Source organism: Aquarana catesbeiana, linkage group LG05 (genome assembly GCF_042186555.1).
Source record: "Aquarana catesbeiana isolate 2022-GZ linkage group LG05, ASM4218655v1, whole genome shotgun sequence".
Taxonomy (NCBI): Eukaryota; Metazoa; Chordata; class Amphibia; order Anura; family Ranidae; genus Aquarana; species Aquarana catesbeiana.
The window spans coordinates 631,007,419-631,295,776 of NC_133328.1; the positions used below are offsets into that span (position 1 = coordinate 631,007,419).

At 45.5% G+C, this 288,358-nt stretch overlaps 2 protein-coding genes across 20 annotated transcripts in view; both read right to left on the reverse strand.

The window, feature by feature from the left end:
• Positions 1-58,019: 58,019 nt before the first annotated feature.
• On the reverse strand, positions 58,020-224,699 carry LOC141145556 (microtubule-actin cross-linking factor 1, isoforms 6/7-like). 5 transcript variants are annotated; one of them, XM_073632345.1, is made up of 40 exons: positions 224,635-224,699; positions 217,173-217,293; positions 160,191-160,262; positions 159,098-159,238; positions 157,246-157,418; positions 156,543-156,702; positions 155,605-155,689; positions 154,492-154,733; positions 154,296-154,415; positions 154,076-154,183; positions 152,510-152,728; positions 151,076-151,279; positions 150,673-150,898; positions 144,453-144,679; positions 142,856-142,978; positions 140,026-140,127; positions 139,422-139,523; positions 134,318-134,458; positions 133,934-134,089; positions 131,239-131,436; positions 125,475-125,603; positions 123,027-123,197; positions 122,787-122,942; positions 121,904-122,110; positions 114,527-114,649; positions 114,275-114,444; positions 110,603-110,762; positions 108,541-108,738; positions 106,589-106,714; positions 103,375-103,518; positions 101,754-101,942; positions 96,991-97,102; positions 96,583-96,752; positions 87,047-87,209; positions 82,936-83,090; positions 82,723-82,797; positions 77,844-77,961; positions 68,813-68,991; positions 67,933-68,053; positions 58,020-61,165 (listed from the first exon to the last, which is right to left on the reverse strand). In XM_073632345.1, exons 1-40 carry the CDS (start codon positions 224,667-224,669, stop codon positions 61,140-61,142), a joined length of 5,847 nt encoding a protein of 1,948 aa, XP_073488446.1. In that variant the 5' UTR covers positions 224,670-224,699; the 3' UTR covers positions 58,020-61,139. The 5 variants fall into 5 exon arrangements, with proteins under 5 accessions (XP_073488446.1, XP_073488445.1, XP_073488443.1 ...); XM_073632344.1 differs by having other exon boundaries at positions 217,161-217,293; XM_073632342.1 differs by lacking the exons at positions 217,173-217,293; positions 224,635-224,699 and adding exons at positions 165,366-165,956; positions 198,775-199,289.
• Positions 224,700-253,327: 28,628 nt separating this feature from the next.
• PLEC (plectin) overlaps positions 253,328-288,358 on the reverse strand; it is a 292,355-nt gene continuing 257,324 nt past the window's right edge. For all 15 annotated transcript variants that reach the window (XM_073632331.1, XM_073632329.1, XM_073632330.1 and 12 more), the window contains 18 exons: positions 287,077-287,181; positions 286,236-286,331; positions 285,568-285,693; positions 284,248-284,400; positions 283,272-283,426; positions 281,588-281,714; positions 281,201-281,384; positions 280,956-281,113; positions 279,916-280,094; positions 279,232-279,370; positions 276,937-277,293; positions 275,993-276,076; positions 273,656-273,760; positions 272,875-272,973; positions 266,140-269,520; positions 257,128-264,126; positions 255,353-255,475; positions 253,328-254,095 (listed from right to left, as the gene is read on the reverse strand). In XM_073632331.1, coding sequence (XP_073488432.1) covers positions 257,824-264,126; positions 266,140-269,520; positions 272,875-272,973; positions 273,656-273,760; positions 275,993-276,076; positions 276,937-277,293; positions 279,232-279,370; positions 279,916-280,094; positions 280,956-281,113; positions 281,201-281,384; positions 281,588-281,714; positions 283,272-283,426; positions 284,248-284,400; positions 285,568-285,693; positions 286,236-286,331; positions 287,077-287,181 — 11,751 coding nt within the window. In that variant the 3' untranslated portion in view covers positions 253,328-254,095; positions 255,353-255,475; positions 257,128-257,823. The remainder of the gene's footprint in view (positions 254,096-255,352; positions 255,476-257,127; positions 264,127-266,139; positions 269,521-272,874; positions 272,974-273,655; positions 273,761-275,992; positions 276,077-276,936; positions 277,294-279,231; positions 279,371-279,915; positions 280,095-280,955; positions 281,114-281,200; positions 281,385-281,587; positions 281,715-283,271; positions 283,427-284,247; positions 284,401-285,567; positions 285,694-286,235; positions 286,332-287,076; positions 287,182-288,358) is intronic.

Consider the following 288,358-nt stretch of genomic DNA (forward strand, 5'->3'; position numbering starts at 1 on the left):
ATCTCCATAGACGATGCTTAAAAAAAATGTAAAGGTTACCAGGTTAGAGTTACAGAGGAGGTCTTTTGCTGACAGGTACTCTTTATGGACGGATTGGGGGTCTAAAAGACCCCCAATCCCTCCTTTGCACTTCAAAATATTCAGATTGCCTAAAACGATGATTCTGAATACTGTCCTTTTTTAAAAATTGGCACCATTGGCAGCCGATTAACCTGGAAGTGATGTTGCTTCCGTGTTTTTACATAGGAGAATGGAATGAAGTCAGTCTTACTCTAGTCGGCAGAAGTGGATCGGGTCTCGCGGTGGAACGGAAGGCCCGGGAAAAGCGGTGGAAGGTAGAAGGCGGCAGGAGGTGGGGGGGACGTTCCCTCCCACTCCTTTAGGATAACAGCCAAGCGGCTTTTAGCCACATCAGAAATGGGCACTTGTTTGTCCTCTTATGCAAACCTGTACCTGTGGGGTGGGAACGTGACCGGTTTTCTGCAGATGAATTGGTCGATTTACTATCCAACATACTCTGTTGGTTTAGATATATCGACGATGTTTTCATGCTGTGGATGAGTTCAATTGAGGCTCTCCAACAACTTATGACTGTCCTTAACAACAACAGGTACAATCTTAAGTTCACCATGGGGTTTAGCACCACAAGTATTGCATTTGTGGACATCAATATATATATCAGTGAGGATGGCTCTATTGGTACATCCCTTTACCGTAAGCCCACGGCGGAGAATAGAATTTTACATGCATCTAGAGTACACCCCCGCCCTCTAGTATAAAGTATTCCTTTTAGCCAGTATCTTTGTTTAAGGAGAAACTGCTCAGATGACCGGGAGTTCCACAAGGAGGCCGATCTTCTCCGTAGCAGATTACTGGCTAGAGGGTACAGTTGTACGTGCTTAAAAGGAAGCTTTGAGGAAAGCCAGGTCCAAATCCAGAATTTCCATCTTGCTTGATAAACCCCCCATCTACAAACACAGATACAGTTAGGCCTATAACTTCTTTTACTGATCAATATGGACAGGTCCGTGAAATTATGAAAAAAGCATTGGCATCTATTATCTGATGATCTCATCTTGCATAAATGTATTAAAGAATATCCTGAGATTACATATAAAAAACACTCAGGATCAATTAGGGATCGGTTAGTCAAGAGCCATTACACCAGGCATCAAAATTTGCAAAGGGAGGAATCGGGGATCTTGAGATGGGGCTCATGCGATTACTGCGATCTGTTGATTCAGGGTGCATCTTTTATGCTTCCCAATGGAGTCACGCATGTTGTCAAGCACCACATCTCGTGCCAAAACAGAGGTGTCATATACATCATACTTTGCCAATGTGGTGCCTTCTACGTTGGCAAAACGATCAGACCATTCTGGAAGCGTATGAAGGACCACATGTACTATGCCAACAATGGTTTACTACATACCCTTATTGGCCATCACATAGCATTCAGACACAATTATGACCCCTTTGTCTTCAAGTTTGCACCCCTGGACAGGGTTTACGAGGACCCCGGAGAGGCAACTTTGATTAAAGGGTCCTTTGTAGGGAAGCCAAATGGACGTATGACCTTAAAGCCACTGCCTTTCCAGGACTCAAGGATGTCCTAAATTTCAAACCTTTTTTGGATCTCCTTTCCTGTGTTAACTAAGCAGCCCCTGCCACTAAGATAACCTACGATTGTTATTTTCAAGCTCTCTCCATTATAGGCCCCTTGCCCTTGCGATAACCCAGTAGCCTTCTTGGTCATGTAATCTCCTTTAAAAGTCCTGCATTTTAGACAATGAATTGTTTAAAAGGTTATGTTTCATTGCATATCACTTTTTTCTCTAATATTTACCTTTACAACCTCTGATTCTAAAAGTATGTGTCATCGGATGTTTTTGATCTGTATTTATTGTTATTACCTTATGTTGGCAACTACAGATAGATTTGGAAATACTATAATGTCATATACTTATTAACATTGCCTGGTCATGTCTCCACATTAGCCTGACGGGCATGCATGTATGATTTTCCTGTTGCAGGCACTTGGCTTCCTTTGTTGCATTTGCAGTATGGGCTGGAGGCAATTGTTTCCATCCAGTTCTGCCCCTCCATGCTGTTTTTTCTTTTTACAGCTGCTTGCCCTCACTTGGTGTGGATAGCTCTGCCCCTGTGGGTTGAGCCCAAGCTCCTGGCTTTGATGTGGAGATGTTAGCTTGATGCTATTATTCAGGTATAAATACCTTATGAGCACTAAAGCACCTTGTACCGACTATCCCTGTTTGCCTGTGACCCTGAACCTTGGTGTGAACTCTGTTGTCCTTGTCTGCTTGTGGCCCTGACCTTGGCTTATTCCTTTACTATCCCTATCCTCCTGTTGCCTACTGTGGGTGTGAGCTGGGGGACCCTGGGGGTCGCGACCTGGAGCCAGTTGCAGCTCAGTCCATCCTCACCACTAGAGGCTCTGGTGAACACCTGCTGGCTCTTAGACTCTGCACCCCAGGGAATCCTACGCTCTAACCGTGGTGGGATCCGTGTTGGTGTTCCAGCGGCCCTGCCTTTCTTACCATCCGGACTCCCATCCGCAGCAGTCAGCCGTAGGGCCCACTGCCTTGCGGTACACTCCTGATTCCAACGGTGTGCATCTGTCACCTAACCTCAAGGTGACCTGACAGTTTGATCAGCCATGGACCCGGCTGACATGCCGCTTCCTGCAGCCGATCCATTGCAGGGCATAGTTCGCAGACTCGAGACTCAGGAATCTAATCAGACTCAGGTGATGCTATTCCTTAAGGATCTGGCTTCCCGCTTCGAGCAGCTCCAGGCCTCCTTGGGAAACCCGAACCTGCAGCCTCAAGTACAATCAGCAGCTGCACCTATCGCACTAGTCAGAGCCACACATTCATATTTACTGCCAGCTCCGTCCCATTTCTCTGGGGACTCCAAGGCCTGCAGGGGCTTCCTCAGCCAATGCACCATTCATTTTGAGCTCCAGCCTCAAAATTTTCTGTCTGATCGGGCTAAAGTAGCCTATATCATTTCCCTCCTCTCTGGTAAAGCTTTAGCTTGGGCTGCCCCCCTGTGAGAGAAGAATGACCCGGTGGTTTCCAGCCTGTCCGACTTCTTGAAGCTTTTTTGTAATATCTGAATGAAGAGGTATGTAAAGGAATGTTCATTTACATACCTCTTCACTGTACACGTTTTTCTTAGGTGTCATGTATACACCATATTCTTATGGTTTTTGTCTTTTCACGGCTAACTTTTTTCATTCACTCACTTTTTGTTTTTTCTTGGCCCTTTTCCTACACTTTTTGGTTTTCTTATGCACCCACACCCTTTTGCCATTACTTCTGCAATTCCGAATTCGAGCGTTTGCAATGGGAATTGGTCCATGCCTTCTTCGTTGCCTTTGTTGTTTGTTTCTATTGTCTTCATTGTCTGCTTCCCTTTTCTTCCCTTTTTCTCTTCTTTCTACACTTACCCTCACTCTCTTTCCTACCCCCCTCTTCCCTTTCCCCTTTTCTTCCCCCCCACTTCCCCTTCCTCCCCTTCCCCCTTTCATTCCATCCCTCCTCTCCTTTTCCCGTATTATTCCTTCCCCTTCTTCCCCCATTTCTTCTTTTTCACGTTTTTTCATGTCTTCTTCTCAGGCTTTCTCGCATGGACCCTTTCTCACGCCACGCCTGTTAACACATATAGTTATTCACCCATCACACACATTCTTTTTTCACCCTAAACAATAACCTAAATATAAATATAGAGATATAGTTTTTCCCTCTTTATCAGAAACTCCCTCTGGAGTTGTCTATTCAGTATATATTGTTTTTACCACAGGTGCATCTCACACCCCTCTTATCTGCTGTCCCTCAATTCTTGGGGATATTCAGCATGTGATTCCTTGTAAGGCATGTGTGTGTGATATTTGCTTCTCTATTGATCGATCTAACCGCTGGGAAATCAGGGATATAACAAGAGGGAAACTTCTCCACACCATGGCCACCCTTAACCATCGAATATACTGTGACTGGTAAAGACATAACATATGGATTCATTCATATATTCTTCTCTTTTTCTTGTTCTTGAAGTAATTTAATACATGTTTACATCTTTACAGTTTTTATACATTTATCCTCTGAAGAAGACCCATTGGGGTCGAAACGCGTCAACATCCTACATACAAGATCTCTGTATTATTGTATTACTGTCGCATATGGTGTAACATACTGCACACTGCCTCTTGCTATTGGTGTTGTTTTTTAACTCATTGCTTTTGTAGTCCAGTTCATGTCCTGACCCTTGATGTCAGCATTAAATACCTTTTTGTATTAATAAAATTATTTATTAATACAAAAAGGTATTTAATGCTGACATCAAGGGTATTTTGTCAACTACATTATTGGCTGCTTTAAAGCCCCGTTAGGGGGATTTCCCGTTTTTTGATCCAATACTTGGGGTGCGCAGCCTGTCTGTCTGTACTCCTGTGAGTGTCCCTTTCTTCTTCAGTGACTAGTGCCCTTTTACGCATTCGCCAAGAATCTTGTTTAGTGGGACAATATGTGCTTCAGTTCCGTATCCTCACAGCTGAATTGAGCTGGAACAATGAGGCCCTTGTCGCAACCTTTTTACATGGCCTCTCTGACCGGGTGAAGGACGAATTAGCAGGAAGAGCCATCCCCGCCGGTCTGGACGATGTAATTTCCTTGTGCAATCATATTGACATTTGTTAGCAGGAGAGGTCCCTAGAATAAAGACGCCAGCACCCCCTAGGTCCTAGTCAGCCAGAACTCTTCCCCCGTCGCCCTGTGGAGCATCCTCTGCCTGCTGAGGAACCTATGCAGCTGGGCCGGACTAGACTAACCCCCGAAGAACGTACCAGATGCAGAACTCTGGGCTTGTGTCTTTATTGTGGGGGTAAGGGTCATTTTCGTGACTCCTGCTCGCTTTATCCGGGAAATGCTTGGGTCTAATACATTTAGAAGGTGGAGTATTGGACCCAGAAACATCACCTTCTCCTCTTCTTCTTCCGGTGTTCCTCCATGTAGGCCCTTCTCCCCAATCGGTCCTAGCATATCTGGACTCCGGGGCAGCCGGCAATTTTATGGACTGGAGAACTGCTTCTTCTATGAAGCTTACCCTTTCTCCCCTTGCTACACCACTGGTAGTCACGGCAATTGATGGCACTGTGCTCCCAGGGGGCCCTATCCGTTTCCAGACGCTACCTATTAGGATGTCGATAGGGATACTCCATCGGGAGTGGATTTCCTTCCTCATTCTACCCAAGGCCTCTACCCCCATAGTATTGGGCCTCCCTTGGCTACAGCTCCACTCTCCACCTGTGGACTGGGTCTCTGGGCAGATCCTGGCTCGGGGTCATTCGTGTTTCTCGTCCTGTCTTCTCAAGGTGGTCCCCAAGGAGAGACTTCCCATTGCTACCACATCCATATCTTCTGATCTTCCCGCGGCATACAGCAATTACCGGGATGTGTTCTGTAAGAAGTCTGCTGAGGTGCTTCCTCCCCACAGATCTTTTGACTGTGCCATTGACCTTGTCCCTGGAGCAACTCTGTCCAGGGGTCGTACCTACCCTCTGTCCATTCCAGAGACCCAGGCCATGTCTGAGTATGTCGCCGAGAATCTGGAGAAAGGTTTCATCCGGAAATCCTTGTCACCTGCAGGAGCAGGGTTCTTTTTCATTGCTAAAAAGAATGGTACCCTCAGACCCTGCATCGACTATCGAGGGTTAAACGCAGTGACTATCAAAAACCGATACCCCTTACCTCTAATAAATGAGCTATTTGACAGGTTGAAGGGGGCTTCCATTTTCACCAAGTTGCATTTCAGAGGTGCATACAATCTCATTAGAATACGGGAAGGTGACGAATGGAAGACTGCGTTTAACACTAGGGACGGGCATTACGAATACCTGGTTATGCCTTTTGGTTTGTGTAATGCTCCAGCTGTGTTCCAGAACTTTGTCAATGAAATCTTCAGGGATCTACTGTACCAGTTTATTGTCATCTATCTGGATGACATTCTCATCTTTTCCGAAAATCTGCTGGCTCACAGAAACCATGTCCGCACTGTACTTCAGCGCCTTAGAGAGAATAATCTCTATGCCAAACTGGAGAAATGTTCCTTTGAATGTCCTGAGGTCCTGTTTCTGGGATGTTTTGTTTCTAGTTTGGGTCTTCGCATGGATCCTGGAAAGGTCTCGGCCATTACCAACTGGCCCCTTCCTGCTAGCCTCAAGGCCACACAGCGTTTTCTTGGCTTCACAAATTATTATAGGCAGTTCATAAGGAATTATTCTTCCATTGCCGGCCTATTATCACTTTAACCAAGAAGAGTGCGAATGCCAAGGACTGGCCTCCCGAGGCTGTCTCTGCGTTTCACGATCTGAAACAGACCTTTGTTTCTGGACCTCTCTTGAGGAGACCAAATTCTGGGGACCCATTTTTTATTGAAGTAGACGCTTCTTCGATGGGGGTGGGAGCTGTGCTTCTTCAGTTCTTTGAGAAGAGACGTCAACCATGTGCGGCCTTCTCCAAAAAAAAATTCTCAGGCAGAGAGAAATTATGCCATTGGTGATCGGGAACTTCTCGCAATTAAATTGGCGTTGGAAGAGTGGCGTCATCTCTTGGAGGGTTCTCCTCACTCCATTACGATCTTTACTGATCATAAGAATCTACAATACCTACAGAATGCTAAACGTCTGAACCCCAGACAGGCCAGGTGGAGTCTCTTTTCTCGTTTTAAATTCACGATTACGTACAAACCTGGCTCCTGCAACGGTCGGGCTGATGCGCTCTCTAGGTCATTTGACACTTTGGATGAGGAGTCCACCCCTGATCCTGAGCCGATCATTCTGACCTCATGCATTGTTGCCCAATCTACCACCCTGGAATCAAAAATTCCTCTTGGCAATACCTTTGTTCCCACGGAGCTAAGAGCTAAGATCCTTCGTTGGGGACATGATTCCAAGGTGGCAGGTCATGCTGTGTTCCTCCGATCCTTCCTGCTCATCAGTCGTTTCTACTGGTGGCCTAGCCTCTGTTCGGATGTTAAAGATTACGTTAAGGCTTGTCATGTCTGTGCTTAGTCTAAATCTTCCACACAAGCCCCTGCTGGTCTTCTCATGCCCTTGCCCATTCCTAAGGAGCCCTGGTCTCACATCCCCATGGATTTTATCACCGATCTTCCACTGTCAGAGAATAATACAGCCATTTGGGTGGTAATCGATCGGTTCCCCAAGATGGCTCATTTTGTTCCTCTTCCTGGTCTCCCTTCTGCCTCTGCCTTGGTTCCCATTTTCGTACAAGAGATTTTCCGCCTTCATGGTCTTTCTTCCCATGTCGTTTCGGACAGGGACGTTCAATTTAGGTCCCGTTTTTGGAGAGCCTTTTTGCAAATCCCTCAACATTACCTTGGATTTTACCTCTTCTTACCATCCCCAATCCAATGGCCAGACTGAGAGGGTTAATCAGGAGTTGGAGGTCTTTCTCCGTACCTTGGTCTCGGCTCATCACGATGATTGGGCATCACTACTCCCGTGGGCAGAATTCTCCCACAATAATCATGTCAACGTCAGTTCTCAGAAAACAGCCTTTATCACTGTTTATGGAAGACATCCTCAACTCCCTCTTCCTATGACCTGTTCTTCCGACATTCCAGCCTTGGCTACTGTTCAGGAATCATTCAGTTCCATGTGGGCTGACGTTCATGATTCCCTCCAGAAAGCTGCCAACAAATTCAAGAGTTTTGCTGACCGTCGCAGGCGTAAGCCACCTTCTCTTCAGCCAGGAGACAAAGTTTGGCTCTCCACCAGGAACATCAAACTTCGGGTTCCTTCTCTCAAATTTGCCCCAAGATTCATTGGTCCGTACACCATAACTTCTAAACTGAATCCGGTTTGTTTCAAGCTCCAGATTCCCAAAAGCCTCAAAATCTCTAACTCCTTCCATGTTGGCCTTCTGAAGCCTTTAGTCCTCAATAAGTTCTCTCGTTCTCTCTCTACTGCAGCGCCGGTCTCTGAGGATAATCAGGAGTACGAGGTTAGCCAAATTTTGAGTTCCCGACTCTGTAGAGGAATTCTCCAATACCTCGTGCATTGGAAGGGGTTTGGTCCTGAGGAGAGGTCGTGGATCAAGGCTTCTGAGGTCTTTGCACCTCGTCTGTTGAGGAAGTTGCATTTAAAGTTCCCCTCTAAACCTGGTCCCAGGCGGGGAAGGGGGAGGCCTCCTAAGGGGGGGGTACTGTCATGGTTATGCAATAGAGTGTTGTCTGTCAGCTTACCCGTCTCCATGTGTTCATCTCTAAAGACCAGCTGACTCTCACCTGACTGCTTTTATTAACTCTCCTCTAGCATGGCTCCACCCCAGCTCCTATCAGAGAACTCTATATTAACCTCTGCACTGCAGGCCAGCCCTGCTGATCAACCTTTGTGTGTTTTGGCTTCCTGTTTCTGCCTGCCGTGTGCTCTTCGTTTGTTTCTTTTACCAACCTTGGCGTGTTCTCAACTATTCCTGTCTGCTCGTGACCCTGACCTTTGGCGTGTCCCCGACTATCCCTGTTTGCCCGTGACCCTGAACCTTGGCGTGAACTCTGTTGTCCTTGTCTGCTTGTGGCCCTGACCTTGGCTTATTCCTTTACTATCCCTATCCTCCTGTTGCTTACTGTGGGTGTGAGCTGGGGGACCCTGGGGGTCGCGACCTGGAGCCAGTTGCAGCCCAGTCCATCCTCACCACTAGAGGCTCTGGTGAACACCTGCTGGCTCTTAGACTCCGCGCTCCAGGGAATCCTAACCCCCGTGGGATCCGTGTTGGTGTTCCAGCGGCCCTGCCTTTCTTACCACCCGGACATCCATCCGCAGCAGTCAGCCATAGGGTCCACTGCCTTGCAGTGCACTCCTGATTCCAACGGTGTGCATCTGTCACCTAACCTCAAGGTGACCTGACACCCTGCCACTATTGTTATTTTTATTTTATTTTTAAAATGGGGGTTTACAACCCCTTTAACTGCTTGCTGACTGCCGCACACAGATGTACGTCGGCAGAATGGCACAGGCAAGCAAATAGGTGTACAGGTACGTTCCTTTAAATTTGCAGCCTTTCGGGCGCGCTCGCTCTTGCCGCATGCCGATGGAGTGTGCCCGCGGGTCCCGGGAACTCGATTTTCTCCGGCGGCCCGCAATTGCTGTGTGGAGAGGAAAAACGGGGAGATGCCTATGTAAACAAGGCATTTCCCCTTTCTGCCTTGTGTAATGACAGAGATCCACTGCTCCCTGTGATCGGGAGCGGTGATCGCTGTCATGTCCTAGGTAGCCCCCTCCCCCCACAGTTAGAATCACTCCCTAGGACACACTTAACCCGTTGATCACCCCCTAGTGGTTAACCCCTTTCCTGCCAGTGTCATTTACACAGTAATCAGTGCATTTTTATAGCACTGATCACTGTATAAATGACAATGGTCTCAAAATAGTGTCAAAAGTGTCCGATGTGTCCACCATAATGTCGCAGTCATAAAAAAAAAAAAAAAAAAATCGCAGATCACCGACATTACTAATAACAAAAATTAAATATAAAAATGCCATAAAACTATCCCCTATTTTGTAGACATGATAACTTTTGCCCAAACCAATCAATATACATGTATTGCGATTTTTTTTTTTTTTTTACCAAAAATATGTAGAAGAATACATACTGGCCTAAACTGAGGAAAAAAATTGTTTTTTTTATATATTATTGGGGGATATTTATTATGGCAAAAAGTAAAAAACATTGCTTTTTTTTCAAAATTGTCGCTCTTTTTATTATTTATTATTATTATATTAGTATTATTATTATTATTACTTTTCTTTGTTTATAGCGCAAAAAATAAAAACCGCAGAGGTGATCAAATACCACCAAAAGAAAGCTCTATTTGTGGGGAAAAAAAAAAAAAGGGGACGTCAATTTCGTTTGGGTGCAACGTTGCACAACTGCGCAATTGTCAGTTAAAGCGACGCCGTGCCGAATCGCAAAAAAAAAATGGCCTTGTCATTCAGCAGCCAAATCTTCCGGGGCTGAAGTGGTTAAGGCAAAATAATGCAGTATAAAAAACTTCACATGAAACATTCATTTTAAAACAGCAGCAAACACCTTAAAAAAAATATATATAATTGATAAAAGCAAAATTTCTCCGCAGCCAATGTCATAGACCATCAGTCTCCACAATGAACTGTAAACTTTTGTGATATACGTAGCAATCATCCCAGGCCACTCCTTATGACCAATATATAGAAATATTGTTTACATTAACAAGCCCAACCATGGGTCATTGGACTCCAGCATAGGACACAATTATCCCAGTATTCTTCTTCTAGCATGGATCCATAGATGCAAATGCTGTTCACAGTGGTAGCCCAGCCATCGGCCATTAGAACCTCAGGGGCACATGCCTGGGTGACGTGGTTCTTATGATGTACAGTATATCTGGGAAAGTATAACCACACAAGCAGGCCATTGTTGAGTAGAGTCATCCATAGGCATGCTGGTCTTCTACATCTGTGTCTGGAGGTCTAGAAAGCTTCGGTTGGTAACACTCTGGGCAGTGTGAATCCTCATGTAAGAAATATATGGCATACAAGGGAGGATAAGTAAATCTGCACATAAACATTGGATCTCATAGCAATTCCAGGTTCCGTAAAGCAGAGTTCCACTCAAAAGTGGAACTTCCACTTATCTGTCTCCTCCCCCCACATTTGGCACCTTTCAGGGGGGGAGAGCTGAACGGGTACCTGTTTTTGACAGGTACCCCTTCCCCACTTGCGGAGTTGGCGCGACGGCGCTGTCCCTCAAAAGTTCGACCCCCCCTCCTTCTTCCTCCACCGCCGGGCCAATTAGAAAGCATGCGCAGTAGGGAACCGGCTGTGAAGCCAAAAGGTTCCACTGCCAGCTTCCCTTACCAGGAATGGTGGCGGCAGCAGCCGATCCAAAAATCTGCTTGGGCGCCGACATCGTGGGAACTCTGGACAGGTAAGTGTCCTAATACTAAAAGTCAGCAGCTACTGTATTTGTAGCTGCTGACTTTTAATTTGTCATGGGGGGAGGGGGGGAGGGGCGGAACACCTCTTTAAGAACGTGAGTGCATGCATATGGAACACACAGAGTTGCAAAAACGGAACGCTCTCACCCAGCATGCTGCAGTTCTCTAATGTTCTTGGTCACATAGACTTTAAGCTATACCCGAAAAACATCTGCGACAAATAGTGGAGCTTTCACATTACAAAAGCTGTAGATTGGCAAGCATCCAGTGAGAACAAACTGCACATCGCTTTTATAGCCACACCCCTGAGGTAGCCTGCCACAGGCGAAACGCGTCAACTCGTCTTGGCTTCACCTTTGTGAAGAGCCTCACTTTTGTACCTCCAGAAGGAAGGGATAAAATATGTTGTCAGCACACTGCCAAGCCTTTGGGACCATGCAGGGATTCTAAATCCGGCATGTGATGCCCCATGAGTGTCCTTGTGTGGTTCTGAAATGTCTTTCTACATGATCAAGCAATGAAGTAGAACTTTGAAGCAAGCTTGTCGATGTTCTTTGACACACACTATATTACCAAAAGTATTGGGACGCCTGTCTTTACACACACACATGAACTTTAATGGCATCCCAGCCTTAGTCTGTAGGGTTCAATATTGAGTTGGCCCACCCTTTGCAGCTATAACAGCTTCAACTCTTCTGGGAAGGCTGTCCACAATAGTTAGGAATGTGTCTATGGGAATGTTTGACCATTCTTCCAGAAGCGCATTTGTGAGGTCAGGCACTGATGTGAATGAAAAGGCCTGGCTCCCAGTCTTCACTCTAATTCATCTCAAAGATGTCCTGTCGGGTGGAGGTCAGGACTCTGTGCAGGCCAGTCAAGTTCCTCCATCCCAAACTGGCTCATCCGTGTCTGCTTTGTGCACTGGTGCGCAGTCATGTTGGAAAAGGAAGGGCTCATCCCCAAACTGTTCCCACAAAGTTGGCAGCATGAAATTGTCCAAAATGTCCTGATATGCTGATGCCTTAAGAGTTCCCTTCACTGGAACTAAGGGGACAAGCCCAACCCCTGAAAAACAACCCCACACCATAATCCCCCCTCCACCAAATGATTTGGAACAGTGCACAAAACAAGGTCCATAAAGACATGGATGAGCGAGTTTGGGGTGGAGGAACTTGACTGGCCTGCACAGAGTCCTGACCTCCACCCGACAGAATCTTTGGGATGAATTATGTCCTGTACACACGACCGGATTTTGCCGTTGGAATAAACTCCGAAGGTTTCTCCGAAGGAACACAGGCGGAATTCCATTCAAGTGGTCTTGCCTACACACGGTCAAACTAAAGTCTGACCAAAGTCCGACCGTCAAGAACGCGGTGACGTACAACATGTACGATGGGAGAGTACACCCCTTACATTTTTATGAGATTTTGTTTTATATCTTTTCATGTGACAACACTTAAGAAATGACACTTTGCTACAATGTAAAGTAGTGAGTGTACAGCTTGTATAACAGTGTAAATTTGCTGTCCCCTCAAAATAACTCAACACACAGCCAATAATGTCTAAACCGCTGGCAACAAAAGTGAGTACACCCCTAAGTGAAAATGTCCAAGTTGGGCCCAAAGTGTCAATATTTTGTGTTGCCACCAAATATTTTCCAGCACTGCCTTAACCCTCTTGGGCATGGAGTTCACCAGAGCTTCACAGGTTGCCACTGGAGTCCTCTTCCACTTCTCCATGACGACATCACGGAGCTGGTGGATGTTAGAGACCTTGCGCTCCTTCACCTTCTGTCTGAGGATGCCCCACAGATGCTCAATAGTGTTTAGGTATGGAGACATGCTTGGCCAGTCCATCACCTTTACCCTCAGCTTCTTTAGCAAGGCAGTAGTCATCTTGGAGGTGTGTTTAGGGTCGTTATCATATTGGAATACTGCCCTGCGGCCCAGTCTCTGAAGGGAGGGGATCATGCTCTGCTTCAGTATGTCACAGTACATGTTGGCATTCATGGTTCCCTCAATGATCTGTAGCTCCCCAGTGCTGGCAGCACTCATGCCCCAGACCATGACAATCCCACCACCATGCTTGACTGTAGGCAAGACACACTTGTCTTTGTACTCCTCACCTGGTTGTCGCCACACACGCTTGTCACCATCTGAACCAAATAAGTTTATCTTGGTTCCATCAGACCACAGGACATGGTTACAGTAATCCATATCCTTAGTCTGCTTGTCTTTAGCAAACTGTTTGTGGGCTTTCTTGTGCATCATCTTTAGAAGAGGCTTCCTTGTGGGATGACAGCAATGCAGACCAATTTGATGCAGTGTGCGGCGTATGGTCTGAGCACTGACAGGCTGACCCCCCACACTCGTATGTCTATTTCCCAAAGATAACCTTTGGATATGACACTGAGTACGTGCACTTAACTTCTTTGGTCGACCATGCCGAGGCCTGTTCTGAGTGGAACCTGTCCTGTTAAACCGCTGTATGGTCTTGGCCACCGTGCTGCAGCTCAGTTTCAGGGTCTTGGCAATCTTCTTATAGCCTAGGCCATCTTTATGTAGAGCAACAATTCTTTTTTTCAGATCCTCAGAGAGTTCTTTGCCATGAGGTTCCATGTTGAACTTCCAGTGACCAGTATGAGAGAGTGAGAGCGATAAAACTAAATTTAACACACCTGCTCCCCATTCACACCTGAGACCTTGTAACACTAACGAGTCACATGACACCAGGGAGGGAAAATGGCTAATTGGGCCCAATTTGGACATTTTCACTTAGGGGTGTACTCACTTTTGTTGCCAGCGGTTTAGACATTAATGGCTGTGTGTTGAGTTATTTTGAGGGGACAGCAAATTTACACTGTTATACAAGCTGTATACTCACTACTTTACATTGTAGCAAAGTGTCATTTCTTCAGTGTTACATGAAAAGATAGAATAAAATATTTACAAAAATGTGAGGGGTGTACTCACTTTTGTGAGATACTGTAAATAATAAAAAGGTATGAAGGAGTCACCTTCAAAATGAATGATATACATAATGTGACTCATCTTGTAAAAAAGGCAAAAGCTAGTAAAAGCTGATAACATATTTTTCAACTGAAAAAACAGTTCACCTTGTGTAACAGACTGGGTGTGTGACTGAATCCTGGCTGTGCAGCAGAAAACTGTTGCATTGGGGAGATATTTAAGCCAGGCTGGGTCAGTGGTAATCAATTAATGAATTAGTAAGGTAAGCTGCAAAGGGTGGGCCAACTCAATATTGAACCCTACGGACTAAGACTGGGATGCCATTAAAGTTCATGTGCGTGTAAAGGCAGGCATCTCAATACTTTTGTTAATATAGTGTATCTTCTCTCTTTTTTTTTTTTTTTTTAAAGATATTTTTATTAATTTTACAAATCAGTTGTACAAAACAAGCACAACAAACATCCACTTAATATGCTCGGTTAGTCATTGGTAAACAGTAATAACATGTAGCTCATATAAACAGAGACAGACATTGGTACATCTGCTAATATTAGCACGCAACTACTCATACAAGCAATTTGTCTGTATATAACGGTACCAATAATTTGCATAAATTATATGCTGTCCTGGCGCGACCTGTAAATGCCCCAACTACATATCCTACAAGGTGAGGGTCAAAGGGCTAGCAAGCCATCTACCCCAAATTTTATGGAATGTTTTTGTCCGTTTCCTTATTTCGAAAGTAAGTTTATACAGTGGTATCACATCATTGATTAATTTTAGCCATAGGGATTTCAAGGGTGTTGATACACCCTTCCATGACATCAGGATGGTCTTTCTAACATAAAAGTAGAGGATTCGTAGTAATCTTTTGGCCTGTGTTGGTAGTTGTAAATCTCCAAAGATCCCCAACAGGCCATTTTTTGGGTGGATGATATTGGGGAGGCCTAAAGCAGAGGAAATGAAGGAGCCTACTTCCACCCAGAAGTCCCGAACCACTGGACAGGTCCAGAAGCAGTGCATGAAATCAGCACTCCCTCCACAACCACGAAAGCATTCAGCGGAGGTCTTCAGCCCCATTTTGTGTAGTTTGGCCGGGGTAAGATGAGAATGGTGAAAAAAATTAATCTGTATAACTCTATCTCTAGATGAAATGACCGTGGCTTTATATGTGTCTCTGAATTCAGTCCAGTCTTCCTCAGTAAATGAGATGTCCATGGATGTCCATTTTTCCTGCGCTTTACTAAATCGGGGGTTAACATCAGTCATTAGGGCCGCATAATAGGTAGAAATAAGCTTATTAGGGTCTGGTTGTCTTAGTAGTCTCTCTAGTGGGGGCAAATTAATGGGATTCTTTAAGGAGCCAAACTGAGCTCGTATAGCATGCCTAAGTTGATAATAGTGGAACAAATAAGAGCGTGGTAGGCCAAAGTCTAAGCTCAGTTGTTGAAAAGTTTTAAACCCTTGGGCATCATACAAATGACATAAGTATTTTATTCCCTTAGAGTGCCATCGCTGAGTGTCGGGCAATGAGTGTAGTTCCTGCAAAGTAGGGTTGAACCACAGGGGATTATTTGGGGATGTGGACCAGGAATATTTAGAGATTTTTGTAATGATATATCGAAAAAGTAAAAGAGAAGTTGCTAGCATAGAGGTGCCTGGTCGACTTGGAACCTTACCTCTATAAACAATGTTATGTAGAGTTTCCATGGAAGACGCAATGGCTCCCTCAGTGGTAGTACATGCATTTGCCGGGACCGGACATAGCCAATCATGCACATGCACTAACTGTGATGCTAAGTAATAAAGAAAAAAATTTGGAAACGCCAACCCCGCCATATGTGATGGCAGCCTTAACGTCTCCAGTGCCACCCTGGGGGTCCCCGCACTCCACAGGAACGTTGTACAAATCGTATCTATCCTTTTAAAAATAGATTTGGGGATTTTGCAAGGGGAGTTAGCCAGCACGTATAGCAGTTTCGGTAAGTAGATCATTTTAAGTAGGCTTGCTCTTCCCATAAGATCTAGGGGCAAGTCCATCCACTGCTTAATTTGTTCCTGTAGTCTATTCAGTATGGGGTCTAAGTTATTAGTAATGTAGGTGGATAAAGGCGATTGTACCAATACCCCAAGGTATCGAAAGGAAGTTACTACCTGTAAGTTGGAGTCCGGGTGGATCTGGGAGATTGCTGCTGAATCCAAAGGGAACAGGCTGGATTTGTCCCAGTTCACCCAAAATCCAGAGAAATCTCCAAACTTATTAATCTCGGCCAACAGCGACCGAAGTGATGTATTAGTATCTGCCAGATACACCAAAGTGTCGTCTGCATACAATGAAATACGTTCCTCAATGGTAGCAATAGGCAGGCCTTTGATGGAAGGGGATGTACGAATTCGAGCTGCCAGCGGTTCCATAGCCAAGGCGAACAGAAGCGGGGATAAAGGACATCCCTGCCTCGTGCCCCTTGTAATGGAGAATGATTTAGTGATTGAGGAATTAACGCGCACTCGGGCTTGGGGGGATGTGTAAAGTAGTCTAATCCATGCCACCATGCGAGGACCGAAACCATACACCTGCAGCACACGAAAGAGATATGGCCATTTCACACTATCAAATGCTTTACATGTGTCCAAAGACACAATGGCACGGGTACGTGAACACTCATGAGGGTATTGCAGGTTGTGGAATAGTCTGCGGATATTCATTCTTGTGGACCGTCCAGGTATAAAACCCCCTTGGTCACTATTGACCAGGGACATAACTACAGTATTTAAGCGGTTTGCAAGCACTTTTGCTAGGATCTTAACATCCACATTTATGAGGGATATTGGGCGGTATGATTCACATTTAAGTGGATCTTTGCGGGGTTTCAGCAGGAGCACGATCAAGGCTTCTCGCATGGTGGGGGGAAGGATACCAGCCTCCAAGGCCTTATTATATGTACGTAGCAGAAATGGGCACAGTAAATCCCTGAATTGTGAATACCATTCAGTGGGATAACCATCCAGCCCGGGAGTCTTGTGGGCTGGCATTTGAGCAATGGCTACTGCAATCTCTTCAACTGAGATGGGAGCATCTAACATCTCCCTCCCCTCAGTAGAAATGGAGGGGAGAGATATGTCAGCAAGGTATTCGTTTAGCTGGGGTTCAGTGTACTCAGCTCTAGAAGTGTAAAGTTCTGTGTAGAAGTTTAAAAAAGTTTCCATAATATCCCCAGGGACCTCACTCATTTGGCCTGTCTTAGTATAGATACGAGGAATGGATACTGGAGGGCGATCAGGCCTTGTCAGATATGCTAGAAGGCGTCCAGCCTTGTTACCATGTTCAAATGATTTCTGTGCTGTGTGTAACAGTTTCTTTTTTTGTAAGACGTATTTCATATTCCCTACGTTTCAATAGCCATGTTTCTCTTGTGTCTGGGGTCGGATCAGAGGTATATACAGATTCTGCTTGTACCATGGCAGTTTCAAGTTCCGCTGTATGCTGTTGGCTGTTTTTCCTCAAGACCCCAGTGATGGACATAAAGGTGCCCCTCAATGAGGCCTTGAAGGCCTCCCACTCAATAGAAGGGTCCACTGTCCCCACATTGTCCCTCCAGTATTCCTTAATACCTTGCCTACATGTTCCCTGTACCACCTCATCTTCCAGCCAATAAGAATTTAACCTCCAAATGGAGGGGGTAGATTCTGGAAGGATGGTGAGGTCCACAGAAAGGGGCGCATGGTCTGAAACCCCTCTAGGTAGATAGGAAGTTGCAGCGACAAAGGGGAGAGTGTCTGCTGGGGCGAAGGCCATATCAATTCGAGACATGGTTTGAAATGAGTCTGAATGACAAGAAAACTGACTATCATCTGGGTGTTTCCAGCGCCATAATTCAGTAAGGTCATAAACCTGCATCCAGTTCAAAAGGGAGGGAAAGGGTCTACCCCTACCCCCCAAGCGATCCATGGTTGGGTCCAGTACAGCATTAAAATCACCAATGTAAAGGAGAGGTCCGGGGGGTCTATCCAATAAGTACAGTGACAATTTCAATAGTACCTCTGCCGAAAAGGGCGGAGGAATATAGAGGTTAACAATAGTAAACGTTATTGAGGAGATTTGTAGAGTAAGTACGACATATCTCCCATTTGGATCTGTCTTGACCTGTAAAGTTTCTGCTGGGAGGGATTTAGCCACTAAGATAGAAACTCCCCTAGAGTAGTTTGTGTGCGTAGCATGATAACCCTGAGCCAGCCATGGACGCCTAAGGGCCCTCACCTTAGTGTCAGTTAGGTGGGTCTCCTGTAGACACACCACATGAGGACGACATTTCTTTAGGACTGAAAAAACGAGAGATCGTTTTTGGGGGGCATTCAAACCTCTAGTATTCCATGACACTATTTTTAAGGACCCTGACATTATAAGACAAACAATATATCATTATCATAAGGACAAATAAGCACATACTTATCTAGTACCTCACAGGCCGCGCCAGGCCACATGCATTCAATGATATGTATAGCACATTTCAAATACCTATGTTTACTCGAGTCTGTATTGCCAGTATACAGGCCCGAGTAAGCCAATAAACTGTTCCGAGCAGCATCTATATAAATTGCAAAAAAGAAAAAAGAGGGAAAAAAACAAAAAAAAGTACAAAAGAGCACAAAAAAGTGCAAACCGTGTTTGAAAAACCCATAACCCCCACCCCGCTCGGCCATCCCCAACTTAGCGAGCCTTGGATCCCAAAACCCAAATAGACCCCTCCTACCCCGTAAAAAAAGGGGAAAGGGAAGTGTTATTAAGGGTCCAACTATTCCGTGGTCACACCACTGTCTGGTGGGGAGGTAACGTGGAGATCAGTGTGGCTCCCAACTAACAGTAGAAAAAAAATAAAGTTATGTCCTGATCCAGGATGTCTTTTCGGTATGTTTTATGGGAAGACCCAAAAAAAAAAAAAATAAGAAAAACAAGAATAATGACAGGCCAAGCAGGAATGTTAAAGGTTGTTGCAGGATTATAGATCTTTCTTCTTTCTCTTCTCTCCTTTTCCCTTCATTATAAGACCTCAGGTATAGGTGAGTAGCCCCATATGATGAGGTTGACATTTAGTGGATGGGGGACTGCATGGTTTCATCCATAGGGAGTTCAGCAGAGGGGAACATTAAACAGGGGAAGCTGTCAGTGACCTCTGCGCCTGTCTGCTGGCCCGTAGCGGTCGTTTAGCCAAGCCATGGCTTCTTCAGGGCTAGAGTAAAAGTGAGCTTTACCATCGAATATGATGCGGAGTTTGGCAGGAAACAGCATGGCATATTTCAATCCCTCCTCACATAAACGACTCTTCACTGCTGAGAATGATATGCGCTGGCGCTGCACCTCAGCAGGGAAGTCAGGATAAATAGAGATATTGTTGCGGTTGTATTTAAGCGGACCTTTCTCTCTTGCTATTCGTAAAATGGCCACTTTATCCTGGAAATTGAGGATGCGAGCAATGATTGAACGTGTACGGTGTGCCCTCTCAATCACATATGAGAACGATGGCGCATCAGTGCCAAAGATATCTCTCAGCCAGGAGTATAAAAATTTTTCAGGGTGAGAGCCTTCCGCGCGTTCAGGGAATCCAACAAAACGTAAATTGTTCCTTCTAGAACGATTCTCCAAATCGCCAATTTTGGCGCGGAGAGCTGCTAGTTCCCCGGTATTATCTTTCACTTTAACAGTTAGGGGGTGCATAGTGTCCTCCACGGAACTAATACGTTCCTCCATATCCCCAGCCCTGTCACGGAGGTTTTGGACATCCTGCTTGAGGAGTGAGAAGTCCATTCTTATGGATGTTATTTGAGTAGTGAGGGAGGCCTTACAATCTTGTATAGCCAGTAGGGATGAGCCGAACACCCCCCTGTTCGGTTCGCACCAGAACATGCGAACAGGAAAAAAGTTCGCTCGAACACGCGAACACTGTTAAAGTCTATGGGACACGAACATGAATAATCAAAAGTGCTAATTTTAAAGGCTAATATGCAAGTTATTGTCATAAAAAGTGTTTGGGGACCTGGGTCCTGCCCCAGGGGACATGGATCAATGCAAAAAAAAGTTTTAAAAACGGCCGTTTTTTCAGGAGCAGTGATTTTAATAATGCTTAAAGTCAAACAATAAAAAGTGTAATATCCCTTTAAATTTCGTACCTGGGGGGTGTCTATAGTATGCCTGTAAAGGGGCGCATGTTTCCCGTGTTTAGAACAGTCTGACAGCAAAATGACATTTTGAAGGAAAAAACTCATTTAAAACTACCCGCGGCTATTGCATTGCCGACAATACACATAGAAGTTCATTGATAAAAACGGCATGGGAATTCCCCAAAGGGGAACCCCGAACCAAAATTAAAAAAAACAATGACGTGGGAGTCCCCCTAAATTCCATACCAGGCCCTTCAGGTCTGGTATGGATATTAAGGGGAACCCCGGCCAAAATTAAAAAAAAAAAAAATGACGTGGGGTTCCCCCTAAATTCCATACCAGACCTGGGTCTGGTATGGATTTTAAGGGGAACCCCGCGCCAAAAAAAAAAAAAAAAAAACGGCGTGGGGTCCCCCCAAAAATCCATACCAGACCCTTATCCGAGCACGCAACCTGGCAGGCCGCAGGAAAAGAGGGGGGGACGAGAGTGCGCCCCCCCCCCCTCCTGAACCGTACCAGGCCACATGCCCTCAACATTGGGAGGGTGCTTTGGGGTAGCCCCCCAAAACACCTTGTCCCCATGTTGATGAGGACAAGGGCCTCATCCCCACAACCCTGGCCGGTGGTTGTGGGGGTCTGCGGGCGGGGGGCATATCGAAATCTGGAAGCCCCCTTTAACAAGGGGACCCCCAGATCCCGGCCCCCCCCTGTGTGAAATGGTAAGGTACCCCTACCATTTCACTAAAAAACTGTCAAAAATGTTAAAAATGACAAGAGACAGTTTTTGACAATTCCTTTATTTAAATACTTCTTCTTTTTTCTATCTTCCTTCATCTTCTGGTTCTTCTGGCTCTTCTGGTTCTTCCTCCGGCGTTCTCGTCCAGCATCTCCTCCGCGGCGTCTTCTATCTTCTTCTCCTCGGGCCGCTCCGCACCCATGGCATGGGGGGAGGCTCCCGCTCTTCTTCTTCATCTTCTTCTCTTCTTCTCTTCTTCTCTTCTTCATTTTCTTCTCCGGGCCGCTCCGCATCCATGCTGGCATGAAGGGAGGCTCCCGCTGTGTGACGGCGCTCCTCGTCTGACAGTTCTTAAATAACGGGGGGCGGGGCCACCCGGTGACCCCGCCCCCCTCTGACGCACGGGACATGACGGGACTTCCCTGTGGCATTCCCCGTGACGTCACAGGGAAGTCCCGTCAAGTCACCGTGCGTCAGAGGGGGGCGGGGTCACCGGGTGGCCCCGCCCCCCGTTATTTAAGAACTGTCAGACGAGGAGCGCCGTCACACAGCGGGAGCCTCCCGCCATGCTAGCATGTGTGAGGAGCGGCCCGGAGAAGAAAATGAAGAAGAGAAGAAAAGAAGAAGAGAAGAAGATGAAGAAGAAGAGAAGAGCAGGAGCCTCCCCTCATGCCATGGGTGCGGAGCGGCCCGAGGAGAAGAAGATAGAAGACGCCGCGGAGGAGATGCTGGACGAGAACGCCGGAGGAAGAACCAGAAGAGCCAGAAGAACCAGAAGAACCAGAAGATGAAGGAAGATAGAAGAAAGAAGTATTTAAATAAAGGAATTGTCAAAAACTGTCTCTTGTCATTTTTAACATTTTTGACAGTTTTTTAGTGAAATGGTAGGGGTACTTTTGTACCCCCTTACCATTTCACACAGGGGGGGGGCCGGGATCTGGGGGTCCCCTTGTTAAAGGGGGCTTCCAGATTCCGATAAGCCCCCCGCCCGCAGACCCCCACAACCACCGGCCAGGGTTGTGGGGATGAGGCCCTTGTCCTCATCAACATGGGGACAAGGTGTTTTGGGGGGCTACCCCAAAGCACCCTCCCAATGTTGAGGGCATGTGGCCTGGTACGGTTCAGGAGGGGGGGGGGGCCGCACTCTCGTCCCCCCCTCTTTTCCTGCGGCCTGCCAGGTTGCGTGCTCGGATAAGGGTCTGGTATGGATTTTTGGGGGGACCCCACGCCGTTTTTTTTTTTTTTTTTTTTTTGGCGCGGGGTTCCCCTTAAAATCCATACCAGACCTGAAGGGGCTGGTATGGAATTTAGGGGGAACCCCACGTCATTTTTTTTTTTTTAATTTTGGCCGGGGTTCCCCTTAATATCCATACCAGACCTGAAGGGCCTGGTATGGAATTTAGGGGGACTCCCACGTCATTTTTCTTTTTTAATTTTGGTTCGGGGTTCCCCTTTGGGGAATTCCCATGCCGTTTTTATCAATGAACTTCTATGTGTATTGTCGGCAATGCAATAGCCGCGGGTAGTTTTAAATGAGTTTTTTCCTTCAAAATGTCATTTTGCTGTCAGACTGTTCTAAACACAGGAAACATGCGCCCCTTTACAGGCATACTATAGACACCCCCCAGGTACGAAATTTAAAGGGATATTACACTTTTATTGTTTGACTTTAAGCATTATTAAAATCACTGCTCCTGAAAAAACGGCCATTTTTAAAACTTTTTTTGCATTGATCCATGTCCCCTGGGGCAGGACCCGGGTCCCCAAACACTTTTTATGACAATAACTTGCATATTAGCCTTTAAAATTAGCACTTTTGATTTCTCCCATAGACTTTTAAAGGGTGTTCCATGGCATTCGAATTTGCCGCGAACACCCCAAATTGTTCGCTGTTCGGCGAACTTGCGAACAGCCAATGTTCGAGTCGAACATGAGTTCGACTCGAACTCGAAGCTCATCCCTAATAGCCAGCATAATGGTGGTTAGGGTTGGTTCAGCAGGGGGATTCAGCTCACCATCATCATCAGTGGATTGCTGGGGGTCCTGAGTGGTCTGGGGGTCTTGTGATAACTGGGAGACAGTCTGTGTACGGAAGATAGCAGGAGTAGAAGCACTCACCCCACTAGCAGAGCTCCGGTCATCAGACAGATTCACCTGTAGCGTGGCTGCCTGAGAGGCCTGTGTCCCGGCGCCATCTTGCCTCCGGAATCCTGCCAGACAGTCCGACGTAGATGAGGGCCAAGCCGGCCCGTATTTCACCATGGTAGCCAGCCTGCCTTGTGCCCACCACCGTGGGGAACAAATTGAGACCTTCGGTGAGGATATAGGACTCAGGATGCCTGTAGGATGGTTGTTGAGAGCCGGAGCGCTGTAACTATGCGGCCGCTCGCTCCACCATCAAGCCACGCTCCCCCGTATCTTCTCTCTTTACACTGGAAGTTCCAGGATGGGGTTCTTCACAAAGTCAACATGAGCTGACACGCTTCACCTACTACAGGGTTCCTCAAAGGCGTGGCTACAAATACTACATGGGTGAATGTCCATACAAAAAGGAAAAAGGGCATAAGCATGTTAACCAAGTGTGAATGTGCATCACATTCCTTTCACACACCATACTTGTGGGTGGGGTGCAGCGGAATAACACACTCAGTCCCAGTGCACTGAAAGAACTTTTGACATACTATTGAAATAATGCAGAAACAGTTCACAAATAAACCGGTGGGAAGGCAGCCCAACCAGGAACACTCACAGATTCAATGTAGAGAGCAGAGTGCAGCTGAACTCTCAGCATCTGTAGAGAGGGGGGAAATGCAGCCTGGCCACCTTGTGCCCAACAGGCCTTAAGGTTTCTTGACTGTCGCTTGGAAACTTGAAGTTTCAGCTCCCTCCATAAATTTTCTATAGGTAAAGTCAACACGGAACATATTCCAGAGGGTAGTATTGGGGGCATTAGTGGTAGGTTGACTAACCCGAGGTATGTATAATAACAGTCTAAACTACATGGCATGTTCACCAATGCCAGGAGTCTGGCGGACAAGATGGGAGAACTAGAGCTACTGTTGTTCGAGGAAGATTTAGATTTTGTAGGAATTACAGAGACTTGATTCGACAGCTCTCATGATTGGCTGGCAACCATTCAAGGGTATTCCCTTTATCACAGGGATAGAGAGGGTACAAAAGGGGGAGGGGTATGCCTACATATATCAAGAATAATGTACAAGTGAATGTGAGAGATGACAGCACTAAGGGAGCAAGCGAGGAGGCTGAATCCTTATGGGTAGAGCTCCAAAGAGATGAAGCTAAGGGTAAAATAATACTGGGAGTATGCTATAGGCCCCCTAACCAGAGGGAGGAGGTGGAGGCGGACCTCCTATCACAATTTGGATTAGCGGCAAAAATTGGGAAGTGTCATTATAATGGGGGATTTTAATTATCCAGACATAGACTGGGTGGAAGGAACCACACATTAATTTAGAGATCGCCAGTTCCTAAATGTCTTGCCGGACAATTTCATGGGTCAGATGGTAAATGCACCAACTAGAAACAAAGCGTTACTAGACCTACTGATTACCAACAATACAGACCTGATCACGGATGTGGAAATACGGGGCAATTTAGGAAACAGCGATCACAGGTCAATTAGTTTTAGTGTAAATCACACAATAAGGAAACAAAAGGGGAATACAAAGACACTGAATTTCAAAAGAGCCAACTTCCCTAAACTACGATCCTTGCTAGAAGATAATAATTCGGATAAAATCTTAGGAACAAAGAACACAGAGGAAAAATGGGTATGCTTTAAGAGCATATTAAATAAGGGCATTAGTCAGTGCATCCCAATGGGAAATTAATTTAAAGAGCTAATAACAGTCCTGGATGGCTTAATTCCAACATAAAAATGCATATAAAAGCAAAGGAGAAGGGCTTCAAAAAATACAAGGCTGAGAGATCATCATCAGCATTCCAACTTTACAAAGAATGCAACAAGAAATGTAAGGGTGCAATCAGGGCAGCTAAGATAGAACACGAAAGGCACATAGCGGAGGAGAGTAAAAAAAATCCCAAGAAATTATTTAAGTACATAAATAGTAAGAAAGGGAGGTCAGATCATATTGGTCCCTTAAAGAATAGGGAAGGAGGGATGGCAAAAGTATTGAATTTATTCTTCTCCTCAGTGTTCACAAGGGAATCGGGGGGGGGGGGGGGGGGCTTCAGTAACCAAAACTGCAATGCTTATCCTCATGACACGTCACAGGAAGAACCCTCATGGCTAACAGAGGACAGAATTAGAAATAGACTTGAAAAACGTAATATTAATAAGTCACCGGGACCAGATGGCTTGCACCCAAGGGTCCTTAACCGCTTCCTGCCCAGCCTATAGCAGAATGACAGCCGGGCGGTGGTTCTGTTATTCTTACTGGGCGTCATATGACGTATAATAAGTAGTTATTGAATAGAATATTACATCATTATCATCGACTAAACAGTCAATATGAATGCATGTTATATCCACCATAAATATCAAGAAGGATAGGTAAAATCCATATTATATAACTGGATATTGGTCAGAAATATGACAGTCATACAGCAGCTGCCGCAGATGTAACAGTAATATAGAGATTAAAGTGATTGTAAAGTCTCGTTTTTTTTCCTATAAAAAAAACAAACATGTTATACTTACCTCCTCTTTTGTAGTGGATTTTCACAGAGCAGCCCAGATCCTCCTCTTCTCGGCTCCCTCTTCTGTGCTCCTGGCCCCTCTCTCCTGTCGACTTGAGTGCCCCCACAGCAAGCAGCTTGCTATGGGGGCACCTGAACCGAGTCACAGCTTCGTGTATCCATTCAGACACGGAGCCCTGTCACGGCCCCGTCCCCTCTCTCTCCTGATTGGCTAGCTGACTTTGATTGACAGCAGCGGGAGCCAATGGCGCAGCCATTTAGGAGGGAGACTCTTGGACGGCTGAGACACTCGTGTACATCACTGGACAGAGAGGGATCTCAGGTAAATGTTAGGGGGGGCCGAGAGGGGCTGCTGCACACTGAAGGCTTTTAATCTTAATGCATAGAATGCATTAGGATAAAAAAACCTTCTGACTTTACATCCCCTTTAAGACATAATCACTTGTAAGCGAGTACATAAATAGGTGGTGATAGAAAGCCTGCCAGGCCCTTGGGGAGCCAAACGACTCCAGAGTCACATTTACACTTGGTTGATGCTCCTGCGTCTCTTCCTCTTTATACAGACGTTTGTCTATGTAAATTTTATAGCCATGCCTTTGAGGAAGCCTGTGACAGGTGAAATGCGTCAGTTCACGTTGGCTTCACCTTATGCCTTGTTACCTCATGTGCTATCTCACTGGACCCTTCTCCACTTACAGCTTTTGAAGAGTTATAGCTCAACTATTTGCCATGGATGGTTTTTGTATACCGCAGTGCTATCCTCTGTCAGTCATGTGACCAAGAACGTTGGAACTGAAAGCTTTCTGTTTATGGACAATACTGACTACTCTGTGCAGACTTAAAGGGTAACTCCTTGTGACACTAATCATATTGTAATTGAATGTTATTAAAAATGACCTTTCTTTTTCAATCTTCAGCTCTGTAATTTTCTGAAAATGCAATATGACTACCTGGAGTTGTTCTCTACACAGAGTGTGTACTGACCACTCCCCCAGAAGCATCATTTTCTCATTTTCTGCTTGTGTGATTGGCTCACCAATTTTCCCAGAAGTCTGCCTAAGATACACATCAGATTTCAGGCATCCCCTGCAACAAAAATGTCATTTTTGGAGAGATACTTTCAATAACAACATGTCCAAAGGGAATGCAGGCCCAGCAGTTTTCCTCATTAGACCCTTGCAGCTGCACCCCTGACAGTTAATTATGAAACCACTCCCATTAGATTCACTCAGAACAGAGGCATAGAGAAACGCACATGGGATTTCTTCAGAATAACAAAAGGTAGGAATCTGCAACAAAGTTTGTTATAATCCTTGCAATGTACAGAGATCACACAGAGGGGAATGTTTTTTTTTTCTCAACAAAAGTGGAGTTACACTTTAACTATTCCATATTTGTGTACTCATGTTCCTATAATACCTGGACTTTCTAAGGCCTCGGGATCGAATGTTTATTTAATAGGAGTGTAGGGATGTACATATCCTCCCTTGTGTTCCGTATATTTCTTATATGAGATATCACACTACTAAAGTGTTACCAGTTGAAGTTCTCTAGGGGTCCATACACATATGTAGAAGACCAGCATTGCTTTGGAGGACAGGACTGAACAATAGTCTGCTTGTGTGGTTATACTTTCCCAGAGATACATCAAATGAACACTGCATGTGATCCTGAGGTTCCAATGGCCTATGGCTTGCATGCCACTTTGAACAGCATTTTCCTCTATACATCCATGCTGGAGGAGGAATACCCTAATAACTGTGTCATATGCTGGAGGTGTCCTTGCTCTCCAGTGACCCATGACTTGGTTGTCCAAATAGTGCGAATAGTATTTTTATATGAAATAAACAATTGTATGAAACTTTCTGGGATGCATAAATTGTATTTAAAACACTCAAATATACATTGCTAAACCCCCAGCTGCTCTATTGAAAGGTGTCAAGCCCCCTTGATACAAATGTGCAACATATACTGTAAATAATATATTTAGCTATTTTCTGTATGAGTAACTCAACACACCCCACCACTTCTAGTAATATAAAATGCATATGCTAAATCAATAAAATAAAATAAAATAAAAAATGTACATAATTCACCCAGAGAAGGTGCATGTGCTGTGCGAATGGGGAAAAACACTAGTTCTTGTGCTGGACAAATGCTTTTTAATTGATTTAACATCAAAAATACTCCACTTTGCCACTAGATGGCTCTAAGTATGATAGGAAATGTCTATGATACTTAGCACCATCTAGTGGGCAAATGGAATTTTGCACATTCCACATGCGGCAGCAAAAAGGATGGGTTTTAATGCCCACATATCGCACATATGTGTCCATGGGCGGCGGGTGTTTCTATGTTGAGAGCAGAGGAATGGCTTATGTCATTATATACAGAACAGAAACAGGCCTGTATTATTTGCTATAATACCTGTGGTGCACAAAGGGGATTGTGTTAGTCCCTCACAAAGATGGAGTTTCTTTATAAACACCAAATTTCACTGAAGGCTTTCTGCGGTTCTACAATTAGCTGGTTCCATGGACATGGTTTGGTTGCTGGTGGAGAGTTCTTCTGACTACCTCTCTGATATTTTCTATTAACACAATGAGTCTGATGTATGGGGTATGATTAGACTGTGAGGAGATCACGGTAATTATCCCCAAATTATTATATAAATACCAAATAGGCATTGTGTGTGAGCCAAATGGGTGGATGTCACCCCTTTCTGAGATATTTTCCATCAACTGTATACTCTGTGTTGTATTCAGCTCCACACTATAGTGAAAGTACCAACAGCTCCATATATCATAGGCAATAGTGGGGGGGTGCAGGCAGCATACAGAGTTCAGACACAGTTCAGGAAAGTCAACTGACATACCAAGCTGGGGCCTCATTCAGCCCATTCGGAAGGATAAATAGGGCTTCTTTTATCTCATACAACACCTGTGGCTGAGAAAAGGCACTTGTTTGATTTCTCTATTTGAGAGATGGGAGGAGCCTTCAGTGGGCATGGCTGGGAATCCCTCTCATGCTGTAGATTCTTGGATTCCCAAATCAAAAAAGGTAAAGAGGTGGACAGCACAATAGCAGTTTCTTTATGATATTCTGCCCAGAGTGGGTGGGCTGTGCTATGCAGGCTTCATTTTTGTATTTGGACTGGAGTGTTCCTTTAAATATATTATAAGTGTAATTGTACCAGGGCCAAAGTCCAATAAAGATGAAGAAGGCTGCAAGAAGACAAGAGTGCTTTAATTTTTTTCACTTTCCATTTAAAGGTAATACAATCGACACGTTTCAGGGGATCGTTTAGCTTTCATCAGGACTAGATAACTATATATCAGTAAATGTACTGAAGGAGCATCAAAGTCAGATCATAGGAGGGATCCCATTGGTTACCCGGTTGAAGGCCAAAATGACAGGAGGGCCTCCCTTACATCACTGGTCCAAACCACCCCTAGAGTATAGCACAAGAAATTAGAGGGCACAGAGAGAGAGACATTTTCCAGAAATCCAGTCCACAGAGCTCCCTTCTGAAGACAAGCGTGGCATTGAGGTGCTCATGCAAGAAGGTCCCTGGGCAGAGGTAGACTGGAGGGCAGCTGGCTGAAACAATGGAACACATAGCAGGCTGGAAGTATGGTCTGGACAGGCAGTGGTCGGTAGCCAAGGGCACAGATAGCAGGCAGGGTAGCAGAGTCATGATCAGGAGGAAAGCCAAGGTCATGCCAGAAGGTCAGCAGAGACAAGCTGTTGTCAAGACCTACTTGCGGTTAAACTGGGAATAAGCAGGGACAAGCTGTGATCTGGAACTAGCCAAGGACATTAGCAGGAAGGCAAAACAAAGACAAGTCAGACAACAGGTTCAGGGTTTATGTTGCAGAGTGACATAAGAAAACTATTCCAACCTCTTTGCTCAGTTCTGGTCCTTAAATATACCACCTTGCATCAAGGATGGGATTAGAAGAGGTAGACTGGAGGGAAGCTGGCCTGCACAATGAAACATGCAGCACCCTGAAAGTATGGTTTGGACAGGCAGTGGTTGGTAGCCAAAGAGACAGGCAGTCGGCAGGGTAGCAAATAGTCGTAGTCAGGAGACAAGCCAAGGTCATGCCAGAAGGCCAGGAGAGACAAGCTGTAATCTGGAACCAGCTGAGGTCAAACAAGGAATCAGAAGAGACAAAGCATGGTCAAAAACTAGCTGAGTTCAAACCAGGGATCAGCAGAAACAAGCCATGGTCAAAAGTAGGTGAAGTCAAACTGGGAAAAACAGAGACAACCCATGGTCACGAACTAGCCAAAGTCAAATCATGGATCTGCAAAGACCAACCTAGGTCATGAACTTGGTGAAGTTAAGCTGGAAATAAGCACAAACCAGGGTCATAAATTAGCCGAGGTCAAAGGGAACACGCAGATATAAGCCGTGATCAGAACCTAACCAAGATTAAATCAGGAATCGGCAGAGGCAAGTCATGGTCAGTGTGACAAGCTCCAGACACTCTGTTGGGTATTTCCACTAAGAAGCTGCTTCCCAAGTCCTGGAACATGAGACCAATGGATTTGGCTATAGAAACCACAAGAACCAGACAACACCAGTCTTGGAGTACACCAGAAAATGAACTGCTTTATTTTTAGAAACACATTGAGTTTATACAGCAAACCATCAGATAAGGTCTACTCCCATTATCTCAGACAAAGTTTATCTTACACAGTAGAGCTAGTCCTATTATCATAACAAGACCTCCTTAGACAGTCCGGTTCCCCGGACTAACTTGCATAAGAAACCACAAGCAATTAGTGACCAGCTCTGGATAACTTAAGAACACATTATAACACAGAGTTCTCCAGGCCATGGTTCTCCTGCAGCCCAAAGTCCGTGACAGTCAGGAAGTAGCCAAGGACAAGCCATGAATCAGCAAAGACAAGCCATGGTCAGGAACTAGCCAAGGTTAATAGCAGGAAGGCAAAACAAAGAAAAGTCCATTGGCAGGCCAGGTCTGCAATGAAAAGCAGATCTCAGCCATAGGTTCAGAGTTCATGTTACAGGGTAACATCAGAAGACTATTCAGCAACCTCTTGGCTCAGCTCTGTTCCTTAAATAGAACACCTGGCACCAAGGTTGGGATTAGGTATACATGCCCATGCACCTGCACACACATATGCCCATGCAGCATGCCAAGGGTAGATTAGTGTGCTCATGTGAAAGCTCATGTAAGCATGCATGCACACCCAACCATGTAAAAACAGACTTTGGTCCATAGAGTGGTGCATGTCTACATTGTCTTCTGATGCCATCCTGACAAATCCCATCCTCCTCCTAATTGTCACAGTCAGGGGTCAGACTCGGAGACTAATAGCTATAGTAGTAGAGAGGCTCCCACTGACCAGCAGGATGAGTGAACAAGGAGGTCCCCCTGACGTGGGCTCACCTAAGGTGTGGGGTCTAAGCACTAACCAGTGTTCACCAGAGCTCCTGATGGTGGAGATGGATGTTGTTGTGTGTTAGTACCAGGTCATGGACCTCAGGATTGCCCCACCAGGAGGGGAGCAAACTGAAGTCCAGTAGCAGATATAGCAGGTAGGGTTCAAGCAGAAGTGTAGTCAGTAAACAAGCCAAAGGTCAGTAACAAGTGGTTTCAGGTTGTGATCAAGCAGAAGCGTAGTCAAGGAGCAAGCCAAAGGTCTGTAATGAGTGGTAGTGGCGATAGGGATAGCTGCAGGTAGGCAAAGGAGAAAGATACCGACTGAAGAGAGGACAATAATTTGGCAAGTATGAAGTGCGGGGCCATGGTTTATATCAGGAAGTTCATGGGAGGAGCAAAGAGTTCAAGGTTCAGCAGAAATAAGAGACAAAGAATGAAAGTCCAAAGAATCAGACAAGGTGCAATCCAGCATCTCAGTTGGCTCAGCAAGAAGAGCTACTTCTGGACACAGCAGAGGTTGTGGGTTCAGATCCCATTCCTGACACTAATGATGTCTCCATCTTCTATTCCCTGTTCAGGCATCATCCATTGTTAACATCTATTTCCGATCTTATAATGTAATATTCCTATTTCCTCTGCTGTTCAGTAGCATCATTTTATTACTTTCAGCTCTGGGGCCCTCAAAGTACGAGTGGAGGATTCACTTATATTTGGCTGGCGTCCTGCAGAAATGAAGAGATGGGAAGAGATGGGAGTTGTGCCAACAAGGGAGATCACAAAAAGTTGTAATATGATCAAGGGAGATCACAAAAAGTTGGACATCTAGTGGTGGAAAAGAAATCACTGTGGGGACAGCTCCAGGGAGGAGGTGAATATTGCAGCCAAAACTGGGGGACAGACACACTGTATCTTCCCATTACGGCTGCATTCTGTGCTTCCACTTATTAGTGACTGCTTTTTACTGTTCATTACTGAAAAAGGGCAACGTCAGCAGTTTTTTCAGCCCTTTTTAGCAGGTAAGCTAAAGCCACTCCAAGCCAGATTTTTGAGGAAAGTTACCAAATACCATCAAATAGAAAGAAAACAAATGTAGAAATGTCAGCAAATTGTTACAACAACCATTACAATTTTGATTTATAGAAAATAGACTGGAATGAACAGAATGCAGAGCATGGGTGTGTGCACGGGGTGTGCCTGGGGCCACCCTAATCACCCTGTGCTGTTTCCTGAGATCTGCCCCAAAATGATGCATCCAAGCAGTGTGTAGTCTGTGCTGTCTGGGAAACAGTTTCACAGACAGAAGATCGTGAGGCGATCAGCTGTCAAAACTCAGCGTTGATGTCGGTGGTGGGCGGGACCGAGCAGCTATCAAACACCAGCCAATGGCATAAGGGTCTGGGCGAGCCGCTAAATTAATGTGGCTCCGCCCCCTTTCTTAAGCAGTCCAATCATTGGCTGGTGTTGATAGCTGCTTGGTCCCGCCCATCCCTGACATCCCGGCTGAGTTGTGACAGCTGGTCTTTCTCCCAGTAAGCAGTTGCTTTTCATAAGAGTTTCACACACCGAGCGGCTCTTGCAAGCCTTGATCTGCTGCATGCAGGGCCATCTTTAATATTGATTGGTCCTTGGGCAAACATTTTCTTGCCCTCCCTCCCACCCCGACCCCTCCCTGCAATTTCACTCTCCACCTGCTCTGAGACATACAATAAATAGCAGCTAGACTCAAAATCAGTTTAATGAATCAGATCAGACAGCAATTGCAATTGGTTGCCAGAGGTTACAGTGTATCATTACTGTTTACTGACTGACTGCTAGAAGTTACAGCACACATTATGGCTCACTGATAATTTGATAGAGGTTACAGCACATGACTTCTGCTTGTTGATTGATTGCTAGAGATTACTGATTACCAATACCGCTCAGTGATTGGTTGCTAGAGGTTACTGGACATCCTTACCACTCACTAATTGGTTGCTAGAGGTTACTGCACATTATTACTGCTCACTGATTGGTTGCTAGAGGTTAGTGCACATCATCACTGCTCGGTTGCTAAAGGTTATAGCACATCATCTCCTTACTGCCTGTGCACCATGGACTGGGGAGGCGAGGGGACCCATCAATAGACAGAAAACCCCTAGGGATCCTAGGATTCCTGGGATCAGTGGCAATGCTGGGGCAAGGGGAGGGGGGGGGGGGTGATCAGTGGCAAAGCTGGAAATCTTTGGCAAGTTTACAGTGCCTTGGAAAATGTCTTATACCCCTTGAAATTTTCCACATTTTGTCATGTTACAACCAAAAACCTAAATGTATTTTATTGGGATTTTATGTGATAAACCAAAACACACACATAATTGTGAAGTGGAAGGAAAATGAAAAATGGTTTTCAATTCTTTTCTTTTACAAATAAATATCTGAAAAGTTTGGCAAGCATTTGTATTCAGCCCCCTTTACTCTGATACCCCTAACTAAAATCTAGTGAAGCCAATTGCCTTCAGAAGTCACCTAATTAGTAAATAGAGTCCACCTGTGTGTAATTTAATCTCAGTATAAATACAGCTGTTCTGTGAAGCCCTCATAGGTTTGTTAGAGAACCTTAGTGAACAAACAATATAATGAAGGCCAAGGAACACATCAGACAGGTCAGGGATAAAGTTGTGGAGAAGTTTAAAGCAAATTATACAAAAATATCCCAAGCTTTGAACATCTCACGAAGCTCTGTTCAATCCATCATCCGAAAATGGAAAGAGTATGGTACAACTGCAAATCTACCAAGACATGGCCGTCTACCAAAACTGACAGGCCGGGCAAGGAGAGCATTCATCAGAGAAGCAGCCAAGAGGTCCATGGTAACTCTGGAGGAGCTGGAGAGATCCACAGCCCAGGTGGGAGAATCTGTCCACAGGACAACTATTAGTCGTGTTCTCCACAAATCTGCCCTTTATGGAAGAGTGGCAAGAAGAAAGACATTGCTGAAAGAAAGCCATAAGAAGTCCTGTTTGCAGTTTGCGAGAAGCCATGTGGGGGACACAGCAACCATGTGGAAGAAGGTGCTCTGGTCAGATGAGACCAAAATTGAATTTTTTGGCCTAAAAGCAAAACACTATGTGTGGCGGAAAATAAACACTGCACATCACCCTAAACACACCATCCCCACCGTGAAACATGGTGGTGGCAGCAGCATATTGTGGGGATGCTTTTCTTCAGCAGGGACAGGGAAGCTGGTCAGAGTTGATGGGAAGATGGATGGAGTCAAATACAGGGCAATCTTAGAAGAAAACCTATTAGAGTCTGCAAAAGACTTGAGACTGGGGCGGAGGTTTACCTTCCAGCAGGATAATGACCCGAAACATACAGCCAGAGCTACAATGGAATGGATTAGATCAAAGCATATTCATTATTAGAATGGCCCAGTCACAGTCCAGACCTAAATTCAATTGAGAATCTGTGGCAAGACTTGAAAATTGCTGTTCACAGACGCTCTCCATTCAATCTGACAGAGCTTGAGCTATGTGGCTAAAAAAGAATGGGCAAAAATGTCCCTCTCTAGATGTACAAAGCTGGTAGAGACATCCCCAAAAAGACTTGCAGCTGTAATTGCAGTGAAAGGCGGTTCTACAAAGTATTGACCCAGGGGGGCTGAATACAAATGTCCCCCACACTTTTCACATATTTATTTGTAAAAAAAATGTGAAAAACTTTTATCATTTTCCTTTCACTTCACAATTATGTGCCACTTTGTGTTGGTCTATCACATAAAACCCCAATAAAATACATTTACGTTTTTGGTTGTAACAAAACGAAATGTGGAAAATTTAAGAGGTATGAATACTTTTTCAAGGCACTGTATAGTGGGGGATTCTACACTGACCACCAATGTAATGGGAATTTACAATTACCACCAATGTGAGGGGGGAATTTGCACTGATCACCATGTAACGGGGGATTTTACTCCACCCACCAATATAAAGAGGGATGTCTACACTGACACCAATGTAATAGGAGCATTTACACCAACCATGACCTCCGTGTAAGGGGGAATTTACATTTAATTTAATGTAAGGTGACACTTCTACACCGACCACCTAGGTTAGGGGGGATTTACACTGAACACCAATGTAAAGGGGGATTTACACTGACCACCAGTGTAAGGGAAATTCTGCACTAACCACCAATGTAAAGGGAAATGTACACTGATCACCAATGTAATGGGGAATTTTACATCAGCAACCAATAAAGGGAGATTTCTACACTGGCCACCAATGTAAGGGGGGATTTACACTCACCACCAGTTTAAACGGGGCTTCTACAGGATTCGACCACAAATGCAAGCTTGGATTTTGTTTTTTACAGATTACCAATATAAAGAGGAGTTTCCTGGGAGGAGCTAGGTGACGTCACTTCCGGTCACAGCCAAGACCAGAAGTCCTTGTTTTAATGCTGTTGAATGTTTAATGTTTTACATGTGAGTTACTACTTTTAAAATAAAATACCGGTACTTTTACTGAAATATTACACTGCGGAGATTCTGTTTATCCCTGTACATGATCCCTGAATTGGATCCAAGTCAAAGAGAGATCTGTTAGGATGGGGGCCACACAGGAGAGGAGCCTCCAGTGTCTGCAGCCACAGCCATGTCATTTCCAAATTAAGAAAAGAGGAGAGGAGAGGAGACTACCACTGAGGATTGCATAGATGCTTGACTAGACCCATTGGGGTCTTCCTTAGAGGTGGGAGGCTGGGCACACTGTTATAACTGCAAAGGGTGGGCCAACTCAATATTGAACCCTATAGACTAAGACTGGGATGCCATTAAAGTTCGTGTGCGTGTAAAGGCAGATGTCCCAATACTTTTGACAATTTTGTATATGTATTTTTGAAAGCGTACTTACTTTACAGCATTTCTTCAACCTGCCTAAAATTTTTTCACATTAGTGTATATAAAATGTTTCTGCTCTGTGGCTTCCTGTAATGGTTTTCTGCACAGAGGAATGCGAATCCTCTTTCTCTACAGCTTCCGGCGGAGCCCTGAGCTGTTTGCTTATTATATAAATTGTTTCTTGCAGGAAATGTATGAATCTCTCACACAGATGAGAAGAAGCCGCCGATATCTCCCTATACATCTCTTTATGTATGTATGCAGCCTTCGGGGGCCCCTACACCTGTGGCCAGGGGCAGATCCAGAGATCATTGGGCCCCCCCCACTCTGAAGTGGCGCCACAGCCCAAAATGTTCATAAAAACACAGCAAAAGGAAAAACGATTCCGATGTCCGACAACCGGACCAAATAAAAGCCGGACTGAAATAACGTGCAACCCCTGGGCGCGATCTCTCAGCCCGGTCATTGGCTGTATCTTCCTTCTAAATAATTTACATTATAAGATAATCTTCAACATCTTCTACTTTCTGCAGCTTTTAGCTGATTGTATTATGTACAAATGTGAAAAAGTAGCGCAACTTTTTCACCTTTGTATTTATTAGCACCATTAGGTATTAGATGGTTTATTGTTGCTGCTTTTTGCTGATTTACAGTGGGGCAAAAAAGTATTTAGTCAGCCACCAATTGTGCAAGTTCTCCCATTTAAAAAGATGAGAGAGGCCTGTAATTGTCATCATAGGTATACCTCAACTATGAGAGACAAAATGTGGAAACAAATCCAGACAATCACATTGTCTGATTTTTGAAAGAATTTATTTGCAAATTATGGTGGAAAATAAGTATTTGGTCAATATCAAAAGTTCATTTCAATACTTTGTTATATATATCTTTTGTTGGCAATGACAGAGGTCAAACGTTTTCTGTAAGTCTTCACAAGGTTGTCACACACTGTTGCTGGTATGTTGGCCCATTCCTCCATGCAGATCTCCTCTAGAGCAGTGATGTTTTGGGGCTGTCGCTGGGCAACACGGACTTTCAACTCCCTCCAAAGGTTTTCTATGGGGTTGAGATCTGGAGACTGGCTAGGCCACTCCAGGACCTTGAAATGCTTCTTACGAAGCCACTCCTTCGTTGCCCAGGTGGTGTGTTTGAATATCCAGCCACGTTTCATCTTCAATGCCCTTGCTGATGGGAGGAGGTTTGCACTCAAAATCTCACGATACATGGCCCCATTCATTCTTTCATGTACACGGATCAGTTGTCCTGTTCCCTTTGCAGAGAAACAGCCCCAAAGCATGATGTTGTCACCCCCATGCTTCACAGTAGGTATGGTGTTCTTTGGTTGCAACTCAGCATTCTCTCTCCTTCAAACATGACGAGTTGTGTTTCTACCAAACAGTTCTACTTTGGTTTCATCTGACCATATGACATTCTCCCAATCCTCTTCTGGATCATCCAAATGCTCTCTAGCAAACCTCAGACGGGCCCAGACTGGCTTAAGCAGGGGGACACGTCCGGCACTGCAGGATCTGAGTCCCTGGCGGCGTAGTGTGTTACTGATGGTAGCCTTTGTTACGTTGGTCCCAGCTCTCTGCAGGTCATTCACTAGGTCCCCCCGTGTGGTTCTGGGATTTTTGCTCACCGTTTTTGTGATCATTTTGACCCCACGGAGTGAGACCTTGCGTGGAGCTCCAGATCGAGGGAGATTATCGGTGGTCTTGTATGTCTTCCATTTTCTAATTATTGCTCCCACAGTTGATTTCTTCACACCAAGCTGCTTGCCTATTGCAGATTCACTCTTCCCAGCCTGGTGCAGGTCTACCATTTTGTTTCTGGTGTCCTTCGACAGCTCTTTGGTCTTCACCATAGTGGAGTTTGGAGTGTGGCTGTTTGAGGTTGTGGACAGGTGTCTTTTATACTGATAACAAGTTCAAACAGGTGCCATTAATACAGGTAATGAGTGGAGGACAGAGAAGCCTCTTAAAGAAGAAGATACAGGTCTGTGAGAGCCAGAAATCTTGCTTGTTTGTAGGTGACCAAATACTTATTTTCCACCATAATTTGCAAATAAATTCTTTCAAAAATCAGACAATGTGATTGTCTGGATTTGTTTCCACATTTTCTCTCTCATAGTTGAGGTATACCTATGATGACAATTACAGGCCTCTCTCATCTTTTTAAGTGGGAGAACTTGCACAATTGGTGGCTGACTAAATACTTTTTTGCCCCACTGTAGTTTGTGTCTGAGCGTGGTATTTACACTTTATTTGATTGTATTGTATTGTATTGTTGTATTGTATTGTATTGTATTGTTGTATTGTATTGTATTGTATTGATTGTATTATGTGATGTCCCAGCTTTATATTGACTACATTGTATCTTTTTATTAACAGTAATACTTTGTAGCTTTTTTTTGCTGTTGTAGAGTTTTGTTTTATTAATGTATAAAGTTTATCCTGTTTAGAATTTCAGGATCCCTTCCTTGTCTCAGTTATGTGGTTTCTTTTTGTTTTGTTTTTGCATTTTGCGGGGGGGGGGGGGGGGTTCCTTTTTGTTACCTCTATCTATGTCTGTCTCATGGATGGCTGAGTTCAGGGGAACTCTCACTTTTATGCAGCCTGTACAGTAATGTAAACACTGAGACATATAGTTCCTGCTGTGGTACAGCTCTCCATCTCATCCATTCAAAAAATATCTTCTATTCCTTTCACTGAAAATGGCATTCTGTGATTGGGGGAGAGGAGATGACATTCATCAAAAAGCAGGGTAAGTTGAGCTGCCAAGTCACTGCTGGCAGGAGGGAGCAGGGCAAGCTGAGGGGAGTCACTGCTTGGGGGGCAGGGAAAGCTGAGGAGGGGAGTCACTGCTTGGGGGGCGGGGGGTGGGCAGGGAAAGCTGAGTCACTGAGTTACCGCTGGAAGGGGGGAATAGGGGAAGCTGAGCTGCAGAGTTACTGCTGGGAGTAGAGAGTGGGAGAAGCTGAGCTGTTGAGATACTGCGGGAGTCAGATGTTTATTGCCATATCTGTGACTGTGTTCCTATTGGGGAGATTTACCTTCACTACTTTTGAGGATATGAAGTGATGGAAAATCTATCCAATAAGTACACTTTTCTTGTATGAGTGTTACAGGGACAGGAAGTGAAGAAAATCTCCCAGATGGGGAGATCAGATCCCTGGGAGTGCATCCAACTGAACCACGAGACTTGATGAGGACAATTGATTTAAGGGGACCCTCTAATGAGGACAGTTGATGTAAAGGGGCACTCTGATGGGACAGTTGATGTAAAGGGACACACTGATGCGGACAGTTGATATAAGGGGACACTCTAATGAGGACAATTGATGTAAGGGGGGCGCTCTGATGGGGGCAGTTGATGTAAGGGGGCACTCTAATGAGGACAATTGATGTAAGGGGGCACTCTGATGGGGGCAGTTGATGTAAGGGGGCACTCTAATGAGGACAGTTGATGTAAAGGGGCACTCTGATGGGGACAATTGATGTAAAGGGGCACTCTGATGGGGCAGTTGATGTAAAGGGACACACTGATGCGGACAGTTGATATAAGGGGACACTCTAATGAGGACAATTGATGTAAGGGGGGCGCTCTGATGGGGGCAGTTGATGTAAGGGGCACTCTAATGAGGACAATTGATGTAAGGGGGCACTCTGATGGGGGCAGTTGATGTAAGGGGGCACTCTAATGAGGACAATTGATGTAAGGGAATAGTGAAAAAATATATAATCAGTGCAATAAACATTGTGATTGTGAAACTAAAAAATAAAATAATCAATATACTAGCCTACTAATAGGCTTGATGTGACTGCTGCCCACACCACTTAGAGTGTATCCACTTGTGACTCTCAATAAGTAATAAACAAATTATGATAAATATAGTGTAGTGCAATCAAAAACTCATAAATCAAGTCCAAATATTTGAAAAGTTCCACCGTAGTGCAACTTTCAGTGACAGTTCATTGATATGCAGTGACCACCATCTCTAGCTGGAACGCCTGCTCACCTTCCAATGTTGACCCCACTACAGAGTCACAGACGCCTGTAGTATTATCTCTCAGGATGCCTCAGGCATCCTCCTGATCTCCTCCTGGTGTTTCTGGACAAGGCAGAACTCCTCCCAGGTTCTCACGATATGGATCCCACTACAGAGTCACACGCCTGGTGAAATATCTCTCAGGATACCTCGGGAACACAAATCCTCATCACAGTGCACATAGACAGCTCTGACCTCCTTCCGGGATCTCATTCAGTCATGCTTTCTTGTGCATCATCTTTAGAAGAGGCTTCCTTCTGGGAAGACAGCCATGCAGACCAATTTGATGCAGTGTGCGGCGTATGGTATGAGCACTGACAGGCTGACCCCCCCACCCCTTCAACCTCTGCAGCAATGCTGGCAGCACTCATATGTCTAATTCTCCCAAAGACAACCTCTGGATATGACGCTGAGCATGTGCATTCAACTTCTTTGGTTGCCCATGGCGAGGCCTGTTCTGAGTGGAACCTGTCCTGTATGGTCTTGACCATCGTGCTGCAGCTCAGTTTCAGGGTCTTGGCAAACTTCTTATAGCCTAGGCCAGGGGTCTTCAAACTATGGCCCCCCAGTTGTTCAGGAACTACAATTTCCATCACGTCTACTCATGTCTATGAATGTCAGAGGTTTACAATGCCTAATGGGATGTGTAGTTCCGCAACAGCTGGAGAGCCGTAGTTTGAAGATCCCTGGCCTAGGCCATCTTTATGTAGAGCAACAATTAGTTTTTTTCAGATCCTCATAGAGTTCTTTGCCATGAGGTGCCATGTTGAACTTCCAGTTACCAGTATGAGAGAGTGAGAGTGATAACACCAAATTTAACACACCTGCTCCCCATTCACACCTGAGACCTTGTAACACTGAGTCACATGACAACGGGGAGGGAAAATGACTAATTGGGCCCAATTTGGACATTTTCACTTAGGGGTGTACTCACTTTTGTTGCCAGCGGTTTAGACATTAATGGCTGTGTGTTGAGTTATTTTGAGGGGACAGCAAATTTACACTGTTATACAAGCTGTACACTCACTACTTTACATTGTAGCAAAGTGTCATTTCTTCAGTGTTGTCACATGAAAAGATAGAAGAAAATATATACGTAAATGTGAGGGGTGTACTCACTTTTGTGAGATACTGTGTCTATATATATATATAATGTTTGGCGGTTACAATAAAAGTAATTTTTTTTATAGCAAGCTAGCAACTGATTTAAACTTGTAAACGAAAAGTGCCAGAAAATGCCTTCAAGCGATTGAGTGTAAATCAAAGTCACTTCATCAGTTGTTGATGTTACTGTAAATCTGCAACTTTCATTAAAAAATACCTGGTGATCCTTCCATGAAGGGCTGACAATGGTCCCCTAATTGTGCTCCTACATTGTCAGGTGGTCACATGGCCCCCCAACCCTTCCTGGCAGAGAGTGCAAGCAGCTGCACCAACACACATTGCACAGGCATGGTCTGCTCCAGTCACTACCAAGAAGCCGGTCCAGGCAGATGATGCTGGAGCAAGTGCATGTAGACAGAAAGTGGCTGAAAAAGGCAGCAGCAGATCAGCAACACTAAGATGGGAAAAATTATTTAAAAAAGTGAAAATAATTTTTAGGAAAAAATTGGCAGTTGTTTATGAGATACACGGTGCTTTAGCCAACTACATGTCGTCTGCTTAGGGTTTACAGTAAAACCTTGGACTGAGAGTAACTTGGTTTGAGAGTGTTTTGCAAGACAAGCAACATTTTTTAACAAATTTTGACTAGATATACAAGTAGCGTCACAACTGTGTATAAAAGAGAAGAGAGGCACCTCTAAGTGTAGCAATATGGTTACATTTAATGAAGGTCCAACATTTAGCAACATATTGCTGCACTTAGAGGCTCCTCTCTTCTCTTTTATACTCTGGAGCTCCTGCTGGATTTTGCTTCTCATCCCCTTGTGGAGGCTTCCATTTGTGGATGGACATTTTATGGTTACACAACCTATCACATTGCTAGAATCTTTTTATATGGACTATAAACTGAAGGACTTATGAATAAATGGTTGTGGAACAAATCATCTGAGTTTCCATTATTTCTTATGGGGAAATTCGCTTTGATATACGAGTGCTTTGGATTACAAGCAGGTTTCTGGACCGAATTATGCTCGAAATTCAAGGTTTTACTGTAGATCTATTTTAACTTTTCCTAACTCTATCCAAAAATAAAGACTATTATTCTGGGCGGAGTTATCCTTCAACAGAAACCTTTAAAGCGAATAGCTTTTTGATGAATTTTCTGTATGGGCCGTCCATATAAAATGATCGTTGGGGGGGAATAATGTGTGACATCACCAGTTTCCTTCTGAGAATGCCGCTTGCAAGGCTGTCTCTGTCTTCAGCACTTCTGACTCCCAGACCTGGGACAGGAAGGCTGGAAATATGTCAGAGAAAAGTCACAAATCTGTATCTTTTTAGCCTAGGTTTCCACGATTGCGACCTGAAAGTCGCGCGATTTTGCCGCAATTTTTTTGCCACCATTTTGATATGACTTTATGCAATGCCTGTGTAATCCTGAGGTCTAGGGACCTAAAGTCGCATCAACGTCGGATCAAAGTAGAGCAGGGACTACTTTGAAGCTGCTGCGACTTGAAGTCGCACAGATACTCATTGGAAATCTTGGGGTACGACTTGGCATGCGACTTTGCAAGTCCCAAGTCGCAGGAAAAGTTGCACAAGTGGAAACGGAGCCTTAGGCCTGTGAACTGTAGAGTATTAAAGCCAGAGGATCGGCATGACAGGTACATAGTTGTCAGTAGCCGCAGCAATGGCAGTGTACATGACACAAATGTTGGCTTCTTCTCATAAGAAATAGATTTTTCTTTCCTGGTAGTAATACCCCCCCCCCCCCCCCCCCCATGTTAGTTATTATTCTCACACCTTAATTGCTCTCATATCTTGTATTTATCTCAGAGATCAGTCAGCAGTCAGGAGTTTTCTGTATAATATGGTCCCACGCTGCTGATAACACAGCTGAAACTGATCCCATCTCTTCCCCCGAGGACAGACTCCATCATACACACCGCACACCCGCCATCATGTCCTCAGCAATGTGTCCGAAGGAGCGCAGTCAGCACCGCTGATTCAAGATGCTACCTTCTGCTATGAATACTTGGATTCCAATCTCCAAGTAATATTGGCTACAATAAACAGGCACAGCCTTCCTATAAGATTTAATATAGTAAGTGATATAACTGAAGGTTTTGGTGGGAATGGTTTGGATTAGTTGGTAAGTTAAAGTCTTGTGGGTAAGGTATGTCTTAGGGGGTTAGGTAAGTTCTGGTGGGTAAATGTATGTCTTAGAAAGTAAAGTGAGGTTTGCTGGGTACAGTATGTCCTAGGGGGTAAGGTAAGTTCTGGTGGGTAAAGTAAGCCTTAAGGGTAAGGCATTGTCTAGTCGGTAAAGTATGTCTTAGGGGGTAAGGTAAGGTTTATTGGGTAAGGTGTCTCTTAGGGCAGGGGTGCCCAACCTTTTGAGGAGCGAGGGCCACTTTATTGACTTGGTAATCGGTTGCGGGCCACAATGAGCCTAAAGGGGTGATGGCAGGTCTGTGTCCACTCAGCATATGTAGAGCAGACACGGATGCAACCCGCTCTACCCTAAGGACCCTCCGATCTGCCCAGACAAAAGGGGACAGATCCCCTTCTGTTTTTTTTTTAAGGAGATCGGATTGCAGATAGGCGGGTGTAAACACGAGTGACATGAGTCCGTTTACATCTGCCGCTCTATAGAGGTGAATGGAGAGCCCGTTTGAGTCCACCTGAAAAACAGACAGGCGGACCCGATCGGAGCGATCATGTGAAAGGGGTCTAAGGCTGCTTTCACACTGATGCACAGCGGTTTACCTGCTTCTCAACTGACCTCAATCTTCACTTCTTCCTCAGGATTCCTGCAGCTGGCTGGTACTGCCGGTGGGTACTGCTAACAGGTGCTGGTACTGCTGGCTGGTACTGCTGGTGGGTACTGTTGGCTGGTACTGCCGGTGGGTACTGCTGACAGGTACTGGTACTGCTGGCTGGTACTGCTGGTGGGTACTGTTGGCTGGTACTGGTACTGCTGGCTGGTACTGGTACTGCTGACAGGTACTGCTGGTGGGTACTGGTACTGCTGGTGGGTACTGCTGACTGGTACTGCTGGCTAGTACTGCTGGTGGGTACTGGTACTGCTGACTGGTACTGGTACTGCTGGCTGGTACTGATACTGGTGGCTGGTACTGGTACTGCTGGCGGGTGCTGCTGGCTGGTACTGGTACTGCTGGTTTATACTGCTGGCTGGTACTGATGACTGGAACGGATGGTGGGTACTGGTACTGCTGGCGGGTACTTCTGGCTGGTACTGCTGGTTTATACTGCTGGCTGGTACTGATGACTGGTACAGATGGTGGGTACTGGTACTGCTAGGTGGGTACTTCTGGCGGTTACTGGTACTGATGACTGGTACTACTGGCTGGTACTGGTACTGATGACTGGTACTACTGGCTGGTACTGGTACTGCTGGTTGGTACTGGTACTGTTGGTTGGTACTGGTACTGCTGGCTGGTACTAATGACTGGTACTACTGGCTGGTACTGGTACTGCTGGTTGGTACTGGTACTGTTGGTTGGTACTGGTACTGCTGGCTGGTACTGATACTGGTGGCTGGTACTGATAATGGTGGCTGGTACTGGTGGCTGTTGTCCCAGATCGTGGGTTCCTGTGTCCGACCCGCCATCCCCGAGCATAATTGTGACAGAAGCAGGCAGCTGCAGTAGAGAGCAGAGCCGATGCTTCTTGTCACAGGCGGAGTACATTTGGTATCACTCCGCCTGTGAAGGAGTCGGCGCTATACAGGAAGCATCGGCTCTGCTTCCTCTAGCGGCGGCTCCATTCTTCGCACTAATGCTTGGAGATGGTGGGTCGGTAACCCGCGATCTAGGCTTGCTGACCTGCCATCTCAGAGCAAGACATGGCGGGCCACATCAGGGGGCGCCGCGGGCCAGTGGTTGGGCACCCTTGTTTTAGGGGTTATGGTAAGGTATGTCTTAGGGGTAAGGTAAGTTTGGTGGGTAAGGTATGTCTTATGCCGCGTACACACGAGCGGACTTTCTATCCTACTTGGTCCGGCACACTTTCCGACGGACTTTGTCCGCCAGGTGCGCCGGACTTTAAAACGAACGGACTTGCCCACACACGCCGGGATTTTCCGGCGGGCTAAGACCGCCCGTCTTTCCGACGGACTTTCGCCGGAGTTCCGGCGGACTTTCAGAATGAACGGACTTGCCCACACACAGACAAGTCCGTTCATTTTGAACGTGACTCAGGTGCGACGGGACTAGAAAAGGATGTCAATCTTGCCGCTTTTATCGGCTAGATTGACACCTTGCGAGCCCCGTCGCGGGGCATACCAGGCCCTTAGGTCTGGTATGGATTATAAAGGGGAACCCCGCTACGCCGAAAAAACGGCGTGGGGTCCCCCTAAAATCCATACCAGACCCCGATCCGAGCACGCAGCCTGGCCGGTCAGGAAAGGGGGTGGGGACGAGCGAGCGCCCCCCCCCCTCCTGAACCGTACCAGGCCGCATGCCCTCAACATGGGGGGTGGGTGCTTTGGGGGAGGGGGGCGCCCTGCGCCCCCCCCCCCCAAAGCACCTTGTCCCCATGTTGATGAGGACAAGGGCCTCTTCCCGACAACCCTGGCCGTTGGTTGTCGGGGTCTGCGGGCGGGGGCTTATCGGAATCTGGGAGCCCCCTTTAATAAGGGGGCCCCCAGATCCCGGCCCCCCACCCTATGTAAATGAGTATGGGGTACATGGTACCCCTACCCATTTACCTAGGAAAAAAGTGTAAGTAATAAAACACACTACACAGGTTTTTAAAATATTTTATTAAACAGCTCCGGGGGGGGGATCTTCCTCCGGCTTCGGGGGTCTTCTTCCGGCTTCGGGGGTCCCTCCGCTTCATCTTCTCCCGGCGTCCGGTTGGTTCTTCTCCGCTCTCCGGCCTCTTCTCCCGGTGTCGCAGGTCTTCGGCCGGCCCCTCCGCTCTCTTCATGTAGCTCTATTGCGAGCGGAGGTCCGGACTTCTGGGCTTCTTGGCTTCTTGGCTTCTTGGCTTCTCTTCTCTTCCCCCAGATGTTGACACGACGCTCTCTCCGGCTGGACTGGTCTCTGAGGGCTGCGTTGTGACTTATATAGGCGGAGACCCCGCCCCCATATGATGTCACAGTCCTTGGGCATGCTGGGACTGTGACGTTTTAGGGGGCGTGGTCGACCACGCCCCCTAAAACGTCACAGTCCCAGCATGCCCAAGGACTGTGACATCATATGGGGGCGGGGTCTCCGCCTATATAAGTCACAACGCAGCCCTCAGAGACCAGTCCAGCCGGAGAGAGCGTCGTGTCAACATCTGGGGGAAGAGAAGAGAAGCCAAGAAGCCAAGAAGCCAAGAAGCCCAGAAGTCCGGACCTCCGCTCGCAATAGAGCTACATGAAGAGAGCGGAGGGGCCGGCCGAAGACCTGTGACACCGGGAGAAGAGGCCGGAGAGCGGAGAAGAACCAACCGGACGCCGGGAGAAGATGAAGCGGAGGGACCCCCGAAGCCGGAAGAAGACCCCCGAAGCCGGAGGAAGATCCCCCCCCCGGAGCTGTTTAATAAAATATTTTAAAAACCTGTGTAGTGTGTTTTATTACTTACACTTTTTTCCTAGGTAAATGGGTAGGGGTACCATGTACCCCATACTCATTTACATAGGGTGGGGGGCCGGGATCTGGGGGCCCCCTTATTAAAGGGGGCTCCCAGATTCCGATAAGCCCCCGCCCGCAGACCCCGACAACCAACGGCCAGGGTTGTCGGGAAGAGGCCCTTGTCCTCATCAACATGGGGACCAAGGTGCTTTGGGGGGGGGGGGGCGCAGGGCGCCCCCCTCCCCCAAAGCACCCACCCCCCATGTTGAGGGCATGCGGCCTGGTACGGTTCAGGAGGGGGGGGGGGGCGCTCGCTCGTCCCCACCCCCTTTCCTGACCGGCCAGGCTGCGTGCTCGGATCGGGGTCTGGTATGGATTTTAGGGGGACCCCACGCCGTTTTTTCGGCGTAGCGGGGTTCCCCTTTATAATCCATACCAGACCTAAGGGCCTGGTATGCCCCGCGCTCGCCGCAATAGGAAGATTTGTTTTTCCTATTGCAGCGAGCGCGAGATGCAATACCATCCCCTCGTGTCGTATTTGGTCTGTCGGACCAGCCTACACACGAGCGGGCTTTCCGTCGGACCAGCACACACACGAGCGGACTTTCCGCCCGAAACTGAGTCCGACGGAAAGATTTCAAACATGTTTAAAATCTAGGTCCGGCGGGCTTTTGGGAAGAAGTCCGCCGCCGCCCACACACGGGCGGATTGTCCGGCACACTCTGGTCCGCCGGACCAAGTATGCCGGAAAGTCCGACCGTGTGTACGCGGCATTAGGGGGTAAGGTCTGGTGGGTAAGGTGTGACCTAGGGGGGTAAGGTAAGGTCTGGTGGGTAAGGTACCGTATGTCTTGTGGGTAAGGTACATTTGGTGGGTAAGGTATGTCTTAGGGGGTAAGGTCTGGTGGGTAAGGTGCGTCCTGGGGGTAAGGTAAGGTTTGGCGGATAAGGTACAGTATGTCTTGGAGGTAAGGTAACTTTGGTGGGTAAGGTATGTCTGAGGGGGTAAGGTCTAGTGGGTAAGGTGTGTTCTGGGGGTAAGGTAAGGTCTGGTGGGTAAGGTATATCTTGGGTTGTAAGGTAAAGTCTGTTTGTTATTAGAGATGAGCTCAAGGTTCGCAGATGTAAGGTGGAACTCTGTGGAACTCGGGTGTAAGGGGATACTCTGCGGATTTAAATGTAAAGGGGAACTCTGTGGATTTAGATGTAAGAAGAAGCTCTGCAGATTCAGATGTAAAGGGGAACTCTGCAGATTCAGATGCAAATGGGAACTCTGTGGATTCAGATGTAAAGAGGATCTCTGCAGATTCAAATGTAAAGGGAAACTCTGAGGATTCAGATGTAAAGGGGAACTCCATGGACTCTGATGTAGGGGGTGACTAATTCATTTGATTAGAAATGTTATTTAATCACAAAATACATGCATAGTGTATACTAAAAAAAAATTGCTGTGCCGTATGTATCTAGAGCGGGGCTCTAGATACATACAGCCCCCAGTCTACATACAGTATCTCACAAAAGTGAGTACACCCCTCACTTTTTTGTAAATATTTTATTTATTTCTTTTCATGTGACAACACTGCCAGCGGTTTAGACATTAATGGCTGTGTGTTGAGTTATTTTGAGGGGACAGCAAATTTACACTGTTATACAAGCTGTACACTCACTACTTTATATTGTAGCAAAGTGTCATTTCTTCAGTGTTGTCACATGAAAAGATAGAAGAAAATATTTACAAAAATGTGAGGGGTGTACTTACTTTTGTGAGATACTGTATATACAGAGCCCACTCCACATACATATAGCCCTTCTCTACAGACAAACAGACCCGCTCTACATTCATATATGTATGTATGTAGAGGGGGCTGTATGTATGTAGAGTGGGGTCTGCATGTCTGTAAAGCAAGGTCTGAATGTAGGTAGTGCAGGGTCACTATATAAGTACATACCTCCCAACATTGTGAGATGGGAATGAGGGACAACTATCAGAAAAAGTATGCAGGCATAGGACACACCCCTTGCCACGCCCCCTTAAAGGAGAATTGTACAAAAAAAAAAAAAAAAAAAAGATTGGTTAAACCCACAAGTGCTTTTTTTACCACTACTATTCCTTTTTATTGGCTTTTGGAATTTACAAATGCAGCAATTTAGAAATCAGATGAAAGGTTTAGCACCGGGAAACACTTTTTGATAGATAAAAAGTGCATTTTATATACATCTATATAGATCAAAATGAGGGACAAATGAGGAGAAATGAGGGACAGAGGGACATTGCTCCAAATCAGGGACAGTCCCTCCAAATCAGGGACAGTTCCTCCAAATCAGGGACAGTTGGGAGCTATATAAGTAGACCCTCTGCACAGGTAAGGTGCAGGTGATTGCAATATATTAAGGAATGTACGGCTCCCCCCGCAGCTGACACATATCTCATCAGTTTGATGTGACGACTCCCTACGTTCCTGTGTAAAACTCTCCACCCCGGGGCACCCAGACCAGATGACCAGAGGTACTGAGGACCCTATACACAGACTCTATAACTGCCATATCTTCACAGTGAGGAATATGTCAATCATTGTGAACCAGTATATAGTTCTATCACCTTTATCTGGCGTGCTATCCTGTTGGTGACAGCAAATAGTTCACGAAGGTGTCATCAAATATATCTTTTCATGTTAAGTGCATGTATGCTTAGTAATGTGTCAGTCAGTGGCGGACCGCCCATAGGGGGCGCAGGGGCGCCGCCCCCCCAAAGCTACTTATAATTATAAAAAAAATACTGGTCCTTTAAGTGTGTGCGGGATGGCGGACACACAGGTGTATGGGAAGCAAGATGTGCTGCAATCACTGAAAAAAAAAAAAAGATGGCCCTTTAAGTGTGTGCGGAACGCCGGACACACAGCTGCTATGGGAAGCATGACGTGTTTGCAATCACGTGATTGCAAACAAGAAGCTCTATTGCAGTGGCGGCAAATTCAAATTCAGCCTCTTTGCCCATCAAATGCAGCCACTGTGCCCTTCAAATGTAGCCACTGTGCCCATCAAATGCAGCCCCTGTGCCCATCATATGCAGCCCCTGTGCCCATCATATGCAGCCCCTGTGCCCAGCATATGCAGCCTCTGTGCCCAGCATATGCAGCCACTGTGCCCACGAAATACAGCCACTGTGCCCATCATGTGCAGCCACTGTGCCCACCAAATACAGCCACTGTGCCCATCATATGCAGCCACTGTGTCCACCAAATACAGCTACTGTGCCCATTATATGCAGCCACTGTGCCCAGAAAATGCAGCCACTTGTGCCCGTCAAATGCAGTCACTTGTGCCCAGCATATGCAGCCACTTGTGCCCACCAAATACAGCCTCACTGTGCCCAGCATATGCAGACACTGTGCCCATCAACTGCAGCCACTTGTACCCGTCAAATGCAGTCACTTGTGCCCAGCATATGCAGCCACTTGTGCCCACCAAATACAGCCTCACTGTGCCCAGCATATGCAGACACTGTGCCCATCAAATGCAGCCACTTGTGCCCGTCAAATGCAGCCAATTGTGCCCTGGAAATGCAGCCACTTGTGGCCATCAAATGTAACCACTTGTGCCCAGTATATGCAGTAACTTGTGCCCAGTTTATGCAGTTACTTGTGCCCAGTATATGCAGCCACTTGTGCCCATCAAATGCAGCCACTTGTGCCCATCATATGCAGCCATTTGTGTCCAGTTTATGCAGCCACTGTGCCCACTGACCCCCCACTTGCGGGGCTCTGGCAGCACCCCCAACCACCCCACCGTGTGCGGCTCTGACAGACCCCCGGCACTTACCACAGCGCCAGGCAGCAACTCCTCTCCAAGACAGTGCAACAGAGCGGCAGCGACCTCCGCTCCACTATGTCTCTGCTGCACCTCTTCCTATGTGCCAGGCATCCAATACGGTGGCCTGGTGCTTTGGCCAATCAGGAAACAGGTCTGACGCCCTGCCTCCTGATTGGCGGGGAGGACGGCTAGTGTGAAAATAGTGAAAATGAATTCGCTATCGTCACACAATTGGGTGGGATCAGGGTATACTCTCCGCCCTCAGAGCCCACCCTATTTTGCCATAGGAATCCATGCGTCCGGTGTCCTGAAAGGGGCCGGGCACATGGATGGGGGGGGCGGCGCCCGTGCGCCCACAGTGCACGGGCCGCCACTGCCTATTGGCTTCCTTTAGAAAGTCCTTGGGGCGCTAAGCTCTGCGCCCTGAACACTCCCTCTATGGCAGTTGTCATCAACCCTGTCCCCAGGTCCCACTAACAGGCCAGGTTTTATGTATTACTTTGGGGAGATGCAGACTAGAATACTGCAATCACTGAGCAGCAAATGATATCACCTGTCATGTATTTCAATTATCTTGCAAACCTGGCCTGTTAGTGGGTCCTGAGGACAACCACTGCTCTATAGCATTGTTCCCTGCTGTGGTGTGTGATTGGCGGGTCCTGTGCCTTCACTTCCGGTTTCTCTGACTCATTCCGACCGGTCCGAAGGTGGATGGAAGGCGACTTGCTGTGAGAGCTGTGAGTACAGGGGGGGGGGGGACCTCTGCTGTAAAGGAGGACTCTGATGGGGACACCTGATGTAAAGGAGGACTCTGATGGGGACACCTGATGTAAAGGAGGACTCTGATGGGGACACCTGATGTAAAGGAGGACTCTGATGAGGGACACCTGAAATGTGGATGTGATTGGCCTACTGTGATGGGCACAGTGAGGCTGCATATGATGGGCACAGTGAGGCTTCAATTGATGGGCACAGTGAGGCCACATATGAAGGGCACAGTGAGGCCGCACTTGATGGGCACAGTGAGGTTGCAATTGATGGGCACAGTGAGACTGCATATGATGGGCACAGTGAGGCTGCAATTGATGGGCACAGTGAGACTGCATGTGATGGGCACAGTGAGGCTGCAATTGATGGGCACAGTGAGGTTGCAATTGATGGGCACAGTGAGGCTGCATATGATGGGCACAGTGAGGCTGCATATGATGGGCACAGTGAGGCTGCATATGATGGGCACAGTGAGGTTGCAATTGATGGGCACAGTGAGGTTGCAATTGATGGGCACAGTGAGGTTGCAATTGATGGGCACAGTGAGCTGCAATTGATGGGCACAGTGAGGCTGCATATGATGGGCACAGTGAGGCTGCATATGATTGGCACAGTGAGGCTGCAATTGATGGGCACAGTGAGGCCGCATATGAAGGGCACAGTGAGGCTGCACTTGATGGGCACAGTGAGGTTGCAATTGATGGGCACAGTGAGGCTGCATATGATGGGCACAGTGAGGCTGCATATGATGGGCACAGTGAGGCTGCATATGATGGGCACAGTGAGGCTGCATTTGATGGGCACAGTTTTATCTAGCAGTAATTATACATAATCACCTGATAAATGGCTATTTACAGTCTTGCATTACTAACAGTTACATTTTTTCAGTTTGTTTGCACCCCCCCAAAAAAAAAATTTTGAGCACCAGTCGCCACTGGTGTCAGTGTAACACTTCCAGGTATGTATTCCCTCTCACTGCGATCTTTGTACAACTCCTGACAACACCTTCATCTGTCTTTCTCTCCAGAATAACGGCACAATCTTTCTTCAGGCATCATCCAGGGACACTATCTACTTCCTAGACCAAGATGCCGGCTCAGAAATGATACAATTATGTGAAGACTGTTACCTGTGCAGTTCTTGGCTGTGTTAACAAATATTTGACACAGATCACCCCCCTGCTGCAGCCTTTCACCTTGTGACTTGCTACAATGATACAATGTACTGTCTAAGAGATCAATGGGGGGGGGGGGTGACCGAGAAAATGCTTCCTTGTGCCTGCAGTAGACTGATGACATCATCCAAGCCTACGCAAGTTACTCACTTGAGCACGAAGATGGTTTTTTCGATAACAGGGGGGACTTTTCATACTAAATTATATTGTTATTGGAATGTATTGAGACACAGGTCCACTTTAGTAAGATACTCACAAAGACAGGACACATTGCAGGCGGTATAGAAAAGCTTTATTATACAGATTAGCCTTTATACAAGGATTAGTTACAGTACAATTCTACATTCAATGCATATATCACCCCATCAGCCCCATGTTTTTCATATGATGCGTGCAGGAGAGTTGGGGGCTTTGAAAGGCCTGTCCATGAGGGGTTATATATGTCTGAAGCTGCCCCCTCAAGGGTAATAAAAAGGAAATGATGATGGTAACTCAGAGGTTATACAGGCTGCAGGTTCTCGGGCAGGGCAGCAGATGGGTGAACATGAACCATCAATGGCAGCAATGCTCCCTGTAATCATGGACAGCGCCCCCTGCTGGATGAATTGCAGTCTACAGGCAAACAGAGTCAGCAGAGCTGACGGTCTACATATCTCTAGGATTGGTAAATGAAACAAGATAAGGGACCTATGTAACCAGAACATGTGGGGCTTATTGCTGCAAGTCTGATGGGAGATTTAGAAAGCGATAATTGTGAATGTACAGTCCTCGTACGCCTCTATACACATATAGAGGAGAGGAAGACGTTTTTTCAGTCCTAGTTCTCCTCATTGTGCAATATATATCTAAGCACCATAGAAATGTATACAAAAAATGTAATGGGCCCACCAAGCTCTGGCCATAACACAACCTTTGCCCCAAACTGGAGCTTTTCCAACTGGCTAATGAGCATGTCATGAGTGACCACCTAACCAGGACAGGTAAATAATTGCCTTTACTGATAATTGACTGTACCTGTCCTGATCCATCTGTATGAGGACAGCCCAGGTACCTCTCATATTGTGGGCCCTGTCACTTTTATTACCAACAACCCCCCCCCCCCTCCAGCGGGTGCCGCCATAACTAAAAGAGCCTGGAGCCACACAGATGCCTCTCTGCCCCCAAAGTCCTTTGTACCAAGACATAATGGACTGAAATCAGGACTGCCAATGCAAGCTTTTAGGAGTTTCCATCCCCTGGTTTCCCAACTTGCAGGAACAAGTATATGGGTTGGAAGTTCAAATTCATCAACTGCATCGTTTTTTAGGCCCGTTGACTAATACATTTGTGAAGTCCATGGGTTGAAATGGCAGCCAGGAAGGAAGTTGTCCAAAGAAGAACAGGTCTTTATCTGATGACAAGACCGTCTATGAGTAGAGGTCCTACTGTCTGTTGACAGGTCCCCTCACCTACCCAAGATGTGGCAATGGCTGCCTGTGGGAACAAGAAGAAAGTAGATGGCCCGTAATCGGTAAGGATGTCAATTTCTTTATTAGTGCATATCAAAAGGTACAAGATAAAAACATCACAGCTCAAGGAGCACAAAGGAGATCAAATGTTGACGCGTTTCACTGTGTTATGAGTAAGCACCGTCTAAGCATGAAACGTGTCAATATTTGATCTCCTTTGTGCTCCTTGTGATGTGATATTTTTATCTTGCACCTTTTGATATACACCAATAAAGAAATTGACATCCTTACCGATTACGGGCCATCTACTATCTTCTTGTTCCCACAGGTAGACATTGTCATCTACTTTCTTCTTGTTCCCACAGGTAGACATTGTCATCTACTTTCTTCTTGTTCCCACAGGTAGACATTGTCACCTACTTTCTTCTTGTTCCTGCTACTTTTGGAGGTGAGCGGGGCAGGCGCCTATGCCTTTGGATGCATTATATGGGCATTGTGCACACACACACACACCTCAAGCAGTGTTTAACCTTGTTGGACAATGGCTACCTGTGGTCACCAAAACTTTCACAGAACAAGAAATTTCTCAAGTGTTGGACACATAAGGCCACCTAAGGCTCTCTTTGTACTCTGGACATCTTCTGGGCCCTCAAAGCCTTCCTTTTCCAGGGTAAAGGGCTTGTCCAGCACTACGAGGGGCGATCTCTATCCAGGACTCATGGCACCACCTCATATAAAACATATCAGAGCTCTGACTGAGGTTCTTGCTGTCCTTTGACCCGTAAACCCAGGCCGACCAACGCCAAGATGGCGGCACTGCCAGTTTGGGCTGCATCTACAGATAACCTAAAGTTTCTTACTGTATCTTCGGTGTAAGGTACACGCATGCTCTTAGCAAGTGTGCTACAATCGGGTATTATACAGACGGAAGAATATTTTATCCTAATTGCCCAGCACGCAGGTGACAAAATATCGCCGTGAAATAACGATCAGATAAAAAATATATACACGTATTCAAAAAAACAAGCTGGTCTAAATATGCCACTATCAATGGAGCTTTCATTTTACAAATATATATCCTTTAACAGATTTGCTACAATCTCATTTTCAGGGTCATATCGCCCTAAAATTATATTTCAGTTAGAGGTGGGGTTTGGTGGAGTTACCAGCCGAGACAGTTTCCTGGCTATGGTCTTGGCTTTGTGCACTTCCTGTTGCATTTTCCATCATTTAATGAAGAATGTAGCAGGAATCCCTCATAATGGTGGTGGTGGCAGGTGGACGGAACTGGGAATTCAGCATACCAATTTCACCACTGGAATTCCCAAGACACCGAAGACGAAGAAATGAGGTGGCTTAACTCTGCGGCATTCACTGAACACTGAAATATCAGCTTTGGGTGGAGTGACCCTTTAAAAAGAGTACCTTAAATGGGACCTGACTCAGGTGTGTCACACTAAAAGGTACTAGACCTTGTACTTCAAAACATGTGAAAACATCAATATAAAACTCCACCAGGTAGAGTGCGACTATACCATAGCAGATACATTGCTGGGCGGAGTTGGGCACCAGGTATAAAGATCTGATTGCCTGAGTCTCTAAAGGATAAATCGCCATTGGCTGGGTCAGCACCTTTGAAATAAGGATGATTCTATGAATTTATAATGAGGAAATATAGAACATCAATAAAAAACAAATACAATGTTTCAGTTTTCACCCACGACCAGAAGATGTTTGAGTTGTGCTTCCTCCCCATTCCCTGAGTCTCATATAGGATCATTTGGATCCTGGGATCTGATTGGTGGGATAAGGGGATCACAATCTGGATTTTTTAAAAATTTTATTTCACTCTAATACGGATGGGACGTAACTCACAATACACTGTGCACCCCTAACACAGATATACACATGGACGTATCTTCTCATTCCCCAATCTGTCTTCTGGGGTGCAGATTATCACACCATACAATGACCTCACCAACACTACAACCTAATCTCATCACACAGCACCAACATTAGACTCTACGGATCTCTGTACAGTAGCCACTTGCCTCCGCCAGGTGGATAAAACTCCACCATGTGACTCCGTGTGCAGATCACACCGGCTGGGAGCACCAGGAAATAAACTGTTCAACACACACAATGCGCACAACACTCCCCATCCATCCGGTGACACCAGTCAGCTCCTAATTTAATATAGCACTGAAATTTGTAATGGAGTAGGCCATGCAGACTTGCTCAGTTTCACAATGACCTATTTCTCTGTCACTAATACCAAAACCAGGCATGAGAGTCAAAAAGTGTATGACAGTGGACCAGATATATACAAATGCCAACTGCCCTTCTTCTGGGTCCAATCACCTTCTGTAACTCTATTGTACCCAAATTACCTCTATTGAACCCCAATCCATCTCCATCCCTCCTTTGGAACCAAATCCCCCTCTTTACCTCATTTGTATCCCAATCCCCCTCAATGCTTATAATGTTCACCCCAATCTTCCTCAGTCCTTTTATTGTATACTGTAATGCCCTCTGCTCTTCTACTGTACACCCCAAATCCCCCTCTGTTTTTCTTAGCACACCCCCCTCTGTTCTTATATTGTACACCCCATTCCCCCCTTGTTCTTCTACTGTACACTGCAATGCCCCTCCGTTCTTCTACTGTACACCCGATTCCCCCTTTGTTCTTCTACTGTAAACTGCAATGCCCCTCTGTTCTTCTACTGTACACCCCAATCGCCCTTTGTTTTTCTAGTGTACACCCAATCGCCCTTTGTTCTTCTACTGTACACACCAATCCCTCTGTTTTTCTTAGCACACCCCAATCTCCCTCTGTTCTTATATTGTACACCCCATTCCCCCTTTGTTCTTTTACTGTACACTGCAATGCTCCTCTGTTCTTCTACTGTACACCCCAATCGCCCTTTGTTCTTCTACTGTACACCCCAATCCCTCTGTTTTTCTTAGCACACCCCAATCTCCCTCTGTTCTTCTATTATACACCCCATTCCCCCTTTGTTCTTCTACTGTACACCCCAATCCCCCTCTGTTCTTCTACTGTACACCCAAATCTCCCTCTGTTCTTCTAATGTACACCCCAATCTCTCAATGTTATTCTATTGTATACCTCAATCCCCCTCTGTTCTTCTACTGTACACCCCAGCCCCCCTCTGTTCTTCTATAGTACACCCCAGTCTCTCTCTGTGGTTCTACTGTACACCCCAACCCCCCCCCCCCCCCTTTTTCTTCAAATGTACACCCCAATTCCAATTTGTCCCTGTATTTTATTGCCCAAGCCCAGAGCTGATGGGCTCCAGGCTCTTCAGCATCTCAAGGAAACAGAGGGGGTGCAGGTTGTGGGCTTGATGGATCCCCACACGGCACATCGAGCACCCTCTATCTATGGGGGTTGTAGTCTGTGTGCATTTGGGAAAAGATGTATTTCAGTTATTTTTGTTTTTCTTTGTATTACTTAAAAAAAGGCAGATCAGTGGATAAAAATGCCTTTAAATAGAATGGTAGGAGGTGATTGTTCACAATCCTCCATTTACCACTATTGAGTACTCTAGCATAAAAGAGCCCATGGCTTCATGTGTTTGCCATGAGATTTCAATATATAGGGAGCCATTTCAGGATCATTCATCTTCATCATATTGGCTGGGTGTCAGGACTGGAAGCATAATTCCTTAAATGGTCATTCTATGAGCATATGGTTGATTAGAAGTCCTAGGCTGGAGAGCTTATGGTCAGTGTGAGGTCAATATGGTTGCCAGGAGCTCCACTCTTTTCACTTCCAGACTCCATATAAACCCTGAACATCCTCTATCTTATCACTTGCTGAATCCCATCTCACATCACTCCCATCCTCAGTACACACCATTTTTGAGAGAAACCGGTAAACGGATCACCGAACTCTTATAAAACATTATAGTATTGCTAAAACTGGTGCAATGGTGTGACCGAACAGGAAATTACATCACTTCCTGCTAAACTGCCATTTATATTGTCTTCCATATACCTGTCTAAAACATACCTATTCCATTAAGCTAAGGGCCTTACCCCATCATACTTCCATAAACTTTTGATTCCAGCATATTGGACCCTACACTTGACCACAGTCTTGGGGTTTTAAATTCTCTGCAGTCTATCCTAGGCTTCAGCCACTGGTCTCTTCTTCTTTTGCTGGCTTCTGTTGCTCATGCTTCCCCAATTCACCTTCCTGACCTTTCCTAATGTGTTCTCCTTTTTGCCCTCCCCGTACCAACATCCATCCTCTTCTTCTCCAGCCTCTCTTCTCCTACTGGCCTCCATGTATTTCCTCTTTGAGGGGCCTCCCTGTACAGATCAGATCCCCATACTGACCTCCCCTGCCTATTCTTTATTTCTGGTCTTCTTTCACCTTCTTCATACTTTATATCCCCCAATTGGCCTCCCTCATCCTCTTCCACAGGTTTCCCCTCTTTACCTTCTTCCAACTGGCCTCCCCTGATCACTCTCCCCCTACTAGCCTCCCTTATGGATACTCACTGACCTGCTTCTCTAATGCATGAAATTCCAGCAGCTGTCATTACATTAAAGCTGCTACAAGAGTTTATATATTAAAAGCCAGCTGACCATTCAGCTTAAATAAGGTAAACACTTTCCAGGGGCATCAGAACAAAGCTGTGCAAAGTCTTATAGGTTTTTTTTTTTTTTTTTTTTTTTTAGGAAAGCAACAACCACCTGTTTAGAAAAACCTATTCCCTGCCAGCATGCTGGAGCGAAGGAGCCTTTTCTTTGTGGGAAAGCAGTGGTCTCTCCGTAGAGATCCATCACGCCTCCTAAAGATTAGGTCCCTGTGTGCTGGGAATGGAGTCTTTATGTACTAATTTTGGGGTCTTTGCACACTGAGGATAGTATCTCTGGATATTAAGAATGGGGTCCTTGTGTACCAAGAATGGGGCCTCTGTGTACTGGTAGGATCACTGTGTCCTAAACATGGGTTCTCAACTGAAGATGAAGGATGTTCTAAGGATGGGGTCTCTGCCTACCAAGGATACTGAGGGTGCTGCCTCTGCGTACTGAGAATGGGGTCTTTGTGTATTGAGAAAGGGGTCTCTGTGTACTGAGAGGGTCACTGTATTTTAAGGATGGGATCTCTGCTGAAGATGAAGTCTTCATGTTCAAAGGATGAGGTCTCTCTATACTGAAAAAATTGACATACTGAGTATGAGGTCTGTGTGTCCTAAAGGTGGAGTCTCTGTGTACTGAAGATGGGGTCTCTTTTTACTACAGATGGGGTCTCTGTTTACTGAGGATGGGGTCTCTGTCTGCTGAGAATAGGGTCTCTGTCTACTGAGGATGGGGTCTCTGTCTACTGGGGATGGGGTCTCTGTTTACTGGGGATGGGGTCTCTGTCTACTCAGGATGGGGTCTCTGTCTACTCAGGATGGGGTCTCTGTCTACTCAGGATAGGGTCTCTGTCTACTCAGGATAGGGTCTCTGTCTACTCAGGATGGGATCTCTGTCTACTGGGAATGGGATCTCTGTCTACTGGGGATGGGGTCTCTGTCTATGGAGAATGGGGTCTCTGTCTACGGAGAATGGGGTCTCTGTCTACTCACGATGGGGTCTGTGTGTAAGGATCATGCTGCTAAATGAAACTGCAAAATTTTGAGTAAAAAATCTAGTTTGGAAATATTCATGCTGTCAGTTTTCTGAACAGAAGTTACTGTTTCACTGTGCGCAATAGCTCTGGACAGGAAAGACAGCAGAAGATTTACTAATAACTGGCCATTGGTGGTTTGTTTCTAGTAAGTGCTTAGAGGCAACGTAATGAAAAGTTGCAGTAAGCGGCATCTGTTAATATGTCAAACTAGTACTCTTTACTTTTATGGATTCATAAATAAAGTACATGGTTACATTAACAATAGTGCAGATTGCCCGTCCGTGGTGCAATACCGGTGTGCGTATTTTTGTTTCATGCTGAATGATATCTGGAATGATGGGATTTGTACTTACCCTAAAATCATTGGGAGACAGGAAGTCTTTCACCTTCAGGTTATACTCTCCTTAAGGAGGATTGGACACCGGCAGAATAAAATGAAGGTCAGCCCGGGATAACCCATCCAACTCTTGGCATCAGTTTTGCAGCAAAGCAGTACTGAGAACATTGAGTGACATAGGAGATCTTTCACCTCCAGGACATCCAAAAACACTCCCAAAAAGGGGCAGGTAACACAGCAAACAAATACAAAAAGGCCCAAGAAAATAGCAGAGACCTGGGAACTACCTGCAGCTCAAAAAGCCACCTAAAGGACCCTACACCTGCAGCTGGAATCAGATGAGGCCGTAACGCCTACCAGGTGGAACTTAAGGAATGTGTGAATGGAAAACCAAGTGGCAGCCTAACAAATCTTGGAAATAATTGCCTGATGCTGAAAAGTCCAAGAACTGCTCAAAGATCTAGTAGAGTGTGCCTTAACAGATAAGTATGGAACCCGATCCTTGGAACCATAATCTTGGATGATGGACTGCCTGGGATTACAAAGAAGAAGAATTAGTGGCAGAAAGATAGGGACATACAATGGAAGAACAATGTCCCTGTTGAGGCGAAAGGCAGAAACTACCTTGGGTAAGAAGAAAGTTCTGGGCCTCAACACCACCTTGTTTCTATGCAAGGCCAGAAAGGGTTCCCTGAAGGATAAAGACACCAGTTCAGACACTCGCCTCTCAGAAGTGATAGCTACAAGTCATACCACCTTATGGGTGAAAGTAGAGAAAGAAATGTCACTAATGAGTTTAAATGGTGGTTTCTAAAGGGTAAAGAGAAAAAAGTGATAGCAAAAAATAAGTCCTCCACCCTCTTAAGACACTAGCAAAAAACTAAAGCATGCTGGTAGTAGGAAGGGTTGTCCTGGGCTGGCCTACAGTTTTTATTTGCCAATGTCCAATCCTCCTGAAGGCAGCAGTAAAAACCAAATGCGAAAGTCTTCCTTTACACTTAATAATGGCAGAGAAAGATATTATATTTCCACTCTGAGCTCCTGTGCTAAATTGACAGGACGGGGAGATGGCATCTCCTAGCATGGAGACTCATGGAGCTGAGTGATGTCACCTCATAGTCACACACAACGCATTCATTCAGTATGTCACTCGGTGGTGACCTCCACTCTCATTGTCCTCCATGGAGAGACACAACAAGTCTGACTCTCTGGAGCCCCCAAGTCTCAGAATGTCATGACCGCCTCTATTGTCAGCGGCCTCTCGACAAGCAGACGTCAGGTGCATTATCTGCCATGCTATGGGCCAGCCCACAGATTCCTATTCGGCAGATCTGGAGTACGATTCCAAGGGGACAGAGGTCACAGGAGGTCATGTCGGAGGGGTGTCCGTTTTATCTGGAATAGAAGACAAGAAGCAGAGATCAGAATAACAGAGACTGGGATGTAGAATATTGCCAGTAAACAAGAAAGGATGAGCCTCTCCAGGACCCCTGTAATATTTTGATGATCATTATGACCAGCTGAAAAATGATTTAGACCCTTTACCAGTTCTATAAATTTACTAAATACCAAATCTTTTTCTTTTTAAATAAAATAACCAAACAGTTGTACCCCAATGATACCCACAGGAGGAAATTAGCTGAATGCCCTTCCCCACCCACAAGGGTCCTGAGCCCCCCGCAAGTCCAGAGCTCCCACCTCCCTTCCCCTCAGGTATCCGAACTTTATATATGAAACCCTGGGCAACCGTATATAGAGTATAGCACTCTGAAACCCCATCATTTATATCAGCGTCTTGTACCTATACCCTGACCCTTAGGTCAGGCCTATCAAAAAAAACAAAACAAAACAAAACAAAAAAAAAAAACAGCATCTCCTTACAACTTAAAGCGTTTGTAAAGGTGTTTTTTTTTTTTTTTTAAAATAACAAACATGTTATACTTACCTTCACTGTGCAGCTCGTTCTGCACAGAGTGGCCCCGAACCTCGTCTTCTGGGGTCCCTCGGCGGCTGTTTCAGCTCCTCCCCGCAAGCATTCACCACCTTAATGCGAGCTCCCTCGCACGGTGGTGAGTGCTTGCGGGCGCGCTCCCGTGATACAGCCGGCGGCTATAGCCGCTCGCTGTATCACTCGGCCCCGCCCCCCGGCGCGCCGCGTCATCGGATGTGATTGACAGCAGCGCGAGCCAATGGCTGCGCTGCTTTCAATCCATCCACTGCAGCCAATCAGCGACCAGGCTGAGCGGAGGAACAGATGTCGGGAACGCGAAGCTGACTTTCGAGGCGTCAGGTAAGTAAAACGGGGGGGCTGGGGGCGGCGGTTCTGTCAGAAGTTTTTTCACCTTAATGCATAGAATGCATTAAGGTGAAAAAATTTTTACCTTTACAACCCCTTTAACCTTTCACTAATCCACATTATCCTCCAAGGTATCTTTTGAGTCAACCCACCTAAACCAGATCTTCCTAAATTTATTCTAAATTTAATCTGAAAGTCATGCAAACACTGTCACAGATCCTCACATGTAAGACCTTGTCGTTTACAGAACACAGTGGTTTTTCACAGTGTCTTTTCATAAGAACCTTTACAATATCCTCATTTATATAATATTTTCATAACATTTGTAAACTGAGTAGACATATGATACCTTTTACACTATGCTGTGGCTGCTGGGCCATACGGCTCACATATACCTGCATTCATTTATATAATGGTTTACATGTTTATACGTCTAAGCGCTAGTTTTAGCACCTATCTCAGTCCCGTGGAAAGAAAGGAAACTTTATATCTTCCTAACTTTCCTTCTTCAAAAGACTTTTAAAAGCAATATAAACTTTTTATTTATGGATATTTTTGTATTGTCTGCACATTCACGTCTTCAATAAACACTCCACCATAAAACACACACCCAATTAACTCCATGTTAAGAGGCCATACAATCTAACGATCAGCTGTTTAGAGTTATACAATCAGTATGGGGTCATGTGTGAGACGTATAATGTGTATATAAGTGACTTTCATTGTTGTACAAACCAGCTATGAGTAAGCGCTCTATGGGAGCGTGAAACGCGTCAGTGGTTATGCTGTATCACTTCAACAGAGCAATGTACGCATTTTATATCGTCATTTTTTCAATAAAGAAGATTTTACCTTTATTATTCCAATCCGGAGTGCAGCAGTCCAGATTTTTCATTGCACCTATCCAAACTTTATATATGAAACCCTGGGCAACGGTATATAGAGTATAGCACTCTGAAACCCCATCATTTATATCAGCGTCTTGTACCTATACCCTGACCCTTAGGTCAGGCCTATCAAAAAAAACAAAACAAAACAAAACAAAAAAAAAAAACAGCATCTCCTTACAACTTAACCTTTCACTAATCCACATTATCCTCCAAGGTATCTTTTGAGTCAACCCACCTAAACCAGATCTTCCTAAATTTATTGCGCGCTCCCCTGGCATTATACATCATACGGTAGAGAAGAATGTCCGCATTTTATTTATTTATTTTAGGTACTTATATAGCGCCATCAATTTACGCAGCGCTTTACATATACATTGTACATTCACATCAGTCCCTACCCTCAAGGAGCTTACAATCTAAGGTCCCTACCTCACATTCATACATACTAGGGACAATTTAGACAGGATCCAATTAACCTACCAGCATGTCTTTGGAGTGTGGGAGGAAACCGGAGTACCCGGAGGAAACCCACGCAGGCACAGGGAGAACATGCAAACTCCAGGCAGGTAGTGTCGTGGTTGGGATTCGAACCAGCGACCCTTCTTACTGCTAGGCGAGAGTGCTACCCACTACACCACTGTGCCGCCCACCGCATTTCACAACTTTCAACCACATCCCTAACGTCAGTTGTTGCCCATAAATCCACCTCCTAGCAATGAGTTTTCGAACTTCAAAATAGAGAACCTAAGGAATAATTTGGTATACACATCCAACTCTTCTTGGTCAAAAATTCCCAGGAGGCATCTCAAGGGGGAACATTTATTAGGGAGGTCAAATTTCGCAGCTATAAAGTCAGTCACCATAGACCATATGGGTCGTATCTTTGTACATTCCCACACCATGTGAATAAAAGTCCCTTCTGCCCCCAGACATTTGTCACAAACTGCAGTCTCTTTTATGCATACAAAATAATCTAACCGGTGTAGTACATCTGATGGAGGTACCTAAGCTGAATCATCCTATCCATTGAAGAAATGACAGAGATGAGGTAAGTATCCAGAACCTCCTGCCATAACTCCTCAGACAACTCCGGTACAAAAGCCAACCATCGAGACCTAGCCCTGGCTACCAACCCAGGATCCCCAGGCACCACTGCCATATAACATGTTGAAATTTGTTTGACCGGATCAGGGTCCAAAAGGGCCATCTCCATAGAGGTAATTTGAACCTGAATCTCCCCAGAACCAAACTGCGCTACTGCCGCATGATCCAGCTGAGCGTATCCAAAATGCCAAGTCCTGGGTATCCCAAACTGTTCATGTAGTTGAGCAAAGGTAAACATCTTGCCTTCCTGGTCGAAATGATGTAGATACTTTACCCCAAATTTAGCCCATACATATCCATCCTCTATTTTAACCAGTCAAGGACCATCCGCCGCAGTTATACTGTGACAGATTGGCTCCCCTGGACGAATCGCCGTAGCTGTACGTTGGCCGCTTTAAGAGCTCTAGGGGGCGCGACGACAGAGCCGATTCGCGTGCACCGCAGCCGGGATATCCACTGGGCACCTGAGATCGCTCCTGAGAGAGACAGAATGGAGATCTGTCAATGTAAACAGACAGATCTCCGCTCTGTCAGGAGAGAGGAGACAGATCTGCTGTTCATACTGATTATGAACAGCGATCGGTCTCCTCCTCCAGGCAGTCCTATCCCCCCACAGTTAGACTCCCTAGGACACACATTTAACCCCTTGATCACCCCCTAATGTTAATCCCTTCCCTGCCAATGACATTTATACAGTAATCAGTGGCTATTTTTAGCTCTGATCGCTGTATAAATGTCACTGGTTCCAAAAAAGTGTCAAAAGTGTCCGATCTGTCCGCCGCAAGGTCGCAGTCCCACTAAAAATTGCTGATCACTGCCATTACTAGTAAAAAAAAAAAATGAATAATAAAAATGCCATAAATCTATCCCCTATTTTGTAGATGCTATAACTTTTGTGCAAACCAATCAATATACGCTTATTGCAATTTTTTTACCAAAAATATGTAGAAGAATATCGGTAATACAAGTAGAGGCGTAAAAATCTGGAAAATAAAGATAAAACCACCATGGAAGCAACACTATATATGAAGAATATAATATTAGCAACAATGTGTATGGGGAGAGGGATCAGAGGGGGGAGGGGAAAGTCCATGATCAATGAAAGTCCATATTGAACCAAAAGGATAAAAAAGGGGGGGGGATGATGGTAGAAGATCCACAGACAGGGCTGCCTTCAGCGGAGAACTGAAACCAAGTTCAAAGAACACAAGTTCTCCTTGTGCTCTTTTTCAAGAATATATATCGGCCTAAACTGAGGAAGACATTTTTTATTTATTTTTTGGATATTTATTATAGCAAAAAGTAAAAATATAGTTTTTTTTTCAAAACTGTCGGGTTTTTTTGTTTATAGCGCAAAAAATAAAAAACGCAGAGGTGATCAAATACCACCAAAAGAAAGCTCTATTTGTCGGAAAAAAAGGACATAAATTTTGTTTGGGTGCAGTGTTGCATGACCGCGCAATTGTCAGTTAAAGCGACGCAGTGCCGTATCGCAAAAAATGGACTGGTCATTAAGGGGGCAAATCCTTCCGGTCCTTAAGTGGGTAAAGAACTCTGTCAATGATCTATTATACCATAGGGTACTATTAGGTGATAGACTTAAGGGTGCATCCCCTGCCCACTGAGCACATAGATGAAATATCTGGCCAGGAAGTGGCAGTACAGAACCCATCCTTCTACCCGGAACACCCTTCCTATACATCATATTTAGGAGAGTCTCCTGTGAAGTGGCCACCGCAGTTTCCAGCAATCTAGTCACATTAGGAATCTGGGGAAAAAAAACGCTAATGTAGGAAGGACAGTTGAGAGGCAAAAAAGGAGAAGCGCAAGTCCGGGAGGGCTAATCCCCCATAGTAATGGGCAATTTCAGTACAGCCATGGATAAATCCCACCACAATGGAATCTGTGCTCCGGAAGACCTGTTTTGACACAAAGACATCATTTTAAATAGATTTATTCCACCCATCACCATAAGTGGTAGAGTCTGCCATTTTTGCACCTTCTCCCGAAAAGCCCCTATAATCGGTGCCAAATTTAGCTCCAAAAACCTAGAAATATGGAGCTGCACTAGAATCCCCAAATATTTAAAAGATCCAGACAATGGAATGGGGCAATCTGTGGGAACCATCACATTTTCATCGATAGGAAATAGGGATGACTTAGCCCAGTTAATACGGAAACCTGAATAGTCTTCAAACTCCTGGATCAGCTCGAAGGTGGCCGAGAGTGAGGGACCTGGATCCTGCAGATGCAATAGCATGTCATCCGCATACAATGAGATGCGTTCCTCCAACTGCCCCACTCGAAGACCAGAAAAGGTAGTACTAGAGCGCAACCTAGCCACGAGGGGCTCTATAGCCAGGGCAAAGAGGAGGGGCGACAATGGACACCCCTGTCTAGTCCCACAAAAAATAGGAAAGGGCTCAGAGATAATACAATTAACCCATAATCTCACTAGCGGTTCAGTGTACAGTAGCCTCACCCAGGAGATAAAAACAGGGCCAAACCCATAGGATTCCAAAAGACAGAACAAGTAAGGCCATTCCACCGAATCAAAAGCCTTCTTAGTGTCTAAGAAGAGTTGTCCTGGAGTTGTCTAAATACCAAATCTTATTGGGATAAAGTTAAAACTAAAAAGACCACCTCCAGCCAAAAAACAAATTATGAGCAGTATACAGAGAGGGTTAAAATTATGTACTTTGGGATAACTGGTATACAAGAAAGGTGAGGGGTATAGACCATGGAATGACCAGTGTGACGGGAGTCACTTTGGGTGGGGGCCCATGGAACCCAGCTTCCCTTGGAGAGGTTGGGAAACCCTTGCTTCTTCTCCCCATGCCCCTCTTATGTGTAAGTCATCCTGTGTCTATTAGGGACACAAGGTGACCGAGAAAAGGATGGACAACTACTTAATGGACATTGAGAATGTGGTTTAGATTACTTCAGATGGGACAGTAATATTTATCAACAATATTCCTCAAGCAATACATGAAGACTATTCCTGGTTTGTTTGATTCTGAACTATACATGTCATTGAAAGAGCTGGTCACATTGATCCCTGTTCCATGGTCTTCAATGTAGGAGCTGGACAGTCTGCTACTGAGGTCTCCTGCTATTGTCTGTTGCCTACGAGGCTGAGGAGGGGGGGGGGAGATCACTGTATGGTTAATTGTGCTAGTTGGAACACTTCTTGTCTGCTAGCAAACCCTTGTGGTATGTGTTTATACTTGTAATAATGTGTATTGTTTTAGTGAGCTTGAAGTTGGCAAGTCTGACCCGGAAAGAGACCTCTGAGTCTGGCTAATTAACGCAATGTTTATAGTATATATCGGTTGTTGTAATTATGTTTCTGGTTACAGTTTGTATTGTTAGGGTAATATGATCAGGAGGGGAGATGTCCTCCTATGGGTTATTTATGCTGCGTGAGTTTGTCAAATAAATGTTCCATGTTCATACAAGCTATTGTTGGCTAGTCTTGTACGATCGGCTATAATATCTGATATCGATGTTCAGACTGGAGGAAGCGGTGTACTGACGGAAGCACTCAAGCGGAGTGTGGGAAGCAGGTCCGTGACAACCAGTATAGAGGGAAGGTGATGGATATAGACCATGAAATGACCAGTATACAGGCAAGGCAAGGGATAATGTCCATGGAATGACTAGTATACCGGGAAGATGAGGAAAATAGACCATGGGATGACAGGTATAAATTCAAAAGAGAGATATTTAACCTAGGCTTCTACCTGGCTGGCAATAATGTGACCTGTCCATGCTATTTGTAGAAAAAAAAAAGCCCATAATGCTTGTTTTTTTTATTTTTGAACAAGGAATGCAGTCATCTTATCTCTAACACCAGGCTATTCATTACTGACCTGTTGAGGTGGAATTGGTGCTGCCTTCAGCTGCTAAGAACTTTAAATCCGCCACATCTGTGGTCAGAGATGACCTAGACCTTTGACATCGGTCGCCAGATCGAGTCCTCCGAAGGACAGCCTAGGGGTGATTTGTACAAGGATGTAAGATGAATGGACAGAAAGGCTCAACGAATAATAACCAAAATACAATGACCCTAACCCAAGCACCACACTTATGCCCGTATTTGTAAAGCACCAAACATTCACTGCAGGCTAATCATATTTATTCATTATAGGCATTTATATAGCACAGGCAATTTCCAGTGCTTTTACATACTGTAAGTTCACATCAGTGCCTGTCCTCAAGGAGCTTACAATCTAAGGTCCCTAACTTACATGCATACACACAGGGTCAATTTAGACAGGAGACAATTAGCCAACCAGCATGTCTTTGGAGTGTGGGAGCAAACCAGAGTACCCAGAGGAAACCCACACAGGCACAGGGAGAATATGCAAACTCCATGCAGACAGTATCCAGGATTCAACGTAAGGAGCCCAATGCTGAAAGGAAGAAGTGCTAACCACTAAGCCACTGTTCTCCCCACTCAGATCTTCCTGGTGAATGGATTTTAAGTAACAGCGATTGATTTATCGCCAGTGATGCAAATAGTCATCATTTTCAAGGAAGGCAAAATAGAAAAAATCTTGGACCTTTGAGAGGATGGGAGGTATCCCTTTCTGTCCCAACAATGGCAAAATTTGACAAATTCCCTTTATCAAAATAATCCCCAACATCTTTTTCTAAATATAACATTGAATATTAGTTAAGAAAACCATCCTATTTGTTCCTCTCATCACTCCTCGCTCATGTCCTCCACCAATCTAGCGTGATTCTCACCTTCCTGGTCTGTGGACTGTTGGGGGCTGAGGCGCTGGTGTACAGACTCAGGCTGGAATTCGACCTGCTGGGGGACAACCCCTTCGATGCTGACTGGCTCCCTGAACACTTCCCAGCGGATGGGGAGAATTCAGTGGAGAGATATTTCTCGTTAATTTTAAGGTTGGTCCGACCTTTCACTGTAAGACAGAAACATTGAGATATGACCTCATATGACATGGCGTGACATCATATCACACATGAATATTCAGAGCACAAGATCCAACAGCAGCAAGAAAACTGAACTGACGTCCTGTTGTGTCCACAGGACAGGAAGTGAAGGGGAACATCCCCAAAGGGGCGAAGAAAAATGAATCCTGCTAGCAGGATCAACTGTTCCTTATGCCAGAAGTCTCCAAACTTTCTAATCAAAGGCCACTTTACTGGCCTTCAGGCCTTAGGGGGGCTAGACTGTGACCAGTGGGAGTAGAAAATGCCTCATAATTCATTTTAGTGGGAGGAATAGTACCTCATTGTTTGGATCAGTGGGTGGAATAGTGCCTCATCGTTGGCGTCAGTGGGAGGAATAGTGCCCCATCGTTGGTATCAGTAGGAGGAATACTGCCTCATTGTTGGCATTAGTGGGAGAAATAGTGCGCCGTTGTTATTTTCAGTGGGAGGAATAGTGCGCCATTGTTGCTATCAGTAGGAGGAATGGTGAAATATTGTTGGCATTAGTGGGAGGAATAGAGCTCCATCGTTGGTATCAGTAGTAGGAATGGTGACACATTGTTGGTGTCAGCGGAAGGAATAGTGACCCATTGTGGGAGTTAGTGTGTGTGAATAGTGCCCCATCATTGGTGTCAGTGGGAGAAATAGTGCCTCATTGTTGGTATCAGTGGGAGGAATACTGCCCCATCATTGGTATCAGTGGGAGGAATAGTGCCCCATCATTGGTGTCAGTGGGAGGAATAGTGTCCCACCCATCATTGGAGCACAGGTGTGTCAGGAGGAAGCTGTGTCTGGAGCTCCTCCAGGTGATCCGTGTGAGAGGGGAGTGGTGAGTAAATCTCTCCCAGCTCTCCTGGCTCCTTTCTGGGGAAGCCATGGAGGCCAGCAGGGCCTCTCCTGCTGGAAGCTCCCAGCCATCTCCTGGGCCATCAGGTAACATGCCTGCTCCTGCACAAGCCATGGCTGGTGATCTCTCTGCCCCTGGTGAGGATGAAGGTTCGGAGGCCATCCGGGAGCGAGTGGTGGCCAGGATTAAGGTCCTGAATAGAGAAAGAGACAAGCTGTACAAGCTCAGAGCGGAGGTGAAGCGCTTGAGAAGGCAGCGTGAGGGCTTACATAGCCAGAGACGTGGATCCATGGATCCGGAGATCCAACTGGCCAAGGTCCGAGTTGAACACCAGGAGACCATTGTGGCCATGATGGAAGGCAGAGATGGGCCCTTCAAAGAAAAATTTTGCAATGACCGAAGGTTTGCCAGGATGACAAAGATGGAGGAGGAGACCCCCAGTTCAGACCCCCTGCCCCCTCAGGGAGAGGTAAGCAGCCCCATGCCTTCCCAGGACTCAGGAGGCATGCTCAGGGTAATCCAAGCAATGGAGTCTCCTATGCGGGGGGATCAGTTGGTATTTCATGAGGAGGACATTACAGATAATGTGCCTGACAAGGTAAAGCCTGTCAAGCCTCATGTGGTACATAAAACTGTTTTTGTGAACACTGTGACTGATACAGACAATGTGCCCAGTGACAATCAGGCTGCTAATCCCATGTGTAGCAATGCTGTGCCTGCTGATGCTGCAGTGCAGCAAAAAATGCATTTAAAAAATGACATTCCTGCAGAGGAACTACAAGATTCAACAGAACCAATTAACCCCCCTTTAGCTGAGTCTAAAGTTGTTTGCCCCACAGCTGCTGAGGACTCTACAGCACAGCTTCAGGAGACAGCTGGTATTACATCAGAAACTGTGACTATTCCTGATGGGAATGTGAATGTTTGTGTGACTGATAAAAATCTTCTCAGCACAAATGTGATGGACAGTCCTACCAACTCCATTCCAGTAGATAATAATAATTGTAATGTACAGACTAATGTTACATCAGTGTGGGGCCTTGGCCCTGATAAGCCTACATTTGCTCAGGTGGTACACTCTGCTCCTGGTAGCTCCGCCCCCAAGAGGGTTTTCCCCCTGCGACCTACCACCTTGAGCACCCCAGGATCTGGTCTTGGGTCTCTGGCTTCTGCTGGGGGTCCGAGATGAAATGTAGTGATTCTTAAATGGGAAGGTGGTGCAATCCCTCCAGCACGGCGTGCGGTGGTGGACATGATTTTGGAGATGGGTTTTGGGGCAAACGATCTGTATGCCCTAATACATGTTGCTGGGACACGGGATTATACCATTAGTTTCACCAGGCCAGAGGGTCTTGACCTGTTCTGGGAGAGATATGAGGCTCGGTGCAGGTCAAGACCCGAATGGGAAGGTCTGACCCCAGTTGCAGTTTCACAAAGGTCTACGGTGAAAAAAATCACAATTATTCTCACTAATGAGAGTGTTCCTGCTCGAGATTTAGAGGTCTGGTTAAAGAATTATGGTGAGGTATTGACTAAGCCCAATAAAATACTTGATGAGCGTAACATCTGGACTGGGGGTTGGTCGGTTACAGTCAGGTTGGCCAGGGATGGGAATGTTGTCCGTCACCTGCCCTCCTCAGCTTTTATAGGGAGGGATAGGATGACTATTTTCTACCCTGGTCAGCCGAAGCTGTGTCACCGCTGTGGAGAAAAGGGGCATTTGAGTTCCTCCTGTTCAGCCTTGATATGTTCAGTGTGTCGGGGTCAGGGTCATATGGCCAAGGACTGCACCGAGATGATCAGGTGCAACCTGTGCCTGCGCCTTGGCCACCCCTACAGCAGATGTCCTGAAGCCTGGCACAATATGGAGAAGGAGGTAATTGATGACATGTCAAGGCTGGACAGGATGGAGGGTGAGGCCCCTGGTGTACCATCCTCCTCTGCGGTGACTGACTCCCCTGGTCCTGCTCAGGATCCCTCCCCAGTTCCTGTGGCCACCCCTCCTGTGTCTGTAAGTATTCCTTCTGTATCTGTATCTGTCTCCCCCCAGCCTACTGTACCCTCTCCTCATGTGTCAGAACCTTCCAAGTCTGTGCCCCCCGAGTCAGTTCCCCCCCAGGAGTCTACCCCTCCTAAGTCTGACTCAAAGGGAGCACCCCCCCCACCAGGAGTGGTAACATGTACTAAAAAGGTTGCTTCTTCCTCTGTAAAGAAGTTTGGTGGAAAGACTTCACAGAAAAAAGTAACAGATGAGGGCATCTCTGAAGCTGACCTGCAGTACCTGGAGGAGAGAAGGAAGGTTGGGAAGCGGAAGAAGCAGGTGGTGAGGGCGGAACAGGCTCCAGTGCCTGTCTCCAACCTTTATAGGTCCTCTAATTTGGATATCTCTTCATCTGGAGCTTCTTCGGAGCGAAGTTCTGATTCCGAAATGGAGTTTGAGGCGGCCTCAAGAAAGAGAGAGGCATCTGGTGATGAGCAGCAGAGGGGAGCTAAGAAGCAATCCACCCAATAACCCAAATGGTGGTTCCTCCTCCGTTAAAAGTGGTGACAATAAATGTCGCCAGCATTAAGTCAGTAAGAGCTCGTTCTATGGCCTTCTTTTTGTTCAGCCAATTAGATGCTGAAATTTTATTTTTGCAAGAGACTAGGCTCACCTCCTTGGCAGATATTCATATGGCCAAGAGAGAGTGGAGGTATGGTCCATCTTACTGGTCTCTTGCGGCCGAGCCTTACGGCGGTGTGGCGGTGTTGTTTAAAACCGGCATGGTAACTGTCCAGCGGGTTATTGAGGTGGAGATTGGGAGATGTATGGTCTTAGACGTCCTTGTGGGAGGGCAGGACCTGCGCTTAATTAATGTTTATGGGCCGCACACAAAGTGGGACAGGAAATGCCTTTTTACAAGGATCAAGCCATTTCTTTTTACATCCCGGCAAGTGGTCTTTGGAGGTGACTTTAATACAGTAACTAGGCCCAAGGACAGGAAGGACTTCAAGGACAGGCTGGGATATGATAGCGTTTTTTTAAATAGTATGGTTAGGGATGCTGGTCTTGTGGATGTGCACATTAAGCACCTCCCGGATGACACTGGGTTCACCTTTCATCGAGGTAATAGTCAGAGTAGAATAGATAGGTTTTTTTTGAAGGAGACCTCTGCTTTCTCACCCCCAGTGGTGCAGGCAGTAGAGTTCTCTGATCACTGTATGCTATCTGTGGTCCTGAATGCTTCAGACGCCCCTCAGAGGGGTAAGGGCATCTGGAGATTGAATTCGACTCTACTCAAGGAAGAACATGTTAGACAATCCTTTGAGGAATTCTTTCAGGCACAGGTGACCATCCTGGACTTTTGTAGCAGCAAGGCTGAGTGGTGGGAGCTGACCAAAAAGAGGATTGCTGGATTCTTCAGGGGCCTAGCCAATAGAAAGCAGTTTAATAAATACATGACCTACCAACGTTTACGGAGGAAGCTGGATATTCTTGTCTCGAGAGGAGGAGATCCTGGGGCAATCTCTGAAGTGAAACTCCTTCTCAGGAAGTGTCAATATGACCGGCATGCCTCTTTGGTTCTGGAGAGGGACTATGGGAAGTACCACTCGCCTGACCCTTACCAGAACTGCAAACAAGGTGTAGCTGTTAAAACGGTCGTTGGCCTTAAGGACAGTACAGGTTCCTTGACAAAGTCCAGGTCAGGGATTCTGGAGGTCGTGAGGTCCTTTTATGCTGACCTTCTTGGGAGGAAAGAGCTTGACCGTGACAAGATGGAAAGCTTTTTGGACTCTACTCCAGGTCTAAATGATGAAGATGTCCCATTGATGAATTTGACAGAGGAGATCACAGTTGAAGAGGTGATGAGGGCAATTGAACAGCTTGCCATCAAAAAGTCACCTGGACCGGATGGCTTGACGGCTGAGTTTTACAAAGCTTTTAAGCCTATTCTGGCCCCACATTTGGTAGAGGTTTTTAACAGTTGCCTTGCAGAGGGGGTACTTCCCCCTTCCATGAGGCACTCAGCTGTGATTCTTCTTTCAAAGGGTAAAGATCCTTCGATGATTGAGAATTGGCGCCCCATCAGCCTTCTTAATGTCGATAGAAAGATACTGGCAAAGATCATTTTCTGGCGCCTATCGTCAGTAGCAGAGTCTTTGCTTTCTCGCCATCAGCACTGTTCGGTCCAGGGTAGGTGCACCTTCACAGCAGTTTTAGCTGTCCGGGAGGCCTTGGAGCGATGCAGGGCTGCAGGCTGGGGAAAGTATTTGTTGACATTGGATCAGGCAAAAGCTTTTGATCGTGTTAACCATGAGTACCTGTGGTTGCTCCTTAGTAAGTACGGTCTGCCGGGTGGTTTTGTCAATTGGTTAAAAGTCTTGTATAAGGGGTCAGAAAGCTTTCCTCTTGTTAATGGTTGGGTTGGGCAGTCCTTTGAGGTTGGCTCCGGGGTGCGCCAGGGTTGTCCCCTGAGTCCCCTGCTCTATGTGTTTGCAATCGACCCCTTCATCAGGAGGCTAGAGAGCGGCATGTTGTGTGGGGTGCCAGTGGGGCTCCCAGGTGAGCCGCCTTTGAGGGTTGTTGCCTATGCGGACGATGTGTCCGTGATTGTCACTGGGGCGGATGAAGCAGAGGAGGTGGTCTCTCTGACATCACGGTATTCTGAAGCATCAGGCTCCAAGATCAATCAGGAAAAGACTGAAGTTTTCTGGATGGGAAAGGAAGGTGAGGGTTTTGATCTCCCGGACACCTTTCCAGTGCCCCAGGAAAGAATTAAGATTCTAGGCATTGAATTTGGACCTGGCGATTATGGCCTCAAAAACTGGGAAGGCAGACTGGAAATTGCCAATACTAAGGTGGTCAGCTGGAAGAGATGGAAGTTATCTATGAGGGAAAGGGTTGATCTGATTAAGACTTACCTGATTCCGATCTTCTTGTATGTCAGCTTTGTCTGCATCTTGCCAGTGTCTCTCTATGCTAGGGTCAGTAGTGTGTTCTTCCAGATGTTGTGGGGGAACAGACTGAACCCCATCAAGAGGAATGTCACCTATCTATCCAGGAGGGAGGGTGGCTTAGGTATGGTCAACCCAGTTCTTTTCTTTTCACTGCTTTTTCTCAAGTTTAATATTGGTAATATGCTTGCAGTGGAACCTCCTGGATGGGCAGGCATATTTAGATCTTGGTTTAGGCCTTTTCTACGACTTTGGGAAGAAGGTGGCCAAGTGAAGAATCTCAGGGGTCATCGTGGTCAGCTACCAGCCTATGTCGCTCCGTGCCTGAAGTTACTACGGCAGTGGCGATTGTCGGCTGAAGATCTCAGATCGGTTCCGAGGAAAGTCCTTATGAGCCGAGTCTTGAGCGAAGTCTTTCATGACCCATTGGCCTTAAGGGATTGCCCAGGCCCAGTTTTGAGGGCAGGGTTAAGACTTATTAATTTGGACAGAGTACCCCCTAAATTCAGGGATCTGGCCTGGTTGTGCTTCCATGGGAGGCTCTATGTTAGGGGCAATTTGAAATTCCGCAGTGGGGTGGATCGTAGCTGTCCTCGGGAGGAGTGTGTAGGTGAGGAGGAGACTATGGACCATTTTCTGCTTCATTGCCCCTTTAACATAGAGGTGTACAAACAGGTGGGGCGGGCCCTCGGTGTCCCTTTCCTCTCCAGGCTGGGTTATGCTGAGTGGGTGTACGGAGCATTCAATACTGGTGGTGGTTTTTGTTTAGATACACTTTTTCTAGTTAGCCTAGTAGTCCGTTATTTCACTTGGAACGCACGGTGTCAGGTCAGCATTCGGCATAAAATCCTTCCTGTTCAGGTGGTGGTGTATGACATTCTGCATGAGGTGGAGAAGATTCGGGTACTTGAGAGAGACAAGCGGAGTCAGGGAGCTTGGTTGAAGGCGTGGAGGGGCTTCAAGCCTCCCTGACTGCCAGGAGTCTCTTTCCCGGGTGTGGCTGTCTGTCTCTTATCACCCTAGATTATTATTTTTTTTTGGGATTAATTTTTGATAAATGGCTGCGTACATAGGTGATGGGTTGTGCCTCTTAGGCCCTCTCTGCTGCTTTATGTAAATAATTTTGGTAGTGGATTATGTATATATTGTATACTGAACATGGATGTGTATTCCTTGGATTTCTGTTGAAGTTTTGTACTATGGTTTTGTTTTTTACTTTTGTATAAAATTGGTTGCTTGATTCTTTTTAATAAAAGATCAATACTGCCCCATCATTATTTTCAGTGGGAGGAATACTGCCCCATCATTATTTTCAATGGGAGGAATAGTGCCCATTGCTATCAGTAGTAGGAATGGTGACACATTGTTGGTGTCAGCGGAAGGAATAGTGCCCCATTGTGGGAGAAACAGTGCCCCATCTATGGCTTTAGGGGACCAGACTGTGACCAGTGGGAATAGAAAATGCCCCATAATTGGCCTTAGTGGGTGGAATAATGCCCATTGTTGGTGTTCGTGGGATGAATAGTGTTCCACCATTGGTGTCAGTGGAACAGTGACCCATCGTTGTTGTCAATGGAAGGAATAGTACCCCATGATTGGTGTTAGTGGGAGGAATAGTGCTCTATCATTGGTGTCAGTGGGAGGAATAGTGACCCATCATTGGTGTCAGTGGGAAGAATAGTGCCCGGTCATTGGTGTCAGTGAGAGGAATCGTGCCCCATCATTGGTGTCAGTGGGAGGAATAGTGCCCCATGGTTGCTATCAGTGAGAGGAATAGTGTCCCATCATTGGTGTCAGTGGGAGAAATAGTGCCTCATTGTTGGTACCAGAGGGAGGAATACTGCCCCATTGTTATTTTCAGTGGGAGGAATACTGTCCCATTGCTATCAGTAGTAGGAATGGTGACACATTGTTGGTGTCAGCGGAAGGAATAGTGCCCCATTGTGGGAGAAACAGTGCCCCATCTATGGCTTTAGGGGACCAGACTGTGACCAGTGAGAATAGAAAATGCCCCATAATTGGCCTTAGTGGGAGGAATAGTGCCCATTGTTGGTGACCGTGGGATGAATAGTGTTCCACCATTGATGTCAGTGGAATAGTGACCCATCATTGTTATCAATGGAAGGAATAGTGCCCCATTGTGGGAATTAGTGGGAGAAACAGTGCCCCATCTATGGCTTTAGGCGGCCAGACTGACCGGCGGGAATAGAAAACCCCATAATTGTCTTTAGGGGGAGGAATAGTTCCCCATTGTTGGTATCAGTGGGAGGAATAGTGCCCCATCATTAGTTTCAGTGGGATGAATGGTGCTCCATTATTGGTGTCAGTGGGAGGAATAGTGCCCCATCGCTGGTATCAGCGGGATAAATGGTGCCTGAAGGGCTGGCCACAGTTTGAAGACCCCTGCTCAATGCCACCCAAAAAAATGTGGGTTTTTAGATATACATTAGTGGCTAATAAGAAACCAATGGATTGACACCATGACAAAGATGTGAATGGGCCCCTAAAATGTAGTGGTCTTGTATTCTTTCACCACCAATTAATTGTAAGGGAAAATCATGTGTCATATTTTTGGCCTCTAATACTGATGTGGGACGCTGTGAAGATAAAGTCCCTCATGACTCAGTCTGGGGAGACCCTGGCCCAGATCTAATGATGTAAGGTTGGGCTCCACCTGCCAGTCATCCGTCCTGCAGTGACGGTTCAGGGACAATATGGGGTCATTTCACAGACCGACGTCTTTTGTGCTCTTTGATTTTACATTCTTGAACCCTGAGTGCCATTTGCTGTGTTTGTTTTGTGCTTTCATTCAAACATTCTCTGTTAGTCACAGTCAGTATAAAATATACATTTTCATTGCATTTGGAGACAAAATGCAAAGTTTACGCCTCCGCTGTCTATCTCTGATAAGAATCAGCTGCGGCGTGCGGTACCCGATATTAGTTTAGGCAGATTTTTCTGTTCCGCGCGCCTGGCGGTGAAAAGAGTTCCAATGCACCAACAGAACTGGAATGACTGGTCCTCGGGACTGGGGCTCACCTCTACATGGATCATTCTTCACCAGAAATTCATCCAACGCAATCCAGCCGCCTCCGACCCGCACCATCAGCGTACTCCGCAGGATCCGCACCATGCGCAGCTGCTGTGATTCGCCAAACTGAGAGAGACACAAACTGACAATCTGACACAGCGAGGAGAGGGGTGCAGGGAGCGAAATGTCCATCAGAGGGAGCTACAGAGAAAGTTGAACTGGTGGAGGGTATAGACACAAGGAAGATCCCTACTATTTTGCTATAGACACAAGGAAGATCCCTATAATTTGAGGATATAGACACAGGGGAGATCCCTACAATGGGGGGGAAATAGACAGGAAGATCCCTACTGTGGCGAGATATAGACACAGGAAGATAATTACTATGGGGTGGGGGATCCAGACACAAGGAAAATACTGGGGGGGGGGGGGTAGACACAGGGGGATACCCACTATGGTGGAAAAGAGACACATAGAGGTTACCCAATTTTAGGGATATAGACACAAGGAAGATTCATACTATAGGGAGGATATAGACACAGAGATACCTACTATGGAGATACGAGGAAGATTCATACTATAGGGAAGATATAGACACAGAGATACCTACTATGGAGACACAAGGTAGATCCCTACTATGGGGGGATATAGACACAGGGAGATGCTTACTATGGAGACACAAGGTAGATCCCTACTATGGGGAGGCTATAGACACAAGGAAAATAAATCTAAGGAAGAGATTTTCACTCCGTATTTTGCTCATTACATGCTCCACAGGAAAACATTACCCCAATACAAAAATGTTGACAAGTTTCAGCTGATCTCTACAACGGGGGAGGGGGGGGATATAGACACAGAGAGATCCCTACTATGGGCTGATATGGACACAAGGAGATCTCTTCTATGGGGGGATACAGACACAGGGAGATCCCTACCATGGGGGGGGGGGATAGACACGGGAAGATCACTTCTATAAGAGGATATAGACACAGGAGGACCCCTACTATGGGGGTTGATATAGACACAGGGAGATCTCTAGATCTCTTCTATGGGAGGATATAGACTCAGGAAAATCCCTATTATGGGGGGGGGGGATAGACACAGAGAGATCTTTTCTAGATCGTTTCTGTGGGATGATATAGACACAGGAAAGTCCCTACTATTGGGGGGGGGGGTCATTAGACACACAGACACAGGGAGATCTCTTCTATGGGAGGATATAGACACAGTGACATCTCTTCTATGGGAGGATATAGACACAGGGACATCTCTTCTATGGGGGGGGGGATATAGACACAGGGACATCTCTTCTATGGGGGGGGGGATATAGACACAGGGACATCTCTTCTATGGGAGGATATAGACACAGGGACATCTCTTCTATGGGAGGATATAGACACAGGGACATCTCTTCTATGGGAGGATATAGACACAAGGACATCTCTTCTATGGGGGGATATAGACACAGAGACATCTCTTCTATGGGGGGGGGGGGATATAGACACAGGGACATCTCTTCTATGGGAGGATATAGACACAGGGACATCTCTTCTATGGGGGGGGGGGGGATATAGACACAGGGACATCTCTTCTATGGGGGGGGGGGGATATAGACACAGGGACATCTCTTCTATGGGGGGGGGGATATAGACACAGGGACATCTCTTCTATGGGAGGATATAGACACAGGGACATCTCTTCTATGGGAGGATATAGACACAGGGACATCTCTTCTATGGGAGGATATAGACACAAGGACATCTCTTCTATGGGGGGATATAGACACAGAGACATCTCTTCTATGGGGGGGGGGGGGGATATAGACACAGGGACATCTCTTCTATGGGAGGATATAGACACAGGGACATCTCTTCTATGGGGGGGGGGGGGGATATAGACACAGGGACATCTCTTCTATGGGAGGATATAGACACAGGGACATCTCTTCTATGGGGGGGGGGATATAGACACAGGGACATCTCTTCTATGGGGGGGGGGATATAGACACAGGGACATCTCTTCTATGGGGGGGGGATATAGACACAGGGACATCTCTTCTATGGGAGGATATAGACACAGGGACATCTCTTCTATGGGAGGATATAGACACAGGGACATCTCTTCTATGGGGGGGGGGGGGGGGATATAGACACAGGGACATCTCTTCTATGGGGGGGGGGGGGGGATATAGACACAGGGACATCTCTTCTATGGGAGGATATAGACACAGGGACATCTCTTCTATGGGGGGGGGGGGGGGGGGATATAGACACAGGGACATCTCTTCTATGGGGGGGGGGGATATAGACACAGGGAGATCTCTTCTATGGGAGGATATAGACACAGTGACATCTCTTCTATGGGAGGATATAGACACAGGGATGTCTCTTCTATGGGAGGATATAGACACAGGGACATCTATTCTATGGGAGGATATAGACACAGGGACGTCTCTTCTATGGGAGGATATAGACACAGGGACGTCTCTTCTATGGGAGGATATAAACACAGGGATGTCTCTTCTATGGGAGGATATAGACACAGGGACATCTCTTCTGTGGGAGGATATAGACGCAGGGAGATCTCTTCTATGGGAGGATATAGACACAGGGACATCTCTTCTATGGGAGGATATAGACACAGGGACATCTCTTGTATGGGAAGATATAGACACAGGGACATCTCTTCTATGGGGGATATAGTAAATATTGTGGGTACATTAGAATATGGACAAATGAGGATGTAAGAGCCTCAAATTGATGACAATGCATGCAGTGTGTGCCTGATTTACTCTCAGAAACTAAAATATGAAACAGCAAGTAAATATTTAACTTTAAAAAAAATCACTTTGAGGTAAAAGTCACGACAATAACTCAATAACTCAAAAGTCATGACAATAAGTAGTTCCCTTCCAGCGGACAGAAAGCAGACATGGGGGGGTACACAGACAAAGAGGACATCATAAAGTGTGACACTGGGGGAGAGCGGGGTCTATAGAGGCGCCGGGCGTGGGGAAAGCTCCACCTTAGCAGGCAGAATGGAAGGGCATGTACATGGTATGCGGGAAAAGTGGGCAGAGGTATGACGGTCTGGGGTGGTGACGGGTAACATGGAGAAGAGAGAAGAATGAAAATTAGAGAAGAAGACGGTAAGAAAGAGAGGAGGATGAGAGCCAATGATCTATAACCACCACCCCATCCTTAAAGTGTATGTACACAGGAAAAACTTTTTCTTTTTAATTTGGTATGGAAGGGTTAGACGCTCTGTCAGGCCCTTATTGCTGCCTGTGTGCCTGCTGGGGTGATTCCTCTCTCTCTGCTCTGGTTACCAATGTCACAGTAATGAGAAATTCAATAAAATGTGGAGGGGAGTTCAGATGACTACTATCTACAAAGGATTTCCCCCTCGCTTTGAATCTCCTCCCACTTCCTGTCGTGTCTCTAGGACAGGAAATGAAGTTAAATCTCCCCTACAGGACACACAGCAAAAATACATAAAAAAGGGGTTCTCTCCATTCCCTACTCCATCCTATTAAAAAAAATGTTTTGGCCATACATACACTTTAAGCGATTTATTTATAAACAAATATTTGTATAGCAATTTACCCAGTGAAAGTACATGTACATTCACTTGGTTTGAATAGGGCAATAAAAATAAAAATAAAACAAAAGGATATTATTAGCCTACTTTATGTGCTGTTTGAATGTTTTTAATTGATTTAAAACTGAAAATACCCCATTTGGCCACTAGGTGGCTCTATGAAGTATAGGGAACGCCTACAAACGAATGTACATGCACTTTCACAAGACAAATTGCTATACAAATTTCTTTATAAATACAATTCTAAAAGTGCTTTACACCATTTTTTTAGCATTTGCTGCCAGCTGGAATGTCAAATTCTACACTACATCTCTAGGATTCTCCTGGTAAAATGTCAGTGCTAAGTTCCAAGGTCTGAACACCTGCTGTGCCCATTATGAAGGGTTCCCAGTATTCCTGTGCTGAGTACCCAGATTTAAACACCTGCTGTGCCCATTATGAGGGGATCCAATCAATCCCTGTGCTGAGTTCCTGGGTCTGTACACCTGCTGTGCCCAATATGAGGGGTTCCCACCATCCCTGTGCTGAGTTCCCAGGTCTGTACGCCTGCTGTGCCCATTATGAGGCGTTCCCATAATCCTTGTGCTGAGTTCCCAGGTCTGTACACCTGCTGTGCCCAATATGAGGGGTTCCCACCATCCCTGTGCTGAGTTCCCAGGTCTGTACACCTGCTGTGCCCATTATGAGGCGTTCCCATAATCCTTGTGCTGAGTTCCCGGGTCTGTACACCTGCTGTGCCCAATATGAGGGGTTCCCACCATCCCTGTGCTGAGTTCCCAGGTCTGTACAACTACTGTGCCCAATATGAGGGGTTCCCACCATCCCTGTGCTGAGTTCCCAGGTCTGTACACCTGCTGTGCCCATTATGAGGCGTTCCCATAATCCCCGTGCTGAGTTCCCAGGTCTGTACACCTGCTCTGCCCATTATGAGGGGTTCCCATAATCCTTGTGCTGAGTTCCCGGGTCTGTACACCTGCTGTGCCCAAATTGAGGGGTTCCCATAATCTCTGTGCTGAGTTCCCAGGTCTGCAAACTTCATGTGCCTATTATGAGGGTTTCCCACCATCCCTGCTGGATTTTTATTTCTTTACTATATAGAAGCGTATGTAAGAGCAATAGGCTTGACCTATAACTAATCTGAGAATTATGGGTGGGTTGCTCCTACTATACAACCACGTGCAATGCTTATTTAGTCAGGAGCATTGCATGAGTCACAAGGCCCAAGGCCACTCTATGGAGTTATGGGGCACCACTGTAAAAGTCATGAAGAAAGCGAATGATACGTACTCGATAGCGGTTGGCGCTGATCTGCTCCACCTGAAATCTCTTGGCACAGTTACACTGAGCGACCTGTCGGTTCACCTGTAGGACACACACATGGGGCTGTGAGCTGGTTCTGCATTTTGCGAGTATTAAATTCCTCAAATCTGAAAACAATTCTTAGTGAATACTAAGGGGATAAGTGTACATCCACTGAGGGAGGCGGAGCTCAGTCCCTACCTCGTCCTGAATGCGGTCAGCGTCGGCGGTCCTCCGCAGGGGGTCTCTGCTGGGGTGCAGCGCGCTCACAAACTCATAATAGTCAATGAATCCGTCTCCGTTTATATCGAAGATGTTTGCTACAGCAGTCATCTCCAGAGAGTTGGTGGGGAATCCTGGGAGGAGAAAATGAATTAACAACATTGAGATGTCATTGTTCCAACTGTCCGTATCCACCAATATCCAGAAACATCAGAACTAGTCACATAAGAGTTAATGTTATGGTTGCCATTTGTTCCTGTTTTGAGGGGCCTGTCCCTGGCAAACAAATGCCCCTGCCTAGGTGGTTTAGTCCTCCGACATCTTGGGCTGCTAGGTAGTCATTAGAATTGGTACCAGTAGGAATCGTTGGTACTACCCCAATATTGTGCTGCTGGACTCAAGCCAAACATCTCTTGGGCCAGCTTTTCCCATGACCTCACAGGCATGTTGGGGATGGGACAGTTTAGGAAGTTTGTCTACAGTGTGGGTTTTATGCACTAGTAAGGTAGTTGGCTTGCCCAGGCTGGGGAAAGGGTTAACTTCCAGAACCTTAGTCTCTGGGCTTTTGGTCTTGGATTGGCCTTTCACCCTGTGTGATACATAAATAAGGGGAGGGTCCGGTTTCAGTGGACCATGGGAATTTGAGAGCAGGGGAATACACCAAGTTCACAGAGTCTAAGGGTTCAAGAGCCAGCATGTAATCCGTACTAGATTTCCTGGGGTTCTGGTGGACACTACCAGTTATTGGAGATCGCCAGTCATGGACTAACAACTGCAAAGGTATGCCTGGGCAGCCACGTCTACTAGTTTAGGGCCTGAACTATGTTGTATCTGTTATTTGTTCTGCCATGAAAAGTTGCAGTAAAGTTACCAAACTGTTCCAAGCCTGGTCTGAAGTTATTCAAGGGGGTGCATGATGGTTTCTGGCGTATGAAAGAACAGGGTCAGTAAAGCACATGTGGAGTTAACTACTACTAGAAGGTTAACTCAGCAGGGCAAGTGGAGGAGGAATGCAGTTGCTATGGGTAACCAGTAACTAGTACAAAGTGCAAAGCAGCTGGTCATGAAGGGTGGTACCTGGCATAGGGGATTGGCGGTCGGTTCCTCAAAGAATCCAGGATTAAACCCGTGGTATGGAGACCCCATATACTTAGCTGCATGGTAAGGGGGAGTGAAGGATTTAAGTGAGAGCATGCATGAGGTCCGCGCTTGTGCTTGGTGGGACCCAATTTTGTCAATGGGAGTGAGGTGGCAGAGGTACGCTGGACTGCAGGAGTGGGCATAGGCTCAGCGCTTTCCCTCCTAAATGCAATATACAATAAGAGGAAGGTGTATAGTGACAAGGCACAAGACACTTCACAGGGGACTCTGTATATTTACTACTGCACGCCATGTACGGATCATCTCTAAGTCGGGCTACCGCCATGATGTTGGATTTTCACATGAATGCAGCCCCCGCCTGATCCCTGGCATTGCTGAGCAAGCACACATGAAATGTACCCCCACGTGCAGGGTGGAGTGGCCCCTCCCACTACCACATGCAGCACACACTCCTATATGATGTGACAACTGCATCCTTCCCATGCTAAAGAGACAAGAAAATAGGTTAACAATTGGATGGGAGAAATGCCTAGAGCAGGGTTCCTCAACCAGGGTTCCATGGACCTCTAAGGTTCCTCTAGACTAGAGGTTGCTAGGGGTTCCTTGAGAAATGAGCAATTTCTGTCTCTCAGATAAGTTCCCCCTGACGCTATTGATCTTTTTAGCTCTCTGTAAAAGCCTATTAGTTCTTTAAGCTGGTCACAATGTCCATGGAGCATGCTGGACATAAAATACAATCTGTTCGAAAATTTTTCCTGTCTGGGATCCGAGTTTGCAGCCCTCTACAGTAGAAGCCAAATCAATTTAAATCTGTCATCACACCTGGTAAAATATCTGCCTTGTTTTGCCATAAGGCTACCACCTTTCCTGGGAAAAAAATACCAGCCTTATTACTTGTTTCCTATTAATATAATTGGAAAGAAGTCCCATATACTCTGGCCAGGGTGGTGACATACCGGTGGGAACTCTATATGGCTGCCTTGCCAATGAAACACAGACCTGCAGCTCAATGCATATACAAATAATATGCTGTGTTAAAACACCATATACAGTAAGTGTCTAAATAAACAGTAGTGAATTAAAAAGTCCAATAATCAGTATGTGAAGAAAATTGCAAGAAGGAAGAATCCAATCTTCATGTGAATCCCCCTTCGTGAAGCCACCACCAAAAATGAGAGTCAATTCTGCTTATCAAATAAATATGACTCTTTAATTACAATATCATTTTCAATATCATTGCTATGCTGAAGACCCCCTAATTTATCTCTCTACCCCTAAGCTCACAACATCAGTCTCCTCACACATCACTAATTTACTAACAGAAATATCTGTCTGGATGTCACACCATTTCCTCAAACTCAATCTATCCGAAACCAAACTCATAATATTTCCTCCGCCACGTGCCCCTCCCCCTGACTCTCGACTCTGTCAAGATTAATGGCACAACCGTCAACCCGTCCCCATGCCTGGGTGCTAGATGTTGTGATCCTGGACTCTGAACTCTCTTTTCATCCCCACATCCAATCGCTGTCCATAGCTTGCCGCTTCAACCTCCGCAACATCTCCAAAATTCGCCCCTTCTTAATGACACCACCAAGCTCCTAATTAACTCCCTGGTGATCTCTCGCCTCGACTACTGCAACTCCCTCCTCATTGGCTTACCTTTGAATAGGCTATCCCCCCTTCAGTCCATGAATGCTGCTGCCAGGCTCATCCACCTTATCAACCAATCGGTGTCTGCTACTCCGCTCTGCCAATCCCCTCATTGGCTGCCACTCACCCAACAAATTTAATTCAAAATAGTAACAATAAGTTACAAAGCCATCCACAACTCGGCCCCCAGCTACATCACTAGCCTAGTCTAAAAAAAAAACCCAAATCGTTCTCTTCATTCCTCCCAAAACCTCCTGCTCTCTAGCTCCATTGTGTCATCCTATGTTCACCTCCAGGACTTCTCCGGAGCCTCTCCCATCCTTTGGAATTCCCTACCTCAATCTGTCTGACTATCTCCAACTCTATCCACTTTTTAGGTGATCCCTGAAAACCCTTCTCTTCAGAGAAGCCTATTCTGCCTCCACCTAACAACTGTACTTTTATTTTCTCCATCAGCCTATCCCCCACAGTTATTACTTTTTGTACAGTGCCTTGAGAAAGTACTGTATTTATACCCCTTGAAATATTCCACATTTTGTCATGTTACAAACCAAAAACGTAAATTTATTTTATTGGGATTTTATGTGATAGACAAACACATAATTATGAAGTGGAAGGAAAATGATAAATGGTTTTCAACATTTTTTACAAATAAATATGTGAAAAGTTTGGCGTGTGAAAACTGTTATATATTTATTAAAACCAATAAAATTGCACTTACAAGTAAGAATTATAAACAGTGCCGTGTAAAATACCAAATCACATTCAAAGCTCTGTACCTCCATTTCGCTTCCAGAATCCGTTATCACATCACAACAGGGTCCTGCCTACACGTTGTCACAGATGACATCTTCTGGGGCACTTGTAAGTGCAATTTTATTGGTGTTAATAAATATATGGCAGTTTTTACATTGTGTGGTTCTCTTTCTATTGGCATATCCTTGCATGCATTTATTAATAGATGACCTATCATGTAGAGGGAAATGCTGGGAGGCTGACAGTGTGGACCTCTTTACATTTTCTAAGTGAGTTATGATTGTTATAATTGGAGTTTACATAAAGATTGGATTCTTCCTTCTTGCAATCTTCTTCACTGATTATTGGAATTTCTAATTCACTACTGTTTATTAAGGCATTTATATGGTTTTTTAGCACAGCACATTATTTGTATATATTAGATTGCTATAATAAATATCTCATAGCGTGCTTGCTGCTCACGGTTTTTTAGTTCACAATTTTTTGTTTATATTCCACAAGTGCTGTTACTAGTTTGGTTGTAAAACCTCACTACCATGACCGGATGGTTAAAGAATATCAGACAAGAGCGGTCACTCACGAGAGGAGAGCACGCTGTCCATGAACTCCCGCTGGCTGATGCGTCCATCCTGGTCTCGGTCTATTCCTCGGAAGATGTCCAGAATCCGCGATTTCATCTGGCCGATCCACTGCATGTATCTCTTCCGCCACACCGCAAAGTCAAAATGTGCAAATTCCTGCAGCTGGAGGAGCAAAGAGAATGGAGAGCAGAAGGAATGAGTAACAGCCAAGCACAGATACATGGGGAATGTAAGGAAGCATTTTCTTTTATTATTCCCACTGAAAATGTCACAATTGTCTTAGACCCAGATAACAAAATATTGTATGGTGTATCCCTTCCTTTCCTACTGCTTTCATTAGGAGCTACAGTATATGCTTTGCCCACCAATGCCTTCACACCAAGAATACGCATGAGTGAGTGAGTGGGATAGGGAGAGGAAGCATGGGATACCCCGAAAACTTGATAATTTGAGGACTCCTCGATTTCTGGCTGCACTGTACAACTGCTGAATGTCCCACAGGATCTCTATGCTGAAGGTGACCTGTACTCCTTCCAGAGTTAAAAAGCTATACACAGTCACTTTTCCTCAGCACTAGGGTCATCTACTCATATAGCCTCCTGACGATATTTACCAGGCTCTTCCTAGCTAGGGAGATCTAGACTCACACCACCATAGGACAGCTGGACTCTTTCCCACCAACTTCCTCCCTTCTCTCCCCTCAGCTTTTCCAGGCCCAACTTTATCCCCAGACATTAATTTAAAAATACCCCCCCCCCCAGCTAAACCAAGCTGGGACCTTGATGTCTTTCTCAAGGCTTCCTCTAGGACCCTGCACCACGGGGAAGAGCACCCTCTCACAGGGGTTTCCTCCTGCAGAACTTTACCCAGGAACATTGCAATTGCTGCTCAGGCATCAGATTTATAGGCTCTCTCACCACCTTCTGTGCACACCTTCCCAGGGATTGGCTGGAGTTCCATAAATATTAAAGCTGTCTGCTTTGTTCCTCCTCCCGCTCTACTTCTGGAATCCTATAGAACAGGGGCCCCCAAACTTTCTAAACAAGGATCCAGTTTACTATCCTTCAGACAAGTAGTAGTAGTCTGAAGCAGAAAATATCCTGGTGTCAGTGGGAGTAAACAAGTCCACATCTTTAGTGGGAGAAATAGTGCCCTACCATTGGTGTCAGTGGGCAGAAGTGTTCCCATAATTGGTATCAGTGGGAGGAATAGTGCTCCATTGTTGGTTGGCAGTGGCAAGAATTATGCCCCCATTGTTGGTGTCAATAGGAAGAATAGTGCCCCAAGGGCCGGATAAAGGCAAGCAAAGGGCCGCACCTGGTCCCTGGGCTGCAGTTTGGAGACCACTGCTCTGGAAGACAGGGAGAAGCAACAGAACAGCAGCCTGTGAAACACTGATCACCCCTAAATAATCAACCCCTGCTCCACTGATTACAGGTACATTTACCTAACAGCCTACACTATACTAGGAGGGTGCTACATAGAGAACATCTAGAAACATAAATTGAACCTATGCCCTGAAAAATCTGCCTATTGTCTGAAATTCCTCATGAAAATGCACTTCCTGTGCCTAGACACTCCTCCTCTGTAGCCTCATAGCTTTACATCAACAGTGTGAGATCATCCAAGGCACTGCTGCCTCTGACTGATAGTCTCACCAGATTTGGAGTGAGATTTGGAGATGTAACTACTGTGTTGCTCTCTGTTCTCCTTGCTGGAGAGGAAGCTGTACCTGAGGACGTGCAGTGCCAAGATCTCTTTGTATCTGCTTCATCCTTTTTGGGGATCTGTGCTTCCTCCACCTCTAACATTACTCCACCAGTCATCAGGGGGGCAGCTCTCACATGAGGAAGCAAAGCCCTGCTCCTTTACCAAGATGGCCGCCTCCACATAGACGTAAGGTGAAGACAAGGCATGGTAAGTCAGTAATTGGGAAATTATCGGCTACAGGGAGACCAAAGGCAATACTGGAGACTGGTCCTTTGTTGTTCTTTTGTTGGTCTCTTCTATGCCTTGCCCCCTCTTAAAAATCAATGACATATCTTCTTCTCTTAGATGCCATCTATCTTGATGGACTTGTGTAACACTTTGGGAAATCTCAGGTTCAGCTGTCTACACCATGGGTAGGTGATGTCACCAACAGAGAGGGGCTCAAACTTATACAATGCAACTCAAATGACAGCTGGTGAGGCCATTCCCAAACTGCTCAAAATAAGCACACGACCACAACTCATCAAAATCAGCACACAACACATCAGCCATCAGAGATTTTTGGGCCCTTTCCACAGCTTTACGTCTGCCCCCCCCCGGCCTAACCACCGACATTCCCCAGGGTCCGCCCACTGGCAGTTCCACCGGCCATCCCACCGAGTGCACCCACTTTTATTTTAACATTCTTACAACTTAATATATGAAAATTAACCCAATGCAGCAAAGAGATGGCCTCATATGTTCAAAGAGACAGCCCAATCCAGCAAAGAGACATCTCAATATATTCAGCAAAGAGACATCCCAAACCAGCAAAGAGATATCCCCATATATTCAGTAAAAGGACATCCCAATCCAGCCAAAAGACATCCCCATATATTCAGCAAAAAGACGTCTCAATCCAGCAAACAGACATCCCCATATAGTCAGCAGAGAGACATCTCAATCCAGCAAACAGTCATCCAAGTCCAGCAAAGAGATAGCCCCATATATTCAGCAAAGAGACATCCCAATCTAGCAAAGAAGCATCCCAATCTAGCAAAAAGATATCCCTCTGGCTGCGGCCTCCTTGCTTTAGCAATTGCTAGTTAGTACAGCAGCAACAACTCGGTCTCATTGGTTGAGGCCTGGGTGGCCGGGCCCCTCGGGACACCCAGGCCCCCTACACGTATGTGTATGGGCCGTCTCCCCCTGATGGCGGCCCTGGAACAGATTATATTAATGGGCTGAATACTTAAAAGGGTCTATTTGGAATGTCTCGAGCATTTGCACAACCATCATAAGTAATCCCTATGTTTTGCTTAATATGTTTGTTTCCTTTGATCATCAGCTCCATCTAGTGGCCATAATGTGGTGCGTTCCTGAAATACTCACTCAGAAAAATACCAAGTTATGGCCACTACATGGCGCTGACAATCATAGGAAATAAACATATTAGGCAAAATTAGAGGAATTACATGTAACTGCTGGGCAAAATGCTTGAGACATAGGCACAGCTATTTTTTTTTATAAATAGCCAGCATTAAGTAAAAGAAGGGGTGAACGGCTAAACATCTAGTCAAACTATACATATCTTTACAACCTGTATAGTCTTGCTATAACTCCGGGGTCAGCATTTATCATCTGTTGGTGTGCTTTTTTTTCTGGATCTGTGCAGGATTCCAGTGGGAGACTTCCTGTAATAAAGACCGCTCACTGCTGATCTCTCTCCTTGTGCAGGGTGACTGGTCTTGTCCCCGCCCCTTCCTGAAGTTTCCTGTAGTGGGTGGGGCCTGCTGGGCCCCTTCCTCAGCTCTGTTCTCTGCACAGCCTATGTACAGCACAGTGATGATGATGTCGCTGCTATTTTTACAAGGTAATATCTGGGGTTGCAAAGGCATTTGGTGCACACAGAGTGGATTTATATCCTTCCTGACTATTGAGGAATATATATATAGACGGAAGTTTTTGTGCCCAGGGTTTAGCTTTAAATAATTACACCAAGATGCAGTTTCTTCATGGAGATAACTGATGGAGCGATTGATGTACTTGAATGTTCAGAGACAGGTCCACTTTGAAGCATACAAAGCCTTTCGTCTCTCAGGGCCTATCCTCCCCATACCGAAGTTTTGTCTTTACAGGAAATGCTTCTTTCTGTCCTCCCTGATCACCTCTTCACACCCCAGCATTGTCTGCTGTCACTCCCTGCAGAGGAATGTTATCCCTCCTGTACCAGGCACTCATTTAACCTCCGATCATACACGCCGTCTTATAAAAATATAGTTCTATAGAAATGCCTAATTTGCCAGTTCATAGCTGAACGATTAATCTGTGTACAGCAGAAAAGAGGCAGCTGCCTTGAGGGCTTCAGCAGGGGTGGGGGGCACAAAAATCATCAGAACCTGCAACCTGAACTGCTGAAGTAGTTTGCAGCTCACATAAGGGGTGGGGATGGGGCGCACGCTGGTATTTTTGCCTTCAGTGCTAAAGGAACTTATTCTTGCACTGGTGTATGGGACCAATCTGGCCATGAATCACAGAGTCCCTGACTGGTCCACACTGGATTTTGTTACGGCCCCCAAACTCACCTGCTCCCACATGAATGTCAAATTGGGATCAGCAGCTGTATCTGTGCAGCTGCTGTATCCCAATTGGCATGAAAGGGACTGCGCAGGTCTGGACTAAGTGCAGGAGCTGCAAGCGACTGATTGGTTGCTAGGACTCTGGGCAGTCCTAGCAACCAATCACCAGCTTGTTAATAAGAAAGGCTGGGCAGCTCCCACCCTTTTTCCAGACCTGCCTTGTCTAAGGTAGACATGAAAACACTGCTTTGAAAAGGAAGTGGGGGGGGGGGAGAGGACACTGCTATAAAGTGGGGGGTGAGGACACTGCTATAAAGTGGGGGGTGAGGACACTGCTATAAAGTGTGGAGTGAGGACATTGCTATAAATTGAGGGGCGAGGACACTGCTGTAAAGGAGGGGGTGAGGACACTGCTATAAAGTAGGGGGGTGAGGACACTGCTAAAAAGTGGGGGGTGAAGACACTGCTATAAAGTGGAGGGGCAAGGACACTGTTATAAAGTGGGGGGTGAGGACACTGCTATAAAGTGGGGGCGAAGACACTGCAATAAAGGAGGGGTGAAGACACTGCTATAAAGTGGGGGGGCGAGGACACTGTTATAAAGTGGGGGGTGAGGACACTGCTATAAAGTGGGGGGGCCAAGACACTGCTATAAAGTGGGGGGGCCAAGACACTGCTATAAAGTGGGGGGTGAGGACACTGCTATAAAGTGGGGGGGCGAGGACACTGCTATAAAGTGGGGGGGCGAGGACACTGTTATAAAGTGGTGGGTGAGGACACTGCTATAAAGTGGGGGGTGAGGACACTGCTATAAAGTGGGGGGTGAGGACACTGCTATAAAGTGGGGGGGGGACACTGCTATAAAGTGGGGGGGGTGAGGACACTGCTATAAAGTGGGGGGGCGAGGACACTGTTATAAAGTGGTGGGTGAGGACACTGCTATAAAGTGGGGGGTGAGGACACTGCTATAAAGTGGGGGGTGAGGACACTGCTATAAAGTGGGGGGGGGACACTGCTATAAAGTGGGGGGGGTGAGGACATTGCTATAAAGTGGGGGGTGAGGACACTGCTGTAAAGTGGTGGGTGAGAACACTGCTATAAAGTGGGGAGTGAGAACACTGCTATAAAGGGGGGGGGGGGGGGTGAGGAAACTGTTATAAAGGGGAGCTGTGAAAGGGGGCTAAGGGGGTGGGGGACACTGACATGACCTAAAAGGAGGGGCTGTGACATAGGTGTAACTGTGATGTAAAGGGGGGGGGCTGTGACATAAAAGGGGAGGGAATGTGATATTGTGATATAAAGGGGGGGGGGGGGCTGTGACATAAAAGGGGAGGGAATGTGATATTGTGATATAAAGGGGGGGGGGGCTGTGACATAAAGAGGAAGAAGCTGTGATGTGACAGGGGACTCTGATGTCCAGGGGGGACTGATGACATTGATGTAAATGGGGGGCTGTGATGTGCAGGGGGACTGAGGACACTGATGTAATAAAGGGGACTGTGATATAAATGTGGGGGGGTTGTGATGTCCAGACCTTAGTCATTAGACAAACATGCGATTCGGGCCACTGTGGGAAGAAAATCTTACTGACTGGAATTTTGATTCAATACCCTGTCCTGCACTATCCACCTTTAGGCGATCCCTGAAAACCCATCTTTTAAGGAAAGCCGATCTCACCTCCTTCTAACTTTGTCTTTCACCAACTCATCCCTCTCAGTTATTACTTTTTGTTTCACTTGTCCCTCCCTTTTAGATTGCAAGCTCTCAGAAGCGGGGCCTTCTCTTAGCTCTCTTTTATTAAATTGTATTGTATCTGTAATGTCTCCCTTTAAAGTAAAACTGGCATTATCTACAGTGCCTTGAAAAATTATTCATACCCCTGGAAATATTCCACATCTTGTCATGTTAGAACCAAAAAATGTAAATGTATTTTATTGGGATTTTATGTGATAGACCAACACAAAGTAGCACATAATTGTGAAGTGGAAGGAAAATGATAAATGGTTTTCAAATGTTTTTACAAATAAATATGTGAAAACTGTGGGGCGTACATTTGTATTCCGCCCTCTTTACTCCGATACCCCTAACTAAAATCTAGTGGAACCAATTGCCTTCAGAAGACACCTAATTAGTAAATAGAGTCCACCTGTGTGTAATTTAATCTCAGTATAAATACAGCTGTTCTGTGAAGCCCTCAGAGGATTGTTAGATAACCTTAGTGAAAAAACAGCACCATGAAGATCAAGGAACACACCAGACAGGTCAGGGATAAAGTTGTGGAGAAGTATAAAGCAGGGTTAGGTTATAAAAAAATCTCCCAAGCTTTGAACATCTCACGGAGCTCTGTTCAATCCATCATCCGAAAATGGAAAGAGTATGGCACAACTACAAACCTACCGAGACATGGCCGTCCACCTAAACTGACCGGCCGGACAAGGAGAGGATTCATCAGAGAAGAGCCAAGAGGTCCATGGTAACTCTGGAGGAGCTGCAGAGATCCACAGCTCAGGTGGGAGAATCTGTCCACAGGACAACTATTAGTCGTGTTCTCCACAAATCTGACCTTTATGGAAGAGTGACAAGAAGAAAGACATTGGTGAAAGAAAGCCATAAGAAGTCCTGTTTGCAGTTTGCGAGAAGCCATGTGGGGGGACACAGCAAACATGTGGAAGAAGGTGCTCTGGTCAGATGAGACCAAAATTGAACTTTTTGGCCTAAAAGCAAAACGTTATGTGTGGGGGGAAAACTAACACTGCACATCACCCTGAACACATCATCCCCACCGTGAAACATGGTGGTGGCAGAATTGATGGGAAGGCGGATGGAGCCAAATACAGGGCAATCTTAGAAGAAAACCCGTTAGAGTCTGCAAAAGACTTGAGACTGGGGCGGAGGTTCACCTTCCAGCAGGACAACGACCCGAAACATACAGCCAGAGCTACAATGGAATGGTTTAGATCAAAGCATATTCATGTATTAGAATGGCCCAGTCACAGTCCAGACCTAAATCCAATTGAGAATCTGTGGCACAGACGCTCTCCATCCAATCTGACAGAGCTTGAGCTATTTTGCAAAGAAGAATGGGCAAAAAATGTCCCTCTCTAGATGTGCAAAGCTGGTAGAGACATCCCCAAAAAGACTTGCAGCTGTAATTGCAGTGAAAGGAGGTTCTACAAAGTATTGACTCCGGGGGGCGCCATACAAATGCCCCCCCACACTTTTCACATATTTATTTGTAAAAAAAAATTTGAAAACCATTTATCATTTTCTTTCCACTTCACAATTATGTGACACTTTGTGTTGGTCTTTCACATAAAATGCCAATAAAATACATTTACGTTTTTGGTTGTAACATGACAAAATGTGGAACATTTCAAAGGGGTATGAATACTTTTTCAAGGCACTGTAAATCCTGTATATTAATGTTAAAATAATATTGGGGTCCTGTGGACCATCCCTATGTTCCAGTGCCTGTAGAATGACCTCTGACCAGCACGCTTTTCATTCAGGTGATTGGGGAAGTCTTGCATCCCCGCAGTCATGTGACCTGTGTCACGCAAGGCTTCCGGCCAGTCTTGGTGTGACTGTAATAGCTAGTCTATAGGCACCGCTCAGGCTAACTCAGTCTCCTCTTTGCCTCAGATGGACTCAATGGGACGTGGGGATGGGAACTGGGGAATCACAAGTGCCGTGCTGAAGTGCACTATCCTGGCTGAAGTCAACCGACTTTACAGGGGAATTAATTACTTTAACTGCCAAGTTTTGAGTACAAGAGCAGCCCTAGTACTCATGACGTATAACTGAAAAAATCCCGATTTGTCAGTTTATGTAATAAATTGCCCTGTTACTTGTCTCTTCTACATTCCTGATAGTAAACAACATACTTATATATGTGGTTCAGCAGGGACCAGCCTCAAATGTGTGGGTGGGGAAATCAGGTCAGGGTATTTTTCATTCAACACACTGGTTGAACAAATAAAAAGTAATTTATCATGGGCTGCTTACATATCTATATAGAGGAATCGGGACCTCCTTCCTCCTGCTGGTGACCCCTCTAGTGATATAAAGATCTATATAGAGGAATCAGGACCTCCTTCCTCCTGCTGGTGACCCCTCTAGTGATATAAAGACCTATATAGAGGAATCAGGACCTCCTTCCTCCTGCTGGTGACCCCTCTAGTGATATAAAGATCTATATAGAGGAATCAGGACCTCCTGCTGGTGATCCCTCTAGTGGTGTAAAGATCTATATAGAGGAATCAGGACCTCCTTCCTCCTGCTGGTGATCCCTCTAGTGAATATAGAGATCTATATGGAAGAATAAAGACCTCCTTCCTCCTGCTGGTGATCCCTCTAGTGGTGTAAAGATCTATATAGAGGAATCAGGAACTCCTTCCTCCTGCTAGTGATCCCTCCAATGATCTAAAGATCTATTTAGGGGAATCAGGACCTCCTTCCTCCTGCTGGTGATCCTTCTAGTGATATAAAGATCTATATAGAGGAATCAGGACCTCCTTCCTCCTGCTGGTGATTTCTCTAGTGATACACCCTAGAATTCTATTTGCTTTTCCAACTGCATAGCCACACAGTTTGCTCATTTTTCAATCATCTGAAAAAGGTACCTGAAAGGTGGTGAACCCGAAAAGTGCTGGTGAATACTGTACCCCCGATGCTGTACTCTCTAAATTGATTATTTTTCGCCAGAGGCTTTTCATTTTAGAAACATTGAACTGCAGTCTCCACTGCTTTGGCCAATCTTCCAGCAATGCCATGTTACAGACACCTTCGGGGATATCAACCGTATTACACACATTTGTATCATGAGCAAAATGACATACCTTGCCCAACAAACCCTTAGTTTTATCACTTACATATAGATTAAACAGAACAGGACCTAGTACAGAGCCTTGTGGAACACCACTAGTGACTGGTCTGTGTTCCAAATGTACCCCTCTTAAATTTCCCATTACTTTCTGTTCACCTGACAATGGTCACCTGGTCACCCCCCCCCCCCCCAGTGGAGACACATACAGCAATAAGAACCTGGCAGGTGGTCAAATCCTTTCTTGAACTATCCAGAACTAGAAAGAAAAGTTTTGGCTGGACATAAAATGTAAAAATCATGTCACCTTCCTAATAGCAATGTTTTCACTTTCTCTGGTGATTCCATAGGTGATATACTTGAACCTCTAAAATAACCAGACTGCAGCTCAAACCTTCTGGAGTCTTATCACCACCCTGGATGTGCAGACATTGGACGTGCTCACCTCGTGGAGCCGCTGTTGGGCATTCTGAAGGCGGCACTGGCGGTCCAAGGCGAGGAGCCAGAGCTGCTGCCAGCGGTTGAGGAGCTGTGCCATATGTGGGGTTTGCGGGGCGAGGTCCAGGAGAGGAATGGAGGGGCCAGTCTGGGGCGATTTCACCAAGTTTTGTCTTTCTGAAACAACAAACAGTAATTACATCCGAACTCCCAGACGGAGAGCACAACTGCATGATAAAAGCGGCCCAGAATGTGGACCGATACCAGCAATACCCCAAACTAACAAGATAACTATCCCACAATAGGATGAAGAATTAGGGAGCAGGGTAATATCCAAGTAGAAATTAAAATATATAGAGGAAAATCTCTGGCTAGTGTACATGGCATGTATTGTTTATTTGATTAGGTCACTCACTGGCAATGGTCTTGCGTGTACTTGTTGCTCGTGTATCAGTCACTTTACGCTTGCAGTTCTTGGTGACTTTCTCCACCTCAGGCTCCTTCCAGCTCAGCTCCTCCATAAACACCTGGAATGAGTCAGAGGGATACATTTCACTTTTATTGCCTACATAACTGTCTAAGGAAATACATGAGTGTCTATAAAATATTATAAAACGTTAGAAAAATCAAGGAATTAGTTATCTGGACATGAGACAGAGAGGATGGCTCTTGGTGTTGCCATGTGAGATGTACGATGGAAGGTTGTCCTGTGATGTGAGATATAGGATGGATATAGGATGGACAGTTGTCCTGTGATGTGGGATGTAGGATGGACGGTTGTCCTGTGATGTGAGATTGAGGATGGATGTCGTGTGATGTGAGTTGTAGGATGGACGGTTGTCCTGTGATGTGAGATGTAGGATGGATGGTTGTCCTGTGATGTGAGATGTAAGATGGATGGTTGTCCTGTGATGTGAGATGTAGGATGGACGGTTGTCCTGTGATGTGAGATGTAGGATGGACGGTTGTCCTGTGATGTGAGATTGAGGATGGATGTCGTGTGATGTGAGTTGTAGGATGGACGGTTGTCCTGTGATGTGAGATGTAGGATGGACAGTTGTCCTGTGATGTGGGATGTAGGATGGACGGTTGTCCTGTGATGTGAGATTGAGGATGGATGTCGTGTGATGTGAGTTGTAGGATGGACGGTTGTCCTGTGATGTGAGATGTAGGATGGATGGTTGTCCTGTGATGTGAGATGTAAGATGGATGGTTGTCCTGTGATGTGAGATGTAGGATGGACGGTTGTCCTGTGATGTGAGATGTAGGATGGATGGTTGTCCTGTGATGTGAGACGTAGGTTGGACGGTTGTCCTGTGATGTGAGATGTAGGTTGGACGGTTGTCCTGTGATGTGAGATGTAGGATGGACAGTTGTCCTGTGATGTGAGATGTAAGATGGATAATTGTCCTGTGATGTGAGATGTAGGTTGGACGGTTGTCCTGTGATGTGAGATGTAGGATGGATGGTTGTACTGTGATGTGAGATGTAGGATGGATGGTTGTCCTGTGATGTGAGATGTAAGATGGATGGTTGTCCTGTGATGTGAGATTGAGGATGGATGTTCTGTGATGTGAGATGTAGGTTGGACGGTTGTCCTGTGATGTGAGATGTAGGATTGATGGTTGTCCTGTGATGTGAGATGTAGGATTGATGGTTGTCCTGTGATGTGAGATGTAGGTTGGACGGTTGTCCTGTGATGTGAGATGTAGGATGGATAATTGTCCTGTGATGTGAGATGTAAGATGGATAATTGTCCTGTGATGTGAGATGTAGGATGGATGGTTGTCCTGTGATGTGAGATGTAAGATGGATGGTTGTCCTGTGATGTGAGATGTAGGATGGATGGTTGTCCTGTGATGAGAGATGTAGGATGGATGGTTGTCCTGTGATGTGAGATGTAAGATGGATAATTGTCCTGTGATGTGAGATGTAGGTTGGACGGTTGTCCTGTGATGTGAGATGTAGGATGGATGGTTGTACTGTGATGTGAGATGTAGGTTGGACGGTTGTCCTGTGATGTGACATGTAGGATGGATGGTTGTCCTGTGATGAGAGATGTAGGATTGATGGTTGTCCTGTGATGTGGGATGTAGGTTGGACGGTTGTCCTGTGATGTGAGATGTAGGTTGGATGGTTGTCCTGTGATGTGAGATGTAGGTTGGATGGTTGTCCTGTGATGTGAGATGTAGGATGGACGGTTGTCCTGTGATGTGACATGTAGGATGGATGGTTGTCCTGTGATGAGAGATGTAGGATGGATGGTTGTCCTGTGATGTGAGATGTAAGATGGATAATTGTCCTGTGATGTGAGATGTAGGTTGGACAGTTGTCCTGTGATGTGAGATGTAGGATGGATGGTTGTACTGTGATGTGAGATGTAGGTTGGACGGTTGTCCTGTGATGTGAGATGTAGGATGGACGGTTGTCCTGTGATGAGAGATGTAGGATGGATGGTTGTCCTGTGATGTGAGATGTAGGATGGACGGTTGTCCTGTGATGTGAGATGTAGGTTGGACGGTTGTCCTGTGATGTGAGATGTAAGATGGATGGTTGTCCTGTGATGTGAGATGTAGGATGGATGGTTGTCCTGTGATGAGAGATGTAGGATGGATGGTTGTCCTGTGATGAGAGATGTAGGATGGACGGTTGTCCTGTGATGTGACATGTAGGATGGATGGTTGTCCTGTGATGTGAGATGTAGGATGGACGGTTGTCCTGTGATGTGAGATGTAGGATGGACGGTTGTCCTGTGATGTGAGATGTAGGTTGGACGGTTGTCCTGTGATGTGAGATGTAAGATGGATGGTTGTCCTGTGATGTGAGATGTAGGATGGATGGTTGTCCTGTGATGTGAGATGTAGGATGGATGGTTGTCCTGTGATGAGAGATGTAAGATGGATGGTTGTCCTGTGATGTGAGATGTAGGATGGATGGTTGTCCTGTGATGTGAGATGTAGGATGGATGGTTGTCCTGTGATGAGAGATGTAGGATGGATGGTTGTCCTGTGATGAGAGATGTAGGATGGATGGTTGTCCTGTGATGTGAGATGTAAGATGGATAATTGTCCTGTGATGTGAGATGTAGGTTGGACGGTTGTCCTGTGATGTGAGATGTAGGATGGATGGTTGTACTGTGATGTGAGATGTAGGTTGGACGGTTGTCCTGTGATGTGACATGTAGGATGGATGGTTGTCCTGTGATGAGAGATGTAGGATTGATGGTTGTCCTGTGATGTGGGATGTAGGTTGGACGGTTGTCCTGTGATGTGAGATGTAGGATGGACGGTTGTCCTGTGATGTGAGATGTAGGTTGGACGGTTGTCCTGTGATGTGAGATGTAAGATGGACGGTTGTCCTGTGATGTGAGATGTAGGATGGATGGTTGTCCTGTGATGAGAGATGTAGGATGGATGGTTGTCCTGTGATGAGAGATGTAGGATTGATGGTTGTCCTGTGATGTGGGATGTAGGTTGGATGGTTGTCCTGTGATGTGAGATGTAGGATGGACGGTTGTCCTGTGATGTGAGATGTAGGATGGATGGTTGTCCTGCGATGTGAGATGTAAGATGGATGGTTGTCCTGCGATGAGAGATGTAGGATGGATGTTTGTCCTGTGATGAGAGATGTAGGATGGATGGTTGTCCTGTGATGTGGGATGTAGGATGGATGGTAGTCCTGTGATGTGAGATGTAGGATGGATGGTTGTCCTGTGATGTGAGATGTAAGATGGATGGTTGTCCTGCGATGAGAGATGTAGGATGGATGGTTGTCCTGTGATGAGAGATGTAGGATGGATGGTTGTCCTGTGATGAGAGATGTAGGATGGATGGTTGTCCTGTGATGTGAGATGTAAGATGGATAATTGTCCTGTGATGTGAGATGTAGGTTGGACGGTTGTCCTGTGATGTGAGATGTAGGATGGATGGTTGTACTGTGATGTGAGATGTAGGTTGGACGGTTGTCCTGTGATGTGAGATGTAGGATGGACGGTTGTCCTGTGATGAGAGATGTAGGATGGATGGTTGTCCTGTGATGTGAGATGTAGGATGGATGGTTGTCCTGTGATGAGAGATGTAGGATGGATGGTTGTCCTGTGATGTGAGATGTAGGATGGACGGTTGTCCTGTGATGTGACATGTAGGATGGATGGTTGTCCTGTGATGAGAGATGTAGGATGGATGGTTGTCCTGTGATGTGGGATGTAGGTTGGACGGTTGTCCTGTGATGTGAGATGTAGGATGGACGGTTGTCCTGTGATGTGAGATGTAGGTTGGACGGTTGTCCTGTGATGTGAGATGTAAGATGGACGGTTGTCCTGTGATGTGAGATGTAGGATGGATGGTTGTCCTGTGATGAGAGATGTAGGATGGATGGTTGTCCTGTGATGAGAGATGTAGGATTGATGGTTGTCCTGTGATGTGGGATGTAGGTTGGATGGTTGTCCTGTGATGTGAGATGTAGGATGGACGGTTGTCCTGTGATGTGAGATGTAGGTTGGACGGTTGTCCTGTGATGTGAGATGTAGGATGGATGGTTGTCCTGTGATGTGAGATGTAAGATGGATGGTTGTCCTGCGATGAGAGATGTAGGATGGATGTTTGTCCTGTGATGAGAGATGTAGGATGGATGGTTGTCCTGTGATGTGGGATGTAGGATGGATGGTAGTCCTGTGATGTGAGATGTAGGATGGATGGTTGTCCTGCGATGAGAGATGTAGGATGGATGGTTGTCCTGTGATGAGAGATGTAGGATGGATGGTTGTCCTGTGATGTGGGATGTAGGATGGATGGTTGTCCTGTGATGTGAGATGTAGGTTGGACGGTTGTCCTGTGATGTGAGATGTAGGTTGGACGGTTGTCCTGTGATGTGAGATGTAGGTTGGACGGTTGTCCTGTGATGTGAGATGTAAGATGGATGGATGTCCTGTGATGTCAGATGTAGGATGGATGGTTGTCCTGTGATGTGAGATGTAAGATGGATGGTTGTCCTGTGAGGTGAGATGTAGGATGGATGGTTGTACTGTGATGTGAGATGTAGGATGGATGGTTGTACTGTGATGTGAGATGTAGGATGAACAGTTGCCCTGTGATGGAAGATGTAGGAGAGACGGAAGTCCTGTAATGTGAGATGTAGGATAGACAGTTGTCATGTTCATATTACAGTGATGAATATTACTGAATGTTGTGAGATGATCTCCCCCAAAGCATCCATGTCTTCTGGCAGGGGCTCCTGATCCCGTAAACTCAACGCTTCCTCTGCAGCCGTTATCCAGTCCATGAGTCGACCAACCTCCTCACGTTCTGCTGCCAAGGACTGAATCTGTGCCTGGATACGGCCTCCCTGCTGCTTGGCCCAGGACACCACCTGCAAAGTGACAAACAATACTCAGCTGTCAGTGTGACAACCAGAGACTGGAGGACCTCTGAATGATGGTGGAGACTCATAGCATCAGTAGTAAATGTGGGATTTTAGGAAAATAAACTGCTGGAGACTATGGCTTACCCCCCTCTAGAACAGTCATAAGACTACCAACCTTATGTTTTCTGGAGACTATGGGTAATATGGTGGTTGTGGCTATGATTGGTTGACAGGTCTATAGTCTATGGGATATTATGTGACTTCACTACACCAGCACCAGGTTTCCAATTTCTCCCAATGGCACCAATATTGGGGCATACAGTAATTTCTCCCAATGACACCAAAGATGGGGAACAATCGCTCCCACTGATACCAAAGATGGGGCATTGCTTTCCCCACTGACATTGGGACCTTTTCTACTCCCACTGGCCATACCCCCCCAAAAAAAAAAAAAAAAAGTCTGAAGGATAGTAAACAGGTCCCTTGTATAGAAAGTTTGGAGACCTCTGCTATAGCATGTCAATTGAGTCCACTGGGGATGCTGATCTTTCAATCAAGATGGCGACACAAGGCACACAGCAGTAGTCTCAGGTCTCTTGTAAGTTCAGACAAGGGAGGATTTTACAGATAAATAACATGCCCAAAATAGACATATCATTTTATGGGAAGATTGGTGTGGAAATGCATGGTTTGGTAACAAGGTCGCAGCTACATTACAGCTTCACCTGTCAGACTTTTATAACAAAAATACTCCAGCTCTAAAAGTTCACAGATATTCCTGTTGTTTCCCTAATATGTTTCTTTCCTATTGCTGTCAGCTCCATCTAGTGGCCATATTGTTCTCCTGAAATACCTCATTCAGGAAAATATTGCAATATGGCCACTAAGGATGAGCTCAGGCGTGTTTCGCAACCCGCACGTGCAGAGCCCGCCAGGAAGTCGGCACTGCGCTAATCGCAGGCAGAGAGACGTTTTCCCGGTCCGTGGCTGCAGAGATCGAGAAATGCCTCACTGCCTGTGATTAGCGCTCCGCAGTGCCGTCTTCCTGGCGGGCTCTGCACGTGCGGGTTGCAAACACGCCTGAGTTCATCATAGCAAATAAACATATTAGGCAAAATACAGGAATTCTTTGTTAAAGCAAATACTTGAGACATTCACATAGTGAATTTTTTGTTTTATAAATAAACCCCTAAGTGCATGATACAACATAAAAAATGTGCATATACTGTAGACATTAAAAATGAAAAAGATAACAGTACAAAAACACAACAAAGTATTAAAAAAAAAAGGAAACAATCAATAAATATAAACGTTATAGAAAAAATGTATATGTGTGCAGGAAAACACAATGGTCAAATCTGGTGATGGATTTAGGCAAGTCGGTTAGTTCCGCCATCTTTCATACATAGGCTCCATCAGCTCTCAGAGGCTCACTTACCTCCTGGTAGCGCGTCTTGCAGATGTTCAGCCAGGATTTGATGGTGATGATGGAGTCGGGGTGGCAGGCAGACAGGATCTCTTGCCCAAGGGAGACGATACACTCCAGGGCCATCTGCTGACACTGCAGGGTGCTCATCAGTTCCTGGAAAGGGAATAGAGAGGACGGAACATGTGAGGGGGGTGCAGATCAGGACTGGATAAATCCCTCCCCATGGCAGACTCATAGCAGGAGGCTCCAGATATGCATCAGCATCATTGTTCTTGCCTTGAAAGCCTACTACAATCTCCACTACAGCGAGACATTAACATTTTTTGTTTTCACATAACGGAGCTCTTCCCTACAGAGAGCACCCTTTAGCCAAAACATCACTAAATGGTGGACCGAGGTCCAGACCCGGACCAAGTGACGGCCACATCCGGACCACCGCGGATGTATCATGCCATTCAGGAGCTGGATCTCTCTTTCTCCCTGTACTGGCCACATTGTAGATCCTTCTCCTGCTTCCTTCCCTACAACCGCTGTGCTGTCATCCATACAGCAGGGCAGAGCACGGGAGAGGCAGCAGGTCTAGACTAAGAGCTTGAGGTGCAATGACTGATTGGTTGCTAGGACTCTGGGCAGTCCTAGCAACCAATCACCAGCTTGTTAACAAGAAAAGCTGGGCAGGTCCCATCCACCCCCTCAGACCTACTCTGTGTAAAGGTACGAATGAAATTGCTGCTTTAAAAGGGAAGGAGGTAAGGTGAGGGGTGAGGACATCACTAAAAATGGAGGAGGGGTGAGGAAACTGCTATAAATTGGGGGGGGGGGGTGAGGAAACTGCTATAAATGGGTGGGGTGAGGGCACTGCTATAAGGAGGGGGGGGGTGAGGACACTGCTATAAGGGGAGTGGGGGGATGGGAGCCCTGCTTTAAAGGGGAGGTGGGGACACTGCTATAAAGGGGGGGTGTGAGGACACTGCAATAAAGGGGGGGGGGGGGTGAGGACACTGCTATAAAAGGAGGGGGGGTGCTGACACTGCTATAAAGGGGGGTGAGGGCACTGACATAAAAGTGGAACCGCTTCAAGAAAAACCCCCAAAGTGGGACTTTAACCCTGGTTCTTCTTTCAAGATGTACTCACAGCTTTTAAAGAAAGCAATATTATTTCTTTAATGTCTATGCACCCCTAAGGAAGAATTATTACGAAATGCGTTGGTTGTTTATCATCTTCATTTATGTTCAGGCGATTCCAACTTGAGTATATTGCAAAGAATTCTATTCAACCATTTTAATATGTATTGTTAACTTTTTATATTGTGTATTAATAAAGATTTGTTAACTTTTTAATTAATTAGACATACTCTCTATTCACTTAAAATGACTCAGTACCTTTTGAGGCTTTTTTTTTGGATTCATGTAATTTAGGAATGTTGGTACTCAATTAGCTTCTATCTTTATTTTGAAAGAGGAACTGTGATGTAAAGGGAGGGACTGTAACATGGCGGGGAACTGTGATGTGAAGGGGGGGGGGGGGGGGGGGCTGTGATATAAAAGGCGGGGGACTCTGATGTGGAGGGAATTTTGACATAAAGAGGGAGAAACTGTGTTGTGAAGGGGAACTTTGATATTAAGGTGGACTGAGGACACTAATGTAAATGGGGGCCGTGATGTGCAGAGGGGACTGAGGACACTGGTGTAAAGGGGTACAGTAATGTGCAGAGGGGATTGAGGACACTGGTGTAATGGGGGGCCGTGATGTGCAGAGGGGACTGAGGACACTGGTGTAAAGGGGGGGCCATGATGTGCAGAGGGGACTGAGGACACTGGTGTAAAGGGGGGGACTGTGATATGCAGAGGGAACTGAGGACACTGATGTTAAGGGGGGACCGTGATTTGCAGAGGGGACTGAGGACACTGGTGTAAAGGGGGGACTATGATGTGCAGGGGGGACTGAGGACACTGATGTAAAGGGGGGACTGTGATGTGCAGAGGGGATTGAGGGCACTGGTGTAAAGGGGGGGACTGTGAAGTGCAGGGGGGACTGGGGACAAGGGTGTAAAGGGGGGACTGTGATGTGCAGGGGGGACTGAGGACACTGATGTAAAGGGGGGACTGTGGACACTGATGTAAAGGGGGTGAATCGTGATGTGCAGAGGGAACTGAGGACACTGGTGTAAAGGGGGGACTGTAATGTGCAGGGGGGACTGAGGACAAGGGTGTAAAGGGGGGACTGTGATGTGCAGGGGGGACTGAGGACACTGGTGTAAATGGGGGACTGTGATGTGCAGGGGGTACTGAGGACAAGGGTGTAAAGGGGGGACTGTGATGTGCAGGGGGGACTGAGGACACTGATTTAAGAAGGGGACTGTGATATAAATGTGGGGGACAAAGGACACTGATGTTAAGGGGGGACCGTGATTTGCAGGGGGGACTGAGGACACTGATATAAAGGGGGGACTGTGATGTGCAGAGGGGATTGAGGACACTGGTGTAAAGGGGGGGAATGTGATGTGCAGGGGGGACTGAGGACAAGGGTGTAAAGGGGGGACTGTGATGTACAGGGGGGACTGAGGACACTAATGTAAAGGGGGATTGTGATGTGCAAGGGAGACTGAGGACACTGATGTAGAGGGGGGGAACTGTGATCTGCAGAGAGGACTGAGGACACTGGTGTAAAGGGGGGAACCGTGATGTGCAGAGGGGACTGAGGACACTGGTGTAAAGGGGGGGAACCGTGATGTGCAGAGGGGACTGAGGACACTGGTGTAAAGGGGGGAACCGTGATGTGCAGAGAGGACTGAGGACACTGGTGTAAAGGGGGGGAACCGTGATGTGCAGAGGGGACTGAGGACACTGGTGTAAAGGGGGGGAACCGTGATGTGCAGAGGGGACTGAGGACACTGGTGTAAAGGGGGGAACCGTGATGTGCAGAGGGGACTGAGGACACTGGTGTAAAGGGGGGGAACCGTGATGTGCAGAGGGGACTGAGGACACTGGTGTAAAGGGGAACTGTGATGTGCAGGGGGGACTGAGGACAAGGGTGTAAAGGGGGGAGCTATGATGTAAAGATCTTAGTCAACAGACAAACATGCAATTCGGACCTCTGCGTGAAGAAATTTTTACTGACAGGACATTCATTCATGAGGTCTACAGAATAATACCTGGGCACAGGAAAGATAAATAATATATGAACTCGAAGGAGGCAGCAAATGACCCCAGTGGTACCCACCTGCTGCTGCTTCTGACAATCCTGCAAGGCATTCTCATCCTCAGGAATCACCCCATATCTCAGCGTCCGCTCAGACTCACCCAGACCCTCCAGGAAGGTGCTCACCAGCGAATGGAACTCCTCCGCCTGCAGACAACAATAACAAACAGTTTCTCAGCCAGAGGTACGACTTGTCCCAGGGCTCTACTGGATGGCTCTGGGCAATGCCAGGTAAAGGTTATTGAGCAGCCAGGGCGAAGATGCCAAACTGTGCCCTCCTTCGCCTCCATATAACAACACTGCCCCTCTTGCCCCTTCCCCCTTGTCCCGGCCTTGTGAAATGAAAGTCCAAGATTAAAGGAGAACGTTTAGCAAAACTTTTTTTTATTTTGGATAGAGTAAAGGAGGGTTATAACCCCTGTTGGTTTATTTTTTTGCCATCTGCGCCCTATTGGGGAGATTTACCTTCACTTCCTGTCCCATAGCCAAACAGGAAGTGAGAAGAAATCCCTGCAAATTAAGGGGACCCCCCCAGGCCACCATAACTAGTGTCCCCATAGGAAGATCTCCCCTCTATTACTTTTCTGGGGACACCCCAAAATTTGGGATCTTCTTTTACTTTCACTTTAAATGATAACGGTATACAGGACAAATAGAGCGGGTGAAATTCCCAAACGGGGGCAAACACAGCAATAAAAACTGACAGGTGTTCTAATTCTTCTCCACTCTATTCAAAACTAAAGAAAAAGTTTTGCCTTTAGTTATACTTGAAATGGTACGTGTTAAAAAAAAAAAAAGAATAATTTTTTAAAATCTCTTTTACATATTTCTATTTATATATTTAGAGGAAATAATAATAACAACAACAACAATAATAATGCATTCTGACCTCTTCTAAAACACTTTACATGGACTGACCTATGGAAAGGTTCATGACATCAACGAAACGAAAGAAAAGGTTTCAAAATACAAATATAATATAAATACAATATCAATTTAAAAAAATATAAAAAATTATAATGACAGATCTCCATCCCATCTGAAGATGATGGTTAAGTTCCATAGGCTGAAATGTATGCAATGATGTCAGTACTAGAGATAAAGGAAGCACAGATATCAAAATAAAGGAAAACGACTAATTATCCAACAACATCTAATAAGGATCTATTAGCCTGTTGTATTTTTCTACCATCGCTGCCCCCTGGTGGTCTCTCTCCTTATAACACCCTCACATCACTTGTCCACTACAGGAGTGATTCCGGAGACCTTGCACAGCTGGATATTTCTGTACGATTGTATTTTGAGCTCCTGTGTTGTGCATTTACTATCATGCCTAAATCGCAAATCTAAATTATCAGCAATTGCAAAATGAGAATGTTATCAAACACCGAGTAAGCATAATATTGCCATAATAACCCCAAGGGTCCCAAATCCTTGCTGCACCTGCAGCGATTGGGCAGTTTCTGATTTCCTGGGTGGCAACATGAAGACTTTTTGGTAGTTAGACCAATCAGACCGACCCACTGAAATGATATAAGTATGGTGTGCCCTTGCCATAGCAAAAAAAAAGTTTTCAATCTGAGGAAGAACTCAATAAAATAAAAATAACAATAAATATGAGGCAAACATGGACATTAAAAAAAAAAAAGGTATAAAGATTTGCAAAAGTGAGATAAAACTATAGATATAAATATATCTATATAAAGTATACAATTGTAATTGGTAAGAGAGATAAAAAGTGTAACATGGCACAAAAATCTCCCCTGGATTCCGGTGAAGAACGGTGAAATAAAAATGTTCTATCACCACCCAGCAGATCTTCTATACCCAACTACTTTGAGAAGGGATGGGGTTCTTGAACAGTTTCGTACACACACACACACACACACACACACATACACACAACATTCATAGCAAACAAAAGGGCCACTGATAGTCCTTATGTTAGGACATTGCCCTGGACACACACTGACCTGCTGTAGAGAGGCCTCCAGCCTGGCTTGCTTGGTGACGGACAGCTGACACACCACGTCCCAGCGATGGCCCAGCTCCTCCATCTGCCTCTGCAGCCAATGAGAGTCGGTGCCCCCACCTCCCCGGCTCAGGTCTCGGACTGAGTGTTTCAGGGTCTTCATGGAGCTGGCTCTCTTCCCTAGTTCTTTCTGGAAGGCCTGGAAGATGCAGGAGAGAACACTGCTGAATGATCAGAGGATGGAAGAGGCCCAAGAGGGTGCCAGATGTGTCCACCAAACCACCAAGTTCATAAACCATCTCTCTGGTAGGCATGCTTTTACAACCAATCAACCAATTATTAGCCAGCTCTGCTAACCATTTTACACATTGATTCTCAAATATTATCCCGTTCTTCCTTCCTTTAATATTTCATTCATTGGACTGAATAGATGGCAGCTTCCTCTTACCAGGGATTCCACCAGCACACAGTGTACAGCCCAGATCTGTGTGATCAGCCCTGACTAGTTGCTCACAACACATGATAAATCTCAGCCCGGACCCAGACTGGTGGGTCTCAATCCCCTCTTGTGGGATTTAAAATGGAAAACTGTATCAAATAGTTGCCAGAATTTCTCTTTACTGGCGCCAATCCATGGCAACATACTTGTGGTAGGTGGCACTACTATTATATGTATGCTCCCATGTTGGCGCCAGTAAAACAGAAAAATTGTATCAAAAACTTACCGTAATTTTCCTTTCCTGGCACCAATCCATGCCAGCCTACATGTAATAGATGGTGCTACTACCATATGTACTGCATGCTGCCCTGTTGGGACCAGGAAAATGAAAATTGTATCAAATGCTTACCATCAATTTATTTTCCTGGCGCCAGTTCATGGAGGCATAGTTGTGGTAGTAACTCCAACTACCAGATGTATGCTGCCATGCTGGTGCCAGAAAGCCAGAAAATGGTATCAAATACTTGCCGTAATTTCTCTTTGCTGGTGATCAGGTGACAGCATACTTGTGGTAGTAACTCCATCCACCATATGTATGCTGCCATTGATTGGCACCAGGAAAGAGAAATTGCAGTAAGTAAGGCCCTCACTGAGCTACAACCTACTGGTGAGCCACTAGATGCTCAATCTCCACCCTCCATTGCCCAGACACCATCACAGAGGAATGCCCAGCCCTCCAAATCACAGTGGCCCTAAAACCCCAGATCCAGAGAATCCAGTGTCATAGGGCACACCACAAACAGGCCCAAACAATACACTGGACACGCCACTGCAACATGGTACACCCCAGTGCTTTCAGTGTTCAATGGAGAGGGTAGTGGAGGGAATCCATGCTGCAGAGTGGAGCGGGTCCCATCTGATGGAGGCACCCATTGGTTGTGAACAAGCAAGCTATCGCTTGTGAAAGGCATCAACTGCTTTTCCTGTGTTTGTCTGACAAACTTTTGACAATAAAGATAACATCAAGCAAATTTTGGAGTCTCGGTGTGCGACCACTTCTTTGTCTTATTGATGGAGGCACCCTAATGGACTGGCAGCAGTTGTGGCCCTGGAGAGAGGTAGGTTGGCCCAATTGATGTGCGACTCAGGACTTCTTTGTCCTAAGCCACTTCCTCTTTACAGAAGGTAGAATCTGCTCTTAAGAGAGGCAAAGGCCCAATCGCTCCACTAGGAACAGGTTCATTTGCCAACAGCCAGTACTATTTAATGAGTGGCAGAAAGTGCAGTTTTGTGAACCTTCCGGTCATGGGTACTCGTACCCCAGGTTGGGAACCCTTGCAGTAGACCATATAAGATGTGTATAGCTACATTGTTATACAGTGGAACAATTTGTGGCTGAAACACTCCATGCCTGAGCATGAAGCACCAACATTTGGACATACAGTACTTTTTTTTATATATTCTTCTGTTTAGGAGATTGAAGATAAGATGCCCTGACACGAGAGTGGAAGTCTTTTGAAATGTCTACACAAGCTTTGATTATGGATTTGTTAGGGAATTGCATTTCTGTCCATAGACATAAACTAAAGTCATTTTTATCCAGGCCCCTCTAGTACAAGCTCACCTTGTGTTTGTCCAGCAGGTCGCTGACCAGATCTCTGTCCCCTCCTAGCGGTATCTCCTCCGAGAGCTGTGGCTCCGCTCGGTACAGCCAATCCATCAGAGCCTGGAGAGCATCGGTGAACTTTCCGGAAAACAGCAATGACTCCTCCAGCTTCTGTTGCCTAGGAAGGTGAACAATGGGGGCATAGAGGTAAATGTCACACTGCAAGGAAAACCTGACATTCCTGGGTAAAGCTATTCAGACTATCACCCAAAAAAACCTCATCCAAGTATGACTAGAAAACCATCATATCATACACATCGGTACAAACGGCAACTGCCCCAACCTATAACTGGCCTTAACAGCAAGGAGCGCATGGAAGACTGACGCATGTCAAACAACAACAAAGAAAAAATCCCAGCTAAACTTACCAGCCAATCTGCAGCAAACCGAATTGTCCTGTCTAACAGTTCACATTAAAAACAGGGGTTTGGTTTGCCCACATTTGCAAATATGTGCATAAGCTACAGAGGCCGCGACAAGGCACCCCAGTATTATATTTGCGCCATTGTGCTTTTTGCTGGGTGTCTGGTGCGCCCCTGTGCCTTTAAGGAGGGGTGGGCTCCCTCTAGGCAAACCCGCCCTCAATCCATCCATTATTATATACAGTGCCTTAAAAAAGTATTCATACCCCTTGAAATTTTGCACATTTTGGTATGTTACAACCAAAAATGTAAATGTATTTTACTGGGATTTTATGTGATAGACCAACACAAAGTGGCACATAATTGTGAAGTGGAAGGAAAATTATAAATGGTTTTCAACATATTTTACAAATAAATATGTGAAAAGTGTGGGGGGGCATTTGTATTCAGCCCCCTTTACGCTGATACTCCTAACTAAAATCTAGTGGAACCAATTGCCTTCAGAAGCCACCTAATTAGTAAATAGAGTGCACCTGTGTGTAATTTAATCTCAGTATAAGTACAGTACAGCTTTTCTGTGAAGCCCTCAGAGGTTTGTTAAAGAACCTTAGTGGTCAAACAGCATCATGAAGGCCAAGAAACACACCAGACAGGTCAGCGATAAAGTTGTGGAGAAGTATAAAGCAGGTTTAGGTTATAAAAAAAGTCCCAAGCTTTGAACATCTCACAGACCTCTGTTCAATCCATCATCCGAACATGGAAAGAGTATGGCACAACTGCAAACCTACCAAGACATGGCTGTCCACCTAAACTGACAGGCCGGGCAAGGAACCTACCAAGACATGGCCGTCCACCTAAACTGACAGGCCGGGCAAGGAGAACATTCATCAGAGAAGCAGCCAAGAGGTCCATGGTAACTCTGGAGGAGCTGCAGAGATCCACAGCTCAGGTGGGAGAATCTGTCCACAGGACAACTATTAGTCGTGTTCTCCACAAATCTGACCTTTATGGAAGAGTGACAAGAAGAAAGACATTGGTGAAAGAAAGCCATAAGAAGTCCTGTTTGCAGTTTGTGAGAAGCCATGTGGAGGACACAGCAAACATGTGGAAGAAGGTGCTCTGGTCATATGAGACAAAAATTGAACTTTTTGGCCTAAAAGCAAAATGCTACAGTATGTGTGGTGGAAAACTAACACTTCACATCACCCTGAACACACCACCCCCACTGTGAAACATGATAGTGGCACCATCATGTTGTAGGGAATTTTTTCTTCAGTAGGGACAGGGAAACCGGTGCAAGTTGTTGGGAAGATGGATGGAGCCAAATACAGGGCAATCTTAGAAGAAAACCTGTTAGAATCTGCAAAAGACTTGAGACCGGGGCGGAGGTTCACCTTCCTGCAGGACAACGACCCTAAACATACAGCCAGAGCTACAATGGAATGGTTTAGATCAAAGCATATTTATGTGTTAGAATGGCCCAGTCACAGCCCAGACCTAAATCCAATTGAGAATCTGTGGCAAGACATGATAATTGCTGTTCATAGACGTTTTCCCATCCAATCTGACAACACTTGAGATATTTTGCAAAAAAGAATGGGCAAAAATGTCCCTCTCTAGGGTCTAAAAGACTTGCAGCTGTAATTGAAGAGAAAGGTGGTTCTACAAAGTATTGACTTTATCATTTTCCTTCCACTTCACAATTATGAGCCACTTTGTGTTGGTCTATCACATAAAATCCCAATAAAATGCATTTACATTTTTGGTTGTAACATGACAAATTGTGGAACATTGCAAGGGGTATGAATTACCTGGTGATCCTGTAAATGTTGATGGGATGTTGATGGGAACCAGGGCCTCTTGCACCGTCGTCTGACAGTTCTTAAATAACTAAGGGGAGGAGTCACTCGGTGACGTCACCGGGTGGCCCGCCCCCTTGTGATGTCATCGGCCAGGAGATAGCTGAGGTGGGGCCACCTGGTGACGTCACCGGGTGACTCTTCCCCTCAGCTATTTAAGAACTGCTAGGCAGTCAGTGGGAGCCTTCGTCAGGGGCCAGAAGTTTTCTTTTTTTTCTTTTTTTTTTGGGGGGGTCCAGTGGTGCGGTGGGCATCATGATTGACATTGGATCTACTTTGAGGGACATTTTTTTTTAAATATTTCCTTTTTTTTTTTTAAGAAGTTGTCAAACACTGTGTGTTTTTTTCTTTCTTTTTGACACCTTTTATGGTGAATGAGTAGGTGTACAATATACCCCATACTCATTCACATAGGGGGGGCCCGGAATCTGGGAGCCACCCAGGGTTGTGGGGAAGAGGCCCTTGTCCCAATCAACATGGGGACAAGGTGCCTTGGGGGGGGACCCCACGCCATTATTTTTTTCTTAATTTTTAATTGCCGGCATGTTTTCTTTACATTCAGCTGTCAGCAGGGAACCCGCTGACAGCTGATGAATCATCTGTTGTTAAGGACGCAGCGGTCGGCTTCCTGGCCCGCTCCTTAGCAACCAGCTCAATGCGATAAATTACCGCATGAAAATATGCGGTAATTACTGCATTATTGAAACTTTACCGCAGTAGTTATTTACCACACGGTTCTTAGTGAATTGAACATTTTCACAGTTGTCTCAGCATGCGTTATTTTACTGCATTTTTTTTAGCATTATTTAACTCTTATGCTGCGTACACACGGTCGGAATTTCCGACAACAAATGTTTGACGGGAGCTTGTTGTCGGAAATTCCGACCGTGTGTAGACTCCATTGGACATTTTCCGTCGGAATTTCCGACAAACAAAATTTGAGAGCTGGATCTGAAATTTTCCAACAACAAAATCCGTTGTTGTAAATTCCGATCATGTGTACACAATTCCAACGCACAAAGTTCCACGCATGCTTGGAATCAAGCAGAAGAGCCGCACTGGCTGTTGAACTTCATTTTTCTCGGCTCGTTGTACGTGTTGTACGTCACCGCGTTCTTGGCGATCGGAATTTCCAACAAGATTTGTGTGACCGTGTGTATGCAAGACAAGTTTGAGCCAACATCCGTCGGGAAAAAAAGCATGGATTCTGTTGTCGGAATGTGCGATCGTCTGTACGCGGCATTAGTGGATTGATCCCTTAGTCTCCCTAGGGTTAGCACTATGTAATAAGGGCAGTGAAAATCCATCGAAAATCAGAACATCTTGTGCCCGAAATATTTAGCGCAGTACTACGAAAGAACTGCGCCACCCTCTGGATGACTGAGTTATATCATGTCATATGTACTTACCTCTCAGTGGACCTGTTGCAGACATGCTCCCAGCGTTCTCTCAGCTCTCCCAGAGACTCATCCATCTTCTGTCCGTCCTCCGGCAGTCGGATCTTCTCTCGGAGGGCCCGGCCGCTGCGCAGAGTCGCCTCATACACGGGACGCTTGGCCCGGAAGACTTTCTGAAAGTCCTGCAGAGAAACAATGTGACAAAATCAGGAAACATGGATGGATATCTTCGGAGGGCTTTGTGAGCTCCGAGGGTCGCCCTACCTTGTGCTGGCCCAGCTGCTGCTTGATGTGCTCCTGGCTGACGCTGGTGTCAATCTGCTGGGAGTCCAAACTCTGATCGGCTTCCTGCAGCCACTCCAGAAGCATCCGCCGGGATTCGCTGTACTGCGGAGGGGGGCAAAACACTCCATTCAGAACCACACCATGCAGGGCGCTGTAACCTCCATGGGGGTGCCATCATTCAATGGTATTCAACCTAATTCATTTCTCCAGCACTCCAATGGTGATTTTAGGTGCATATTGACTATAACCCAAAACCATTATCAGTACTGGTAGTGATGGAATTTATTAAAGCGGGGTTTCACCCAAATTTTGAACAATATCTGTATGTATTCTCTTCCTTGCCTAGATGCTGACATGCCGTTTAAAAAAATTTAAATCGCCGTAATTACCTTTTATTTTTCCATTCTTCTTTGCACTTCCTGGTTCTCCTCCCGTGGGAGTAGGCGTGTTTCTAGCCTCTCCCAGACTCCTGGGAGCTAGTCCCAGGCTTCCCAGGATGCCACTGAGCATGTGCGGGAATGAGCGATGAATGCTGGGAGCACAGCATTCACCACATCCAGGAAATAAATGCTTGTGGGCTTCAAATGCCCACAATGAAGATGGAAACCACCTGCAGTGAATAATATAAGTTATTCTTTCTGACGAAATCTGACACAGGTGGACATATTACACACAATATGTGAGTATGTAATGCTGAGAAGAAAAGTTTGTGAATGAACTCAAAAAAAAAAAAATGATAGATAGGTGGACCCCCGCTTTAACTATGAAAGAACACCAGAGGGTGCCAATCTGAGTGTAGTATAAAAGCTCAATTCTTTAACCATTTTCTTTTTTAATTTTTAATTTTTATTTGAATTAATTTTTTTTTACACTGAACTTTTCATTTTTTTTTAAATCAACTTTATTACTATTATAAGGGAAGAACAACATCCCATGTAATAGCGTGGGCCATGACAGGTCCTGTTTATGGAGAGATCTGGGGTCTATTAGACCTTGTCTTGCCACAATATGGCCATAAGTACTAGAAACTCTGCAGGAAAGAAGTGGATCCCAGTCCAGGAATGTGTAGCTTCAGCACCCGCCAGGTTATGCAAGGACATCGGCAACCAGGAAGCATGGAGAGGCAGTGAAATGCAGAGCAGAGCCAATCAAAAGTGACGTGGGGCTACGCGTTTAAGAGCCACCCATCTCTTTTTGTCAAGCCTAGATGGACACTATCGGATGGGATATTTAAATCCTGAGCAACTACAAGGCCCAGCTACACTATGAACTCTCAGAGAGGTAAAACAGCAGCATAGTACTGATGTGCCACAACATAAGGCTCATGAGAGAGATGTGTCAGGGCTGGCCTCAGCCCTTCCGTCTCAGAGCTCTGTGCTCAGCTGTCGGTTAATTGCCAGTACTCTTCATTCCACAGTGACTGACCCGGCCTTCATTTCCTGCCCTGCTGGTTATTTAAACTTCCTGGATCAGCAAAGAGTATCTGGATATGTTGACCAAGGCGAAGACGCAGGAAGCCTTCGCCTTGGTCAACATATCCGGATCCTCTTTGCTACGTTTTCCTGTTAAAGACTTTTGCCTGGTTGACTTCCCTTCTGGTTCCTGATCCTGTTTACTGCCTCTACTACGCTGATCTCTGGATTCCTGTTTCACTGGCTTGTTCTGACTACCCGCTCTGGTTACTGAACCCTGGCTATGTTTTAACTACATTTGCTCTGTTTGTACCATTTTACCATTTCACTAAAAAGTGTGATTTTTACTGCACTTCTGTCCCGGTCTGATTCATGGTTCCTGACAACATGTGATTAGACCAAAAAATAAAAAATAAAAATTTAAATGAAGATGAAAAAGAAGGTGCATAATAAATGTCAATATTGTTGCAAACACATACATAATACAAAACTTATGTACGTAGGCGAAGAGAAAAAGGAATGAAACATCACAACCAATAACCCAGGATGGAAAAGGTTTTACGCTAAGCATTGGCCTATTCTCTGGCAGGGCCCTCATCTTAGATCATTCATTAATATCATTGCATTGCGCCTTTATGCTACACTCAGATTAGCGCCATCTGGTGTTCTTTCATATTTAAAGAGAATACTTCAGTGTCCAAGGAACAGCAGCGAGTGTTCAACTCTGCCTTTATCTACCTTTTCAACACAGAGGAACTCTTGAAATAACTTTCTGGTCTCAGGGAAATCCTGCTAAAAATGACTATATCTACAACTCATGATACATTAGTGTGATGGTCATTGGGAAGACTGATCTCTACACTGGTGGTCAATGGGTAGAATGCCACTAACATTAGTGATCAGTGGGAAGAATGCTCCTTACACTTGTGGCCATTGGGAAGAATCCCCCCTTACAGATAGCTAAGAAGATGAATGGTGTCAGGGCCGGTGCAACCACTAGGCAAACAAGGCAGCCGCCTAGGGCGCCCGGACGCTGGTTTCCCTACTCTCCGTCTCCCACCAGTCTCCACGCTATGTAGGTTTTCGGTGCGGTGGTGACTGTATGCAGGGGAAGCCTCTGTCTGCAGTATGTAACTAACTAAGGCGGCAGCTGCCCCATCCGTAAGTAGTGTCAGAGGTGCAGCGCAGCCCTGGAGAACTGTGTCCCGACAGAACTGAAGCACAAATCCCCTGTGTGCCGCCTCTATGGTCAGTGTAGGTGGCCAGGTAGGTAGGTGTAGGTGGCCAAGGAGGTCGGTCTAGGTGGCCAAGGAGGTCGGTCTAGGTGGCCAAGGTGGTTGGTCTAGGTGGCCTAGTAGGTCGATCTAGGTGGCCTAGTAGGTCAATTTAGGTGGCCAGGCAGGTCAGTGTAGGTGGCCAGCATAGGTGTGCGCAGCCTATTGCATTAAGGTGTGCGACCCAAATGTATTAAAACATGGACAGTGTTAGTAGAGCAGTGGATGGTGTCAGTAGAGCAGTGGACTTGTCAGTAGAGCAGTGGATGGTGTCAGTAGTTTTTTATTTTTACTTCCTTTATTAATTTATTATTTTTTACAATTTTTTAGGAGCCCTGTTGGGGGCTTTGGTGAAATATCAGCAGGGGGAATCTGTGCCGCACTGGGTGATTAGGGTGTGCCCAGGCACACCCGGCACACCCCCTGCGCATGCCTATGGTGGCCAGGTAGGTTGGCATAGGTGGCCAAGTAGGTCGTGTACGTGGCCAAGTAGGTCAGTGTAGGTGGCCAGGTAGGTCAGTGTAGGTGGCCAGCTAGGTCGGTGTACGTGGCCAAGTAGGTAGGTGTAGGTGGCCAAGTAGGTCGGTGTAGGTGGCCCAGGTAGGTTAATGTAGGCTGCCAAGTAGGTCAGTGTAGGTGGCCAGGTAGGTCAGTGTAGGGTTTAGGTAGGTTACACAGGCAGGGCAAAGGGGGTGGAGTCGGGGCGGGGCCAAGAGTGCGGCAAAATGAGAATTTGCCTAGGGTGTCAAAAATCCTTGCACCAGCCCTGAATGGTGTCAGTGTGAACGTCTCTGAGAGGCAGAAATTGCTTATTGCTCAAGGAACACCTAGAAACCTCTGAGGGAACCCTAGTTGAGAAGCCCTGGTTTAACCCTTTACGCACTCAAATGGCCCGTCCTCCCCTTCGCTATATACTGTAGTTAACATCATTTTACATATGCGCCATTTGTGCGGCTTCACATTTTTTGTAATGGAATTCATTAACATATGAAATAGCTTCCTCTCGCACTTCCTGAAACAGACATCAGGGGGTGCTGTACACAAATGGGAACCCTGGAGACTTGCTCAGGAGAAGAGGATCACTATTCAGGACAACACCAGCCAATGAGGACAGTTTTATCTCATCCAGAAGGAGATACATCAACATACAATGGCACACAACATGCTGCCTATTGGTAGAGAACTCGGTTTCACAATTCTGTAGAGGACTTTCTGTGGCTTACGGGTTAAAGTAAAGTCCAAAAATGATACAACCTGACATTGGGGTGTCAGTTACCCTCATTGGAAGTATTCTTTAAACTTTCTAACTCAGTTTCATGTATGTGGTCACCATAGCTTCCAACTGTCCCGGATTTCGAGGAACTGTCCCTGATTTGGAACAAAGTCCCTCTGTCCCTCTTTCCTCCTCATTTGTCCCTCATTTTGGTCTGATCTATATAGTTGTACATAAAATGCACTATTTACTTTCCAAAAAGTGTTTCCCAGCACTAAACCTTTCATCTGATTTCTAAATTGCTGCATCTGTAAATGTCAAAAGCCAATATACAGCAATAGTAGTGTCCTATGCCTACATACCATTGCTAATGGGTGTCCCTCGTTCCCATCTAAAAAATTTGGGCGTTATGGGCCACCCTTTGTCTTGCTGCCCAGGCATTATAAGATTTATAGAGGGCCTCGTGAAAAAAGACCGAAAATTTTGAAGAAAAAAAAGTTTTTCTTAGTTTCTGTCAGTAAATTTTGTAAATGAGTAATTTTTCTCCTTCACTGATGAGGCTGCACAGATGGGCACTGATCGGTGGCACTAAAATGATGCACTGATAGGTGGCACTGATGGGCACTTATAGGTGGCACTGATGGGCACTAATAGGTGGCACTGGTGGGCAATAATAGGTGGCACTGATTAGCAATTAAATGGCGGCGCTGATGGGCACTGATCGTGGCACTAATATGACGCACTGACGGGCACTGATAGGTGGCACTGATGGGCACTAATAGGCGGCACTGGTGGGCAATAATAGATGGCACTGATGGGCAATGAGAGGCGGCGCTGATGGGCACTGATAGGTGGCACCGATAGGCGGCAGGGATAGGCAGCACCGATTGGCACTGCTGGAGCTGCACTGCTGATCAGTTCCCTGATTATCTCTACAGACTCCCCTGTGAGGAGATGCTGCTGATCGGATCCCCTCGCCTCACATGCTGTCAGTGTAAACTGATGAGAGCCGATAAACGGCACTTCTGTATTAAAATGTAATTGGCTGTGATTGGATACCACCGATCACATGGGTAAAGAGCCGCGTCATTGGCTAGGGACACGGTGCGACCGCGAACGCTGCTCTGTAAACCCCCCCCCCCACGGGCGCACAAGAGCAGTGACACTGAGGCGATGTCATATGATGTTGCCCCAGAATGAGAGGAGAACCCGCCCGCCATATAGTAAAATAGGGAGGTAGTTAAAATTGCGCACGTGCAGCGGAAACAAATGGCGTAAATTTTACTATCCATAGGCGACACATTAAAAGCCTTTACAGGTTACCACTTTATATCTCCAGAGTAGGTCTGCTGCTAGAATTACTGGGCATGATCTGACATTCGCAGTGATACCTCACACATATGTGGGATGATCGTTGTTTGCGTGCGTACGGGACCAAAGCATGTGTTCGCCTTTGCGTGCAAGCATGGGAGGACGGGGGTACATTACATTTTTTAAAAAATTATAATTCATTTGTTTTGTTTTTTTTTTTATTTTTACACTGTTGCTTTATTTATTTATTTATTTTTTGATCACTTATATTATATAGTTGTGCTCATAAGTTTACATACCCTGGCAGAAATTGTGATTTCGTGGCCATTTTTCAGAGAATATGAATGATAACACAAAAACTTTTCTTTCACTCATGGTTAGTGTTTGGCTGAAGCCATTTATTATCAATCAACTGTGTTTACTCTTTTTAAATCATAATGGCAACAGAAACTACCCAAATGACCCTGATCAAAAGTTTACAGACCCTGGTGATTTTGGCCTGATAACATGCACACAAGTTGACACAAAGGGCTTTGAATGGCTATTAAAGGTAACCATCCTCACCTGTGATCTGTTTGCTTGTAATTAGTGTGTTTATAAAAGGTCAATGAGTTTCTGGACTCCTGACAGACCCTTGCATCCTTTATCCAGTGATGCACTGACGTTTCTGGAATTTGAATCATGGGGAAAGCAAAAGAATTGTCAAAAGGATCTGAGAGAAAAGGTAGTTTAACTGTATAAAACAGGAAAGGGATATAAAAAGATATCCAAGGAATTGAGAATGCCAATCACTAGTGTTCAAACTCTAAACAAGAAGAGGAGAATGAGGGGTTCTGTTGAAACCAAACCACGGTCAGGTAGACCAACTAAAATTTCAGCCACAACTGCCAGGAAAATAGTTTGGGATGCAAAGAAAAACCCACAAACAACTTCAGCTGAAATACAGGACTCTCTGAAAACATGTGGTGTGGCTGTTTCAAGATGCACAATAAGGAGGCACTTGAAGAAAGATGGGCTGCATGGTCGAGTCGCCAGAAGAAAGCCATTACTACGCAAATGCCACAAAGTATCCCACTTACAATACGCCAAACAGCACAGAGACAAGCCTCAAACCTTCTGGCACAAAGTCATTTGGAGTGATGAGACCAAAATTAAGGCTTTTTGGCCACAACCATAAATGCTTCATTTGGAGAGTCAACAAGGCCTATGATGAAAGGTACACCATTCCAACTGTGAAACACGGTGCTGGATCGCTGAGGTTTTGGGGATGTGTGAGCTACAAAGGCACAGGAAATTTGGTCAAATTGATGGCAAGATGAATGCAGTATGTTATCAAAAAATACTGGAGGAACATTTGCATTCATCAGCCAGGAAGCTGCGCATGGGACATACTTGGACATTCCAACATGACAATGATCCAAAACACAAGGCCAAGTCGACCAGTCATTGGCTACAGCAGAATAAAGTGAAGGTTCTGGAGTGGCCATCTCAGTCTCCTGACCTCAATATCATTGAGCCACTCTGGAGAGATCTCAGCCCAAGAATTTACAGGAACTGGAGGCTTTTTGCCAAGATGAATGGGCAGTTTTACCATCTGAGAACATAAAGAGTCTCATCCACAAATACCACAAAAGACTTCAATCTGTCATTTATGTTAAAGGGGGCAATACATAGTATTAAAAACTGGGGTATGTAAACTTTTGATCAGGTTCATTTGGGTAGTTTCTGTTGTGATTATGATTTAAAAAGATTAAACACAGTTGATTGATAATAAATGGCTTCTGCCAAACACTAACCATGAGTGAAAGATTTTTTTTTTTTTGTGTTATCATTCATATTCTCTGAAAAATGGCCAAAAAAATCATAAATTCTGCCAGGGTATGTAAACTTATGAGCTAAACTTTATATTCTTTTTTTTCTATTCTATGTTTTTTTCTATTCTATTCTTTTCTGCCAAGACTAAAAAACATCTTTGCAAGGTTTCCTATGGGCCCTGGGATGGCACAACCTAACTCTCAGAGAGATTGGATGGCTCATTTTTGCGTTATGTAAATAGAAACCGATTTTTTTTATGTTCTGTGTAGAAGTAATCTGGTATCATGGGACTTAGTGTGAAGTCTGTGATGAAGGCGGAAGGTGGACTCACTTGCTTGGCTTGTCTTCGGGACTCCTCCAAACTGCGACCCCTCTCCGCTGCCCTCTCTTGCACCTTCCCCAGTCGCTCCCGGGCGCCCTGCACCAAGGACTGGGTCATGTCCCCTTCCTGTTTCCGACTCACATCTTTGAGACGGGAGCAGACGGACTCCAGGCTGGACAGCTTGTCCTCGTTCAGCTGAATCTCCTGCACCAGACCCTGAGAAAGAAACATCACACATTCTATTGGGTGGCAACAAATGCAGCACCAGGCCTCTCTAGGGACCCAGCAAGGGGTAATTTACCAACATGGGTTGTCATTGTGATTTTTCTGGCTTCAGTACTTTCTAACCCATTACAAGTATCTCATGATGACCCATATTAAAGGAACTTGGAGTGCCAGTCAAAGCACTGAAAAGCATCACCTCGCAGTCCAGAGCACAAAACTGCATTCAAACAAACTCATCCGGGCTTTTCGGAACACGGAAGGTGGAAACGCCGCACACCGAAGCCCAGCCACTGTACAGAAAGGTGAAGATACAGCTTTAGTCTAAGCTCCTCCTAATTATGCTCCTCTGACATGTTTCGCCCAATCCATGGGGCTTAATCAGGGAAATATCTCTGATTAAGCCCCATGGGTGGGGTGAAACATGTTAGAGTGTAGTCAAGAATAGCTTAGGCTGAAGCTGTATCATCACCTTTCTGTATAATGGATGGGCTTCCAAGTGTGCGGCATTTCCACCTTTTGTCTTCTAAGTACAGTAGCTTATGAGTTCTGGAATCTCTTGATAAATACTTGTAGCGAGTTGGTGACCGAAGTACGTATTGATGCTGGAGGATCCACATGACAGCCAGTTGGCATTTTGAAAAGAAGATTGAAATGCCAGCCCACACACCTTGTGTTCTTGAATCTGATTAGTGACGGTCTCTAAGATGACGCTGGGTGGTCCAGCCGTGTTGAGTCGCCCCTCTGCTTGTCCGATCCACTGCGACACTTCCTGCATGGTGCTGTGGAACTCCGTTATCATTGCCAGCCCATCCGACAAGCACGCCTGGTACAAAGCACAGAGTCAGGAGCGAGAGACAGTGAGCACACAACCCCGCTACGGAGCCGTATACAATTACCGCTCACTCACCTTTCTGTCCTGCACCTTGGTGTATGCGCTCTCCCACTTTTGTTCCAGTATCCGTAGCTGGTGCTCAGCACTGGAGCCTCGAGGTTGAGGGCTGGAGGCCAGCAGACGCTGGAGACGGTCCCGCACGCTGTTATATGTGTGCTGCTTGGACTCCATCTCTTTACACAGATCCTGGGCAATCAGGGGTGTAATATATCCAATGTAAGTGTGCAGGAAGAAGAATGGTAATGTGCAGAAAGACGAGAGTGATGGGCAGGGTGTAAGGGGCAGAAAGGTGATGAAAAATAGAGTTCAGGAGGCAGAGGGAATAGAGCAGGGTGCAGGAGACTGAGGGACTACAGAAGGGTGCAGGAGGCTGAGGGACTACAGCAGGGTGCAGGAGACTGAGGGACTCTAGTAGGGTGCAGGAGGCTGAGGGAATAGAGCAGGGTGCAGGAGACTGAAAGACTACAGCAGGGTGCAGGAGACTGATGGACTACAGCAGGGGGCAGAAGACTGAGGGAATAGAGCAGGGTGCAGGAGGCTGAGGGACTACAGCAGGGTGCAGGAGACTGAGGGACTACAGCAGGGTGCAGGAGACTGAGGGACTACAGCAGGGTGCAGGAGGCTGAGGGACTACAGCAGGGTGCAGGAGGCTGAGGGAACAGAGCAGGGTGCAGGAAGCTGAGGGACTACAGAAGGGTGCAGGAGGAAGAGAACATTTAGCAGAGTACATGATGCAGAGTGCAGGAGAAAGAGGAAATACAGCAGAATGCAGGAAGCAAAAAAAAATATATACTGCAGAGTGCAGGAGGGAGAGGAGCTACAGCACAGTGCAGGAGGCAGAAGAAATTCAACAGAGAACAGGATGTAGAGGAAATATGACTGGGTGCATAACAAGAGGAAATACAGCAAAGTACAGGAGTGCAGGAAGGAGAGAAAATACAGCAAAGTGCAGTGGGCAAAGAAAATACAGCAGAGTGCAGGAGGCAGAGGTGATACAGCAAAGTACAGGGTGCAGATAAGATATGGCAGGAGGCAGAGCAAATACAATAGAAGGTGGAAGAAATACAGCATACTGCAGGGGGCAGGTTAAAGAAGGAAGAGGGAATGCAGCAGTGTGCAGGGGCAAACAGAGATAGAATAGAGTGCAGGAGGCAGAGGAAATACAGCAGGGTGTAGGAGAAAGAGAGAACACAGCATAGTGCAGGAGGCAGAGGATATATGGCAGAGTACAGGATGCAGAGGAAATATGACTGAGTGCAGGAGGAAGAGGAAATACAGCAGAATGCAGGAAGTAAAGAAAATACTGCAGAGTGCAGGAGGAAGAGGAAATACAGCAGAATGCAGGAAGTAAAGAAAATACTGCAGAGTGCAGGAGGAAGAGGAAATACAGCAGAATGCAGGAAGTAAAGAAAATACTGCAGAGTGCAGGAGGGAGAGGAGATACAGCACAGTGCAGGAGGCAGAAGAAATTCAACAGAGAACAGGATGTAGAGGAAATATGACTGAGTGCATAGGAAGAGGAAATACAGCAGAGTGCAGGAGGCAGAGGAGATACAGCAAAGTGCAGGAGGGAGAGGAGATAAAGCAAAGTGCAGTAAGCAAAGAAACTACAGCAGAGTGCAGGAGAAAGAGAGAACACAGCATAGTGCAGGATGCAGAGGAAATATGACTGAGTTCAGGAGGAAGAGGAAATACAGCAGAATGCAGGAAGTAATGAAAATACTGCAGCGTGCAGGAGGGAGAGGAGATACAGCAAAGTGCCTTAGGCAAAGAAAATACAGCAAAGTGCAGGAGGCAGAGGTTATACAGCAAACTACAAGATGCAGATAAAATATTGCAGGAGGCACTGCAAATACAATAGAAGGTAGAGGATATACAGCATACTGCAGGAGGCAGTGTGAAGAAGGAAGAGGGAATGCAGCAGTGTGCAGGGGCAGATAGAATAGAGTGCAGGTGGCAGAGGAAATACAGCAAGGTGTAGAGAAAGAGAGAACACAGCATAGTGCAGGAGGCAGAGGGGATTTGGCAGAGTGCTAAAGGCAGAAGAAATACAGCAGAATGCAGGAGGCAGGGGGAATGCAGCAGAATTCAGAAAGCATAGGAAATACAATTCAGTGCAGGAGGATATGGAATACAGTGGGGTGCAGGAAACAATGGAAATACAGCAGAATGCAGGAGGCAGGGGGAATGCAGCAGAGTACAGAAAGCATAAGAAATACAATTCAGTGCAGGAGGATATGGAATACAGTGGGGTGCAGGAAACAGAAGAAATACAGCAGGTTGCAGGAGACTGAAGGTATACAATATAGTGGCGGAGCCAAAGCAAATACAGTAAAGTGGCGAAGACAGAGAAAATACAGAATAGTGCAGAAGGAAATAGAGTATCATGATGGAGGAGAGAAGAAAGGAAACTTAGAATAGAGAAGTATAAAATGTAGCATGCTGTAGAAGAGGTCCACTCACCAGGTGTTTGGTCAGAGCATCTCGGGTGGATTCTGGATGCCCCCACACAGGTTTGCAGAAGGACAGACGGGCCTCCACCTCTTCCAGCCACTGCAGTAGATCGGTGACCTCCAGAGCGACGTCCTGCACCTTTGAGAAGGGGAACACGGGTCACCAAATGAGCTAAATCTTTATCAGAGCCATAAGCGCATAAATGATATAGTAGCAAGGAAACTCCATAATATATATTTAATAAAAATGTATGTACAAGAAGCAACCTTTGCAACCTTTGCTCTGATGATGAATGCTGTTGCAAGGCTCTTCACTTTTAGCAAAACACTGCATCCATACTTAGTGCTCCCATATTGTATGTGACTGGATTAAGCAAACCAGAACTAAGTGATCTTTCCCCAGCAAAAACCTAAATAAAGAGATGGTCAGACGGGGCAAATATTAAAAAGAGACAGATTTAGTACCTGGGGATCAGGCCAAGTGAGGTCACAGAGCAGAACGGGACATAGAGTACCAGAAGGGTGAGATAGAAATGGGGTCAGTAGCCAAGCCAGGGAGCATCAGAAACCAAAAATGAAGTAGAACCAACATCGGGTTACACAATGGTTTACACTCTTGGAGTAACAGGGTATAGCACATAAGTTTGCTGAATGCCTTTCCAATCCATAGTCAATTGCTCACAGTGCCACCGCCATGATGGTAGACACAGGGTACGCTGTAATGTCTTAAAGATGAGTTTGAATGTGGCATTCATGGGAGGCAGAATCAGCCATGGAGGTGTGTACTATTGACTGATGTCCAAGTGGTCACTGGGACTGTGTAGACCAGCCTATCTCAACCATTTTACCCCAGAGTTAGTTGGTTTTTGGTGGTGGCCAGAATGCCATTCTTAGAGATCATTGGTGTCATACTGCTGGCTCTGCCAAGTGGTGTTGGCCCTGGATCTATACAGACACTATCAGATGAAAGGTCAATCAGTTCATAGAACCCCTAGCAATGCCTGGAGTTACCTTAGGGTTCCATGAAAGTCTGGTTAAGAATGGCTGGTGTAGACCCTGGTGGAGTGACTGTCAGGATGGGTTCCAGCTGGGCCAAAGCTGATTCATCAAAGGACCTAACATGCTTTCTACTTTCAATATACCGAGTATGTACAGAAGTCTTTCTCAACCTTTTCAACACAAAGGAACCCTTGAAACAACTTTCTGGTCCCAGAGAACCGGTGCTAAAATTAGTATACAGTATCTACAACTCATGATACATTAGTGTGATGGTCAGTGGGAAGAATGCTTCCTACACTTCTAGTCATTGGGAACAATTACCCCTTACAGACAGCTCAAAAGATCAATAGTGTCAGTGGGAACTTATCTGGGAGGTAGAAATTGCTTGTTGCTGAAGGAACCCTTGGCAACCTCTGGAGGAACCCTAGGATCCCATGGATCCCTGGTTGAGAAACCCTGATGTACAGTATAGGTATTAGAAATGCCTACAGTCCACGAAAACACCCTGCTGAAATTATTATGAACCCAAGTGGGAAGATTAGGTGTGAAGGGTAGAACTTTAGGGACACAGTCCACTTGCCTGTTTATTTAACAAAAAGGGTTCCCTACAACAGGATTCCCACACAGGGGTCTTAGCATCATCCAGCATTCTAAATAAAAATATAATCTCCCTGCTATGAAGCGACCCAACTTGGGCTACACCGGCTCTCAAGTCTATTAGAATGCGGTCTCACAGGCCAGAAAACAACAGTGTCTACAGGCTGCTCCCGCAGCAACTGGACCCCCAGGCATTTTCCTGGTAAGCACAGACAGACATGCACCCCTTGTGTATCCATGCACCTGATGCTCCCTGGCAGCACAATAGTCTTTTTTAAATGTGGACCCAGGGTTGGTGGCTCCATCCCACCCAAAACTCTAATAAGTCTCTGGGCTCAAGGACTCAACCCAGGATTTACTACTCCTAGAGAATATTGCAAAGCCAGTTTTGTTTGCACAGATCAAACCTCACTGAGCCCTTTAACCTGCATAGATGGGAACACAAACAGACCAAAATTTCCCAGCACACTTACCAGCTAGCTTGCAAACAAACAAACAAATTGTCCCTAACGTTAAAAAAGAGGTTTTAGTTGCACGCATATGCAAAAATGTAGAAGCTGCAATGCCTACATCAAGGCTCCTCTCTATACTGCGGTCCTGACTCTATCATTTTTGAAAGTCTCCCAAGTTGGAGCACATATAGCAGTCAAAAATGATATACACACGCTGGTAAGTGTGCTGAGAAAATTTGGTCTGTTTGTATTTCCATCTATGGAGGTTTTTTTTTTTTTTTTTAAATTTATTTTTATTCAAATTTTCCTTATAAGACACAAAGACATAAAGACATATACAAATTGGTTGTCTAGCTTGTACAGGTAATGTCGCAAGTACATCAGGTAAAAAAAAAAAAAAAAAAAAAAATGAAAAAAAAAGAAAAAGAGAGGAATACATCCATGCAATACAATTTTAACATATAAGTGAAAAGGGGATTTTTGGAATTTTTGGGCCGCCCCCCCACTGCCCATAAAGGCCTATACCTATTAACTAGGAATTACATTTAATCGTCGATTCTTGGTATCGTAACTGAAGCTAGTCCAACATTAGTAAGCAATGTTCATTTCCTCCAGCCACCCACTCCAAACCTTATTAAATTTCAATTGGCAGCCTCTATTAAGATAGGTATCTTTATATAGTGGAAGATTATCGTTAACCAAACGTTTCCACTGGACATTTGTGGGGGGATAGGGCTTCTTCCATTGAAATGTTATGGTTTTCCTAGCGTAAAATAGAAGCAAACCAATCATCGTGCGTTTAGCTACAGCAGGAACTAATTTTTTTATAAGGCCCAACATACAAATCTCCATAGACAGTGGTAGATTAGTGGATGCAATTTTATTGATTAGGCCTAGTACCTCCCCCCAGAATTGTTGTATCTTTGGACAATGCCAAAAGATATGGGAAAAATCTCCGGGGGTGTAGCTACATCTCCAACACTTAGGGGAGTGGGCAGGATTTATCAAATGAAGTCTGTGGGGAGTGAAATACGCCCGGTGGACTATTTTAAATTGGACTAACTTGTCACGTATAGAGACTAGCGAACTAAAAGGGAAGTCCCAAACACCATCCCAATCTTCGCCACTCAAAGCTGGAATGTCACGCTGCCAACGGGACAAAAGGCCGTCCAACGGAGGCAAGGACTCATAGATTAAATGCTGATATATGTGAGATATAGGTTTTTTTGTACAACCGGATCTAAGAGTAGTCTCCAGTTTAGGCTGTATTAATATACAGGACGAACGTGGGAATTGGGCTTCGAAAGCATGCGAAAGTTGAAGATAACGGAACTGATAGTGCTGCGGAAGATTATACTGGAAGGAAAGCTGACAAAAAGAAAGCAGTGAGGTGCAAGACACCACTTGTGAGATTAATTTTATACCATATCTAGTCCATATCTGGGGGTCAATAGATTTGTAAAAATGTGGTAAATTGGGGTTTAGCCATAGGGGTGTATTAGGGGAAATTCCCATCTGGTTGTGTTTTTCAATAGCCAGGCCCATTTTCCAGGCCCGTAAAGTAGTAAGCATAGACGGAGTTAATAAGTGTGGGGCACATGGGCCTCTGTAAATTAGGTATTGAAGAGATTCCCAGGAGCCTGCCACGGTGGCCTCCAAAGCGGAGGCCACATTGGTTTTATCAGGATTTAGCCACCAGACCACTGTCACCAGCTGTGTCGCCAAAAAGTACTTATAGCAATCCGGAAAGGCCATACCACCCTGCGATAGTGGCCTCATTAATGTAGTTAACTTATATCTCGGTGGTAAGGAGCCCCAGAGAAACTCTGAAAAGCGTTGGTTTAGTTTAGTAAAGAAGGATTTAGGAATCCACTGCGGGGAATGGCGGAATAAATATATGAATTTGGGGATGACCTTCATTTTAAGCAAGTTGACCCTTCCCCATACCGATAGGGGGAGATTATTCCATGCCTTGAGTTTAGCTTTCATATCCCCCACTACCGGATCCAAGTTTAATTTATGAAAATCTGAGGCTTGTGCAGAGACACAAACCCCAAGATATTTAAAGGAGTCAACCCACTTTAATGGGCTATCTGGAGAGGATGTCAATTTGGCTGCTTGATCTATTGGAAATAGAGTAGATTTTGGCCAGTTTACCCGGAGGCCCGTTACCATGGAGAAAGTGTTGAGGAGTGACAGAGCACCCTGAAGTGATGGACCCGCGTCCCCCAAAAATAAAACCATGTCGTCAGCATACAGGGCTACCCTCTCCTCCAGCATGCCTATCCTAAGCCCCTTAATATGAGGCGATGTACGGAGAGCCTCTGCAACTGGCTCTATAGCTAGAGCAAATAGAGCCGGAGAAAGAAAGAAAGAGGGCAGCCCTGTCTAGTTCCCCGAAACAGTTGAAATGGAGTTGAGAGTCTGGAGCCCAAACGAATCGATGAGATGGGACACCTATAGATCACCTGCAACCATGATATAAACCGTAGTGGAAAACCCATTCGACGTAGAGTCTCCCACAAAAAGGGCCACTCCACAGTGTCGAATGCCTTTTCTATATCTAGTAGGGCAATAGCTCTGGTACCGGAGTTATTGTGTTGGGCATGAATATTGGTAAAGAGTCTCCTAAGATTAACGTCGGTTGACCTTTTAGGCATAAATCCTGTTTGATCAGAGTCAATAACCGAAGGTAATAATGGATATAGACGGGTAGCCAGCAGTTTGGTTAAGATTTTCAGGTCATTATTCAATAGGGCTATTGGCCTATATGAGGCACATAGCTCTGGGTCCTTAAGGTCCTTATGGATCAAAGTAAGATAGGCCTGGTGCATTGAAAGGGGCAGATCACCCTTGGATAGGCAGAGGGTGTATAATTGGGCCAGGATGGGTGCCAAAAATGCTGCATGTGCCCTATAAAATTCTATAGGAAGACCATCCGGCCCTGGCGCCTTGCCCAAAGGGAAGGACCGTATAATTTTTAAAACCTCTAAGGCCGAAATAGGGCGTACCATCTATGGAGGTTGAGGGGTTAAGGGAAGTTTGTTGTGTGCAAACAAAACTGGCTTTGCAATTTTTTTCTAGGAGTAGTAAATCCGGGGTTGGGTCCTTGAGCCCAGAGACTTTGTAGAGTATTGGGTGCGATGGAGCCACCAACCCTGGGTCCACAACTAAAAACTATTTTTAACGTGAAGGGTCAGTTTTTTTTTTTTTTTTTGCAGGCTGGTTGGTAGGTGTGCTGGTAAATTTTTGTCTGTTTGTGTTGTGCATTGCCCTTCCATGTGCACCTTACTGCAAAGGATAGTTATAGATTGGATGGTCGCCATCTTTTTGTATAACTTGTTTGGATAGATGGGAACCTTGGATGACATCAGACTCTTCTGACGCCACACTGCCACACAGGATATTTTATTGACAGCAGCTTACTAAAAGTACAAAGACAGACAGGATCACTAAATAAAAGAAAAGAAAACGAATGCAGCCTCCACGTCTACAGACTGGTAAGCTGCAATGTATTACATTTATGTTCTTGGGTTTAGATACACTTTTTGGGGTCACCTATACTATTCTTGAAGAAGACAGACTGGTGGGCGTTTTTAACTCATCCTTTAATACGCTCCTATTATAAAAAGATCATAATGCAGCGAATCATGAGGATTTAGTTTGCATGTAATCTTTGTGTTTTTTTTTTTTTTTTCTTGGTCTTTTGGCCGGCTTATCTATTACCCTGCTGAGGTCATTCTCCAGCTCCAGCTGTCGTCTCTCCGTCTCGCTCCGAACAAACTCCCACCGCTGGGTCAGTTCGCTCAGCTTGGCCTGAAGGGCCTCCGCCCCGTCCCCGAGAGAGGTCAGCAAGATCGCCCGCCCGGCTTCATCCACCGACTCCACTGTGCGGGTGTGAGACAGGACATCATTCCGCAGGACCTGCAGGGGGCGACATACAAGAAATGCACTGTAATCCTGATATTTGCAGAAAAACAGGGGAGCGGGGGTGGGGGAGGGGGGGCTAGTTATTAAAGGTTGATTTTTTTTTTTTTTTAAATGAAGTACTTATAATTTTTCACCCTTTTGGAATTTAGAAAGCAGCTTTCAGAGGTTTCTTTGCTCACAACCTTCCCTTCAGTCATGCACAGTTGTACCGGTTCCTCTCCTGGACTGAAGTGGCTTACTCACAATGTGCATTAGAAGCTTCAGCTAGTCAGATAGACCCCGCCATATTTCCGGGCTAGAGGACGCCCAGCATCATCTAGCGCTTTCCTCCCTAGCCTGTAAGACTGTAACTGGCCCACCCCTTTCATTCATCAGATTTCAGATCTTTCACTCATGGATGTTCAGCGTCAAATGTGGGCGTTTCCTGGGTCGATCTGCATGCAAACTCCTCTAAACTCCTTGTATCAGGACCGAGGTCTGCTGAGAGGAGTAGCAGGAAAAGGCAATGTGATGTTTTCAGAAAGCTATGCACAGTACCCTGCCAGCCCCTCCCACCAGCTATGGTCTGTCTGCATTGCATAGAAAAGCACAGAGACCCAGTGATGGCATCACTGGGTCTAAAATAAGGTATGTAATGAATTTATTTAAACATTTAATGTGCGTGCTGATGGGGGAAAGGGGGTGTGGGGGGAATCAGAGGAGGCAAAATGATAGCAGATTACACATCAGCTTTAATGGTAATCGAGCAAAATAAGATAGAGGTGACTTTGGAATTTTGTAAAGATTTCAGATTTTTTTGTCGCTGAAAATGTCCACCTCTGGGTAGTGGAGGGGTGCCTGGTAAGCTGTGGCTGGGGTCTCCACATTTTTCAGTATGAGAGCCACATTGTGGATCTTACAAATATTTGCAGGCCGAAAAAAAACAACAGTTTTTATATGTAAGTTACCCCTTATATTCAGGAGAGCCTACCAGAGTCCCCCCTTAGATCCAGAAGTGCCCATCAGAGCCCTCCCTTAGACCAAGAAGTGCCCATTAGAGTTCCCCTTAGATTCAGAAGTGCCCGTCAGAGTCCCCCCTTAGATCCAGAAGTGCCCATAACAGTTTCCCCTTAGATCCAGAAGTGCCCATCATGTACCCCCCCTTAAATCCAGGAGTGCCCAACAGAGACCCCCTAAGTGCCCATCACAGTTCCTCCTAGATTCAGAAGTGCCCATTAGAGTTCCCCTTAAATCCAGATGTGCCCATCAGAGCCCCCCCCAGAACTGCCCAGCACAGTTCCCTCTTAGATCCAGTAGTGCCCATCACGCCCCCCCCTTAAATCCGGGAGTGCCTATCAGAGCCCCCTTTCACCCTTAGATCCACAAGTGCCCATTGGAGTTCCTCTTAGATCCAGCAGTGCCCATCAGAGCCGTCCCCTAGATCCAAAACTGCCCATTACAGTTCCCTTCGTAGAACCAGAAGTGCCCTTCACAGCCTCCTTAGATCCAGAAGTGCCCATCCCAGTGCCCAGCTAGATTCAGAAGTGCCCATTAGAGTTCCCCTTTGATCCAGATGTGCCCATCAGCACACCCCCCTCCCCCTTAGATCCAGAAGTGCCTATCAAAGCCCGTCTTAGATCCAGAAGTGCTAATCAGAGACCTCCCTTAGATCCAGAGGTGATCATCACACATCCCTTCTTAGATCCAAGAGTGTCCATCAGAGCTCCCCTTAGATCCATATGTGCCCATCAGAGCCCCCCCCAGATACAAAAGTGCTCATCATAGTCCCCCCTTAAATCCAGGAGTGCCCATCAGAGCCCTCCTTTAAATCTCAGATCCAGAAGTGCCCATTAGAGTTCCCCTTAGATCCAGTGGTGCCCATTAGAGCCCTCCCCTAGAACCAAAAGTGCCCATCACAGTTCCCTTCTTAGATCCAGAAGAGCCCTTCACAGCCCCCTTAGATCCAGAAGTACCCATCACAATCCCCCCTTAGATTCGGTAGTGCCCATCAGAGCCCACCTCCTTAGATACAGTTGTGCCCATCAGAGCCCACCCCCTTAGATTCCGTAGTGCTCATCAGAGCCCACCCCCTTAGATTCCATAGTGCCCATCAGAGCCCACCCCCTTAGATACAGTAGTGCCCATAAGGTGGACTGAGGAAGAGTCATGGCTGGCTAGCTAGAGGTGGATAGGCCAGTCTCCATTACAAAACACAGACCGCTATCAGCCAGATGTGGAATTGGACAGTTTCCATGGGCCAAAGAAAAAATTGTAGCGGACCAGATGTGGCCCACAGGCCATAGTATGGTGACACCTGGGCTGTAGTTATGTCCTTGCATCATATACACTTGTCGGACAATTTATTAGGTATATACAGTTTTAACGGAATGCATGGAGACATGGTCAAAGCTGTGCTGAAGGCCTCTCTATAGAGGAGGTGTACATCATTTACAATTCTCTATTCTAACACGTTGAGGACATTGATGAATGTGGACATTCCCACTGCACTCACCTTGTGTTTGGCCAGCTCAATCTCACAGGTCTGCAGGTCAGTACAGGGCTGGCGGGGCCCCTGAAGCTGCTCCTTGGTGTGGGAGAGCCAGTTCAGGAGCTCCTCCAACTGGTTCTGGAACTGGCCAAGTCCCAGCAAGGCATCTTCCAACTGGTGCTGTGAAGACAGGGACAAGATTTATTAGACATATAAGATCTCCCACACGTGGATCTAGTCACTGATGATCTACAAGTCCCAGCAAACTATCTGGGGCTTCTAGTATCTTACTTGATAGGTCATTACAGTCTGCACAGCAATAAAGGAACAAAGCAGACTGAATATCATATACGGTACCTAGCTTCCTCAATGAAATGGTTCTATTACATTAATGAATAGAATCGGCACCTGGCGGTTCACAGCCTCCTCCTCCAGCCGGTCCCATCGCTCTCTGTAGTCGCTCAGCTGCGATCCATCAGACTTGCCCAGGTTCTGGTGCCCGATGCTCTCTAGCTCCACTCGATGCTGATACAGCTCTCTCTTAAATTCCTGTTTTGAAACATATCGTGAGTTATCATTAGATCGGGTGAATGGTGGGCATTGCCCATGTCTGGCTCTGGATACCTGTACTGGTCTATTTCTGCAGACCGACTATGACCCCAGCTAAGTCCCATACTGGAGACCTGCAGCCTCCATAGCTACCTCTAATACACTTTTGAACCCAATTGTACCTTTCAAGTATCCTAAAAATTCTACCTTTAATCTAAAACTCCTCCTGAAAAACAGCAGTGCACTTCCTGTGCCTAGGCACTCCTGTTCTGTAGACTCATAGCTGTGTATCTGCCGTATGAGATCATCTAAAGTACTGCTGCCTCTGACTGCTAGTCTCACCAGATTTGGTTACAATTTGGTGATGTCGTTATTGTGCTGTTCACTGTTCTCCTTGCTGGAGTGGAAGCTGTACCTGAGGACCTGTAGCGCAAAGATCTCCCTTGTTCTACTTCATTCTGTGGATCTTTTCTTCCCCCCCATCTATCGTTAGCCCACCAGTCATCAGATTCTCAGCGATGCACTTTTGAACCCATCTGTACCTTTCAAGTACAGTACACTGAAATTTCTACATTTTATCTGAAACTCCCCCTGGAAAGTAGTGCACTTTCTGTGCCTAAGCACTCTGATTGTGTAGCCTCATATCTGTATATCTGCAGCATGAGATCATCTAAAGCACTGCTGCCTCTGAGTGCTAGTCACTGGTGATGTCCCTGCTTTGCTGCTCACTGTTCTCCTTGCTGGAGAGGAATCTGTACCTGATCTCCCTGCTTCCGCTTCAGGCATTTGGATGTTTGCATAACTCCTGCCAAAAGCCAGCCCACTGCTTGCATCATAGCGGAGAACTCTTGAGGTCCCCAATCATCTCTATGGTCTAAGACAGGGATCTCCAAACTTTCTAAGCAAAGGGCCAGTTTACTGTACTTCAGGTTTTATGGGGGCCAGACTGTGGCCATTAGGAGTAGAACATTTTCCAGCATCAGTAGGAGTAAACAATGCCCCATCTTTGGTGTCAGTGAGAAGAATTGCACCCCATAGTTGGTGTCTTTGGTAGGAATTATGCCTCATCCTTGGTCTCATTGGGCCCCATTGTTGGTGTCATTGGAAGGAATTGTGCCCCATCATTGGTGACATTGGGCCCCATGGTTGGTGTCATTGGGAGAAAATGACCCATCCTTGGGGTCAATGGACCCCATCATTGGTGTCATTGGGAGGAATTGTGCCCCATCATTGGTGGCATTTGGGCCCCATCGTTGGTGTTATTGGGAGAAACTATGGCCCATTATTGGTGGCATTGGGCCCTATCGTTGGTGTCATTGGTAGGAATTTTGCCTCATGATCTGTGTTATTGGGAGGAACTGTGCCCCTTCGTTGGTGACATATGACCAAGGGCCATATAAAGTCAAGCAAAGGGCCGCAGTTTGGAGACCACTGGTCTAAGAGACTGAAAGTGACGAGCATTTTGTCAATTCCGGTGAGGGCAAAAGTAAACACTGACATTTTTTTTTCTGGAAAGCACAAAATAAATGTTTTTCTTGTTTTTTTTATCTGCTTTCAAGGGTAGAGGAGATTTATAGACCGGAGATGTTTCCATAAAAAGGACCTGTCATGTTTTATTGCTATTGCAAGGGATGTTTACATTTCTTGTGATATAAAATAAATAAAGGGACAGTGTAAAAATAAAAACAAAAAATGAATAAAATAAATGATAAAAAAATCTTATTAAAGCGCCCCCTGTCCCCCAGTGCTCGCACGCAGAGGTGAACGCCTACTTGCCTCATGCATGTATATGTAAAGGGTGTTCGCACCACACATGTGAAGTATCGCCGCAAACGTTATAGCGAGAGCAATAATTCTAGCGCTAAACCTTGTTTAAAAACGTCAGTTTTGCCGCATTTACATGCTGCGTTTAGCCGTGTTTTTTTTTTTTTTTAAATAGTCCAAAATTAAAAAACGCCTGTAAACGAAACGAGTTACCATGTTTACGTGTGTTTACAAGCTGTTACAGGCATTTGGCATTTCAACTCATATTGCTTTCCAAAAAATGCTTCTAAACTCAACTGCCTAGAAAGGACTATAAATGACCCTGTGTACATGTACTGATAAGATAACATAGAGGAGAGTTCAGGGGCAGCTGAAAAAAAAAAAAAGCCCAACTGCCCCTAATCATCCGTTTACCAGCAGCAAAGTACATGAAGCCTAACCTGGTGATTTTTAAGTATCGTAGTTTGTCACCATTCTGCGAGAGTGCGCAATTTTAAAGCGTGACATGTTAGATATCTATCTACTCAGCGTGACATCATCTTTTTTTATATTTTACCAAAAAATTGGGTTATATATTGTGCTTTATTGATTTATTATCATCTACTGTATCCCAACAATCACCCAACTGTAGGAGGTACAAGATGGATCCCACAAGCAAACTAAACTGGAGCCTTTTCGCTGCAGTGCCCCCTAGTGGCAGAAATGCATATTTCTCTTGTTTGAGAACTGCATTGAGAAGTACGGTGTTACTTGAATTGTATTCCAGGATTTGTTTGTCTTCAGCTGGGAGAACTTGCCAGAATTTAAGACTTTATAGAAAGTATTCACGTTATATAGTTTGAATACCCTGTCATAGATATATTATTTATTATTTAAAGTAACATGTTCCACATTCCTTTTTTTTCCAATTTTCCTGGAAAAAAAAAACAAAATATGGCTTTGGGGAAAAAAAAAATTTTTCCAAAATTTTTCTGGGGTTTTTCTCCCGGCCTTCCCATCTCTAGTTTTATGTAATCTTCAGGTTCTACATGAAAAAAATGTATGCAAAAAGATGAAAAAGTATCTCTAGCCCCAAAAGGATTAAAGGCCTACAATCCCAATGATTTCAGCTTGTGTGGCAATCTGTAGCCATCACAGTCCTAGCTTAATTGTTTTGATTTTAAATTTGATTTTTAATTGTAATTTGGTTTAGTGGTAAAAACCTTCACTGATTGATAAATACGGTAACTGGAAGCCCCCGCAGGTGGAAGGGCTGCTACAATCAGAATTGTTTCTGATTAGTGGGAATTAGGGCATCAGTAATGAAAGAAAACCTTACCCAAGTTCAAACTTTTAAAAGTAAATGGCCCACCTAAAAGCAAACACCATCAGAAAAGCCTCTTCAGTGCTCCTCTCTGCTTTAGTTTCACTCTGTCATTGGGATCTGATTTTCCCTGACTTGATGACTAAGCTCCACCCAACTGTAGGAGGTAAAAAATGGATCCCACAAGCAAACAAAACTGGAGCCTTTTCGCTGCAGTGCCCCCCCCCCCCCCAGTGGCAGAAATGCATATTTATCTTGTTTGAGAACTGAATTGAGGAATACGGTGTTACTTGAATTGTATTCCAGGGTTTGTTTTTCTTCAGCTGGGAGAACTTGCAAGAATTTAGGACTGTATATAAAAGTATTCACGTTATATAGTTTGAATACCCTGTCATAGATATATTATTTATTATTTAAAGTAACATTCCTTTTTTTTCCAATTTTCCTGGAAAAAAAACAAAATATGGCTTTGGGGGAAAAAAAATATTTTCCCAAATTTTTCTGGGGTTTTTCTCCAGGCCTTCCCATCTCTAGTTTTATGTAATCTTCAGGTTCTACATGATTTAAAAAAAATGTATGCAAAAAAATGCAAAAGTATCTCTAGCCCTAAAAGGGTTAAAGACCTTCAATCCCAATGATTTCAGCTTGTGTGGCCATCTTTAGTCGTCACAGTCCTAGCTTAATTATTTTGATTTAAAATTTGCTTTTTAATTTCATTTTGGTTTAGTGATAAAAACCTTCACTGATTGATAAATAACTGGAAGCCCCCGCAGGTGGAAGGGCTGCTACAATCAGAATTGTTTCTGATTGGTGGGAATTACGGCATCAACAATGAAAGAAAACCTTACCCAAGTTCAAACTTTTAAAAGTAAATAGCCCACCTAAGAGCAAACACCATCAGAAAAGCCTCTTCAGTGCTCCTCTCTGCTTTAGTTTCACTTTGTCAATGGGATTTGACTTTCCCTGACTTGATGGCTAAGCTCCACCCACTGTTGCCTGCCCCGCCCCGACCATTGACAATGCCTTTATTGGCCACCAAGGCCATGTCATGTGTCACTGGAATGGCAGAGTGTGGGGCTTTAGCCATGAATCAGAAAAGTCAGCTCCCAATAACAAACAGAAACTAGATCAGAGAGGCGCACAAAGTTTATGCTTGTGTTTCACCAGAGCGGATAATAATTATGCTTTAGTAAATGAAGATGGCATATGTATGTACAAAACCAAATTGAATATTTATTATGAAGTATCAAGAATGAAGAAATCCCTTTAACTGTTTCTGAATCTAACCTGCAAAGGCATCACATTTTGGCCCCGCCTCCTCTTAAAGAGCATTAAAACAAGAAACTGGCGCACACCTACACCGATCCTAGTAAGATTGTGTACATGTGAAAGTATCAACCAATGCCTCATGCCATGGTACTGGCGCATTTCGCCCCGTCCATCAGGGCTTAATCAGAGAGGTCATATGAGGGCAGGACGAAACGCGTCAGAAAGCGTGGTCTAGAGAGTGGCATTGACTTTCACATGTATTGGATCAGCTTTGGTGTGCGTCGGTTCAATATTCACCTTTCACTGGGTGAGTCACTTTTCACACCAGCATCCCTGTAATCCTGAGCACCAGCAGGGCTTCACATCCCAGCTTGGAGCGGCACCACTAAGCACAAAGGTACTCCTAAGGGCAATTACAATATAAACAACAATATGGATTACTACACACGGGATTGGGGGGGGGGAGAAGTTGAGTTTAAGAAAACGGGCATTTTATTGCAATGTACATGGCTCTACCCGGGTTCTCCACAAAGCCTGAGACAGGTATTTAGATATCGGTGGGGGGTGGCTAAATATCAGGGAGGACGCCACACAAAACGAAATATCAGGATGTATTCGGGAACATACCTTTAAGTCAGACAGCTGACGCCTCACCATGTCCAAGTCTCCACCCACAAGGAACTCCTCAGATAGGCGTGACTCAGCTACAAGCAGCCAATCCTGCAGCCTCTGTGGAAAGAGAAGAGTGCAGGGAAGATATGATTATATCCTGGGGGAAATATAGAGATCAGTAATCAGTTATTCCAGGTATTTCTATAGTGTACATACTGTAAAGCGCTGCATAAACTGCCCTCAAGTAGTTTACAGTCTAAGGTTCCCATCTCACATGCATACACACCCATACTAAGGCCAATATAGACAGGAGCCATTTAACCTACCAGCATACCTTTGGAGTGTAAGAGGAAATCGGAGTACCCGGAGAAAACCCACGCATGGATGGAACATGCAAACTCCACTGCAGATAGTGTCCTTGCTGGGATCTGAAACAAGCACCTGAGTGCTGCAAGGCTACCCACTAAGCTACTGATATAAAAGAAGGAAATAATCACCCTAGATTGGTGATGGTGTTAGTCTCATAATGTGCCCAGCCAATGACATCCTGACATTGGTGTCCCTTCCAGGTGTAATGAATGGATTTTATCCACCTACCAGTCTACTCTGAGCTCCATACCTGAATGGTCTCCTGGTAGCGGAGGGTGACCTTCAGCTGCTCTTCCAGAAGTGTGTTGCGCTCACTCCAGAGCTTGTTCAGACTGTTCCAGGCCGCGTACAGCTGCAAAGACCAGAGATGTTATCTTGGCACTAAATGATCCCAAAAAGTAGTAACATTTTTTAATTTTTTTTAAGCGCCCAAGGCAAAAAGGTCAAATTCCCCCATCCCTCCCAGCAAGATAATTTGCAGGTTCTGTTCATTCTCCTGCTGAAGCACCCAGGGTGGCCGTCTCTTCTTCCTCGGCCCAGCCCTGGCATTAGCTATTGCAGACTTAACTGTTGGCTTTGTGGATATTACTACATGTCCATTCACACATGAACCTATGCATGACAAAACAACAGGTACACTTTAATGGCGGTCCATCCAACAGCACAAATTCATCTTACTTTTGCTGTTTGGCTGCCAGTAAGGAAAGAGGGAAAGCCCTGTGTATGGTAGAAGTGGTTACCTGGAGCCTAACCAGGCCTGAGAGCTCTCTCTTCTCACAATCACTAGTAGGAGAAAGGGCTTGAGTCAGGTGTGGCCCATACACCATGAACTGTTGGTCAGAAGTGGCACCAATCACCTCACATTTTGCCCAATTACCTTGAACCAGAGTGGGAGGAAAGCGCATGAGTCACCTGTGGCCCAATCACCACCCGTCATGGAGAAGAAAAGGACTGACTCATGTGTGGCCCAATCACCACCCAACAATAGGAGGAAGGGTGTGAGTCAAGTGTGGCCCAATCTGATGCACTGGTGGGAGGAAGGGGCATGAGTCACATTTGACCCAAATACCACACACCGTTGGGAGGAATAGGCACCAATCACATGTGGCCCTCCACCCAATCACCACGCATCGGTGAGAGGAAGGGGCATGAGTCACATTTTGCCCAATCATTACACACCAGTGGGAGGAAAGGGCACATGTGGCTCAATCAGCACGCACCAATTGTAAGAAGTGGGGTGAGTCGTGTGGCTCAATCACCAAGCACCAGTGGGAGAAATGGCTTAAGTCACATATGACCCAATTACCACACAGCCATAGAAGGAATGGGTGTGAGTCGTGTATGGTCCAAACACCATGATCTGTGCTCAGAAATGACATCAATCAAGTCACATTATGCCCAATCCCAATGCACCAGTGGGGGGGGGAGAGATTGAGTCACTTGTGGCCCAATCATCATGCATCCATGGGAAGAAGCAGCATGAGTCACATGAGGCCCAATCACCATCCACAAATGAGAAGAAGAGGACTGAATCATGTGTAGCCCAATCACACTGAACAATAGGAGGAAGGGTGTGAGTCAAGTGTGGCCCAATCTGATGCACCGATGGAAGGAAGGGGCATGAGTCACATATGGCCCAATTACTACACACCCATGGGAGAAATGAGCTTGAGTTACCTGTGGCCCAATCACCATGCACTGGTGGGAGTATGGGGCATGAGTCACATTTTGCTCAATCACTGTGCACCAGTGGGATAGAAAGAGCTTGAGTCACCTGTGGCCCAATCACCTTGCACCCATGGGAAGAAGCAGCATGAGTTACATGAGGCCCGATCACCAACCACAAATGAGAAGGAGAGGACTGAATCATGTATGGCCCAATCTGATGCACCGGTAAAAGGAAGGGGTATGAGTCACATATGGCCCAATTACCACACACCCATGGGAGGAATGGGCTTGAGTCACCTGTGGCCCAGACACCATGCACCGGTGGGAGGATGGGGCATGAGTTGCATTTTGCCCAAACTCCACACACCAATGGGAGGAAAGGGGCATGAGTCACATATGGCCAAATCACTGCCCACCAATGGGAGGAAGGGGCAAGAGTCACATGTGGCCCAATCACCACCCACCAATGGAAGGAAGGGGCGTGAGTCACATGTATCCCAATTACCACCCACCAGTGGTAGAAAGGGGGGCAAGCCAAGTGTCGCCCAATAATCACACAACAGTGGGAGGGAGGGCATATGTTAAATGTGGCCCAATTACCACCAAGCAATGGGAAGAAGTGGTATGCACCACGTGTGCCCCAATCACCACCCAACAATGGAAGGAAGGGGCATGAGTAAAGTGGAGCCCAATCCAATGCATCGGTGGGAGGAAGGGGCACAAGTCACATGTGGCCCAAACATCACACTGTTGAGAGTAAAGAGCATGAGTCACTTGAGGCCCCTTCCCACCACACAGCAGTGTTTGGCCCATTCACCACACAGCAGTGGGAGGAAAAGCATAAGTCACATGTGGCCCAATCACCACACGCCAGTGGAAGAACTGTAAAAGAGTCACATGCTCCCCGTACCATGGGAATGGTCAGTTGGAAGATTGCTGTTGGTTTTGATGAATAGATGGACAACCAATAAGTGGGAAACTGCAACAGAAACATTTATAGATCTTCAGTCAGCCGATTAAAGCAACAGGGGAGCAAAGTGAAGGTTTGTATTTGCAGCTAGGGTTTGGTGAGATGCCCTGCAAGGACAAGTTTGCTTGTTGGTCAAGAAAATATTTGGGTCTTCAGCAGGATTTGGATGCAGTGAAAGCCAGTCCTGGAATACACCTATCATTGCAACCATGGAAAGCACGCCCAATCTCCTGTATTCAGTAATTTAGAAGCCCCAATTCCAACAACAGGCAGCAATTCACACCCAATTCCCTGAACCTAAAAATACTCCTGGAACGTGCGAAAGAGCCCAGCTTGGTGTAGATCCTTTGACGTATCATAGTACAGACCTATGCTCACAATTTATAAGGTGATGGCAAGTTATTTCTTCACTTATAGATCTATCATTGGATAATCTACTTGCCTCATCCAGGCTTTTGGTCACATCTGGCTTGTCCATGTCCCCACAAGAAGACATCAGGTCCACCCCGAGGGACCCCAGCACATCCAGCTCATTCTGCAGATTGTCAACGTCTTCTCGGAGAGCCTGAGGGTGAAGGGAGAACTATTATTTTATATGTACATTGTGTGAGTTTAATGTGCACGGGCCAGGTAAGATTAGCATTGGAAGTATTTCACTGCAAAGTTGCAACACTGTCTACATGGTATGAATGGCTCTCTGCCCTCAGCTGCTGTACAACTTCTAAACTGCTTGGATCAGCTAGATCAGTCATCTCCAAACTTTGGCCCTTTGCTTGCCTTAGTTCAGCCATTGAGGCATTATTCCTGCCACTGACAACAACAACACAAATGATGGGGCATTATTCCTTTCACTAAAACCAGTGATGGGGCACTATTCCTTCCAATGACACCAACGACTGGGCACTATTCCTCCCACTGACACCAATGATGGGGCACTATTCCTTCCACTGACACCAACAACTGTGCACTACTCCTCCCACTGACACCAATGTTGGGGCACTATTCCTTCCACTGACAGCAACGAGGTGGCACTATTATTCTTACTGACATCAGTGATGGGGCACTATTCCTCCCACTGACACCAGTGATGGGGCATTATTCCTCCCACTGACACCAGTGATGGGGGTCTATTCCACCCACTGACACCAACAATAGGGCATTATTCTTCCCACTGACACCGACGATGAGGCTTTATTCTTTTCATTGACACCAATAATGGGGCACTACTCCTCCCACTGACACCAAGAATGGGGCACTATCCTTCTCACTGACACTAATGATGGGGCACAATTCCTCCCCCTAATACCGAAGATGGGGCAATGTTTACTCCCACAGGCGCACTCTGGCCCCCTTAAAGTCTGAAGGACAGTAAGCTGGCCATTTGTTTAGAAAGTTTGGAGACCCCTAGGCTAGATGGAGTGAAGTGACCCCAGCTGAGGCTCTCCATATAATGTACTTCCAGGAACACACTAACTGCAGCACAAATGAACCCCATTGGTCCTTTTCAACTTAATGGAGCACGCCAGACAAAAAAAGAAAGTGTTGGATTTAAACTAACTGGTATAGCCCAGTTTGCCTTCCACTCGGCTCTATTTTTACCCCCCACCCCACCTGGCTGCCCTAAAAACCAAACCTCTCTGATGCGTGTATCCTCATTTTCTGTATCTGAACCTGTGAAAGCATAGCCATTGTGTTCTCTGGTTCCAGCCCCGCCCTCTCTCTGTTTCCACTGCAGCTCCACCCAAACTAAGTGGAGCAAGTTGCCCAATTCAAAGTCATGTGATAAGAGGCTACCCATAACTCCTGTATTGGATAAAAGATAAAAAATCTTGGACTTTCTCAATGGCAATATTTTCTTGATATTTTTTTTCTTTTCCTTTTTTACCCTTTTCTTCTCCTTTTTTCACTTTGTGATTTCTTAATTTATAAAAAAAATTAAAAAATCAATTTTACTTGATCCTTAGATATATTTCCTGACATTGCCCTTTAGATCTTTTCCTAGGAGGAAGTTGTAGAGTTGCCACAAGCGTCTTCTTCACCTGCATAGCATCCAGCCGGGTTCTGATAGAGTCCGCGTCAGGGCTGGGTTGTTCTGTGTCCAGGACCATCTGCTGGGTGTCTCCAAGATTGACCGCCAGGTCAGAGAGGCTGACCCAAAACCTTTCTGCCAACATGAGCAGCCCAGACAGCCAAGAATCGCGCTCCTCCGCACGCCCACAAAGCTGCTTCCAGTCCGCCAATAACACCTCTGTCCGCTGCTGGAGGCCTGCATAGAAGGACAGGTATGTTAGAAGACTCACCAAAGGGGATGAAGGTAGGGAGAACAGCCAGATGAAGGAGAAGGAGGACCTGAAGTCCAACATCTAAGGAGCTTAGAGGATTTACTTGAAGTCTACGAAAACATTTCTGTACATTTATTCAGCATTAGTTTTTTAGTTTCTTGGTGTACTATCATGGAAACATAGAAGAATGATCGTGGGAAAAGACCAAGTGGCCCGTTGAGTTTGCCCTTTTTTTTTATTTTTGGGGAATTTTTTAACTTTGAGTAAAGGTCTGTATTTGTCCCAAGCATGTTTAAATTCACTTATTGTTGACCAACTCAATACCTCCACTGGAAGTCTATTCCAAGCATCAACTACTGTTTCTGTAAAATAATACTAAAGTTAGTAACTTTTCTTAACTTTAAGGTCATATCTCCAAGTTCTTGATCTTGGCTTCATATTGAACCCCCCTCCTGAACCCTATTCACCCCCTTATGGTTCAAGGTTCTGCCATGTCCATCCTTTACCTTCCTCCCTCCAGACTGTACATATTACATTCCTGAAGTCTCTCCTCATATGATCCCTCAGACCTTTCACCAATATTTGTCTCTGGACTCGTTCTATCAATATCTTTTTTGTATGTGAGATCTACTGAACTGGACACAATATCCCATACAAGGTATTGTTTGCTGGTGTCAAAACTTTTTGTTAGTGAAATCATTGTATAAATTTGTTTTGGCACATAAGGGTTTCCTTGAGAAAGTAAAGCCAGGTATACATGACCGAAAATGGATGACTTTCGGTTCATGTGTACTGCTGTCTGTTAACCACTTGCCTACCGGGCACTTTCACCCCCTTCCTGCCAAGGCCAATTTTCAGCTTTCAGTGTGCACTTTGAATGACAATTGCGCAGTAATACAACACTGTACCCAAATAACATTTTTATCATTTTTTTTTAGACAGATAGAGCTTTCTTTTGGTGGTATTTAATCACTACTGGGGCTTTTATTTTTTTGCTAAACAAACAAAAAAAACCCGAAATGTTTGAAAAAAAAAGGGGTTTTCTTAGTTTCTGTTACAAAATGTTGTAAATAGGTAATTTTTCTACTTCACTGATGTACGCTGATGAGGCGGCACTGATGGCCACTGATGAGGCTGCACTGATGGGCACTGATGAGTCAGCATTGATAGGTACTGATGTGGCAGCATTGATGGGCACTGATGAGGCGGCACTGATGGGTACGGATGAGGAGGCACTGATATGTGTCTCTGATGAGGACAAGAGAACAAAAGGGTGAACCGCTCCAGGTGGTGTACTGAAAAAAAACGCCCTCCTCAAAGTGGAAGCCAGGTGCAGGCTCAGCACGAGCAATATTGAAGAAATGGATTCTGGTAAGCCACACTCCAATAAAAGCCTTTATTGTAATGAATTATCAACGTTCATGTGACAACAGAAGCAGGACAAACAGCTGACGCGTTTCACAACATCATTGTTGCTTATTCATAGCTATTTTGTTTTTCCTGCTTCTGTTGTCACATGAACGTTGACTATTCATTACAGTAAAGGCTTTTATCAGAGTGCGGCTTTCAAGAATCCATTTCTTCAATATGGCACTGATGGATGGTACTGATGGGCACTGATGGGCAGCACTGATGAGCACTGATAGGTGGTACTGATGGGCGGCACTGCTGGTACTAATAGGCAGCACTGACGGCCACTGATAGGCAGCAATGATAGGGGGCACTGATTGGCATCACTGATAGGCAGCACTGACTGGCACTGAATGGCAGCAATCATAGGCGGCACTGATTGGCATGACTGATAGGCAGCACCAATGGGCACTGACTGGCACTGATTGGCAGCGGACGTTGGGGGGCGATCACAGGAGGACATCCATAGACGCCCTCCTGGCAATGTGAGACCGCGCTGTAGCCGTCTTTCGGCAAAGTCGCGGTGGTGCAGAGGTTAAATATGATATTGGGTATATGACTACGATTGGGTTATAGAGGTATTGGTTTGTGTTTAGGATTTTGGTGAGAGGTAGGGGTTATGTTTACAACTAGAGGATTCGTTTAGAGGTTAAAAGTGGTTATTAGAGATGTGCACAATGAAAAGATTTGTTTAGTTTGGTATTCATTCGTTAAATTAATCATTTAGTTTCGTCATATTCGTTATGTTAGGATAATTTGTTTTCAGAATTCGTTTTGTGTATCTGCTGTTCCAAATTGATTAGTATTTCAGAAGTTATTTCGGAAGAATAGTCATATTCGTTTTAATGTGTTAATTTGTTTTTTTTGGGGAGGTTACTTATGCACTTTGTTAGGATTGGATGGACGTGGATCCATCAGAAGAAATCATAACATAACAAATGGAACAAAATTAATTTTGGATTCACTCCTCATGTTATGATTTGGAGATTGTGATGGATTCACCTCCATCCAACCCAAACACAAGATCATTTCACTTTTATACTTTACTGTATTTATTGCAATCTGTTTCCATTTCATATGTAGTGCATTTTTTATAATAATGAAAAATGTTAATGCAACATAAAATCAAAATGGTTCAGAATCAATTTGGATCATTCATTATTTTGTTTTACGTTGTTTTGTATGATTCAAACTTTAACTAAAGGCTCAAACTATCGCATTATTGTCATATGAATTGATCCGTTGTTTCATTATAATATATTTTGGATTCCTTGAAGTTCGTTACTATTGTAATTCGGAGATTTGGATACATCCAAACAAAATTTCATCCTGATGTAGCACCCTGGAGTTTAGGCAGGGTTGCTCCTCAAAATATACTTGCCAGGAATGGTCATCTTGGCTAATTGTTAGAGATCAATTGATTTCTCCCTAAGCCCGGCCTTGTTGCACTTTTCTCTTCTACCGCTAGGTGGCCGGGTACTTGGTGGTACTAGATGCAAGAAGGGGCAATGTAAGGTCAGATTATGGGTATATGGGGTATCTCAGCCAATGGGCAGGGGTTTTCTTGAATCCTTTGGCCTGCTGGGAGAGCCTATATATTCAGGTGGAGTCAGGTGATCTGTGTTCTGTGCCACCTTGATGGCTGTCTGGGTGGACGTGTGTTGTATTGCCTGGGCTGCTAGGCCGGAGTTTGGTCCTATCCCGGGCACAACTGGCTGCTAATCTGTCTGAGGGCCTATCCAAAAGCAAGAGAGCAGCGCAGGGTTGGGACTGAGGCTTGCAGTCCGACCAGAAGTGACGATTCTGCCGGCCGGAGAACCTGTCGTGGTCGGAGGTAGAGGGGAAGCTGTCGCCACTGAGGGACCAACCACCTTATTACCAGGGACCACAGTGAGTAAATAAAGCAAGTACCGGAGCAGTATTCTCACCAACCGGGGATGTTGAAGAATCCTGAAACTTCAATGGGAATCAACCCAGGGACCCAGCCAGCAGAGTTGACAATTGCAGAGCAGCCTTGTGTGTCAAGCCAGGGGACCCAGCAGAGAGGCGGGGGTGACGCTTGAGGAAGATACCACCGTGAAGATTGAAGGAGCTCAAGGGATTCAGAGTCAGTGAATCATCTAGTCTAGTGAGAGACTAGGAACTCAGTGGGCTGAAGAACTACAAGTAGTGATTGTAGTGAAAGTGAAGGTACTGTTACGCTTTGTGTTAGGAACTGTTAAAGACTGTTGCCATAGGAGACAGCATTCTTTCGCATGCAGACGTGGCATCTTGCTGGATGCCTTTCCCTGCATGGCTGTCCTCCTGTTGAAGTCTCAGGGTCTGCCAAGTGAACCTGCAACTATATAAGGGTGTCCTGGCCCTAACCCTCTCTCCCCAAAAGTTTGTCAAGAGAAATAAACTCTCTTTTACATTCAAGAAGTGTCTGGCGCCCAATAACTTTAACTACCTTGCACCCACCATGCCTCTCAACCCACCATATACAGAATGATGTCAGCTGTCCTTGGCCCTGGAAGTTCTCATTAGACTGAAGGAGGCCTGGGACCTTGCTACACAAATTTTGACTCGCACATGTCTAGTGGTTAGAAGTTCAGCTAAGTGTTGAGCTGAGGGTTATGCTGGCCATACATTTTAATGATCCTTAAAACCTTCAGCTGCAAATGTTTCATTTGTACAAACAATTAAAATCAATGTAAAATGCTTCTTTGACTGGTGCTAATATGATTTCGATGGATAGCCACCCCATAGTAGAACATTTGGGTATTCGAAACTAGGAAACAATTGGAGTTAAGAGCTGACTAAACATAGGATTTTGGGTAATGTGGACTTTTTAGGTATGTATGTAACACCAGCAAATATATAAAAGTACAATCTTTTACTATTACAACAGCAAAAAACATTTTTACTGTTGTAATAATAAAAAATTAGACTTTTATATATTTCTTTGTGTTATATACTGTATGTGCCTAAAAAGTGCCACCTTACTCAAAATATCCTATGTTGATGAAAGTTTGAGGGTTGTTGGCACAGGTATGTGATCACTCTGTATCTGTCTGTTTGGTTATGTCGTATGGATGGGGTTGCATGTACCTGCAGGGGGGATGGGGGTTTTGGAAGGAGTTAGGGGATGCTGCAGCAGACTTGGTGATCCTAGGGGATGAGGTTTCTGGAGGGAGCTATGGACAATTATGTTGGATGAAGTCTTTCCAGGAGGCTGAGGGGGTTGCAGTGGTACTGTGGGAGACTATATGGCCCTTCTGGACAGGGGCGGATCCAGGGGGGGGGGGGGGGCAACGGGGCAATTGCCCCCTCCGAGAAATGCGGGTGAGTCAGAGAGCCGGCGGGCGGCTCCGTAAGTGAGAGAGCCGCCGGGCGGCTCCATAGGTGAGAGAGCCGGCGGGCGGCTCCGTAAGTGAGAGAGCCGCCAGGCGGCTCCATAGGTGACAGAGCCGTCAAGCGGCTCCATAAGTGAGAGAGCCGCCGTGCGGCTCCATAGGTGAGAGAGCTGCCGGGCGGCTCCGCAGGAGAGAGACAGCGGGCTGGCCCGGCGGCTCAGTTGGTGAGATGTGCCGGCGCCGCTCGATGTGTTTGTTGGCTGCTGGCCAATCAGGGAGCCGGCGGGCAGGGGAGCAGAAAGATGACATCATCTCTCACCGCCCGGTGCCCGCCCTGCATCCCTGCAGTTCCCCCCTCACCATGCAGGCAGCTGTGGCAGCAGAGAGATTACATCATCTCTCTGCTGCCTGTCTCTGGGACACAAGAGACTACCTTAGCAGGTGGCAAGTGACAATCTTCATCTGGTGACAGGCGACCTGGCAAGTGACAATCCGCAACATGTGGCAGGCGACGTGGCAAGTGACAATCTGCATCTGGTGACAAGCGAGGTGGCAAGTGACAATCCGCAACATGCGGCAGGCGACGTGGCAAGTGACAATCTGCATCTGGTGACAAGCGACGTGGCAAGTGACAATCCGCAACATGTGGCAGGCGACGTGGCAAGTGAAAATCCGCAACATGTGGCAGGCAACGTGGCAAGTGACAATCTGCATCTGGTGACAGGTGATGTGGCAAGTGACACACTCGGGGCTCCCACTGATTCTGCATTATGGTGAGTTAAACTATTTAATTTTTTATGTAATAATAGTAATAATGCGCTTCAATCATCCTGACACCATAACAACCATGGTGCCGTGATGATTGAAGCGCCAACACCAGCCATTTCCCCGATAGATGTACCCCAAAAAAATATATTTTCTGGCAGTGCCCCTCCCGAGACTAGACTCTGGATCCGCCCCTGCTTCTGGAGCTGAAGTTTGGGCACTCCATGGGGGTTCTGCAAGAAGCTAGTGGGCACTGCAAGGTGCCGGGTGGCAATGTGGGATGTTGGGGGGCACTTTGGGGGCTCTCAAGGGGTCTGGGGGTATTGTGGGCCAACATGGTAGATTGAAAAGCAATATGGAACTGGAAGGCTCTGTGGGACATTAGGGGATCTGCGGCTGTATGGAGGCCCGGAAGAGGGGAGGCCAAGGACTGGTGGTTGAGAACCACATATCTAGAAGACAAATACCTTGTGACTCTTTAGCATCATCTGGAAGGCTGGAAGCTAGCTCGCTGCCCTGTTTGGTGATGTTCTCCAAAGCGACTCCCAGTTTCTCCAGCTCAGCCTGAACCTGAGAGTTTTCTTGAAGCTGTTCTCGAATCCGAGAGGGTTCCCCGCGTACAGACGTAGTGATCTGCATCCGGTCCCTGAGCCGCTCTAAGCTCTCAGACATCATATCTATCCTCTCGCTGATCTGTAGGGAAGGGTACAAAGCTTGGATGGTTACTCTATGGATATAGGAACATACATGAACCACACATGAGATAGATAAGACCCAAATTAGACATACCAGACACTTGTAGAAAGAATTTGATTTTTTGTTGTTGGGAGATTATTGCAGAAAATGAAGAAAGCTGCACACACAACTAACCTGGCTGTATCGGGGAACGGTATCTTCAAGGATGGCAGCTGCTTGGCGGACGGCCTCCCGAATGGCACAGTAACGCTTCTCTGCACTCTCAAATCTCTGCTGGAATACAGAACTTTCCTCCGGACACAACTCATACAGCTTACAGGCGACTCGGTGTAGTTTGGTGACAAGTGGCTTATGTTCAGCAACCACCTCCCGCAGAGTCTGGAACAAAGACCAACAAACAGAAGTAAATGGCTCCATATAGGAAGTATCTGGTCTATAAACCAGAGGCTCTGGATGGACAGTCGCATAAAAGGCTCTATATTTAGGATGTATCTGGTCTATAAACCAGAGGCTGTGGATGTACAGTCGGATAAATGGCTCTATATTTAGGATGTATTTGGTCAATAAACCAGAGGATCTGGATGGACAGTTGGATAAATGGCTCTATATTGGCTGTAAGAGCGGCAAGGATGTGGAATTCCCTTCCACAGGCGGTGGTCTCAGCGGGGAGCATTGATAGCTTCAAGAAACTATTAGATAATCACCTGAATGACTACAACATACAGGGATATGTAATGTAATACTGACACATAATCACACACATAGGTTGGACTTGATGGACTTGTGTCTTTTTTCAACCTCACCTACTATGTAACTATGTAACTATTTAGGATGTATCTGGTCTATAAACCAGAGGCTCTGGATGGACAGTTGGATAAATGGCTCTATATTTAGGATGTATCCAGTCTATAAACCAGAGGCTCTGGATGGACAGTCGGGTAAAGGGCTCTATATTTAGGATGTATCCGGTCTATAAACCAGAGGCTCTGGATGGACAGTCGGGTAAAGGGCTCTATATTTAGGATGTATCCGGTCTATAAACCAGAGGCTCTGGATGGACAGTCGGATAAATGGCTCTATATTTAGGATGTATCTGGTCTATAAACCAGAGGCTCTGGATGGACAGTCGGATAAATGGCTCTATATTTAGGATGTATCTGGTCTATAAACCAGAGGCTCTGTATGGACAGTCGGGTAAATGGCTTTATATTTAGGATGCATCTGGTCTATAAACCAGAGGCTCTGGATGGACAGTCGGGTAAAAATCTCTAGTTGGCAGTGGTTACTAGAACACATAGAGGGCAGAGACACAGACAGCAAACACCATAAAAAAAAGTTGTGGCATTAAATGCCCTTTAGGGGCAGATTGTTGTACATGCTATCCTTCCAGGAAAGGGGAAGATTGTATATTGTATGGGTTCTCCATTAAGGGGGAAGTTTGCATATCGTACAGCTTATCCTCTGAGAATGGGGCAGATTTGTATATTGTATGGGTTATCCTCTCAGGAAGGGGAAGATTTACACTGAATAGGTTATCCTCTCAGGAAGGGGCAGGTTGTATATTGCACCCATGTACACCATCCTATACATCAGGGGTCTCGCACTCACCTGCAGTCTCTCTTGCTGCTCCCTGAAATCTCCAGAAAGGCCGCAGTTTGAAGACCTATGCGGAAGATCAGACTCTGTCTCTTCTATCCAGGGCAGCAGTTCCTCCTCGGCTTCAGAAAACTGGGCTAGCATGGCGAGGGTGTGCTCCAGGGCAGCGGGCGAGGAGGTCACCTGGGCCGCTATACAGGGACACTTCTCCTTCAGGGACTCCAGAGATACCTGCAGAGTGGGGACACAAACAAGACAAGGTTCATTAAGTGTTATTCTCATCCAAACAAATCACACAATGTCATTTCAGAAAATGTCTTCTTGTGAACAACACATTGATTGCCTGAGGTGGAGACAGCGGGTGGATGATGTCATGATTTGTTCCTCAACCAATCAGAGGAAGTCTTGTATTCAATCATAAAAATACAACGCTTCTGTTTGAAAGCAAAGCAGCTTGAAATTCTATTAATCTATACTAACAGACCCTTATCCTAGACAACCTCCTGAGCAGTAACTGGCCACATGCCCTCAAGGCCACATGCCCAAAGCACTCTGTCCCCATGTTGATGAGAACAAAGGCCTCTTCCCTACAACCCAAGCCCGGTGCTAGAGGTGGTCTGCGGGCAGGGGACTTATCAGAATCTAGAAGCCTCTTTTAATAACAAGGGCTCCCCTAGATGCCCCACCCTCACTATGTAAATGAGTAAGGGTACATATTGCCTCTACTCATTCATAAAAAATGTAAAGTGTAAATAAAGGCAGAGGCAAGTCCTTTAATAAAAATAAAAAAAATGTCCCATGATGTACATTCATGGTCAATCATGTCATTTGGTGACTTTGCTTCACATCAATCAATGATGTCCGATGTCTGCCGAAAGAAAGAAAACTCTGTCATCAGGCAACCAAACCATGGAGTTTCCCAGGTGACATCATTGACCATATATGGACATGACCATATATGGTTAATTAGCTCTCCATGATGAGGTGGATAGGAAGAGGCAAAATAGTCTTGTTGACATTCATCCCTTTAGAACAGTGGTCCAAACTGCAGCCCGGGGGCTAGATGCGGCCCTTTGCTTGCTTTGCCTTAGGGTGCTATTTTAATCACTAACACTAGTGAATGGCACAATTTATCTTAATGACACCAATGATGAAGCACAGATTCTCCTAATGACACCAACAATGGGGCCCAATGACACCAACAATGGGGCACAGATCCTCCTAATGACACCAACAATGGGGCCCAATGACACCAATGATGGGACATAATTCCTTCCACTGATTGTTTATTTCCATTGAGGCTGGGACATTTTGTAATCCTGATGGCCACAGTCTGGTCCCCCTAAAGTCTGAAGGACAATAAACTGGCCCTTTGTTTAGAAATTTTGGAGGCCTCTGCTTTAGAACATTGCTGATGGCTGTGCCAGCCTATGCCACAATGCAGGGATAAGATGGGGATAGGAGTTGGCCTTAGATATGGTCCTTCCAATTACACCATAACTTTCACCTTAGTGGAGAAGAACAAATGGAATGAAGGCGTGAAGAATGGAGGATTCTGGGTATTTACACCCTCCTCACCTGCAGCCGCTCCTGGGTGGCCTTTGGGCACAGGGTCAAAAGAATGTCAGAGATACCCAGCAGCCTTTCAGTGATGCCACAGTGTTGTAGAACGTCCACCGCCAGCAGCTGTCAGAGGAAGAGGAAAAGCCACAGATTTAGTCCTAGTGTGTACATAGAAGATGATGGTCCCCCCTTTAAACCTGTAACAATTCATCCCAGGCCTGCCCACCCTCCTCACCTTATGATCCCTCATCTGCGTCTGCAGGGTCTCCACATCCAGCGTGACTCGGCTCAGCTCCTCCAGACGTCGCTCAGCATCTCGAAGATGAGACAACTGGGTCAGAACAACCTGATCCAGCTAAAAACCAAGATGGAGAAAGTCAGGACAGTCATACCGGGAAGGTGATTCCCTTTACTGGTTAATGGTCACCCACCTTTTCCCTGTCGCTGGCACTCAGCATGCTGCGTTCCCCATCACCTTCCCCAGTCACAGAAGATGCCACCTTCTCCATACGGCCAAGCCACAGGGAAATATCCTCCTGGGAGGGGTCCAGGTGTTCTGTGGCTTGCAGTGTTTGTTCTGTTCTCTGGAGCATATCACCGGCGCTTTGAGCTACGATAATATACCGGACCCGCAGAGCATCCATCTTTTCTTGGCAAAGCTGAGATTCTTCTCCTAAAAGATGTTACATGGAAGATATGAGATACCACCACTCAATGATATCACACACTGTGCAAACAAGAGCAACCTGAACACTCCTAAAGTGCAGATTGCACCCCCCCCAACGCAGATCACCCCACAAACACAGAACACCCCCAACACAGAGCACCCCTCTAACACAGAGCACCCCCCAACACACAGCATCCCACTAATACAGAGCACCTCCAAACACAAAGCACCCCTCTAACACAGAACACCCCCCAACACAAAGCACCCCACTAGCACAGAGCACTGCCCGAACGCAGAGCACCCCACTAACACAGAGCACCACTCTAGGGGTCAAGGTGTTAATTATTATTATTTCATTAGAATTACCAAAACCTGAAGAAAGAATCTTCCACAAAGTAGTCATTTTTTGCTAAATTTTGCTACTTTTTTTGCCATTTTGTCTACCTTTTAGTGACCTTTTATTCCTCTTTATTGGGACATCACCGCTTTCCATTGTACAAACCTAAACTGTTTCTTTACAGTTCTGTTCTTCACCACACAGAGATTGTTAGCTCTGCTGCCCAGCCCTATTCCCTTGGACATCATCTGCTCCAATTAGTGTATGCATGTTGTCAGTTATCATGGCAAAACTCTACTGTACTGAGGTTCACAGAATCAAACCCTCACTTCTTCCGGAATGTATCTTCTGCCTGGAAAAGTCAGTGGGGCTCAGGGGGTGAACTTAGCAGCCAATCAAAATTCCTCCCAGCAGCCAATCAAAATTCCTCCTAGCAGCCAATCAAAATACCCCCCCCCCCCAAGAAGCCAATCAAAATGCCTCTCTTTTGACTCTCAACTCCCTCACTGGTCTACATTTCCGCCCAGTAAGTCCATTTACCTGATACCAGTTCCAGGATCACCTGACCCTTCTCTAGAACCTTCTCCAGATCCCCTGGCTTGCTCTGGATTTCCCTGCACAGATCCTGGAAGGAGGAAAAGATTAGTAAATATGGCATGACAGATATCAGTGGGGGGGTTAATACCAGAAATGTTTATACACACACACATTACAATATACAGTGGAACCTTGGTTTACAAGTAACGCATTTAACAAGTGTTTTGAAAGACGAGCAACTTTTTAAAAAAAATTCTGACAACACTCGCAAAACGAGCAGAATTCAAGCTAATGGGGTGTGCAGTACCTCATGTGGCCAGAGGTGCGGAGGCGCCAGCGCCCCCAACCTCTGGCCACATGCAGTATTGCATGCAATAGAAGTCAATGCTGAACAAATTATCTTAATTTCCATTGATTTCTATGGGGAAACTCGCGTTGATATGCGAGTACTTTGGATTACAAGCATTCTCCTGGAAGGGATTATGCCGCGGAATCCAAGGTTCCACTGTATACAGTAGGCCTTCCCTTCAGTCTTGCACAGTTGTACCGGCTCCTCTCCTGGACTGAAATGACTTCCTCTGATTTCACCGCACACTGTGAGCATTACCTAGGGTGCTCTGAATGCAAATGAAGACTGCCTAAGAAACGCCCACTCTTCCAGGCTGACATCCAGGAAACAAGACATTTTGATTTTTGCATAACTTCTCCCACTGCCTGCATCAGGACTGAGGACTCTGGAGAGGAGTAATGAGGTCGGGAGCTGTGATGTTATCAGGAAGTTATGTACAGCCCCCCTGCTGGCCCCTCCCACCAGCCATGATCTGCCTGCATTGCATAGAGATGCATATTGACATCACTGGGTCTACAATAAGGTAGGTAGTGGTATATGATATGTAATGTTGTTGAGTTGTGGATTTTATTTTTGGAGGAGCAGGAAGTACCTGGACTTCTATGTGGGCGTCTTTTATTTGGTTCATGGACCTGTTGGTTCGCCAGAGCTCTGCCAGTCGCCTCTCAGTGGCGCTCAGCCAATCATAGAAAGCATCCAGAGATTCCTGGAAGTTCTGAGCAGCAGGGGTGATCCTCTCTAACTGGCGGTGCCTGTGAAGACAGAGGACAACCATAACCACTACAGATACCGAGAATTACACCTGACATACAGGACAAGAGAAGTAGTACTGTGCAGAGTCCATACATACAAAATAAGAACAGATACTGAGAATTACACCCGACATACAGGACAAGAGAAGTAGTACTGTGCAGAGTCCATACATACAGAATAAGAACCGATACCGAGAATTACACCCGACATACAGGACAAGAGAAGTAGTACTGTGCAGAGTCCATACATACAGAATAAGAACCGATACCGAGAATTACACCCGACATACAGGACAAGAGAAGTAGTACTGTGCAGAGTCCATACATACAGAATAAGAACAGATACTGAGAATTACACCCGGCATACAGGACAAGAGAAGTAGTACTGTGCAGAGTCCATACATACAGAATAAGAACAGATACCGAGAATTACATCCGACATACAGGACAAGAGAAGTAGTACTGTGCAAGGTCTGTACAGGTACTGACAATTATGTAGCGGAAGCCTGGGCTCTGATGTATCACTATGAGCCCCTCACCCACCTCTCCTCAGCCTTATGGATCAGGTTGTCCCACCGATGCTGCAGATCCAGGAGGGGCGTTCTCTGCACGGCCGGCTCGGCACCCTCTATGGGAAGAGGCTGAGCCGGCGATCTCCTGGCCTGCAGTACTCGCTCTATCCGGGGCCTCCTCTCCTGCAAGAGGCGTTGCAGAAGCTGCAAAGAAAAAAAAAGAAGAAGATGGGGTTACCAGGACAGCAAGAGAAAAACAAGGGAAATACCAATTCCTGATCAGGGTCACAAAAGGGGGGATTTACTAAAACTGGAGAGTGCAAAATCTGGTGCAGCTCTGCATAGAAACCAATCAGCTTGATTCTCTCTACACGTTTCGCATTCATACATGCGTCATCAGGAAGCTTCCTGATGACGCATGTATGAATGCGAAACGTGTAGAGGCTTCTGGGTAATTACGGACGTCACTTCTTGTTCACGGACCCGCACCAAATTGAGGCTTGGAACGCACGCCGGGTTAGAGAGACGGAGCGGAGTGACAGATCCCCACAAAACAAATAGCTGGACAGACTCGGTGCCGGTTCTAAGGCACCCTAAAGCGTGAGTTTGCAATCTACTTTTTTGTTAACATGTTTTTAGCTATAATAAACAAATATTTTATGCATACAAGTTGCGCTATGATGACTTTTTAATTTTTACAGGACACCATTATTGATATGGAGAAATGAGGAATACCTAGCGGTAAAGTAGCTGGAGCTAAGCCAGAACAGTGGAGTGGTTATCCCAGATGAACCAAAGGCAAATCTATTTATAGGCTCTGGTGAGTGTCCATTTTATAAGTTGGTGGTGGCACATGAATTGGTGAAAAATTTCAACATAAAGCACGCAGAAAATTTCAAAATATAGATGATTAATGGAAATGAACTTACTAGTATGTATATGTATACACATACTACAGGAGATGGTGAGAGACTGCAGAAATACCACAGGAGACAGTCAGAGACTGTATACATACTACAAGAGATGGTCAGAGACTGCAGACATACTACAGGAGATGGTCAGAGACTGCAGACATACTACAGGAGATAATCAGAGACTGCAGACATAGTACAGGAGATGGTCAGAGACTGCGGACATGATACAAGAGATGGTCAAAGACTGCAGACATACAACAAGAGATGGTCAGAGACTGCAGACATACAACAAGAGATGGTCAGAGACTGCTGACATACAAGAAGAGATGGTCAGAGACTGCAGACATGATACAAGTGATGGTCAGAGACTGCAGACATACTATAGGAGATCGTCAGAGACTGCAGACATTCTATAGGAGACAGTCAGAGACAGCAGACATACTACAGGAGATGGTCAGAGACTGCAGACATACTATAGGAGACAGTCAGAGACTGCAGACATACTATAGGAGATGGTCAGAGACTGCAGACATACTACAGAAGATGGTCAGAGACTGCAGACATACTATAGGAGACAGTCAGAGACTGCAGACATACTACAGGAGATGGTCAGAGACTGCAGACATACTACAGGAGATGGTCAGAGACTGCAGACATACTACAGGAGATGGTCAGAGACTGCAGACATGATACAAGTGATGGTCAGAGACTGCAGACATACTACAAGAGATGGTAAGAGCCTGCTGAAATACTGCATACATACAACAGCTGTGGTTGAAGACCTGTTGTAGCAGACTGTCAGAGGCTGGGTATGTTACATGAGACTGCTAGAAACCACTGTCATTACAGTCCCTTTGTAAATTAATGCTCCCACTGCTGACTTTTCACAATCAGTATTAAGTTGTCAGATGTGGCTCTTGGGCCATAGCTTGGGCACCACACCATTGTCCTCCGGATGAACTCTCTTACCTTCTGCTCCTGTAGCTGGGCCTTCACCACCTTGGCCTCGGACGATGGAGGTTTTTGGGCATCTGTCAGCTCTTCCATCTCCAGCACCCAGCCCTGTATGGTGTCCAGGGTCTCCGGGAGCTCAGGCAGAGCAAGTGTATGCTGGGAAAAAAACACAGAGGTCATCATGGCGTTAGGAGGTAATATATGCAGGGTAGCTAAGGGAATATCATTCTCATTCATTTGAGGTCTCCTTATTCCAATAATGAACACCTGACTCCATTTACATAATATACTGTGTATAGAGAAAGCTGAATACACTGCTCCCACAGCCCTAGAGAATAATGCAAAGCAGACAGAATCAGACTATCATCAGGAACAGCGCCTCCCTAGGGGTGTGTAGAAGAAAATGCAGCCAGCCATGAAGCAGAGGTTCTTTATGGTATTGTTGGGAGGCTTATAAGGATCCCCAAAATACAAAATGTATTAATTTGATTACAAAATAATTACTTTGGGGTCTATTTATAAAACATTTGTTGCACGAATGTCAGAAGCGTTTGTACAAGTTGAGTGAAATATCACCGTAATTTTTGTAAGAGATTCATTCCTGTATCGTCAGCTCCATCTAGTGGACAAAATGCAGCATGGTATTTCTCATTTCAGGTATTTCAGAAAACTATACCCCATTTTGGCCACTAGATGGAACTAGGTACAGACATCACAGCAATGTTTTGTTCAGTTTGCAGGCATGCTGCTGACATTCATGTTTTATCAATAGACAGCTTTGTGTCTTCTCTCACTTATCTTATTTTGCTGCTAACTTTTCCCCAGAAATTATATAGATCTTGGGGGAACGAAGCCAAGACTGGAAATAACAAAACACCACCATGAGAACAAAGTTCCCTCCCCAGCTTCCCTGCTGTGAAAATAACAGGTTGGGTTTAGGGTGGAGTGATTGGCAAAAAAAAGAGTCTTTATAAATGGGGAAACCCTTATCTGTAGAATACATTTTATTGGATTATCTCCACAGGAGTGGAAATATGGGGAGGGTGAGCAGGCCTCTGTCTGATGCATGTCATCGATGCTTCGCATCATTGCACGGTTCACTGCATACCATCTTGCTGAAGTTGTCCCATTGTCCCACCCGATTGTACACATCCGTCTGAGCCGCCTGGCTGTTGGGCACCTAAGAAAGAAATGGTATAATGGTCACACATCTGGGATTGGGGGATTATTTTGTAAGGCAGAGGGTATATTGGAGGTTAGGTGATTAGGAAATGATTGTGAAGGGTGGAAGATATATTAGAGGTTTCAAGGATTAGGAGATTATTGTGAAAGGTGTAGGGTGGAAGATATATTAGAGGTTTTGGGATTAGGAGATTATTGTAGGGACTGTAGGATGGAAGATTTATTGTAAATTCTAGGATTAGAAGATTATTGTAGGAACTGTAGATTGGAAGATATATTATAGGTTCTGGAAATAAGAGATTATTATGGAATTTGTACAGTGGAAGATATATTAGAGATTCTGGAAATAAGAGATTATTATGGAATGTGTACGGTGGAAGATATATTAGAGGTTCTGGAAATAAGGGGTTATTATGGAATGTGTAGGTTGGAAGATGTATTAGAGGTTCTGGAAATAAGAGATTATTATGGAATGTTTAGGTTGGAAGATATATTAGAGGCTCTGGAAATAAGAGGTTATTATGGAATGTGTAAATTGGAAGATATATTAGAGGTTCTGGAAATAAGAGGTTATTATGGAATGTGTACAGTGGAAGATATATTAGAGGTTCTAGAAATAAGGGATTATTATGGAATGTGTAGGTTGGAAGATATATTAGGGTTTCTGGAACTACGAGGTTATTATGGAATGTGTACGGTGGAAGATATATTAGAGGTTCTGGAAATAAGGGATTATTATGGAATGTGTACGGTGGAAGATATATTAGTGGTTCTGGAAATAAGAGATTATTATGGAAGGTGTAGGGTTGAAGATATATTAGAGGTTCTAGGATTAGGAGATTATTGTAGGACCTGTAGGGTGGAAGATATATTAGAGGTTCTAGGACTAGGTGATTATTGTGGAAGTTGTGGTATGAAATATATATATATATTAGCGGTTCTAGGATTAGGAGATTATTGCAGGAACTGTAGGGTGGAAGATATATTAGAGGTTGTAGGATTAGGAGATTATTGTGGAAGGTGTGGGTTGGAAGACATATTAGAGGTTGTAGGATTAGGAGATTGTTGTGGAAGATATATTAGAGGTTCTAGGATTAGGAGATTATTGCAGGAACTGTTGGGTGGAAGATATATTAGCGGTTCTAGGATTAGGAGATTATTGTGGAAGGTGTGGTATGAAATATATATATTAGCGTTTCTAGGATTAGGAGATTATTGTAGGAACTGTAGGGTAGAGGATATATTTGAGATTCTGGAAACAGGAGATCATTGTGGAAGATGTGGGGTGGAAAATAGATTAGAGGTCCTAGGATTATGATATTATTGTACAGGGTGATGGATATATTAGATATTTTATGATTAGGAGATTATTGTGGAGAATGGAAGATATATTAAGGGTTTTGGGATGAGGAGATTATTGTGGAGGATATATTACAGATTCAAGTAACAGGGTATGATTGTGCAGGGTGGAAAGAATGTTACAGGTTCTAGGATTAGGAGATTATTGTGGCAGGTTGAAGATATGTCAGGAGATTATAATGACAACTGGAAGATACATTAGAGGTTCTGGGATTAGAAGATTATTATTAAGGGTGGAGGATATATTAGAAGTTTTTGGATAAGGAGAATTGTGTGGAAGATATATTAGAGATGCTTGGATTATGAGAATTCTGAACACAGATGAGGATATATTAGAGGGATTCAAATTAAAAGATTATTCTTGAGGGTGAGGGATAAAATGTATTACATCTTCTGGGATTAGGAGATTATTGTGAAGGTCAAAGATATATTAGAGGTAATGAAACAAAGAGATTATTGTGGAGGATATATTAGAAATTCTGGGATAAGATTAATGTGAAGGATATATTATAGGCTCTAGAATTAGGAGATTATCGTGGAAGGTGTAGGCTGGAGGATATATTACAGGTTTTGGGGTTAGGAGATTATTATGGAGGATGGAAGATATATTAATAATTCTGGGATCAGGAGATTTTTCTGGAAGGTATAAAATGGAAGATATCGATTAGGATTAGGCGATTATTGTGGTGGCTGGAAGATATATTAGTAGTTCTGGGCTTATAAAATTATTTTTGAGGATGGAGGATATATTAGAGGTTCATGGATAAGGATATTGTTGTGGATTTTATATTAGATGTTAATGGATAAGGATTTTATTGTGGATTTTATATTAGATGTTCATGGATAAGGATATTATTGTGGAGGATATATTAGAGGTTCTGGGATTAGGAGAATATGGTGCAAAGCAGATTATTGTAGAGGGTGGAGGATATTTTAGAAGTTCTTGGATAAAAAGGTTATTTTGAAGGATATATTAGAGGTTTTGGGATTATCAGATTATTGTGCAGGGTGGATGATATATTAGAGTTCTGGGATAAGGAGAATATTGTGGATGATACTGTATACTAGATGTTGAAGGGTGGAAGCTGTTGACATGATACACTGCAAAACCACTTTGATTTAATTGTGCGTGAAGGATCACAGCCTGGAGGCCATACGTAGGAAACTAAAACATGGAAGCTGTCAAGCCTTATCCCCAATCAACTTGCTTAAACCCATCCATTTTTTACAAGGTCAGTCCATTCAAAGCTAACACTTTAGTTAAAGGAGGGGACTGGTGGGTTGAGTCACCAGCTCACTCCAGTGATCAGATTTACCGGTTCTCTGCCCACCACCTAGTTGTTTGATGAGGACTCTGTTCTTGGAATGTTCAAGCCTACCTTAAGGTCTTTGGAGTCCTGCTGCAGTCTCCACAACATACAATAAATCCAGAAGGAAGAAAGGGACCCGCTGGTAAGAATGTTCCCCAATGTGCGGACCTTTTCCCCACCAGTAAATTCTCCAGAATCCACTAAACGCGGAGATGTGAGGTTTGGGTGACTGTTGACCTCTAAGTTCTGCAGTGTGGTGTTCCCTACTTTATCCTGTGCAGGTTGAATCATGCTTATCTGCTAACCACCCTACTGGGTGCATACATGAAAGACAGATAGAAGAATAATGAGCACCCATCTACCTTCTACTACTCTCAATGCCTTTTTCTTGCAGTGTATGGAAACCCATCAGAGATTAATTCTTAGAACATCAGATACTGAGAAATGCAGAGAAATCAAGGACCTTTCTTGGTCCAAATTTCTCAGATATACAGTACTTCTATGGACAAACCATGAAGGTGTGCAGAAAAAGAAGAAATACTGTATTGGGCTGTAGCCCAATGTATGAACAACACAAACATCTAGCTGGCAGAAAAGGGGCAGAATTTTTCAATCAATCTGTCTAGCCAGGAAGAGTCGGGTACTTATACTTATTTCTAGGGCCTCAATGGTTTTTGTTTTTTGAAAACAAGAAAGCTCTATAAGATCTTGATAAAGGAAAGTTACATTTTTGTACATCTGGTGCCATTTTTGGGGTTAATCAAGTGTTAGGAATTAGGATAGGTTTAGTTTGGATCTAGTGTATCTAAACCCCTAAAAACCAACTTGTAATATATTGCAGGTCACTAGTATTGTGGTGACCGCTTTTTCTTTTTTTCCAGCTGTGTAGGCTTTTAGCAAATACAGATAATACCTGTTGATCCTGCCAGAAATGCAGTGTCCTCTTCACTTTCTGTGAGCTGAACCGAAAGCGCAAACAATGTTATCTCCCTTCGGTAAACTGCTAGTCCCTTCACCCACTTTATGTAATAGAAATGAAGAGAGGAAGACCTTTGTTTGAAGTGCAACCTGGGTGACAACCATCACTCCCTCCAAAGATAAAGTGCAGTGAGCGTAGTCACCTAGACACAGGAAGTATGGTAATTGTAGGATCACCAGGTAAAAATAAAGAAAAAAAGAAACCTAATGCAGATGCCACATCTAAGGACAGGTAAACTGCAATTGGGTTTAGATACATTTTAATTGGTAGGTTTAGCTTTAGGGCCTTGCCACACTGTGGATTTCTGACATTTGCAACATCTCACCATTGGACGAAACAAGTTTAACTGCTGTGTCACCTAATGGACTCAGTCCAACTCTAACTCAAGATTCTGCAGCATTCCGACCAGCGACAAAGGGGCATCTTGCAGGCTTGGCCAATAAGAAAGTGAAGGTGAAGGAGCTCTAGGTAATTCTGTCATCTGGAGACAATAGTAGCAGTACCTTGCAATATTTATTCTATGTAGATTATGAATAAAGAAATATAGAAGTTGACTTGCATTGCCATCACTGTGTTTTAATTTGGTACAGCCTCAAATTAAACATTATTTAAACACCATAGAAAGTATAGACACTATTCTCTCCATGATTGATCCACCATCTCCTTAAGCCAGTGGTCTCCAACATGTGGCTCGAGGGCCGAATGCAGCCTTTTACCAGCCTTTATTCAGGGGTACTATTCCTCCCCATGATATGAGGCACTATTTCTCCCACTCCTGCCACTGACACCATTGATGGGGCATTATTCCTCCCATTAATATCAAGGATGGGGTACTATTCCTCTCACTGACACCAACAGTGGGGCACTATTTCTTCTACTGACACCAACAATGGGGCGATATTTCTTCCACTGGTACCAATGATGGGGTACTATTCCTCCCACTGATCCCAATGATAGGACATTATTCCTTCTCCTACTGACCACCAAGCCTGAGGCCATGTTTTTTTCTATTGTGCTGGGTCAGAGACATTTTCTACCCCCACCAGGCACAGTCTGGCCCCCCCCCCCCCCCTTCGATCCCCTCTGAAGTCTGAAGGACAGTAAGATGGCCCTTTGATTGAAAAGTTTGGAGATCCCTGCCTTAAGCCATGGTGTCATTTCTACAGAATAGCTATGAGAATAGTCATTGAGTTCTCTAAACTTCAGACTAGGATATTACCAGTCTGTATATCTGGACAAGGTACAAGCTGTGCTAACCTATGATTTTCTAAAAGTTATTGAGGATGATATACAAATCAACTCCACAGCAAACAAGAGTTTCTAAAGTAGGATAAGGCAATATTCTTGTTTGCTGACAACGTCCAAGTATTGAGTTGTTACTAATGGTAAGGTCATGGGAAAGGCCAGTACTAAACCATAGAGTATGGCCCATGGCTAAAAAATGGATATTAACCTCAGTGAGCTCCCCGCCATAGTCTGTCAGCACTTTTACTGTCCTAGTGATGATGGGCTCCCCGCCCTTCTCTCCTGACGGGTACTGAACCACCTCCACTATCTCAGTGACAACAGTCTCTGTGACTTCAGTGACTTCTGTCACCTCCCTGCTGGCAAGTGGTTTCCAGGACCAGCTTCCCCCAGAGGACCTCTGCAGGGTCCCTCTCTGAGGAGTCCACACATTCCCCACATGATCCGGTGTGGACCTAGGAGTTCCAGCCATGATGGCTGTCTTGGGTACATTGGCATCTGCATTGTTCTGCTTGGGAAGAGGCTCACAGCTTCTACTGGAGGTCAGAGCGACGTTCAGTTCCTTCTCAAACACCGTCTCATTGGGTTTCTTGTCAGGTGGAGCGATGCTGGGCTCCACATTGTTCCTCACACTCTGGAAGTCTACCACAGACTCCTTTTTCATACAACATTCTTTGAGAAAGCGCTCGGATTTCTTGCCCCTCTCCCCAAGGCAGCTGGGCCTGCTGACGGAATTACCCATGGCACAGGGCAAGAGAGACACAAGAAGGGGTCAGACATCAGGAAGGACGGCCCAAACCTGGAAAATAACGAGTAAAGTACATTAGTGTCTAAGAAAACAGATACATCTACCCCATCAGCAAGGGGGGTTTCTCTATATACTTAATTAGGAATGCATATCCTGATTTCACTTAAAATCGATTTTGCAGCCAATTTACCAATTCAGGAGAAATGTTATTAAAATGTCACTGCAAATCCACCATGTGGACCTATTAAGTGAAATTTACTTAAAGTGGAACTTCACTCTCTCAATCAACATTGACTATTTTTAATTCATATGCTGCCATCATTAGTGATTAGATAGGAAAGTATATCATATTTGTTTGTTTTAAACTGATTTTTACATTTCTTCAGTTACTTCCTGGTTTCTTGCCTAGGCAAATGATTTCATACATCCCAGGATTATTCAGGAGGGGAGGAGGGTCTTTCTTAGCTAAGCACACCCTCCAGCCTGCGTTCCATCAGATAAGGCGACCCGTCAAAACATGTAACGGAAGTGACATTCCGTCACGGCCATCTTGGTACACCCCGCACTCAGCCACAGTAAGATCACCAAGCGGGCATCTTTTTTACACCCACCGAAGTCTTGCATTTCACACTTATTTTTAAGCACTAAACTGAGCTTAAATATTGAAATACAGTATTTAGAAGTCCGTGACACTGTTTTGATGTTGAATTCTGAAAGCAGCGGTCTTCGGTCAGATTAGAAAACGTGTGAGATGAGCAGGCTTGCCGCTACTTTTAAAATTCAACATCAAAACAGTGTCACGGACTTCTAAATACTGTATTTCACTATATAAGCTCAGTTTAGTGCTAAAAATAAGTTTGAAATGCAAGATTTCGGTGGGTGTAAAAACATGTCCGCTTGGCGACTTCAGAGTGTAGGCCTAGTGCGGCCCAGTGCGGGGTGTACCGAGATGGCGGTGACGGAACGTCCCTTTCGCTAACGAAATCTGACGGGTTGCCTAATCTGACGGAAAACACCTGCATGTCTGAGCTAAGGGAAGATGGATTCCAGGAAGGAAATTCTACATGAATCATCTGCCCTTACTTAAGATGACTACGACCAGAAATGCTAGGAGGGTGATTTCTCAGCATAATAAAGCATGGAGACACAGATGGATGGGGGAGTTTGCTTTGAATATTACAAGGGAATTAAATAGCGCTTTTGGTTTGTGGTGCCCAGATACAGTATAGTTCTGCTTGAAGAAAGGCATGTCATTACAATAAAGCATATATTGAAATGGTTGCTAGGGGCACCACACGCTAATAACATAAATAATAGAACGGAGAAATGGAATTTTTAGATGCCAGAACACAATCACAATATAAATAAAAAATATACAATTTTATTACAATGGTCAAAATGGTAAAAACAAAAAGAAAACTGTATACAATATCTACTATTTCACAAGGTCTCCCATAGTTAAGTACCCACGGGTATATAGACCCCAAATACTAGGTATTATCAAGTTGTAAGGAGTCAGATGGATTCTAAAGTAGCTTGGGGTATCTTCAACATGGGTAAAACGCATCAACGCATTTCGTGGGGAACCCCGCTTCTTAGGGAGGTGTACGGGAGAGCTAATAAAAAACTGGAATTCACAAAAGAAAAAATGATATATACATGTAAAACACCATAATCGTAATATAAATACAAAAGCCCACCAGAGCATCTGGAGGTCCACAAACTCAGTAGGGGAGAGGTCACGACCAAAATATGTGGCAGAGACATTGGGGTGTTACTGCATTACCATAGCACCATAACATACTTATATAGATCGTTTATTATTACACTGAACAGTGTTTCAGTTTCCGCTTAATTCTGCTCCCACACCTGCCTCAGGGGGAGACAGTGAATATTTTGGTTGTGACCTCTCCCTATCGAGTTTTGTGGACCTCCAGATGGTCTGGTGACCTTTTGTATTTGTATTATGATTCGATGATTATGGTGTTTTACGTGTGTGTTATTTTGTTCTTTTGTGAATTCCACCATTCCTTTACACTTCCTGAGGAAGTGGGGTTCCCCACGAAACACGTCAAGGTGTTTTACCCATGTTGAAGATACCCTAAGCAATCTTAGAATCCTAGAAGCCTTCTGACTCAATACAGCTTGATACTACCTAGTATTTGGGGTCTACAGTATATACCCATGGGGAGGCATTGTGAAATAGTAGATATTGTATACAGTTTTAACTTTGTTTTTAATTTTTTGACTATTGTAATAAAAGTGTATTTTTTTAAAATTATGCTGCGATTGTGTTCTGGCACCTAAAAAATACATTTTTTTTTCTCAGTTCCATTAGCCATGTAATTGCAATGCCCACTCATGGACATGGTGATTGGCGACTGTCTTTATAAACAAGACCAACTCCAGCCCTGACGCTAATCCTACCACAAGCCCTAAATCTAACCTTACCTCTAAGCCCACCATTATTACCGCCATTGTTTAAAAACAAAATTGCTACATTAGTGCTGACATGGCAATTACATGACTTTGTTTAGGCTCGGGTCACACAGGGGCGACCTGTCAGGCAACTTAGCCGCCTGACAAGTCACGCTCCATTCAGTGCAGTGGCAAAAAAAGAAAATGCCCCAGGGGTTCTTCCATTTTTGCAAATTTCTATATATGGGTTTCCAGTTCTGACTCTTTATAGAGGTTTCTCCTAAAGGTTTTTCTCCATTCAGAGCAATGGAACGGTCACACAAATGTTGGCCCAAACGTGAGAACGCAGTGACGTAAAAGACGTACGACGAGCCAAGAGAAAGGAAGCTCAATAGTGAGTCCGGCTCCTTCTGCTTGATTCCGAACATGCGTGAGCTTTTGTGCGACGGACTTGTGTACACACGATTGGACTTTCCGATAACAAAGTGAAGTTGGCGTTAAATTTGAAAACCTGCTCTCAAACATTTGCGGCCGGAAATTCTGACAGCAAATGTTCGATGGAGCCTACACACGGTCAGACTTTTCGTCAACGAGCTCACATCGAACATTTCCCGTCGGAAAGTCCGACCGTGTGTAAGCTGCATTAGGGTTTGGCTTTGGGCTTGTGGGTCAATGGGCAAATTTTGTTTGCTTTTTGACATCAGTTTGAGATGTTTTTAAGATCATTCATTGACCCGCAGTTGACCTGCTTCTGAGCTACACCAACCAGCTTCAGGATCCTTTTCCATTTCCATAGACTTGTACGGGGGAGAAGCAGTTCTGGCACAAGAGCCTCTCCAGACTAGCCCTTAAAAACAAAGAGACTAGGGTTACCGTTAGAACTAGGGGTTAGCTTTAGAGCTTGTGTCAGGGTTTCTCTGTCCCACAACATCTAATCTAATGTCCCCAACTAACAAGGGGTCCCAAGAAAAGGAAAAAGGAATGGAGCTTCCGTAACCCCAAGAGCCATTGAAAGTCCATTTCTGCCTTTAAAAAAAAACACCCAAAACCTTCAATGCTTTTAGTTGAAATGGAAAATGTCCTTATTTTTACTGCAATTTTACCCATAATTTTGCTCAACCCTAATGTGTTTTTTTTCTAACACATTCTAAAGCCTCGTACACATTGTTGGCCAACAAAACAGCAGACTTTTGTCCGAAGGGCGTTGGCCCAAACTTGCCTTGCATACGCACGGCACACAATTGTTGGCCAACAATCATGAACGTAGTGATGTACTATGTGGTTTTTCAGCTCTTTAGCGCCACCCTTTGGGCTCCTTTTGCTAATTTTGTGTTAGTAGAAGTTTGGTGAGTGTCGATTCGCGCTTTTCATTTTGCGCTTTTCAGTTTGCGCTTTTCATTTAGCGCTTTTCATTTCGTGCTTTTCAGTTCATTTCTGAATGGCCGTTCGTCAACCAGACATGTTGTGGAATCGGAGGAGATAACGTGTTATTTATTATTGGCCTTGGAGTTATTACTTTGACATTATTTTTTTGGTTGTATAATAATGATTTGATTTGGTAGATTTTCTATATTTTTGGATGCATAGAATGCACTTTTTGGTTAAGTTCTATTGGCAGATAGCATGTCTAATTTTATTTTTTTTATTTTTTTAATGCACAATAAAAAAATTGTGTAGAATAATACTTGGCTGTGTGTTTTACTTCAAATGACAGTTTGGGAGTCGGCAGTTACATGTATAAAAAATACAATGTAAAATTGACAAGGGACACCAACATAGTTGTGTCTTTGATCTTAACAACTACGGGATAATGGTGTTGTGGTAACTTGCCCAAATAAAAAAAAAAAAAGCATAATAATATTATTCTTGATATCACTAGAAAAAAAAAGCCTTTGAAAATTCGTTTGGCAGAACTCCATCAGTATCACCAGCAAAGCAGCTTCATTATTATCCCATTAAAGAAGAAGAGAATTGTGTGCTGCATTTAGAGATTTCATAATTTGCCGCGTCACGAATGTTAATTCTCCATTACGAACGCTAGTTTACAAGACCGACCGCTACCGGCTCATCCTTGCTTCCGAGCATGCGTGTTTGTAATTTGGACTTTTGTCCGACGGACTTGTGTACACACGCTCGGAAAATCCGACAACACACATTTGTCTGCGGAAAATTTTAAAGCCTGCCATCCAACATTTGTCCGCGGAAAATCCGACAACAATTGCCCGATGGAGCGTACACACGGTCGGATTTTCCGCCAACAGCCTGTCATCACACATTTCCCATCAGAAAATCCGATCGTGTGTACGAGGCTTTAGTCAACATGCCATCATGCAACATCGACATCAGACCATACACAGCAAAGGCAAGCATGCAGGTCCAACTTTACAATAAAAAGTGTAGATAATTTTTATTTTTTTTATTTTTTTAGATCTTTGGGTTCACATCAGTCCACAGGTGAAAGTAATAAACATTGTGGCGTTGGGGCAGGACCTTCTTCCTGTGGCAGACCCCACATGCGCCTGTCGGTCTGTGCCAGGACGTCTCAATCAGATCCTGCTGGGACTGGAGAGCCGTCAAGATGGGGACTGTTTTGTCTGCCGGATTAAACGGTCAATAGGTCTGCGGATTAGAGCCTGGCAGGAGTCTGATGATAGAGGACGGAGGAAAGGAGCACAGACGGAGACACACCTGCTCTATACGGAAACAAGGCCGCCTTATCCGCCGAGGCCAGGGGGGGGGGCAAATTAACTCCATTCATCTAACCACCGCGCGGTCAAAGATAAAAAACTTTATTCAAAATTCAGAATTATTTAATTTAAAAAAAAACACACTGTGGAGAATTTTTTTTTCTTCTTTTCTTTTTGCAGGTTAGATCCAGTTTTAGTGGATTTTTTTTTATATAGTTGTAATTTTCAGAACACCATTTATTGAAGGGAAACCTCTGAAATGCAGATTTATTTACCCGTATAATAAAGAAGTCCTAATTAGGTCTGTAGTCCGCTGGGGGGCCTCTTGGTCAGATACAGATAGATACAGTATACTGAAACAACAGCAAATCTACAGCAGGAATTGTTTTCTACTGACGCTCCGGTAATATACATAGTTACATAGTTTGTTTGGTTGAAAAAAGATACAAGTCCATCTAGTTCAACCAATAGAAGGAAACAAACAAAAAACACAATCCTATACTCACAGTTAAATCAGAGGAAGGCAAAAAACCCCCAGCAAAGTATGATCCAATTTGCTACAGCAGGGGAAAAAATTCCTTCCTGATCCCCCGAGAGGCAATCGGATATTCCCTGGATCAACTTTACCTATACAGTGGAACCTTGGTTTACGAGTAACGCGGTTAACAAGCGTTTTGAAAGACGAGCAACTTTTTTTACAAAATCCTGACATGGTTTGCGAGAGTTGTCTTGCAAAACGAGCAGGATTCAAGCCAATGGGGTGTGCAGTACTGCATTTGGCCGCGGGGGCGCCGGTGACACTCCGAGTGGTTTGGAGCCATTCGGAAATACTCAGAATCTCTCGGAAATACTCAGTTTCTGAGTGTTCCCCCCCCCCCCCACCTCTGGCCACATGTGGTATTGCGTGCACTAGAAGTCAATGCGGAACTAATTATCTTTGTTTCCATTGACTTCTATGGGGAAACTCGCTTTGATATGCGAGTGCTTTGGATTACAAGCATTCTCCTGGAACGGATTATGCTCGTAATCCAAGGTTCCACTGTAAATGTTAGTATCCAGTTATATGTGTATCTAGGAAATAATCCATGCCTCTCTTGTTTAAATTCTTTATTTATTTAAGGCAAAGTTCCTTGACATACAGTAATCATATCTTTTATACAGACATAGTAATCAAACAAATTCTGTGAATTAAAAGATATGTTCAAACACACCAATATCGTTATGAGCAGTTCAAGGATTACTTTGTCTATGTGAAAACCATTATAGACATAAAATCCAGGCCTCTCTTAAAACAATTTACTGAGCTGGCTACAACCACCTCTGGAGGGAGTCTATTCCACATTTTCACAACTCTTACTGTGAAGAAACCTTTCTGTATTTGGAGATGAAACTTTTTTTCCTCTAGACGTAAAGAGTGCCCCCTCTGAGTGAGAGAGAGAGAGAGAGAGAGAGAGAGAGAGAAATAGAGGGGGGTGGGGGGTGAGAGAGAGAGAGAGAGAGGGGGAATGAGAGAGGGGGTGAGAGAGAGAGAGGGGGGATGAGAGAGGGAGGGGGGAAGAGAGAGAGATGGGGGAGAAAGAGATGAATGAAATGGAAGTGGAGAGAAATAGAAAAAAAGGGGGGAGACAGAGACGGGGAAGAGTTGTGGGGGGAAAGACGGAGGGGATGATAGAGAGAGAGAGGTGGTGCAAGAGAGAGAGGGGGGATGAGAGAGGGTGATAGAGAGAGAGGGGGGAAGAGAGGGGGGTGAGAGAGAGAGGGGGGAGATGAGAGAGAGGGAATGAGAAAGAAAGGGGGAAATAGGTAGGGGGAGAGAGGGGGTGAGAGAGGAAGGGGGAAGGGGGAGAGAGAGAGGAGGGTGAGAGAGGGGGATGGGAGAGAGAGGGGGTGAGAGAGAGAGGGGGAAGGAGGGAGAGAGAGAACAGGGTGAGAGAAGGGGGTGGGAGAGAGAGGGGGAAATAGGTAGGGGGAGAGAGACGGGGAGAGAGAGGAGGGCTCCCCTATCCCCCAATAGTACAAAAAAAATACACTGGACTCACCTTCCCACAGTCCGCCAACCACAGTGCTCCCCCCAACCCCCCCTCTCTGCTATCCTGCCACAGAGCTCCTCCCACCCCGTTCATTAGGAGAAGTGATAGGAATAGAAAGGAGAGAGAGATGAATGAAATGGAAAAGGAGAGAAATAGAAAAAAGGAGGGAGACAGAGAGGATAAAGAGGTGTGAGAGAGAGAGGGGGGATGAGAGAGAGAGAGAGGGGAGATGGGAGAGGGGGTGAGAAAGGGGGGGTGAGAAAGAGAGGGGGGAAGAGAGAGAGAGGGAGATGAGGGAGGGAGTGAGAGAGAGAGGGGGTGAGAGAGAGAGGGGGTGAGAGAGAGAGGGAGATGAGGGAGGGAGTGAGAGAGAGAGGGGGAAAGAGAGAGGGGGGTGAGAGAGAAGGGGGATGAGAGAGGAGGTGAGAGAGATAGGGGGGATGAGAGGGGAGGTGAGAGAAAGAGGGGGTGGGAGTGAGAGAGGGGGATGAGAGAGGGGGTGAGAGAGATAGGGGGATAAGAGGGGGTGAGAATGAGAGAGGGGGGTGAGAGAGAAAGGGGGGATGAGAGAGAGAGGGGGGTTGAGAGAGGGCGTGAGAGAAAGAGGGGGTGAGAGAGAGGGGGGAGAGAGGGGGAGGGAGAGGGGGAGAGAGAGAGAGGGGGGATGAGAGAGGGGGAGTGAGAGAGAGGGGGGGAAATAGGTAGGGGGAGAGAGGGGGTGAGAGAGGAAGGAAGAAGGGGGAGAGAGAGAGAGAGAGAGAGGAGGGTGAGAGAGGGGGGTGGGAGAGAGAGGGGGTGAGAGAGGGAGGGGGAAGGGGAGAGAGAGGAGGATGAGAGAGGGGGAAGGGGGAAGAGAGAGCAGGATGAGAGAGGGGGGTGGAGAGAGAGGGGGAAATAGGTAGGGGGAGAGAGAGGGGGGCTCCGCTATTCGTCAATAGTACAAAAAAAAAAGACAGTTTGTCCCTTCCATGCACACTTTCCAGACATGCAGAGAAGCACACTGCCCTTCAGCAGATGAATAGCAGTGCCATTTATTGTTAATGGCATCCCCACGCATCTGCAGATGCACATGTTTTTGCACTCAACCATGCGTTTGGTGCATCGTATTTTTGAAAAAAAAAAAGTCATGACCTCTTTTCTGTGTTTTCAGCACACAGGGCCGTCCATTGAAATGAATGGGCTGCCCTACACACAATGTGCATGGGAATCTGTCCACATTCGATCGCACCTGTAATGCCGCGTACACACTTCCAACGGACTTTCCCAATGAATGGACTTGCCTACACACGATCACACCAAAGTCCGACGGTTTTGTACGTGATGACGTACACCAGACTAAAATAAGGAAGTTGATAGCCAGTAGCCAATAGCTGCCCTAGCGTCGGTATTTGTCCGTCGGACTAGCATACAAACGTGCGGACTTTTTGATAGGAACTGGGTCCGGCGGAGTTCCGACGTAAAGATTTGAAACATGTTCCAAATCTAAAGTCCGTCAGATTTTAAACTGAAAAAGTCAGCTGCAGGTCCGATGAAGCCCACACACGGTCGGATTGTCCGCCGGACCAGTCCGGTAGGAAAGTCCACTCGTGTGTACGCGGCATAAGTGTAATCCAAGCCCGAAGGCTGGTAGTACACACGATAAAAAAATTGTACGAACATTTCCATACAAGGAATGCTCTGCCGATTATCTCATCGTTGGTATAGTGCTTTTGACAGCCGATTCCGACTTTTTGGATGACAGAAACCGAGGGTGCAAGCTAGAAAATTGTTATCGTACCTGAACACAAATCTGATTTTTACATAGTTTCATAGTTAGTCAGGTTGAAAAAAGACACAAGTTCATTTAGTTCAACGAAAAAAAAAAAAAATAATATCCCATATACACAATCCTTCATCCTCAGTTAATCCAGAGGAAGGAAAAAACCCCAGAAAAGCATTCTCCAATTTGCTACAGCAGGGGAAAAAATTCCTTCCTGATCCCCCGAGAGGCAATCAGATTTTCCCTGGATCAACTTTACCTATAAATGTCAGTATCTAGTTATATTATGTACATTTAGGAAAGAATCCAGTACTTTTTTTTAAAGCAATCTACTGAGCTGGCCAGAACCACCTCTGGAGGGAGTCTATTCCACATTTTTACAGCTCTTACTGTAAAGAAACCTTTCTGTATTTGGAGATAAAATCTTTTTTCCTCTAGACCTAAAGAGTGCCCCCTTGTCCTTAAAGCGATGACCTTGAAACGAAGTTCCACCCAAAAATGGAACTGCCGCTGCCGTATAATCCAGGTATTTGCTCCCACTTCCGGGAATAGATCACGCAGGCTCCGCGGTGATCTACGCCATGTCCGGCCCCTCCTCCCCCCCTCGCTGTCTTTTGGGAGACACACGGGTCCCAGAAGACATCAGGGACCAGTGAGGACGCGCAGCGTGACTCCCGCATGTGCCGTAGGGAACCAGGCTGTGAAGCCGCAAAGCTTCACTTCCTGACCCCCTTACCGAAGATGGCGGTGCCTCCACCCGAGAGCCGAGGGACAGATCGGCTTCAGGTGAGTACATCGCGGGCGCCCTGGACAGGTAAGTGTCCATATTTTAAAAGTCAGCAGCCTCAGTATTTGTAAGAGTAAAAAAATTTTTGCTGGAACTCCGCTTTAAAATGAATACCTCAACACCAAGTTCATTATATGGACCCCTTATATATTAATACATGGTGATCATATCCCCCCCTTATATATTAATACATGGTGATCATATCCCCCCCTTATATATTAATACATGGTGATCATATCCCCCCCTTATATATTAATACATGGTGATCATATCCCCCCCTTATATATTAATACATGGTGATCATATCCCCCCCTTATATATTTATACATGGTGATCATATCCCCCCCTTATATATTAATACATGGTGATCATATCCCCCCCTTATATATTAATACATGGTGATCATATCCCCCCCTTATATATTTATACATGGTGATCATATCCCCCCCTTATATATTAATACATGGTGATCATATCCCCCCCTTATATATTTATACATGGTGATCATATCCCCCCCTTATATATTAATACATGGTGATCATATCCCCCCCTTATATATTAATACATGGTGATCATATCCCCCCTTATATATTAAAACATGGTGATCATATCCCCCCTTATGTATATATACATGGTGATCATATCCCCCCTTATTCTCCTCTTCTCAAGAGAGAATAAATTCAGTTCCTCTAATCTTTCCTCATAGCTGAGCTCCTCCATGCCTCTTATCAGTTTGGTTGCTCTTCTCTGCACTTTCTCCAGTTCCCCGATATCCTTTTTGAGAACTGGAGCCCAAAACTGAACTGCATATTCCAGATGAGGTCTTACTAATGATTTGTACAGGGGGGCAAAATGATATCTCTCTCTCTGGAGTCCATACCTCTCTTAATACAAGAAAGGACTTTCCTTGCTTTGGAAACCGCAGCTTGGCATTGCATGCTATTATTGAGCTTATTATCTACCAAAACCCCCAGATCCTTCTCCACTACGGATTCCCCCAGTTGTACTCCCCCTAGTATGTATGATGCATGCATATTCTTAGCAGGGCCATCTTAATAGCAATATGGGCCCCTGGGCAAAGTATCGCACTGGGGCCCCTACAAGCTTGTGTACTGTTACAAGTTGTTATACTGTTATGGATTATGAAATTATCTTCATAAAGTTAGGCCAAAATATATTCTGCTACATATCTTTGGTAAAAAAAAAAAAAAAATCCCAATAAGTGTATATTGATTGGTTTGTGTAAAAGTTATAGCGTCTGCAAACTATGGAATATATATTTACATTTACACTGCTATGCTGGTGCTAACTGACCCTCAGAGGGGGTTTACACTAACTAACTGACATCGCTAGTGACACTATTACATTTGTCAGATTTAATACTGTACACTGCCACTGTACTAATGACACTGGCTGGGAAGGAGTTAACCATGTGCCTATCAAGTGTAATGTATGCTGCCTTTACTTACAGATCTAGCTGTTATATTATCCCTGCTTCACAGGGAGAAGAAACAGCCAGATTGTTGTGTGCAGAGTCCTGTGTGTTTGTAAACACAGAACTTTGTGCTGTGATTGGATGCAGCTGATCAGCAGGTTTCAGCCTTAGCAGGTTTCAGCCAAAATTGTTGGCTGAAACCTGTCAATTAAGGCTTCATGCACACGAGACGCCGGTGCAAACTCTGCTGAACACATGTTTTTAAAAGCTGAAACCGGCGTTTAGAAACGCCCTTTTTGCTGTATTTGCATGCTGGGGCAGCACAGTGGTGTAGTGGGTAGCACTCTCACCTAGCAGTAAAAAGGGTCGCTGGTTTGAATCCCAACCACAACACTACCTGCCCGGAGTTTGCATGTTCTACCTGTGCCTGCATGGGTTTCCTCCGGGTACTCCGGTTTCCTCCCACACTCCAAGGACATGCTGGTAGGTTAATTGGCTTCTGTCCAAAATTGGCCCCAGTATATGAATGTGAGTTGGGGACCTTGGATTGTGGGCTCCTTAAGGGTAGGGAACGATGTGAGTGTGCGATGTATGTGTGGAATGCTGTGTAAATTGACAGCGCTATATGGGTACCTTAAATAAATAGGGATAATTGTAGACACGCGCCCACACTCGCTTAGGTCGAACTGGATGGACCTTACTAACAATGTAACTATGTTTAGCTGCGTTTGCGTCTAAAAGCGTCTGCAGAACAGAGAATGACATTTTGCAACCCAAATTTGGGGCCCCATATCTCAGGGCCACTTGAAGCTAGGAACCCCACATTTGGTGTGCTAACACAGTAGAACTAACACTACAACAAATCCAAAGCTGGGTTTCCTAGCACCAAGTGGCCCCAAAATACGGGGCCCCAAAGTCGGGGCGCAAAATGTCATTCTCTGCTGCAGAAAAGTGCTTGACATTTTGCAACCTGAATTTGGGGCCCCGTATCTCGGGGCCACTTGGTGCTAGAAACCCCAAATTTAGATATGTTGTAGGGCTAGTTCCACTGTTTTTGCACACCAAATGTGGGGTTCCTAGCACTAAGTGACCAAGAGATATCGGGCCCCAAATTCGGGTCGCAAAATGTCATTCTCTGCTGCAGCTTACCATCATATTTCTGTGTTTTCTGGTGCAAAAAATAGGGCTCCTTTAAAAACACTTATAAACGCAAACGCGGCTAAATGCAGTACGTGGAAAACTTTTGCGTCTGAACCCATTTTTTTGCTTCTGGAAAAACGAGGTTAAACGCAACTGCCTAAAAACGCCAAAAAACGCCAAAAAACGAGACTGTGTACATGGACACATAGGATAACATTGAATGAGTTCAGGGGCAGTTGAAAAAAGGTGTCCAACTGCCTCTGAACGTGCGTTTAACAGAGTCTCATGTGCATGAGGCCTAACTCGTGCCTTCTCCAATCACAGCATGGGTTGGTGGGGGGCATGCGTGTGTGCCCCAAAAAACCCAGAAACAAGTAGCGACATACGGGTATGTTGCCTGGCATGCCTGTGGCGCCCAAGCTCAATAAAAATAGTGCGGGTGGGTGGCAAGTGGCAAAGGTATATTCACACCAGAAAACCCAAGGCTTGTGCACATGCTGCAGCCACGATGCTTTTCTTCATGACTGCAGCAAGAATTATATTGAGTTATATAAGAATTATATCAGCAGTTGCATTTGGCGGGTATCACTGCTCACCAAACACAACACATTCAAATAAAAGGGCCTGTGCTGCATCTTCCCCAAAACCGCCTGCAATGCACGTGGTTGTGGTGGGGGTGATGCAGCATTTAGGATGTAAAACAGGTGGTGAGGAGGCCTCTTCACTGCCTGTCAAATACCTCTGAAAAACAATCCGTGTGTGGATCGCATTTCAGAGGAGTGGTGGTCTTTTTCAATCAGAGACTCAGAGCAGCAGAGATGAGGAAGGGACATATGCAATTGTAAAGGTGGGTGGGTGGGGGGTGGGGTGTTTGCATAGTGGAGTCACCAGTTTTGTAGGCTCTAGTGCGTGTGTTTGCATCCTCCAATTTCTCGCCTGCTGCACAGCAAACGCACCTTCCGTACTTCTAGCACAATTCTGTCTGTGTGTGTCCACATCAGGGCTGGCGCAGGCACAGCAGGGATTGGCTATATTTACAAGGAGGCGGGGCAAAAATGATTGGCCCCTCCAGCACCCTGCGCTGTTCACTTATTGAGTAACAGGATTGGCAAAGGCAGCCACAGATAACACCGTGCACCCGTCCCCAGCCACAGACTTCCGGCTGGGAGGTGGGCGGAGCAGCGGGCGGAGGAGCGGGCGGAGCAGCGGACATGCAGCAATGATTAGAGGGGCTCTGGTGACAGCTTGGAGTCTGAAGATGGCAGGTAGAAGATGTCGCCACCACCGGACCGATGCCCGCTCAGCCTATTATTACATTGTTACATATAAAAAAAAAAGTTCAACTCACCATGATGCAGAATCAGTTGGAACCCTGAGCTTGTCACTTGCCACCCATAGCCTACCACCAGATGCAGTGTGTCACTAACCACCCATAGCCTACCACCAGATGCAGTGTGTCACTTGCCACCCATAGCCTACCACCAGATGCAGTGTGTCACTTTCCACCCATAGCCTACCACCAGATGCAGTGTGTCACTTACCACCCATAGCCTACCACCAGATGCAGTGTGTCACTTTCCACCCATAGCTTACCACCAGATGCAGAGTGTGACTTACCACCCATAGCCTACCACTAGATGCAGCGTGTCACTTGCCACCCATAGCTTACCACCAGATGCAGCGTGTGACTTGCCACCCATAGCTTACCACCAGATGCAGCATGTGACTTGCCACCCATAGCTTACCACCAGATGGAGTTTGCTGGCTCTGTCAGTTTCAGGAATGAAGGTGCCCAGGATCCGGGACAATCCTAGATCATTGGAGCGACGGATCTGGCAATGATGGGGCCCCATTTGCAGCTGGGGCCCCTGGGCAGTGCCCGCTTGATAAGATGGCCCTGATTCTTAGCCCCCAAGTGCATAACTTTACATTTATCAACATTAAACCTCATCTGCCACATAGTCGCCCAATTAGACAGAGCATTGAGGTTGGCTTGTAAATTGGAGACTTCCTGTAAGGACGTTATTCCCCTGCATAGCTTGGTGTCATCTGCAAAGACTGAAATGGTACTTTTAATCCCAGACCCAATATCATTTATAAAGATATTAAAAAGTAAGGGGCCCCACACTGAACCTTGGGATACACCACTGATAACCTTAGACCATTCAGAGTAAGAATCATTAACCACTACTCTCTGAATTCTGTCTTTTAGCCAGTTTTCTATCCATTTACAAACTGAACTTTCTAAGCCTGTAGACTTTACCTTACACATGAGCCGTGTGTGGGGAACTGTTTCAAACGCTTTTGCAAAATCCAAGTATATATCACATCCACCGCCACCCCTCTGTCCAAGTATACCACGTCCACAGCCACCCCTCTGTCCAAGTATACCACGTCCACAGCCACCCCTCTGTCCAAGTATACCACGTCCACTGCCACCCCTCTGTCCAAGTATACCACGTCCACCGCCACCCCTCTGTCCAAGTATACCACGTGCACCGCCACCCCTCTGTCCAAGTATACCACGTCCACCGCCACCCCTCTGTCCAAGTATACCACATCCACCACCACGCCTCTGTCCAAGTATACCACATCCACCGCCACCCCTCTGTCCAAGTATACCACATCCACCGCCACCCCTCTGTCCAAGTATACCACGTCCACTGTCACCCCTCTGTCCAAGTATACCACGTCCACTGCCACCCCTCTGTCCAAGTATACCATGTCCACCACCACCCCTCTGTCCAAGTATACTACGTCCACAGCCACCCCTCTGTCCAAGTATACCACATCCACCGCCACCCCTCTGTCCAAGTATACCATGTCCACCCCCACCCCTCTGTCCAAGTATACCACATCCACCGCCACCCCTCTGTCCAAGTATACCACGTCCACTGTCACCCCTCTGTCCAAGTATACCACGTCCACTGCCACCCCTCTGTCCAAGTATACCATGTCCACCACCACCCCTCTGTCCAAGTATACTACGTCCACAGCCACCCCTCTGTCCAAGTATACCACATCCACCACCACCCCTCTGTCCAAGTATACCATGTCCACCCCCACCCCTCTGTCCAAGTATACCATGTCCACAGCCACCCCTCTGTCCAAGTATACCATGTCCACAGCCACCCATCTGTCCAAAGTTTAACTTACCTCTTCATAAAAAGAAATCAGGTTTGTTTGGCAACTTCTATCTTTCATGAATCCATGCTGTCTGTTGCTTAACCACTTGCTGGCCGCTGCACGCCGATATATGTCGGCACAATGGCAGCGGTGGGCAAATGGGCGTACCTGTACGTCCCCTTTAAGTGGCGGGGCTAGCGGGCACTCGCCGTGTACAGCGTAACCGTGCCCGCGGGACCTGTGGACTCGATGTCCGCTGGTGTCTCACGATCGTGTCACGGAGCTGCAGAACGGGGAGAAGCCTATGTAAACAAGGCATTTCCCCGTTCTGCCTAGTGACATGACAGGGATCTACTGCTCCCTGTCATCGGGAGCAGTGATCAGTGCCATGTCAGTGGTAGCCCATCTCCCCCACAGTTAGAATCACTCCCTAGGACACACTTAACCCCTTCATCGCCCCCTAGTGTTCAACCCCTTTCCCTGCCAGTGTCATTTATACAGTAATCAGTGCATTTTTATAGCACTGATCGCTGTATAAATGACAATGGTCCCAAAATAGTGTCAAAAGTGTCCGATGTATCCGCCATAATGTCGCAGTCATGATAAAAAATCGCAGATTGCCGCCATTACTAATAAAAAAAAAAAATAATAAAAATACCATAGAACTATCCCCTATTTTGTAGATGCTATAACTTTTGCGCAAACCAATCAATATATGCTTATTGCGATTTTTTTTAGCAAAAATATGTAGAAGAATACATATCGGCCTAAACTGATGAAGAAATTTGTTTTTTTATATATTTTTTGGGGATATTTATTATAGCAAAAAGTAAAAAATATTGCTTTTTTTTTCAAAATTGTCGCTCTTTTTTTGTTTATAGCTCAAAAAATAAAAACAGCAGAGGTGATCAAAAACCAACAAAAGAAAGCTCTATTTGTGGGAAAACACGCGCATGACCGCGCAATTGTCAGTTAAAGCGACGCAGTGCCGAATCGCAAAAAGTGCTTTGGTCAGGAAGGAGGTAAAATCTGGGGCTGAAGCGGTTAAGATATTTTTTTTCCAGCAAGAACTCGTCTATGTGGTCTTTTATTAAACTCTCCAGTATCTTCCCGACTATAGAAGTTAAACTAACAGGTCTATAGTTACTTGGTAACTAAGTCTGCTGCTTCAGTGTTTTTAGATCTTTTTGTCAGATGTTACTATGGTATAGTGAAGTATAATTACAAGCATTTCATAGGTGTCAAAGGCTTTCATTGACAATTCCATGAAGTTTATGCAAAGAGTCAATATTTGCAGTGTTGACCCTTCTTTTTCAAGACCTCTGCAATTCTCTTTGGCATGCTGTCAATCAACTTCTGGGCCACATCCTGACTGATGGCAGCCTATTCTTGCATAGTCAATGCTTGGAGTTTGCCAGAATTTGGGGGCTGTTTACCAGCCTCTTGAGGATTGACCACAAGATCTCAATGGGATTAAGGTTTGGGGAGTTTCCTGGCCATGGACCCAAAATTTTGATGTTTTGTTCCCCAAGCCACTTAGTTATCACTTTTGCCTTATGGCAAGGAGAAGGGACTTTTCTCGAAACTGTGACAGTTTTCTCCATTACTCTGATCCTTCCACCAATCTTTAGAAGTAAGCCTGAAGATGCCCAAACTTGGTATCAGGGCTATTTCATGAGGGAAATATTTTCGTATTTAGACACTGAGTCCTCTAACCACAGGAAGACGCAGATGTCCTTGGAAAAATGTCTTATTGATAAAGGTGGAGTCACTGTGCATCTGACTCGTTAACACTCTCTGAGAATGTGAGGGGCAGACGAGAACCTCCAAGAACGGCAGCTGCTCTCTTTGTCACCGAGTTTTGCTTCATTAGCTAACTTCCATTAAAGCAGAGGAAGAAGAGAGGAGCCATCTGTCAGGGCACGGCACAATGTGGGGCAGCTCATGGCGGGCATGTTATGGGCACATCGGCATCTGGGTAAAACTGGCGCTGAGCAGAACGCCAGGAGTCACATAAATCTACACTGCTGTAATTCAGAGGAAGGAGGAAACATCCCAAGACACAACCCAGACGGCAGATGGGAAAATTTAGTGTGACGAAAACAATTGTGATAACCTGGCCCTTTCCCAGACATGGCGGCCAACAAGATGGCATTTATCACAATTATCAGAGAGAGAGATTGATTTATTCCTGAAATGCTGAATATCACTATTATAGCACCGAGGACGTGTCTGGGTTACTTATTTAGCGAACCCTTACATGTTATAACCAAAACTTGACCTTTACACCTACCTCCATGGCCAAACCAATGTGAATCCCTCAAAGTGAAGAGTACTGTTAATGCTACAACACACAAAGACATTGTAGACAATTGTGCTCTTCCAACCTTGTAATAACAGTTTGGTAAAAACCCTTTTCTGTTCCAGCATGACTGTGCCCCCCCCCGGTGTACAAACCCAGCTCCATAAAGACATGGTTTGACCAGTTTGGTGTGGAAGAAATTCAAGTGAACTGTGCAAACCCCTAATCTCAAACTTACTGATCACTTTTGGGATAAATTGGAATGAACCAGGTCTTCTCATTCAGCGTCTCCATAGAGACATAGTTTGACTAGTTTGGTGTGGAGGAACTTGAGTGTGGTGCCCGGAGCCCTGACCTCAGACCTATTGAACACCTCTGGCATGAATTGGAATGGGCCAGGTCTTCTCATCCAGTGTCTACATAAAGACATGGTTTGACCAGTTTGATGTGGAGGAACTGGAGTGTCCTGCCCACAGCCCTGACCTCAAACCTATTGAACACCCCTGGGATGAATTGGAATGGGCCAGGTCTTCTCATCCAGTGTCTACATAAAGACATGGTTTGACCAGTTTGATGTGGAGGAACTTGAGTGTGGTGCCCAGAACCCTGACCTCAAACCTATTGAACACCTCTGGCATGAATTGGAATGGGCCAGGTCTTCTCATCCAGTGTCTACATAAAGACATGATTTGACCAGTTTGATGTGGAGGAACTGGAGTGTCCTGCCCAGAGCCCTGACCTCAAACCTAGTAAACACCTCTGACATGAATTGGAATGAACCAGGTCTTCTCATCCAGTGTCTACATAAAGACATGGTTTGACCAGTTTGATGTGGAGGAACTGGAGTGTCCTGCCCACAGCCCTGACCTCAAACCTATTGAACACCCCTGGGATGAATTGGAATGGGCCAGGTCTTCTCATCCAGTGTCTACATAAAGACATAGTTTGACCAGTTTGCTGTGGAGGAACTGGAGTGTCCTGCCCAGAACCCTGACCTCAAATCTATTGAACACCTTTTGGATGTATTGAAATGAGCCAGGTCTTCTCATCCAGCGTTTCCATAAAGACACCCAGAAGAGTGAAGGCTGTTATAGCTGCAAAAAATATGGACAACTCCATATTGATGGTAGTTGTTTTAGAATGGGATGTTAGAGAAGCTAGATGTGATGTTCAGGCATCCACAAATACATAGGGGTCTACTTATAAAACATTCGTTAGTACGTGATTTTGCGCTTAAGGGCCACACTGCCACAGTAAATGTATGTGGGGCGGTCCTTAAGTGGTTAAAGCCCAGCTAGAGAACTAGATATACACTTACTGGCCACTTTATTAGGTACACCTGTTCAATTAGTTGGTAACTCAAATTGCTAATCAGCCAATCACATGGCAGCAATTCAATGCATTTAGGCATCTAGGCGTGGTGAAGATGACTTGATGAAGTTCAAACCGAGCATCAGAATGGGGAAGAAAGAGAATTTAAGAGACTTTGAATGTGGCATGGTTGTTGGTGGCAGACGGACTGGTCTGAGTATTTCTGGGATTCTCACACACAACCATCTCTCAGGTTTACAGAGAATGGTGGGAAAAAGAGAAAATATCCAGTGAGCCGCAGTTGTGTGGACGAAAATCCCTTGTTGAGCTCAGAGCAGAATGGACAGACTGGTAGGAGATGGTAGAAAGACGACAGTAACTCAAATAACCTCTCATTACACCCAAGGTATGCAGAATACCATCTGAACACACAACACATCGAACCTTGAAGCAGATGGGCTACAGCAGCAGTAGACCACAACCGGGTGTCACTCCTGTCAGCTAAGAACAGGAAATTGAGTCTACAACTCACACAGGATCACCAAAATTGGACAATAGAAGATTGGAAAAACGTTGCCTGGTCTGATGAGTCTGGATTTCAGCTGCAACATTCAGATGGTTGGGTCAGAATTTGGCACATGGATCCATCCTGCCTTATATCACCGGTTCAGGCTGGTGGTGGGGGGGTGTAATGGTGTGGGGGATGGGGTATCACCGGTTCAGGCTGGTGGTGGGGGGTGTAATGGTGTGGGGGATGGGGTATCACCGGTTCAGGCTGGTGGTGGGGGTGTAATGGTGTGGAGGATGGGGTATCACCGGTTCAGGCTGGTGGTGGTGGTGTAATGGTGTGGGGGATGGGGTATCACCGGTTCAGGCTGGTGGTGGGGGTGTAATGGTGTGGGGGATATTTTCTTGGCACACTTTGGGCCCCTTAGTACCAATTGATCATGGTTTAAACACCACAACCTACCTGAGTATTGTTGCTGACTATGTCCATCCCTTTATGACTACAGTGTCCCCATCTTCTGATGGCTCCTTCCAGCAGGATAATGCACCATGTCACAAAGCTCCAATCATCTCACCACTGGACAATGAGGTCCCTGTCCTCCAATGGTCTCCACACTCACCACATCTCATCCAATAAAGCACCTTCGGGACATGGTGGAACGGATATTGGCATAATGGATGTGCAGCCGAGAAAATCTGCAGCAACTGCGTTATGCTATCATGTCACTATGGCGCAAAATCTCTAAGGAATGTTTCCAACACATCCCTTTCCAGAGGAGCAGAACACCAGGGATTGGGGTGTGTGTGGGCAGACAGAGTTGTAGGGGTGGGAGGAGGAGCAACAGATCAAGCCCTTTCTCCTTTCCTGTCTATGTATGGGGATGGGTCCTGTGCACACCCTTATGCACTCGATGGTTGTGATACTTGGGTACTTGCGGAGCCACAGTCCATTATGAATATTGTGTCCTTGTTCCCATTATGAAAATTGTGCCCGGGTTTCATGAGGCCTGAAACCCGGACACACGATTCAAAACCTGAACTGCCCCTGTGAATCTCGGACAGGTGGCAACCTTAGCATTATCCCGATAACCATTTATTTGTAAAAATAGAAAGTGATGGGCTACTAGGTTAACAAATAAAGTACCTACATCCTATTAAATCAGAAAATAAACAAACGGATAGGAGGCAAATTTGGACTTTAGTGGTACGGTATGAACTTACAGTATTCAACTATATTTTAAATGTAGTTTAATGTTTGATATATGTCTGCCCTTTTCGGTAATTTTTAACAAATCTATTTAATAAATTTGTATTAAAATATACTTGAAAATTGTAAGTTCATACCGTACCACTAAAGTCCAACTTTGCCTCCTATTCGTTTGTATATTTCCTATTTGCAAAAATAGGCAAATATCTACTCGCAAACATGAAAACAGACATCTCATCAAGGAAGTAAAGTTGTTCAGACCACTCCATATGCTCCTAAAGCTTGGGAGGACATTTCCTGGATCCAACTGGCTTACGCATTTCAAGGGTATTAGACGCCTGATTTAAGGGACAAGGACCACAGATTGCCCATAGCCTGAATAAAGGGACAAGGATCACAGATTGCCCAAAGACTGAGTCAGAAGATAAGGATTGCAGATTGCTCGTGGCTTGAGTCGGACGACAAGGATCACAGATTGCCCAAAGACTGAGTCAGAGGACAAGGATCACAGATTGCTCATGGCTTAAGTCAGAGGACAAGGATCACAGATTGCCCATGGTCTGAGTCAGAGGACAAGGATCACAGATTGCCCATGGCCTGAGTCAGAGGACAAGGATCACAGATTGCCCAAAGCCTGAGTCAGATAACAAGGATCACAGATTGCCCAAAGCCTGAGTCAGATAACAAGGATCACAGATTGCCCAAAGCCTGAGTCAGATAACAAGGATCACAGATTGCCTATGGTCTGAGTCAGAGGACAAGGATCACAGATTGACCAAAGCCTGAGTCAGATAACAAGGATCACAGATTGCCTATGGTCTGAGTCAGAGGACAAGGATCACAGATTGCCAATGGTCTGAGTCAGAGGACAAGGATCACAGATTGCCCAAAGCCTGAGTCAGATAACAAGGATCACAGATTGCCTATGGTCTGAGTCAGAGGACAAGGATCACAGATTGCCCAAAGACTGAGTCAGAGGACAAGGATCACAGATTGCTCATAGCCTGAGTCAAGGGACAAGGATAACAGATTGCCCATGGCCTGAGTCAGAAAGACAAGGATCACAGATTTCCCAAAGCCTGAGTCAGATAACAAGGATCACAGATTACCCATGGTCTGAGTCAAGGGACAAGGATCACAGATTTCCCATAGCCTGAATCAGGGGACAAGGATCACAGATTGTCCATGGCCTGAGTCAGAGGACAAGGATTACAGATTGCTCGTGGCTTGAGTCAGAAGACAAGAATCGCAAATTGCTCATGGCCTGAGTCAGAGGACAAGGATCACAGATTGCCCAAAGCCTGAGTCAGAGGACAAGGATCACAGATTGCCCAAAGCCTGAGTCAGAGGACAAGGATCACAGATTGCCCATGGCCTGAGTCAGAAAGACAAGGATCACAGATTTCCCAAAGCCTGAGTCAGATAACAAGGATCACAGATTTCCTATGGTCTGAGTCAAAGGACAAGGATCACATATTGCTCATGGCCTGAGTCAGAGGACAAGGATCACAGATTGCCCATGGCCTGAGTCAGAGTACAAGGATCACACATTTCTCTGCCTATTGCTCCCTATCAGAAATCTGTCTCCGATCCATCTTAGAGGCATGTATAGCGGAATTCCACATATTTCCTTTTGTGGTCTATTATGGGCAAGACTATGAATAAAGATTTGTCCATTTTTTTGGACTGGTTAGAATAAATATTAAGCATTCTTTCTTTCGGGCAGTAGGTGGAGCACTCTCTTCCTTAACACAGTTTATGTTGTCTACTAACATCCCATACTACAAGGCCGGCCATTATAAAGCTCAATAGCTCAAGTTGGAATTATCACATACAAATGAATGAGTGCGCAAAGAGACCCTATCCCTTCCAGAACATTGGCCCCTCCTCTGCATAGCAGTGACCACGCCCCCCTTCCTCCTTACATCTTCAGCTAAAGTTTCAATCAGAGAGAGATTACCTGAAAGAAGTCAACTGCCGCTGTGTCCTTAGATGACCCCATGTTCTCTGTGTCATGTATTCATTGTCTATTTGTAAAATTAAATACACGGTATAATATCCGTGTGATCGTTCAACCTACAAATGTTGGGCAGGATCCTTAATATTTCTGGTCTTAGCACTGATGTAGAACTGTTCTAGAGCAATGTTTCTTAACTCCAGTTATCTAATACCCCAAACAGGTCATGTTTTCAGGCTTTCCATTATTTTGCAAAGGTGATTTGATCAGTTTCACTGCCTTAGTAACCACCACAGCCGTTTCAGCTGAGGGAAATCCTGAAAACATGACCTGCTGGGGGTACTCAAGGAGTGGAGTTGAGAAACATTGTTCTTTGTAAATAATCCCCTGTAGTCATCTTCATTTTTTGAAAGGGAAGCTCCTCATAAAAGTGATATTCTAAAGCATGCGAAATATAATACTGCCCCTGAACCCGCCACATTTAAGTGGATGGGGCTGTGCCGCAACTACCTTGCAATCGCGTGCAATGCATTTTTGGGTTAAAAATGTAGGCGAGGAGGTGACATAGGCATATTGCAAGCGCCCAAAAAATATGCAATCATATCAATTATATGGAGCACAAATTGCAACATTCATGTGTCAGAATTAATTGAGAGGTACATTTAACCTACGTTGGACCTTCTTCAGACCCGCATTTGATGCTTCAAGTGGGGTTTACAAGTTCCCCTAGACTTGTACAGGAATGCAAAACAAAGTCCCATCAGAACCTTACCTAAGCTTAAGTTGTACATGCCAACTGTCCCAGATTTGTTGGGACAGTCCCGCATCTTGGCCTTCTGTCCACTCTGTCCCACTGTCCAGCCAAATGTGTGTTGGGATCACAGTATCAAGTTTATTAGAGTTACTGCACATGCATAGTAACTAAAAAAAAAAATGTTTTTTTTATTGGGAGGGGACTGGGGCCACAAGTGGGCAATCCCCTTTTATATAGAGGCAAGCATTGGGTGGAACCAACCTGTAATGTATAACAGGCAGCCACACATTTTTAGAGGTAAAAGGTGAGTGGAATCAACCCAAAAAGTAGCTATGATGGGCAGTCCCTGCATATTTAGAGGTGGGGCTTGGATGGGACCAACCCATAAATGGGCTTAATCGGTAGACTCTATAAATTTTTAGAAGAGGGCTCTGGGAGGGACCAACCCGTAAAGTAGGTATGGTGGGTAGTCCCCACATATTTAGAGGCAAACTGTAAAAGAATAAGGAGAGGGTGCACCAACCTTGCGCATTACCCAAGTAATATTTATTAAAATCAAAAAGAAGGAAACATACTCACAAACAAGTGGATGGTAAAAGCATATCAGAGTCCACAATGGTCAAAAAGCCACCAGGTCACCAGGACTGTGTCTGACAAGCCGGAGGACACAGTCCTGGTGACCCGGTTGCTTTTTGTCCATTGTGGACTCTGATATGGTTTTACCATCCATTTGTTTGTGAGTATGTTTCCTTCTATTTGATTTTAATAAATATTACTTGGGTAATGCGCAAGGTTGGGGCACCCTCTCTTCATTCTTTTACAGTGTTCCGTTGGTTATCCCCTTACCCTTGGAGGGCAGCAAGGCCTGTGCATGTACTGGGAGCCATAGGAATTCCAGTCTTCTTCCATTGCCATCACACTACTGTTGAGCGCAGGAGATTTTGTTTGACTATGATATTTAGAGGCAGGGGAGGGCGACACCAACCCATAAAGTAGGCATACTGGGCAGTCCCTGCATGTTTAGAGGTAGGGTCAGGGTGACACCAACCCATAAAGTAGGAGTAATGGACAGTCCCTGCATATTTAAAGATGGGACCTGGATGGGACCAACCCATGAAATGGGCTTAATGGTCAGACCCTGCAAATTCAAAGCATTCTGGGAGGAACCAAACCATGAAGTAGACATGATGGGTAGTCCCCACATATCTAGAGGCATATCTAGAGGCAAGGTCAGGGTAAAACCAATCCATAAAATAGGCATAATGGGCAGTGCCTGAAAATTCAGAGGTGGGTCTGGTCAGGACCAAACCATAAAGCGGGCATGGTGCGCACCCATCCAGAAAGTGAGTTAGGTTAACAGTGTCCCAGGATCTGGGACCATAATGGTGGTAAGTAAGTCTAAGGGGCATTAAGGAGCTCAGCTATGAGGAAACATCAACTAAACTGAATGTATTCCTACTTTAGAAGAGGTAAGTGGATATGATCACCTTGTATAAATTACGTAAAGTTTTACACTTTAAGATCATTGCAAATGTCATTAGGGAAGGTATGCTTTATGTCTGGAGGAAAATCAGATTAACCTTCACATACAGAAAGGATTCTTCTCAGGAAGAGCTGTAAAAATTTCAAACAGACTCCTTCGGGAGGTAATTTTAGTCAGCTCTGTAGATTGACTAAAAAAAAGGCTGGATAAAACACTGGAGATTGCAGATCCAGGGAATATCTGATTGCATTAGGGGATCGGGAAGGAGCTTTTCCCCTGTTGGAGTAAATTGGACCATGCTTTATAAGGTTTCTTTTACCCCTCTCTGGATCAACTTCAGCTTTACGGTATAAGGCAAGACTTTCGCTTAAATTGGCGTGCACTGACTTGCACTTTATAATTTTTTTATTTTTAATTTTTTTTTCACAGCAGAAGGCAAAATACTTTATTTTTCTGCATACCGCATCGCACTGTGATGTGTTGTAGTGCGTTGTTCCAAGTGCTTTGCGGGCACATTTAACCCCTTTTCGGCTGTTAGTGGGGGTTAAAAGCACTGCTAAAAGTAGCGGCGCATTACCGCCAACGCCCTCAACGCCCCAGTGTGAAAGTAGCCTTAGGGAGGTGGTGTGAATGGGCCCTTATTGAACTCGACGGATGTGTGTCTTTATTCAGCCTGACGAAGGATCTGTGTCAACCGGCTTTTGATCACATTAGAATTGCTTCTATTCCCATAAAAGCATCTTGAAGAAGGTCAATTGCAGGTTAGAAGGAGGTCAATTGCAAGTCAGATGCAGGTCAGAAGTATGCCAACTGGAGGTCAAATGGCGGTAATAAGAAAGTCCAATTCAGTTCAGAAGGAGATCAACTGCAGGTCACATGCAGTTTTAGAATAAGGTCAACTCCAGTTTAAATGCTGGCCAGAAGGTCAACTGTAGGTCAGCAAGATAAACTGCATGTCAAATACAGTCAACTTTAGGTCAGAAGGAGATTAACTGCAGTCAAATGCAGGTCAGAAGGAGGTTAAATGCAGATAAGGAGGCCAAATACAGGTCAGGAGAAGGTTAACTCCAAGTCAAATGAAGGTCAAAAGGAAGTCAACTTCAGTTCAAATGCAGGTCCAAAGGAGGCCAACTGCAGATCAAATTCTGGTCAAAAGGTCAACTGCAGGTCAGCAGGAGATCAATTGCAGTTCAAATACAGGTCAGTAGAAGGTTAACTAATGTCATTAGGAGATTAAATGCAGGTCAGAAGAAGGTCAACTGCAGGTTAAATGAAGACCAGAAGGAGGCCAAATGCAGGTCAGAAGGAGGTCAACTCCAAGTCAAATGCAGGTCAGAAGGAGATCAAGTACAGGTCAAATGCAGATCAGAAGGAGGTCAACTGCAGTTCAAATGCAAGTCAGAGGGAGGTGGACCGCACTTCAAATACAGATCAAAAGGAGGTAAACTGCAGATCAAATGCTGGTCAGAAGTTCAACTGCCAGTCAGAAGAAGGTCAACTGCAGGTCAAATACAGGTCAATAGGAGGTCAACATCAGGTCAGAAGGAGATTAACTGAAGTCAAATGCAGGTCAACTGCAGGTTAAATGCAGTTCAGAAGGAAATCAACTCCAAGTCAAATGCAGTTCATGAGATCAACTGCAGGAAAAAAGAAGGTCAACTGCAGGTAAAATACAGGTCAGTAGGAGGTACAATGCAAATCAAATGCAGGCCAGAAGCAGATCAAATGCAGCTATCAATAAATTCTGAATGATCCCCGGAACATGCAAAGCTGATATCAAAAGCAAGCCTCCATTGCCCATTGACATAAGTCCAAACTATGTCACTATGTAACCAGTCAGACATGGGAGACATGAGTTGTTTTTAGCACCAGTTATACCACCCAGTACAAATGCAGGATTATGTTTTTTACCCGCACTGAATGTGCACAGTACGGCTACACAGATCAATAATAGTGCTGATCCACCAATCCAGGTTCAGCTTGGCAGGTGCCATGGATAGATAATTTTTTAACCACTTAAGGAACTTAAGGACGGAGCCTCTTTCTGAGATTTGATGTTTACAAGTTACAAACAGGTTTTTTTTGCTAGAAAATTACTTAGAACCCCCAAACATTATACTTTTTTTTCTAACACCCTAGAGAATAAAATACTTTCTGTCACACCGTATTTGTGCAGCGGTCTTACAAGCACACTTTTTTAGGAAAAAATACACTTTTTTGAAGTAAAAAATAGAACAACAGTAAAGTTAGCCCACTTTTTTTTGTATATTGTGAAAGATAATGTTACGCCGAGTAAATTGATACCCAACATGTCACGCTTCACAATTGCACCCGCTTGTGGAATGGCGACAAACTTTTACCCTTAAAAATCTCCATAGGCGACGTTTAAAAAATTCTACAGGTTGCATTTTTTGAGTTACAGAGGGGGTCTAGGGCGAGAATTATTGCTCTCACTCTACCGATCGCGGCGATACCTCACATGTGTGGTTTGAACACAGTTTTCATATGCGGGCGCTACTCACGTATGCGTTCGCTTCTGCACGCAAGCTCGGCGGGGATGGGGTGCGTTTAAATTTTTTTTTTTCTCATTTATTTTACCTTTTATTTTTTATTTTTATACTGTTCTTTTTTTTTTTTTTTTTTAAAGTGTCACCTTTATTCCTACTACAAGGAATGTAAACATCCCTTGTAATAGAACAAAATCATGACAGGACCTCCTAAATATGAGATGTGGGGTCAAAAAGACTTCAGATCTCATATTTACACTAAAATGCAAAAAAAAAAAAAATTGTCATTTAAAAAAATCATTTAAAAAAAAAAATGGCCCTTTAAGAGCTATGGGCGGAAGTGACGTTTTGACGTCGCTTCCGCCCTGCATTGTTATGGAGACGGGTGGGGGCCATCTTCCCCTCACTCATCTCTGTGCCCAGCAAGGGTGAAGATCTGATTGCCTCCGCCGCTGCCGACGGCTCCGGTCAGCATGGAGGGCACCGGAGCGTGGCGGGAGAGGGGGCGACCCACTCCCGCCACCGATAAAAGTGATCTTGCGGCGATTCCGCCGCAGAGACCACTTTTGTCTTAAACCGGACCGCCCGCTGAAGAAGAGGATACCGGGGTTATGGTAGCTAGCTGCTGCCACAACAACGATATTCCTCTTCAAACAGCCAACGTACAACGACGGTGGGCGGTCCGGACGTGGTTAAAGGATATTATCAATTTGGAAGGAAAGCAAACGGCGTTGATGAACACTTTTTTATCACAGTAGGGTTCATGGTTACTGCAAGACATCCTTGTTCGCCCAATCCCACCGCCAGCCTCTGTAATGGGGGTGTGGCATTTAGGACGGGCACTGGAGCACCACGCTATCTCAGAGCGAGAATATCCCATATCAATCCCAGGAGATTTTTGAGAAGGCCTAACTCATAAAGAGCCTACAGGCTATAGATATTGTTAACCAATCTGGCCATAAACAGTCAGATTGGACCAGCATTCTCTTATATCCACAGACACGTCCATAGACCTGCAGAATGATCAACTCAGCCTCTGTCTGTCACCTTCTACCATCGAATAAGAAGGGCGATTGTAAACATTCTCTAGCCGCTCTAGCCAATGGGATCCACCATCTAAGTAGATCAGGGTGGGATTTCCAGGAGGTATCTGCCACACATTCAATACTTCCACCCGGCACATTTCTCCATTTATAAATCCTGGGAATGTTTTTGGTGAATGTGAGACGGATCTGATGAAATGTCCCTGGATTCACCCAAGTGCTATAAACAGACAGCTTTGTCCCTGGAATTCCTTTATACTCCTCCAGCCTATTCTCTCCATTGTCTTTGTGTGAGGACCAAGCTTTATAAATGACATTCCTTCTACGTGACACTTGTGACCGGTCAACAACAAGTACTGGGGGGACCCCCTTCACTCTACAGGAGACCCTATAGGTGCTGAGGAACCATGGATGATCCACCAACAACTCAATGTGATTTATAGATCTGAGGGATTCACAGCCTCCCCCCCAGCCTCATTCACACAGCTTTCCCTATGGCCTCCCATAAAGCCTCACAGAGCCTCCCTCACCACCTCACTCATTCTGCTTCACTGCCTCACATGCAGCCTCACTCACAGCTTCACTCGTAGACTCCCTCACAGCCTTCCTGCCTCATATACAGCCTCCTTCACTGCTTCACACACAGCCTCCATCACAGCTTCAATCAAGGCCTCCTTCAATGCCCCACATACAGCCTCCTTCTAGTCATCACTTAACCTCACTGACAGCCTCCCTCCCTGCCTCACATACAGCCTCCCTCTGCTTCACTCCCAGCCTACTTCACCACCTCCCTCACTGCCTCCCAGCTTCCCTTACAGTCTGACAGCCTCCACAGCCTCCTGCACTGCCTCACTCAGCTTCACTGACAGCCTCCCTCAATGCCACACACAACTTCCTTCACCACCTCTCTCATTGTCTGCCCCAACCCCCCTCCCGCTTCCCTCACAGCCTCATTCAAGGCCTCCCTCAATGCCTCACATACAGCCTCCCTCTACTTACTCCAAGCCTCCCTCACCACCTCACATACAGCCTCCTTCTATGCCTCACTCTACTCACTCCCATCCTCCCTCACCACCTCCCCCTCCAAGCTTCCCGCACAGCCTCACTGACAGCCTCCATCATAGCCTTGCACGCAGCCTCAATCAAGGCCTCCCACACTGCCTCACATACAGCCTCCTTCTAGGCCTCACTCAGCTTCACTGACAGCCTCCATCACAGCCTTGCACACAGCCTCAATCAATACCTCCCTCACCGCCTCACATACAGCCTCCCTCTACTTACTCCCAACCTCCCTCACCACCTCCCCCTCCAAGCTTCCCTCACAGCCTCACTGACAACCTCCATCACAGCCTTGCACACAGCCTCAATCAATACCTCCCTCACTGCCTCACATACAGCCTCCTTCTAGGCCTCACTCAGCTTCACTCCCAGCCTCCCTCACCACCTCCCCCCCACCCCTCCAGCTTCCCTCACAGCCTCTATGACAGCCGTGCACACAGCCTCCCTCGACACCTCCCTCACAGCGTCAGTCAAGGCCTCCTATACAACCTAAGTCTAGGGCTCACTCAGCTTCACTGACAGCCTCCCTCATGGCCTCAATCAAGACCTCCCTCAATGCCTCACACACAGCCTCCTTCTAGGCCTCACTCAGCTTCACTGACAGCCTCCATCACAGCCTTTCACACAGCCTCCCTCAACACCTCCCTCACAGCCTCAATCAAGGCCTCCCTCATTGCCTCCTATACATCTTCCTTCTAGGACTCACTCAGCTTCCCTGACTGCCTTCCCACAGACATGATAGCAGAATCACATCAGCCGTCAACCAGCAATATGACCAAATGACCGGATCCGTCAGCTGCCCATACACCTTACAATCCAATCACAAGATTTTTCATTGCAACTTTTTCCGATTGGCCGCACTGTGCATGGTGATATGTTGAAGTAGCCACACTAATGCCGCGTACACACGATCGGATTTTCCGACAACAAAATCCTGTGATTTATTTCCGACGGATGTTGGCTCAGACTTGTCTTGCATACACACGGTCTCACAAATGTTGTCGGAAATTCCGAACGTCAAGAACGCGGTGATGTACAACACGTACGACAAGCCGAGAAAATGAAGTTCAATAGCCGGTGCGGCTCTTCTGCTTGATTCCGAGCATGCGTGGCACCTTGTGCGTCGGAACTGTGTACACACGATCAGAATTTCCGACAACGGATTTTGTGGTCGGAAAATTTGAGAGCCAGATCTCAAATTTTGTTTGTCGGAAATTCAGACGGAAAATGTCCGACGGAGCCTACACACGGTCGGAATTTCCGACAACAAGCTCCCATAGAACACTTGTTGTCGGAAAATCCCATCGCGTGTACGCGGCATTACGCTCACCACACACAGTACAATCTGATTGTAAAATCTCCTTTAGATCTACCAACAACTAGGTAGTGTAAAACTGGCCATACAGTATACAATCTGATTGTACCGTCTCCTTTAGGCTTACCAAAGTGATGTATAGGAGGACCAACCTAAACAATCCGTCCATTTTCTATCAAATCCGGCATGGCATAGTGAGTGTGGATCTATAGGAGATTGTACAACCAGATTGTATAGTGTGTGGTCAGCTTAATTGGATACAAAATCGATTGTGTTGTTTAGGTAAGTTCTCCTAATACAGAGTTTTGGTAGATCCTAAACCCGCCACACACATTGTAATCTGATTGTACTATCGCCTATAGATCTACCAACAATGTAGTACAAGAGCCTGCCTGATTGGATACAAATTGATTGGATAGGTCCTCCTATTACATGAGATTGTACAGAGATTTTATAGTCCAATTGTACCGTGTATGGGGACCCTAAATGAGATTGTAGAGGTTTTATAGTCCGATTGCACCGTGTATGGTAAGCTCAGACATTTTCAATGACAGATATTGATGAGACGAGGAAAGGAGTTTATTGGTGGAGGTGAATTTATAATAAATCCCCATCGTTCTGCATCCACCGATTTCTGTTCTGGGGAATCGGACTGAATTGTTTTGACAAATTGTTCTCGGGGAGGGGCGAACAATCGTCACCAAAAAACGGTGACATTGAAAATCATTGTACCCCGCCACCCAATGCACAGTGCAGCTTCCGGCATGGCGCAGTCACACGGAACTCAGGACATTGCGTATTGTATTATTACTCCCCCCTCCCCCAAGACCCACCACGAAGCGCCCCCAGCCAATCGCCTTCCCCGCTGGCTCCAGACGAGACTTTCAAAAAACTTGTTTACATCTCCCTTGTCGTCCCGCCGACCATTCATCACTTACTATACGCAGGTTCCTCCGCTGCGCCGCACCAAGGGACCCCCCCCCCTCCACAGACAAATAACGCTGACCGAAATCGGAAATCCGGCTACTCCTCACCCCAGCGGCGTCTGGCGACAGATGGCGACCAATAGGAGCAGCAGAAGAATTTTCGGAGCAAGCCGTGGAGTGACATATTGCCGCAGCGTTTTGTGTGAATGAGCGGAGGGGGGTGTGTCACCAGGGGGTGGGGGGGGAGTGTCACTCATTTCCATAACCATGCAGGAGCCACATGTATGCTGCATGCCCGTTATGGTGCCAACCTGGGCGCAGACATGTTGGTAGATGGGCACATTTTGCACAATCGCCATTGGAAAAAATATACGTTTTTTTCATGAAACGGAAAACCCCAAAAAGGAGAAGAAAAGCCTTTGTTGTAAAATGTCACAGCGCAGGCTTGTCATCGTGCGTTTATCTCTGCAAGACGTGAATTGAATGGCATTTGTGTTTTCCTGTTACAATTTTACGACATTTGTATCTATTTTGTAACATTTGTGTCAATTTTTGTGACATTTTCGTATCTATTTTGTAACATTTGTATCTATTTTGTAATATCTGTATACATTTTTGTAACATTTTTGTATCTATTTTGCAACATTTGTATCCATTTTGTAACAAATTTTAATCTATTTTGAAACATTTGTATCTTTTTTTTTTTTTTTGCAACATTTGTATCCATTTGGTAACATTTGTATTAATTTGAGTAACATTTGTATCTATTTTGTAACATTTGTATCAATTTTTGTAACATTTTTGTATCTATTTTGCAACATTTGTATACATTTTTGTAAGGATTTTGCAACATTTGTATCCATTTTGTAAAATGTTTTAATCTATTTTGTAACATTTCTATACATTTTTGTATCTATTTTGTATCCTTTGTACCAATTTTTTATCTATTTTGTATCCTTTGTACCAATTTTGTATCTATTTTGTAAGATTTTGCAACATTTGTAATTTGTAAATTTTTTTTGGAACAACAATTTGAATAATATTTCACGAAATAAAAAAAAAATCAGCAGTAAATCAGGACAACACCATGGCACCACATGCTGAATCAGAAATTACCTTGAGATCGGAGGGCTGTGCGTCCGGCGTGGCAGACTCCTTCATAAGAGGTGGTGGCGAGGCGGCCTTCAGTCTCTCGGGGGGGTGTTTGGCCTCTCAATGCCGCACCTGCTGCTGCTGCGGGGTGGTCCAGCCGTTTCACCATCTTTTCAGCCCCCAGACGCCACGCTGCATCCGCCACCGACATCCAAACTTTGTCCAGGAGCTGCACGGTGGTGCCATGATCCCCGGGGGTGACTTCTGGAAGGACGGAGGCTGAGGGTCCAGGGGGAAGGTTTTTTCCCCCCTGCTCACGCTGAAACTTTATGTGTGTGTGTGTGAGAAGCACGCGGGTTTGTATTGTTCTGCCGCCTCTTTATTCTGCTCTGCTGGAGTGAGGGGAGGAGGGGACAGTGCTGAATGCCGCTCGGAAAGGCTCAGGGACATGAATGGACTGTCAGCTCCTCAGGCCAGGGGGCTGCACAATCACACTGCCAGGGGAGGACTAGACACAATGCCCGCAGAGGGGGGGCAGGTGCTCGGTGGGAACCGCTCAGCGACAGCGCATGCCTGGTGAGCGCAGAGCCTTCTTATTAACAATACCTGCCAGTTCACCCACGCTGTTCTAGCCGGCAGGATGGCGGAAATCATTTCTTATCGTCTTTGTACAGGAATGACACAAAATATTTACACACAAAGACCTGAAGAGAGAGCATAGAGATACACAAAGCTGCCGGGCAGAACAGGTACCCAGCAGTTCAATTCCAGGAATACATAAAGTACACCTGCCGGGCAGAACAGGGACTCAGCACTACAGTTCAGAAACACACCTGATTGTGTTCATATGTACATTGATAGGGGAGCAAATTTAAACATGTACACTATTATGTTTGTAGATACAGTTGGTTTTGTTCCTTATCAACCTTCCATTTCCGTTCATTCTTATTTGTCCCCCATTCTCTTCCCTTTTCTTCCCTGCTCTCTCCTTCCCTTCCCTTACCTCTCCTTTCCTGCTCTCCCTTTTCACATCCTTCCCTGCACTTTACTTCCCTTCTCTGTCCTATCTATACCTTTCCTCTCCTCCTGTCTTCCACTTCTTCACCCTTCTCTCCCTTTTCCTGCACTTGACTAACCATCCCTGCCCTTCCCTTTACTCTCATGCTTTCTCTGACTTTCTATTATTCTCTTTTTATTCCCTCTCCTTTCCTGCTCCTTCTTGCCCTTCCCTTTACTCTCCCACTGTCCCTTCCCTTCCCTCTCCCGCTGTCCCTCCCTTCTCCTGCCCTCTCCTTTCCTCTCCCGCTGTTCCTGCCCTTCCCTCCCTTCTCCTATCCTCCCCTTTCCTCTCCCGCTGTTCCTGCCCTTCCCTCCCTTCTCCTATCCTCACCTTTCCTCTCCCGCTGTTCCTGCCCTTCCCTCCCTTCTCCTATCCTCCCCTTTCCTCTCCCAAAGTGTTCCTGCCCTTCTCTCCCTTCTCCTCCCTTCTCCTCCCCTTTCCTCTCCCGCTGTTCCTGCCCTTCCCTCCCTTCTCCTGTCCTCCCCTTTCCTCTCCTGAAGTGTCCCTGCCTTTCTCTCCCTTCTCCTGCCCATCCCTTGCCTCTCCCGCTGTTCCTGTCCTTCCCTATTTTCTCTTGCCCTCTCCTTTCCTCTCCCAATGTGTCCCTGCCCTTCCCTCCTTTCTCTCGCTCTCCCCTTTCCTCTCCCAATGTGCCCCTGCCCTTCCCTCCTATCTCCTATCCTCTCCTGCTGTCCCTGCCCTTCTCTCCTGCCCTCCCCTTTCCTCTCCCCGCTGTCCCTGCCCTTCACTCCCTTCTCCTGTCCTCCTCTTTCCTCTCCCACTGTCACTGACCTTCCCTCGCACCTCCTGTGCTCTCCTTTCCTCTCCCGCTGTTCCTGCCCTTCTCTCCCTTCTCCTGCCCATCTCTTTCCTCACCCGCTGTTCCTGCCCTTCCCTCCCTTCTCCTGTCCTCCCCTTTCCTCTCCCGAAGTGTCCCTGCCCTTCTCTCCCTTCTCCTGCCCATCCCTTTCCTCTCCCGCTGTTCCTGCCCTTCCCTCCTTTCTCCTGCCCTCCCCTTTCCTCTCCCAATGTGCCCCTGCCCTTCCCACCTATCTCCTGTCCTCTCCTGCTGTCCCTGCTCTTCCCTCCCTTCTCTTGCCCTCTCCCCTTTCCTCTCCTACTGTCCCTGCCCTTCTCTCCTGCCCTCCCCTTTCCCCTCCTGCTCTCCCTGCCCTTCTCTCCTTTTTCCTGCTCTCCCATTTCCTCTCCCACTGTCACTGACCTTCCCTTGCACCTCCTGTCCTCTCCTTTCCTCTCTCGCTGTCCCTGCCCTTCCCTCCCTTCTCCTGTTGTTTCTGCCCTTCAATTTCCTCTCCTTTCTTATTATCTTCTTTTCTACCTTCTCTGCCATTGCTTCTCCTTCCCTGTCCCTCCCTTCCCTTCTTTCTCTGCCATTGCCTCTATTCCCCGTCTCTCTTACTTCCACCCCTCCCTTGCTTTTCCCTTCCATTTCCACCCTTCCCTTCCTTCTCCTGTTCTCAGCTTCCCCGTCCCACCTTTTAAAAGTTGTAGAGAGTCAGCCTGGGGAAAGGTCAGGAAGAGTTAATTGTAGAGGGCAGGTACTTCCCCTACAGCCCTGCTCATTACCCAGGTGAACAGAGAGGGGGCGCTGTTTGTGTGGAGCCTGGATCTCCCTGTGCTGAGCCTTTCCTGGTTGGTGATCCGGCCTTCTGGGTTGGGAAGCTTAGAATGCTTCTGTATGGGAACCGTGTATTGTGCTTTATAGAACCGTATGACTCCTCTTCCCTCCTGATCCTGAATTATATCATACTAAACACATGACATAGGATGAGATTAGGAAAATTCAAACATGATCAGTCTGTGGGAAGAGAGAAGAATTAGAGCAGACTGATCTACTCTGACTCCGGGGACTGATCTCCTCTGACTCCGGGGACTGTTCTCCTCTGACTCCGGGGACTGATCTCCTCTGACTCCGGGGACTGATCTCCTCTGACTCCGGGGACTGATCTCCTCTGACTCCGGGGACTGTTCTCCTCTGACTCCGGGGACTGATCTCCTCTGACTCCGGGGACTGATCTCCTCTGACTCCGGGGACTGTTCTCCTCTGACTCCGGGGACTGTTCTCCTCTGACTCCGGGGACTGATCTCCTCTGACTCCGGGGACTGATCTCCTCTGACTCCGGGGACTGATCTCCTCTGACTCCGGGGACTGATCTCCTCTGACTCCGGGGACTGATCTACTCTGACTCCAGGGACTGTTCTCCTCTGACTCCGGGGACTGATCTACTCTGACTCCGGGGACTGTTCTCCTCTGACTCCGGGGACTGATCTCCTCTGACTCCGGGGACTGATCTCCTCTGACTCCAGGGACTGTTCTCCTCTGACTCCGGGGACTGTTCTCCTCTGACTCCGGGGACTGATCTCCTCTGACTCCGGGTACTGTTCTCCTCTGACTCCGGGGACTGTTCTCCTCTGACTCCGGGGACTGTTACCCTCTGACTCCGGGGACTGTTCTCCTCTGACTCCGGGGACTGTTCTCCTCTGACTGCAGGGACTGTTCTCCTCTGACTCCGGGGACTGTTACCCTCTGACTCCGGGGACTGTTCTCCTCTGACTCCGGGGACTGTTCTCCTCTGACTGCAGGGACTGTTCTCCTCTGACTCCGGGGACTGTTCTCCTCTGACTCCGGGGACTGTTACCCTCTGACTCCGGGGACTGTTATCCTCTGACTCCGGGGACTGATCTACTCTGACTCCAGGGACTGTTCTCCTCTGACTCCGAGGACTGTTGTCCTCTGACTGCAGGGACTGTTCTCCTCTGACTCCGGGGACTGTTCTCCTCTGACTCCAGGGACTGTTCTCCTCTGACACCGGGGACTGTTCTCCTCTGACTCCGGGGACTGTACTCCTCTCACTCCGGGGACTGTTCTCCTCTGACTCCGGGGACTCTTCTTCTCTGACTCCGGGGACTGATCTACTCTGACTCTGGGGACTGATCTACTCTGACTCTGGGGACTCATCTACTCTGACTCCAGGGACTCATCTACTCTGACTCTGGGGACTCATCTACTCTGAATCCGGGGACTGTTCTTCTCTGACTCCGGGGACTGTTCTCCTCTGACTCCGGGGACTGTTCTCTGACTCCGCGGACTGATCTACTCTGACTCCGGGGACTGTTCTCCTCTGACTCCAGGGACTGTTCTCCTCTGACTCCGGGGACTGTTCTCCTCTGACTCCGGGGACTGTTATCCTCTGACACCGGGGACTGTTCTCCTCTGACTCCGGGGACTGTACTCCTCTCACTCCGGGGACTGTTCTCCTCTGACTCCGGGGACTGTTCTCCTCTGACTCCGGGGACTCTTCTTCTCTGACTCCGGGGACTGATCTACTCTGACTCTGGGGACTGATCTACTCTGACTCTGGGGACTCATCTACTCTGACTCCGGGGACTCATCTACTCTGACTCTGGGGACTCATCTACTCTGACTCCGGGGACTGTTCTCCTCTGACTCCAGGGACTGTTCTCCTCTGACTCCGGGGACTGTTCTCCTCTGACTCCAGGGACTGTTCTCCTCTGACTCCGGGGACTGTTCTCTGACTCCGGGGACTGTTCTCCTCTGACTCCGGGGACTCATCTACTCTGACTCTGGGGACTCATCTACTCTGACTCCGGGGACTGTTCTCCTCTGACTCCGGGGACTGTTCTCCTCTGACTCCGGGGGCTGTACTCCTCTCACTCCAGGGACTGTTCTCCTCTGACTCCGGGGACTGTTCTTCTCTGACTCCGGGGACTGTTCTCCTCTGACTCCAGGGACTGTTCTCTGACTCCGCGGACTGATCTACTCTGACTCCGGGGACTGTTCTCCTCTGACTCCAGGGACTGTTCTCCTCTGACTCCGGGGACTGTTCTCCTCTGACTCCGGGGACTGTTCTCCTCTGACTCCGGGGACTGTTCTCTGACTCCGGGGACTGTTCTCCTCTGACTCCGGGGACTTTTCTCCTCTGACTCCGGGGACTGTTCTCCTCTGACTCCGGGGACTGTTCTCCTCTGACTCCAGGGACTGATCTACTCTGACTCCAGGGACTGTTCTCTGACTCCGGGGACTGTTCTCCTCTGACTCCAGGGACTGTTCTCCTCTGACTCCGGGGACTGTTCTCCTCTGACTCCGGGGACTTTTCTCCTCTGACTCCGGGGACTGATCTACTCTGACTCCAGGGACTGTCCTCTGACTCCGGGGACTGTTCTCCTCTGACTCCGGGGACTGTTCTCCTCTGACTCCGGGACTGATCTACTCTGACTCCAGGGACTGTCCTCTGACTCCGGGGACTGTTCTCCTCTGACTCCGGGGACTGTTCTCCTCTGACTCCGGGGACTGTTCTCCTCTGACTCCGGGGACTGTTCTCCTCTGACTCCGGGGACTGTTCTCCTCTGACTCCGGGGACTGATCTCCTCTCTCCTCTGACTCCGGGTACTGTTCTCCTCTGACTCCGGGGACTGTTCTCCTCTGACTCCGGGGACTGTTACCCTCTGACTCCGGGGACTGTTCTCCTCTGACTCCGGGGACTGTTCTCCTCTGACTGCAGGGACTGTTCTCCTCTGACTCCGGGGACTGTTACCCTCTGACTCCGGGGACTGTTCTCCTCTGACTCCGGGGACTGTTCTCCTCTGACTCCGGGGACTGTTCTCTCACACTACGGGGACTGTTCTCCTCTGACTCCAGGGACTGATCTACTCTGACTCCGGGGACTGTCCTCTGACTCCAGGGACTGTCCTCTGACTCCGGGGACTGATCTCCTCTGACTTCGGGGACTGTTCTCCTCTGACTTCGGGGACTCGCTGTCAGAAAACCCAGCCTCAGAAATGCTATGCAGTCACCACTAGATAGGAAGTTGCCCCAAAGAAGCTGCAGGAGATCAGCAGTACTAACATGTGACAAAGGATCAAATGAGAGGAGGAGATGTAATGACATGAGATGGAGTTTCACCTTTATTGGACACATTAGGGTAACTGGGAAGGTTTCTAATTGGCTCTCTTTGGGTGTTTGGAATGTCCTGATAATGAAGAGCGCTCCAGTATATAGCTCTGACATATACCGTAGCACTGTACATTGTATCTAAACCAGAGTACTAAAGATATCACACAGTCCTCAGATGTGTTCATTCGTTCTCATTTCCCTTTTCACTGTTCGATCCTGACACTTCCTGTCCTAGGGTGACAACGCTCACTCATTGTACTGTATCTATAGAGGAGCAGCTTTGGCCCCCTGACACAGAACTACAGAACCCCTCCCCTTTCCTCATCTAATTAGGATAGAAGGGAGGTGTTCTGCAGTCCACACAGAACAGAAAGTTATCAGCTTCCTGGATTTTTGGCAGGATCAACAGGTTTCTTATGCAGTAGCTGAACTGATATCTGATAAATCCCTTTCAATGGGACAAAAAGGGAGAAAATCATTCATTTTAGGCAGATTCTAGTGAAGAGGTGACCATCGTCTAGTGTGGACCCCCCTCTCCTGTATATGGTGTATTACAACAAAGGGTTCCTTCTAAATGGTGAACGAATCTCCCACCTACACTGACCACCAATGTAAGGGGTCACTTCTACACCAACCACCAATGTAAGGGGACACTTCTACACTGACCACCAATGTAAGGGGTCACTTCTACACCGACCACCAATGTAAGGGGTCACTTCTACATGGACCACCAATGTAAGGGGACACTTCTACACTGACCACCAATGTAAGGGGACACTTCTACACTGACCACCAATGTAAGGGGTCACTTCTACACCGACCACCAATGTAAGGGGACACTTCTACACTGACCACCAATGTAAGGGGTCACTTCTACACCGACCACCAATTTAAGGGGTCACTTCTACACCGACCACCAATGTAAGGGGACACTTCTACACTGACCACCAATGTAAGGGGACACTTCTACACTGACCACCAATGTAAGGGGTCACTTCTACACCGACCACCAATGTAAGGGGACACTTCTACACTGACCACCAATGTAAGGGGACAGTTCTACACTGACCACCAATGTAAGGGGACACTTCTACACTGACCACCAATGTAAGGGGACACTTCTTCATTGACCACCAATGTAAGGGGTCACTTCTACACCAACCACCAATGTAAGGGGTCACTTCTACACTGACCACCAATGTAAGGGGACACTTCTACACTGACCACCATTGTAAGGGGACACTTCTACACTGACCACCAATGTAAGGGGACACTTCTACACTGACCACCAATGTAAGGGGACACTTCTACACTGACCACCAATGAAAGGGGTCACTTCTACACCGACCACCAATGTAAGGAGACACTTCTAAACTGACCACCAATGTAAGGGGTCACTTCTACACCAACCACCAATGTAAGGGGACACTTCTACACCAACCACCAATGTAAGGGGACACTTCTACACTGACCACCAATGTAAGGGGACACTTCTACACCGACCACCAATGTAAGGGGACACTTCTACACCGACCACCAATGTAAGGGGACACTTCTACACCGACCACCAATGTAAGGGGACACTTCTACACCGACCACCAATGTAAGGGGACACTTCTACACCGACCACCAATGTAAGGGGACACTTCTACACCGACCACCAATGTAAGGGGGACACTTCTACACTGACCACCAATGTAAGGGGACACTTCTACACCGACCACCAATGTAAGGGGACACTTCTACACCGACCACCAATGTAAGGGGGACACTTCTACACTGACCACCAATGTTAGGGGTCACTTCTACACTGACCACCAATGTTAGGGGTCACTTCTACACTGACCACCAATGTAAGGGGCCACTTCTACACTGACCACCAATGTAAGGGGACAGTCCTACACTGACCACCAATGTAATGGGTCACTTCTACACCGACCACCAATGTAAGGAGACACTTCTAAACTGACCACCAATGTAAGGGGTCACTTCTACACCAACCACCAATGTAAGGGGACACCTGTACACCAACCACCAATGTAAGGGGTCACTTCTACACTGACCACCAATGTAATGGGGCACTTCTACACTGACCACCAATGTAAGGGGACACTTCTACACCGACCACCTATGTAAGGGGACACTTCTACACCGACCACCAATGTAAGGGGGACACTTCTACACCGACCACCAATGTAAGGGGGACACTTCTACACCGACCACCAATGTAAGGGGACACTTCTAAACTGACCACCGATGTAAGGGGACACTTCTAAACTGACCACCAATGTAAGGGGTCACTTCTACACTGACCACCAATGTAAGGGGTCACTTCTACACCGACCACCAATGTAAGGGGGACACTTCTACACCGACCACCAATGTAAGGGGGACACTTCTACACCGACCACCAATGTAAGGGGACACTTCTACACCGACCACCAATGTAAGGGGACACTTCTACACCGACCACCAATGTAAGGGGACACTTCTACACCGACCACCAATGTAAGGGGGACACTTCTACACCGACCACCAATGTAAGGGGACACTTCTAAACTGACCACCAATGTAAGGGGACACTTCTACACTGACCACCAATGTAAGGGGTCACTTCTACACCGACCACCAATGTAAGGGGACACTTCTACACTGACCACCAATGTAAGGGGACACTTCTACACTGACCACCAATGTAAGGGGCCACTTCTACACTGACCACCAATGTAAGGGGACACTTCTACACTGACATAGAGGAACTCCATTCATTTCTATGGGCTGCTCTACACATGACAATTGTCTCAATGTATCTCACGTATCTTCCGGACGTTGAGCTTTGAGTGCATTTGACATCCTCATCGCACATTTTGATGTATGCAAACAAAGCGCATTTGGGGTCCCATTAACAATGAAGACACCACGAGCGCAGCACGCACTTTTGGCACTTTTGGCACTTTTGGTGGTTGCGCCCTTTTTGTGGGTTCATCGAACGCTCTGCTATGAATGTAGCCTGAGCCATAGTACTGAATATAGCGGGCTGTGGGGCTGGCATTGCGCTGTAGTATACAGGTACATCCCGCCATCTTTTGTGCCCCAATTTTTTATTTTTTAACATTTTTGGTGAGCTAATTTTTTCAAAGGGAAAAAAAAATAATCAAATTTTTTTAACAGATTTTTTTTTTTGAAAAATTGATTAAACTTGACCCCTAATTTTTACACGCAGATTTTGGAGATGGCAACGCGTGTGCCAAAAGATGATTCTGGAAGGAAGCCCGTACATTTTAGGCGAGCGTCTTGTTAGAACAAAGAGCGGCGGTGAAGCGGGATTGGCTACAGCCTCTGGTGGCAGACGCGGGAATCTCACCGCCGTCCAGCAGGTGGAAATGTCAGGATTTGACTGGTGGGGGGGGGGGGGGGGACAGGAAACGCACATTGTTCATCTCTTAGTAATTCCGGCAGATTGGCTCCTGATGCTCCGGCTGGCACTATGGCATAGGGAGGGCCAAGGGGCGCCGCGAGGACCAAGGATGGCAGGACGCACAGACGGAGCTCCAGAGGATTCCTTTCTGTTCAGCATCCTGAAACAAGCAGGGAGGGGGTGTTGCTGCAAAGAGTTTTCTTCACCCCCTCCCCCCCCCCCCTCATGCTTCTTAAACCCCTTCGAGTTTCCTTGACAACCGAGGGGACATGGTGGCATCAGATGAGTTAAACCAGGCTCTCCTCCACAGAGGTCCTCATAGGGGGAGGGGAAGGAGCGGACCCACGTCTCCGTATCGCCAAAATTCACCGCCACAGAAAAAACAACCGGAATATATCAGTACCGCTATGTATATATATCATGTATCTCACAGAAGTCAGTACACCCCTCACATCTTTGTAAATATTTTCTTCTATCTTTTCATGTGACAACACTGAAGAAATGACACTTGTCTACAATGTAAAGTAGTGAGTGTACAGCTTGTATAACAGTGTAAATTTGCTGTCCCCTCAAAATAACTCAACACACAGCCATTAATGTCTAAACCGCTGGCAACAAAAGTGAGTACACCCCTAAGTGAAAATGTCCAAACTGGTCCCAATTAGCCATTTTCCCTCCCCGGTGTCATGTGACTCGTTAGTGTTACAAGGTCTCAGGTGTGAATGGGGGGCAGGTGTGTTAAATTTGGTGTTATCGCTCTCACTCTCTCATACTGGTCACTGGAAGTTCAACATGGCACCTCATGGCAAAGAACTCTCTGGGGATCTGAAAAAAAGAATTGTTGCTCTACATAAAGATGGCCTAGGCTATAAGAAGATTGCCAAGACCCTGAAACTGAGCTGCAGCACGGTGGCCAAGACCATATAGCGGTTTAACAGGACAGGCTCCACTCAGAACAGGCCTCACCATGGTCGACCAAAGAAGTTGAGGTCACGTGCTCAGCGTCATATCCAGAGGTTGTCTTTGGGAAATAGACGTATGAGTGCTGCCAGCATTGCTGCAGAGGTTAAAGGGGTGGGGGGTCAGCCTGTCAGTGCTCAGACCATACGCCGCACACTGCATCAAATTGGTCTGCATTGCTGTCATCCCAGAATGAAGCCTCTTCTAAAGATGATGCACAAGAAAGCCTGCAAACAGTTTACTGAAGACAAGCAGACTAAGGACATGGATTACTAGAACCATGTCCTTTGGTCTGATGAGACCAAGATAAACTTATTTGGTTCAGATGGTGTCAAGCGTGTGTGGCAGCAACCAGGTGAGGAGTATAAAGACAAGTGTGTCTTGCCTACAGTCAAGCATGGTGGTGGGAGTGTCATGGTCTGGGGCTGCATGAGTGCTGCCGGCACTGGGGAGCTACAGTTCATTGAGGGAACCATGAATGCCAACATGTACTGTGACATACTGAAGCAGAGCATGATCCCCTCCCTTCAGAGACTGGGCCGCAGGGCAGTATTCTAACATGATAACAAACACACCTCCAAGGTGACCACTGCCTTGCTGAAGAAGCTGAGGGTAAAGGTGATGGACTGGCCAATCATGTCTCCAGACCTAAACCCTATTGAGCATCTGTGGGGCATCCTCAAATGGAAGGTGGAGGAGCACAAGGTCTCGAACATCCACCAGCTCTGTGATGTCATCATGGAGGAGGGGAAGAGGACTCCAGTGACAACCTGTGAAGCTCTGGTGAACTCCATGCCCAAGAGGGTTAAGGCAGTGCTGGAAAATAATGGTGACCACACAAAATATTGACACTTTGGGCCCAATTTGGACATTTTCACTTAGGGGTGTACTCACTTTTGTTGCCAGCGGTTTAGACATTAATGGCTGTGTGTTGAGTTATTTTGAGGGGACAGCAAATTTACACTGTTATACAAGCTGTACACTCACTACTTTACATTGTAGACAAGTGTCATTTCTTCAGTGTTGTCACATGAAAAGATAGAAGAAAATATTTACAAAAATGTGAGGGGTGTATTTACTTTTGTTAGATACTGTGTATAATGTACTTCCATCAGTGCTCCCTGTGCAGAGTCTGTCCTGTATAATGTATTGTACTCCCATCAGTTCCGCTATCAGTGCCCACTGTGCAGTGTCTGTCCTGTATAATGTGTTCCCATCAGTGCCGCTATCAGTGCCCCCTGTGCATAGTCTGTCCCCATCAGTGCCGCTATCAGTGCCCCCCTGTGCAAAGTCTGTTCCCATCAGTGCCGCTATCAGTTCCCACTGTGCAGAGTCTGTCCTGTATAATGTATTCCCATCAGTGCCGCTATCAGTGCCCCCTGTGCAAAGTCTGTCCCCATCAGTGCCACTATCAGTGCCCCCCTGTGCATAGTCTGTCCCCATCAGTGCCACTATCAGTGCCCCCCCGTGCAAAGTCTGTCCCCATCAGTGCCGCTATCAGTGCCCCCTGTGCAGAGATTGTCCCCATCAGTGCCGCTATCAGTGCCCCCTGTGCATAGTCTGTTCCCATCAGTGCCGCTATCAGTGCCCCCTGTGCAGAGATTGTCCCCATCAGTGCCGCTATCAGTGCCCCCTGTGCATAGTCTGTCCCCATCAGTGCCGCTATCAGTGCCCCCCTGTGCAAAGTCTGTCACCATCAGTGCTGCTATCAGTGCCCCCCTGTGCAAAGTCTGTCACCATCAGTGCTGCTATCAGTGCCCCCCTGTGCAAAGTCTGTCCCCATCAGTGCCCCCCTGTGCAAAGTCTTTCCCCATCAGTGCCGCTATCAGTTCCCACTGTGCAAAGTCTGTCACCATCAGTGCCGCTATCAGTGCCCCCCTGTGCAAAGTCTGTCACCATCAGTGCCGCTATCAGTGCCCCCCTGTGCAAAGTCTGTCACCATCAGTGCTGCTATCAGTGCCCCCCTGTGCAGAGTCTGTTCTGTATAATGTACTCCCATCAGTGCCGCTATCAGTGCCCCCTGTGCAGAGTCTGTCCTGTATAATGTATTTCCATCAGTGCCACCTGTGCAAGGTCTGTCCCCATCAGTGCCACCATCAGTGCCCCCTGTACAGAGTCTGTCCCCATCAGTGCTGCTATCAGTGCCCCCCTGTGCAGAGTCTGTCCTATATAATGTGTTCCCATCAGTGCCGCTATCAGTGCCACCCTGTGAAGAATCTGTCCTGTATAATGTGTTCCCATCAGTGCCGCTATCAGTGCTCCGACGCATTTTTGGATTGTTTTGTAAACACATGCAAAAGCGCCCGATTTAAGAAAAGCACGCAGGTGCGACTGCAGCCTAAGACTGAAAGGCACTGCAGGGCACCTACAATACAAACACAGGTTTTTGTGTGCTGCAGAACCATGGAAGATGTTGTACACGCTCCCGCAGCGCAGATGTGAACAGAGCTGCAGTGCGTTTCAGGGGCCCGTATAAGTCATGGGCAATGTATGAAGTCGCATATAACAGAGTTGCATTAACATGCCCTGGTCAATAGCTGTTATCCCTATCCCACTCCAAATTCTAAATTCTAAGGCGCATGTTAACGCACAAAAGAAAAGCACATCGATGCACGACAACCTCTACGCACAGGCATGGATCTAAGTGCTGAGCCAGAACAGTTCTTTAAAATGAGCTTGGATTCTTGTTTTGGAGGATTCCAGAGGTCAGCGCGGGAGCAGCGCCGAGGCTCCGGACGAAATGCCCGCTGAGGCTCCTAGAGACCAGCAACAGGGGAGGAAAAGGCCATAAATTGTGGTCACTGGGAGCCCCCCCCCCGGGCTGTGTACACAATCTTCCCACCACCGCTGGGAAGGTTATTCCTGCCATTAGCCCCGCATGACAGGAGCCATTGTGTGGCCACCATCAAACAACCTGAGCCATTGTCCCGCCTGCCACCGCCGTGACCCCCCCCCCCCCCGGCCGGGGACGGGACGTGAGGCAAGACGAGGAGAAGAACTTTATTGGGGCGTCCGGGAAACGCAGAGAGCGAAGACGGGAAGCGGGCACAAAGGGGGAGCCGGACGAACAAAAAGGGAAGAGGGGGCAGGTTGAGGGAAGGGTCACATTGTAATGACAATCTCCATTCATTTCTATCAGGACGGGAAAATGCACTGCGGCCTCCGAAGTGAATTCACCGGCGACCCGCCGCTTTAATGAATTGCGCCTTTTAGCCGTCAGCTCCCCCACCCCCCCTCCCCCGGGAGGATTTACTAGCCGTTTCCTCAATGTATTTATTGTTGGCTGGCGGAATCGCGTATTTTACAAGGACACCGATTTCTATTTTTCGGTAGGCGATGTCTCGATTGGCTGAATTAACAAACAAATGAAAGGTCTCGGTGAGGATGTAACACAATGTTTTTTTAAATGTTTCTTTTAGTTTGTATTTAACTCTATCAGGTTACTAATGTTCTGTAGTATGCTGTCCTCTAGTGGCGGGTTTTGGTCATTAAAACTTGTTTACTTTGTGATTTGGTTTCTCTCTCTGTCCTGCCCTCCTGTTTAGTGCTATGCCCCGTACACACGGTCGGACATTGATCAGACATTCCGACAACAAAATCCATGGATTTTTTCCGACGGATGTTGGCTCAAACTTGTCTTGCATACACACGGTCGCACAAAGTTGTCGGAAAATCCGATCGTTCTGAACGCAGTGACCTAAAACACGTGTGTCGGGACTATAAATGGGGCAGTAGCTAATAGCTTTCGTCTCTTAATTTATTCTGAGCATGCGTAGCACTTTGTCCGTCGGATTTGTGTACACACGATCGGAATTTAACCGATCGGATTTTGTTGTCGGAAAATTTTATATCCTGCTCTCAAACTTTGTGTTCCTGGGTCTGTACACCTGCTGTGCCCATTATGAGGGGTTCCCACCATCCCTCCAACACCAAAAACTTTCAGATAGACAGGAATAGAGTAGATTATTACAGGGAGACCCAACTGTTGGGAGTATACTCTTCCTTCATTTATTATTGAAAATTAATACAATAGCTTTCATTTATAAATTAATACGTGTAAATAAAAAATATAAAGAAAAAACACATTCTAGCCCCTTATTCCCTTTTCCCTTTAGCCTATTTCTTTTTGTTGACTTTTTTTATGTTGTTCATATGTACATTTAAATTTGAATTTGTTTTTTTAAACCCTAAACTTTGAAGGTACATTTTTAGTGGACCCCAATTTATTTTATGAACTTATTTGTACCCTTCCCTTAGCTTTTCTTTTATAGGATGATTAAAACGATGATGATGATGATAATTATAATTGATGATGATTATAAATAATGATGATGGTGATAAATTATTATTATATTTGATGTTGATGATTATAATTGATGATGATGATGATTATAAATAATGATGATAGTGATAATTATTAATATAACAATTGATGATGATGATTATAAATGATGATGATGATGATAATTAAGTATGATGATTATAAATAATGATGATGGTGATAATTATTAATATAATAATTGATGGTGATGATTATAAATAATGATGATTAGTATTATAATTGATGATTATAAATAATTATAATGGTGATGAATAATATTATAATTGATGATGATGATGATGATTATAATTGATGATGATGATTATTGTAACTGATGATGATGATTATTATAGTTGATGATGATGATGCATATACTTAATGATGATAATGATTATTATTATTATTATACAGAATTTATATAACACAGACAGTTTGCACAGCACTTTACAACATGAGGGCAGACATTACAGCTGCAAAACAATTCAATACAGGAGGAATCAGATATAATAATTGATGATGATTATGATGATGATTATAATTGATGGTTATTATAATTGATGATGATATTGATTTTTTTTTTTTGTTTGCAAATTTTTTTGTAATTCCAAAATAAAAAGCTTGTTGGAGGGGAGGAGAGCAGCGCACTTTGTTATCCTTTCTTTTTATTTCAGAAGACATTGCCATGGCACTGCTGTGATGCAATCTTTATCAGTTATATTGTTACTTTCTATAGGGAGTCCAGAATCCCCCCTGACCACCCCCCTTGCCCTCACGGTGTTCAATAAATGTTAAGTAAAATAACGCGTTGATCCTGCAAGAAATCCCGTCACCATATAACTTCCTGCGCTCTCTTCCTGTGCAGCGCTCTAATCGCTCTAGAACACCTCCCCCTTTATGTTAAAGGGGGACTACAGTATTTAAAAAAATACATTAATTTTAAGCACCTATGAATACTGTAGCTGCTGACTTTTAATAAACAGACTCTCACCAGGATAGGAGTCCAAAAATGTCAGTATAATGGTAGAGGAGGGGGAGGAGGATGATGAGCGGAAATATTACTTTTAAGTGACGTTCTGATTTGGGTTAATGAGGAGGGGGGGGGGGTGTTCTGTAGTCCTGTTCTACTGCGACAAAGCTGCTCCTGTGTAGATACAGGACAAGGAGTGAGTGTTGTCACCATAGGCAGAAAGTGTGTTCCTGGCAAAAAAAAAAAAAGAAAACGAATGCAGCCACCACCTCCAAGGAGCGGTTGTTGGAACGCACCTCTATTTATAGCGGGAGGCTGCGCACAGGTCGGAGTTGTCTTCTGGCTGAGCTCTGTAATGGGGAGTTCTTCCTCTAGAAGCCTCTCCGCTGCGCACAAAGTATCACTTCATACATTGGAGAAGTTGCAGAGAATTCCTTCCCCTGCCCTGCGATCAGCAGGTTGCTGTATCCTGTCCTGAGCTGTCTGTCACCCCCCCCCCCCCCCCATTCAGCATCCAGTAAGGGGGGGCCGCACCGTCCATTCACAGCACTAACTGTGACCTCACACCTCGTACCCCGGGGAAGGGGGAGGGTAATCACTGTGACTTCTATACAAAGAAGAAGATTCAATGACAATGGAACCAGACTTCCACTATAGACAATCGTAAAACTCACACAATAGCGTTTGGCGAGAACAAAAAAAAAAAAAAGAACAGATGATGATCAAGTTAAATTCATATTAAATATATCAATAAATGCTTGTTAATAGGAGAAATTACAAATACATTCTAAAGCTCTAACTGGAAAAAATCCTTTCTGACCTCCATCAGATCAATGCCTGTGTTTTATGGCGATAAGTAACCGCTAATATTAGATTTCTTTTAGAAGAGCGTCCAACCATTAAAAACAATCCATTATAGCTGCGGGAACTGATTCCTGTGGAAGACTATGTAACATTTTTTTCCAACTTCAACCATAAAGAATCCTTTTTACAGCTGGAGATTCAAACTCTTTTCTTACGGCACCTTCACTTCTTTTGTGATGACTTTTGAGTCGACCGGCACACAGATTATAGTGATCAAAGTCAACACACCGGGATATATAAAAAATGTGGGGGGTTGCCATATCCGACTTCACTGCCTGCATGCTTGTTCAGGGTAAGTGAAGACTATATTTCTGTCCTCACAGGATCACATTATAGATACAATATTAGTCTTCCTGGGATGGATAAATGAGGAATAATAAAAGGCCAAAAATACTGACGTCTTTTGGACCTGAGCAAAACGCTGATCCCGGCTCCCTCCAGTGCTGTTCACATGGTGCAAATTCTAGACATTCAGTGACAAGCTTCTTGTTGAGGGGGAGAATAAGGGTGCTCTACTTCAATAAAGTCACATGTCTTAATGCCTACCCTTTTCAGTCATGTGGTAAGTACTGAAGGGGGCCTGAAGCAGCATGTACTCCAGCAAAAGAAAGTATCTTCACTCTTCTGATACTTTGTATTTATCTATCCAAGCCAGACTATTAACATAGAATATATAAGCTGGAAGCTGAAGATCTGATTGTTCATCTGCTACTAATCAAACTTTCAGAAGATCCCTCCTTTAGTCACCATTCACCTCCCATTAGCACTTTATCGTGTAAGACCTTTAGTGGGCAGCCTGGGAGCTGGGTCTGGGGAGCCTATGAATGCAGGGGCAGCAACTTCCTGTATCTTATGAGGGGCCCCCAGTCTCCCTGACAGATTTGTATTCATTGAATGTTGTGGAGAATGCAACAGGAGGATGAGGAACACCTTCAATGTCAGTGGGACAGTCCAAGGCTGGTGGAGACACCCAACACCACCATTGTGGGGATCCCTAAATTGGGAACATCCAACACCCTATAGTGAAGACACCCAACACCCTATATCAGGAAAATCCAACACCCTATAGTGGGGACATCCAACACCCTATCCTGGGGAAACCCAATATCCTATGTTGGGGACATCCAACACCCTATACTGGGAACACCCAATACCCTATATTGGGCAAATCCAAAACCATATGTCGGGAAAATCCAACACCCTATATTCAGGACACCCAACACCCTATCCTGGGGAAACCCAACATCCTATGTTGGGGACATCCAACACCCCATCGTGGGGACACCCAACACCCTATATTGAGGAATCGCTAAATCCTATGTTGGGAAAATCCAACACCCAATGTTGAAGACATCCAACAAGCTATGTTGGGGATACCCAACTCTCTATGGTGGGAGTATCCTACGGTGTGGACACCAGACACATTATAGTAGAGATACTTAAAACCCTATAGTGGGGACATCCAACACTCTTTAGTGGAGAAACCCAAAACCCTAGGTTGGGGACATCCAACAACCTATAGTGGGGATACTCAACCATCTATGGTGGGAACATCCTATGGTGTGGACACCCAACACCTTATAGTAGACATACCCAAAACCCTATAGAAGGGAAACCCAACACTTTACGGCAAGGACACCCAACACTCTATGGCGGGTCACCCAAAACCGAATGGAAGGTGGTAACAGAGCAGGGTATTTTGGCGAGGAGACTTTACTTCTGGAGAAATGTTATATTTGGATGGCCTGACCCCTGACCTCAACCACAAGTCAGATAAAAGGTTTGGGGATGCAGGGTGAAAACTCCTTCTCTGACAGTCAGGTATGTCAGTGAATATTGTGATTAGTAAGACATTGGTGGAAAACATAAGACTAGAACACCAACCTGGGCACATACCTCTAGGAGTCCCCCATCAGTGAGGTCCGGGAGTGACGTCTCCATCATCTGCAGACAAAGCCAGAGAGATCTCACCTGGTCCTGCACCTCCATCCTCCACACCCTCCATAGCTCCCTCTGCCTGGGAACAGAAGAGAGGACATAGTAGACAGTTGTATAAGGCCAGTTCCAGCAAACACATACCCCCACCCACAACCTGAACTACCCCATAGAGACTGTACCTACAACCATGTTCAACATAGCTTTTACTCATGTTAGGAGGGACTGTCACATTACATGAGACCACCATGGCATGGCTTTGTTACAAAAAAGGACTGCACACTACAAGAGGCTGCCATATTAGAGACTGTTGTCATGCTATAAGAGATTGCTAGAGATGGGCGCTGTGTTACAGGAGACTGCTGAAGACTGAAGCCATACACAGAGGGCCGATAGAGGCGGGCGCCATGTTAATGGAGACTGCTAGAGACAGTCTGAGATTGTTTGCATGTTTCAGAAGACTGTTACAGTGTAAGAGAGACTGTTGTAGTGTTACATAGACTGATACATTGTGATAATTATAATGTTATAAACACAGTTATAATAGAATAAAGTTATAATGTGAAACAAAAAGTAGTGCCCCTGCTGTGATCCCCAGGAGTGACATGCATGGTGGGTTCATTGTACGTTACTAGTATTGCAAGGTTTATTTTTATATCGTAGACTAATTTTAAATAATGGCCCAAATCCCCCCCCCCCCCCCCAAGGTCTCCAATGTTACCCCACCCCAGGGCTTTCCCATATTGCAGAGGTTTTGTGTTCTGCTCCTGAGACTGCTTGCAAGAGGATGTTAGTCCTCTAAAGCCGCGTACACACGGGCGGACTTTTCGACCGGACTGGTCCGACGGACTTTCGACTGACTTTTGACGGACTTTTTAATGAACGGACTTGCCTACACACGATCACACCAAAGTCCGACGGATTCGTATGTGATGATGTACACCGGACTAAAATAAGGAAGTTGATAGCCGGTAGCCAATAGCTGCCCTAGCGTCGGTTTCTGTCCGTCGGACTAGCATGCAGACGACCGGATTTCTGGGTCCGAATTACGACGTAAAGATTTAAAGCATGTTCCAAATCTAAAGTCCGTCAGACTTTCGACAGAAAAAGTCAGCTGAAGGTCCGATGAAGCCCACACACGATCGGATTGTCCGTCGGATCAGTCCGATAGAAAAGTCTGCTCGTGTGTACGCTGCATAAGGCTAGTTCCCACCCCCTTGGTACCAGGCAAGAGGTCTGGCAGTCATATTCCCAGGCTTTCTGAAGTATTAAAGACTCAGTGGGAGAAGATGAACAAAAACAAAATAGTCCGCGCTACAGGAATGATGGTCCTCCACATAATTTGGTCCAGATGAGGCTCAGAGTAGACATCTTTTCAATCTTGTCAGTAAAGTCCCCTAGAAATATCCACCACTCACAACTTCCACCACACGCACCACAACAGTGTTGCTGCCCTCTGCAATTCGGGGAAAACCAGTACTAGAAAACAAGCAAGGATGGAGGCGCACCTGCCTAGTCATTACCGTAGGACTCTTTATTAGTACAATAAAATATGCCAATATACTCACAAAGGAATAGGGTCAAGTGCATGTACCAATTCTCATCACACCACCAGATGCATGTCCACCAATAAGGGTGCAGCTTACGCGTTTCAAGATCAAGAAGAACATGCGTCTGATGGTGTGATGAGAATTGTTACATGCACTTGACCTTATTTCCTTTGTGAGTATATTGTCATTTTTATTGTACTAATAAAGAGCTGAACAGTAATGCATTAGGCTGGTGCGCTTCCTTTCTATGCTTCTTTTCTCAGTGGGAGAAGTAACAAAAAAAGAAGGGGTCAGGAGACGTAGTGAGAAGTTCTCCCCAGAGCAGGCCTTCCCCGTAGGTTGGGCAACATGACTTACTGCTCCAGTGTGATGAAACCCGTTGAAGGCAAAAGACTTAAAGTCCAACTCCAAGAATTCAAAAAAATCTACCCTTTCAGCAGGGTCATTCCACACAGCATGGGTTAAATGCTTGTTGTGTCTAGGGATGCCAGAATATAGAGTAAATACCTACCTTATCCCGCACTCCAGAATGGTACCTAAAGCTCGCCCCCACCATGTACATGGCAGCGTTAACAGCCATGAGTTGTACATGATGACGCAGAGGGACCACCCATGGATTGGACCTTCAGGAAGAAGAGGGCAGTGCCAGGGTCAGGCAGAGTGGGAGATGCCCGTTCCTGTACCCCCTAGACAAAATGAGCATTTAACCCTTAGAAGTTAAAGAGGTTGGAGTTTGGCTTTAATGGAAAGGACAATAATTTGCAGTGGAATAGAAAATAATTTCAAATGGGAACCTGCCGGAACAATTGTGCAATGGTGAGGACCGCAACCGCATAAAAAGGGAAATATTTTATATGGAAACCTTACTCAAGCCACTTTGTTTGATAAGACTCTGTAAGAAGGACCTAATATCTTTTCCAATGAGGCTCAGTTGTTGGAATGCAATTAGAACCAGCTGAATGCGCCATGTCATTATGAGCTGGGATTAAGAGAGTAGAGGTAGTCAAGTAAAGAAAAGTGCTTGGGACCGTGGCAAAAGGCTGGAGTATCTGAGCCTGTCAACTGACCTTACATAGGAAGGTTGAATGTTGGGTGTTCCTCTCTTTGCCTGGTCTCTTGGCAGTGCGGGGGACTGTACTTTGGCAGCTCCCATAAGCGGGAGTGCCACTAAGTCTCTGTGTGTGTATGAGAGGACCAAGTATAGCAACTTATGGACTTCGGAGGTTGCCCTGGGAGAAGTTTACTCAATCCTGGGACCAGTACAACTGTGGACTGAGCACTTGGCTTTCTACATCTAGACAGAGCTCTTTGGCCAAAGTAGTAGCATTATCATATCTGGCTGTGTGTGGGACCCCAAGAGGTCTAAAGATATCATAGAGGAAACCTCTGAAGATCAAATTCTCAGTCCTTGTCTCTGACCTGGAATTCATGGGGTGTCACATAAACAATGGCACGCATCCACAGCGATGGAGATGGGTTGGAGAAATTTATGTATGGAAGCCACTTTGCTGGGAAGACACTGCAAGAAAGATGTAATATGTTTGCCAATGAGATTAAGTTTTTGGAATGCAAGCATAACCAACTGGAGGCTCAGTATGAGCTGGAATGATGACAGTAGAGGTAGTCAAGTAAAGAAAAGTGCTTGGAACCATGGCGAAGGGTTGGAGTATTCAGAGCCTGTCCCATGATCCTATGTAGGAAGGTTGAGTGTTAGGTGTTCCTCTTCTGACCTGGTTTCTTGGAGGCATGAGGGACTGTACCTTGGAAGCTTCCTTAAGTGGATGTCTTCAGACTTCCCCAGCAGATACCCATTTGAGCAGACAGGATAAAGGACATAATTGTCTGAGTATGTCTATGGTACTAGAACAATTGTTTCTATTTCATTTATCTATTTATCATATATTGTTTCTGCTATCACATTATTCATTAGCCTGGGATGGAGTGGGGGAAATTTGGAACTGCTATCAGGTTTTGTTTTTGTCTGTGACACCATTTAGGGAAATTACACTTTCAGTTCCATGAAAACGCAAAGTGCGGGAAGGCTATGACTAATGACTTATGATCGCTGGGTGTGTCCATGCTGGAACCCCTATTTCTTGTTCCAGTGACAACATTTCCAGGACATGAAGTGAGGGGAAATCTGTTTAGTGGGGTCAAAGAACCCAAGTGAGCACCAGCCCTAAAATGCGAGATAGGCAGCAGTGTTTACTGAGCTGTCCGGTGCTGATAGTGAAGGGTTGGGGGCAGTGTCGGCCCATCCATTAGGGGCGCCCGGTCACCACCCCCTCTATCCACGGCCACCACATCCTAATTAATACTCTATGATCCTTGGCCGCTACCCCCTATTCATGCGTCTGGTCCCCTTTCAGGATGCCGGGCACATGAATTCTAGCGGCGTGGGTGTTGGTGTGGTGTGGGTGAAGCACCTGATTAGAGCCAGAGGCTATTAGAACGCTAAAAGGCTTCAAAATAGGGTGGGATCGTGGCGCAGAGCATTGCACGATGAGCCCACCCAGGTGTTACAACAGCGAATGAATATTCACTGTTGCAACACTGATCCTCCTCCCGGACAATCGGGAAGCAGGTCTGATACCCATCACCCGATTGGCTGAAAGGACAGGCGATCCTTTTGGACGCCTAGGAGGAGAAGACACAGGAGCCGCTGCCCGATGCCTGCCGATGCTCAATCCACGCCGCTGCCCAATGTGCCCACCGCTGCTCGATCCCCGCCGCTGCCCGATGTGCCCACCGATGCCCGATCCACACCGCTGCCTGATGTGCCTGCCGCTGCCCGATCCCCGCCGCTGCCTGATGTGCCTGCCACTGCCCCATCCCTGCTGCCCTATGTGTCCACCGATGCCCGATCCCCGCCGCTGCCCGATGTGCCTGCCACTGCCGATCCCTGTCGCTGCCCGCCACCTAGATGGGGTAAGTGCTGGTGGATGGGCAGACAGCAAGGGGGAGGGGTTGGAAGTGCCGCGGGAGGGGGATGTTTGTTGCCCCCCCAAACAAAAAGACACCAGCCGCCACTGGTTGGGGGGAGTGTTGGGACAAGGTGCTTCAGCACCCAAAACGAAAAGGCCTAAGTGCACCTGTAGGCAGGTACAATCTCATTTTCCACTGCAGGTGGTGCTCAACCGCAGCAACATTGCAGAGGGAGAAGAGCTCAAGAGGAACGCTATGGTTTCCTGGGTCGCAGGGGGCAGCTATCCGATTGGATGCTGGCACCCATGTGACTCTGGCAGCCATCTTGGATCACACAGAGTCTCTTTAAGGCCCTGCCTCCTGGGCTTGGGGTGCATTTCGCGTGTGACTAGAGTAGGAACAGGTGCTGCCGGCACACCTGAGACCTGAGGCTTCTACTCATCTCTGTTAAACCCTGTGAATGCTCCCGGTCGGGTTGCCTTCCCGCCGTGCTTGTTGTGTATTGCTGAACTTCAATTTCAATACAGTTCTGTTTTCTGCCTCTGTACTCTGAGTGTTCTCTGCTGCCGCACCAAGCTGCACCTATCCTCACACCCCTCTCTAGAGGCTGACTTTCCATTTTTCTGGCCTTAGAACATCTATAACCACATTTTCTTGGACTGGCCATAGATGGGGAGACCACCATCCTCTCTCTAATATGTACTTCCACTGAGTGAAGATGACACATGTACAGTGAGGGGTTTGGAACAATCTCTGCCTGTTCTCCAGTATGGAAACCCCCAAAGCTTGGGAGTCACCTGTGGCCAGAATGGGTGGCATTGTCTGGCTGTGTGTGTGGGACCCCCAAGAGGTCTGGTGATTTCAAAGAGAAAACTGCTGAAGCTAGTATTCTCAGTCCCTGTCTCTGACCAGTCATTTCTGGGGTGTCCTATAAACGAGGGCACCATGTTCATGGTGGGATGGAGATGGGACGGAGACGTTGAATTTGCCGGCAGACGTCTGTCACCGCAAAGACAGACGGCGATCCATCTGATAATCCTCGTGTTGTTATATACAATCTCCTTGTGCCTTCTGTCACTTCTAATGCTCCTAATCTGTCCATAATCTCTTCACATTGTCCCTTCTATGAATTCTGCTATGTTGCTTTCCTTTACCAGACACACCAAGCATATAGGACAGATGTCATGTTGCAAGCTAAGGCTTTTTTTTTTGTACAAGAACAGGTCCAGGATAGGTGAGAGGAGCTTATGTGACCCTCAAGAGCCATTTAATGCCCATTGCAGCCTTAAAACCCATCAAAAATCTCCCAAATGTCTCCTTCCTCAATTGACTCCAATGCATTTAGCAGAAATGGTGAGTTTTCACAAAATGTCCCCGAATTTACCCCCAATTTTTCTGAGTGAAAGTGGTCACTTTTGCTTCTTAGAGCTAATTTCAGATTAAAAAAAATATTTATCTGCAGCGTGCCATGCTGGGGGTGATTCACTAAACTGGAGAGACAAAGCTCAGGATCCAGCAATGATATTCAATGTTTCCTCTCCCCCAACACTGCGATTCACTATGGCTAAGGGCAGCTGGAATTTAGTGTCACGGTGACCCCTGCTGGTTACATAACATATCACCTTCAGATAAAGGTGACAGCTGACCAACAGTCAGCCATAGATGGGGCAGATGGGTCCCAGGAGGGTCATTACTACCCTAAGGATTGGGCGAGTCACTTAGAGACTGGATTGGAGCCATTAAAAATGGGCACACACAGGGTGATTATCTGCAGATAAAAGTTGCTTGAAATCTTTTTTGCCATTGGAGCAGACAGGATGGAAGATTTGACTGTCTGATTGCATGTCCATGGTACAGGGGACTATCGTATCTAGATAAAGAGTCATGAGATTATTTTTTTTTAATTACTATTATTTATTTAAGCTGATAAACCCCCCCCCTTCTCTGATAATTCCCCTCCTTCCCCCAGGAGAATCTGATAGCATCCCCCCCCCCCCCCCCGTAAAACTGATAGTACCCCTCTCCCCCAGCTCCAGGAGAAGCTGATAAATCCCCTCCTTCCCCCCAGAGAAGCTGATTGCATCCCCCTACCCTAGGAGAAGCAAAAAGTACCCCCTTCCTTCAAGAGAAACTGATTGTAACACCCCCCCCCCTGGAGAAGCTGAATGTACCGCCTTACCCAGAGAATCTGATAGTACCCCCGGCCCCCCATCCCCCAAGAGAATATGATTGTTCCCTCCGCCCCCAGGAGACACTAATTGTAGTCCCCTCCCCCAGAGAGGCTGATTGTACCCCCACTTTCTCAGGAGGAGATGATAGCACCCCTTCCCCCAGAATAATCTGATAGTACCCCCTCCCTAGGAGAAGCTAAAAGTACCCCCAATCCCCAACAGAAGCTGATGATGCCCCCCCCCCCCCCCTTCACATGAATAGTAGCTGTGGAGGATTGACATGTCCACCTTCCCCCACAATCTGGCTGAATGTTTGTATTTTTATCATTTTTGGAGTTCACCGGAATAAGGGGATGAGAAATTGACTTTTCGAAGGGCGGGTAGGTAGCACAATGTCCCCCTCCATCCCCTCCACCTTCTCCTGGACATGTGGAGCCTCTATTTGGGGCGGAGCTACGGCCCTTTCTGACCCAATTCTTAGTAATATACGATGACTGTGTGCCAGTCTAGAGCTCAGAAGATGAGGCGGGACAAAATCAACTGATAACAGAATGAGGCTGGGGCGGCTCTGTTCTCGGGATTCATACTCCTTGTCCATTCTGTGCTTGTCTCCCCAGTGGACAGAACAGTTCATTATAGAAAAGAAATAAGATAACTGCCTTTACTGAGCTCCGCTGTGTTATAGGACATGAAACCTGAAACTAATGTAACATATTTTATATTATTTGGTAAATTTCTCCTAAAAAATGTGACAGCCTCAGCGGCTTTTCAGATTACCTTTGCTGCTCTGTAGGGGGAGCCTCGACCTTCATCCCGGGAGGAGGAAGAAGATTCGGGGGAAGACTCTGCAATAAAAGAGAAGAATTCATTCATGAATTATGAATGCCAAAATCTTCCACAGTTCAGCCATTGCAGTACCAGAGAGTTCCACACCTGGGCGCTGTTCACACTGTCAGAGCTGCATGGGATTGCGCAATCTTCTTCTGATTAAACACTGAGGGACCATTTACAGTCTTGTGATGCGTTACCAAGCATCGTGTTACATATTAATGTTTGTTGCATTAAAGAGGAATTTCATACCCCCCCCTTATCCCCTTGAATTCAAAATACAAACTCACCTGCCCAGCAGATCCAGCGCTGTCTGCGCCTGTGTCCCGCGCCGCCATCTTAGCCTTCTTCAGCCCGGCCCCCGATTAAGTGAAAGCTCCACCCCATTCTGTAAATGGGCTCCCAAAAGGGGCCACCCAAAAAAAAAAAAGAGGCATGGCACTAAACTTTATTTGTGGACTTAGGCCCCTTTCACGCTTGTGCGACTTGTCCTGCAACTTGAGACTGCAAAGTCGCAAAGTTCATATCTGTGCGTCTTGAAGTCGCAACAACTTCAAAGCAGTCCCTGCACTACTTTGGTCCGACTTTGATGCGACTTGAGGTCCAAAGATCTCAAGATTAAACAGGCATCGCGTCAAGTTGTGTCAAAGTTGCGCAACTTTCAGGTCATACAAGTGTAAAAGGGGCCTTAACCGCTTCAGCCCCGGAAGATTTTACCCCCTTCCTGACCAGAGCAATTTTTTGCGATACGGCACCCGGTCGCTTTAACTGACAATTGCGCGGTCGTGCGATGTTGTACTCAAACAAAATTGACGTCCTTTTTTTCCCACAAATAGAGCTTTCTTTTGGTATTATTTGACCATCTCTGCGGTTTTTATTTTTTGCGCTATAAACAAAAAAAGTGACAATTTTGAAAAAAATATAATATTTTGTACTTTTTGCTATAATAAATATCCCCATTTTTTTTTTTGTAAAAAGCGAATTTTTTCTCAGTTTAGGTCAATATGTATTCTTCTACATATTTTTGGTAATAAAAATCGCAATAAGCGTATATTGATTGGTTTGCGCAAAAGTTATAGCGTCTACAAAATAGGGGATAGATTTATGGCATTTTCATTATTATTTTTTTTACTAGTAATGGTGGCGATCTGCGATTTTTATCGTGACTGCGACATTATGGCAGACACATCGGACAATTTTGACACATTTTTGGGACCATTGGCATTAATACAGCGATCAGTGCTATAAAAATGCATTGATTACTGTAAAAATGTCACTGGCAGTGAAGGGGTTAACACTAGGGGGTGCTCAAGGGGTTAATGTGTTCCCTCGTGTGTGTTCTAACTGAGGGGGGAGGGGACTGACTAGGGGAGATGACAGATCTCTGTTCATACTTTATATGAACAGACAATCTGTCACTTCTCCCCTCAGGGAAGCGGGATCGGCCTCGGGGGCGAGCTGCGGGCGTGCGCACTCCTAGTGGCCGCCTTAAAGAGCGCCGTAACATGACGGCGATTCGCCTGCCCGTGCCATTTTGCCGCAGTACAACTGCATCGGCTGGTCGGCAAGCGGTTAAAGTGTCACTAAACCCACATCATAAAAAAACTAGCAATAAATGCCGTTCATACTCAGTCACTATGGGATTCGTTTTTTGTATTCTTCAAAAAAAAACCTGGTTGATCCTGCTGCTCTCTATCACCCCCTTCTGTCCATGTCCCCAATTCAGCTAGAGATTTTGCAGCTGTGGTGGCAACTCTGCACATGCTCAGTATTCAGTGACTTTCTATGCCGAGCATTCCCTCCCTATTACATCTGAGCAGCCGATGTGACTATATTGTCACACATGTGGGCGTATATACAGTGGTCAATGACAGGCCACTCCCTCCCTCCTCCTCCATGCCCACTAACCAGCTAAGCACAATGGAGGGTGGAATATTACATGTAGATTGATGGAGGCTTCACCTCCCTCTTATTCTAAGACACAGGCTGGGGGGAGGGGGGGGGTGACACAACCTGTGCCTACATCGTGTTATTGCTATTGCCAACAAATAATAAAGATTTGATTTAAAATATATATTTGTATGACAATTTAAAACAGTTTATTGCTATTAATTATTTATTTTTACTCTGTATTCCAAAGGATTTTTTTTTAACGTGACCAGCAGCAGAGGATTAGAAGCTCCTCCTGCTTATGTTTCCCTGCAGACAGGCTTGGAGAGAGCCGGGTCATGTGACCGCTGCATATCGAATAGGAAAAAGGTACTTACATTTTTTTTTTTAAATAAAATAATTACAGTGCCATCATCCCCATACAGAAAATGAGTTATATTTTTTGTCTTTATGGGTGGAGCATCAACATTTGGGGACTGTATGCTCAGCTGTGCTTTTATAGTTTCAATTTTTAAAATGTAGTTAGAATGTATATAAAATACATGTACATGTTTTATGCATATTATGTATCTTTGCATGCCCCTGATGTTATACATTCTGTTATCATAGATATAAGCTACAGATCTGGAACCCGCAAGCCCTCTGCCCCTGAAGAAGATCTGCATTTTGTTTTTTCCGAAACGCGTTGGACGTTCTGTCCGTCTGACAAAGCTCTGGGCTTTTCCTTGCAGTTTCCATTTCTGCTCCCAATATTTGTGTTTGTTGCGTATATCATTATTTTATATGTTCATGTTGCTATATATTATCAATGTGTAATACAATTTGAATATATTTTTTTTTACCATCAAACTGTTTGTGGCCCAGTTTAAAGTCCCAATCTGAGGAATTCATGTTTTGACTCAATGTAACCATTTAATAACAGAATAAAATCAGAACTATCCAAAAAGATAAAAGAAGAAGAAGAAGGAGTATCTTTTTTGGGTTTAATGCAAACACTCTGATATTATCAGTTAAAAATCAGGCATGCACTCCTGCAGATCTCTGTTATCTTTTGCATTATCTATATGTGATGTTCCCTATACTGTATTCCGTCTGCTCCAAGTCCTCAGTATTATTGGGAGGCCATGATTGATTTGCAGCTGTCATAATGAAGAGACGTCATCATTCCCTGGCTGGAGCTTCCATATAGGAAATACTTTCATCCTTCGGGCAGAAATCAGGCATATAACGTGGCGAGCCCATCCCCCTCCCCCCTCTACCGCTCTTCTATCAGCCACTTATTACTTGTAATAAATGCAGCTGTCAATCAAATGAATAGGGAGGACTCAGGACAAGCCTGGGAGGAGCCGTATTGTTCTGTTCAGCGGTGTGCTCCACCCCTTTTTTTGCAAATGTAGACACTACACATGTGCGTTTCGTTCCAAATTGAGATTCGGATGAAATCTTCGTTATCCAAATTTCCGAATTAAAATAATAAGGAATTTAAATGAATTGGAAATAACATTACAAAATTTCATCCGAAAAAACGAATTATCCTGATTCAACTCGAATTCGAAAACAAATTTGGAATACAAAACATATTGATGACATTTGCTGAATTCCTTCAAAAACTTTGGGGGTTGATTTACTCAAACTGGAGAGTGCAACAATGTATTGCAGCTCTGCATAGTAGCCAATCAGCTTCCAGGTTTTATTGGCAAAGATTCAGTGAACAAGCTGAAGTTAGAAGTTGATTGGTTACTATTGGTGACATAGTAACCAATTAGCTTCCAGGTATTATTGGCAAAGGTTCATTGAACAAGCTGAAATTAGAAGCTGATTGGTTACTATGCACAGCTGTACCCGTCTTTTGTGTGCTCCAGTTTTAGTAAATCTCCCCCCATGTGTATTAGTGTTAGAATATATCTATCTTCCGAAATTCGAATAAGAAGAATAAAATAAAAAAGAATACAACAGAAAATAAAAGAAAGGAATACAAAATAAAGGAATAGAATATAAAATAATAAAATAGAAGCATAGAGAATGAATAGAATAGAATAGAATAGAATAGAATAGAATAGAAAAAAATAGAAAAGAATAGCATAGAAGAGAATAAAATAGAAAGAATATAGCCATCTCCTGAAACTTGAATTTCGAATAGAATAGAACTAGCTATTCTTCACAATGAATTTCGATCTTTTTGATATTTTCGATTTCAAATTTGATTCGAATACTTTGAATCCATTGCAAAAATTAGAATCTGGTCAAAAGCAAATAAACAAAAGGAATTTCATTACGAATGCAAGGAAACAAAATGAGTAACTTAACGAATGGATCCGAAACAAAACAAAATAATTTTTTTTTTGTTCTGCACATGTCTTGTAGGCGCATAATGATGGTCTAAGGGCTCGTCTAATAGTGCAGCAGCCTTTGCAGCCCCTCTAAAAAGCAATCCATGGTGGATCACTGTTCAGAGGGTGTTTGACAGGCGGTAAGGGAGTAATATGCCCCCCTCCTTGCTGCCTGTTTTAAAGTGGAAGTCCAGTAAAATCCTAGCTATACCTAAACCTGTTCCCACCCACATTCTAAGCCTATTCTATCGGCCCTGTAGAGGAAAGATTAGTATACAGGCATACCCCACTTTTAAGTACACACTGGAACCAGAGCATGTACGTAAAACGAAAATGTACTTAAAGTGAAGCAATACATTTTTTCACTTCGCAATGTAAATACACTAGCTCTATGGGAAATCTTGGTCAGCTGGACATGGCACTGCTCTCGGTTTTTAACATTTAACATTGGCGTCTATGGGAAATCTTGGTCAGCTTGACATGGCACTGCTCCCGAACCATAAGTGACAGGGACACCAAACTTGGGGACCCAGGATTATGACATGGTAGATCATCTAGGCAAGCTGGCCGACCCCAAAATCGTATATATATTATAGTCCCGGGTCCCCAAGTTTGGTGTCCCTGTCACTTATGGTTGGGGAACAGTGCCATGTCAAGCTGACCAAGATTTCCCATAGACGCCAATATTAAATGTTAAAGTGGGGTTCCACCCAAAAAAAAAACTACATGAAAAATAAAAAAATAAATTACAAAAAACATTTGGATATTTTTTTTTTTTACTTACCTCTAAATGCTTGTTGCTAGGTGGTCCCTCGTAGTCTGCCTCTTCTAGTGCCTGGGCTGGTGACATCACTTCCCCCTCGGCACAGGAAGGGCTCAGCTCTGCTCCCTCCCTCCTGTCAATCATCTGGGACCCATTACAGGTCCCAGGTGACTGAGCGGCCAATCACGGCGCGCGGCGCCGCTCGCGCATGCGCAGTGGGTGCCAGGCTGTGAAGCCACAGCCCGGCGACCACAGTTGCAATGCCGGTGCTGCTGAACGGAGGGGGAGATGAGCGGGGCTTCGATCAACCGCATCGCTGGACCCTGGGACAGGTAAGTGTCCAATTAAAAGTCAGCAGCTGCAGTATTTGTAGCTGCTGACTTTTAATTTCTTTTTTTTTTTTTTTTTACTGGAGCTCGGGTGGAACTCCTTTTTAAAAACTGGAACAGTGCCATATCAAGCTGACCAAGATTTTCCATAGACGCCAATGTTAAATGTTAAAAACTGGAGCAGTGCCATGTCAAGCTGACCAAGATTTCCCATAGACGCCAATGTTAAATGTTAAAAACTGGAGCAGTGCCGTGTCAAGCTGACCAAGATTACCCATACACGCCAATGTTAAATGTTAAAAACCAGAGCAGTGCCATGTCAAGCTGACCAAGATTTCCCATAGACGCCAATGTTAAATGTTAAAAACTGGAGCAGTGCCGTGTCAAGCTGACCAAGATTTCCTATACACGCCAATGTGTCCGTACTTGCAAGTGTACGTCAAGTTAGGGTACGTAGAGTGGGGTATACCTGTACCTATCTATGCTAAGGATGATCCGGTCACATGATTGGCTCCCAGCGATGGCTTCAGTTTAGAGGAGGGACAGCTGACAACAGATGCCCCATAGTAAGCCTATGTATGACGTTACCCCCCCAGGCTCTGCGGCCATTGTCGGCGATCTCTTCTCTACATTGAAGCCGGCTGCTGGGGAGATCATGTGACCTGACTGCAGCGCTATCAGCATAGGTAAGTATAGTCATCTTTCCTCTACAGGGTACTTAGAACAGGCTTAGAATGGGGATGAGAGCTGGTTTAATTATAGTTAGGATCTGACTGAACTTCTTCTTTAACCCTATTATTATTCTTATTCTCATAATTATTATTATCATTATACAGGATTTATATAGCGCCAACAGCTTACACAGCACTTTACAACATGGCAGTAGACAGTACAATCACTATACAATTCAATGCAGGAGGAATCAGATGGCCCTGTTCTTTAGAGCTTACAGTCTAGAAGAACCCTGAAAAGGCTGAACCACCACGGCAAAAATGCATGCATTGTACCCGGATGCGGCATGGCCCCATTCACTTGAACTGCGGTACTGCGGCTGGACGTAACATTGCACCCACATCATGTGTACAGCCCGGAGCAGCTGAATGTCCTTGTTTAGGTGGGCCATCAGAGGACAGTAATACTGCAGCTCAACTGCCTGCTTTTACCACCCCCTGGCCACCTGTGTGAGTGAGCCCTACGAGGGAGGTGTGGAAAGCCTATGAGCTTTGAGACTATTGCATTAGGGTGTGCACCCCAAGGTTCAAACACACACACACATATATATATATATATATATACAGTGGAACCTTGGTTTACGAGTAACGCGGTTAATGAGCGTTTTGAAAGACGAGTAACTTTTTTTTTTTAAATTCTGACTCGGTTTGCGAGTGTTGTCTTGCAAAACGAGCAGAATTCAAGCTAATGGGGTGTGCAGTACCGCATTTGGCCAGAGGTGCGCGGGCGCCGGTGACACTCGGAACGGTTCGGAGCCGTTCGGAAATACTCGGAACCACTCAGAAATACTCAGTTCCCGAATGTTTCCGAGCCTTCCCGATGCTTTCAGCCGAGCTGTCCCCGAGTATTTCCGGCGCCCCCCACCTCTGGCCACATGCGGTATTGCATGCAATAGAAAGTCAATGCGGAACAAATTATCTTTGTTTCCATTGACTTCTATGGGGAAACTCGCTTTGATATGATATGCTTTGGATTACAAGCATTCTCCTGGAATGGATTATGCTCGTAATCCAAGGTTACACTGTATATCTATATATAAATATACAGTGGAAAGTCGACAGATCGTCCAACTTTTTTCGCTTGCTAGTCGCAAGTAGGAATTGAATAGGTTACTAAAGTCTGGTACGACAGAAAAAAAATTCAGAAGTGATGTAATGTGTTGTAGTGTATTTCCTGGACAACAACTGTACTGACTAAATAAAAATCGTACGATCTGGTATAGTATTAGAAACATTTTCGTGTTTGACTGATCAAATAATATCAGGTGAACTGTGGTGATTGGCTATCGAAACCTTTGTACTAGGGATGCACCGATACCATTTTTTTTTACGAGTACCGATACTTTCTTTTTAATACTCGCCGATACCAATTACCGATACCGACCGCAACTGTTTTGTTTTCACTTCAGCTGTCAGCAATGGTACAAAGCATTGAAAAGTTATTTACAAATGAAATACATATTTTTTTTTTTATTCGCGCTTTTCAATGTGAAATGTGTAAATATATGTTAATCTATATGTGTAAAAATATTCACTAACAAAGCAAACAAAAAAAAGTCATGAACATGAAAAAAAAGCAAGAAAATAATAATTAAATGGAGGACAATAGGGAGTTAATTAAGGCTGATTAGAGTAAATTAAGGGTTATTAAGGGGTTAAACAGAGGAACATTTCTTCATCCCTTTGATCTGCAGATGAAGAAACAGAAAGATACAAAACAAAACAATGTTTCTTTTTATTTTAGTGTTGTTAATAAACATTACTGGCTGCTTTTTTTGACAGTTCCAAGTACCTTTAACACTTCAGCTGTCATCAGGAGAGACCCCACTGACAGCTCAAAGAACCGAGCCTGAAAGTATCGGTTTCAGGTATCGGTGAATTTGCACGAGTACCAATACTTGTGCAAATACTCGATATCTGCACCAATACCGATGCTAGTATCGGTGCAACCCTACTTTGTACTAATGATCCAATTATCACACGATGTAAAGGGGGGAGGAGCTAGTGAACCACTGAAAAACCCCAATACACCTGCCAACATCCCAATATGCAGATAGAAAGGAAATTGCCCCATGTGGACTTTGTCGGCAGGTTAGGGGAGTGCAAAAGAGTATTACAAAGGTATAAAATATAACAAAAGTTTATTTGTCACATAAAGTAAAAACAACTCCCAAAAGAGGGACAGAAAAAAAACATAGAAGCATAGCATGATGATATAAAGAAAATACAAAAATACAAAAACAAGCACCCAATTTGTGAGGTGGGCTGGAGCACCGAGCCGGGCCAAGATGGAGTAATGGCCCAACAGGCTTTCAAATCGATCGTACAATAATATTTTATTTTAATTTTATTTTTACTGTATTGATTGTTTTTCTATTGTATTTATTGATTTTGTGCACCGTTTCTTCTCCCCTGAAGAAGGAATATACAAAACATTTCCAAAACACGTTGGTTTTTTGGGTTCAGCTGTGTCCCTCCTAAGTGAAAGCTCTCAGATAGATCCCTACAGCCTACATACTGCCCCAGTGACTCCCTGCCAAAACTACCTATGTGCTAGTCTCTTACTCAGGGTGCCCCACTGCTGGCAGGGGCAGGGATGACATTCATTCCCAGTGCCCCTTGCCTATCATTGGCATCCTTTGGGGACCTCTAGTGGCTACTAAGGCACCTACACTGCCTATCAATCCAAGTGGTTCTGAACCAATTATAGTCACATAACTCTGGCACCATCTTGTGGCCAGAAAGGAGAACTACACTTGACACTTCTGTGCCTTTGCCCTACAGTGCCCTACAGAGATAAAAAAAAATAAAAAATAAAAAAGATAAAAAAAATAACTGAGCTTTTTTTCAGCAGGAAGGCGGGGGAAAGCAGTTCCAGCACCTCCAGCACCTCCAGCAATGAATGTGTGTAATGGCAAGGATTGCTGGGGCGTGCTGGAGGGTCTATTGACGTTTGCTGCTGGGGGATCTATTTTTGTGCGGAGGTCTATTGTTGCTAGTGGGGGGGGGGGGTCTTATGTTTCTGGGGGGGGTTCAATTGTTGCTGGGATAGATCTACTGTTGAGGGAGAGTTCTATTGTTGCTTGCTCCTGGAGGGTCTATTGATGCAGTCTGCTGGGACATCTGTTGTTGCTGCTGGGGGTCTATTGTTGCTGCCGGGGTCTATTGTTGCTGGGGCGGTATTTTTTTGCCTGGGGTCATCTATTGTTGTGTGGGGGTTCTATTTTTGCTGGGGTGAGGTCCATCATTGCTGGGGGGGGGGGGGTTTACTGTTGCTGGGATGGGTCTATTGTTGCTCACTGTAGGGGATCTATTTTACTGTCTTTCTTGTTATCATTAACAAATTTCATGCAAATGACTAAGTAATAAAAATTATACTTGGTTCTGTATAGTATTATCTAAAAGGGGCGATACTGGGAAGTTGGTAGGAGGTGGAACCAAGGAGTGGTGCTCAGAGGCGGGTAGGGAGCAGAAACAAAGGGTGAAGGTCGGAGTTCTTGCACCTGTTCTCCGAGAAAAAAAGCCCTGAAAAAAACAATAAACAAATAAAGATTTTGCACATAAAAACAGGAGACGTTGGCTATTTAAGTAGATTTTACTGTTGGTATGAAAAGGGGTTTGTTATGGTTAGGGGTGATTAAGCTGTAAAATACCTTAAAGTGGAACTTCAGTCATTTTTTTCATCTTTCCATCTATTAAATCTTCTGCCCTTGTTGTTGTTGTTTTAACTTTGGATAGTAAAACATTTTTTTTTTCTGCCAGTAAATCCCTTATACAGCCCACTTCATGTGTCTTGTCTGGTCATCAGCCTAGGCTTATGACATCATACACATCTCTCTCTTTCTCACTCTAGTGAGAGATTGCCAGGAAGAGAAGGGGGGGGGGTTAGCCATAAGAGGGCCAATGAGAGCTGCAGAGCTGGAGGTGTGCCTCTGTGTGTCTGTGAAAATCCAGGAAGTGAACAGGCAGCAGCTTCAGCTGCCCACAGTTAAAATGGTCGCAGCCAGACTCAGTGGAGGGAGAAGCAGCATTTTTGGCAAGTACAGAATCACAGTATATATAAAATAATATGCAAAGTGGTCGGAGGGAAGCTTCAGAATGGCAAAGATGTTTTCAGCCTTCCTCTAGACAAGGGGTCTCCAAACTTACCACCCGCTACAAGGTTATATCCAGCCCGCAGCTGATGTGTGCAGTTTCTCCTTTCCCCCCTCCTGCCAACACTAAGGGGGGACTCTGAAGTAATGGGGACACTGATGTATGGGGGAAGTCTGATGGTGTCCTTAAAATAAAACGGGACTCTGATGTAATGGGGGTTCTAATGGGGACACTGAGGTATGGGGGGACTCTGATGGGAGCCTTGAAATAAGGGGAGACTCTGAAGCGAAGGTGGGCTCTGATGGGGACACTAATGCATTGGGGACTCTGATGGGGACCTTAAAATAAGGGGGACTGTGATTGGAGCCCTGATGTAAGGAGGGACTGTTGGGGACCCTGGTGTAAAGGGGGACTCTGAAGTGAAGGGGGTCTCTGATGGGTACCCTGATGTAAGGGGGACTCTGACAGGATGCTGATGTATGATGGGACTCTGATGGGGACCTTGAAATAAGGGGGAACCCTGATGGGGACCCTGATGCAAAGGGGGGCTCCGATGGGGACCCTGATGCAAAGGGTTGCTCTGATGGGGACCCTGATGTACTAGGGGGACTCTGTCGGGGACCCTCATGTAAGGGAGAACTTTGATGGGGACCCTAATGTTAAGGGGGCTCTGAGGTAAACACTAATGGATGGGGGGGACTCTGATGGGGACCCAGAAATGAGGCAGGACTTTGATGCAATGGGGACTCTGATGGGAATCCTGATGTATGGGGGGACTCTGATTGGAAGCTTGAAATAAGGGGAGATCCTGAAGTGAAGGAGGTTTGTGATGGGGACCCTGACATAAGGGGGGCTCTGATGGGGATGCTGATGAATGATGGGACTCTGATGGGGACCTTGAAATAAAGGGAACCCTGATGGGGACCTTTATGTAAGGGGGGACTCTGATGGGGACCCTGATGTTAAGGGGGCTCTGAGGTAAAAACTCATGGATGGGGGGCTCTGATGAGGACCCTAAAATGAGGCAGTACTCTGATGAGAACCCTGATGTATGTGGGGAACTCTAATGGGAACCTTGAAATAACAGGGAACCCCAATGGAAGCCCTGATGTGTGTGTGTGGGGGGATACTCTGATGGGGATGCTGATTTATAAGGGGATTCTGACGGGGACCTTGAAATAAGGGGGTATCCTGATGAGGACCCTAATGTAAGGGGGGATTCTGATGGGGACCCTCATGTAGGGGACTCTGATGGGGACCCTGAAATGAGGCAGGACTCTGATGTAATGAGGACTCTGATGAGAAACCTGATGTATGGGGGGACTCTGATGGGAACATTAAAATAAGGGGATACCCTTAAGTGAAGGGGGTCATTGATGGGGACTCCTGATGTAAGGGCGAATCTGATGGGGACACTGGTGTATGAGGGTACTCTGATGGTCTCCAAACTGTGGCCCGGGTGCCAAATGCGGCCCTTAGCTTGCTTTTATCCAGCCCTTGTTGCACTATTTTTATCCATTGACTCCAGTGAAGGGGCACAATTCCTCCCATTGACACCAACAATGGGGCACAGTTCCTCGCAATGACACCAACATGGGGCACAATTCCTTGCAGTAACACCAAAATTGGACTTAATGACATCAACCATGGGGCACAATTCCTCCCAATGACACCAACCATAGAGCCCAATGATGCCAATGATGGGGCACAATTCCCAGTGCCGATCCTGACCTCCCTGGGGCCCTAAGCAAAATTCTGCTAAGGGGCCCTCTACCTGACCCGTGATGCCGTGAGCTATGTAAACCATTTGCCATTCCCACACAGTCACACCTGACACTTCAGTGCTCCCAATACAATCCTCCCTCCTTTAAACAAAACAGTCAAAGAATAAGTACAACAATATAGAACAGACATGTATATAATATACGTGTGTATATATATATATATATATATATATATATATATCGTTACATATCTGAGTGCGGATCCCCCACTTACATCAGGGTCCCCAGAGAGCCTCCCCCTACATCAGGGTCCCCAGAAAGCCTCTCCTTACATCAGTGTCCTCAGAGAGGGCCTCCTTACATCAGGGTCCCCAGAAAGCCTCTCCTTACATCAGTGTCCTCAGAGAGAGCCTCCTTACATCAGGGTCCCCAGAAAGCCCCCCTTACATCAGGGCCCCCAGAAAGCCCCCCTTTACAACAGTGTCCTCAGAGAGCCCCCCCTTACATCAGGGTCCCCAGAGAGCCTCCCCCAACATCAGGGTCCCGATCATTGCCACCTCACCGTGCCAGTCAATGTAGCCTCACTGTGCCCATTATTGCCGCCTCACCGTGCCAATCATTGCTGCCTCACCATGCCAATCATTGCCGCCTCACTGTGCCAATCAATGTAGCCTCACCGTTCCCATCATTGCAGCCTTACTTTGCCCATCATTGCCACCTTACCGTGCCAATCATTGCTGCCTCACTGTTCCAATCAATGTAGCATCAACGTGCCCATCGTTGCTGCCTCACCATGCTCATCATTGCAGCCTTACTGTGCCCATCATTGCTGCCTCACCATGCCAATCATTGCCGCCTCACCATGCCAATCAATGTAGCCTCACTGTGCCCATCATTGCAGCCTTACTTTGCCCATCATTGCCACCTTACAGTGCCAATCATTGCCGCCTCACCGTGCCAATCAATGTAGCATCAATGTGCCCATCATTGCCGCATCACTGTGGCCATCATTGCAGCCTTACTATGCCCACCATTGCCGCCTCACCATGCCCATCATTGCAGCCTTACTGTGCCCCTCATTGCCGCCTTACCGTGCCAATCATTTCCGCCTCACTATGCCCATCATTGCCGCCTCACCAGTTAGTGCCAGTGGATTACGTACAGGCACAGCGCGCATCTCAGGCTGTGTCACGGAGCTCAGTGTTAAAGGTTCAGTCGCGCTGTGACAAAGGTCCCGCCCTCCTCCTAGACCAGCTCGTGTAATAGACAGAACACTGCATCTATCACATGAGCTGGTCTAGGAGGAGGGCGCTACCCTTGTCACAGCGCGACTTCACACTGAGCTTCGTGACACAGTGGGACTCTGCTTTGAGCTACGCTGCAGCCACAGCAAAGCTCAAAGCGGCCCCAGGGCAGGCAGCCTACCGGGAAATGTCCCGGTATCCCGGTAGGCCAGTCCGGCCCTGAGCAGAGCCGATCCGCCCTTGGGGGCCCCCCCACAGAGGCGGGGCCCTACGCAACTTGCGTAGTGAGCGTATAGGGCGGATTGGCTCTAACAATTCCTCCCAATAACACCAACGATAAGGCATAATCCCTCCAGCTGACACCAAAGATAGGGCATTGTTTTTTTCCCCCACTGACATCTGGACCATTTCTACTCCCAATAGCCACAGTCCGGCCCCTCTAAAGTTTGAAGGACAATAAACTGGCCCCTTGGTTAGAAAGTTTGGACACCCTTGCTATGGACCACAACTGCTTTAGACTGTGAGAGCCTGAATGTTCTTTTTAGCACTGCAACCGTCCACCAGGAGGTGGCGATGTCTGAGCATTATTGAATTAAACCATTCAAAACTGAATAACATAGATAGCAATAAGCCACCCAACTACACAACAAAGGGGGTAATATTACAGGAACAAGCAAACTACCCTCCAGACACGCGCCACCACACTGCAAAACAATACATTTTAAACAGTTTCTTCAGCAGTACAGAATATTTAAGGAGAAGTGAGTTAGAAGAAAGAGCAGGGTCCTCCAGCAGTGCAAAGTATTTCAGGAGAGACATTTTTTTTTGCATTTGTATCACATTACTGTGGGGTTTATCAGGTTTTAGATGATATACTGTTTGTTGCATTGAACTGCATCAGGTTATTATTGTATGCTGACATCTAGTGGAGGTTTTGGGCCACTACACCTTGCCTACTATATGGTTTTTATCTCTGTCTTTTCCTCCTGTTTTTCTTCTTACATTTCAAATGACTGAAAAAAAAAAAACATCCTCTGTACTGCAATTAGCCAAAGCGTGTGGTTGTGCCAGTCAGCAGGTGACCATACTGTCCGGACAGACCGAGTATAAGGGTGGTCGGTCAATGCATAAAGCGGTACATAACTCTCCGGATCCCCCCGGTATTGTCTGCATGCTGTGAATTGTCAGATGTTCTGGTGGTTTTGCTGTTTCCTGGCTACACAATTATTTAACCACTTGCCTAACGGCCACTTCCCACCCCCTTCCTGCCGAGACCATTTTTCAGCTTTCAGCGCTGTCACACTTTGAATGACAATGACGCGGTCATGTAACACTGTACACATATGACATTTTTATCATTTTCTTGAGACAGATAGAGATTTCTTTTGGTGGTATTTAATCACCACTGGGGTTTTTTGTTAAACAAACGAAAAAACATTTTCATCAGCACTGATAGGCAGCAATGATGGGCATTGATAGGTGGCAATGATGGGCACTGATAGACATCACTGATGGGCACTGATAGGCATCACTGATGGGCACTAACAGGCAGCACTGATAGGCACTGATTGGCAGTACTGTTGGGCACTGATAGGCAGCAATGATTGGCACCGAGAGACATCACTAATGGACACTAACAGGCAGCACTGATATGTACTGATAGGCAGCAATGATGGACACTGATAAATATCACTGATGGGCACTGATAGGCATCACTGATGGGCACTAACAGACAGCACTGATTGGCAGCAATGATGGGAACTGATCGGCGGCACTGAGAGACATCACTAATGAGCACTAAAAGGCATCACTAATGAGCACTAAAAGGCATCACTGATGGGCACTAACAGGCAGCACTGATGGGTACTGATAGGCAGCACTGATAAGCACTAACATTGGCAATGATAACATCTTTCTCAACCCAGCACAAACAAATTAAAAGCATTGTAAAAAAAACACTGGGATGTCTTGAGACATGATAACATTCTGGGCGGGTCATTGCCAGAAGAGGCCAAGATTATATTTAGGGGAGCACCATCTCTACAGGGTCAGATAGCCCCCAATGTTATAAATCCACCATCCCGGCCTTCTTTTTTCCATAACATGACAGGCTTTTACCCGTGTAGAAAATGTGTGGTATGTTTGCACAATAACCTGGAAGGACGTAAAGTCACAGAATTCACATCCACAGTCACGGGGAAAAGATATACAGTGAAATCTTTTTGCACGTGTAGTACCAAATACATAGTATATCTTATCACATGCCCTTGTCGTAGACAATACATTGGTCGTACCACCAGAACGTTTACAACAAGGGTAGGGGAACATATTGCTTTAATCAAAGGCAGGGACTCTAAGCATACGGTACCCAGACATTACAAGCAATATCATAATAGTAACCCCACTGGTTCACAATTTGTCATTATAGACAAATACGTCCCGCCGTGGAGGGGGGGGGGCCAAAATCAGAGGGGTCTCTCGCCTTGAAATGTTCTGGGCGTATGAACTACAGACCTTTTTTCCTCAAGGCATGAACGTGGAAGTAGATGTTAATGCCTTTATAAACGAGTCTTGACAGATTTATCATGAGATAAGAAACATCAACTTCCGTTTAGGAGTACTAATACCTAGGGTGTATATTATGTCTGATACTTTTTACATGCATGTGCCTTTCCATCTGTTACACATTATTTTATTATTATTATGATTATATTTACTTTATTTTGACAATTGGGTAGTTATTAAAGTATTGTCGTTTTTGAAGTAATACAATATGAGCTATATGGGGACATAGAGTGAGTCAAGAGATGGAATAATTAATTGTCCATCTCTTCTCTCTCCTGCTGAGAATCCATCTTCTTCATATTTTTTTCATTTTTTTCGTTTTCATGGACTCATCTATCATCTTTGAATGAAGTCCTGATCGTGTTTCGGTCACCCATTAATGCACACTCATTGCGTTTGAAGGCCGGTCTGGGGATTACAACATCATTTCCAGCCCTTTTCCCCTCTCTGCAGGTCACTTCCTGGTGTGATCGAACGGAGACCGGAGGTGATGTACGCATGCGTCATTTTTTGATGACGTCACCGCGCTGGACCACGCCGCGCGCATGCGTGAGTGTGGTCTCTATTAGACTATGGTGGATGTGATTGAGGTTGAAACGCACAGTTGCGGCCTCGCCCTTCATTGATGTCACCGCGCTGAACTACGCCGCGCGCATGCGCGAGCGTGGTTTTTTATCGTAATATACGTTAGGGGGATGTCACTGATGTGGTGACGCAGAGTCACGGCCTCCCCCTCCATACACCCACTAAGAGGTCATAAGGGGTAGTAACAAGTGGAAGTGGGAGGTTCTGGATGCCGGGACTCTGCATCATGTCTCCTCCTGAAGCACATGACACCATTAGACCTATGGGAATGGAATCATGTGAAAGAGAGGCTTGGAAGGCACTCAGCACCACGTCTTCTCTTGAAACACATGACACCATTAGACCTATGGGAATTGAATTACATGAAAGAGAGGCATGGAAAGCACTCGGGTCCGCCATTTTGGATGACCCCGGAAGTGCCAATGCAAACAAGCCTGGGAGCTGGATTCTCATCAGAGGGGTCCTTGTCCCTATATAAAGGAGTCTGGCTGCAGTGGGCAAGTACCCCAGACGAAGTCTTGTATGATGAAACGCGTCGGGAGGACTCCACTGCCGCCATTTTACTTGCAAGCGCTTTTTATTCTGAAATGTAAGTGTTTTTCCTTTTAATAAATTTTTTATGGTTTACGGAATTACGCTATGAGCCCCTTCTTCATTACATGTGGGTAATGTCCGTTGGTGTCTGAGCTTCCATATGAAGAAGACCTCTTTGGGATAGCAACGTTACAACTTCACCATTCACCAGCCCTTGGTTCCCTACCTTCATTGCCAGTGAGCAATCCAAGCCTGTTTGACCCATATAGCGTATGCTAGGTGGGTCCCAACTTTCTGGTAAACCTCCAGTCATCCTAGGTGGCGGTTTCGCACAAGGGTCTGTCAGCACATGTTGGATTACATACAGAAATCTCTCACGAGTATATGTTTTGGAATTTATCACCATTGCAAAATTTATGTTCATCGTATCTGCACATTCAGTTTTGGACTTTATTGCCATTTTTACATCCTGTTATCACTTTTGGTGACCCTAAGGCTTTATAACATAAGTGTTCTATATGTATGAATGTTCACAAAGTATACAAAACACTATCTTTTCACAATTCATTTTGCTATTATATGTGGTATAGCAATATTCTCTTTCTCATTTTTTAGCGCTACACTTGGTTACATATGATTTATTACAAATTTTCTATTTGTTGTGTTAGCTGCGTACATCTATGACTTTTTTGGAGTAAGCGCATGGTTTATAGGTTTTTTATTTACTAACAGGCAGCAATGATGGACACTGATAAGCATCACCGATGGGCACTAACAGGCGGCACTGATTGGCAGCACTGATGGGCACTGATATGCAGCAATGATGGGCACTGATATGCGGCTCTGATCGGTACTGATTGGCAGCAATGATGGGCACTGATAGGCATCACTGATGGACACGAACAGGCATCACTGATAGGCACTGATCGGCATCACTGATGGGCACTAACTGGCAGCACTGATGGGTACTGATAGGCAGCAATGATGGGCACTGATAAGCGTCACTGATGGGCACTAACAGGCAGCACTGATGGGCACTAACAGGCAGCACTAATGGGCATTGATAGGCAGCAATGATGGGCACTGATAGGCACCACTGATGTGCACTAACAGGCAGCACTGGTGGGCACTGTTGGGGCTGCACTGATTATCAGGACACTGATGATCACTGCCCTGGTTATCAGTATAGATGTCTCTGTTTTGGATTGCAGCTTACTGGCTCTCCTCTCCTAAAGCTCTGCAGACGTGAGGAGAGGACTGTCGATAACCGGCAAATCCTGTTTACACTGTGATTAGCTACGATTGGACATGGATCACATGGTAAAGAGCCACTGTGATTGGCTCCTTACCCCGATCTGTGATCAGCTGTGTCCGAAGGCAACAATCACAGATCCCTGCCAATGTGCGCCGTAGGGGGTGCGTGTCAAGGGCGATCGCAGGAGGACATCAATAGACGCCCTCCTGGAAATGTGTGACCGTGCTGTAGCCATTATTTGGCTATAGCTTGGATGGGAAGAAGTTAAGGTTTCACTTTATATTATTGATAATTTTGTAAACTACAACTCCAATTCAAAAAAAGTTGGGACGCTGTGTAAAATCTATATAAAGACAGAATGCAATGATTTGTAAATCACATTTTATTCACAATAGAATATCGAAAACTTATAAAATGGTTAAACTGAGAAAATGGAGCATTTTAAGAAAAAAATTGATTATTTGGAAATGGCAGCAACACGTCTCAAAAAAGTTGGTGGGGGGGTCATGTTTAGCACAGTGCAGCATCACCTCTTCTTTTACCAACACTCTGCAAACATCTGGAAACGAAGGAGATGAGTTGCTGGAGTTTTGGGAGAGGAAAGTCTTCTTTGTCGTATTTTTTATTTCAAGATGTTGCAAATATTTTCAATGGGTGAAAGGTCTGGACTGCAGAAAGACCAGTGAAGCACCCAGACTCTTCTTCTAGGAAGCTATGCTGTTGTCATAGATGCAGTATGCAGTTTAGCATTGTCCTGCTGATATATGGAAGGCCTTTCCTTGAAAAAGACGTCATCTGGACGGGAGTATACGCTGCTCTAAAACCTGGATATATCTTTCAGCATTGATGGAGCCTTTCCAGAAATACAAGCTGCCTATTCCATACACACTAAAGCCCCCCCCCCCCCCCCCCCATACCATCAAAGGTGCTGGCTTCTGACATGAGAACTGATAACAAGTTGGAAGGTCCCTCTCCTTTTTAGTCTGGAGGATGTGGTGCTCATGGTTGCCAAAAAGAGTTCATACTCCAATATCCAGAACTGACACTCCTCTATAGAGCTTGCATTCGGTTCTATAGAGCTCATACTTCATTCTATAGAGTTCACAATACATTCTGTAGGACTATGAAGCTCACACTCTATTCTATGACATTCTTCAGGTGATTCTTGGTGGGTGATGTTGCCTCTCTGGGTGGTGGTGGTGGGGGGGGGTATGGTGTCACAGATGATCTGACATTATTATTATCCCTGGGAGGGGGAGGGGGTTGATCATGGTGTAGACATTCAGTTTGTGGTTTTCTCAGGCTGTTTTCACATTCTGGATTGTCATCTGAGGAATCTGTGACTTCGGCTCTGATTTGTTCTGGTCACGACACATGGAGAACACTGGAGATCCTCAGATGACGGGAAGCCACGTGAATCCCCCTCCAGATAACACTTGCCATGTAGCCTGGAGATCGGCTGAGTATACCCATAGATGGGCCAATCATCTTCTGGCAGGACTGGGCACTATAGAGCAATGTGTCTTCTTCTCCCCCCAGGTCATGTGTTTAGGTCCTCTAGTACCTTTCCCAAGTGAAATTATTAGAGTTGTTCTATCTTAAGGTTATCCTGAAAACAGACATGTCCTGTTGGGGGTACCTTAGGACTGGAACTAAGGAAGACCCCCCCCCCCCAAGACCCTCAAGACTTCAAAATCCGTGTCAGTAGTCACAGATCCCCTTTCGCAGGCTGTGCAGTAAGGAGAGTTGTGATGTCTTATGCCCTGTACACACGATCGGACATTTCGACAACAAAATCCATGTTTTTTTCCGACGGTTGTTGGCTCAAACTTGTCTTGCATACACACGGTCAAACAAAGTTGGTCGGACATTCCGAACGTCAAGAACGCGCAGGGCCATTTTTAAGGCAGGGCAAAAGGGGCAGCTGCCCTGGGCCCTGTCATTGTTGTGGGGCCCAAAGCAGCTGTCTCATACTTGCCAACTATCCTGGTTTAATTTCCCTCGTCCCTTGAGGTTTTAGTCCTGTGCTGTGTCCCAATATCTCAGTGTGAAGTGCTGCTACTAATGCTGCCCAGCTCTGCCTTATTGTTGTGTAAAGATGACTCCCCTGCAGACCCTGTGTTTACATGTAAATTACTGGCATTCATATTTAAATAGCGGCAGCATTCATATGTAAATAGGGACAGCCAGCGGCATTGATATGTATATCATGCCCCCCTAAGGTCATATCCACAGTAATCTCTAGCAACCAATAAACAAGCAGAGATCATGTTCTGTAACCTCTAGCAACTAATCAGTGAGCCGTAATGTGTGCTGTAACCTCTAGCAACCAGTCAGTGAGCGGTAATGATACACTGTAACCTCTGGCAACCAATCGCAATCGCTGCCTGATCTGATTCAGTAAACTAATTTTAAGTCTAGCTGCTATTTATTGTATGTCTCAGAGCAGGTGGAGAGCAAAACTGCATGGGGGCGGGCCCCAAGAAAAGTTTTGCCCAGGGTCCAATCAATATTATAGACGGCCCTGAGAACGCGGTGACGTACAACACGTATGACGAGCCGACAAAAATGAAGTTCAATAGCCAGTGCTGCTCTTCTGCTTGATTCTAAGCATGCAAGGCACTTTGTGTGTCTGAATTGTGTACACACGATCAGAATTTACAACGGATTTTGTTGTTGGAAAATTTGAGAACCAGCTCTCAAATTTTGTGTGACAGAAATTCCGCTGGAAAATGTGCGATGGAGCCTACACACAGTCGGAATTTCCGACAACAAGCTCCCATCGAACATTTTCCGTCGGGAAAATCCTATCGTGTGTACGGGGCATTAGTGTTATGCCGCATGCACACGGTCAGATTTTCCAATGGGAAATGTTGGATGTGAGCTTGTCGTCGGAAAGTCCGACTGTGTGTAGGCTCCATCGAAAATTTGCTGTCGGACTTTCCGGCAACAAATGTTTGATAGCAGGTTCTCAAATTTTCCGCCAACAAAACTTTGTTGTCGGAAAGTCCAATAGTGTGTACATAAGTCCGTCGCACAAAAGTTCACGCATGCTCGGAATCAAGCAGAAGGCGCCGCACTGGCTATTGAGCTTCCTTTTTCTCGACTCGTTGTACGTCTTGTAAGTCACCGCTTTCCCACGTTCGTAATTGTTGGCCAACATTTGTGTGACCGTGTGTATGCAAGACAAGTTTGAGCCAACAACCTTCGAACAAATAGCCGCAGTTTTGTTGGCGGAAGGTCCGATCGTGTGTACGCGGCATTAGATTTATTGCTCTCGGAGCTTCTAGTCATCCCGGTCAGCACTGAAAGTAATCCTGTACAACCCAATGCAATCTCCCTCAGGCTGTCTCCTCAGCTAAAAACAGTTCTACAAAAAAGGCTCTGTTTAGAAATTTGTATTCGGATTATAGAGCAATTGTGTGCCGGAGTACTATTTATGTCATCATATTAAATATTGTGATTATTATAGCTACGCCTACTCTTTCAGCATTTGTGAGGGTGGAAGGGCTCGGGATTTACACTGAGGTCCTTAGATCTGAGAAGCAGATAAAGTTTGAAGAGCTATAGAGGACAACGCAGTTAACAGAAGAATTAATGTCAAAAGTTTATTCCCTGCACTGTTTCCCCTCCTGTCAGAGAATGCGTATCAGACGTTTGGCAGAAATGCACATGCACAAAGAGTTACTAGCAGAATAGAGAACAGGGGCCTGCATGTGCACAGAAATACACACAGGTATGCACAGGGGCGTGAACTTAGTGCATGTTAGCGCCAGACAGGCTATTTAAGGATGCTCCTGCTTGTGTTTATAGGGCTGACTGCTCTTTCAGCTATTCCCTGCATCCTGCTGCTACACTGCTTGCTCCCTTGTTGTTGACCCAGCTTGCCTCTAACCTGAACTTGGATCCTGATTCTGCCTTGTTGCCAGTTCCTGACCCAGGCTCAGTTCCTGACCACGTCTTTGCCGTGTGAATCTGTTCCTTGCTTCCCGCCTGCTACTGACCTAGGCTATCCCTAAGATCGCGCTTTTGTTCCTGGCTCTGTTCCCACATCCAGTTCGAGTGCCTACCTGGCTGTCATCTGTATCAGCTCTGCTCACCACAGTGAGTTCCTGTCTCAAGCCTGCTGGGAGCTCTGACAAGCCTCACATCTGGAACCGGCAGTTCATGCGGAGTGCCCCTATTAACTTCGGCTGGATCTCTGTGCACAGTTACTGTTCCTGACCTTATGTTCTGCCAGCCTGCCTGGGACCACATCAACTGCGGTGAGCACTACTATCAACACCTGCAGGTACTCGTGTTCCTCCTGTCCTCGGTACCCTCTGTTCCATCCTCAGTGGGACCTAGGCTGGAGATACAAGAGAGGTCTACCTCGTTGTTTCAGTCTCCAATCAGGTACGTGACATCTCCCCCCTCTTCTCTGAAAACTGAGATGTTTAATGACAGCAGGGAGGTCTCTGGAGGGCCCCTTCAAAATGTAGCTACAGGACCCTATGATCCATAGTTCAACCATGGTTTTAAAGCAGAACTAAACTATTTGGGAATGTTGGGACCTCCGCTGTCAGAATACACTGATCAGTGCTGCAGCCTATTGCATGCAACATGAATGAACTAAAGTTTTCCAGCACCATAACAGCCGATGAAACTCTAGGGCAAGATGCACAGCCACATTTGTTGCTGTAGTGTTAGCAGCAGGCCCATCTGTACGGTGGCAACGCATGATGCTGATCTAGGGCTCACTGACCGCCCTGCCGCTACATACCAGTCACTGATCACCCTGCCACTATATACTGCTCACTGACTGCCCTGCCACTACATACAGCTTACTGACCACCCTGCCGCTACATACTGATTGCACTGCCACTACACAGTGCTTGACTGCCCTGCCGCTACATACTGCTCACTGACCATCCTGCCACCATATACTGCTCACTGACCGCCCTATCACTACATACTGCTCATTGACTGCCCTGCCACTACATACTGCTTACTGACCGCCCCATCACTACATACTGCTCATTGACTGCCCTACCGCTACATACCTGTCACTGACTGCCCTGACGCTACATACTGCCTACTGACCACCCTATTACTACATACTGCTCACTGATTGCCCTGCTACTACATACTGATCACTGACCGCCCTGCCACTGCATACTGCATACTGCTTATTGCTTGCCCTATCACTACATACTGCTCACTGACCGCCCTATCATTACATACTGCTCATTGACTGCCCTGCCACTACATACTGCTCACTGACTGCCCTATCACTACATACTGCTCATTGACTGCCCTGCCGCTACATACTGCCTACTGACTGCCCTGCCACTACATACTGCTCACTGACTGCCCTATCACTACATACTGCTCATTGACTGCCCTGCCGCTACATACTGCCTACTGAGCGCCCTGCCACTACATACTGCTCACTGACTGCCCTGCCACTACATACTGCTCACTGACTGCCCTGTCACTACATACTGCTCACTGACCGCCCTATCACTACATACTGCTCATTGACTCCCCTGCCGCTACATACTGCCTACTGACTGCCCTGCCACTACATACTGCTCACTGACTGCCCTGCCACTACATACTGCTTACTGACCGCCCTATCACTACATACTGCTAACTGACCGTCCTGCCACTACATACTGATCACTGAGCGCCCTACCACTATATACTGCTCACTGATCGCCCTGCCACTACATACTGCTCACTAACCACCTTGCCATGACATACTGCTCACTGACCGCCCTACCACTACATACTGCTCACTGACCGCCCTGCCTCTACATACTGCTCACTGACCGCCCTGCCTCTACATACTGCTCACTGACCGCCCTACCATTACATACTGCTTACTGACCGCCCTACCGCTACATACTGCTTACTGACCATCCTGCTGCTACATACTGATCACTGACTGCCTTGACACTACATACTTATCACTGACCGCCCTGATGCAACATACTGCTTACTAACCGCCCTACCACTACATACTGCTCACTGACCGCCCTACCATTACATACTGCTCACTGACCGCCTTGCCACTACACACTGCTCACTGACTGCCCTTCCACTACATACTATTCACTGCTCACTGACTGCCCTATCATTACTTACTACTTACTGATCGCCCTACCGCTACATACTGCTTACTGACCGTCCTGCTGCTACATACTGATCACTGACCGCCTTGCCACTACTTACTGCTTACTGACTGCCCTACCATTACATACTGATCACTGACCGCCTTGCCACTATATACTGCTCACTGACCGCAGTATGTAGCGGTAGGGCGGTCAGTAAGCAGTATGTAATGATAGGGCGGTCAGTGAGCAGTATGTAGAGGCAGGGCGGTCAGTGAGCAGTATGTAGTGGTAGGGCGGTCAGTGAGCAGTATGTCGTGGCAAGGTGGTTAGTGAGCAGTATGTAGTGGTAGGGCGCTCAGTATGTAGTGGCAGGACGGTCAGTTAGCAGTATGTAGTGATAGGGCGGTCAGTAAGCAGTATGTAGTGGCAGGGCAGTCAGTGAGCAGTATGTACATACAGCCACTACATACTGATTTGAATATTGTACAGGTACAAAGCAACTTTGTGTCACCAACTACATTTTAGACTGATGCTCCCAGAGATTGTACACTCTCATTGCATGACCAGTATGAGGCTGGTTTATGGGTAGAGTCTTTACTTCTTCTGTATCCAGATAATAGAAATTTTTTACTTACTCCTCGTTGGACTCTTACATTTTGGCAGGAAGATATGACCCCCAATAGTGCAGTGCCTGTGACTTTCAATGCCTTCTTCTCAGCCTCTTCTATGGCCGTTGGAGTTCAGTGACCTTCCTGTCCTATGCTGGTCACTGGATGAACTTTTTTTGGAGGAATGCTGAACACAGGTGGACAAGGTGTTCATATGCTGTATATAATTTCATTGGGGTTTAAAATGTACCTAAAGGCAAAACCTTTTATCACATGGCACTTTATGTTTAAAGTATTGTAGTACTGCACTTTTTATTATTGAGTTTTATCATCTTTGTGTCAACGGCTTCACCTCTGAAGCAATCGCTGTGTTTTATTGAGATGTAATAAAAATTGAATGGAATTATTTATGTCATTAGCATGTTGATGAGGGAGGGGTAGGAAGAAAACAGATAGTAGGTATAAGCAGATAACATCAGCTTTAGAAATCATCCTTCAAAAGCAGAATTTGGTGTTCGTTGGATTGAAGACTTGTTTACATCAAGATCAACCTTGGAAAATAATCTTGAGAATCCTTCACAGATCCCGAAAAAGACTACACATCCCTAAAGCCTCCTACACACAATCAGATTTTTGGCCAACCAAACCTTAGACTTTTGTCCGAAGGGCGTGTGCCAGGATTTTGTCTTTCATACTAATGGTACACAATTGTCGGCCAACAAACACGTACTACGTGGAATTTCAGCTCTTGAGCGCCACCCTTTGGGCACCTTCTGCTAATGTCGTGTTTGGTGAGCATGGATTCCGAGCATGCGTGTTTATACTTTGAACTTATATGGTAAATGGGGTCACCATCCGTCTGGATTTCACAGAAAGAATCGGACATGTCACCGCTGCCCAATAGGGGTAAATGGAGCACCCCCCCCCCCATTTACTAAGCTCTGGAGCAACTGCTCTGTGCAAAGTGCACAGTCTATTTGCCTTTAGTAAATCAACCCCTAAATGCTTTACCCAAAGCTGAAATGCTTCCCCACCTCCAACGGATGTCAGATGGATCCCTGAGGCTGGGTTCAAACCCATGTGGATTTCCACGCATCCAATTCGCATGACAGGAGACTGTAACCAGTTTGCTATGGAGCTGGCTCACATCTCTGTTGCGGCTGCAGAGCGGCTTGCACAGGAACGCTGTGCGTGTTTGGCTCCGTTTCGGGGCTGAATGCAGGCAAAAATTCGGCCCTGAAGCGGAGCACCGGACCCCTGCTGCGAGCCGCATTCATCGGAGGTGTGAACCCAGCCTCAAAGAGCATTATACCGGGAATATTTATAACAGTGCGTAACCTCTTTATACTTTATAACTCCATTAAACTAGATCTGCTGGGAGCTATTCCTATGGAAGGCAATTATTTTTTTATTTTTTTTTACAGCTCTTACAGTAGAGAATCCTTTTCACAGCTAAAAATGAAAGGCTCTTCTCTTCCAGTGACAGTCTATACTGTATTCCCATCCAGTGCTTTCTTATGAATCTGGCAGAACGTCAGCCAAATTTATTTTGGGAGTTGGAAATTAATCTTATTTTGTGGATCGTTTCCCTACTGGGGAGATTTCCCTCCCTTCTTGTCTGGTCACTTATACAAAAAAAAAAAAAAAGTGGTGGAATCTTCCCATGGACACAGACACCAATAAAAAAAAGCCTGGCAGAGGTTCTAACCCCTACACACTCAGAGTCCAGTCACACTTGTAGATAGGCGCAATGCATCTGTCCTATGTGCATTTCAGTGGCTCTTATGGTGAATGTAGAAAGAGGTGCAGCGCTCTTATGGTGAATGTAGAAAGAGGTGCAGCGCTCTTATGGTGAATGGCAGCATTGTACAGTAGAACCCAACACAGCACCAATGCCATGCTGTTTTAATAAAGGTTCATGCATTTTTTTTTTTTGTATGTGGTGCATTGGCAGCGCATTTATAATTAAATAACACATTAAGGATTTCCATCATGCCTGTGCTTTAACGTACTGCAAAGGAATGCTTGAGGTGGAACTAAACCTAACTTTCAGAACTTTTCAGCTCTTTACTATAGAAGGGACAGGCTATGCCGCTTTTACAATAATACACTTACTTGCCTGCTCACAGTTTTCTATTGAACATGCACGGAGTTGTGCATGTGCAGCTCAGCATTCCCAGAATGATTGAATCCTGCATGCATGCTTTGGATGATGTTATTCCCCCCCCCCTTCCCCCCATTGGCCAATCAAGAGGCTGAAAACCTGGCACCTATGCAAGAGACGATAGTGGCTGGTGAGGGATGTAACCGCCGCAACACCGGAAGGTGGAGGGGAGTATATTCGGGAGATCGGTTCTATGCAAGTGCAAATATGGCCTTTCAGGATTTTATTTTTCTGAAATGCACAACCAGGAACAGAATCAATGAACTGCAAATGAATGACGTTTTTGCCCATTCTATAATGATTTGTAATGGAATGAAGGAGAGGATGTACCCTCTGTGAATCGCATTCTGCGCTCCATCCATCTCTGTTCATATAAATGATTCATCCTGTCCACTGTCTAATACAGCTCTGCAGCCTCCTTTAGGCTCTGTACAAACAATCAGAATATGAAGCACCTAGGGCGGAGCTCAGCAGATCATCCAGCCGGGTTTGGGCTCTATTCACTAAACTATGATAGGTTAGCTGCAGCAATTTTTTTTTTTTTTTTTTTTAGCCACGTGACTGCCGTTTTTAGCTCTTATTGGCTCCAGATAATTTCTGTAAATAGGAAAAAAATGTGAAGAAAAGTGCGTATAAAAACCCCAACAATCTCTTATTTGCTCGTTTTGGACTGTTACTATAACATTAAAAACATTTTGCTATATCTGTTTCGATGATTGCAAAAACAAAAAAAGTCGATCCTGCCAGAAAACCAATAAGCTCCAAACTTCCTGTAGTGAACTGACAATGCTGCACTGCAATCTGAAAGAATGGCATCAGTTTAGAAAAAAAAAAAAAGGGGGGGGGGGGTGTTCTGTAGTCTTGTCCTAGAGTGACAACACTACTCTTTCATAGATACAGTACAGCATGGACGCTTAACCTGTGGCCCTCCAGCTGTTGCAGAACTACAACTCCAATCATGCCTCTGCCTTTGGGAGTCATGCTTGTAACTGTCAGACTTGCAATGCAATGGAGGGGGTCGCAAGTTGATCACCCAATGCAGTACAGCGAGTGAGTGCCGCCACCCTAGGACAAGAAGTAAGGTTATGGCAGGCAGGGGCACGTGATATATATATATATATATATATATATATATATATATATATAAATAAAATAGAAAAGGGATTGCTGCACAAAAGGTAAAAATGCAATAATAAAAAATTATGAGGTCGTGAAGAAGGGCGATATCATTGCTAGCCCGAAACGTCACCTGAAAATGCCTGATGTTTGATGTAATTTTTTATTAATAAATTTTCACCTTTTGTGCAGCAATCCCTTTTCTATTTTATATTATAGTCCCTGGGAAGGACTAGATTGCTTGCACAATACCTCCAAGAATATATATATATATGCGCTATTCTCTGAGGTTCTATCTATATATAGGTCTTTATAGCACAAACTTTAGATATTCAGGTTTTGGGTGTGCCCCCCCCAAATCCTTGTGTGTGTGTGTGTGTGTGTGTGTGTGTGTGTGTGTATGTGTATATATATATATATATATATATATATATATATATATATATATATATATATATAGATAGATAGAGATTAGATCTACATATTAGTTATTATATGTATATATATATATTTATATATTTGTTGTCTATTGTGGTTTTTAGGTGAAGTGCCAGCAATGATGTGTATGAAGACACACAGGGGTTCAGGCGGACAAACTCACAGACAAGAACTTACTTCATATATCTTTACTTTTTGCATTGAGAGTGGCAGAACTCTGATCTACCTGGTAACAAACATTATGTTTATGTACAATTCATTTTAGTGTTAGTACAGTAATTTCCCCCCCTCCCCCAATCCATGGCATCACACAGACCAGCGAAGGGTGGGGGGGGCTGATGGGAAACATGACCTCTAAGCAGTGAGACGTTAGCGGGGTTCACCCCAACAATTACTGAAGCACCAGTCTGTGTGACAAAGGAATGCCATTATATACACTAGAGGCTCCATGGCGGACAGTGGCAGCTATGGAAATATACACTTGGCAGCCATATTCCATTCACTCTTAGCCCCTTCTTGCTTTTCTACGCTATGCATGTCAGTAGGCCAGGGGATAGGCGGTGATTCGGGGTCGGTGCGGTCATGGAGAACTCAATGCGAGATGGTCGGGAGGATGAAGGCATGAACTTGACTTGATCGTTGAGGTGATTGGATGGGCAGAATGTCTTGGTTTGGTGGCCCCGGAGTGGTTGAGGTTTAATGAGCTTGGAGGGAGAATCGGTGAGGGAAGGAAGGGAGACAAGACGGACAACACAGCACACAGATGGAGGCCTCGTATGGGATACAAAGCTATCAAAACAAGTCCAGACTCCCACTGGGCCATCACAGTCAAAGGGAGGAATAGGGGTGCAGATTTCTATCACAAATCCTGGGTGATGGTCCTTATTTTCTGCACCGTAATGCGTTACCCCTTCCAACAGGACAGATGGTATCCAGAATCTCTACAAAATGAAAGGAATGGAGATGATGAATCATGAAAGCACACGATAATCCAACGTTAGGTACCATGCCTGGCATGGCCTACACACCAGCCAGATCAGAGAATTATATCAAAACTCAAACCTGTACAACAAATAACATTTGGGGAGAGAACATCTAATAGCAAACGGCTGCTGCGGGACAAGGCGAAGCCCAACGTCACTTTATGTACAGAACACGTAATGAAATGCAGAGCATGAGATGACAGTCATAGTGACATCGGTGATATTATAATCCATAAACCCCCGCTAAGCTGTAAATCTATAAGAGGTATCTCTACAATGTCTCCCATGATACTTTGAGTAGTTCTTTGTATTGTAGACTTTAATTCTTGACAATTTTTTTTAATGAAAGCCCTACCAAGCGTTATGTTTTACATGAGTGTACCTTGCCGAATGTCACTGAATGCCTAGATCACCATTGTTGAATGTGAAGTTCATTATGAAGAACTGAACAAACTGGGGTAGATTTACGAAATCTGGAGCACTCCGAATCTGGACCAGTTGTACATGGTAACCACATCAGCTTCAAACTTTAGCTTGTTAAGCTTTGGCAATAAAACTTGGGAGCGGATTGGTTTCTCTGCAGAGCTGAACCATATTTTGCACTCTCCAGATTTAGTAAATAACCCCCACCATAACTTGAGAAATACACAAAGATCTGTTGCTATTGCTACATGTACGTGTCTGACTATTTAAGTAGTATGGGGGTGATTTAAAGGCAAATAGGCTGTTCACATTGCAAGGGAATTTTCCCTTAGCTTAGTGAATGAATAAAAACAGATGCTTGACCCTCCATTTTCCACCCAGCTGCCCACCTAAATGGTGCATTGGTGAGGGTTTTATTTTCCTTTATATCTTGGAGCTCAGCTTTAACCACTTCATGCCCAAGGACCTCATATAACATCCTGGACTTTGAGCGTCACAAACCATTCCTATGACAAGGGATGTTTACATTCCTTGTCATAGGAATAAAAGTTCAGGATGTTATATATCGTCCTTGGGCATGAAGTGGTTAAAGCTGAGCTCCAAGATATAAGGACCCCCCCCCAAAAAAAAAAAAAAAATTAAAGAGAAAGTGTAAAAATAAAAAAAATAACAGTAAAATAAACCAAAAAAACCCCATAGTTTTTCAGTAGACGTGTGTGGGAGGAGCCAACCTCCAAGGACCGCAATGCACAGTTCCGAATTTAGACATGCTTAATTGGAAGGGACAGATACCTGGATCTCGGGGTGCGCGGGCCGTTCTGTGATGGTCACATTTTCCAGTTTGCATGGAGTCCAAAAGTCATCCAGTTCTGAGAAAGGGCGATCCGAGAACCTTGGACCGGAGGGAGCCGAACCCTAATAGACAGCACATGCATATTACATGCAGCACATCACGGTACATGCAACAGACAGAGCACAGATACAATCAATGGAAGAACAGGAAGGAAAGAAAAACAGCCATTACAATGCGCCCATTAACTAAACAATATCGTTGGGACTACAGTGCTGCCCCCTACTGCAACAATGTCTTACAGTCGTATTATTCCACCCAACTCCGTGATTGGTGTTGCTATAGAAGTCTGTGCTACTGTTAAAATATTACCAACCAGATTCTGCTTTGTTCTTGGAGATCAACTCAAACTTTGTAATTACAAATCAAGGATATAGAAAAAGGAATTCATAATTCCAGAAATGCTGCAGTATACAATGATAACGAGTACCGATAATAACCATCACCCCCACCAATGCCTGGTGTCCACGTAGAATCACAAAGTTAATTTCTTCCAACAAGACTTCATCATAGAATAACTGGCTTCTGACTAAACTGGCTTTTGAACGCGCTAATGTGACAATGGAGTGTAAGCTTCTCTGGTGAAGAGACTGATGTGACTGAATTTGTGTTCTCTGTACAGCACTATAGTATATATCAGAGCTATATAAATGCATAATAATAGTGTGCAACTGTGGGGGGAGGGCATTGGAGTGTAAGCTTCTCTGGTGAAGAGACTGATGTGACTGAATTAGTGTTCTCTGTACAGCACTATAGTATATGTCAGAGCTATACAAATGTATAATAATAATAAAAATAATAATAGAGTGTGACTTTGGTGGGGACATTAGAGTGCAAGCTCTTCTAATGCAGAGACTGATGTGACTGTATCAGTGTTCTTTGTACAGCACTATGGAATACGTCAGAGCTATATAAATGTAAACCAATAATAGTGTGTGACTGTGGGGGGGGGACATTAGAGTGTAAGTAGTGAAGAGACTGGTATGATTGGCTCAGTGCTCTTTGTACAGCACCGTGGTATATGTCAGAGCTATATAGATGTATAAATACTAGTATGTGACGGTGGGGGGGGGCGACATTGCTCCTGTGGTGCAGAGACTGACGTGACTGGCTCAGTGCTCTCTGCACAGCACTGCAGTATATGTCAGAGCTATATAAATGTATAATAATAATAAAATGACTGTGGTGGGGTATTTAGAGAGTAAGCTCCTCTGGTACCGATGAATGGCTCAGTGTCCTTTGTACAGCACTGCAGTACATGTCAGAGCTATATAAATGTATAATAATAATAATAATAAAATGACTGTGGTGGGGTATTTAGAGAGTAAGCTCCTCTGGTACCGATGAATGGCTCAGTGTCCTCTGTACGGCACTGTGGAATATGTCAGAGCTATATACATGTATAAGAACAATGTGTGACTGATGGGTTCGGAAATAAACAAATGCATATCTCTGAACACTGTTTGACAGCACAGCTCCATACACTGGGAGGCCCGATACTCTTATTTGGCGTATAGTGCAGCACATTAAAAAAGGTACTAAAGATCCTAAGCACTAGGCCAGTGTAAAAACTGATATAGCCCTGCAATGAAGATTAAAAGAAATTAGAAATGGTGATAGATGAAAAATTAAGAAAATGGAAGACAACTTGATTGGCTGAAAGGGGAAAGGACAGGTGTGGCAGGTCATTTGTTGCGTGCCAGGAATAAAGACTTACAGTTGTGTGCTTTGTAGCCTCTTGGGGAAGACATGAATGAAGGAGACACAGGAGGGTTTCAATAGAAGGGTCAACATGGAACACTCAGGGTAAAAGTCTTTTTGTGTCTGAGGATTGAACAGACGGATTTCTTCGGAACAGGTTGCTCAGGAAGGAGGTTGATTTTTTTTGGCTGGGTTATGAGAGGAGATGCAAAGAGCAGAAGAGCAGGAGGTAGGTTGCCATGGATGAAAACAGGCAGCAATGCGAGATGAGAGGCTTCCGAATCTGTAAGCTTCAACCATTGGGGTGCCAGATGGCTAAACATGTTAATTTAAAAAAAAGGTGCTGGAGTGAAGTTGGAATTCATTCTCGGCTGCTGGCGGTGGGTTTTTCTGCTCTGCATAGATCTCTCCAACTAGTACGTGAGTAGACTTCCCTTGCTGGACAATAGTGTTCTCTTAGTCATCTCTCAATATACAAATAACATCATAAGAACATGTATATATTATTATGTTACCCGGTTAAAGTGTTTATTTTTCTGGCTTTTTGGTTAAAATTTTAGGCACTGCTTGAAGTAAAATTTAGAAATACGTTGAAAGTTTTTTTTTTATATATATATATTTATAAAATAAAAAGTCCATTAAAGCTTCACCACATGCAGAGCAGGAAAAGGGTGTTCAAGTTCATGGATTAAGGGTGGGAGTATTGCAGTTTCTATACAAGGCCGGGCAGGAGAGCTGGCAAGGTGTTGAACCCCATGTTTGACTCTTGGCTGCAAGATCTACTTAAATTTAACAGTGCATTGGCCAGTTCAGATGTGTCAATTGGGCTGTCCTGAGGCCCACTGGTGTATCTTCGGCCATAGCTGGATGAAGAGTATGAGGAAGACGAGAAGCTCATGGAGAAGTTGGAATTGCCAGTGGCATCAATGCTACCTCTTCGTGAACCTGATCTAGAACCAGTTCGAGAACCTGAGCGTGACCCTGATGCTGACCCAGAGCCGCTAGCATTGTAGGGGCTGTAGTAACCTTTGCTGGATTGTGAAGATGCTTCAAGGAGTCTCAGGCCTGTGCCATCCTCCACCATGCTCTTCTCCATGGCTTCTTTGTAGGAAATCTTGAGCTTGGTTTTTGGGCAGGTCAGGTACTTAGAATAAGTGTTGACATCCCGCAGCTTTTGGGCTGTGCGGGAATCGATAGTACCTTTACGGAGAGCCTCATCTAGATTAACACGACCTTCAACTTCAGGTTCAATAAGGCCACCAGTGAGATACTGAACTTCAAGGAATCGTTGACCAGCTTCGTAGTATAGCCAGCCTTTTTTCAAAGCTTGGGCTGCTGACATTTTTGTCTTTGTCCTTGGATCTTCAAACCCATTGAATGCTTTCTGTGCAAGATTAATTCTGTCAACCATGATTTTGTCCACTAAGCCTTTGTTTACCGCATCTGTAACTGAAAATTTTTCTCCACTAATTGGATCAATGATGCCTCCTGTACATGCCTGAGCTTCCAGAAGTCTCTGACCTGTTATATTGTCTACAAGGTTGCGATGCATGGCTTCAGTGATTGAAACTTTTTCTAGAGTGTCTGTGTCTACTATTCCAGCAATGGGCCCAGTTTCTTCATTGGGGTCGCTCCAGGATGATAATTGACCTCTTCCAGCTGGACTTGCTGTAACAGAGGAGGAAGAGCCAACGGAGGAGGACCTTGATCTGAATCCACCCATGTTACCTGAGAGCATGTCAGCAAACTCTGTAATTGATAAGGTTCCTGAGCGGTACTGGTCCAGGGAAGACTGGTCAATTAGACCTTTGGCAATGGCATCATCAATATCATACTGTCTTCCAGATCTTCTATCGGTAATCATGGATTTTACTACACCATCCGATGAGGAGATTGTGACCTCTTCCCATTCACACTCTTGCTCAGACAGTTCGATATAGGTCTGGTGGTCAATAAGTCCTTTGCGATAAGCTTCATACACAGACATCTCCTTGCCAGTTTCTGGATCAACAATAACAACTCTTCGCTTGCGAACTGAGGACTTGGAGGAAGTCTTCCTTTCCCGTTTCTTTTCTTTAAGTGGCAAGAGAACAAGTCCGGTTTCAGGATCAGTAATACATCTCTCCATGAGCTGAAGATAGGTCAGATTTTCTTCTGTGTTGGGGTCAAAGAACCCTTTAGTGTCATCACTTGGATCAGAGAGAATCTCATTCATCTCTTCATCAAACAGACCTCTTTGGTAGGCCATCTCTACTGGCAAGCGATGGCTTTCCTCTGGATCGATAATACCACCTGTGGCGATCTGAGCTTCCAGCAAGCGAATACCATGATCTTTTAAGATCAGACCTTTTTTCATGGCTTGGAAAAGTGAAATAAGCTTCCCAGAATAGGGGTCCCTATAACCAGTCACAGCTCGCTCCGCTGATAATAGTTTGTCTTTAAATTCGGGCCCTACGATACCCATTCTCACAGCATCCTCAACTGCCAGCTTAAGACATTTGATTGGATCGATCACATAACCTGTAGCTGCCTGGGCTTCCAGAAGCTCAAATGCTGTGCCTGGCCTGATCATTCCTTTCTTCATAGCTTGGTAGATGGAGAATCTTTCTTTTGAAGATTCTACATAGACACCAGCAATGCAACTTGTTCCCTCCAAGAACTTCTGCAGGATTCTTGAAACTTCCTCAATAGAGGTTAGTCCATCTTGTAGGTTCTGTGCTGTAGCTGCATCCATAACATTTGATCGTATGAGTTCTTCCATGCTAATATCTTTCCTCAAACCCTTGAAAGTAAGCTTTCTCTTGTCAGCAAGAGGCAGCAGGTAGAGATTGCTGGTTTCATCTCTTTTGCATCTTTTCAAAAGTTGAGAGTAGCTGAGTTTCTCGTCAGTGGAAGGGTCCACATAACTACGAATCTCACTTGGCTCTGACAGCATGTCTAAGGTTTCTTTGTTGAGATATCCACGCACATATGCAGTTTCATTTGGGATGTGGAAGCCAAATCGTGGATCAATGATACCACCTGTAGCTAGCTGAGCATCTAGCAATCTCAGAGCTTGATCAGGAGGGATTAAATCTTTCTTCATCGCCTGGAAGATAGAAATCATTTGTTCTGTGTAAGGATCTCTGTAGCCAGTAACTGCTCTTTCAGCAGACAACAGACGGTCATGAATTTCTGGTCCCACTACACCTTTTCTGACCGCTTCATCTACAGTTAACAACTCATTCTTTACAGGATCAATAATAAATCCGGTGGCAGTCTGAGCATCAAGAAGTACATGAGCCACATCAGCAGAGATCAGTCCTTTCTTCAAGGCCTGGTAGATGCTGATAGTTCCTTTAGAGCCTGGCATTTGTAGGCCTGCGACACATCCAGTGCCATACAGGTATCTCCAGACACTTTCAATCTGGATAATTTCTTGAATTGTCTTTGTTCCCTGTTTGAGCATGGTGTAGATTTCCAGAGTGATAAGTTTAGACTCATACAATTCTTCAGCTGTAATACGTCGCCGGATAAAGTCATAAGAATACAGTTCTTGTTGTCTGATAATTTCAGTCTTTTCAATGATCTCAATGATAATGATAATCATGCGGTCCTTGGACAGTCTACCAGCTCGGAACTCCTCCATCAACCTATCTCTCTCCTCTTTAGGTAGAAGATCAGACTGCATGAGCTCCCAAATCGTCATCGAAGAGCCCGCCATGCTTCCAGAAGGGATGTCCACTGTGGTCTCTTCAAATACCTTCTTGGTCTCTTCTTCAGTATAGGCTTTACTAGCTTCAACTGCAGGCTTTTCTACTTTCTTCAACGTTAGGAGATTGAGCCCTGTTTCTGGATCTTTAATGCATCTCTCTTTCAGTTGTAAGTAAGTCAAATTCTCATGAGTATTGGGGTCAAAGAATCCTTTAGTGTCATCTGTGGGGTCGGAAAGGATCTTGTTCATCGTTTCATCAAAGTAACCGCGTTTATATGCAACATCAACTGGAACGCGGTGACTGTGAACTGGATCAATAATGCCGCCTGTTGCAATCTGTGCTTCCAAAAGGCGAATTCCATGGTCTTTGAGAATTAGACCTTTCTGCAGTGCTTCAAACACAGAGATGGTATTTCCAGAGTAAGGATCTTTGTAGCCTGTTACAGCTTTTTCAGCAGAAAGAAGCTTTTCATGTAGTTCAGGGCCAACAATGCCTGCCTTCACTGCTTCATTCACATAAAATTTCTGATTTTTTACAGGGTCTATAATAAACCCGGTGGCAGCTTGTGCTTCAAGAAGGACAAGGGCTGTTCCTGGCCTTAGCATATTCCTCTTCATGGCTTGGTAGATGTTCATTTTCAGTTTGGTCTCTTCTAGGAAAACGCCAGCTATGCAGTCACTGCCCTGGAGATACTGCCTTACTGAGTCGATTTCTGCTATTTCTTTTACAGACTTCTTTCCTTCTTTCAGTTGCTCATACTGGGTTTTATCAATAACCTTGGAATCCAGTAGTTCGCTGGCAGGGACTGGAGATCTAAGACCGGTAAATGTGAGACGCTGCTGTTTCTTGGTCTCAGTTTCTTCCACAATGGTGATCATGATTTTGATGATTTTCTCAATTGTAACTTTCCCAGTCTTATACTGACGTATGAGTTCCCTTCTTTGCTCTTCAGTAAAGTATTCCGAATGTATTAATTCCCACAAAGTAATGGTCTTTCCTTTAAAGCTACCAACAGGCACTTCAACTGTTGTCTTATCAAAGGCTTCCTTGGCTTGAGAGTCGGTGTAAACCTCTTCTAATTGGGATTGTATGGCTTGTTCAGAGAGAGGCAGCAGCAAGTGACCTGTTTTTTTGTCCACTTTGCATTTCTTTTGAAGTTGTGCATAGGACAGGTTCTCCTGACTGTTTGGATCATAAAATCCTGTGTTTTCATCGGCAGGTTCAGAGAGGAGTTTAGTAGTTTCTTCATCCAGGTGGCCGCGTTTATAAGCGATCTCAAGTGGAAGTCGATGACTGTTTACAGGGTCAATGATGCCACCAGTGGCCAGCTGAGCGCTTAGCAATCTAAGTCCACTGTCTTTGGGTATAAGCCCCTTCTTTAATGCCTGAAACAGGGACAGAGCCTGTCCTGTGAAAGGATCCTTGTAGCCAGTGACAGCCTTTTCAGCAGAAAGCAACTTTTCATGGTACTCTGGCCCAACAGTTCCAGCTTTGACAGCTTCATCAACAGGGAACAGCTCGCTAGTAACTGGGTCGATAATGAATCCTGTACCCGCCTGAGCTTCAAGCAGGCTAAGGGCTGTAGCTGGCTTCAGTAGGTTCTTCCTGATTGCATCATACAAGCTTTGCCTCTCACCGGTCTGTTCCACTTGCACTCCTGCTATGGCGGTGCTTCCAGTCAGGTATTTCTTTATAGACTCTACATCAGCCAGGTCCTTTACAGTCTTCTTGCCCTGGTGCAGCTGGTTAAAGAGGTCTTTGTCTATGATTTTACTGTCTACAAGTTCTGCTGCTGGGACAGGACTACGGAGACCATCAAAACACATTTGCTTTTTTGTCTCATTTTCTTCTACTACTGTAATTATAATCCTAATGATTTTTTCCACCGTGATTTTGCCAGTCTTGTACTGACGCAGCAGTTCTCGCCTCTGCTCTTCTGTGAAGTATTCTGAATTAATAATTTCCCATATGGTGACAGTTTTTCCTTGAAATTTACCAAATGGAACAGACACAGTGGCTTTCTTGAAGACATCTTTGGCCTCTGAATCTGTGTAGACAAGTTCGCCCTTTCCAGCTTTGTCCGTCAGAGGCAACAGGCAAAGTTTGGACTCTGGGTCAATGACACATCTCTCCATGAGCTGTAGGTAGGTAAGGTTTTCATGTGTGTTGGGGTCAAAGAAGCCTTTTGTGTCATCTGTGGGATCAGATAAGATTTTGCTCATTTCTTCATCAAAGTAGCCTCGCTTGTAGGCCACATCCAGAGGCAGCCGATGGCTATTGACTGGATCAACAATTCCTCCGGTGGCGATCTGAGCCTCCAGAAGTCTAATTCCATGGTCTTTTACAATGAGGTCCTTGTTCATGGCTTGGAAGAGTGATATTTTCTCTCCGGTGTATGGATCCTTGTACCCAGTGATTGCTCTCTCTGCAGATAACATTTTGTTGTGAACTTCAGGCCCAATGACATTCTCCTTTACTGCTTCACTTACAGTCAATCTTTTGTTGGTCACTGGATCAATAATGAAGCCAGAGGCAGCCTGAGCTTCTAGAAGAATAAGGGCAGTGCCTGGAGGGATCAGCTTCTTCTTCATGGCATTGTAGATGCTTAGCTTTTCATTGCTTGGTTTAAGCAAGAGGCCAGCAACGCTGCTCTTTCCCTGAAGGTATTTCCTGATGTCCTCACGCTGGGAGAGGTCATCTACAGTGATGTGTCCACTGGAGAGTTTGTCCAGCTGTTCTTTGCTCAATATTCCAGCCTCAAACAGCTTATTAGGAGAGACTTTCTGCCTCAAGCCATCAAATCCATTAACTTCTTCTCCATTCTGAGCCGACCCATCTACAGCATCTCTGCCATTTGGCACAGCACTGGTCTGAGTAATGACTGTCTCTTTAGTGATGAAGACCTGCTTTGTTTTCTCCAAGGCTATTCTGTGTTCCTGCTCAAGTTGTTCTAGCCTCTCCCTCAGTTTGCGGTTCTCTTCCTCCAGAAGCCTCTCCTGTTCTAGCCGCTTCTTGTCCAGCTGCTGGAATTCCTCCTGTTTCTGGCGAACCCTGTCCTCAGCATCCAGCTGCTTCTTGAGGGCATCATCCATAGTAAGCTGCAGAAGCCTCTTCTCCTCCTCCAGCTGTGTGAGCTGACGTTCTTTTTCTGATTTCAGCTTCTGAGCTTTGCCGACTTCCTCCTCAAACAGCTTCTCAAGCTTGGCCTTCTCTTCTTCAATGTACTTCTCTTTTTGAATCAGGATTTGCTTTTCAGAGAGGAACGTAGACTGAAGAGTTTGGGTTTCTTGAAGAAGCTGTTCTTTTTGGGTTTTCACCGTCTGAAAGACAGACAATACATTAGGGAAATAATATGATATGAGCTCACAGCAATACACAAAATTGAGGTACTAATAGTACTATTAGTATTACATAGTTGCATCAAATATAACTTTTTCCTAATCACATAACTTTATACAGGTCTAAAATTTGATACCGGAAGCCAGCTGTATTGAAATTTTTGATAAGATCACCAAGTAGCTTTTGCTATAGGCACCTTGAAAAGCGCTGCCAAGGAAAGTGAGATTGAAGGGGCAATGTAACATTTTAGGTGTACCAAATTATAGAAAGATTAATGGCAAGGATAATTCTACATACAAATCCAATGCCAGTGTGTATGTTTGAAATTTTTGTTATGTCTTGGGCAATAATTTGGCAATTTTGTAGGCCTGGTTTTCCTAGCAACTGTTCTAGGTTATACACTATATGGCCAAAAGTTGGACACCTTATTATCACACCTATATGAGCTCATTGGACATCATATGCTAAACTTGATAGAGTTCAAGTTTTTTTTAGTAAAGAATACGGTTAATACTACAGAATACAAGGACATTTTAGGCAATTGTGCACTTCCAACCTTGTAGCCATTTTCTGTTCCAGCATGACTATTCCCCTGTGTGCAAAGACAACTACATAAAGACATTGATGAGTTTAGTGTGGAGGAACTTGGAGCTCAGACCTCAACCCTACTGAGCACCTTTGGGATGAATTGGTTCGTCGACCGTGAGCCAGGTCTTCTCTTTTAACCTCAGAACCTGACCTTACATATGCTTTTAAGGCGAATAGGCACAAATTACTACAGGCACACTCAATTGGGCCTTTCCAGAAGAGTGAAAGCTGTAATTACCACAATATGGTGGGGGTAGTGGTGGCACTACATATTAATACCAATGGTCTGGGAATGTGATAGTCAGGTGTCCACAAACATTTGGCCATACAGTATGGATAGAAGAGCTAGTTTCTCATACAAAACAATATTGCCAAAGTACAGAGCCACATGTATATACTGATCTGCAGATCAATCAAACTTCCCCAAAATGGAAGAATGAAGCATGTAAAAAAGTAGCTGTGGCAAGTCTGAACTTAGAGACATGCTAAAAAAAAAAAACTTGAAGAACTTTTTCAGGGGCAGATCCTGTGACTACTGACATAAAAATACAGCCAATAAACATTTGTACATTTCATTAAAACACTTGCACTGAGAGAAATATGCCAGCTGCTATTGCTGGTCTACTTTTAAAAATGCTATTTACCTGGCTGTCTGTGGCTTCAATACTTATTGTCAAAGAACAAACATTTAGCTACTGAAGTCACATCTTTTTATTTGCATACTGGGCCAGTGATGCAAAAAGAAAGTACTGTACCAACCAGCAGGAAGGTCAGGCAATGATTTTTTTTTTTTTTTTTTTTTTTTTAAGGAGGAGGGATCAGCAATAGCACCCTCAAGTAAAGGTTTCCTTTAAAAGAGACCCTGTCATTTCAGCATTCAGGTAAAATGGTCTAAAAAGCGTCTATCACCCACTGATATTCACCTCTTATGTTCTACCACTCCTTCTATAGCCACTGCTGCACGATACCCAGGGCTTCCAGGCATTGGGGTAGCATGTGATCTCCCTCCTAAATTGCTTAGGCCCAGTGGCCAATGGCTAGGCTCAAGCGCTGTACATGACAGAGGGGGTGAGCTCCTCCCTCAGACAGCGGTTAATTTGGCTGCAACAGAGGAAGGAGTGGCTAGAAAGAGCAGGAAACGCAAGTTAAAGTTGCTGTTATTTTGCCATGAATTGCCAAACTGAAGGGGTCTCCATAAAGATGAGAGTCATCAACACAAATGATAATAATGGATGATACTGAATCAAAACAACAGAATGCTAGTCTTTACATGGTGGACCAAACAGAAAATGTGAAATAATGGGGTGATACATTTATATTTTATGTTTGCTCACCATGCTACTAACCGAAATAAAATTCATGGCAATGTGAGAGACAAAGTAATAGAAATAATACAAACTAGATACCTCTTCAGACTTTTTCTGCAGAAGCTCTGCCTCCTTCTTCAGCTTCTCCTTTTCCTTCTCCAGATCAGCGATGGCCTTTCTCAGTTCTTCGGCCTCCTTGTCACTATGCTGTCTCTGTATTTCCAAAGTATGCACCACAGTCATCTTCTCCTTGGTGGAAAGTTCGGTTTGGTGGAGTTTTTCACTAATCTGTTCGGCTTGTTTCCTGAACTTTTTGGCATCTTCCTCTGCTTTGGCTTGGGCTTTGCTCATTTCCACCACCTGGATTTTCAGACGTTCGGCTTCAGCGCTTATGTCCAGCTGTCTGCGCCGTTCGGCTTCCAAGGTCTTTTGGAAGCCCTCTGTCTCCTCGGCAAGCTGCTGCTGCATTTGCTCCTTATCTTCTTGCAGCTTCTTGGCCTGTTCAATAGCCAGCTCCTTCTGTTTTTGCAGCATTTCTGCTTCGGCTTTCAGGTGGGTGGCCTCCTGTATGGCTTGCATCTTTTCCTTCAGCATCTTTTCGGCCAATGCTCGCTGCTCTTTCAGGTCATCCTCTGCAATCTTTCTTAAACGGGCCGCCTCTTGGGCCTCAATGCTTAGTCGAGCAGCATCTTCGGCTACCTGTTTCATCTTCTCAGCTTCCTCAGCCAGGAATTTTTGGGTCTTGTCTTTGTCTTTTAGGTTAAGCACTTTGTTTTCCTCTTCTATGCGAATTTTTAATTTAATCAGCTCTTCCATCTGGATTTTAACTTTAAACAGCTCCTCTTCCACAAGCTTCTTTTGTCTCACAGATTCGGTCACTTCGTCTTTCAGACGCCCAAGTTCTTCATCCAAAATGGCTTTTTGGTGGTCGGTTTCTTCCAGCTGAAGTTTGACTTTGGTCAGTTCACCCTCAACCTGCTCTTTTTGCTTGAGTGTTTTCCCGGCGAACTGTTTATGCTTTTCCATTTCAGCCTCAGCCATTTGTTTGAGCTTAAGAGCTGCCTGCTCTGCCTGGCCCCGCTTGGCGGCTTCTAGTTCTGCTTCTTTTCTGAGCTGTTCTGCATCTTCCTGAGCCTCGGTTTTGTTCTGGGCTTCGACTTCAGCCTTCTGTTTTAAACGCTCAGCTTCCTCTGCCTGCTGACGTGACAATGCAGCCTCATGCTCGGCCTTTACTCTAGCACGTTCGGCTTCCTCAGCGGCACGCTTAGCCTTTTCGGCTTCTTCCTTTAGCTTATCTAGGACGCTCTGTTCCTGGATTCTGGTTTGCAGCAATTCTTGCTCTCTTTGTTGTACAGCAGCATAATGAGCCTTTTCTTCTGTTTCAATTTTAAGCCTTGCAGCATCTTGTGCCAATTGGATCTGCTTTTCAGCCTCCTGCTCGGCTAGGTCTTTTTGTTTTTTGGCTTCTTCGGCTTTGGCCTTCAGTCTCTCAACCTCTTCTAAAGCCAGTTTCCTCTGCCTTGCTGCCTCCTGTTCTGCTGCAATGATCTTCTTGACTTTTTCCTCGGCTTCTTTGCGCCTTGCCTCCTCTTCCAAGGCCAGCTGTCTCTGCTTCTCTGCTTCATGTTCTGCTTTCTCTTTGCTTCTTTGTGTTTCATCTGCAATGTTTTTCAGTTTTTGTAGCTCTAGTTCCAGGTCAGATTTGCCAACAGAGGCCTTTTCAAAGTTAATTTTCAGAATACGGATCTCTTCTTCAATCACCCGCCTGTGTTTGAGGGTTTCATCCACTATATGTTTTTGCCTCTCCAACTCACTCTCTGAGGACTGTTTCAGCTGCTGAATTTTCTCTTCGATATCTTGTTTATGCTGAGTAGCTTGTTCTTCCAGCAGTTTCCTTTGGTAGGCCTCATCCTCTGCCAGCCTCCTCAGGCGTTCATTCTCTGCTTCCTTCTCTTTAAGAGCAATCTCTGCCTCTGTCTTCATGCGTGTGGCCTCGTTGATGGCAGTCAGTTTTTCTTTCAAGATTCTCTCGGCTTCAGCTCTCTGTCGCGTGGCTTCTTCTTCAGCCAGCTGTCTCTGCCTCTTGGCCTCTTCAGACAAAGCACGCAACCTGGCGGCTTCTTCTGCCAGTTCACGCAGCTTGCTTGCTTCGGCTTCCAACATCTGCTTAGACTTTTCACTGTTGGAGCGGGACTCTTCCTCTGCTTTAGCTTTGGATGCTAAAAGGATCTCCATTTCGGCACGGACCTTGGCCAATTCTTCTTCCAGTCCTCTCCTTCTTTGGATAGCTTCACTCACTTCATTCTTAAGGCGGAAAAGATCCTCCTCGAGAACAATGCGGTGTTGTTCTCCACTTTCCACCTCCGCTTTCAGACGGATCAACTCTTGCTCGGCAGAAAGTTTATGGGAAGCTGTGTCTTCGGCTAACTTTCTCTGTTTCTCCAGTTCTTCTTCTGCCAGTTCCTTCTGACGCAGAGCAGACTCCTCAGCTTTCGTTCTTTTGCGTGCCTCTCTCTCCGCATCTTCCTTCTGTTTCTCAGCCTCCTCCTGAGCCAAGGTCTTCTTGTGAGCTATTTCCTCGGCCTGCAATCTTAAGCGCAGGGCCTCGTTGGCTTTCTGTCTCCATTTCTCCAGCTCCTTCTCAGCTTCTTCTCTGGCATTTTCTGCTTCCAGTTGCTGCTTTTTTAGACGTTCAGCCTCCTCTTGCAGGTGAGTAACGGTGATATGCTCTTGTTTTAAGGACATTTCCAGCTGGGTTGTCTTCTCCAAGAAGGACATGCGTTTGCTCTGCAGCTCAGTCTCAGCGCTCTGTTGTGCCACATCTTGGGCTTGTCTGATCTGTCGCTCTTTCTCAAGCTCTGCTTGCTTCATTCTTCTCTCAGCCTCCTCTGCCTGAAGTCTAAACCTCTCAAGATCATCTAAAGCTTTCTGTTTTTCCCTGGCTGCATCTTTTTCAGCCTGGATCTTACGATGAAGCTCATCTTCTGCCTCCCGTTTTTTCTGCGCCTCATCTTTCACCTGTTTTCGCAAGCGTTCAGCTTCCTCCTGAGCTAGTTTCTTCTGTCTCTCGGCCTCCTCTGCCCGAGCCCTCAAGGCTTGGAGCTCACCTTCTGCACCCAACTTTTGCTTCTGGCTGGTTTCGAGCTGAAGGCGAATGATTCTGATCTCCTCCTCCACTTTTTTGCGGTTGTATTCTGCCTCCTCGATCAGCTTCACCTTTGCCTTAATTTCCGTTTCAGAATTGTGTTTCATCTGATGCAGCTCTTGCTGGATGTTCTTTTTCTGCTGTTCGGCATCAACAGCGACCACCTCTCTTTTTGTGACCTCTTCTTGCATGTTCAACCTCAGTTCCAAGGCCTCCTTTTCTGCTAAGGCTTTTGCCTGTGCATGGGCCTCAGCCAGCTGCTTCTGTTTCTCTAGCTGGGCCTCTACTTCTGCCAGCTTCTTTCTCTCTTCTTCTTTAAGCTTCTCTGCCATTCTCTGAAGAAGGGTGGGAGGGGAACAGAGGGAGGACGGGTGAGGGCAGGTAAGAAGGATAAGGAGAGAGAGAGAGAGGTCGAGAGGGGCAATGGAGACAAAAAGAGAAAAAGAAAAAAAAAAGAAAAAATAAAACAGATGGAAAATAATAATGTTATGCTCTATGGTCAAAATTAAACATAAACAAAAACAATGGCTGAACACAAAGGGATGAGAGGATGTGCGTGTGGGATGACACGTGCCCGACACCTTGCAGGTGGAAAAAAATATAAAGTTTTAGAAAGTTTGTTCAAAATACAAAAACTTTCCCACTGATCACATTCTCTATCGTTACTACCAATCCACCTGGCTACATTTGAGTTTTCACTTCTTATCCTCTAACATCTGCTGCGAGAATCTTTAATTCTAGCATGATACAAATATGATTGCAAAACTTTTTTTTTTATAATTAAGGGGGGGTCACAGATTTTTCTACAGGGTTAGAAGTGCTGCGTCTGTCTTGAGTTACACCCGGATGTTTTCACCTGTGCTGAAAAAGCTTAATCTGATTCTACTGCAGATATGCCTCACATTTCATAGATAGAATGTTCTTCCATAAATGTACAATTTGTGTTTTGTTACACTGATTATATATATAAAACACATTATAGGGTCGAAAGTATTGGGACATCTATATAGATAGATAGATATAGATAGATAGATAGATATAGATAGAAATAGATATAGATAGATATAGATAGATAGAGATAGGGATACACACGAACACAAACTTTAATGGCATCCCAGTCTTAGGGTTCCATATTATTGAGTTGGCCCACCCTTTGCAGCTATATTAGCTTCAACTTTTTGGGGAAGTCGGTCCACAAGGTTTAGGAGCGTGTCTATGGGAATGTTTTACCATTCTTCCAGAAGCGGATTTGTGAGGTCAGGCACTGATGTTGGACGAGAAGGCCTGGCTCGCAGTCTCTGCTCTAATTCATCCCAAAGGTGTTCCGCCACCCCAAACTCACTGGTGTGGGGTTGTTTTTCAGGGGTTGGGATTGTCCCCTTAGTTCCAGTGAAGGGAACTCTTAAGGTGTCAGCATACCAAGACATTTTGGACAACTTCATGCTCCCAACTTCGTGGGGACAGTTTGGGGATGGCCCACTTTGTGGTCCAATATGACTGCGCACCAGTGTACAAAGCAAGGTCCATAAAGACATGGATGAGCGAGTTTTGGGTGGAAGAACTTGACATTCCCATAGACACACTCCTAAACCTTGTGGATGGCCTTCCCAGAAGAGGTGAAGCTGTTATAGCTGCAAAGGGTGGGCCAACTCAATATTGAACCCTACAGACTAAGACTGGGATGCCAATAAAGTTCATGTGTGTGTAAAGGCAGGCGTCCCAATATATTTGACAATATAGTGTATATAAATAAATTATATATATATATATATATATATATATATCCCCTCTTCTAAGACCAAGTCTGTAACTGCACCCACCATAGTTCTGACAAGTGGTGAAGTGCTGGGCCTTCACACTTTACTTATTAGGCAAACTTTGCAATGGATTTACCACAGGAGCGTGGCACGTGATTCTTGTAAAATGTATTATATGAGTAGCACTGTTATTGTATATTATATTGTATAAATATTACACATTTTCTAAAAGGTTTTCTAGTATGAAGTGCTGCACATTATATTCTATAATATAATAGAAAACATAAAATCAATGTCTTATTACAGGGATTCCCTCTCACTTCCTGTTTGGCTATGGGATAGGAAGTGAAGGGAAATCTCCGCAATGGGACACAGATGGTGAAAAAAAAAAAAATCTGACAGGGGTTATAACCCTCCCTTACTCTATCCAAAATGAAAACAAAGTTTTGCCTATACAGCAACACCTCGGATTGCGAGTAATGTGGCGAACGAGCGCTTCGCAATACGAGCTATTACTTTCAAAAGATCCTGACTCGGTTTGCCAATGCTGTCTCGCAAAACGAGCAGGATTCAAGCCTCTGCAGTATTGCATTTGGCCAGAGGTGGGGGGGCGCCAGTGACACTCTGAGCCGTTCGGATGCACTCGGAATTACTTAGTTCCCAAGTGTTTCCGAACCTCTCTGAGAGTTTCCGAGTCCAGCCAAGCGGTCTCCAAGTATTTGCGAGTCTCTCCGGCGACCCCCCACACCTCTGGCCAAATGCGGTACTGCATACAATAGAAGGCAATGTGGAACGAATTACCTTCGTTTCCATTGACTTCTATGGGGAAATTCGCTTTGATATGCGAGTGCTTTGGATTACAAGCATTCTCCTGGAACGGATTATGCTCGTAATCCAAGGTTCCACTGTAGTTCTACTTTAAAGTGTATATAAACCCGATTACAAAATATATTGCACCTTACCGGTCCCTAGATGTGGTGTCTGCATTAGTTTTGCTTTTATCCGGGTCCCCCCCCCCCCCTTTAATTTTCACCTGGTGATCCTGCCAACAGGGCCAGGACAAGAGGTGGGTGCCCTGGGTGCAATGGTTTACTGTAGGGATGGGGGCGCCCCTTTAATCTGTTACAAGGCTGGGTAGTTTAGAATTTTTGCTCTGGGCGCTGGATGACCTTGTCCTAGCACTGCCTGCCAATAACACACTTCCTGTTCTAGGGTGGCAACGCTCACTCACTGTACTGTATCTATGGAGGAGAAGTGTTGTAAGACACATCTCCCCTTCACATCTACTTAACGTAGGGGCAAGGGCCAAGACAGCGACCTTTAGCACCCAAGGTAAAAAGGCTCCCTTCTAATGAGCTGTAAACTACTTAAGCAGCCTAGGTTACAGGTCTTGCTCTTTTTGTGGCACCCATCCCTCCTCTTGAAGCATCCAAAGCCACCACCTGTTCTGCCTACACTCAGCCCAGCCCTTGATAGGGGGCGTGTCCTGTAGTACCCAGACGGGGTTTGGGATAGCTTGGGATTTCAGTACGTAATGCAGAGGGAGTTAGGAGTTCACTACATTTCTGACAGGATCAACTATTTTATTGAACATATATAATATTATATATGTTGTATAATACAACAAAACACTTTAATGGTATATTTGAAATACCAAAAGGGAGAAAATAAGAGTTCACCATTTGGGTTTACATACACTTTAATTAGAAACGACTATTACAGCTGCCTGACAATACACAGGAGGTTCTGCATTCAGCAGAGGAGCTCCCACTGGCATAATGAGAAAGAGAAGAGATTGAATAGTGTAGACTGAATGAAGCATGTCACTGTGCTTGGCCCTAAGGTTTCAGGAGCTGACCAATCCCTGTGCTTGTGGAATTACTCTTCCTATGAAGGCCTGAACCTGTTACTGGTGCCATTAGTTTCTCATACCTCCTCCTCTTCCAGGCGTCTCAGGGTCTCCGTGATGAATTTGATGTATTGGCTGGTCAGGGTGGTGAGTTCACTGTATTTGGTTCGGAGCTCTACGTACTGTAAGAAAAAAAAAGATAGGAGGTGGTCATTGAAGATCCGAGACCAAGGTTGTGTCCAAGGAGAAGATAGTGAGGACTTCCTCTCTGGGGGTTCCTTTACACCAGCCATGCTGGGCTGCATTGGGCAACATTGTCCAACTGAAAGACAAACCAATCTGCCTTATTTCCTATAGCTTCAGTCCGTGCCAATAAGTTGCATTGGTATGCACTGAAAAAGAATAAGACACATTGGATTGTAACGCTCTTGCACAACACGTACTAGCACACGTAGGCAGCCACTGATGTGAAGATGGTAGCCTGCTCCGTGCTGGAAAGTGACACCTTTGCCATCAAGAAAATGGAAAATTATAAGAGCAACAGAAAATCTCATAAAGGGGTGTTGATTGGACCCAACCAATCAAGTGATATGGAGTAACATCCATGCAGAAGCGGCCTCATGAAACATTGTGAACGTTAAAATGAAAAAAGGATTTGGGGCAAAAGGTACAGTTTTTGTCCAGAGCTTGCCTAGAGCATAAGGATTAACAATGCTTGCATAGGGTTAAAAAGAAGGCCATGTGCCACCAGATACTCTTATGCTTGCTCTTGAGTAATCACTACATATATGATACAGAAAACAGCTATGACTGAGCAGATGATTGACAATGTCTTACGAAGGAAAGCTATCCTGATGTGCTCACCTCCTGGATGATGTTATCGGATGCAGACTGCACTTTGGGCTTCTTGAGTGGAGACGCGACGGGCTCTACCTGAGCTTTATAGGTCACCAGCTGGAGCTCTAAGTCCTAGAAAAAGAAATCAGTTTTTAAATGCAAATCTTCTGAGGACACATTATAACCTTTTATATCAGGGTTTCTCAACCAGTGTTCCATGGAACCCTAGGGTTCCTCCATATGTTGCCAGGGGTTCCTTGAGCAATTTCTGCCTCTCAGATAAGTTCCCACTGACACCATTGATCTTTTTAGCTATATGTAAATGAAGCACGTCACTGTGCTTGGCCCTAAGGTTTCAGGAGCTGACCAATCCCTGTGCTCACGGAATTACTCTTCCTATGAATGGCTTGAACCTGTTACTTCTTCCCAATGACCACAAATGTAAGGAGCATTCTTCCCACTGACCATCACACTAAATGTATCATGAGTTGTAGATACAGTCATTATTAGCAGAGGTTCCCTGAGACCGGAATGTTATCTCAAGGGTTCCCCCTTGTTGAAAAGGTTGTGAAAGGCCGTTCTAATATTATGAAATAATGGACACCTAGAAGTTGATTTACTAAAACTGGAGAGTGCAAAATCTGGTGCAGCTGTGCATGGCAGCCAATCAGCTTCTAACTTCAGCTTGTTCTATCAAACTTTAACAATAAGATCTGGAAGCTGATTGGTTTCTATGCAGAGCTGCACCAGATTTTGCACTTTCCAGTTTTAGTAAATCAACCCCACAGTGTATTGAATTGGATACATTGCTCTGCAAAGTACAAACACATGTAAATATCTAATAACAATAAGAGACCTCTCTACAAAGAAACATCAGGGGAGCAATTCTGATAGTGAAGTCTTCTTTTATTTTGGAACTGATAACAGTTCTCACCAAATAAGGTAGCCGATCGCATATATGTATGCTTTCACAAGGTGTCTGGAATATTGACAACTCAGCCAACGTCGTTATTTACAGACTAGAGGGTTTTGACCGTAAGAAATGGTTCCTAAAAAAACTTCACGCAAATTTTTAAGAATGCATCTTTTACAATCGATCTTTCCACCTGCTACCACTCCCACTATTACTATGTAAAATGACACTTGCAGATGGTCTGCAAATACCAATAAAGAGTTTGTTACCCCAAAAAAAAAAAAAAAGTGCTTGTGGTGTCTAATTTGGCCCCCTGTATCACCTGAAATACCTGGCTGATCGTGCCTGGTTCTGCCCTCCCCTCTGTAAACTGACCACGGTTTATCATGGTTGCTGAGCCCTGACACCGTGGTCAGTTTACGTGTCTAAGTCATCCACTGCTATCTGCATCTCTCCTGTGTCTTCTGTCCTCCTCCCATCCCTGCCTGTCAGCTCTGTCCAAATCCATGATCCTGCCAACCTACTGCTTTCATAATACAACAACCTTGCAACAATCCCCTCTGCTATGATAATGTCCCTTAGTGCATTTGTTTTTTTTAAAAACTGCCGCTTTGTACCTGATTTCAGAGCACCGATCGGCTCACGTGACTGGCCGCCTCTCTCTTCCTCCTGGCTGATGTCAGCGGGGGTTTCTCCGCCCCGTCAACTTTGATGTCAGCTCGAGAGAGGCGAGAGGTGGCCGGTCTTGTGAGGGTCGATCGGCGCTCTGAAATCAGGTACACAGCGGCATTTTTTTTTTTTTTTTAAACAAATGCACTAGGGACATTATCTAACATGGCAGAGGGGATTGTTGCATGGTTTAACAACCTCTTTAGGTAAATACAATTTTTCATTTTTTGTGCCTTTGTCTATAGATTCCAAAGAAATCATTCTTGCAAAACAAATAAAAATAATACAATAAAAACACAAAATGTATGTATTACTTTTGTCTCTTAAGTTGTGACAATGTTAGGATGGGCAACCTTAATATTTCGGTACTGGAGGCATGAATTGTGGATAGGCAGATAACAGGAATTTCTGTGCAGACTCTCTCCTTAACAGATTGGCAGGGGTTCACGCATTAGCTCTCAATAGAGGAAAAAAAAAAAAAAAGTTGCAGCATCTGCCTTGTGATCTGTTTAGTGTCCGCCCAGAATCTTTGGACTTTCCTGATCATCAAGGGCTTAGATATACAATGGATAAAATAGAGAGTGCATTGATTTTAAAGAGCACCTGTCATGAGTGACAGACATAGCTGGCCTGCTTTTGAAAATTCTAGTTGCCCGGCTCTTATGCTAATCTCTGGTCTACTTGAGTCACCAATCCAGTAGATATGGGTTACTAAGATTTTCACACTAGATAACAGGCAAAAGCCTGACAGTGACTGATGGCGGTATAACTTGCTGTGTTACCTTGATGGCTTCGATGTATTGCTTGGCATACTTCTGGCATTCATCCACTTTTTCACGGTTTTTCTCACTTTCCTCCAGCAGTTTCTGCAGGAAATGAATAACACGTCTTATGGGTGCTTAGATAGATCAAGAATTATACTGATGTGTTTTATTAGTGCTTAGATGCAGGGGTGTCGCTAGGGGGTGGCTTTTGGGGCAATAGCCCTGAATCTGGGACCCATAGCCCAGAGTCTCTGCAAGGGTTCCCAAGGGGAGGGGAGGCTCTCTGGGGACCCCGATTTAAGGGGGAGGCTCTCTGGGGATATATACACACACACAAACACGTATATTACTGCATATACATGTGTATTCCTGCCCAAGCGTATGACTTTCTTTACTACGCTGCTATGGGCTCTAGCCCCATATCTTTTGTTGACCTAGCAACGCTCCTGCTTAGATGTATCTAGAATTATTCTCATCCTGAACAATGAATCTTATTGCTTCCTAGATGTATCTAGAATTATACTCCTTGGTCTATCTTGTACAATGTGTCCTATTAATGCCTACAGGTATCTAGAATTATACTCCTCATGGGAAGGGTCCATTCTGTACAATGTGTCTCATTAATGCCTACATGTATCTAGAATTATACTCCTTGTGGGAAGGGTCCAACTTATACAATGCGTCTTAATACTTCCTAGATGTATCTAGAATTATACTGATCATAGGAAGGGTCCATCTTGAACAGTTTGCCATATTAAGGCCTACATGTATCTACAATTCTACTCCTCATGGGAAGGGTCCAACTTGTACAATGTGCCTTATTAAAGCCTATATGTATATAGAAGTATACTCTTCTTATGTAGGGTCCATCCTGTACAACGTAAATTATTAATGCCTAGATCTATTTAGAATTATACTTGTGAAATACAGCATTGTGTGCAGTTCCTTTTGTGGAGGCTTACCTTCTCCTCTAGAAGCTGCTCCTTGACAGTTCTGCTGTCGGTAATGGTCACAGACTGGATCTTCTCTTGCCTCTTCTTGGCCTCCGTTATCCAGCGGATGAGCCACTCGTAGCTCTCCCGGTAATATCGCAGTTGCTTGCCCAGTTGTTCCAGTTCTCTCTGCCGAACGTCAATCTGAAGGACGATGGCCTGCCAACGCTCCAGAAGCATCTGCACCTTCTCCCGATATCTGTCCAGATCCACATCTCGTTCACTGTGAACCTTCAGCATCCTATCACTCACTTCCCTGGCCTTGCTGAGATCGTTCTCCAGTCCATTGAAGAGTGGCTGGTGACCTTCTACCTGACCACGCATTCTCTGTAAAAGCCGAACCATTAGGATGTTGAAAGTAGAGCAAAAAAAAGGGTCATTACCCCCACACAATGCAAGGACACCATTCCAGTGATCTCCACCCACACCAGTTCTGACATACACCAGCTCTATGCACTTTCAGACATTACAAACTAAAAATCGTAAAGACTGGCTCCTTATAGAGTACACAAATGAACAGCAATATATTGCTGTATTTTTTAATGGTCTTATCCAACCCAAGATGTTTGTAGGCTCCTCTGAATGAATAGAACAACTTCTAACACCAACTTGTCACAAACAAGGTAATACAAAAGAAAACGTGATTGCTACTGTGGCAGTTGAGGCTCTGGGAAAGTTGCTGGTTGTTACCCTGGTGCCCCCTGTAGACCATAGCTCAGATTTTGTCCTAGGACAGTTCTCAACTTTAGTCCTCTAGTGTTCCCAACATGTCATGTTTCAACGAGCAGATGCTCTAAATTAAGGTCACTGGCTTTTTTTTTTTTTTTTTTAACAGCTATTTCATCTAATGAAAAAATCCCCAAAACACGGCCTGTTGAGGTGGTTTTTTTTTTTAGGTGGCCTGATGAGGTGGTTGGCTTTTCTCCCCCAGAAAAGTTACAAACTCCAATGTAAGCTTTATATCCTCCTAGATAGAGTGGTGGAATGTCTTCTACAAGGCCTTTCAAGACAAATCTGCACAGCTTACAGTTAGGTACCTACTCCAATAAAGACAAGATGCATGCAGCTCACTGACACAGGCACAGTACCGGCTGGCCTGGTAGAAGCTGGTGCACACACTACTAGTGTAATTGAATATTTACATCCCTCTAATCAGAGGTTACTGGGAATGAGGGAGTCTCAGTCTGATTGTATACAAAAGTACGCCAACCCTTTAGTGACCAGAAGCCTTTGAATTCCAAGGTCAAATTATCATCATCAGTAGCATCAGCAAACCTTACAATAACTCAATGACTAATTTGCATGCACACATTTTAAAGGACATAAGGATTTTATTTGGTATATTGTTTTGTTAAAATAATCATTTTATGACTGGCAGACAAATATGAAAAAAAAAAATAAATTCTATTTAAATACTTTTTTAAATACTGTAATTGTTATCTGACAATTCCAGTACCAAACAGGTGCACACTGTTGCTTAAAAGATGAAGTGTCATCTGCAGGCTGAAGGCTTATTTTGTCAATGAAGCTTCCATGTGATCACAGGTTCATGGCCAATATAGTGATCATGTAATAGTGAACCACTCTGGTGTCATCAGTGGGCACTTATGCCATCTGATTTAAGAGCCTCAGCATGGGCTGGTGGCAAGCAAAAGTGGGACAATTTATTATATTTTTTTGGATTGTTAATTTCAGCACTATTATGTACAATATTTTTTTTCTGTTATTGTATTGTTATTGTTTTCTTTATAGTGACGATTGTCTGCATTAATCCCCTGAGGAAGCCCATTTGGGCGAAACATGTCAGGATAACTTGCATCTTATCACCTACCCTCAATATGCCATCTATAATGCTATATGACAATCTGCTAACCTCTTTTATGTGCGATATTTTTAAAGATGTATTAATAAAATTTGTTACATTTTTAACTATTCCTTGGTATTATCTATCCATCTATGACTAAAGCACCGCCAAAAATCCGGTCCAAAACTTTCTGTGTGTATATATTTACACCTTATCCAGGGATGTTGGTGCCTGTGCCAACTGTCGCTAGCTCACACTATCCATGTGTCAACAGGTCTCCAACAACGGGCAACGTACTGAGTAACTTTAACCCCTGCCTGCCCCTTTCTAAAAGCAGAATTTGTAGATTCGTCTTTCTGACAACTCGGTACAGTTCCTGCTCTGGATTCTGTCCATGGTTGATTACGCATTTAGTGACCCGACCCTCTCCATCACAGGGGCTCGTACATCCAAGGTCTTACCTTCAGGTCTGACTTGCTGCTCTCCAGCTCTTTGAGGTCTCCAGGAACAGTCTGGACTTCCTTCAGCTGATCTTCGTATGTTTTCACAACCTCCTCAGCACCTTGCGTGTTCCTGATCACCAAGTGTATCATCTTCAACCTGAAAAGAGAAAGAAAAAAAAAAAATTCAAAATGTATCTTTTTCTGCTGCTCCAAGTGAATTTTCCTGCCAGCTAAACCGCATTTAAAAGAAGTCCCACTATGCAAATATTCTTATTCTCCTCTCCCTCGGGGAGTATCAGAATCTGCATGGAGTTTGAATGTTCTTCCTCTGCTTGTGTGAGTTTCCTCTGGGCACCCCGGTTTCCTCCCACACTTCAAACACATGCTGGTAGGCTATTTGGCTCCTGTCTAAATTTGCCATAGTAGGTGTGTGCATTTAAGTATATGTGATGGGGACCTTAGACTGCAAAATCCTTGAGGCCAGGTATTGATGTGAATTTACAGTATACTGTATAAAGTGCTGTGTAATTATTTTATAAAATTGTTATATAAAAGGTCTAATAAATGATGACCTTACACAGGCAGGTAATCTGTCTGCTACACTATAGTACTGCTACCCGACTCATTTTTATGTATATTGAACCCCCATATTACATCAATTCTTATCAGGAGTCTGCAGTCGGCTTGCAGCGTGGTACGTACTTATCCAGGTAGACGGTGGAAAGGCTGTAGACCTGGTTCATCTTCTGCAAAGTTACTTCAAGCTCGGATCTTAGGAGTGGGGCTGACTCTCCCATGTCAGGTTGGGTTAGTATTTTACGGGTCTTGTCGTTCACCTTATCCAGATTCTTCTGGATGGTCTCCAGTTCAAAGTGAATTTGCTAAGGAGAGATCGAGGCAATTAGACCATGCAAAATACGCGCATAAACTTTTTACAAATTAATAGGAATCATAACTCAAGTAGAAAAAAAAAGACCATTTACACCCCCATCTCTCAGGGGCCCAGACAAATACATCTTGTCCCACATGGTAACAGAGGAAAAAAAATGTGCAGGATGGGTAAGGGAGGGGGTTCCTAATTGCAAAGTGAATTTGCCAAGGAGAGAGCAAGACAATTAGACCATGCAAAATACGCGCATAAACTTTTTACAAATTAATACTAATCATAAGAGGAAAAAAATGTGCAGGATGGGTAAGGGAGGGAGTTCATAATTGCCTGAAAATGAGTTTTAACTTCAAACTAGATAATAACTGCAATTTAGGCTAATAGGAAACCTCCTTCTCAGGAAACCTCATCCTGAATGCATCCTGTTATACTATACCGGTTGCTGCACAAGGCTCGTTCTGCTCTGTAAACCTACCACACACCCTGGGATGCCCTTTCTCTCTGCAGGCAAGATGCCCAAAAATTATAAGGAGGCCAGAGGTCCACTAGATGGTGGCGAAGTGCTGCCTGGCACCAAACAGTAGCAGGACAAAGTTAGGAAGGCAGCACTGTGCCTGGAGAACTTTGCCCACAGTTCACACCCCAGCACTTGCCCTGCTCCTCTCTTTACAGTTGAGTATTCTGATGGGGACAGTGAGACCAGATTGATGGATTGGGGATGGACCTGAACCTCAATCAGTTGCCCAGGGTGAAATTAGAGCCCACTTTTGAAAGATGTCAATTCAGCTGTCCAGTTATGCAACAGCTCCTTGGCTAGCCTCATATCTCAAGTAAGTGGAATGAGAGTGGACATTACCTGCTGGTCTCCGATCCGCTGGGAGCATTCCTTGATGGGATCTTTGTCCAGGGGGGTTCGGATCTTGCTTACTGTACGGGACTCACAGCCATCCAGCTGTAGTTGAATGTTCTTCAGCTGGGATACGTAGTTCTTACATGTACTCTCATCCTGTTCACCTGCATGGGTCACAGACACTCGGGTCACACACACACACATTAAACGCCATGATTCCGCACGTATAAATACACTCTGCAATCTTTTACCTTTCTCGAGACTGCGTAGGAGCAGGTCGTACTTCTGGGTGCAGGAGCTGTATTCTCTCTCGATGTTCATGCGGTCATCTGGGTGGAAGTTGTGGGAGTCCTGGCTGTCCCTCAGGAAGTCCTGGTAATGGATTTCCAGGTTCCGGAGAGCCTGAGAATACTCCTCTGATGTCATACTTCGGAACTGCAGGATAGACAAGAAAGATTGTCAGATCCAAATCTTACAATTCAGCTTCATAGCTTCAACGCGTTTGGTTGTAATGGTTCAATACAGATATATCTTACTTAAAATAATAAAATAAATCTAATTGTTGCCATACTGTTTCTAAGTTTATAACTTTATTAGCCAGAGAGGGAGAACAGAAAGAAAGTAGAGTTTGGACTAACCGTGATGAGTGTCCAGGACTGGATGAGCTGGATGTCCCTGAGCAGATACTGGTAAGAGAGCATACACTTCAGATCGATATGCATGGTGTGCCACATAGTGATTAGGGCTTGATGACTTTCCTCCAACCTAGGGGGAAGATAAACAACATGACTGAGGACACTATGCTCATCATCAGACAATGTGACTGAGGACACAAGGATACATTTGCTCATCATTATGGACAACATGACTGTGGGGATGACAAGGAGGACACTACGCTCATCAATATGGGCAACATGACTGCACACTTGACAAGAATATGAAAAGGACATTATGCCCATGATGACTGAGGACATGACAAGGAGAACACTACACACACCATCATAGACTACATGACAGAGGATATGACAGGAACACTTCGCTCATCATCATGGACAACATGACTGAGGACATGACAAGGAGAAAACTACTCTCATCATCATGGACAACATGAATGAGGACATGATAGGGACTCTATTCTCACCATCATGAACACCACGACTGAGCACATGACAAAGAGAACACTATGATCATCGTCATGGACAACATGACTGAGGCTATGACAGGAACTCTCATCATCATGGACAACATGACTGAGGACATGACACGGAGCACACTACACTCACTATTATGGACAACATCACTGAGGACATGACACGGAGCACACTACACTTACTATTATGGACAACATGACTGAGGACATGACACGGAGCACACTACACTCACTATAATGGACAACATGACTGAGGCTATGACAGGAACACTACGCTCATCATCATGGACAACATGACTGAGGCTATGACAGGAACACTACGCTCATCATCATGGACAACATGACTGAGGCTATGACAGGAACACTACGCTCATCATCATGAGGATACTACACTCACTGTCATGAACAACATCGCTGAGAATGTGACAAGTAGGACACTACACTCACCATCATGGACCACATGCCTGAGGACACGACAAGGACGACACTACACTCACCATCATGGACAAGATAACTGAGGATATGACAAGGACGACATCATCATGGACAACATGGCTAAGGACATAACAAGGAGCACACATGTCATGGACCACATAATGGAGGACATGACAAGGAGGACACTATGTTCATCATCATGGACAACATAGCTAAGGACATAAGGAGCAGACGTCATGGAAAACATGACTGAGGACATGACAAGGATACTATGCTCATCATCATGGACAACATAACTGAAGACATGACAAGGATACTATGCTCAACATCACGGAGAACATGACTGAGGACACTACACTCAGTATCATGGACAACATGACTGAGGACATGACAAGGAGCACACTACACTCATCAACATGAAGAATATAACTGAGAAGATGATGAAAAGAACACTACACCCACCATGATGCGAAACACAACTTAGTAGGACATGACAAGGAAGACAATGACAACACGACTAAGGACATAACAAGGAGCACCCTAACTCAATGTCATGGATCACATGACTAAGGACAAGACAAGGAGGACACTATATTTATTATCATAGATAATATGACTGCGGACATGACAGGGAGGAAACTGTCAGCAACTGCAAAATCAGTGAGACAACACTGACAATTGTTGCGGCAGCCAAGGACCCAGCACCATGCAAGAGCACCACAGGACTGATAACTCACCGACTAACAGCATCCAGGGCCTCCTTGTTGGGTGGTGGAACAATGAAGCAGACAGATGGGACCATGGCGTCATTTCCTGCAGAATTCATGATTTTCCACTTGCTGGGCTGGGAGTTATTTACCAACACACATTCATCTCCCTTATGTACAGTAATCTGTAGGACAAGACAAATACAGTTATATACTATAACCAAAGAGCGTCACACTTTTTCTACAAAATAACAAATAAAAAAAGTTCCTTGGGCGTGTGCCATCCTGATAGAACTAGTATTCATTAGTCAAACTTAACTGGACTTGTTCTATAATGTTGGAGAAGTTTTGCAACTCAAAACCATGTAGCTTCCTCAGTTCTCACAAATGCCACTCATTAGAACTGAGGAAGCTGCTTAGATGAGTAGTGAAACCTCTCCACCATTACAGAACAAGTCTGGCTAATGATTACTAGTTATACTAGGCCTTCGATCAGCACCCTCCCCCCACAAGCCTGCATTGCATAGAGAAGCACAAAGACCCAGTGATGACATCTTTGGATCTACCAAACCGTATGCAATGAAAAACGAAAAACTATTTAAGAATTTAGCTTTTTTTTAATTGTCATTTTTAGTAGAGATTTGATTCATTAGCATTTTAATGAGGGAGGGGGACCATGTGAGGCCCCTAATCAGCACAGGAATCTGTATGACCCAACAATCATATCCCTCTATTGCAGAGTGACATGACATGGAGCTCGTTCCTCCGCAGAACTAGTCATGGTCAGTGTTAAAGCTCTTTATTCTCACAATTAGGACTGACATTCATGGAGAATTGCAGCTACGTGGCCGGTTTGCTATGAGTTCACAAGCAATCACGCCGACTTAACAGATTATAATGCCGTGACTTTCTGAGCAGAGCCGCCATCTATGTGGAGGAAGAGGAGTGCCAAATACTTCCACACTCAGATAATCGCACAGGGAGCGGTGCTTAGTCCTTCACTCACCTCCAACTGCTTGTAGTCACAGACGGCCTGAACTGGTTGTTTGGCTTTGGGAGGGTTGGACGGGCTGCGAGGTTTCAGCTGTATGATGGCCTTTGCCCTCTTGGCCAGGCCGGAGACTTGCCCCTTGTACTCTGTGAGCTGTTCTTTTTCATCCTGGTGGTGGGAAGAGAAGATTTCCACATTGTAATTCAAATTATTTCTAGCCTACTCCTATTAAATCTGAGCAATCTTGAAGTTTGGAAACGTACTTTGTGAAGACCCCCCACACATTTATTCCTTGAATTTCTAGGACTCGTAGTCGCTATTCCCTGAGGACAGGCAGTGCTGTGTAGCACATTTCACAGAGCCTGCCTTCTCAGGGGAGGAGCTTCAGGAAGCAGAGTCAGGACAGGAACCACTGCTTCCAGGCAGCAATGTACTATGGGATATGTAGTCCATAGAAATTGAAGAGAAGAAGTTGCAAAGCATGCGGGGAATTCAAGAGACGGCCAGCTGACAGGCAGCATTTACAACATGAAAGGAGATTTTTCAAGTAAGCCTTTATTGGACTGTCATTAATAACTATTGTTTGTATTGTTACTACAATGCTGATGTATAAAATGAAAGTATGTTGCAACCACAAATTTATTTTAATACACATACATACATACATATACACAGTATATTTTAGATACTATATATTCTCATCGCACTTTTTGGATAAAGCTTGGAGTATGGGGGTGGCTTGGAGTATGGGGGTGCTGCAGGAACAACTAGCTGGTTAACCGATATCAACAGAGAATATATGTCACTAGCACACCATGGATCCATATAATAGTCCTGTGGGCTCCAAACTGCAGCCTTTTGCTTGCCTTTATCTGGCCATTGGGGCACCATTTCACTGACACCAACGATGGGGCACTATTCCTCCCAATGACACCAGTGATAGGGCACTATTCCTCCCTTAAATACCAACAATGGGACATTATTCCTCCTACAGATGAGGCATGGTTTACTCCCATTGGTGCCAGGGCATTTTCTATTCCCACTGTCCACAATCTGGCCCCCACTAAAGCCTGAAGAACTGGCCCCTTGTTTAGAAATTTTGGAGACCCCGGTTATTGTCCAAGAATTTATTAAACAGTTCACATCACACTAAGTCCAACATTTCAAAGCCTACAGGACCTGACAAAGTGGTCCTGTTGGTGATGTGAGCTCTCAAATTCTTGGACTTTTATATGGATTGATGGAGTGTGGTGATATCTCCTATACGCTATACAAGGCTTGATTTCCTCAATAAAACCCACCAGACATGGACACACACTGTCACTGGGTACTCACCATGCTGTCCTGAAGCAGATCTTCCAGCCGGGTCACTGTAACGGAGCGATCACAGGTGTATTTCCTGCGCATGGTATCATTGATCTTCTTCAGATGTTCTTCAGCCTCTTTCACATCTGCAAAGTACTGTGTGGGAAAAGAAGACACTCTGGTTAATTCATTAAGAGTTGACTACTTGAATTCTTCCCTTAAAATAGCTCATACGATATTTATCTCAAAAGTCGAATCATTAAAAAAAAAAAAAAAAAAAAAAAAAAAGAAAAAAAAGAAAAAGAAGAAAAATTTACCGAATATGTTTTCTATTTTGTGATATTTAGCATTTCATTTACTCGTATTTTTTTTTTTTTTATCTATTTTTTTTTCAGGATAGTACACTGCAATCAGAGTGAGATCAATGAAGCCAAAGAATTGTGAAACTTTGAAAGTTAGAAACATGATCTGTGCATCTGAAGTCAGCTCCTCCGGAATGGAAGCATCAAAACTATTCCTTATGGGGCCCCCTTTCCAGCAAGCCCCTTAGAAGTATGGCTATAGTTGTGCCAATACCCAAAACTACATGACACCATTTTGCCTCATTACTACAAAATGATAACTGCATTGCAGAATATCAAATCTGTTTACAGCACAGTGGGGGCTCAGAAGTTCAAGGCATCCTGCGGTGACCATACCTGGAAGTAGGCTGTGTTCTCCTTGAGATGAGCTTCAATACAACAGCAAAGCTGCAGCATCCAACTCCACTGTGTCTGCAGAGCAGCCTGGAACGCCTGAAACAAACAAATAATATGGGTCAGAAGAGACAATATCTATTAATAAGTTAAGAGATGAATGGGAAATGTAGTGATCACTGAAAGCAGAGCTGCCTGGCTTCAGATGTAAATGGGTCTAATGCAAGTCCAGTAAGTCTTTGTTGAACATGACAAGAAGTCAGAAGAAAAACCAATGCTTTTCAGGGGCTCATATCTCCCCTTTCATGAGGGTCTGAGAAACTTTTACTGGAGTTACATTAGATCTGTGGTGTTCTCATCCCTTTAAAATTATTTGAGGCTACTTGTAGTTTCCAAGGTTATCCTGGTGGACAGAGAGCTGCCTGTAAAGTTTGCATCCCGAACCATCTTGCCCATCGATTGAAGAATCAGAGGACAAAATAACTAGTTAAGCAATTCTCCGTAAGGGAAAAGAGGTCCCTCACCTTCGGACACTAGCAAAAAACCAAGGGCTCATGGATCGGGGCAGGGTTATAAGGGAGATGCCCAGAAGGCATGCTCCCAAAAGCTTTGCCAGCATCCTATCACTTGAAGGTACCAGCCTATAACTCTGGGTCTATGACTACTCAGCCTTAGTCGTGTATTATACAATTAGTCACCAATATGAATTATTTCAAAGTAAGCTCTCCACCACACCTGCTCTGTATTGGGTCACACACACTAGCACAGAACATGGTCTAGAACTAAATGAATGCAGCTATCATACCTGAATGGAGGAACGGGTATACCCAGCACAAATACTAACCTCTATGGTGGACCTTCCAGGGTGGTCATCATGAAGGAGTCTGTCTCCAGTGCTCTGGATCTCCTTGATCTTCTTTTCCTTCAGTTCTAGCTCCCGCATCAGTCCCTGAAGAGTAGAGCAATTATTAAAGCAAGGTACTAAATTATATCTAATGTATTTCCTCCATTGTAGCAGATATGATTTGTTAATATCTACAGTATTTTATATACCCATTAATGTGCATCTACAACCAAAACTTTTTTTTTTCTTCCCAGTTTTGGAAGGTGTAGGGAAAGGTTAAAACACCTGCCAGGTAATTTTTTTTTGCCTAATAGTACACAGACTGTTCCCTGCACTTCATGTCCCAAAACGTTAGAGGAAGTCTCCCAAAATGAAGTTCCTCTCTTAGTTCCCAGAATAGCTGCCTCTATTAAAATATTCCCTTTTTTTTCTTATAACAAATCCATTTACACAGAGCAGCCCCGACCCACCTCTTCTTGGGTCCCCCGTCGGTCCTCCTGGCTCCCCCCCCCCACAGCAAGCTGCCCCCTGGCTATGATTTATAGCAGTGGGGGCCAATGGCTGTCTCACAGCCAATGAGGAGGGGGAGCCACTGCTCTCGTGCACATCACTGGATAGAGATCAGGCCCAGATAAGTATTAGGTGAGCTAGGGGGATTGGGGGGGGTACATAGGTTTTTTTTTTACCTTCATGCATAGAATGTATTAAGGTAAATAAAAAACCTTCAGCATCCCTTTAATATTAGCATTTAAATCTGAACTCCAACCTTCCCTTAAGTTTTGCACAGTACAGACTCTTCCCATGTACTGAAGTTAATTACTCAGATTTTTGAGTGTCATACAGTGTACTTTTTTCACATCCTGCAGCAAAGCAAGACAAAGCAAGCCCCAGTTTCTGGTTGGAGGATGTCCAGCATCATCTAGATCAGCCATTCTCAACCAGGGTTCCTCCAGAGGTTGCGAGAGGTTTCTTGAGCGATGGTCGATTTACCTTCCTTATGATGGTGCCTACATAGTTTCGGGACCAATGCCACTTGAAGAAGCCAATAGCAAGACACCAACGATCTTTTTAGCTGTCTGAAGGGTGGCATTCTTCCCACTGGCCAACAAAGTAAGGGAGATAGTCTTCCCATCGGCGACCACTATAAGGGGACATTACTTTCCACTGACCACCACAAGGAGACATTGCTCCCACTGACCATCTAATTAAGGAACATCCTTCCCACTGCTCCCTGATTACATGGTTTCAGAAGGATTTCCTCTGTATCTAAAATCATTTTCAA

Bases quoted from the DNA above. Each gene is read 5' to 3' on its own strand.
- LOC141145556 (XM_073632342.1), bottom strand. From the start codon at position 165,899: ATGGGTAATTCCGTCAGCAGGCCCAGCTGCCTTGGGGAGAGGGGCAAG. The intron at 152,729-154,075 runs GTGAGGAGGGTG...CCCACTCTGCAG, and splicing joins CCACCCAGGAGCGGCTGCAG to GTATCTCTGGAGTCCCTGAA. The intron at 106,715-108,540 runs GTCAGTGTGTGT...TGTTGTCTGCAG, and splicing joins TGGAGGCCTCTCTACAGCAG to GCGGAGGAGTTCCATTCGCT.